The sequence below is a fragment of the Esox lucius genome, chromosome 13 (assembly GCF_011004845.1).
Source record: "Esox lucius isolate fEsoLuc1 chromosome 13, fEsoLuc1.pri, whole genome shotgun sequence".
Lineage (NCBI taxonomy): Eukaryota > Metazoa > Chordata > Actinopteri > Esociformes > Esocidae > Esox > Esox lucius.
The window spans coordinates 17,889,943-18,091,935 of record NC_047581.1 but is presented as its reverse complement, the minus strand read 5'-3'; the positions used below and the strand labels follow the sequence as shown (position 1 = coordinate 18,091,935).

General features: G+C 41.2%; 5 protein-coding genes across 12 annotated transcripts; 4 read left to right on the top strand and 1 right to left on the bottom strand.

Moving 5' to 3' along the window:
• Positions 1-6,238: 6,238 nt before the first annotated feature.
• Positions 6,239-51,512, top strand: sorbs3 (sorbin and SH3 domain containing 3). Of its 4 annotated transcripts, none has more exons than XM_020052849.3 (20): positions 6,239-6,376; positions 24,640-24,713; positions 25,774-25,968; positions 26,290-26,368; positions 34,176-34,312; positions 34,449-34,512; positions 35,710-35,745; positions 35,837-35,918; positions 36,300-36,414; positions 42,140-42,313; positions 42,527-42,637; positions 43,266-43,324; positions 45,409-45,497; positions 46,257-46,318; positions 46,603-46,649; positions 46,881-46,995; positions 47,101-47,226; positions 47,892-48,475; positions 48,617-48,723; positions 49,320-51,512. In XM_020052849.3, the coding sequence occupies exons 2-20, from the start codon at positions 24,702-24,704 to the stop codon at positions 49,379-49,381; spliced, it is 2,256 nt and encodes a 751-aa protein (XP_019908408.2). In that variant the 5' UTR covers positions 6,239-6,376; positions 24,640-24,701; the 3' UTR covers positions 49,382-51,512. The 4 variants fall into 4 exon arrangements, with proteins under 4 accessions (XP_019908408.2, XP_019908407.2, XP_019908409.2 ...); XM_020052848.3 differs by lacking the exon at positions 6,239-6,376 and adding an exon at positions 8,175-8,280; XM_020052850.2 differs by lacking the exon at positions 6,239-6,376 and adding an exon at positions 15,156-15,250 and having other exon boundaries at positions 50,315-51,512.
• Positions 51,513-52,924: 1,412 nt separating this feature from the next.
• On the top strand, positions 52,925-106,243 carry pdlim2 (PDZ and LIM domain 2 (mystique)). 3 transcript variants are annotated; one of them, XM_020052921.3, is made up of 10 exons: positions 52,925-53,344; positions 69,528-69,648; positions 72,361-72,512; positions 80,499-80,568; positions 82,461-82,612; positions 83,322-83,391; positions 97,686-97,804; positions 103,313-103,458; positions 104,229-104,343; positions 104,568-106,243. In XM_020052921.3, exons 2-10 carry the CDS (start codon positions 69,553-69,555, stop codon positions 104,764-104,766), a joined length of 1,119 nt encoding a protein of 372 aa, XP_019908480.2. In that variant the 5' UTR covers positions 52,925-53,344; positions 69,528-69,552; the 3' UTR covers positions 104,767-106,243. The 3 variants fall into 3 exon arrangements, with proteins under 3 accessions (XP_019908480.2, XP_010874697.2, XP_010874698.2); XM_010876395.3 differs by having other exon boundaries at positions 52,926-53,344; positions 103,310-103,458; XM_010876396.4 differs by lacking the exon at positions 52,925-53,344 and adding an exon at positions 55,777-55,850 and having other exon boundaries at positions 103,310-103,458.
• A 4,125-nt stretch (positions 106,244-110,368) lies between these two features.
• adgra2 (adhesion G protein-coupled receptor A2) lies at positions 110,369-166,329 on the top strand. 2 transcript variants are annotated; one of them, XM_010876397.3, is made up of 19 exons: positions 110,369-111,390; positions 135,325-135,396; positions 148,913-148,984; positions 150,561-150,632; positions 150,733-150,804; positions 151,533-151,696; positions 152,118-152,331; positions 153,050-153,214; positions 153,299-153,497; positions 153,655-153,804; positions 153,958-154,119; positions 154,217-154,417; positions 155,964-156,147; positions 156,289-156,500; positions 156,861-156,988; positions 157,096-157,219; positions 157,344-157,492; positions 162,646-162,735; positions 162,900-166,329. In XM_010876397.3, the coding sequence occupies exons 1-19, from the start codon at positions 111,146-111,148 to the stop codon at positions 164,317-164,319; spliced, it is 4,095 nt and encodes a 1,364-aa protein (XP_010874699.1). In that variant the 5' UTR covers positions 110,369-111,145; the 3' UTR covers positions 164,320-166,329. The 2 variants fall into 2 exon arrangements, with proteins under 2 accessions (XP_010874699.1, XP_034152421.1); XM_034296530.1 differs by lacking the exon at positions 110,369-111,390 and adding an exon at positions 128,810-128,932.
• A 5,817-nt stretch (positions 166,330-172,146) lies between these two features.
• rab11fip1a (RAB11 family interacting protein 1 (class I) a) lies at positions 172,147-189,894 on the top strand. 2 transcript variants are annotated; one of them, XM_010876398.4, is made up of 6 exons: positions 172,147-173,036; positions 178,009-178,448; positions 178,562-179,465; positions 184,252-186,204; positions 188,043-188,148; positions 188,239-189,894. In XM_010876398.4, exons 1-6 carry the CDS (start codon positions 172,687-172,689, stop codon positions 188,443-188,445), a joined length of 3,960 nt encoding a protein of 1,319 aa, XP_010874700.2. In that variant the 5' UTR covers positions 172,147-172,686; the 3' UTR covers positions 188,446-189,894. The 2 variants fall into 2 exon arrangements, with proteins under 2 accessions (XP_010874700.2, XP_012992138.2); XM_013136684.4 differs by lacking the exon at positions 184,252-186,204.
• Positions 189,895-190,834: 940 nt separating this feature from the next.
• prlhr2a (prolactin releasing hormone receptor 2a) lies at positions 190,835-192,651 on the bottom strand. The gene is made up of 2 exons (XM_010876399.3): positions 192,132-192,651; positions 190,835-191,561 (listed from the first exon to the last, which is right to left on the bottom strand). The coding sequence occupies exons 1-2, from the start codon at positions 192,590-192,592 to the stop codon at positions 190,925-190,927; spliced, it is 1,098 nt and encodes a 365-aa protein (XP_010874701.3). The 5' UTR covers positions 192,593-192,651; the 3' UTR covers positions 190,835-190,924.
• Positions 192,652-201,993: the final 9,342 nt, after the last annotated feature.

Below are 201,993 nucleotides of genomic sequence, written 5' to 3'. Positions count from 1 at the left end.
AGCTTTGAGTCAGTAACCGAAAGGTTGCTGGTTGGAATTCTTAATCCAACTAATGGCAATTTGTGTTTTTGCCACTGAGCAAGACACTTAGACCATAATTGCTCCTGTAAGACATAAGAGTATAAGAGTGTCTACTACATGACTAAAAAGTTGTTGGCATTCTTAAAAAGCCTAATTCCAGGCCTAATTCCTGCTTTTCAATAGAGGAAATTATATTGGGTTACTACTTAATATGACCGCTAAGAGGCAGTGTTGCTTTGTTAACAAAGAATAACATTCCCTATTCACCTTGGAACCATTGGGAAATATTGCTTTATTCCATCAAATGATTGCATGGCAGGAGATTGAATATACAAGGAAATATTCAAGGTGATTGAAAAATGTGTCGTTTGTAGAGCAACATGAACCTAAACTACTTCATAGTCTATGTGGGAATCTTGGGTTAAGAATATACCCGTCTCACAAAGGAGAACACACGTGTCAAGCACATAGGTGTCATATACACTGGGGACGCTGGGGACATGTCCCCGCCACTTTCTGAAATGGCTGATTTTGTCCCCTCCACCTTTTGAAAACATTTGGTTAATATGTTATGAAAAATCAAGCCAACCAATAAATGTTAAAATAAAACATGCAATGCAGTTTAGATACAGAAAGAAACAATGTACATTGTCCAAAAAAAGTAACTTAAACAAAATCAACTATTACTGATTCTAAAATGACCCAAAAACATGCATGGGCCATACAGTAACTTGAACAAATTCTTTACACAGTTTCTTCATGTCCAAGTTATACATTCTCTCTCTGTGAACATGACAAACATGGGTTTGTGACATTGAAGAGCGCAGCCAGGTCTTCAGGCGTCTCAAGGCACTGAAGCTTCTCTCTGCTTCAGCAGATGAGGCAGGAACAACGAGCAACAAACGCAGAAGTGCCTCAACTTGACTGAAGAGACCACGGTCCTCGGGAACCATGTTCCTCATGATCTCTGTCACTTCTGAGCAGGTTTTGTAGGTGTAATTGGCAGTGAACATGGCCAGCTGCACCTTTAGGGACTGGAACTGTAGCTCTGGATACAGGTCAACCACGTCATCAACTTGACCAGAGAGTAGGACTTTCTCCACGTGAGATGGGTGCCGCAATGTTGTCCTGTCAGTCGGATTTAGAGCACGTAATGCATCAGTTTCTCCCGAAATACATCCAAGAAAGTGGTCGGTGAACTGTAAGAAGAATAGAGTAAACTTAATAGTTACTTCCACCTGTGTTTGTCTGATATGAATAACACTTCGGCAAATTATATTTGAATAGATTGTCATTGCTGCTTCCACAGCCATCAGTGTGTATTTGACAAACTCCAAATGTATTATTTTACTCGTGCTTATGTGTATTGAAATGTCTGAAACCTAAAATAAACTTTATGAGGTTGAAAACACTGCATAGTTGTGATATATGACAGCGCTGAACGTGTCCGACTCTGGCCAGCCCACGTGTGAAAGCACAGTTTGAATCTGGCAGTTAAGCGACGTCACTGAACATTCTAAATACAATGTAGGACCGTACTCTCAGGGGCACAGAAGTAAAAATCCCATATATGCGACCATAACGGTCAGTTTTTATGCTGAGTATTTTCGTGTTGTTGACTGGCCTACACTATGCCCATTTTTGATATTCAATATTTTTCCCGTCCTGCTGTTTTTTTCATCTGATCTTTTGTCCCCACCACTTTTCAACACAAACTGACGCCCCTGGTCAAGCATATCAGTAAAAACCAATCCAACCATGTCTGATAATGCCCTACAGGTGTGTAGCGGCAGACAAATCTCCCGTGCTATAAAATAGCAATTTACACCTATATTCACTGATTTCAGGAGTGTTCTTCACTTCGACTTGGACGGCATGGTGCTGAAAGCCCTGGGGGTCCGGGACTATAACCCTGGGGGTCCGGGGCTATAACCCTGGGGGTCCGGGGCTATAACCCTGGGGGTCCGGGGCTATAACCCTGGGGGTCCGGGGCTATAACCCTGGGGGTCCAGGGCTATAGCCCTGGTCTTTTATGAATAGCCCCGGATCTCAAATGGAACAAAAATAAAAATAATAATAAATAGTCCCTGATATATTAATCTACAATTCCGATCGCGCATTATGACAATGACGTGTAGGCCGCCAGTGTGTAAATCAAAATGTTCCGCATGTACATTCAAAGCCCTGTACTTTCTGTCCTGGGCGGGTTGGGAGGGTGGGCTGAGCCCCGAATGTATTGTAATCCTAGCGACGCCTCTAGGTGTGGCACTGCCATTTATTCATAAAACAAGGTTCCCTTGTGGCCGGTCACCTCCGTGCAACAGAAGGGAGAATACACAGAGCCACCAAGATGGAAAGGTTGAATACAGGAGGAGGGACGGACTATGTTGACTTGATTAGAATTACAGGTAGGAATGCGTGAAGGAGAGTCCGTGGCCATTGGGGCGTGAACGCATCCATCCCCAGAAGAGCATTCGCAGCTCACATGAAGAAACAGCGACCTTGCACATTTGTTTGCATGGTGAAGAGATCAGAGGTGGCTCTGTCAAATTTCTTCCAGATCTGCGCATTCCAAAGAGGAAAGGGCACCCTCTAGAGGAGATTGTTTGAAAAGCCCTGGAAGAGAAACCACATGCAGTGACTGGAGGGGGAAATTGCTCCAAACCGAAAACGAGCGCTCTAATAGGGAGAGGGAGCGAGTCCCCCGATGTCTAATCTAATTCCGAGACACTTCTGCCCAAATTCGCGGAAGGTCTGGTGAACCTTTGCTTCAGACTGCCAGAACCAATTATATTATTAGTTATCTTACTCCTTAATTCAACCGGCAGGGTAATGCATTGACCATTTGTCTTAACTTCATACTTAACAGGAACATACATAGCTCGACAAAACTATTGGGAGGGGGTGATTCGGTGTAGAATTAGCAATGTGTGTAAGCACGTTCCTGTCATATTTCTGCTACAGTACTGGTTCTCTCCCGAAGTCAACTTCCTGGTGGCCATGTTAATATTTTAGTAGGCTGATTTTGGAAGATCACTAGTGTATGAATGGCCCTAGTATAATTCTGATGGAGGAATCTGTTCGACGTCTTGCCTGTAAAGACATAGTGTTTGCCCATCTTGTTGGGGTAGTGTCATAGATACATTTAAGGAGTAAGTCTTTCTTCTTGGCGAGATCATAAGCTTACTTGCTCAGAAATGTCATTTGTTAGTTAAGTAGCTGGAAGGTAGGGTACATTTTCTGTTTTTCTCAAATTTTTATAATTATGCACTAAGCCTTTTCTGCCAGAGTCCTGCCTTCATTTGCAGCCCCGTCTCTATTGTTATTTGCCAAAATGTAATTACACTGAACAAAATCATAAACACAACACTTGCCCCCATTTATCATGTGCTGAACTTAAAGATCTAAGGCCTATTTCTCTCAAATATTGTTCACAAATCTGTCTAAATCTGTGTTAGTGAGCACTTCTCCCTTGCCAAGATAATCCATCCACCTCACAGGTGTGGCATATCAAGATGCTGATTAGACAGCATGATTATTGCACAGGTGTGCCTTAGGCTGTCCACAATAAAGTTCACTCTAAAAATGTGCAGTTTCACTGTATTGGGGGGGGGGGTCAGAAAACCAGTCAGTATCTGGTGTGACCACCATTTGCCTCACACAGTGCAACACATCTCCTTTGCATAGGTTGATCAGGTTGTTGATTGTGGCCTGTGGAATGTTGCTCCACTCCGTCAATGGCTGTGCCAAAGTTCTGTGAGTATTGGCAGGGACCTGGAACACGCTGTCATATACGGTCAATCAGAGCATTCCAAACATGCTCAATGGGTGACATGTCTGGTGAGTATGCTGGCCATGCAAGAACTGGGATGTTTTCAGCTTCCAGGAATTGTGTACAGATCCTTGCAACATGGGGCAGTGCATTGTCATGCTGCAACATGAGGTGATGGTCGTGGATGAATGGCACAACAATGAGCCTCAGGATCTCGTCACGGTATCTTTGTGCATTCAAAATGCCATCAATAAAATGCACCTGTGTTCATTGTCCATAACACACGCCTGCCCATACCATAACCCCACCGCCACCATGAGCGACTTTATTCACAACGTTGACATCAGCAAACCACTCACCCACATACATGGTGTCTGCCATCTTCCCTGTACAGTGAAAACCGGGATTCATCCGTGAAGAGAACACCTCTCCAAAGTGCCAGACGCCATCGAATGTGAGCATTTTCCCACTCAAGTCGGTTATGACAACGAACTGCAGTCAGGTGGAGACACAGATGAGGACAACGAGCATGCAGATGAGCTTCCATGAAATGGTTTCTGGCAGTTTGTCCAGAAATGATTTGGTTATGCAAACCGATTGTTGTAGCAGCTGTCCGGGTGGATGGTCTCAGACGATCTTGGAGGTGAAGATGCTGGATGTGGAGATCCTGGGCTGGTGTGGTTACACGTGGTCTGCGGTTGTGAGACCGGTTGGATGTACTGCCAAATTCTCTGAAACGCCTTTGGAGACGGCTTATGGTAGAGAAATTAACATTCAATTCACGGGCAACAGCTCTGGTGGACATTCCTGCAGTCAGCATGCCAATTGCATGCTCCCTCAAAACTTGTGACATCTGTGGCATTGTGCGGTGTGATGGAACTGCACATTTTAGAGTGGCCTTTTATTGTGGCCAGCCTAAGGCACACTTGTGCAATAATCAGCATCTTGATATGCCACTCCTGTGAGGTGGATGGATTATCTCGGCAAAGGAGAAGTGTTCACTAACACAGATTTAGACAGAGTTGTGAACAATATTTGAGAGAAATAGGCCTTTTGTGTACATAGAGAAAGTCTTTAGCTCATGATAAATGGGGGCAAAAACAAAAGGGTTGCGTTTATAATTTTATTCAGTGTATGACCAAAACGTTACTCCGTAAAGTCCCTTCCACAAGGCCAACTTCCATTTCCAGGTGTTCCAGGATGACTGAGTATGAGGTTACACCAAAAGCTTTAGGTAAGCAATGCAGCATGCACTGTTAGATGAAGGTGATGTGATGGGTTCAGGAGTTCGGCCAACAGGAGTGCCTCCTGCCTGAACACTCCAAGAGGGACAATGGCCACTAGAAGAACCGCCGTTCCCAGGAGAAAAAGGCAGTCACAAATGCGTATGACTTGCCGAGGTGGAATCGGGAAAGAGAATGGCAAAAAAGCGTAAACAGATGTGAATGCATGATTGATAATTGAATTCAGCTCAAGACGCGAAAATATTGGGACGGTGTCAGGAAAACATTCACCAGTTTCACTCTGAACCCAAGAGAGTGAACCTTTTGAGAGAATCAGAAGAGAGTGCTCTGCCACCTGCTGGCATATCTCAGCTTCTATCAGCCAATAATCTAGCGCTCAGATCCCAGTGAGTCTCACTGGAGCCAGATCTACTCTGAAAGACAGGGAGACACTGAAAGGGAGAATCACTGTACATCCACAAAATAAACCAGAGATACTTCCTGTGTGGAGGGGTAGATTGGCATATGGAAGAAAGTTCCCTCCAAAACGGTTGACATAAACAACATGGAGGCAGCCAGGCTTATTTCTGGGACCCTCTTCAGGTCGAACAGGGAGAAGTGGGGAGGCAAAACAGGAGCCAGCTTAGTCTGCTGAGCTGGCAAGCCCAAAACCGGTAGACACAGAGGCACACCCGAAGGAACAGGATGAAGCCTCCCCATCCCTTGAGCAGATAGGAGGAACTGATGGAGTCACCAAGACACTGTAAAGCCAAAGAGCAAAGTGGGCAAAATGAGCCTCTCCAACAAACACTGTTTGTCAGGCTCAAGAAGGCAATTGCAAGTGTTGCTAAACAGAAACCAATGACCGCCTGCCTTTTCAGGGAGCAGCAGCGGCCCCACGAGAAAGAAATGAGATGATTTCAGTGGAAGTCCAAGTCCCCCAACAGAGACCTCATGGCAACTGAGGAGCAGCAACACCTCCGATAGGGTCTCTGAACTATGTCACACCTTTCTTAAGGTATGATAAGCATAGCTCGGGTCAGGTGCTATGATGCTGAATGCCTGAAAGAGTGTGTTTTCTGTCTAGGACATAATGTGGAGGGTGGAAAAAAAAAGAGGGATGTGACCTTTGATTGTTGATCACACTAGCACAGCCAGGCTGTTAAATATTTATCTTGGAGCCAGAGAGAGGAGGAATTCACCAGCCAACCATGAGCTTGAGGAATATCTAAGGACTGAGTCAGACACTGGGAAAGACGAAGGGTCCAGTCAGCTTCTTTACCACGGGTTTTCTAGAATATTAACTGCACTAAGGAAAATCTGTGAACACACACAAGAGGAATAACTGAGTTTGTTCACTGTAAGTACACTTTTTGGACAGGATTGTCTCTACTCCACAGCGTGTTGATAAGTAACAGGTTGTTTGCACTGCTGTCATAACAGCAGTCATTAGCACTGCATAGTTACTGCAGCAATAGTTTTTGGCATGTTAAGATCTCCACCACATTCTTTACCACATTCCATGATTTTCTTGTTCTTCAGCATTATTTATTTTCTTAAGTAACACATGTATTTCCAAACTGGGTGGGTGAGTCAGACCTGACTTTCCTCACCGCTCTGGGAGTGTTGGAGGCATGATTAATTTGGGGGCGTGGCTCTTTGGTAAGTCTGCCCAGCCATGAGAATGAATGTCTGGGATCTATTTGTTATTGATACTTCAACTTGTACACTCCCAGCATCTATAATGTTACTTCAGTTTGATAATAAATAGCCCCATAGGGTTTCTGTGCTAAGGTAACACTTATTTGGTCATTATATAGTGGTTACTGAATGTGAATGTTTTGATCAAATGCAATATTAATATTAATATAAAATTAAAACAAGATGAAAAATGTAGGGAAAAGTAGGCGTAAAGTAAGTGTTGAAAGAAAAAGAATGCTTTATAGGTTTGATGATAATAAAATCAAACAGTTGAAATCTTATATAAGATTATATAATATTATAATCCTATAAAAAAGCCAAACTGAATAGTTTGTTGTCCATTAACTTATCCAAATAGTTAGAGTTTGGCTTTTTTTCAGTAGACCATGGAAACATTGATTCCTCTGTTCCAGCTGTGGGCATGTGTGAGTAAGTGTGTTAGTGTGAGTGTGAGTAAGTGTGTTAGTGTGAGTGTGAGTGTGTGTGTTGGTGTGTGTGTGAGTAAGTGTGTTAGTGTGAGCCCGGGGAGCTGTACGACAAAGGAATATCTACTCAGGCTTTGATTAAGCTACTTTCAGTTACATTTACGTTCCAACTCAGACTTCATCTGTACTACACGGTGGTGGATATGGCTCACCTGCCTGAAGATAACTCCTGCAGACACTGTAAAAAAAGTTAACATAAAGTGAATGCTGAGGGTGTCCAGATGTCTGTGATATGTCACTTGCTATTACTTCAGTTAAAGTAGCCTTCACAAAAATGGTCATTCATTTTTTTAAAGTAGCTTTTCTGTGTAGCAGTGGTGTGGACACACCCCAAACTCAGAATGGCATGGGAGTTCACCAGTCATAATAAGTATTAATGTGAGCAGGATGATCATTTTCTTTATGGACTTTATAAGGACAATAAATTGAGCTAATGTGTGTTGTTAACTCAAATGTTAACAAGTGAGCTCAGTTTGGAACGATCAAATCACGTTTGCTTTTATAAGGTGACACTATGTTGGGTCAGCTACAATATATGCCCAAATGCTGAGAAAACTGCCTCAAGGTTATTTAAACAAAATCTGAATTTCAGTGTTTCATATGGATCTCAGAGAATGGAGCACCATACAAGATGTGAAACACAATAATTTGTATTTAAATGGATATTGAAATATGTTCCTGCTGAAGAAAGACAAAAGGGCAGTGCCAATGAGGCTCTATTACTTCCAGCTGCAGATGGAAACTCTTACAGTCCATGATGGGTTGTAAAGTAGAGTCGTGGGTGTTGCAGGACTTGTGTTGTGCAAGCTGTAGCACACGCACACACATGCACACACCCACGCGCATACACACACACACACAAACACACACACCCATGCGCACACACACACAAACACACACGCGCACATACACACACACATACACACTCACACAAACTGAGTCACTTGCGGAAGATAATAGACACCCTGTTGGCGAGAGAGAAAGAGCGGCAGTGGTTCTCTTCCTCCCTCCTTCTCTTCCTCTTTTTCTCTCCCTCTGTACCACAAAGACCCCTGTTCGGCCTGTGCTGCACTTCTCTGTAAGTACAACTCTCTCTTTCTCTCTGTGTTTCTGTCTCTGCTTCTCCAAGCCAAGACTCAGATGCAAACACTTAATGTTGTCAAACATTCCTGTTTGTCTCTATCATTCCTTCACATAGAGAGCAGAAGAGATCAGGAGCGTAATGACAGGATTATACACTTGAACTGTGGGAACGGGATCTGTGTTTATCTTTGGTTCTTCATGCGTGTGAATTGCTTTTTGTCTGAAGAATTGTCGTTCAACAGTTGAGTAACAGCTGAGTAGTTGTGGCAGGGATCTAACATTGTCTTTGGAAAGAGCTAAAGAATATGTCTGTGGTTGAAAAGATAGGAATCAGACCTCCAACATGGAAAGACAGGTTTCTGTTGGTGTTCTTGTGGCTGTTGACTTGGGCTGAGCTATGAATGAACCCACTGAAGTGCTACACCTCTGGTTCTACTAAGCATGTTAATGGGTACATACTGCACATGTTAATGGGTACATCCTGGACATGTTAATGGGTACATCCTGCACATGGATGCTATTTGAATTCCTTCATTCATTCAACACATCCGTTTTATCTGGATCCTTTAACTACATGTTAAGGAGATCTGAACCTATCTGACTGCTTACTAGTATATTATACCATCATTTTCCTGTTGCCTTTGTTCAGCTGGACTCTTTAATATTGGTTGTAGACGACATCTCTGAATGGATGAAGGTGACCAGGAACATTGTCCAGGATGAACTAAAAGAATTAGGTCTGACGACCAGCGTATCTTCCCACGTCCGGTATTCTATTCTGATAGTCAGGGTGTATGATGAGGCCTTTGAGCCCTGGTGCTGAGTGAGAGACTGGGTTCTTATCATAGCTGAACTCCCAGAGGAGGCGAGCATTCCAATGAAGACCATCTAATAGCAGGCAGGATACATGGGAATGGTTGGCTTCATAATCAGTCAGGAGGATAAATCCTAGGTTTGGGAAATGGACTGACCACTGTGATCAGATTGCTGTTTGCAGACAAACAAATAACCCAGATGTTGTATCCCGGATATGCACAGTTAAACAACATTGTAACAGTGTACATCCGGCAGTATGCATGACATGATACTCATCTAATGATACTAAACTAGATGAAGCGACTAAAAAATGCATTGGATGTCTTTCAGTATTACACAAAATGTAGTAACACTAGCTATACTTATGTATTCTTTCTAAATTCTTAAGGCTTGATTAAAACCATATGGATTACTTTCGATTTTTTTTGTTTCCAAATTCATGATGCATTCAGTTATATTTTCAGATAGTTTAGTACTCCACTGCATTATTTTACTCCAAACAATAGAAAGAACACTGCTGCCTCTATAGCCATCTTCAAGTGAGATTGTGACTGTTGTGTAAGGAAGCTTTATGATGTATTCACTCACTTGGTTTGGGGTGTGTTTGTGCTGGGTCTTCGGCCAAAGCCCTCATCATCTTTTCCACTTCAGTGAGTGAACAGGGTATACGATTGGGTGACTGCAAGGAAAAGTGCCTATCTGGCTTTACCAAATGGACCCTATAGCTTGCCCCTTTAAACCATCCAGAACCATGCCTTCTTCTATGAGTGAAAAACTCAGTTTGGCAAAAATAATCTCTGGAGCAGCAGTGCAGATTCAGTAAGTGGATACGAACTCGTATTTGCCAGAGTTTTGCTGTTCCCAGCCAGACCGCTGAATTATTAAAAAAGAGCTGACTCCTTCAATTCCAGCCATGAACTGGCCAAAGCTGCAGGCATAGGAACACACACTCTTACACGCACGGACACAAGCATAGACGTATGCAGGCAGACATGCATGCACTTTCGGAAACACACACAAACAGACAAACACACACAAAATCCATTTGATGAATTTGCTACTTGCAACTCTTATTAGCACCTGGAAACACTTGAAACTGTGTCTGATATTCAAAACATTTGTCTGTACATTAAATTTGTTTCAAGTCATAATTTACTAGAATGTGGAACTGTGTTCTATATTCAGTCCACTACAAATATGACTGAAAATCTAGTTTCCATTATTTCTATCCAATATTACAACATTTTTCACAACCATTGATGCAATTATAATTTTCAAATAATTACACCATAGCTGTACTTTAACACAAGTGAAGTATGAAATGTTTATCCAGCATTACATTGCATTAAGCCTGTCTTGAGCATTTGGCTGTAGGTTCTCATCAACATCACAGCACAATAAAATCTGCTTTCATTGTTCATGCACCCTGGTAAAAACATTTGTCATAGCACATTCAAAAACATTTAAAGAAATGTTTGCAAATCAAAATAAATTATAAGCAGAAATATCCGATTTACACAAGTATTTGGACCTTTTGCTATGACTGTTGAGCAAATTGAGCTCAAGTGCATCCTGTTTTCTGTTTTCCTTCCTTGAGATGTTTCTACAACTGAGATTAATTGAGTCTACCTGAGATTAATTAAATTAATTGGATGAGATTTTGAAATGCACACACCTGTCTATAGGGTCCCACATACAAGATCAGAGTTTGTCAAACCTTCATAAAGGATTTTCCTTCATAAACATACATTTTCATTGAGTAGTTATTAAAATCATTAGTAGACAAAACTATTAAAAATACATTGGTTTACCTAATGGTAAGGTGATCAGCAGTCCGATGAACAATATCTAAAATAGTCAAATAAAAAGTAGTGCTAGAATTAAAAAAAGCTATTATAAACGTGTATTGTATTGCACATGTTTATTCATTATTGGTGAAGAGTTTTGAAGGAAATAGTATGAAACAACTGCTATTATTCTGTTTTCAAAATAATATAATATAATAATAACATGTTTTTAATGTAGCAACATTTTGTAATGGTCCTAAATATTTTCAAGACCTGCTAAAACAGAAAATACATAAAAGAAGTGTTATCTTATATTATTTAAAATTATATTTTTATGCCAAGGCTAATAACAAAGGCCTATCAAATATGTCAAAGAACCTAAATGTTAATAGCAAAATATTCTGAAGAAACTTTGTATTTCAAATAATCATAACATTTCTCTGAAAATAAATATAACAAAAGATAAACTGTTCAGAATGCTGAAGCCAATAATTCTGGAGAGCCCTATATCACTTAGTAGTGAAAATGGAGTCTGGGAAGCAAGACATACTCAGAAAGAAATGTTTACAACTCCTCCTCCCATACAGGTAATGATTACCAAAATAATGACAAATAGCCCTGCCCCTTTAACTTAGTCTGTCAATAGCAAGTTAGGCTCAGTCAGCAGTTAACAGCTGTAAAAGGATATTAGAAAGGGATTTTTTGATTCAAAGCTTCTTTGGAATGTTTTGCTCATTTTAAATATTTCTCGTTTTTGACACATTTTGTATTTAATTTTTTATGTATGTCACAGCCCACAGCAAAATAGTAAACTTCATTCAAAAGTTTCCTTTTTTTGTGTTTTTGAGGCCACATAAAAGTCTAGCTTAAAAAAAATGGTTTGCTTCTTTGAAACATTTAGTTTCTTCAACATATTTTGTGTGCCAAGGAAATATTTAGCATTTTAGAAATATTTTGCTTTATTTAAATATTCAGCTTTCTTTTAATATTTATCTTCTTTTAAATATTTTACAAACCTTTGAAATATGTATCACACTTTGAAATATTAAACATCTTTGAAATATTTGCTTGCTAGCAATAGTTTTCTTTGTAATATTTGTAAGAACTATTTATCTGGCATTTATGCTTTTTAGAGAAAGATAGTAGGAAAGATTTTTGCTGAACGAACAGGGTCTGGATTGTGACCCATGCTACAGCAGTACATGTTTTCTGGTGGCAGCGGCTTAAACTGTTGGACCATACTGGCCACAATTTAGTAATATTTAACGTAGTTTTTTAAATTTTTTGAAGGACTCTGAAAGATCTAGCTTTATGAAATGTTATGCTTTGATAACATACATATTTTAAGTCTTTGAAATATTTAGCATGACTTAATTTAACACTTTTTTGAAACTTAAACATACAATTGCTCAAAATATGTAGTTGACAAACAAATTCAAAATCTATAGGCTTACCAAATGGTAAAACCTGATTTGTGTAAGTTCAGCACTCTAGTGTCTACAATGGGAGTCGCAGCTAACTAGATTAAAGCTAGCTAGCTTGAACATCTGTCTAAAATGAGTGAACAAACTTTTTTTGTATCTATGTCCTAGGTTAGTGGAGAGGTGCCAGACAAAGAGGTTGCTTACCTTTGTATTCCTCCATCACTCAAAAGTTATGCCAATATTTGTTTGACCTTTCTCCAGAGCGTTCTAACAATTTGTTTGGCCGGTAATGCTTTATTTTCTTCTGTTCACTACTGCTTTAACCTGTTCTGAACTTTTCCCTTCAATTCTAATCTTACTGTTTATGTTTAACTACAGTAGGTGAAGGTGGATGGCCAATGTCAAACAATGTCAAACTTGGGATAAGTGGGTGCTACACAAGATCTAAACAAAAAAATTCGAAAGAAAATGACTGCGACGTGAATTCTACTGAGAGTGAATACACAGACATATACAAAAGCTTAAGAGGTTTCAAATACATAATTTTTCCAATACACCTTGCAATATAATTATCAGGTTTTGTGTATTTAGTTATCATCAAGTGGAGAAAAATATGGCACAGAGACATTACCAAGAACTTTACGTCCCTCCAAATGTGATGAAAAGACAAGAAGAAAACTGGTCAGTGAGGCTTCCAAGAGGCCTACAGCAACATTAAAGGAACTGCAGGAATTTCTGGCAAGTACTGGCTGTGTGCCACATGTGACAACAATCTCCCATATTCTTCATATGAATGGGCCATGGGGTAGGGTGGCAAGACGGAAGCCTTTTCTTACAAAGAAAAACATCCAAGCCCGGCTGAAGTTTGCAAAAACAAACATCAAGTCCCCCAAAAGCATGTGGAAAGATGTATTATGGTCTGATGAAACCAAGGTTTAACTTTTTGGCCATAATTCCAAAACGTATGTTTGGCGCAAAAACAACACTGCACATCACCCAAAGAACATCATACCCACAGTGAAGCATGGTGGTGGCAGCATCATGCTTTGGGACTGTTTTTCTTCAGCTGGAACCGGGCCTTAATCAGGGTGGAGGGAATTATGAACAGTTCCAAATACCAGGCAATTTTGGCACCAAACCTTCAGGCGTCCGTTAGAAAGCTGATGATCAAGAGGAAGTTCACCTTTCAGCACGACAACGACACAAAGCACACATCCAAATCTACAAAAGCATGGCTTCACCAGAAGAAGATTAATGTTTTGGAATGGCCCAGCCAGAGCCCTGACCTGAATCCAATTGAACATCTGTGGGGTGATCTGAAGAGGGCTGTGCACAGGAGATGTCCTCGCAATCTGACAGATTTGGAGTGCTTTTGCAAAGAAGAGTGGGCAAATATTGCCACGTCAAGATGTGCCATGGTAATAGACACATACCCAAAAAGACTGAGTGCTGTAATAAAATCAAACAACAAAGTATTAGTTTAAGGGTGTACACACTTATGCAACCATGTTATTGTGAGTTTTTAATTTAAAAATTTTCCCCCTCAAAGATTTCAGTTTTTTTTTCAATTGAATTGTTCACGTTATAGGTCACATTAAAGGTGAAAAAGGTTCTGACATGATTTATCTTTGTCTCATTCTTTTACATCACAAGAACCTGGCATTTTAACAGGGTTGTGTTGACTTTTTATAACCACTGTATATATTAAGTGCTGTGAAAATGTAAGCTATTAAATGAGTATAAATGTTTAAAGTGCAAAAAGGTAAATGGACTACCACATGCAACGTGGAATGTGTAAAGTCTGACTCAAGAGAATCATGTGATCATGTCAGGGTGTAAAACTTTAGGGTTTTATCCTGATCTTTCCATTGGCAAACACTGCTGACAAACTTACTACTATTCTGGTAGAGAGAATGGCTGAGAAATTTGAGAGTGATCTACTGTGCTTGTACTTCAACACGTCCTATATATCAGCTCCTGCACTTGTTTCATGGCCTGTTTTCTCTGATAGCTAAATATTATCTCTGGGTTGATATCAGTTTGAAAGTATCATGTTCTCTTTAACAATGTTGTTTGTTGTTAATGACAGTTTCTATCTACTCCTGTTGGTTTGATTGGACAGAGTCATACTCTGCATCCCCAGACTGTATACCATGTTTTGTTGGAGGGCCTGTAGGAGGTGCTATTTCCTCAGGTCTAAGGATATCCCAAAGCCCAAGGGAAGTAGTTGGGTTATTTCCCTTTGTAGGGTCTCTGTGTTCAATGAAGATACCATTGTATATATTGTAAGAGTAGAAATACTGGTGTTCATTTTGGTGTCGTGTCTGAATTTTCAATCTGGCCCACCTAATAACCACCTAATCATCCCCAGCTTTCAATTGGCTCATCCATCCACTTTCTAACAAAAACAAATGCATTGAGTACTAAATTTACCAAAATGTATGCAATTATTAATATAAGTTAGTCTTTTTAGACCGTCTGCTATATTACTTAACTGTCAGTGTAAAAATGTTGCTTGTGCCCCGAGAACAGATGCAAACAGCAGCACCAAAGGCAATGAGTCAAAGGAGAGTGGGAACTGGGGGAGAGTTTGGGGTTTTTGGGGAGGTGGAGGTGATGAACATTTTGCATTCCCCTTTAGTTAACCCTTCGTGGTGAAATATCACCTTATCACAACAATGAGCCCTCTTTATTGAAGGAGCCCTGCAAGAGAAGAGTGCCTTTTGAACAAGGTCCAGGGGTTCCCATGGCAATGCTTGTCAACCAGGAAGTCCTTCTCAGGCGGAGAAAGTCCAGAGAGAGAAAGTGAGAAAGAGAGAGAGAGTGAGGGGGGGGGGGGGGACTGCAGAGGAACTGGCCAGAACATTGTGGGCTTACATTCACCACGGAGCAGATAGGACTTTCAGTGCTGTGTTGTTTCCTGGATTCTGTATCAGAGGTGAGTAGTCAAACATTTTCCCATGATGAGGCAAAAGGATAAAATAGCTTTAGGACACTTTGTCTGACAGTAAGATAGTAAGATAGTAAGACTTTTCAGACTGTTTTACACAGTTACTATGTAATCACGTGGCTTTGGTAGGTTCAGGTTTGCTCTGTTTTTATTACATGTTGAGTAACCTGCCTGTCTGCTCCGTGCTTACTTTCTTGCTTCACAGGATTAGTGAAGCAGACTTTCTAGGAATGTGTCAGTGTTTCTTCAGTGTTTCCTCTTCTTTTTTTCAGAGAGAAAGATTTAAAAAAAATCTGTAACATTTGAAGATGGCCACATGGCAAAACCTAATACTAAAATCTGAAGTTATGGGTGTCTCATTTTGACAGAATAAGTCTATTTAATTTGGCTTCATTTAGTAACAGTCTGACTTGTGGTTTTGTGAATGAGTGGAGGGGAGGACAGCCCTGATGCAACACCTGCCACAATTCAAGAACATGAGAGGATTGGGCTGTGTAATTATAGTCGTTACTCACTACTCCGTCCACAGGTTTTGAAATAATGTACTGCAATCATGGGGGCTAGCCTGTTTACTTAGTAGAAAGGTATGATTCGATGTGACTGTGACGGGAAAGCAGTCAGGGTCACTTCCCAGGGTCAATCCACTTTTTGCATCTAGGACTAGGACTCTTCAAGCTCTCCTGAGATCTCATATTTTCGCCATCACTGCAGTCTATACATTGATTTGCATGTATTCAAAAAGCTACACTTATGGATGTACACTGTGACTGCAAATTTACTCACACTCTGCAATGTTGTGGTTGTTCATTTGTAAAGGTGCGTAAAGGCTGGCCTATCTTGCATAGCACTGTAAAGACAGTAAAAACAGAGAATATATTTCTGGTTCAGGAATCATATTATTATTGGCATCCTCAAAGTGAGGCTATGGTATGTCTTATAAAGAGCATCTTATCCAATGGCAACATGTAAATAACAGTCTTGGCTTTGCTGAGCAGCAGATTGAGGAGAGGTAGGACCATACAAGGAGGCAAAATAGTTCCCTCTTGATAAATGTGTGTATCCCCCAATAAGTGTATGTCATAAACAGGCTAGGTTCAGGTCCTTGTATGGCCTACAGCTATGTTCATATGTGCCAAGTTGCAGTCTGGAGACAAGGCAGGAGTGTTTGATTAATCTTTTAGGAACATTTATGGAACATCTTTAAAATACCAACCTGATGATGAGTCATGCTTCAATGCTTTGAAAAGGTTCTAGTTTCATGTTTCTATTTCAGAAAGTTTGTGATTATCTGCTTGCATCCTGTTCCAATAACAACATTGATGGTCTTTTCAAGTTTATAAGTTTATTGCTTTCTGACATGACTTATCACCTAGAAACAAACAAAATTCTGTACTATTGTTAATGAAAATATATGGTATTTTGGTTCATTTATGTTAATGGAGTCTGATTTTAAGAAAATGTCAGGACCTGCTTTCAGGACCTGTATTGCGCTCCAAACAATCAACATGACCACTTTTACCAAACATGTCTTTGTTTTGGTCTGTGTCCTTATTAGTCCAACGCCAAGCAATACTTACATCCAATCAAATAGCTGGGAGCAACATTATGGAGTCAATGACTAATCTGCCCTTTCTGCTCAGCACAGCCCAACACGCAGAGGCCAACAGGGATCAGTTAAAATGTACAGAGAGTTGCCAGTAGTTTTACTGGCAGTGTGCACTTTGTAATGGGTCAAATCGAAAAACCCAATAAAGTCACTCCACATACAAATGCAGCTAAACACTCAAGTTATGATACTACATTGTATTTGATGTCTAAAACTGATGGGCTTTTCAAATAACGTCTACATACTTCAGTTGTTTTTTATCAATGTATCAATTCAATTGTTCGGTTTTTCTTTGAAGAGGAAAAATCTTTCCGTGTGGAAATGTGTCGTGTTTGGCATTAGGACAATATCAGGGAAAGTTTGGCCATTGTTATTACACTTGACCGTAGACACTCCCCTCAATCCTACTGGAGCGCTGGCATGCTGCCTGTTGGGGTGGGTACTGCTGTTAGCAGGGTTAAATCCTGGTAGTTCCCAGTCAGTCACCCAGGCCTGGTGGCACACATTCACACTGCATCGTTCATTTACCACATTACTTGAAATGCTTTGTATCAAATGTGGCAATATAGGCTTTGTTGTCATGTTGCAGGTTTGAAAGAGTTGAAAGAACTCCTTCTAGCGTGGCAGACTATGACTGTGTGAGTATTGGGGGCACAAATTATCTAAATATTAGCTTTTATGCCTTTGACGTCTATGTTTCTGTATTTGGCCTACATTGTTTTCCTTACCTAAACAGTATGGATGGAGGATGGATTTTTTTAATGTAAGTCATAAATCTAACAATCCAGCCTAATATGGTAAAATCTACTGTAGTATCAGGTGAGAAATCTTTCTCCAAAACATAGCTAACCCATAGAGCCTTTTTAGATTAGATTTTTACACCCCACTCATTCTTATTTGAACTAGTGTTCAATAAATACGGCAGTCAGTTACACAGGGAGGGTATTCTGACAGTAGTAAGCTCTATAATTCAATCATTAGACAAAGACAAGGTAATCTGCCAAGTTTATAATGTCTGGTGGTTGAAATTGGAAGAAATGAGTTGATGCTTCCTGTCCTCTGGATATCATTGTTAAAGAGGAGGTGCCTTTGCACCTCCTGTCACAGTGTCACATGTGTAGATATGTGAACCAAATAGTTGCTGTCTCTATCCTGTAACATTTATACCTGCTTCTACCATATGTCCTTTATCTTGATCTTGTCCTGATATTGTCAATCTACTTTTATATGATGTGATTACATTCCGATCATGAATTGTATTTTTATTTTGGACTATATATATATATATATATATATATACATATATATATATATATATATATATATATATATCCATCCATCCATTATCTTCTGCTTATTCCGCTTATCTCTAAGGGATCGCCCAGCCACCCTGCGGAGAAAGCTAATTTTGGCCGCCTGTATCCGGGATCTTGTCCTTTCGGTCATGACCCAAAGCTCATGACCATAGGTGAGAGCAGGAACGTAGATTGACTGGTAAATCGAGAGCTTCGCCTTGCTGCTCAGCTCTTTCTTCACCACGACAGACCGATACATCGACTGCATTACTGCAGAAGCTGCACCAATCCGTCTGTCAATCTCCCGTTCCATCCTTCCCTCACTCGTGAACAAGACCCCTAGATACTTAAACTCCTCCACTTGAGGCAGGCACTATATAAACAGACTTAATCAGAATCGGTTTATAACTGGGACAAAGTATATGATTTACATGATAAAAACAGGGATTATTGCAACTGTGCCACTTAGCCGTTGGGTCCGGCAACCGCATTGGATGTGATGGGCAGGCTTGGGACAGATTATTATTTCACAGAAATGAGTCAGGGTGCATTATTGCTAATGTCACTAAAATGGTGAATGGTTGAAACTCATTGGCTGGAAGTGGATCTAGTGGATCAAGTTTTCATTTTTGAAAATGTCTCTGCACTAGTGGCTATATTGGGCAACAGGTTGCAGCATTGCAGCAGTGGAAGTGGATAGATAATATAGAGTAAACAACAACAGGAGAACATTAAATCACTATCATGATCTCCTGACATACAGTATCTAATGAAAATAACAAATATATTCCTTTTAAACTTTGTCGTATGCTTTGCATATACTCTCATTTCCAGAGGATGACGACAACAAAAAAGCACAACATTCCCTTTTATACATTAGCAGATCACTCCCACTGAATGACCTAGTGATTCCCTATTCATGACAACATTGGAGATGCATGTCCATCGGATCGTTCAGACTCACAAATACATTTAACATAGTAAAACGTCTTATTATGTTTTCTACTTGATTTGGCAATGTAAGCAAATGTTTCTCATTCCAGCAAATCTCTTTCAACTGAAATATTTAGAGATCAGTTGGGAACAGATGATTAATTGGATTGTGTTAAACGTCTACGGTTGCAGGAAGTGTGAGGTGGTGTTAGTTAGAGAAGCAGTGCACTATGATGTAGTGAGCCAGAACAGTGTTAGTCAGCACGGGTCACTGAACCTCACCACACCCTGCTGCTGATTCCCAGGAAATCTATGGGACGTTTTCCTCAAGGCCCAGAATAACAACTTTGTTACTGAATAGAAAACAGACGCACAATTACAGTACATAGGTCACATCAACAGATGTGCGTAGAATAAGATCAAGGTAACTGCTAAATTGCTGTAGCTGTTTGATTTCATCCTGGCAAAAACTGAAACTGTGATATTTATTAGCTTTGATCTTCAAGCCCGTATGAAAAACTTACAAGAGTTATTCTACAAAAGCGGTTGAGTCTAACAAAAGGATTTTTCATAACACCACGGTTTTACGGTCAAATGTTGCAAAAGGATGAACTCATGAGAAATGATCTGAAACTCTATGTTTCTGTATGGGCTGTCAAACAGACCTCTCCCCCTCCTTTTTGCAGTAGGAGATTTATTGTGGCTGGGCCCTACTTTGACCTCTTCCACTATACCTCCTTCTTCACCACCTCCTTGTTCCCCAGTGCATTTTTCTTCCAGGGAGTATGGTTGTCAAGCCGGCCACAAAAGGCACCATATAAGCAGTAGTCTGCAGCCGTTTTCTTTCACAACAATCAACACGTCTTGATCTCTCTTTTCAATTCATCATGACTTGAATTGGTATCTCCAGAGATAACATGAAATATGAATGGCAACAGAGCATGAAGAAAAGTATTAGATTAACAACATAATAATAGCAGCAAGACATGTTATCATCAGTAATAGCAATATATGTATATATATTTATATACCCAGTGGATTTAAAAACTCTACATACCCCTGTTAAAATACCAGGTTTTTGTGATGTAAAAGAATGAGACAAAGATAAATCATGTCAGAACTTTTTCCACTTGTAATGTGACCTATAACGTGAACAATTCAATTGAAAAACCAACTGAAATCTTCAAGGGGGAAAAATGAAAAATAAAAACCTTACAATAACCAGATAGCGTAAGTGTGCACACCCACTTATAATTGGGGATGTGGCTATGTTCAGAATGAACCAATCACATTCAAACTCATGTTAAATAGAAGTCATTACACACCTGCCATAATTTAAAGTGACTCTGATTAATCACAAATAAAGTTCAGCTGTTCTAGTAGGGTTTTCCTTACATTTTCTTAGTTGCATCTCAGAGCAAAAGCCTTGTCCGCAGAGAGCTTCCAAAGCATCAGAGGGATCTCATTGTTGAAAGATATCAGTCAGGAGAAGGGTACAAAATAATTTCCAAAGCATTAGATATACCATGGAACACAGTGAAGATAATCATCATCAAGTGGAGAAAATATGGCACAGAGACATTACCAAGAACTGGACGTCCCTCCAAAAGTGATGAAAAGACAAGAAGAAAACTGGTGAGGGAGGCATCCAAGAGGCCTACAGCAACATTAAAAGAACTGCAGGAATTTCTGCATATGAATGGGCTATGGGGTAGGGTGGCAAGACGGAAGCCTTTTCTTACAAAGAAAAACATCCAAGCCCGATTTAAGTTTGCAAAAATAAACATCAAGTCTCCCAAAAGCATGTGGAAAGATGTATTATGGTCTGATGAAACCAAGGTTTAACTTTTTGGCCATAATTCCAAAACGTATGTTTGGCGCAAAAACAAAACTGCACATCACCCAAAGAACACCATACCCACAGTGAAGCACGGTGGTGGCAGCATCATGCTTTGGGGATGTTTTTCTTCAGCTGGACCCAAGGCCTTAGTCAGGGTGGAGGGAATTATGAACAGTTCCAAATACCAGGCAATTTTGGGACAAAACCTTCAGGCGTCCATTAGAAAGCTGATGATCAAGAGGAAGTTCACCTTTCAGCATGACAACAACACAAAGCACACATCCAAATCCACAAAAGCATGGCTTCACCAGAAGAAGATTAATGTTTTGGAATGGCCCAGCCAGAGCCCAGACCTGAATCCAATTGAACATCTGTGGGGTGATCTGAAGAGCTGTCCTTGCAATCTGACAGATTTGGAGTGCTTTTGCAAAGAAGAGTGGACATGTGCCATGGTAATAGACTACCCAAAAAGACTGAGTGCTGTAATAAAATCAAAAGGTGCTTCAACAAAGTATTAGTATTAAGGGTGTGCACACTGTAACCAGGTCACATTAAAGGTGGAAACATTTCTGACATGATTTATCTTTGTGTCATTCTTTTACATCACAAGAACCTGGCATTTTAACAGGGGTGTGTATAATTTTCATATCCGCTGTATATTACTATACTATATGTTTACAATGACAATGTGTAAGTATGCCTGTTTGTTTGGATGAGTGAGTTTATGCATGAGTTTCTGTTTATATTGAGTTGAGTCCAAGTAGGTGGTCAGATTTTCAGCAGTCTGATTGCTTGCGAGTAGATAATGTGTCCTAGCCTCTCAGAATGAGACCCTATGCTCTAGTAGAGTTCATGTTTCGGGTGGAAATGGTCCTTGATAATGCTGCATGCTTTCGACCAACGTCCTTTTGGGTAGGTGTCCTGAATGTGTGAGAACAGGGCACCTACTTGCTCGAGGATCCCTCTGTCTTGTGCAGAGCAGTTTGAGGAGCATAGAAACGCCAACTTTTCTGCAGCCACGTTGATGTGGAATGGGGCATGTTCCCCCCTCGGTTTCTTGAAGTGGAGTAATCTCCTTTTTGTCCAGGCACAATAAACCCACATTACATCCCTGTAGCTTGACATTATTATCTCAAAGGAGATCATATTATTGCCTTTCAGACATCTATGCCTATGCATGTAGATCTAATGCGTCGCGAGCCAATCCATCTGAAATGCCAATACATTAAATGTGTAGTTATCAATGAGACGGGACATCGTGGGGAAAGTCAGGCCACACAGCTTCCCCCCAGAAACAGAAATGACTTTATTACTGTCTTAACATCTGTATTGAATCTGAGCTGTAATGTTATTATTGTACACAATGAGTTCCCATTTCCCATATTTTCCCTCAAACGTAATCTGGTTTATTCGGAGGTGATGAGTCAGAAAGAGTGACATCATTGTCTGGAATCAGGAACATTGATTGGATACCTCGGCTCTGTTGCATCCCTACTACTATACACAGGCAAAGGACACGCAGTGTATCCGTCTCTGAATATGGACCATAGTGATTACAGACTGTAATGTTCAGTTAAATGGGCCACATGGAAAAGCCATCAACCCATGTACTCTTGGACAGCTCTCAACCTCACATGGCCATGGCCCACGTTGGAGACAGTTGACCTCAATTAGAAAGCCTCTCAAAGCAAGTCCCATACTAGTAGTTGTACAGGTTTTCAGGTTCTGACTTTCCATTGCAAGCCTGTTATTGTGAGCCTTTGTGAGCCACTGTAAAGTAGAGCGGAAATTGCTTCCTCTTCAGCCCTTCAGCCCTGGGCCTTTGATGTAGGAAACAGTCCTCCTAATCTGATTTTCCAAGGTGCCAGTGATTAGGACCTGACTTCAGCTTGACATGGCTCACAGCTTCTTTAACTGTACGCTATGGAAGAATTTAGGAATACTTGTGACTCATTGTCTTTGTTTAGAATGATCTCTGCCATGGTAACAGGGAATGGAGGATAACACAAACTTTCCCCTTTCAGAATGCCAGTGGGTTAATGGAACCTCGACTCTTCTCAGGACCATTTGATTGATAGCCCAGAAGGTTGTACTGCAGACAGACAAATGACTCAGAGTTGAAATGTTAAATCGCCCACTAAAAAGGATGACCTGTGACAGATAGAATGATGTAATCCCACAGGGACCCCAGAAGGGACCTTGCACATTAACATGTAACATATAAGACATGAAACCTTTTCGAACAGTAATGGGGTTTTCATCTGGAATCCACTCATTCATTTTAGAGAACCCGCAATTCTGTCTTGAATGTCTGTCTGCTAATGCTATTTTCCTGGGAATTGAATCAAAGTTGTAATCTCTGGGATTGATGCTCGGCATGCGTAACATATTATTCAATAACTAGGATGAAGAGCAAAAGACTGTTGGAAAATAAGTCTGTTGCTAGAAATAGATATCATTGAATGACTTCTATTAACATTAATTACCTTCATTATTGCAGCACCACAGCCTTCTGTCAATCCCTTACCCTTTGACAAAAATAGGATGAAATGACATTTCAACAACAAATGTCAATGTGATGATGGTAAATCAACTCGTCACTCGTAACTCACATCAGGGAATTTAATCTTTTAACCTTAGTTCAAGATTAGTTTAATATATTTCACATTTGATTCACTATACAGTGACTTACAAAATCCTGACCAACCAAGATTTTACTGAATTATAAATGATACATTGACATTTCATTCTATTTGATATTTTATTTTGATACACTAACACTCAATGTCATTAGTGTTTTGCTGCAATAAATGCTTTCTGCTTTTTACACGCTTTACACGCAGTGTCAGTTTGATTTTGGTCCAGCCCTTTTGGGAGATTTGCTCTTGGTTGTTTAGGTTGGTTGGAAAATGCTTGTAGAATACAAATATTGATATCTTTATGGGATTTATATCAGGACTTAACTGGGGCACTATTTAGAACATTCAACCTTTTGTTCTTGAGCCACTCTAATACTTATTTGACCGTTTAGTGGGCTGAAGCAGGTATTCTTGCAGTATTTTCCTGTATTTTGCTCCTTGCATACTTTATTCATTTAAACAAGATGCCCATTCCCCGCTGATGAGAAGCATCAACACAGCATGATGCTGCTGCCACCATAATTCACTGTAGGGATGGAGTGTCTTGAGGCATGGGCAGTCTCTGGTTTTAACATAAAACTCTGAGATATTCAGGGGTTGAATACTTATGCAAACAATAAATAAATACATACACATATATATGTAATTTTTATTTTTTTTTATAGATATTTGTTAACATGAAACACCTTGCAAAATGATTGTGTTAGTGCAGTAAATTAAATATCAAACAGAGAAAAATAACCTTTGTTACATTTGTAATACAGTAAAGTTAAAGAATTGGTCAGGGATATAAGTTGAAAACTTGACAAAACGAGAATATGAGATACACGTTGAAATTATATCTGTGCTAAGTGGGTTATCTGTATTCAATACAGAGATGTGAGCCAGGTAAGAAGCATAATGTAATTTACTCCAGTTTAAACAGGTAATTAACTATAAAACTTTTTTAGGGTGCTGGGTAACAGAACACGCTGCTCTAGTCAGATTATTTTGCTGGTTTTACTGAATGTGATATGAATTAAAGTCATTATTTAATCTTTATATGTATGTTCTGTTTATCACAGATCGATACTTTGGCAGCTGCAGAAACTGACATCAGACAACAGCCAGGATACTAACAGACGACATGCAGTCCCAGGTACAGGCATTCTGGTGTGCTGCCTTATACCCAAATAATTAGAAAATGTGTTTAATACCACAAGAGAGCTAGATCCTTAGGAGAACTTACTTAGGAGACAATATTCCGGCCAACCAAAAGTATTTAAGGTTTTGCTAGAGATAAATAAAAAATCTATTAACTTCAAAGTCTGCCTTGGAGAGTTGGCTTGAACAGTACACAGAGCAAAGCTTAAAGAAGCTAAACAGCCAGGCAAAACACCAACACATCTAAGGTAGAATGAAAAGAACAGCTATTTATGGACAGTCTCGAATTTCCATGAAAATGCAGCAGTGCTAGCAACACAAAGGTATTATCCAGATTTGACAATATACAGTTTCACCCTGTGTGAGAAGCACAGGAGCTTCCCATGACCTCCAGACTGCACACACATACAGAGAGAGCTCAAACGCCCCTTGTGCACTAAAACATGCAGGAGTTGGATGGGAGTGGCAGTGTTGGTCAACAGGGGAACGCCAACCAGTCACCATGGAAACATGGAGGGCATGGGAGGCCTTTTGGAAGTATTGCTAACGCTGGTGCACTTTCACTGCGGTCAACATCAAGCGGCCCCTTTTTCGACCTCCTCAGCCGGGCTCACGCCCGCTGGTTGGAGAATACGCAGCCCATCTGAATGGGTGGTTAATGGGCTTATAATGGGCCTCTCCTGTTTCAGCGCCATGATCTAGGTCCTGAATGGGCCCTTTCTACAGCCTCGCAAGGGAGATGATGAAGTGGGTGGAACAGTACTTCCTTCTGCCACTCTGCTTTAAATACATTAAAGGCCTTTCCACCAGGTCTGTTAGGGCCAATTAGTGTCCAAACGAAGACAATGCGGTTAACAAGCTCACCTGACCCATCTCGAAGAAACAGACAGAGGTATAGAGAGAGAGTGAGAATGAGAGGGGGAGAAAGATAGTGAAAGGGATATAGACTGACATACACAAACAAAGAAACAGAGGGTTGTGGTGGTACCCAGTGACATTGTTATGTGGTTGTGTTTAAATGTAGTGTTGTGTCTACAACTGCCTCTCTCCTGTAGCAACATGTGGACGTTCTGGACCATCTAAATGGCTCTCGTATCGTCTTCTCTGACGATGGCTCTTCTTCCAGCCAGCAGCATCACCTGCCCCCTCCAGACCTGACCCAGGAGGTGGTGGTCCTCACCCCAGGGTTTCCCACTCCACCTCTTAGCCCTTTCCGTTCCACAAGATTGCCACCTGTGGAGAACTTTAAGGCAAGCAACATGCTCAAAGATATATAAATGTTATTATATGATATCAGCAGTTTGGTTGAGGTTGCTGCTTGGGTGGCAGACTGCAAGTCATTTTCATCAGACAATTACTCCTCCCTGTGGAACAGTCTAGTATCACAGGGTGAGTCGTATTCCACTGGATTGCTGTGTACTCTGATAGACGTCCTGTTTTTGCGTTGCTTAATGCAATTAATGCTAATGTGCATTGCACTTAAGCTGTAGTTTATTTTCCACTAACAGTAGTCATGGTGACATGCTCTTCAACTGATGTTTATACTGGATTGACTGTTTTTTTCATTCTAGGTCTCAGACGTCAATGGGAGTGACCCTCTTACTGACCCTCTACGTTTTGGATCATACTATGGCCCTTCTCAGTCAAATGGTAAAAATAATTGTATAATATGATTTGAGTTTAATCATGTCTTATGTAATGAATGTGCCAAGTACTTTAAGATGTAGAGCACTATTTGTAAATTAAAGCAAACTCCAATTTGCTGTAACATTCAGTGGCAATCGAGTTGAAAACGATTTAAGTGTTAAAGATCAAGGGTGCTGCTTTAGACATGTGGAGGACACAATATGGCAACCCAACCAAGCAATCCATGGACTACATATTTTTTGTCGGCATTTCCACCACATACACAGACATGTTTAAAATACCTGAGAGGGAGTATGAGTAGTGGAAATTACACCTCAACTCGGATACTGCACATTACTTACAAAAGGTTGAAGAAAGAAATGTATTTTGTAATTTTTTAAGCAAAGAAAATCTGTATTGTTTTGGTATACAGCTTAGGGATGTGGCAGGAAAATCTGAAATACATAGACATTCCATCTCTTTTTACCAGTCCCACATTTGTTGATGTCCAATTGCACTGTACCTATGATCCTGTCTTGTTGCAGCAACATCCAAAGGATTCAGGAGATTTTAAGATTATGGCATGTCTTACTTTCAGTCGTTGGCACCAAACCATTTAATTTTTTTTCCAGATATCCAACTGAGAGAGTCAATCAGTGTGAAGTCACGCTTACTCTACTGGTGATTTCTGTGGGCACCCAATCAAATTGAGGGAGTTGCTAGATCGCATTGAGATTATTATGAAGTGCCTGAGATGGATATGGCACCAGGATGCCCAAGACAGCTTTCTTAACATTTTACCTTTTATACTGTAAAAATGAACTGAATGAAGATAACACTTTTTATCTGTGTTAAGGCTCAGGCACACCGAGCAGTTAGCACCCAGACCCAATTAGCAATTGTTACTGTATCCCAATTTCAATATCAAGAATGCGAAATGTTGATATCATGAATGCGAAATGTTGATATCAAGAATACAAATCGTTGATATCAAGAATGCGAATTGCTGATAATAGAATTGGAATTCTCAATTGTATGTCTATGGGAAGCGGGTTTAATTTCTTGATATCTAGAATATTAAATCTTGATATCAAGAATGTAAAACGGTTTGCTATACTGCTTCTCAGCAGAGAACGCTGTATAGACAATATATTTTTCATGCTTAAGAAATACCCCCTTCTTGCTCCAGTCGAATTTTATTAGCGATTTCTTTGCCCGTTTTATGATTTGTTCAGAGCCGTTATCTAGCGACTAGTGGTTCAACCAAACTCGGCATGAGTTGAGTTAGCGATCTCAGAGGAGTACTGCGCGAAGTGGTCGTAAGGTCCTCAATCGCAGCATTGTTCCAATGCTTTTAGTCTGTCTGTCAAACTGCACACAACTCTCATTCAAGCAGAGCAAGGTAGAGCAACAACGAATGTAGTATGTCACAAAGTAAAAATACAGCAACCAAATTAGGCCTAACATTTTTATTTTTTTACAAAATGGGTTCACATTGTAACGTACGTAATTATGGCGTACGTTATTTGGACGTAATCTTGCTCCTCTATATGACGCAGTGCTGTGCAGACAGCGATTATTGCCGCTGTGCTCCAGCAGAGCAATCAAGAAAACTTGACGAAGCTGTGTATCTAATTTTGGTCTGAATGAATAGTCTTCCAGCCCAGCTTATTTATACTTCTTTTACCGCGAAAATAGATTTATTTTGGAGGGAGTAACCGAGAATAATAAACATTTCAATATCAATTTAGGTACATTATAATATGAAAATATAAAATAAACACATATGCAATAACCTTATTTAAAAAAGCAACATTACATAATATAATTAATATTTAAAGATAACCTTCTTTTTAGAATAACATGAGCATATTATTCAAGAAACGACCAAGAATTAACCAGCAATATTATAACAATATACATTATAGATGGGAACATTATTTAATAAATGATTAAGTCATTATAACCCTCACTTATATTATCACAAGAAACGTAACAGCATGGGAACATTATTAAATAATGGAATGGAATTCTAACCATCGTTATCACTTGTAGGATATATAAAAGTAAAACTACAATAGTGTAATATTATTCACACGTCATCCTATTTTTGAAATTGAACATGTTTGTATGGATGCGTGATATGTCCTACCACTTATTTCAATTTTTTATTTTAGATTTTTTGCTGTGATTTGGTAACTTACGATTATGTGAACGGATTCAGCTGCAGAAAATGTTGTTTAATATACAAAGTTTAATATTTCCTTAGTAAAACGGTTGTTGTCTAATTCAGACCCAGAAAGAGTAAGCATGCCATGATCATCCTCTGAATAGTAATGCATCACAACTTTCTCACTGGTCTTTGTCAACAGTGCCAGTTAAATTTATGGCAGCAAGATTGTTGAGAGCAGTTGCAACACGTTCGCGGTTCTCCATGGCTAGCCAGTTGTCTTTAAAAAAGAACTTCTTATACTGGCCGGGTGAGCCATAGTAAACAAATGTAATTGACTAGGCAGAAATATCTGACCTCATCTCTCAGCACCAGATTATCTCACCCAATCTAACTTCAGTGTTTGGTTTAGAATACCCTGCCTGTGGTATGACAACTGAGAACAAATGATGTCCGATGGTAGTGGTGCAAGACAGACAGAGCTTCCTACAGTGGGGAGAACAACTATTTGCAGTTTTTCCCACTTACAAAGCATGTAGAAGTCTGTAATTTTTGTCATAGGTACTCTTCAACTGTGAGTGACGGAAAAAAAAATATCCAGAAAATCACATTGTATGATTTTTAAGTAATTAATTAGCATTTTATTAAATGACATAAGTATTTGAAACATGAGAAAAGCAGAACTTAATATTTGGTACAGAAACCTTGGTTTGCAATTACAGAGATCATACGTTTTCTGTAGTTCTTGACCAGGTTTGCACACACTGCAGCAGGGATTTTGGCCCACTCCTCCATACAGACCTTCTCCAGATCATTCAGGTTTCAGGGCTGTCGCTGGGCAATATGGACTTTCAGCTCCCTCCAAAGATTTTCTATTGGGTTCAGGTCTGGAGACTGGCTAGGCCACTCCAGGACCTTGAGATGCTTCTTACAGAGCCACTCCTCAGTTGCCCTGGCTGTGTGTTTCGGGTCGTTGTCATGCTGGAAGACCCAGCCACGACCCATCTTCAATGCATTTACTGAGGGAAGGAGGTTGTTGGCCAAGATCTCGTGATACATGGCCCCATCCATCCTCCCCTCAATACGGTGCAGTCGTCCTGTCCCCTTTGCAGAAAAGCATCCCCAAAGAATGATGTTTCCACCTCCATGCTTCACGGTTGGGATGGTGTTCTTGGGGTTGTACTCATCCTTCTTCTTCCTCCAAACACCGCCAGTGGAGTTTAGACCAAAAAGCTCTATTCTTGTCTCATCAGACCACATGACGTTCTCCCATTTCTCCTCTTGGTCATCCATAATGTCATTGGCAAACTTCAGACGGGCCTGGACATGCGCTGGCTTGAGCAGTGGGACCTTATGTGCACTGCAGGATTTTTATTCATGACAGCATAGTGTGTTACTAATGGTTTTATTTGAGACTGTGGTCCCAGGTCTCTTCAGGTCATTGACCAGGTCCTGCCGTGTAGTTCTGGGCTGATCCCTCACCTTCCTCATGATCATTGATGCCCCACGAGGTGAGATCTTGCATGGAGCCCCAGACCGAGGGAGATTGACCGTCATCTTGAACTTCTTCTATTTTCTAATAATTGCACCAACAGTTGTTGCCTTCTCACCAAGCTGGTTGCCTATTGTCCTGTAGCCCATCCCAGCCTTGTGCAGGTCTACAATTTTATCCCTGATGTCCTTACACAGCTCTCTGGTCTTGGCCATTGTGGAGAGGTTGGAGTCTGTTTGATTGAGTGTGTGGACAGGTGTGTTTTATACAGGTAAAGAGTTCAAACAGGTGCAGTTAATACAGGTAATGAGTGGAGAACAGGAGGGCTTCTTAAAGAAAAACTAACAGGTCTGTGAGAGCCGGAATTCTTACTGGTTGGTAGGTGATCAAATACATATGTCATGCACTAAAATGCAAATTAATTGTTTAAAAATCATACAATGTGATTTTCTGGATTTTTGTTTTAGATTCCTTCTCTCACAGTTGAAGTGTACCTATGATAAAAATTACAGATCACTACATGCTTTGTAAGTAGGAAAACCTGCAGAAATGTTTAGCCTATAGGTGATTGAGTAGATTACAGCTTGCAATTTAGCTTTGCAATTAAGTGAGCATTATTCGAATTTTTTAAAACCTATTCACATATGATACAACTATACCTGAGCTTGTGGCCCTCATATAGAGGTGTAAGTGTACTGTATCTTCCTACCACTTGGTAGCTATCTTGCTTCTTGGAGCCAACAGCTCACATCTGTCCATGTATTTCTCATTTGCTTGAGATATGCCGGTATTTATTTTAGTTGTCTTTATCCCAATTTGACACTGGCAATGTACAATGGCCAAAAAGAAAAACAAGAGAAAATCATTGGTGAGACAGTACGCCAACTATAACAAACTATTTGTGAATTAAATGGGAATCTTGCAAAGGGCTCTTTTAAGGCATGTAAAATAAATATTCAAGGCTCATTTTCTTAAATTATTTTTGACAATAACGTCATTTTTTTGTTTGAACACCCCCCCTGAAAGTTGCAATGTGTTTCATACATCTACTCTCTATTCAAGAATCCGGTTCCATGTATAATCAGGTAAACACCTAATCCTGCTTCTATATCAAGTTCTCTTCACAGCCTGTCAGCCACACCTTTCATTCTTGTGGAGAATTCTTTCTTTCTCATTCTTGTAAAGTAATGTGCTGTCATTCCACTCTATCACAACTGGAGAGCAAAACTTATAAACACCTAGATATTGTAAAATGCCCATGAATCTCTGAAGTGCTTGGAAGCAACTGCTCCAGAAACCTCAAAATCTTTCTGTATCTCATTGTCTTTGATTGTGACATGTATTCTCTTCACCATAACTAACCAAGAATTGCTGTAGCAGTTTTTTTCAATAATCAGGAAGTCTACCTTGTGTCTCTGTTCTTTGCACACATCTCATGTTTGGACTAATGCAAGTCACTGTTGGTAGGGCTTGCTGCTTCTGTCTTCAAACCCCATAAAATGTCAAATCTGAAAAAGATATTTGACGAGCAGAGCCAAAATGAACAATATACGGATGAAAACTACAACAGATGTGGTTACAAGCACAGGAAATGCCCTGCCAATGGTGAAATATATAAATCCTGCCAACAGAATCTCTGCCAAGATTCGCAAATGTATAGCCAGCAGAGCCAACCAAGAAAAATGCATACAGTTGAGTAGAATGAGGACAATGACAGTTTGTTCTTATATGCAGTTGAAGTTGAAATGACTGAAAAATGAAAACACACTGAAGCTGTCAATGCCGATATGGACAAAAATAAAGGGAAACTGACTGAGGAACTGAGAATAAATATAAAAGCTTTGACACTAAGCTTTACACCAGTGCTGAGTACAACGTAATGTGGAAAAATATATGCAGCTCTTTTGGACTGAGAGAGATGTTGACGAATTCCATCTGGAAACTGCTTACTGATTCTCAACACCAAATATCGTCTGTGTCAGAAATCACTAACCAGTGTGATTTAAATGTGAGCGGGCCGTGTCTTTTTATTGGTTGTACTTAAGCGAAAAGTTGGAAGAATTACATGTTAGGAGCGTGTTTTTCACTCAAAAACAAACAAATTCTCTATTGAGATTGCCTTCTTCTTAAACACACACACAAAAGATAAAACTTGTCAGGGATGAATAAACAATGTACACTCACCTAAAGGATTATTAGGAACACCTGTTCAATTTCTCATTAATGCAATTATCTAATCAACCAATCACATGGCAGTTGCTTCAATGCATTTAGGGGTGTGGTCCTGGTCAAGACAATCTCCTGAACTCCAAACTGAATGTCAGAATGGGAAAGAAAGGTGATTTAAGCAATTTTGAGCGTGGCATGGTTGTTGGTGCCAGATGGGCTGGTATTTCACAATCTGCTCATTTACTGGGATTTTCACGGACAACCATTTCTAGGGTTTACAAAGAATGGTGTGAAAAGGGAAAAACATCCAGTATGCGGCAGTCCTGTGGGCGAAAATGCCTTGTTGATGCTAGAAGTCAGAGGAGAATGGGCCGACTGATTCAAGCTGATAGAAGAGCAACTTTGACTGAAATAACCACTCGTTACAACCGAGGTATGCAGCAAAGCATTTGTGAAGCCACAACACGCACAACCTTGAGGCGGATGGGCTACAACAGCAGAAGACCCCACCGGGTACCACTCATCTCCACTACAAATAGGAAAAAGAGGCTACAATTTGCACAAGCTCACAAAAATTGGACAGTTGAATACTGGAAGAATGTTGCCTGGTCTGATGAATCTCGATTTCTGTTGAGACATTCAGATGGTAGAGTCAGAATTTGACCTAAACAGAATGAGAACATGGATCCATCATGCCTTGTTACCACTGTGCAGGCTGGTGGTGGTGGTGTAATGGTGTGGGGGATGTTTTCTTGGCACACTTTAGGCCCCTTAGTGCCAATTGGGCATCGTTTAAATGCCTCGGCCTACCTGAGCATTGTTTCTGATCATGTCCATCCCTTTATGACCACCATGTACCCATCCTCTGATGGCTACTTCCAGCAGGATAATGCACCATGTCACAAAGCTTGAATCATTTCAAATTGGTTTCTTGAACATGACAATGAGTTCACTGTACTGAAATGGCCCCCACAGTCACCAGATCTCAACCCAATAGAGCATCTTTGGGATGTGCTGGAATGGGAGCTTCGTGCCCTGGATGTGCATCCCACAAATCTCCATCAACTGCAAAATGCTATCCTATCAATATGGGCCAACATTTCTAAAGAATGCTTTCAGCACCTTATTGAATCAATGTCACGTAGAATTAAGGCAGTTCTGAAGGTGAAAGGGGGTCAAACACATTATTAGTATGGTGTTCCTAATAATCCTTTAGGTGAGTGTAAGTATCTTGTAACTATAACATAATTTACAGGTGTGGCACCATCTTAACTATACATGGTGGAGAGCTTGCTTGCAGTGGTGCATATCTCCACTAGTCACTCAATGAGAGGTGGCTTGTTCCTTTCTTTGCTCATCCTCGCTGTTACCTATACCACACGGCGAACCCACACATCTAGTGAACCGCCAGTACCTTTAGTAGGAGGAGAACAGGTGATTAGTGCCTTCAGTTGCGCTTAATTGATTCCCTGTACTCACATGTAAGGGCGGGGCTACTACTAGGACATAAAGCCCGCCCCCTGGTGGTCCTTCCACATAAGGTTGTATACAAATGTGGTTAAGCATGAATCTGCAGGAGAAAGTCAGTGTATGGTGGACATTTTAGGAGAAGTACCCAGAGTTGTCCAAGGACTAGCTAAGGTTCTTTGCGCTCTGGGATGGAGACACAGTGGAGTTGTCAGTCATGAGAGGTCTTGGAGCAATTCGGCCTAATCTCGGTGGAAGAGCATCTCTGTCTTTTCAAGCATATGCTTTATATGCTGGTGTGACAATTGTTGCCAGGTACACCGAAATGTGTGTCACAATATGTGAGAAAAGGAGAAAATGGTTGAGGGTCAACTGTTTAGCAATCATAGGAAAGATGACTGAACCAAGTGACTTGGTGAATAAAAAGAAGCACGTCTGCTACATGAAACTACTACTGAGCTTAAATGTTATACTGAAGAGTGAGGCAAATTTGTGCCTATTTTGACTAGATCTGTCCTTTCTCACTTTAACAGGAGGTCTGTCTAATGGAGTCCAGACAAGGAGCTCTTCTACTCTGCCGCGCAGGGCAGCTACGAGGGAGGAACGCCTAATCAAATTCTCAGGGATTGGCCCAGTAGATGAGACAGGAATGCCCATTGCCTCTAGATCAGTAAGGAAAAAAACTATAAAGAAAAGCATTCCTCATGGGAGTGTACTCCCAGTTGTCATGTAGGTGGAGACAAATGTTTTTTTTGTCAAATGTTTAACAATGTGTTTTGTCATGTTCCCTTCTTTTCTCACACCAGAGTGTGAACAAGCCTAAAGACTGGTACAGGAGCATGTTCAGACAGATCCACAAGAAGCCTGAAGGTATGACCCCTCCCATTCTCTCAAACACACACCAGCCCATACAGAGAATTCCATTCTATCAATGTCAGCTTCCATATAATTGACCCAGAGGGCAGGATATTCCAGGGAGAAGAGAGAATACCTAAGCTGTTATTGATATCTATTCCAGGAATACGACAAATAGAAATGTTTCTCAAATGTTTTAATTGCGTCAAATGTTTAATTCAGTCATAACAACCAGTAGCCTATTGTAATGGGACAAAAACACCCTGTCAATGTTTGATGAGAAAAAGTGTGAATAAATATAAGGTATTACTATAATATTAATTAAAAAAGATTACTGAAAGGATATGGTTTTCAGAAAACATTGTCTCATTCAAACCTGAGCCATCATTTTCCTGGACCATAATCTCCTGAGCAATGGGCTGTTTTAGTGAACAAAGTTTACTTCTTTGTTTCAGAGATTATCATAGTCAAAACATTACAAGAATAATCTCAAGGATGTTGACATCAAAATAAATCTTTAATTACATAATAGTATAAAAATTAAAATACATCATTTTGAGAGCCAGTCTTCCCACAAGCCCCAGCCTAAAAGACAATATTTAATAATCTGCATTTTATATTGCACCCTGTTCCCTAAATTGATCATCAGTATAGAAATTCAGTAAACACTGTTGGCCATTGAAATTCTTACCACCACAATAGGCATGCTACATTTTGATTTACGGAACAAGTGGCGATATATTGTTTGAGTTAATGAAGGGAATCTAGGCCACTTTTTATATATATCACGGCATTACGCTCAGCCATTGGTTTTGAAATGAAGGTTTACTTAAATTGCACTGTTAGAATTTAGTTTCATGTAACCACCCACTAAATAGGCAAAAGCAATCGTTCGTGAAAGGTAAAACCCATCTGCGCTATTGACATGCTCTCTGATTATTGTGAAATCATCCATGAATTAAATATGGTTAAATCATTGTAAAAACTGCAATTCTGGGAATATTGTTCCTTTTATATTTTCTAAATAAATGTGTTCCTCATATTTTCAAAATAAATGAAGATATTTAATGATTTATTTAATATTCTGTTGTTTGGACATCCATAAGTATGTGACGACATGGGTTCATTAAAACGTCAAGCCATGTTTCATCCTTGTCAGTTTGGTGTTATATTAATTCATCTTAAACCATTTCCCTATTTTGTTTTTGTTAGAGATGGATGCAGACTCTGAGCAGTGGTCTGCTGAAAGTGAGTTAATTGGGAACAAATATTCCATGTTTTAAAATGCACCGTATTTTTTATAATGCCCAGTATTTGTTAACCAACTTCTGATCCTCAGGGACCCAGGCTGTTGTCACCAACTCATCCAGTGGGCAGGAGACTCTGACCCATATGGACAATTATGGAGCCCTTCCTGACTGGTGAGACTAGTGAGACTGAGGACTAGGGAGTCACCGTTGACACTCCCTTATTTAAAGTGACAGTAGCGTTAATGTTAAGAATATTAGGATTTGTTTGTTTATACTATTGTATAACCGTGATTCTGTTCACAGCATGTCAGCGGCATGAGATTAGCCATTGTGAAATGTAACATGTGCTTCTTGAGCTAACCCCGTAATTGGGTAAATGTGAATTCCAAGCCTGACTCTAGGCAATGAGTGGGGAGAGAGAGAGAAAAACAAGTGCAGGATAGGCAGGTTTGGATCTGTAACTACTGGCACTGTCAATGAAGCCATGAATAAGCTGCCTGTGTGTGTGTGCGCGTGTTGTCACGCATGCGTATTGTGGGGATTGTTTTTCAGGAGTGACCTGGGAGTTGAAGAGAAGCTTTCAGACCGATGGGGGCAGCCTCCGCAGCCCAAGAGTATATTTGATTTTGAACCTGGACAGAGCACCACCTCCGACGTCCCCAACCAGGTAAGGCATCAAAGCCTGCTTTATTAATTATCACGAGGCAGTCCTACGGACTGCAATTTAAGATGGCATCTGGACTTCTCATTACTGCTGGAATTTGCTCTGTTGCAAACATTTTCATTTAGAGATTGAAAACTCCTGATTTTAAAACAATACCTTTTTCATTGATGTTTTTAAAATATGAATGGCTTAGTCAGATGTACTGTTGTGGTTTTATTTTTTAGTCAGGGAGGGCTGTCCTCAGGAGTTGCAGGACTCTCCTCATCCTTGTGGTATTAGGATTTGTTTGTGTGAATACCCTGGAATGAGAACACAAAAGATAATCCGAAACGTGTATAACCAGGTGTGTTCCGATTTTCTTCTTAATTTTAAGATCACCCTTACCTCAATAATATTTTTGAACAAGGACACACATTTGAAACAAACTTTTTCCCAAATTGTGGTTAAAGAAAGTAAAAGTCATTAATGGGGACTTTTTATAATGTTTATATTTATATGTTGATGTCACCATTTAGATAGTTGGGTACTGTGTGTGTGTGTGTGTGTGTGTGTACACCTTCATGTGAGTATGTTTGTGTACGCATGCTAGTCTTCACAGTTCAAGGCTTCTTCATCCAAACACAACTCATTCATATGTGTAATCTAAATATATGCCAGTGTGTTGTATGCCAGTGTGTTAAAATACATTAAGATTTACTGAGGAGTGTGGTTGTGTGGGCTAACATTTTGAATGACTGTTGTCACCATGTCCCAGATCTGGTACAAACTGAGCCTGGTGTCTCGAAGTGAGAAGACAATACGTCTTTGTTTCCCTTCTGCCAGAGTATAGTCGTACGTGGGGCCCAGGCATCTTGTGACACTTATTATGCCTTTTAAACTTTTGTGGTGTGTAATGTTTCACAGCAGGAAGACTTATTTTATTTTCCCCAGGAGGTTATAGCCAGGGCTCTTCTAAGTCAAGCAAAACTCACTGATACATGGTCACACAAACACTCAATTCACCAGAAAATGGCCTGTCTAAAGGTCTATTTACACCACAACATTTTATCCAAATATATTGACGGATGCACAAGCTGCCTCTTTAGTTTTTTTGTGTAATAACTGAATAACTGAAGTTGTCCCCCTGGGGATATGTGTGAGGAGAAAAACTGTGGAAAATCTGAAAATGTTCATGTCTTACATTCAGCCTAATACCCACAGATACTGACAGACCAGTGGCCTAAGAATTAAGTGCATTGGAGAAAATATCTCACACTGACTGCTCTACGGGAACTGTTAGAGTGGTAGCACACCACCGGGACTGAAGGCATGCAGCTCCCTGATCACTGTAGTGCTGATAGTTTATGGAATAATGAATATAGAAGAAAATAAGTTACGTTCTGTCACAGCAACATATTACTCAGTAACCAATTAAATCCAGTGGGGTCCAGATTTGAGTTTTATTTTCTTAATCAAATGTTTAACCTTTCCTGCAATATAATTTCCCAGTATGCATTGCCTTTTCAAGTGTATTCAAAAATTATTCATAACTGGATTTATTCATACAGAAACATGGTTATCAACCTAATTAATTTTCTATTATTTGACCTTCATTTGATGTACTACACAATAGTTATATTGAATATTGTAATCCTAATACATTACATATCCCATAAGGCGTTCTTTTGAGGTCTTGCTTTGCGTAGTACAGTGGCCAGAATGTCATGGTCTCAAAATTCTTGCAAATGTTAATGTTATTTCTGGAAAACCTGGGAACTTTACCAGAATTGTGCTAACCTACCTGCTAGGCAGTGGCCTGTGAATGGATGGGTAATTCCTTTTGAAATCAAGCTCGAGTTATGATATACAAATGGCATAAAACTAAAATCAACGTATAATCTACAGTATAGCATGCTGGGAACATTTTCATTTTTAACATGACACTTTTTAGTATCTCATAAAATGTTTAACAAGTTAGTTACCTTTCACTAAGTGAGTTAAAAAATGTGGTAGTTTAATCTGATCCTAGATCTGTGGCTAGTTGCATCTACCTTCAGTGACTCCTACTCTCAGACCGTGTACAGAGATTCACGCATCACAGATCCCATTCTTTCAGGTACTGCATTTCTGGGTAGTAACATCATGGCTCAGGACTGTGGTTATGACAAATGACTAAGAGAATACCTTGGCTATAACTGGATATCAGTCTGCCAAGGTATTTATAATAATAAACGGCTGGGAGTGTAAGGTTTTTCAAGAGTTTTTACCCTTTTAAAGTAATGTAGTTTGGATGGAATTCTTACAGATGTGAGTAACTGGGCTATGTGTTTTCTTAATGAGGGAATGATTTCCGTTTTGCCTAACTCTTCAATGTATTGATGTGAATTCAGAGGAAACTACTTGGAAGTAAATTACTTGGAATCAGTCAGAGGGCTATTAAGTTACTTCTAAGAATGCGTAATCTAAAATCGTTTAATTTTTAACTAACTGTTACATATCTACTTTATGAATAACCATGGGAGGTTTGGGACAACATTTTTCCCCTGGTGCTTTAGCCACACCAGCTGATCAATCAAGCAATAAAATGTATTTATAAAGCCGTTTTTACAACAGCAGTTGTCACAACGTGCTTTTACAAAACACCCAGCCTGAAACCCTAAGGGGCAAACAACAATTTCAGTGGCTTGCAAAAACTCCCTAAGAAGGCTGAAATTTAGGAAGAAATCTAGAGATGAACCAGGCTCAGAGGGGGGTGACCAGTCCTCTATCTATTTAAACCTAGTCCAGGTCAGAAGCCTTACCAGATGGACAAGGACAGGTTCAACCTGGGGGTGGGGGGCGGGGTGTCAGCAGAGTGGCAGGTGAAATTATCAGGTATCGTCATGATCTGCAACACAGGCAGGAGGACTTTGGACAGGGACAGGGAGTCTTTCAAGCCTGGTACTCCGGAGGTGTGGGCCAAGACCTCATGTTTAAAACAGGGCATGAGACAGGGAACATTTAGAGAGTGCATTCCTTAGATCTACAAGTATTTACAGCGGAGAAGGAGAATTGACCCTACTTTTTTGTTTCATAATGCGCCAAAGGTTTTCAGTGGGTGACAGGTTTGGACTGCAGACAGGCCAGTTTAGCACTCTGACTGTTTTACTATGGAGCCATGCTGTGGTAATATGTGCAGAATGTGGTTTGGCATTGTCTTGCTGAAATAAGAAATGCCTTCCCTGAAAAAGACATTTTATGGATTAACTCCAAAACCTGTATACAGTATATTGTTCCGCATTAATGGTGCTTTCACAGATGTGCCAGTCACCCATGCCATGTGCACTAATGCACCCCCATACCATCATGGATGCTGGCTTTTGAACTGTGCGCTGACAACAACCTAGATAGTCCTTTTTCTTTTTAGTCTGGATGATGAATATTTTTTTTTCCACGTTACTCATCGTCACAACTGTTTTGGATACGGGGTTGTACATGAAGACTTATTCAATATGAAGGACAGTACTAATGTTTAGTTAGTAGATAGTTATTGCTTTATGGGTTACGTTGTTGACTTGTTAGGATAGACCACAAGTAGCATACAGTAGTCTACAGTGGGGAGAACAAGTATTTGATACACTGCCGATTTTGCAGGTTTTCCCACTTACAAAGCATGTAGAAGTCTGTATTTTTTATTATAGGTATTCTTCAACTGTGAGTGACTGTGACGGAATCTAAAACAAAAATCCAGAAAATCACATTGTATGATTTTTAAGTAATTAATTTGCATTTTATTGCATTACATAAGTATTTGATACATGAGAAAAGCAGAACTTAATATTTGGTACAGAAACCTTTGTTTGCAATTACAGAGATCATATGTTTCCTGTAGTTCTTGACCAGGTTTGCACACACTGCAGCAGGGATTTTGGCCCACTCCTCCATATAGACCTTCTCCAGATCCTTCAGGTTTCGGGGCTGTCTCTGGGCAATACAGACTTTCAGCTCCCGCCAAAGATTTTCTATTGGGTTCAGGTCTGGAGACTGGCTAGGCCACTGCAGGACCTTGAGATGCTTCTTATGGAGCCCTGGCTGTGTGTTTCGGGTCGTTTTCATGCTGGAAGACCCAGCCACAACCCATCTTCAATGCTCTTATTGAGGGAAGGAGGTTGTGGGCCAAGATCTCGCGATACATGGCCCCATCCATCCTCCCCTCAATACGGTGCAGTCGTCCTGTCCCCTTTGCAGAAAAGCATCCCCAAAGAAGGATGTTTCCACCTCCGTGTTTCACAGTTGGGATGGTGTTCTTGGGGTTGTACTCATCCTTCTTTTTCCTCATGGCCTTCTCCCATTCATCCAGATGATCATTGGCAAACTTCAGACTGGCCTGGACATGCTCTGGCTTCCCCAGGCGGACCTTGCGTGCGCTGCAGGATTTTAATCCATGACGGCGTAGTGTGTTACTAATGGTTTTCTTTGAGAATGTGGTCCCAGCTCTCTTCAGGTCATTGACCAGGTCCTGCTTTGTAGTTCTGGGCTGATCCCTCACCTTTTTCATGATCATTGATGCCCCATGAGGTGAGATCTTGCATGGAGCCCCAGACCGAGGGAGATTGACCGTCATCTTGAACTTCTTCCATTTTCAAATAATTGCGCCAACAGTTGTTGCCTTCTCACCAAGCTACTTGCCTATTGTCCTTTAGCCCAACCCAGCCTTGTGCAGGTCTACAATTTTATCCCTGATGTCCTTACACAGCTCTCTGGTCTTGGCCATTGTGGAGAGGTTGGAGTCTGTTTGATTGAGTGTGTGGACAGGTGTGTTTTATACAGGTAACGAGTTCAAACAGGTGCAGTTAATACAGGTAATGAGTGGAGAACAGGATGGCTTCTTAAAGAAAAAGTCTGTGAGAGACGGATTTCTTACTGGTTGGTAGGTGATCAAATACTTATGTCATGCAACTAAATGCTAATTAATTATTTAAAAATCATACAATGTGATTTTCTGGATTTTTGTTTTAGATTCTGTGTCTCACAGTTGAAGTGTACCTATGATTAAAATCACAGACCTCTACATGCTCACCTGCAGTGTATCAAATACTTGTTCTCCCCACTGTATATGGTCCCAAATACCCCCTTCTCTAATAGGCCTAAGTCTACTAATGACTAATACAATATAACACCAAAAATCAATGGGGCTAACAGTAGCTTGTTGTCTGATACTGCTACATGAACTGTGTAACAGCCACTACTGACTATTGATAGCCATGTATTTTCTCTGTTTTATTTCTACCTCAAGTACACCAACACCACCACAGTTCCCTCTAATATTTTCAACAGCGTCTTTCAATTTTTTACAATCCATCTTTACTAACATTTAAGGTGAATTTGCCCAATTTACTGTTAGATTGGGTCCCACTCTCTTTAACGCACATTTTACTTTTAGTGTGAATTTCAGTAACCTCGGCTCAGGCAATCAGATAATCGAGCTAGCCCTACAGCAAAATAGGCTGGCCCGATTATTTGATTGCCTGAGCTGATGTAGATTATAACAGACAGAAATTCCAAGTAATTAAAAAAACACTCCTGTAGGCAGCTGGCCTGTCCAAACAACTGAATTATAATGTAAATCCTTCTTTTTTTTTTACCAGTCCACCCCAATAAGGGCTGTTCTGGTGCTTCTGACAGGATTGCCAGATGACTCATCCATGTGTCCGACTCACAGGTTTCCTTAGCTGACTGTGTGCTCAGTATTTATGTTTGTGTATACCAGGTGCCAAAGCCCCAGCAGAAGCCCCAGCATCCAGTTCTACAGCCGGGCCAGCAGCCAGCTCTACGGCCGGGCCAGCAGCCACCTCCACAGCCGGACCAGCAGCCAGCTCAGTACAAACCCACAGAGAAACCCTGGTCCCCTATAGACAAGCCGAGTAAGCCATCCGCCTTCGAGGTCAGTTCTTGTTAAGTCTTGATAAGTCACGTTATAAATTTGACCACGATGGCCATGTTCTTTAAATGAACTAGCAAAGACTAAGGGAATGTTAGCATGGTCATACTGAATAATACAATTGAGCAATGGAACCACTAACAACTTATAGTTTCTGTAGTCAATTATATAATTTCACTGAAGCATTCCTTCCAACCACCCTGCTGCATTGACCAGGAGTCCCTGCTCTCTGAGCTTAGCTGTTTTGAGGCTGAACTGGCAGCGGACATCCAGGGCCTGGAGAGGAGGCTGTCCCAGAAGAAGCAGACGCGACGAGGCCGGGGTGAGGTACTGAGGCCCCCCTTGTGACTCTGCTGAAGCTACACTGCTCCCTGCTACCCTGCCTGTAATCCCAGGCTCACTCACACGCTCCTTTAGCGATCCACTGAGAGGTCTGGTTCCGCATGGACAAGTCAATATCATGGTCCCTTGTAATCATGAACAAGGCTTATCCAAACAAACCATCCAAACATTTCAGTGTAACAAAACAGTGTAAAAAGACAATAACACTTCCTCCAGTGCCAGAACCGCCCCCTCGTACACTTAGTGTCAATGGACTAGTCTCTAGTCTGCCCCATGGGGAGTAGAAATAATCAGATGCTTCACATTTATTCATCACATGAATGTCCTTGGCTTGTTGTTCTATTTCTGCTGCTTACTACTCAGTAAACTAGTTACCAGCCTTGTCATTGTATTCAAAGGAGTGTAGGACCCAGGGGAGTTCTCTCTTGCACTTTCTCTCTCTCTCTCTCTCTCTCTCTCTCTCGCTCTCTCTCTCGCTCTCTCTGTCTCTCTCTCTCTCTCTCTCTCTCTCTCTATCTGGCTTTTTTGGGAGTGGTCACCATGCACTTCTGCTCTGTAGCTGTAGATTTCCTCAAAGAGAGAAAACAACCTTCAATATGATCTCTGCTTCCAGAGTGCCCGGAATGTTGATCCAGTAACTTCTGCAAAGTTAGGGACAACACATGACAACAGGTGAGTTGTGGCACAAAGCTGTTGCTCTGCGTTTTGTTTTTCTAATTGTCCATTCAATGGGTTAAAAAGCTAAATGATGTACTGAATAGCATGTGTACTTGTAGACCTCTCACCTAGTGATGAGTTGGAAATGAATACACCTGTTGTTTTGGTAACATACACAACTCATCATTAGTGTTAGGTACTGCACATCACAGATGGATGATTGCAGTTTTTTATTACTAAGAATCTACAGTCTGCTAAAACACTTTGGACTGCTGTTGTCTTGGGTTTAATGGGTCATTTTTATGTTGGTTTGTATCTGATGTTATGCACTGGTAGTTGAGGCAATTAATTGTTTGGTTTTGAAATCTTCGATTCAAATGACAGCCTGCGATGCACTTTTGTAGGTACATTATTTGTAGTAACCTTCCTACGGCAGGAACGAAATAGTTTCCTAAAGTTAATCTGATTCAGAAGCTTGTGACTTTCTTAATATATACCCAGTTTGTTCTGTCAGTGTGAAGCATGGAGGCAGTGTGAGCTGCATAGGGAGATAGAACTAGGAGAGGTTAATGGCTGAGCTCCTGGCTGGCTGAAAGCCACATACCAGGCCTCTGAGCTTAACTCCCACGTTCTTAATCCAGTTAAACATTTCTTCAACCACAATGGATTCATGCACTTATCCATCCCGCTCCTGTTGCTATAAGTCTTCACAGATATTGGTTCACTATCACTCCTGACAAAATGTTGTGCAAAGTCACTGCACTCTTGTTGCCTTGAAACTCTTATAGAAGACTTAAGTTTAGTTTTCAACAATTTCAAGTTCAATAGTTGTCAGTTCAGTAGGGTACCATTCCACTTAATATATTTTGGGCGGTTCTCTTTTTCTTTATTACCTCTGTCTTTTTTGTCTCAGGAACCTCTTGCTTACCTCGTAACTTCAAGGGCGAGTTATTGCACCCAACTGCTAAAGAGATGTAAGAACATCAATAAGAATGTGGCAGAGTTTCACTGCTTCCTTTTGTCCTGCCCTCATGCTTGGCTGAAGGGAGACAATTTGGAGCCTATTTAAATTACGTCAATTGTTATGAACCCAATTTTATTTAAATTACATTAACGTAATATGTAAATAAAATGTTCAATTCAAACAATCAACAAGAAAATCTTCCAGCGCCATAAGGCAAAACAAATCTGTGCATAACGCTTTGGCCAGACCACTAACCTGAAAGGCATATAATCTCACTGTCATTGTTGTTTACCTAGAATCTACTGTAACATGGTACTCTCTGTCAAAGTGCTGTTGCTGGTGATAGTGGAATTGTTTCAGTGGCAGTGTGAGATTTCTTTAGTTGCTTCCCATCAACATTCTTCTGATTCTGTTTATGGAGCTGGTTGGACTTACAGAACCAGACTTCCTACCTCACCATTCCTCTTCAATATACACTGAGGGAAACATCGTCTTTGGACTTCTGTAGCCACGGGTCAGAAAGTTTCCACATGTTACCTTAGAAAGGGACACTAACCATGTTCACCCATTTACACTGTATTTTCTTTCTGACAGAAATCTGGCATCAAGTCTCATTCACTAAAATAAAACTATTGTAGTGTTAAAACAACAAGTTGCCAGTCTATGATTAGATCAATTGGGTGGTGTGAAGCCTCTCTCACTGTTTATCTGGCTCAGACAGTGGACAGCTGTTTACTGATCAAAAGGCCCTTCTCAGATATGTTTGCTTAAAAATCAAACAGATTTGCTCAAGGCACTGTTTGTATTTTAGTTTATGTTTATTGGAGCATACAGTTTTCCCTTAAATGACAGTATCTCTTCCAAAGACTCTAAATGATCCCAGAGGCAAATAACCTGGATCTCTCCCTTTTCTGGCTGTAATAATCAGTTGCATCTGTTTCCCTTCTGTTCAGTCTTTATGCATAACAGCCACTGTGGCCGGTTGCCAACCCTGTGTGACAAACGTGCTGACTGCAGCACACAGCACCATGTCCTCCATACAGTGTGGATCTCCACCATGTGTGCCGTCAATGTTCGGAAAAATGGAATTGACTGAGTAATGCAGACACATTATAAGCATGCTCTCTCCTTCCAGCTTTTTGACTAGAGCAAAGCAACCTCAACATTGTCCCATTGTCTCCGCATCAGTGGTTGCTCAGAAGGCAGCCCCAAGTCCACCGCATGGTAAGTCTAGGATAGGTAGGATCTGTAGCTTTTACATTTGAGTAATTTAGAAGATAGTTTTATCCAGAGTGACTTACAGTAGTCAGAGTAGTAGTACTCAGTACTACTACTGACTGACTACTACTAGTAGGCTACGACAGAGTAGTAGTAGCCCACCTGCCTGGGAATCGATCCTGCAACCCTGATGTTGCAAGCATCATGCTCTTACTAAGTGAGCCAAACAGGACCTAATCTAATTAGTAAAATGTCCGTGGAATAACAGCCTGTACTAACGGAAAACAATATGGTAGTAATTCAAGTATGGGATTACAGTTGAAATCTTGTGAGTCCTTGCAATTTCCCAATCTGTCTAAATTAATGATATAAAACCAATCTGTAATAGTAACAAAAGAGAATTCCTACTATGAAAAGGGAGTAATGCCAGGAAGGAAGAACAGAAAATTGGCTGATTTGCTGCCTAACTGCGAGTAGGAAGTTTTGATTATAGATTAGCTTAATCCAACTTTTTTTGGGGGGGGGCGGTAGAAAAAGAACCGCCCGGAAATATTAGTCTTCTAAATTACATGCATGAACTGGAGAGGGATTATTCAATGTTTGTCTTCCCAATAAATATTCCCCTAATATTTATACTTTAAACTAAACGAAAGCTGGAGAAAAAGGTTTTGCATAATATCCTTTATATATAACCTTGTGATTCTGTTATACTCTTTTTCCATATGTGTTTTATGTCCTTACTTTAATCTTTTTGTTTCTCTACAGTAGACCAACTCGCCACTACACCTGAATCCATGGATTTCCCACCCAAGAGGCAGGAGAAGCAGGTGGATTTCCCACTCTTCCTTGGTGTTGTGCACAATGTCAAAAAATAAATATCCTGTATGATATTTAAAGTGTGAGGTTCATTTTGTTTTATATTTTACTCCTTTGTATGCTGTGCTCCAGATTCTGTATGTATGAACACATTGGTCTATGTTCTACAAGCCACTTTTAGCAGACTTTTAGATGATTAGGATCTTGCTATAACTATCAACAGCTTTAAGTTGGAACAGCCCAGTGTCCTTAAAAGCGGACTTCCTTTCACTGATGAACGGTTTTGTTTTTGCAGATGAAAGCAGCAAGAGCCAAGTTCAATTTCCAGGCTCAGTCACCCAAGTGAGTTATATCGCCTACTAATGGTCTCCAACCCATTTCTCCCTCACATATCCCTATGACTGCATGTTACAACTGTATGACGTTTCTCCAGTAACTAGTGTTAATTAAACCTGTTTACCCAGAAAGCTCTTGATACACCGTGAAAGGAAACAGATCCCCTGTTCAGGGCAAATGCTGACCTCTTCCTCTTGATGCACCTTAGTAGTCTGACCTTTCTCCTCCTCTCACCAGGGAATTGTCTCTCCAGAAAGGGGACATTGTTTACATTCACAGACAAGTAGACACCAACTGGTTTGAAGGGGAACATCATGGGAGAGCTGGCATCTTTCCCACAACCTATGTGGAGGTGGGTGTGCATCCATCAAAAGGAATACCTGAGTGGGATGTTTTTAGAATGCGCTCCACGAGCGTACCATTTTGAACCTCACTGTTATTTCACTCCCTCCCCTAGATTGTACCTCCTACAGAGAAGCCCACACCTATTAAGTCTCCCACCATCCAGGTGCTGGACTATGGAGAGGCTGTGGCTCTTTACACCTTTAATGCAGACCTGCCTGTTGAGCTGTCCTTCCGTAAGGTACAGTAGGCCTCCCTCTATGTTAAATATTAAACCGTTTGAGGGCCCTATTATAGATGCTGTGCCTTTATTCAATAAGATTTCATTTGAATTTCAGAATAGCAACCCCTATAAAAATGCCATTAATTATAATTGTAATTACAATTTCTATTTCCTGTGGGAGCAGGATAATGTTGCAAACTGCCTCAGATTAAGATATGGTAACTGTCTGGAACATTACCTTTTCCAAACTTAACTGCTGTACCCAATCAGAACCCAAAATATGATCTTTATTTCACTCCAATGTTTGTAATTGCACTGCACTATGTAGAGTAGTAGTGTCATGGTAGAACAGACATGTGGAGTAGTAGTGTCATGGTAGAACAGACATGTGGAGTGATGGATGAAAACAGGCACAGGGAAACAGCAAGATTAAATGATTAAAAGCTGATAAATTACACTCTCCAGCCTCACATCATGTTTCAGAATATAAAGGTGATGTAATGGAAGGTCAGTCCTTGCATCCATAGTTCTGTCTGTGGATTTCATTTCTTCTGCTCCATCCCTCAGCGTTTTACTACTCCAAAACATGGAAACTGCTTCATAATTTTTTCAACTGATGATTCCCACTTTAAGTGAGAGTTATGGTACTTCTAATGTGTCATGTCTCTGCTCTTCTGTCTCAGGGCGAGGTGATCAGTGTGACCAGGCGTGTAGATGATAGGTGGCTTGAGGGCCGGATCCCAGGGACCAGTCGGAGTGGCATCTTCCCCACTAACTACGTCCAAGTTAACAAGTTGCCCCGCACCAAATCAGCCTCGGATGACTACCCATGCTCTATGTCTTCCTCATCCCCAGAACCAATGAGTCCCGGGCGCCCTTTACACTCACCCTGCTCGCCTCTGACCCGCTCGCCCCTCAGTCTGACCCCCTCCTCCCGTAGCCCTGAACCTGGATACTCTCCCTTGAAGCCGTCCTCCCCCATACCCCAGGGCACAGCAGCTTCCCAGGCACGGTCATCTCCCCAGCCTACACTATCCAAAGAAGCACCCAATTACCAGGCTCACCCCACAACTGTGCATGCCTCCCCTACCTCCCAAAACAGCCACTGGGGTGGGGCACCCCCAGCTACATGCAACTCCATTGGCAGAGCTGTTTCATCATCCAATCAGTTATCACCATCTGCCAATAGGGGAAGGGAAGCCCCAGTCAGCATCCTCGAAAAACAAGCTTCCCATAATGTGAACTCGACAGGGGTGCAACGCCAACCGTGAGTAAAAGTTGGTGGCATGTCAACATTGTGATTTTATATAAAATAATAGATGTCCTGTCATTTTAAGTAATCATTGCTGCAGTTTGTTAGTCATATACAAAATAAAATCCAAACCCGGGACTGTTCTCTCTCATTCAGATACAAAGCTGTTTACAATTACAAACCACAGAACAGAGATGAGCTAGAGCTGAGAGAGGGTGACATCGTACAAGTGATGGAGAAGTGTGATGATGGGTGGTTTGTAGGTAAGGAATTAACACAACACTTACTTTACCATTCAGAAGACTTTACCATTCAGAAGACTTTACCATTCGGGAAACCGTTTTTCTCAGTTGCATACAAAAATTTCAAATCAGTGTTTTAAACAATGCAGCATTTTGCAAAACATGTTTTTTTCCTGAAATGTAGCTGCATTATGAAAATATAAATACTAAGTACAGCATATTTTATTTTATTTGTATAAAACTATTGTAGCACAGACATAAAAAATTCCTTCATCAAAAGAATTTTCCAGTATTTACAACTTAAATAGCACAAAATGCTTGAGTCCAAGCAGAACATACAAAAGTTAGTCTGTCTTTTAAAGATCCCAGCGTGGCTGTGGGTGGTTGAGTGGTCTTAACCGCTGCATACAGCAGGCCTTATAAACTCCTGACCTCTGGGACAGAAACAAAATTCCATCCTATCCTTCTAAATTTGACCTGGGAAACCAGGAGAGTGCAAATAACAATCAGGTAGAAACTAGAAGTGTTTCAGCCCAGGACTGGAGTTGAATAGCGCTAATGGACAGTACGAGGGAAACAAATCTTTTGATTTGTTATATGTTCCTCTCTTTCCATAGGTACGTCAGAAAGGACTCGTGCATTTGGGACCTTTCCTGGGAACTATGTGACACCAATGTAACTGCATCACGCCACCTGTCCACTCCACAAACACTTGGACTGCCGTGGACATGTGTAATCTAGCTTGCTTTAACCAGCACATTAGATCAACCCCAACATTCCCTGTCCTCCTCTGTCTGAAAACCTGGTAGACAGGTCTGCATGTTCGCCACAGAAAACAGCTGTTGGTGGAGCTGGAGGCAGGAAACTGTGTGGTTTGATGACTCACCCCTAGCATGTGTTTTGTCACTGAATAGACTTGATTTTCACAAACACTGCTTGAACGGATATAAAGAATGATGATGATGCTGTTCCAGGTGTGAAGAAATCACTTTGTCCCCATTGAAGTGGCTGCGGTTCTGGAAATCCAAGTATTTGTAGCTATTGATACAGAGATTTCAGTGCATGTGCAGCATCCACTACCAGCCACTATCCCCTCTGTCTCTGAGCTGCTGCTCATTGCTCACTCGTTTTGAGAATGTTCATTCAAATCGTAGCCACAGTTTTGTTGAAACTGTTCAATGAGGCATAGGCTACGTCAGGTTGACCAAATTGGTTGAGGGTTAAGCAGGTGCGGTAAAGAGTGAAACATGAATGTGTGTGTGTGTGTGTGTGTGTGTGTGTGTGTAACTGTAAAAATATACATGCAAGACAATTAAAATCCTTAGCTTTGAGAGATACAAGTTTTCGTAGGGGTAGTTAGGTGTGAGAACGTGGGGAGGAAAAAATCTGTATCCATAGGCATATTCATTATGGTTAAAACTGAAATGTTATTTCTTCAGTACAGTTAAGCTACTGCCTTATATATAGCGATCCTCGTTGCACACACCAACAGCACTCCTCTTTCTGCCATGCAAGTGCCACCTTTGACACAAATACGTACATATATCACTATAGTGTCATGTTTTTAACATAATGAATGTAGCGTTTGAAATCTTTTCCACTCTGATTTCAGATTTATAAAAACATCCTGGTTGAGTCCAAGGCTACATCACAACCCTCCAGTATACATGAATGGATCACTTTAGTATCTGAAACAATGGCAGAAAATGTGTTCTTAGTCGCTACATTGCTTTGCTTGATATCAATTTAAAGACTGTACTGTACGCAATGGAGCAAATAATCAAGGAAATATCTGCATGTCTTCCGGGCTGGCCCTAGCCTTTGGAGGCCCTTGGCGACATTTGGGAAAAACAATGTTCAGGGAAAATGTGTAACAAAATCAAACAATATGTTTCTTGTTCTCAACAGTAAGGTAAGACACTATCTGAGTTATTGCTAACTCCACTTATTCCTGGGGCCGGCCATGATGTCCTTCAGATTGTTATTGTTAAGTATTTACATTACACCTGTAATGAAGTGCACAGGTAATGATTCAGGCAGCAATTTAAGTAGTATATATTTATTTTGGGAACATAGAAAGTGTTGAGTGTTAAAGAGGAAGTCTGATGTAATGGTGGAGAAAAGGAGGAGGTATATTTATAAAATGTGTTGGTATACCTCTAAGTGAATGCAACATGAAAAGTCTTGACAGAACAGAAGTGGAGCTTCATCAATTGTATCAATTCAGTGGAACCTCTGCCATGTGTATGCCATTACCCAAGCAAAAGAGAAATGACACTGCTTCACTACGGAGCACAAGAAACTAGCTTGTCAACATCAAAATCCACATAGGTGTTACATTATTTCAGAAGAAAAATAAACACAAAGAGGTACCAGTAGCTCATTTATATTGCAAACTCTATTTGTTTTCTACTCTTTATAATCTGCCGCTTTGCAAATTAACCAGTTTATTTTTACATAATACATTGGCACAGCTATTTGGAGATTTGCATATAAGTGTAACCAATAGCAAACATAATTTGGTTAGCAAATATAATTTGTTTAGCCAATAGGAAGGACCTGAGCAGTAATTTCATTAATGGAAAAAAAAAACCCTGTTGTGGAATTGCCAATTTAAATGTTTATTTGCTTTGTTCATTCATACAATTGTAAAAATGCAACATATTTTTTTTGGACACAAAATATGATTGTACAAGGTTTTATGTATCAGATAAATAATATATTTCATTTAATACAAAGCAGTGAATGTCAATATCTATAATAGACATACAACATGTATTTCAAATAAATCATAAAGAGTGATGTTAAAATGGTTTTGATGTGTCTCAAATTGATGCCGAAGCATTGACATTAACATTTTGTGAAGTGGGCTTAGTGTAGGCATACTTCTATACTTCATAACAGTTATTTATTTTTCTACTTTCTGAAAAGACAGCTGTCCCACATTTGAGTAGACATATTCCATGCCAAACTCAGGACTGTGGAAGTTTGGAACTGGATGACTATTCTGTGTGATGGTATGCACACAGATGGTAATGTGAATGTAACACACTCACGTTACTAAGATGTTAGGATATTCTACATTAAAATGTGTGGCTTACTTTACAACCCACAATGAAAACTGTGGTGTGTTTTGCAGTGTTTGTTGTTGTTAAAGAGGCAATCTGCAGGTGCTATTTAAATATATAGAACTTTTATTACATACAAATTAATTGTTGATGAATAGCCTATCATGCCATGTAAGCTTAGTTCATTTCCTATATGATTAACTAGCTAGCTATACCCTAAATAAATAAAAAAAATAATCATATCAGTGCATTTGTAAGTAATACATATACTTTTTCACAAGTTTACTGTATTAATTAGCTGATCCTTCCTAATGATCCGGTTGGAGTCATGTGATAACCGCGTGGGGTACTGAGCTTTATAGGCAGAGTACTGGCCTCAGAGTTTAACTGTCATTAAACGTGCTGTTGCTAACAGTTCACCTGGCCCCACACTGGATGCAAACCCATTGTCAGGTACTTAGCAACACGTGACTGCCCCACATGACATTGTGCCAATTGTTTATTTATGCAAAAGGTACAAACTGTATAGCCCCATCAGCATATTTCAAGCTGGCTGTGGATTGGTTTTATGGTATGTTCATTACTCCATTGCATGAGCAAAGAACTGGCCTGGATTAAGTGTTGGGGGTTAATTTATCATTAATATTAAAACATCTGTGAATAAACAATTTGTGTAATTGAAGTAGAAGTTTTTAGATTAATTACTATGTATGAGATTGATATGAGAGTCCACACCTCCACATAATTCTTTGAAAGGATTCACTTGAACAGAGAAATGAACAAAAAAGTCAAAAGAGGAGCTATGGCAAACACTGCAAGAAGCTTGGAATTATTTACTGTCAACCGTCTGTGAAAACACTTTCTGACAAATGCTGATGTAAAAAGGGCTTTATAAAATACATTTGATTGATTGAAACTACACCACTTGCTTCAGGTTTGCATTAAACGTAACAGGTTTTTGTACTTCTTAATGTATTCAAGTTTTTTCGTGTTTACTTCAATACAATAATGTAATGATTTTTCTTGTCTGCAGATGGCGCACTAAGACAATTTGCAATGCCCTATGGTAAAATGTCCTACTGTAAAATCTGAATTCAGTTATAATATACCGCTTAGCCGACACGCCCCGCGCAGTGTGCGTTGCTGCCTTTATTTTGATAACATAGCACGTGGCACTGAGAGCTCAGCCCTTAGTGCGGATGGAACCATAGTTTCATGTCATTTCGTTATCCAATGGTCCCTAGCAAAAGACGTGCTGCTTTTCAAAACCAGGTGTAACAGAGAGACTAGCTAGTTCAGCGTAGAGTTTCTGTTTAATTGGCTAGGCTACAGAGGAATAGCAGCACGAATCGCTTTCATCAAACAGATATTCGTTAGAGCCCTTAGCAATTTTGAAAACCTTATTCTGTAGATTTTTGTTTTAGCAATCAGCAAGTCACGGTTCTGCTCTGTTTGTGTATTTTGTTACGCTTGCCTATGACTTTTTGACGTGTGACATAAGACTCCCCGGTGTTGGATCTGCTGTTCCACCGAAACTATTCAACTGTCGCTGATTAGTAACTGCATTAATTTTGGTAAGTGTTGGGATACTTTTTGACTCCTGTTGAGCTGTGGAATCACACTGAGGATAGACATTAATCATTTTATTTACATATTAAGTAAACTGTCTTGTTATAGGCCTACCTTACGTTGTATACCTCTTCGGTGATGCTGTCAAATTGTGTTCACCCTGGTTGACGTAATTATTTGCCTAATTGCCAGTTTAAGTTGTACTATATTTTATAACTCAATACATGGTTGAACTTGGACTGCAGACTATCAGACTCCCACCAGTTTTTTTGGCTCTGTATTTTACAGCAGGATAGTTTCAGCGGTGTAATTTAGATTTGATAATGGAAATGAAAACACTGTAGGTAATATGGGTGAAACTAGATGCGGTTATCTAGTATGATCATAATTGATGCTTGGTATTTGTTCACTTGTAAAATGATGTACTTCCCTTTCGAAAATTAACTGCAGATCCCGCACTTCACATACTCTGAATCCATACCTTTCTATAAAAAAAACAACATTAAATATACAGTAATCTAAATGATTTGTGGATTTACAGGACAAGGTGAACAACCAAGCAGTTTGGTTTTGTAAAAACGAATTGTTAAAATTGGCATATGTCTATTCACTTGTCCGCTTAAAGATGGAATCCGGATTAGGGGGAAACAGCGCAACTATTTGCCCCATGGCTGTTAAATATTGTTATTCCAGTCAATCACTTCTGTCCCACAATGGGGACACGCATGTTTCAATCTTAGCTGTCAATACAAATACATTCCTTCCTGATGAGGCCCAACAGGTGTGTAGCAGCCGGTATCCCATGCACCTTTCATGCTATAAAATAGCCATATCTGTATTACACTGATTTACCGCTCTCCACATACTTCCGTGTTCTGCGAAGCTCATGTCTGTTTTGAGTTGCATTTTTCTATTGAAACATGGGAAGTGTACTTGGCGCACTTTTCTTTTCGCTACTCTCTGTAATTTAACTGTCCATGTTTGGTTACATTACCGCCGGGCGTTGTTGTTTGTAGTTTGTCACTGTGAGGTTGTGTTCCGCAGTCCATTGGTCAACGAAGACCAGGGTCTCTGTCTTTCTCTGTTTCATGTGGTTGTCTTCCCGGCCTTTTCTTCATCCGTGCGGGTGCTGCTCCTTGTTGAATGATTCCCTCGGTGTGTGTTTCGCTCACAATGTAAGAAGTGGGTCAGATTATTTTCTTGTTCAATAGCAGAAAATACCAGCCTGTTCTCAGGGGTGTACAACTATCATACAAAAATATTTGACAGCTGAATTCGTAAGATATATTACATTAGGTCAAGTAGCCTGGATTTGAACTTGCGAGCATTGGATTCAATGTCAGGGATGTTTCCACCCATCCTTAACCAAAATTCCCACTCCTACTGCTGTCACATGGTGGCTGGGCACAACCCTAACCTTAACTCCAGTACTGTGATACCTGAAGTTATCCAAACCTTAACCTAATCTTTTTCGCTTTATAACCTTATCCCAAAACGTAACTCTAACCTTAACCCCAGTGCTGTGATACATAACCTTAACCCTAACTTTAACTCCAGTGAAGTGATACCTAACGTTAACTGTAACCTTAAAAAGCATTCATTACATATTGAAAAGCCCTTGGTAAGGCCATTACTCATCCCTCCAAATTAGATCAGAATCAAATGAATTGTCATTGTCAAGTACTAGCACAGTACAGGAAATGCAGTTAACCAGAACTGCAAATAGAAGAGGGCAGGAAATGTACAAGTATTTACACATATTAGGTATATGTACATTACAAGTGGAATGTATAGATGTGCAATGAAGGCAAATGTAGTACAAATGGCAATACTAAATGTGCAGCTAAGGCAAATAGAGGAGCGCAGAAAATGTACATATACGTATTAAGAATAGTATATGTTAGATGTGGGATAAAAATTGTGTGGGTACAAATGACAATTCAAATGGGATATCCCTTTTCGGAGTTGTGGGTATTGCGCCCATCTGGGGAGCCAAAGGTTGCTGGTTCAAGACACTGCCTGTTAGTTGCTACAATTTCTTATATTTTGAGTGAATTCGTAATATACAGTTGTGCTCATAAGTTTGCATACCTTGTCAGAAATTGTGAAATTTTGGCATTGATTTTGAAAACATGACTGATCATGCAAAACTATTTTATTTAAGGACAGTGCTCATATGAAGCCATTTATTATCACATAGCTGTTCGGCTCCTTTTTAAATAATGATAACAGAAATCACTCAAATGGCCTTGATCAAAAGTTTACATACCCATGAATGTTTGGCCTTGTTACAGACACTCTAGGTGACACACACAAGTGAAAATGACAATTAAAGGTGAAGTTCCCACACCTGTGACTTTTTAATTTAATTGCAATTATTGTCTGTGTATATATAGTCAATGAGTTTGTTAGCTCTCACTTGGCTGCACTGAGCAGGCCAAGAGCAGATACTGAGCGGTGGAGAGCAGAAAAGAACTGTCAAAAGACCTGCCAAAAGACCTGCGTAACAAGGTAATGGAACTTTATAAAGATGGATAAGGATATAAAAAGATATCCAAAACCTTGCAAATGCCAGTCAGTACTGTTCAATCACTTATTAAGAAGTGGAGAATTCAAGGATATCTTGATACCAAGACAAGGTCAGGTAGACCAAGAAAGATTTCAGCCAAAACTGCCAGAAGATATGTTCAAGATACAAAGAAAAACACACAGGTGACCTCAGGAAAAATACAGGCTGCTCTGGAAAAAGACGATGTGGTTGTTTCAAGGAGCACAATTTGACAATACGAGTTGTCAGAAAGAAGCCTTTACTGTGCCAATGCCACAAAAAAGCCCAGTTACAATATGCCCGACAACAACTTGAGACGCCTCACAGCTTCTGGCACACTATCATTTGGAGTGACGAGGCCAAAATAGAGCTTTATGGTCACAACCATCAGCCTATGTATGTGTATGTAACAGGGGTGTCTGTTTGGTTTGGTAGGGGCATGTTACTTATAACACATGAGGAAGCAGTATGATGTTTCTTTGTATTTCTTGGTGCCATTGGGAAAATGTGAAATGGTTGGCGGATTTGTAACCAGATTTCTGAAACAGAATAAGCATTCCTATGGGAATAGTTTATTACTGCAGATACAATGCCATTAAGTATGAAATAAAATTGCACTTGTTTCACCCCCAGCAACTGTTCTGTGGCAGAACTGTTTTTCTGCCAGGGTTATGTGGCGGGGCAGTTGTTTCTTTCCACCGTTGCTATTGGTCTTTGTTGTGGCAACGTCTGGTTGTGCTTGACGCAGTGTGCGACCCTGTTCAAGCCTTTCCCAGTTGAGTACAGCGTGTTGGTTGTCTCTTGTTGAAAATGTTTTTGGCCCTGGCTTCCACCATGTGTGTGAGTCTTCCACATGCTTTGGGCTATCCTGCACTTCGCTTGCAGTCGGTGACTCCAGGTTTTCAATTCGCTGTCTGTTTTTGTGCATATGGTGCCATTTACCTGTCGGGTCTGGAAATCGTCCTTCTTACCTTCTGCCCCTCCCTTTGAAGAGCGGTTCTGAAAATCAGTGAATACAAATGTAGCTGGGTATTTTATAGTATGGAAGGTGGGGCTATCGACGGCTACACACCTTTATGGTATTATCAGGCATGATTGTATTTGTTTTCATGAATACGTTTGATGCATGCATGTCCCCATTGTGGTACCTCATTCCCTACCTTAGGGAACAGAGGGTATACACATATCCCAAGGTTTTGTTGACGAAACAAGAATGAAAAGCAGAAAAGAACACATGCTGCTTTATCACTTCTAGATATGTCAGAGGCAAAGAAAAGGCTTTGTTGTTTGCAGTTACCGTCATTGTTTCTGGTCTCATGGACTTACATTTGCAATCAAAACATTTCAGTCTAAGTGCCCCAAAGTGTATTTGTATGTTAGCATGTTAAAGAAATTAAGCCAATTATAATTTTCCATGGCATGGACAAATTTTTTGGCGAGTCTAAACATGTTATCCTAAACCTGAAATTGTAACTCTTAGTTTGCATGTACATTTTTTTAAATTAGAATGTTGACAAAAAAATATTAGTTCAGTTACTTAAACTGTGACTATATCAGTTTCTGTTTTTCATCAGACTCGTCATGAAAAATGACAAGACCGTTACAGACTCTGGGTGAATTTTGACTGGAACCAAGTTCCATGGTCAGATGTCTTGTCTTGATGAGAGAAGAGGCTTTTTTCTAGGAAGATGTCATTATAGCTTTTTTGCTTGGCGATTAAGTCCAATTGTAGTTGACCAATTGATCCCTAGATTTAAAGGGGAATAGTGACACACTCAATAATTTGTCTAAGTTCATAAATCCCTTCAAGCATTTATTGGACTCTGTGCATGCAACTTTCGTACTCTGACAGCAGGGTCAAGCTAGCGCAGTGTCAGAGTTTTACATTGCCCCCACCCCACACTAAAGCGATTTGATCGAACCTAAGGATATAACGATTATCTATGTGAAAAACAAATGTTCTGTCAGAATGAAAACACAAAATTGGGGAACCCCAATCTATTGTGGTACATACCATATGCATTTGATGTGACAAATGACAGTCACACGTTTAAAGTTTACCTTTTCTAATATCTCCTCCTAAGAGTTGGCTTGTGCAACTGTTATTCTTGGTAAACATATTTAACTCAGACCATCATCCTCTGTTTGTTCGGCCAAAATACACATGGGTCTTTAGGCAGGTTCATTACGCCTTCAGTTGGTTTAAACATCTTAATTTTTGCGGTAATAGGGAAGATGGGTATTTTCAGTTAGGCTATTTTTCTAAATTAGACATTTATACCACAGTGAAACAGGAAGTCTTTGATGACCAGTTAAAGGGTTTTTAATGACTCAGATGAATTTGAAAAAAAAATATATACTGGTATGCTGGGAAGATACTTCTAGATGTGGTTCAAATTTTAATAGATTTACCACATATCAAGCCATTCAGTCAGCTTGGATTGAACTTGTAATGTGCCGACTGAATTATTTAGCATTTTGAATGGATTTGGAAAAAGCTGGAAGTGTTTCCCCAGAATGCAGGTGTTGCTCACAGCCCAAGGCCCATTCAAACCATGACCCCCAATCCCCTCCCCTTCAGTGCAGTTCGGGCTGCAATGTACTAGTACCTCTCCATTGTGTTTGCTCTCTTTTTAATGTCTGCTGCCCCCAACCCCTCCCGCTCATTCCAGTTGTCATTTTGGTGATGGCGCCACTGTCCTGGTTGTGCAAGGCCATGGCACCTTGCCGGTTTACACATACACATTGCTCCAGGCAAAAGATTTGTCACGCCCACTACTATTGATACAATACCTGTTTGACTATGAAGAGACATTGGTAATGTTGTAAATTACTATTACTAATCATAATGATAACAGATATCACCCAAATGGCCCTAAAAAGTTTACATGCCCTTGAATGTTTGGCCTTGTTACAGACACAGGTGTAAATGGCAATTAAAGGTGAATTTCCCACACCTGTGGCTTTTTAAATTGTGATTAGTATCTGTGTATAAATGAGTTTGTTAGCGCTCAAGTGGATGCACTGAGCAGGCTACATACAGAGCGTCAATGCCACCAAAAAAGCCCAGTTAAATCATGCCCGACAACACCTTGAGACGCCTCACATCTTCTGGCACACTGTAATTTGGAGTGACGAGACCAAAATAGAGCTTTATGGTCACAACCATAAGCGCTGTGTTTGGAGACGTGCAACAAGGCCCATAGTGAACAGAATACCATCCCCACTGTGAAGCATTGTGGTGGCTCACTGATGGCAAGATTAATGCATCATATTATCAGAAAATACTGGCAGACAATTTGCATTTTTCTGCGCATGGTACACTCTTGGACTTTCCAGCATGACAATGACCCTAAGCACAAGGCCAAGTTGACCCTCCAGTGGTTACAGCAGAAAAAGGTGAAGGTTCTGGAGTGGCCATCAGTCTCCAGACCTTAATATCATATTAAGGGGGTTGTATTGCGGTTATCGAGTTGATTTCAAAACGGATTACTGGTGTTGAAATCCCAAGAGGAGTTATTTGAAAAAGATGAGGTCCAAAATGAATAGGGTGTGTACGGCACGTCTTTGCAGGTCTCTCCCAGGGGGTGTAGTTGGGCTATCAAGTTGATTTTAATGCCAATGCATAGCTCTAGTTTCTTAGATTACTGGCATAAAAGATTTGTCTATAGGTGACTTGAATAAGTTATCGCAAACCCGGGAGGAATTATTAGTCTGAAATACGATATTGTTGGAATTTCTATTAGTAAATTTTTTTTTTGCCTAATACATTTGTAGAATTTTAATCTTAAATAAGCAGAGAAAATTCAAAGAGAGACGATAGGATGTGTGCGCGATTTAGTTTCTCTTTCCCTCCTAAAATAAAAACACTAACATGTAATACCTTTGTTGAATTGGTAATTGGTGACTGGTAAACAATATCCTTGGTATTTAGTTTCCTGAATAATTATTGAGCAGAATACATTTGTAGATTTACATTTTAGACTTACATTTGATGAATTAGCCTACACAATCTGAATCTCCTATTGAATAATGGTAACGTGTGATATGTAGCCTCTATCGTTTGTATTATGTTTAAAAAATAGCCTAATTAAGTTTTTGAATGGTCATTGAAATCTTGTATTTCATTTGTAAGTTCATTCAAATTCAACCAAGGTCTGATCTGGGATTATCATGCATTCATTCATTGACGTCTTGCATTCAGTGAGGGGTGATTAGCACCTCTGTACCATTTGGGTACCAACGCTGTGTGGCGTGGGCTGTTAGCGGATTAAGTTGGAAAATAGGAGAAAAATAACAGGTAAATAGTTAGTATTCTGACCACGGAACAATATAAGCTAGCTAGCTATCATATCAGAGTTGGGAATTCAGTTTCCATGTGGGGCCAGTATGACAGTGTGTTCATTCACTACTGTAAGTCCCTCTGCATAAGAGCATCTGGTAAATTATGTAAACGCTGAATGTATTCTACCAAGTGTCAAGGTGTGTATGTTATATTGCGTAGTTAGTGCATAGGTTCAATTATTTCTCTCACAGATCTATGCTCCTTCCTTCAGGACTTCTCAGTTAGAAGAAACGACTTGGTTCCATTTGAAAGTGACGGTTTGGGCCAGTACTAGAAAACATGTTAAGCAACAAGTCGAACATCTCTAATTGGCTTTAATACTCTGATTGGGTAGAGATTGCAGATGTATTTTTATTTTTTATTTTTTAACAAGACCATTTAAATGTCACCTAAAGAAATGCTATATGTCTCAGACTGACATACAGCATGTACCAAACGAAAGTGCAGCGGAGGACTTCTGTATGAATTGCTAGTGTTTCACACAACACAAACGGAACACTTTCCCCAAATTACCTGGTTTTCCAGAAACCCTTTTGGAAGATAGAGTATTTAAAAGAAGTTACCAGTTTTGCATCCCTACCACGGCCTGAAACTATCCAGGGACGACAACAGCATACTGTAATTTTGGACAAGTATAGGTTACTACCATTTTAGAGACCATTCTGTGAAAACCTGTTTTATTTGTTTGGCCATTCCTTTTTTATGATCAACATTAAACATGTCGTTATATTCTTTGTTGGAGTTAAGGAAGGAAGTTTTCTCCTGACCACTTCCTCATATTTTTGTCCCTGTCCAGTATAGGCTCTATTGCAGAGAGATTTTTTTCTGAATTACCAGCAGCAAGAACTTGTATGCTCTTCTGCTAGAAGTTACACTGATACAATCTGGTGGAATTTGTATGATGAAAGCTTTACTGTTGGTTGTTTCAGATGACTTTGTGGTTTTCTCACTGGATGTTTAAGATTGGGCAAAGGAGAGTCACTGAATGACTGGCATATGTTGAGTTCCTTTTCTCACCCAGTTTGATAGAAATGTTTGAAATGATTCTACCTCTTGGCTGTCTCTTTTCTTTTGCAGTAACTGTTCTCTGTAAGAAGTCTGTTCTGTATATGTTCGACCACAGCCTGAGATAACTTTATAGTTTCAATGTGCTGCTGAGACACACTACTGCAACAGGATATTTAGCAAATGTGCGTGTGATCTTGACAAAGCAGTGGTATACTTTCCTGCCTCAGTGGTTCGGTAGGCTTAATTGTGTGTGTAGGGGATGTGGTGAGGTGGCCTGTTTGCTGTGCAGAGAGGGAGTCTGAATCGGTGTTGTGCTTACTCCAGTAACATGATCCTCAGAGGATTGTGTTGAGAGATGGATGGAGCCCGCACTCTCTGAAGCCACACCAATGACAAACATGGCTACTGTACCCGGTAGTAACAACACTTAATATAGCTGCAATTGTTTTGACACTACTGTGGTTTTGACATGAAATAAAAAACATGTTGGTGTAGCTTTTGATGTTATAAATGGGTCCCTTTTATAAAGGGGTTCAATTATTAATCCCATCAAAGTAAATTAAATTGCAACATTGAAAGTTCTTCTCTTTGTGAGACAGTCATTTTTGAATGAATAATTGAAAACTTGATAATTAACAAATTCATACCTTGACAGTATTGCCCCTAAACAAATGTATTTAGTTAAATAATATCACGAAGTCCAAGGCAGATGAAGCATCAAACCGGTGTGCTCCGATACACAGCAGGTAAATATATTGAATAATGTTGCAACAGTTTCACCAAACAGATGTAGGACATTCAAGATAGTTTTTTTCCCCCCCCTTTGATTATCAGTATTTGCTGTTCCTCTGCCCTTATCTCCAATTTTATATTATCCCAAAAAGCACGCATTAAGTTTCCAGGTGATGTTACACTCAAATCAACAAGTAAAGTCACCCTTCATGATATTTTAAGTGTGTGTGTGTGTGTGTGTGTGTGTGGGGGGGGGGGTCAGTCTAGTTCAAGTGTTGAGTTGTCTGCTGCTGGTGTTGGATCTCATGCTCCAATACAGGCCCTGTATGACTAATGGTAAGAACATGAACAGCGTCGGGCTGGAGTGTGTGGGGTTCTGGATACATTTTGTCAGCCATTGATTTAGATTGATGTCCTGGTTTGGTGTGATCTTGTGTGTGTGACATACTTAACCATCAAACTACCTGTTTTAGGTCCTTGTGGTCTGGTTGTGTGCAGCGCAGTTACCATACCAGGCCGCGACGCAGCCGTTCAGGATACTCTCAATGGTTCAGCGCTAATAGTTGTAGAGGACCCATATTGGAATGCCGAACATCTTTAGCCGCCTTGGGGTATAGAGCCACTGTTGCACTTGACAACACTGGTGGTGTTGAAGTCCTCTGCACTGAACTACTGACTCACTCTGTTAATGTGGGGTGTGTTCCTGCCTCTACTCAATGTCTTCTGTTATTGTTTGGTATGAGTTCATCACCTTAGTGATGGCAGTTTTATTTGATTTAATAGCTAAGTGTGGCAATAGAATTTTGAGTATGTTATTCCACACCATTTAACATTGGGAGAGGCTTTCTATGGAATTCCTCTGTCTCCGTTCATTTGCTGTTTATTTGATCAGATTGTTGTTTATTGTTCATTTTGATCCACTGAATTCTGTCCCTGGCACAGGTCTGTGTAAAACCTGGAGGAAGTTGAATGTAGGCAGAACATGGACATCTGTGCCAGCCAAACAAAACGTCTTTTAGGCACATAAATTAACATAAAAACACTCTTCCATAAATGTGATATAGTTACATACATGACACCAAAGCCTTACCCAGTGGGTGTGTTAATTTGTCTAATGTTAGTATACTTAGTCATCTACAAAATGTAGATGATTTCAGACTTGTTTTAGCAGGTCTCACACCTACATAAGCAATTCAATTATTTGAGGTGACACTAAACAGAAGAATGTGTGGGGAGGGAGTACATTAGACAGGTTGCATTGTGTCAGCTATTTAACTTGAGATGTTAAAGTGGCCTCCAGTTAACTCCCAAGGCCAAGCCCCTAAATGAGTTGAGCTGCTGAATTCGTCCCTGTATTATCCCTAAGGCAGGACTGCTCCATCCTGGTCCTGGAGATTTACCATCCGGTTGGTTATTTCACCCACCCCAGTTGTGACTAACCTGACCTAGCATTTCATCCAGCTTGTTATTGGAATCATGTATGCAAAATTAGGGTTGGAGAGAACCTACAGGATGGTAGCGCTCCAGGAACAGAACTGAGCATCCCTGCCCTAAGCTTTCTGAACTCTGCTGCCCCTATCTGTAATGGGGTGTCCTACAAGTTTCCGTATGTATGACAGACACGTCACAGTATACAGTGTACCCCAGGCTTATTAATGGCTGAGGCTAATTGACCTTTATCTGCTTGAATACTGCTTGTACCACTGCATGTTTGAGCAGTGAGGCGCAGTCTGAAACCCGACAACAGGATACTAAATTCACCTGCACTCATGTTTGTCTCTCATAACTTCACCCTGAGGAGCTGCTCTCTTAATGACATGACAAGTGCCTGGGGGCTGTTTCATGTAGACTATAGCTTGGCAGTTTGAACTCTCCTCAGACCTTCATAATCCCCTGCTTAGAAACCAAATTCAGCCTGCAAGTCGGTCTATGCGTTTGTTTTGCCACAGCCTTTATCAAAGTCGTTATTCTTTCATTTACCTTTGACCTGCTCATAAATCTCACTGATACTATAGATTTTATGATGGAAACCTCACAACATAGAAAGTGCCGTATGGCAACAAACCATGTTCATAAATGTATGGTATTTGGTAGACACGCGAAGCACAGCACAGAGTAATAACCATGTTCATAAATGTATAGTATTTGGTAGACAAATGAAGCACAGCACAGAGTAATAACCATGTTCATAAATGTGTAGTATTTGGTAGACAAGTGAAGCACAGCACAGAGTAATAACCATGTTCATAAATGTGTAGTATTTGGTAGACAAGTGAAGCACAGCACAGAGTAATAACCATGTTCATAAATGTATAGTATTTGGTAGACAAGTGAAGCACAGCACAGAGTAATAACCATGTTCAAAGATTAATGGTATTTGGTAGACAAGTGAAGCACCGCACAGAGTATTAAGGTACTTTCATCTTGAACTATGGTCACTTGATGAGTGGAAATGTGTGCCTGATGGATTACTGGAATATCTCCTCATTATTTGCTTTGTTGTGCTGTCATTGCTGCTTGGCTGCCAAAGCATCAACAATGGCTTCTACTGTAAATGGAATACCTGTCATGCATTCATGGATAGAAATCTATTGAAATGTATAGCAGACATTCATAAAGTAAACTAATAGTGACCCAATTAACCCACAGGACATGTATGGCAGCTTGCAACAAATGAGTCTACCTAGCGTACTATTTAACACATCGTAAATAGCACAGTGTTATTTCAAACGGGCAAAAAAATCTATCGGATTTGAAGTAGGTGTAAACAACTGCCATCATAATCATCGTCATATTGACATTCTTACTTTAGATGGCAATATTGTCATTTACAAAGTTTGTCAAAAATAGCTAGCAATGTTTTTGTCATAGAAAGTGGGATTGTACACTTCTTAAACAAAGAGAAAGGTTGAGTCAGCTAGCATGTTTTGGCTTATGGGAATCATTGTCATTGGAAAGCAAGGTGGAAGTGCGATGTCTTGTATGGTGACGTCATTTGACAAGGCTATCTACCGCTTACAAACGTGGTGTTTTAAAAGCGATTATGCTTTACTTGACAAGGGGAAGAGTTTTTACTGAAGCAACAGTGGACCAGATTCAAACCCATGCAGTAGTAGTATATGAAAGAGCAGTGGGCCAGATTCAAACCCAAGCAGTAGTAGTAGTATATGAAGGAGCAGTGGGCCAGATTCAAACCCATGCAGTAGTACATGAAAGAGCAGTGGGCCAGATTCAAACCCATGAAGTAGTAGTATATGATGGAGAAGTGGGCCAGATTCAAACCCATGCAGTAGTAGTATATAAAGGAGCAGTGGGCCAGATTCAAACCCATGCAGTAGTAGTATATGATGGAGAAGTGGGCCAGATTCATACCCATGCAGTAGTAGTAGTATATGAAGGAGCAGTGGGCCAGATTCAAACCCATGCAGTAGTAGTAGTATATGAAGGAGCAGTGGGCCAGATTCAAACCCATGCAGTAGTAGTATATGTGAACTGGAAAGAACAGTTTAGACCGCTGGACTGCCCTAGGCCCCGTAATATCAATTTATTTCTATAGAATGGTTCATACTTTCAAAAGGTTCTTTTAATCAAGCAATAGGTCATTTTCTCTTTAATGAATATATTTAATATTTTGTGTGTTTTTACTTTATCTAAGTACATTTTATAGAATACTGCAGTATGAAGCGTCTAATGCAACCAAGATAGTCTGCTTGGTTCACCGATTGAATATTCCATGAGTCATAGGTATATATCTGAATGGCCTGAAATCACCAGTTTCAGCATCACTTCTTTTTTTTGTGATACAAATACAAATTGCATGTCAAACATCCCTTCATACAATTAACATTCTATGTGAGAACTGCAAAAAACAAACTATAAACCAAAGCAATTTTCAGACCATACCAGCATGGAATCGCCCTAATTAAAATAAAAACCCAGAGGCTGTCCCAGGGATTGCAGCAACAACTTGGGCCTTGGCTGTTCCTCATGGCCACAGCAATTAAAGCCTGTTAATAATGATGGTCAGCCTGGTAACCCCACTAATTGCCTGAATTTGCTAATGACTGGGTGGGTCTGTGCTGTTCGTCCCAAACTCTTGTGGAATGTACAAACAGATGGCTATAGATTGCTAGAATGAGACTGTGCAGGGAGGGAGGGATGTCCCAGATTCTGAGTGACTGGGTTCACTGTTTGGTCTGCTTCTGCTTGGGTGGCTGTGGAGCCAGTCTTGATTCCTAAAGATCTGTGACCTCCTCAATTCTAGAAGTGCTAAAACTCCATGGATGGTATTTTCAGGAAGAAATACCAGTGAGAGCACCTCCGGTCACAGTGCATTCTCTTATACCAGTGAGAGCACCTCCGGTCACAGTGCATTCTCTTATACCAGTGAGAGCACCTCAGGTCACAGTGCATTCTCTTATACCAGTGAGAGCACCTCCGGTCACAGTGCATTCTCTTATACCAGTGAGAGCACCTCAGGTCACAGTGCATTCTCTTATACCAGTGAGAGCACCTCCGGTCACAGTGCATTCTCTTATACCAGTGAGAGCACCTCAGGTCACAGTGCATTCTCTTATACCAGTGAGAGCACCTCCGGTCACAGTGCATTCTCTTATACCAGTGAGAGCACCTCCGGTCACAGTGCATTCTCTTATACCAGTGAGAGCACCTCCGGTCACAGTGCATTCTCTTATACCAGTGAGAGCACCTCCGGTCACAGTGCATTCTCTTATACCAGTGAGAGCACCTCAGGTCACAGTGCATTCTCTTATACCAGTGAGAGCACCTCCGGTCACAGTGCATTCTCTTATACCAGTGAGAGCACCTCCGGTCACAGTGCATTCTCTTATACCAGTGAGAGCACCTCCGGTCACAGTGCATTCTCTTATACCAGTGAGAGCACCTCCGGTCACAGTGCATTCTCTTATACCAGTGAGAGCACCTATGGTCACAGTGCATTCTCTTATACCAGTGAGAGCACCTCCGGTCACAGTGCATTCTCTTATACCAGTGAGAGCACCTCAGGTCACAGTGCATTCTCTTATACCAGTGAGAGCACCTCAGGTCACAGTGCATTCTCTACCAGTATTCAGGTCTTGTAAGCCTCTGTCTGTGATGGTAAGACAAGGCCTGTGGCACAGTAGTGTACAACGTTTCTTTTTAAAGTGTGTTTTGTCTCAAGCTCTGACAGTAATCAGGGACAGACTTAGGCCAAACATTTAAATGATCCTCTTCCTGACGACAGAGAAATAATTTTTCATTTTAGAGCTCATTTCCTGAACGTTTTTTTTATTTTATTCCTTCAATCATACACCTTGTGCTGTTATGACGGTGTTAATGTGATATGTTAATAGTCAGGGTGAGGAGAACCCCAGGGTGAGGAGAACCCCAGGGTGAGGAGAACCCTAGGGCATGTGCCCTGTGTGGATTTTAAACATGACTACCATGTAGTGTGTTTTGCTGTAGGGGTGAAATGAACTGCTGTTTTGACAATTGATGTATGCGTTAATTACTGGGATGGCCTTGAATGCAGGTGTTTTATTGGGAAAAAAGTGTATTTCTAGTCTAGTAAAATATAGTAACTAAGGATATTTAGGGAACTGTGAAACAACACTGAGAATCTTGCCAGGCAGCTTAACTGAAGGACATTGCCAGTAGAATAAATGGATTGACAGGAGATGCATATGGAACTTGCGAACTCTTGACACTCATCGCATGGTCCACCAGTAAAACTAATGCCGTTCTATACTGTCTGGCACAGCTGGACTATAAACAAAGTCCACATGCGCACCTAGACCACTGTTTTAGTAGTGCTAATGTTACATGAATGCACAGCTCAACAATACATTCAAGATTAATGATGTCTCTCTTCAAAACATAATTAATGCTACAGTATGAAACCAAACTAAAATGAATTCCCTTGTTCTAGACAGACTTCAGCCTGTCTTCATGGCTCCAGTGTGTCATCTCCAGAGTGCATGCATCACTGTCATGCTGTCACATTGTTCCACATACGTCTCCAATGTAAAATGCATAAGAATAGCTGCACACGTCTTTCCACTGATTTAGCCTCAGCCTGTGACCGTTTTGTATATATGTTTTCGCTTTATCCCACATAGATCCAACTAATCGCTAAAAACAGACTATTTTTGTTGCCAACTAATTATCGTTGTTGTTGATTGGTTGTGCCTTCCTTAGTTGGCTAACTGAATTTAAAAAGAGCTAATTGAGATACTGTCAGTGACTGACATAATAAGAGAATAACTGCAAATGCCCAACCAAATTGCACCTTGTGTATTAAACTACTATTCTTTAAACTAGGTTATCCCCTGGCATTCACCAGGTTTGCAGCAGTCACTTATACCTAAGGTCACCCAGGTACTAGTAATAGGTAACTAGGTAGTTGCATAAAGGGAACTTGTGAATGCAGAGTTGGGGAACAAACGTTTTTTGATGTACTGTCTGGGTGTTTCGTCACAAGTCCGCTTTGACTCCCTTTTTGATTTAGAATAGTCGCGGCACATTTCAATTGAGTCATAACCAGATACTGTCTTTATTGTTCAAAACAACAATTTCCCAGACTTCTTTTTCATTGGTGTCATGTAGCACAAGCTGTTGTCATAATGTGAAGCTTAATTAACTCATTGCACTATTTTGCAGAAGTGTGGGAGGTGTCACTATCTCAACACAAGCTGTTGTCATAGAGTGAGGATGGATTAACTGTCACTGCACTATGTTGCAGAAGTGTGGGAGGTATTACTATCTTAGCATAAGAATTTGATGAACGCCAACAGTTTACACTTTGAAGTGCATGGAGTTAGGGCGGCCAGCTGTAAACTGGACTCCTAGACAGTGACCTCCTGTCCTATGATCACTCAGGCCGTAAGGCTGCTCAATTCAGGAACCCCTCCTCCCTTCCATCCATAGTCCCATGCACACCTGTCACTTTATATCATGCTCATCTGCCAATCATTTCATGCACACCTGTCACTTTTACATTCCACTATGGTTGTACAGTTGTATAGTTATTATTATTGATGCATGTTTTTTTTGTATAGTGTTATTATTGATAGTTCATGTTATCTTCTTATTTATATATTATAATTACTGTTACTTTTTTTTAACTTTTAACTGCACTGTCGGGAGAAGGAAAACCAAGCATTACATTGCCATAACTTGTTATTGCAAATGACAAATAAACCTTTTGTACTTGAACTATATAACTATGATGGAAATATGGTAGAAATGTTTTTTCACTGTTGCATCATGTGGTATAATTACATTTGCATGTCTGTGTATGTACTTATGGGTGTTATGAAACTGTGACTTTGCAGGTACTGCAGATACTTCTACAAAGTCAGTCATATTGCTTTTGGTTTTCATTTTTTTCCTCATGTTTTTGTCAATAGGAATTAGGAGATAAAAGGCAAACTTGGCAGGTGACAGTTCTCACCTATTCGCCTGGTATAGTCACTGCAGCAAAAATGCCTGGCTAATTAGAAAAACCCCAAAATGTTCTTTCTTTCATTTCTTTTTCTCTTTCTCATTTTAACAGGCAGCGGGTGGCAGTGTCTGGTCACATGATGTCACTGACAGTGAATTTGATTGGTCCGTCACCATGGGGCTTCAGAATATACGGAGGAAGGGACTTTAAGAAGGCAATAACTGTTTCCAAGGTAGTTCTCAATGTTCTTTTTACAACTGTAAAGCAAAACATGCCATGTAGACTCAACTTCCTCAGTCTCATTCCTCTTCTCCTCGCATTGTCTTTTTTCACTTGCTGCCTTCTGCTGGTTTCCTTGACAACAGTATCCAGTTAGATTCTAATGCTACATCAGAAGGAAACCAGTGATTACAGTTAGGGTTAAGGGGTGGGGATGATGCTGAGTGTTGGATGTGTGTGTTTTCCAAGCTCCTGAGAAAGTAACAGGAAGCTGGTGCTGTAGAAGGGAACACATTAGCTGAGAATTCAAATCCTCCACAAACAGGATATCCACGACAGACTGCCCCCTAGCCTAGCCATTCTTAAAGCAACTCTAAAACTGAGGGCCAACTGTCCTTTGCCATAGTCATATTGAATTCCAGGGCACACTACCCCCTCCCTGGCCACAATCACTCTGCCCACTGTACATCCTGGTTACTCACTACCACAGAAATATCATCCAATCGTCTTGAGCACAGGATGGTGCCAATATTGCCAAGTGGAGTTTTTAGGGGGCTGTTTTTAATTTCAATGGTATTATTTCTAGTCAGACCATCAAAAAAGCAAGGGTCTTGTAATCACAGACATTCCTGTTTACTCTGTCTGGTCTTCCATGTTGTCAACAACACCAGTCAGCAGGGAACACAAGGAACTGTCTCATTCAGTATCAAACATTTTCAGAGAAGATGCAGGTCTCCATGCTGAGTGAGAAGTGCCCCCCCCCGTCTGGTTAAGCCGCTATAGCGTGGGCCGTCTGTAAAAGTGGCCCTGAAACAACATGGATGCCCCCTCTTTTTCCTGTTGGCCTGAAAAGACTGCGTGTCCCTGTTTCTGCAGGGCATAGCCCCCTGAAAAGAGCAGCACTCTTAGTTTAAGTGAAATGAGGCGTGCTCTGACCAGAAAAGGCACGCACTATTGTGGGTCACCACAGCAACGCTTAATTGCCACTCCAGTGGACCCACGGGCATGGCACCTCTGCCCTCCTGCTTTGCAAAATGGACAAACATCCTGTTGTCTGTTGTTATCTTCAGAACCTGCCATGTTGCATTTTACTATGGGCCAGCCTTGTTGATAGCTTAATGCTGGAATATTCTCAGTTTAAGCTAATTATTTAATGTATTTAAGTAAAAAAAATTAATGAGCATATGTCTTGATGCTGTACTGTAGGTAAAGGGACAGGCCAGAGTAGTTTAACTTGTGTTTGCCTGTCTCACTGAGAACTTTTTCCTCAGGGTGTCAAGAGTTGTAGTTTCTGTTGATGCTTTTTGTAACCCAAAATGTAATGCATCATGTAATGTAATCATTGGCTAATGTCCTGTAAGACCTAATTGACAGTGGTGGCTTTAAAAACTGCCGCAGTTTGGTTATTTGACCAATTACCACTATTAATACTACTACTAATAGTGATGTTGCTACTAGTACTACCTCTACTACTTCTACTTATTCTACTGCCCCTACTAGTACTTGGAATGCTACTACAGAAATGGTAATACCAGTAGTATTATAGTACTAGTATTACCACTCCCAGCACCCCTGCTACTTTTCTTCATTATTATTTGGAATGGTTGTCCTCCTACAGCTACAGAAATAACTGAAAAGTTAAAATACTTCAACAAATCTATACACGATACTATTTCTACTTTTTAAGCTTTGTGTCCATCTTCCCCTGGAGGCTAGGATAATATTATTTCCCTAAGTTTGATGGAGTAAAAATGGATCTATTGCCACCACCTCTTATCTTTTATAGACTTTGCTGTTTAGATTTATTATTTGTATGGTCTTCTTTCTAATACTGACTTTTGCCAATAAATAATTTGTTGATTAGAAAATGCACTCACTACTAAACTATGTTGCTAGATTCACTAGCTTTCTTAAAATAGAGAAAAACTCAATCAACAAGATTCTTATAAAGAGCCACAGTCAATTAGTGAGGGAATTGTATGGAAAACGACCTGCAACACAAATGATTTAACAGTTTCTGTAACCGCAGTGCCGCTTTCTCAGCAAGTCATTAGAACATTAAATCGGCAAATGTATCTAGTACCAAATTCACAAAGTTACGTAACCATAGCAACACAGCTTTTTTTCCCTATTTACCTGTAATGCGTAGCTACTCAAATCTGACATCAGATCAGAAAACAAAAGTAACTGTAAATATTGTTGTACTGTACCACCATGACTATTACTGTACAACTACTAATAGAAATTCTACCAGTACTACTGTAACACTACTAATAGTAATTCTACCAGTACTACTGTACCACTACTAATAGTAATTATTCCAGTACTACTGCTCATCCTCCTGCCACTTGTGCCACTACACTGCTACCATGACAACCACCACAACGTTTCAATTAAACTAGATGTTTTAGAATAATATTAAAAATAAAACACTTTTTAAAACGGATTCAATTTATTTTTTTACATTTTAAGACTTTTTCCCAACAATTCTATTGCTTCTTATAATTGAATTACTACTAATATATCGAAAATCTTTCAAACTCTAACACTCATACTTCCAAGACTTCTAACAATTCTAATACTTCCCCCCAAAAAAATGTAAAGCCTGCCCCTCAATTACTCTTGGAAAATTACCATCTAGTTTATGTTGGTGTTGGCATCCTGTCTGTACCAATTCCACAGGCAGTAGAGATTGTCTCACTGCAGCTCTTACTCTGGCCCGCAGGTCAACAAGGGCAGCAAGGCCGAGCTGGCTGCCCTGCAGCCGGGTGATGTCATCATGGAGATCAATGGAGAGAACACAGTAGACATGCTTAACGTGGAGGCCCAGAACAAGATTAAAAACTCTAAGACTCAGCTACAGCTGCTGGTGGAGAGGTAGGGTTCACTACTGTGCGTTTAGGCGCACAAGGCACAATTATTTATCCATTCCTGGTAACATGCTTTCATTTGTATTTTCTGTAGGTGTACCTTATATACAAAATAATGTACTACATATAAGAACACATTCATATATTTCTACATGCATATATTTAAATATTTAGCTTGGAAACTAATGCTGAGGCATGTAAAATGTATGCCAAAATATTTTATATCTGTTGCTGTGTTTTCATGAATGGAAAATGTTGTGGAAAATGTTGCTTTTTACCTTTCTATGGCTATATTGCAGTTAAATGCATGCAGCTACAGAACCGAGGACTATAAAACAATAGTAGGCTGTGGTATACAAGTTGAAATGGATGACTGGAGAAAAGACTGCTTTCAGTGACCTTGATTTGTTTGGTCACAGCTTGGAACTTTGTTAAATTGTCAGTAGTTTTATTTTAAAATGTACACTTTGTTCATAGGAGAACAAATGTGTTTTTTAAGGTCTAGAGAGAAAAATATGTAGTTAGGATGTAGTTAGTCTGTTTAAAAATACTGTTTTGAATTTGCAGTGTATTGTAAATTATTCTGACCCCTGACCCCTTATTTAAGATTTTATTTCCAAATGGTCATTGAAAAGTCAGTCTATTTGATAGATTTTATTTTAAAACATTGAAACTCAAAATCAGTTATTCTGATTTGACATGTTCACAGGTTTTGTGTTGGGAAATGTTGCAGTATTACTGAAATGAACCCTCTCTCTCCTGGCTGTATGCATCAACCCCCCTCTTCCATTAATCCTTTCCTACTGAATAGTAGTTGACATTTTGTCTGTCTGCCCTTTATTGATTTGTCTCATGCCAGCAGCATAGTACCCTGAATCCCAACCCTGGCTCATCTTTAAAGCTAAGCAGGGCCAGTCCTGGTCTTGCTCTTGGGGATTTCCGGCTGGGTGTTTGTAAAACCACAATCGCTGATGTTAAATGGGCTTTATAAAATACATTTGATTGATTGTCTGTCCTTAGATTGGAGACCAGATCCTGCTAGATTGGAGCAACTCCTCCCTCTGATCTTAAGATATAATCCAAATGCCCCAGGGCATTGAAGGGGTCATCTTTTGGATAGGACTGTTGAGATCAGATTAGAAATGTATTATCCCCAGTGGGTCAATAAAAACAGAAGGGCTGTGTCCAGATTCTAGTCAAAGGGAGGCCTAGATGTGGACAGTGACTGCAGGAATCAGGCAGAAGCTAGATCTGCAACACAACCAGGTAGACTTTAGACATGGACAGCCAGGAGACACCAGGTCAGTTAGTTTTGAGGCCTGGTCCAAGGAAACCTCCCAAGATTGTGCAGACACCAGAGAAATGAGAGGGACCATTCCTTAAATCCAAGACAACAACTCAGTGTCGATTTCAGACACAAACTATTGCTGCATAAAACCAAGGACTGACACTGGCTGAATCCATGTATTTGTTTACCCTATAATATTATCCTGAAAAGACTAGTTTAAACAACTGGTAAAGAGAATGTCTACCGCCCGTCAGTACTTTGCAGGCCTTAATGAGGACCCTTCCCTTAGATGAACTCCATACCTGTGAGTACCGTGGACAACTGGCCCGATGCAGGACTCTACACCACTGCTCTCTGATAACATACACCACTACTGTGATGTTTCCCAGTGATAGTGGGGTCCCGCTTCTGGCTGATAAAATTGAAACTGTCTGGCTCACTATTGAGTACCAGGACGCTGGTGTCTCCGTAGTGGTGCAGGTAGTACAGATTACTCTGCTCATCTGCTTTCCCCCTCTAGGATTGGGCATTTATTTGTAGAATTGTTGGTAAGGGATATTTATTGCTTTTAATCTCTGTCAAATTCCTCCTTGTTTCCCTCGGTTGTGTTTGAAAGTTGTCAAGTTTGGCACAAACTTTACTTTCAACCTCTTAAATCTGCATGCACAATTTTGGGGCTACTTTGCTGCCTCAGTGTCTGGACAATTTGCTATCATTAAGTCAACCATGTATTTCATATTGTACCAGAGAATTCCTCAGGAGAATGTGAGGCCATCTGTCAAAAAGATTAAGTTGAACCAAACATGGATCTTGCAACAGGAAATTGATCCAAAGTACACAAGCAAAGCTACAAGCGTAAGGCTCAGAAAGGAGAAATGGAGGGTTATTGAATTGCTGAGTCAGAGCCCAGATCTCAATCTTATTGAAATGCTGTGGGGGGACTTTAAACAGGCCGTGCATTCAAGAAAGCACTTGAACATGACACATTTGAAGCAGTACTGTTATGAAGAGTGGGTAAAGATTCTTCCCCGTCAAGACTGATAGACAGTTACCAGAAATAACTATGAAGTTATTTCAGCCAAGGAAGGCTACACCAGCTATTGATGCAAGTGGTCTAATTATTTTGTACTATGAAATTGTTGGTTTTTGATTAATAATTCTGCAATGATTGTATAATCTTGTCTGTGTCATTTGTTAAATTAAAAAAAGAAGAAAAAAAACAGAGGGGAAAAAAAGAAGTTTCAAGAGGGTGTACTTTTGCACATTACTGTAGACAGTATCCATAAAGTTTTCTAACTCTGTGATTTCTGATGTGATTTTCGACAAACAAAGTATTTTTGAACAACGTTTTTGGAAAATGCGGTCACATTTTAAACGAAGGGAGATCTCTTTGTTCAGTGATCACACGCAAAGTCCCTGTTTGCATGCGCCAGGCCCAAGTGAGTGGATTCTTCCCTGCTGACATCATGTCCCCTTCCGATCCAGAAACAACAGTGACTCACTGACTGGCCAGGACAATGCCACTGTGCCCTGAGTTTCACTGTTCTACTGGCAGAAACTCAATGAAAGGGTGGTCTACACTAGCAAGGTCTTACTGTGTTCAGATTGCAGTCAGTACCATGTCCACGTTAGTCGTCTTAGTTCCGTACCTCTCTGGGCCCGGTTGGTTCGCCTGCAGCCTTATGTGTTGTTCTTAAAGGGAAGTAGGAGAGATTTAATCAGAGCATATCTGAGCAAAAGTCTGTGGGTTTTTAAGTCTTGGGTCAAACTTGGATTGCTAACACAATCCACAGAAATGACTGAGCAAAAATCTATTTGAAATGATTAAATAAATGAACATCCGAGATGTTACAAATATGAATAGTTGTTAAATAATATAATATATATTATAACCTTGTACAAGAACCAAATATTCACATCCATTGGTGCAAAGAAAAGGATGGTAATTGCAGAAGTATACCCATTGATTTATCAGGAAGCATGGGCAAATGTGCATTAATGTGCTGTGATCAAATGCTGGAAAGTAACTAGCTGAATAGGACTAATAGAACAGAACAGAAGAAACATAATTCTTTACTGATACATTTGTGTAAATTTTTCTTATGCTCATCAGCCCATATAATCCAGTCAGCATTAAAAATCTAAACAAACAGTTTCACAATGCTTTCTGGAATAAGTTATATGATTAGAAAATATTGAAACAAGTCTTTATGGGCCTGTACTGCAAATCCACTTTTCTGAACACTGATTATCAGATGTATAAAGAGAGAGAATGGTGGTGAAAGGGCCCTGCTGATTACAGCAGTTGGATTGCAGCTGGGCCTGCCCATGAGCAGAGGTTGGCATCAGCCCACCCTTAGAATAGGAGTGTTGGTTAAGGCGTGCCTGTCTTAAAGTGAGGAACTGCTCCATTGCAGATACACTTGCCAGTGCTTAATCCTCCAAAAAGTAAAAAGAAAAATTGGGGCAACAGACTTGTGCAGTCTTTGCTGTACTTTTAGATTCCGATTTAACATAGACAGCTCTGTGACACTTGAGAAAAACACCAGCAGTGTCTTGTCATTAGTGCTCTGTTATTGCCAGCCCCATTGTCCTCCGCTGGCTCTTAATCAGTCAATTGTTCACTAACCACTGTGTGCCTGATGTCATATCTTATTCTATTGGTCCTTGTAATGTGATGGTGCTGAGCAGCTGAAACTGCAGATGGGCATCTGAATATGGCCCAAGGGCACTTCTCTAGACTATATAATTGAAGCGGCCCGTTTCTTTGTAATTTAGTGTTCCCCAAGTAAGGGGTTGTAACATGACGTGGGGTGCCTGATTTAAAAAATGTGGTTCATCTGGGGTTATGTGAGGGCTAACCTACAATGTGACTTGGTTTATATATCTAGGTTTACGTGAGAAGCAACCTCCAATATAACTTGGTTTATAGATTTGGGGTTATCTGAGTGATCTCCAATAGCTGCTAGAAGTGGTTTCTGATTTCTTTTTCTAGATATTTGGTGAGTATTATTAGGCTTTTTATTTTTGATGAGAGGACAGTCGGAAGGTGAGTCAAAAGAAACAGGTAAGTAGAGGGAGACTGGGAGGAATGACACAGACCGTTGGCTGAACCTTGGCATGAACCCCAATCACCGGGGGGTTGTGTGGTCAGGACGTTAGCCTGCTACACCAGACTCCGACACGGCCTCTTACTCTTTAGCGTTTAAAATATTTTGAACCCATTCCTGAAAGATGAGACTTGTAGGAACACATACTACATTTCTTCTCTTGGAACAGAATGGACAGGGCCAGACAGTAAATCAGTCTGGAATATTATTACAAATCAGTCTGAAAACTTTTTTTAGTGTACAGTGATTGTTTTGTTTTTCTAATAAAAATAAAATAAAAAAAAGGATATGGAGGGTACCCTAGATTGTTATATAAGCATTGGGTAATGGACCAAAAAAGGAACCTATGTTCTAGTCTTTGGCAAAACAGCCTCAGTACATGTCCTAAGTACGTGCATACTTACCAGTAAGAAGTGTGCCATGGACTGTGTGAACACTGGAATTCAATATATCTTTAAGACAAGACTGTTTATTCTGTTAGATCAATGGATTGTCACCATTCCTTTGAATCTGTTCTGTTTGTTTTACATCAGAAGCCATAACAGAACAGATTGTAAAGTTTCGTATCTAACTGAATAACAACTTGGAGTCTCACGTATCCATACCTCCAAAATCATGTTGCAAGCTATTAATCTTGTTTGTTTTTCACTGTCGTAAAATATTAGCTATATCCTCAAGTACTGCATGTCTCTCTCAACCAGAAGAGTGGGACTACATACATACTGCACAAATGAAACATTTACAACTAAAATAAGATAAACATGGAAGACCTAATTTGAACCCCCATGAAACATGTATTATGTGCTGTTATATCCTGTAAATGTACTGTCTTCTTACTACTGTGGCATGAGGATGCTGTTTTTTCTCTTTCAGTTCTTTGGTTGAATATGTGCGCCTGCTGCACATGTATAAAATTTACAGTAAGCATTTACTTTTTGCAGTTGGGTGACCATTTTGCCTTTTAAAATGACAAACCTGGATTAGCAAACAGAATGTCCCATTGGAACACAAGAGTGATGGTTGCTGATAATGTGCCTCTTTACGCCTATGTAGATTTTCCATAAATAATCAGCCATTTGCAGCTACAATAGTCATTTACACCATTAACAATGTCTATACTTCTCATCAATTTGCTGCTTTTTAATGCTTTTCTTTCGAAAACGAGGACATTTCTAATTAGAAACAGTAGGGTATAATACAAACATGAATACTACAAGAAAATTCAGAGCAAGCACATACTTAACAGAATGGTCCTTCACTAATGTGAGCATTTGGTCTGACTGGGGACTTTGGTACCCAGTGGACAATCCCAGCCTGGCTGGTGAGTACAGACAGACCACAATAGATTGCACCTTTTCTTGTTAATTGGTCTTACAGGATGGGCATTCAGTGAGGAACTCCCTGTGGAATCTGTCTAGATATATACTATACGATGGTGCTGCATGCTGTCAAAAGGACCACACTTTGTATCAGCAGAATCGTCTGTCAGTTCACTATCTTTCAGTGACTAGCCATCGTTACAAGTATCGGTTAGCTCTGTAGTTAGTGTACAGTAGGGGTTATAGTTAGTCTGTAGTTAGTGTACAGTAAGGGTTAGGGTTAGTTAGTCTGTAGTTAGTGTACAGTAGGGGTTATAGTTAGTCTGTAGTTAGTGTACAGTAGGGGTTATAGTTAGTCTGTAGTTAGTGTACAGTAAGGGTTAGGGTTAGTTAGTCTGTAGTTAGTGTACAGTAGGGGTTATAGTTAGTCTGTAGTTAGTGTACAGTAAGGGTTAGGGTTAGTTAGTCTGTAGTTAGTGTACAGTAGGGGTTATAGTTAGTCTGTAGTTAGTGTACAGTAAGGGTTAGGGTTAGTTAGTCTGTAGTTAGTGTACGGTTAGGGTTAGTTAGTCTGTAGTTAGTGTACAGTAAGGGTTATAGTTAGTCTGTAGTTAGTGTACAGTAGGGGTTAGGGTTAGTCTGTAGTTAGTGTACAGTAAGGGTTATAGTTAGTTAGTCTGTAGTTAGTCTGTAGTTAGTGTACAGTAAGGGTTATAGTTAGTTAGTCTGTAGTTAGTGTACAGTAGGGGTTATAGTTAATCTGTAGTTAGTGTACAGTAGGGGTTAGGGTTAGTCTGTAGTTAGTGTACAGTAAGGGTTATAGTTAGTTAGTCTGTAGTTAGTGTACAGTAAGGGTTATAGTTAGTTAGTCTGTAGTTAGTGTACAGTAGGGGTTATAGTTAGTCTGTAGTTAGTGTACAGTAGGGGTTATAGTTAGTCTGTAGTTAGTGTACAGTAAGGGTTAGGGTTAGTTAGTCTGTAGTTAGTGTACAGTAGTGGTTATAGTTAGTCTGTAGTTAGTGTACGGTTAGGGTTAGTTAGTCTGTAGTTAGTGTACAGTAGGGGTTAGGGTTAGTCTGTAGTTAGTGTACAGTAAGGGTTATAGTTAGTTAGTCTGTAGTTAGTGTACAGTAAGGGTTATAGTTAGTCTGTAGTTAGTGTACAGTAGGGGTTAGGGTTAGTCTGTAGTTAGTGTACAGTAGGGGTTAGGGTTAGTTAGTCTGTAGTTAGTGTACAGTAGGGGTTAGGGTTAGTTAGTCTGTAGTTAGTGTACAGTAGGGGTTAGGGTTAGTTAGTCTGTAGTTAGTGTACAGTAAGGGTTAGGGTTAGTTAGTCTGTAGTTAGTGTACAGTTAGGGTTAGGGTTAGTCTGTAGTTAGTGTACAGTAGGGGTTATAGTTAGTTAGTGCCTCTACGAGCTATTTGACTTCAACATAAGCTACCTGACTTTGTTGTCTCAGTCATAGATTGTCTATCCTTTGACCGTTGTCTTTCTGAAGCATTGAGATTTTAGACTTGTGAGATTTTTGTTAACAAGAATAAAGAATACTGTTTTATTTACTGATTCATTGATTAATTGGTACATAAAGAGTCCTGTGCTCTCTATATACCAGATAAACCATGATATAGAGTAGAATTGAGAATATTGAACTGTTGAAGGCTGGTTTGTTTCCTCTTGTGCTGTTTTTTTTCCTTTTGTTCGGTTGGCAATAAATCTCCTTAAGAGGCACCAGAACTTTAGAGATCCGCAGATGATTTCCTGCTTGCAAAATAAACTATGCCACTAATGCAAACTGCAACTATCCCCTTCTTCAAAATCTTTATTGTAATTTTTGACCAGTTAAAGCCATCTCTAGCAGCTTTTCTGAAATAAAATCTAGTTTTGTTAAAATGTTTCTGCAAAAGAACAAAGAACAAACCATTTACATTAAAACTGTGATGTTTCCTTTCAACTTGTGTAGAACAGCAAGAAATGTGCTTAAAAACTGGCAGATATTATCTCTATAATATATAATTTTTTCCCCGAACAACCTGCTATGGTGTCGTTTTGGAATTTTTGGAACCACTTATTCAGTAAACTTGATTTTAATCATAGGTGAGTTACGGTTGACCTCCGTCCTGGACTATGTGCAGTTGGGTCTAATGTTTTTGCTTGAATATCATATTGCACTCATGTCTGCAAACTTTCTTACGATCATGATTTCTAATGCTTTTTCAATTTCTTCACATAGTTAATAACCAATAAGATAAATTGACCTCCAGGGTCTCTTCCTACAGGCCTGAGCCCTCCAAACCTGAACAGACCAACGGAACCACCAGCCCAGAACAGCTCACTGGACGCTTCCAGGTCAGTCCTCTCGCTTTGTAAATGTATTTAGACGCATTATCTGTGAATTAGCACTTTATTGAGGAACTTATGATGGATATCAGTAACTCAATGCCTTCAAGGCAAGTCACGCTGAACCACGCATGACTGCATGCTGTTCTGTCAGACTGTGCTCTCACTATCCATAGCTGATGAAAGACTTACACATTTAAAAAAAATTGCTAGACTGTAAGGCCAGGTGAAATACAATGGCCCATACTACGACCATGCAGACCACCTGGCGGATGTTTTGAAGGATATCTTTAACCCAGTCTGTAATGCCAACAAGTTACAAGCAGATCATTATAGTCCACGTTCCCAAAGACTGCCAAGGCAAGCTGACAAAATGACTTGTCAGTTACCACACATCCAAACCCATGAAATGCTTTGAAAATCTCATTGTTTACTTGAAAGTTGACACTCCAGACCCACTCAAGTGCTCATACTGCCCCAAAGGACCCATGTTACAATCTCTACTGCACTCCACACAGCCCTCTCCCATCTGGACAGGAGAAATACCAATGTGAGAATGCTGTTCGTTGACTGCATATGGCTCAGCTCTCAACACCATATTGCCCCCGTAACTCATCACTGAGCTCAGGAGGAGGAGGGTAGGCAACAACATCCCCTTCTCTCCCATAACATGGAAGCCCCTTTCGAGTGCCCGTTTTGTCCCCTCTTGTTCTCCTTGCTTACTCGTGCTGGTTGACCGGCTGCATCATCACATTATATGTCAACTTCTCAGCCAGAGATCGCCAGGCACTTCAGAAGATACTGCGAACAGCAGATTTACATTCCGTCAAAGACCTGTAGACTAGCCTTTTTATTATCCATTCTAGTGCCTTCTGTCCTTACCCTCATTTACATTTGCATAAACCTCATCTAGTTTGTAGAAAATCCATATCATCTTAGTGCTGGTGATCCCTCTATACTGTAAAGCAAAACTATTGTTATTTGTTAATGATTGTGTTCATATTCCTTGCGTGTTTTTTGTTTTGTTTATTTGTGTCTTTTTCTCTTACGTTTCAACTCTGCATTGTTGGGAAAAGTCCTGTAGTAGGTAAGCATTTCACTGTCTGTCTGTTGGCAAGTAACATACAATTGGATTTGACCAAATTCCTTAGGCCTTCACTGGGGGACCTAGGAGACTCAAAAGTGTTTGTCCTGCCATCCTCCCGTATGTGTTACCTCATCAGCATATCTCCAACGTGCTGATTCTTGTCCTAAAGGTTTGTGTAATGGCTAATGCCTGAGAGCCATGCAGATGCCGTGTCTGCTTCATATTTACCGATCACAGGGTATCTGCCTATCAGAGATTTATTGTAGTTCTAGATGAGCGTGATTAGAGACACCATAACTAAACTGGAACTGTGTGGTCTTGAGACAGTGATGGTATGGACGGGAACCAGAGAATGCTGTAAATAAGCGGATATTCCTGGGTTTTATAGGGCGACAGAACTACTGCTGGGTTCCCGTGGTAACACTGGCGGAATACAGGCCTACCCAGTGCCCAAGGCTGAAAGACCGAACGCTGTCACAGTTCTAATATGAGAATATTGCATATCGTATTTCTACAAACCTGCTTTCACTTAAAGTACCTGGGCTGCTTTAACATGACTGTACATTTTACCTTGATGTTTATTGCCCTCTTTCGAAGACTTTTATGAAGTAAAAGTCTCTCGCCTGTTTGTCACCACCCACTAGAAGTGTAAGGAGACCAATCTTTTATTAACGTTGTGTAGGAATTTCCTAAACATGCTTGTGTGGCAAGGTTGTTTTTGGAATATGGATGAACAGTTTGTTGCAGTTTTGTGTGTGAATGGAACCGATGAAAATGCGTTTTGATCATGCAACCTTGCCCTGTTTTGTTGTAGGAGGCCTTGATGGTGAGTCGAGATGAGAATCAGAATTACAGAGAGTACTCCATCTCCAGCCCAGCCTCCCTGTCACCTGGACCCTACTCCCCTGAGCCCCATTCCAGCCCCGAGAGGAAGAGCGAGAGGCTCACACCCAGCAGCACCAAGAGGTACACTAGAGTTTTCACAGATAGTTATAGTAATCACCTCGGTCTGACTTCCCTCGATAAGACCAGAACATGCCTGCTTTGTTTTGATATTGGCAAGAGAGCATACCTGAATAGATAATCAGTGGTAGTAAGTTAAAACCATTATCCAGGTGCATTTAGTAAAAAAAAAAAACTGGGATAGGGAAGACCAGCGTTTCCCAAAGTTTTGGGGGACACCAAGTAACTCTCAAAAGGTTGTAAGGCCCAGCTTTCGGCTACCACTTGCACAATTTGTTTAACAGAACAACTTTGTCTTTTGAAGAAAATGTTATAAATTAATGAAAAAAGGATGTTAAAGGATGTGTTTTGAAAACTACTGTGGTGTACCACTAAAGCATCCACTTACTGTAAGTGCTCCTTTGATTTTTCCACCAGACCAGAGTGAATAGATAGAATAGTAACTGAAAATGGAGCCACAGGATTGTGTGGTAGTAACAAAGGATGTGCAAAGCATATCACATTCCCTGTATTCATTCACAGCAACAAAGGCCAAGCTGTGGAACAGTCACCACTCTGCTCACTTTGTAGGCCTAGTTGCTAATCTCTTGGGTCATTTTGTAGGTCACAGTTTTAACTGTATTTTGCTATGGTTTAACAGAATGCCTGTCTAGTAATCTGGAGACTGAATAAATAGTTTCATCATTATCACACCTCTTTCTTTATTTCATAGTATTCAGTTACGTCCGTGGTCTCCAGAAGAGAAGACGTCTAGTCACAGGCTTTCCAGACCATTGTCACAGGTAGGTTTTCCTAATACTCTGGGACAAAGGCCCATTACAAATGCAATTTACTTCCCATTAAATTGCAATATACATAACCCATTACTAAAAATGATAGACCTCAAAAGAACTGCACAATGGAAGTTTCCAAAGCAATTGTATGTTACATATTGTAATTGCCAGGTAACAGAAAGGTCTGTTTTTAAAATGAAAATAGGTTGGAATACACTTCGGGAACAGTTTGTTCAAAGATCACTGTTATGGCCCTGGTACACTAAAGCCACTGGCGTCAGGCACTTCTTTCAGCCATCCACAAATTATTGGAATGCATCCTTTGAAATCAATTAAAGCCAGATTTTGCTATTTTGTGAATTGAAATGATGAAGAAAGAAGAAGAAAGAACATTGCTTGTGTTTGGTTTGTGGTGTAGCATTTACGGCATCACTTTAACGTGATGCTGATGGCAATACAACACAAAGCATGTAGTGTAACTGAAGGACGAGAATGATTGGCTGTCCGTAAATAAACAGATTTTAACTGCTATTTGAGACTCATTATTTAAAGTTTTACAACCTCTTGCCTTAGATTATCTGCAGTTTTCTGCTTTTTACTGCTTATAATCATGACTCTTATTTACTTTTCCAGCACCCAAAAAATGGGGGGAAAAGTGTGGAAAAGGGGTAGAGAATGTTCTGGGAAAGTTCATCGCAAGATATTCCAGCTATGCTGTCTGCCGCAGTCCCAAGAATTGGTCCCACAGAAGTCACAACATGGGACATGACATAGCAGGAAAAAACATACAAGACCCTTAATGCTTGGCCATGGGAGAGGGAATGGAATTCCATTCATTTTAAGATCTGTGAACATGACATGGAGTTAGATAAATATGGCCCCTTTGGCATGGAGAATAAAGTTACACAGGTCTTCATCTAAGGGGCTGATTCCAGGGTCAAGGGACACTCTAAAATCCCTTTTCTGATAGGGGATATTCTCAAATGTATTTTCAAAATGTTGCTGCCAGGGAAACCAACTCACTGTTCAATGTATCATATATGGAGCTCATACTGTACCTGATAAATACTATGAGTCTTTATTCTCAAGCTGTCTATCAGCATTCTTTTAAGGATCTGGCCAATCATGTCCCTTGTGTGGTGTGTCTGTCCTGTGAAAATATGTTTGGGACTTGGAAACCATTGTCATTCTTTTCGGTTTCATAATACTAAGTCACTATCTTATGATGCTTTTTGTGATTGTAAAGAGCTGGGTATGGCATGTCGACATATTGTGCGGAGTAGGGGAAGGCACAGGGGTCCCTTACATCCAGACCTAAGGAAACTATATTGTGAGATGTTATGTAGGGAGCTTTGAACGCTGTATATCACAGATGCTTCAGGAAGACTGGAGTGACAACTCTTATAAGAGCTGTCTAGTTGGCGAAGAGCATTTTTAAGAGGCTTTCAGGAATGCACTGACTTACATGTTCCTCCGTCAAGCATGGCTGCCTGGGATGACCTTACATGTTTGTGGTATTTATGAAGGCAGTTGGGCCAAAGGGTCTGGAACCTTTGTTCACAACTTTGAGGGGGGGGGGGGCTTTTTAAAAACATTTTTAGGATCAGCTCGCCCTACTCTCTCATTCGTCATCTCAAGTTTGCAATCCATATCCCGTCTTACCCCCTCTGGGAGCCATCGCATTCCTTTTGTCTCACCCCACTCCAGTGTCAACTTATTTTTTCTCCCCGTTGAACCACATTTTTGGAATCACAAACCCAGTTTCCATCCAACCATTTCATGTGGATGAATTACCTGATGCATAACAAATTCTCACAGGGCTGATGGAAACAGGACATGTTGGAAGTATCCATTTGAAAGTGTTACATACAAGGATGCACTGTTGAGGTTGCAACTGTTAATTGAAAAGAAACTTTATTTGACATGTTTGTATGATGTGCTCTCCATAAGATTGATACATGCATACGTGAGTCATCTAATGCAATGCAAGATTAAGCAACACACAATTATGAATGTTGTGAAATGACATTTTTAGTAGGCTACAGACAAGCAGCTGACATAAACTGGTTGTTTAGTATCAATGTGGGGAGAAGGTGCAGCATGTAAAAATGTTCTATAAACATAGCTTCTCTAGCACATTCAACACAGGTACTGTTCTGATTTGATTAGTATTTTACACATGTATGTCACCTACATACAAGCCTGTAACAGGCAGTAGAAAAGAGCCCAAGATTTCTATTCCTCAAGCTGTACGCCTCAGTGCAATGTTCAGTTCAGATCACACATTTACTGGTAAGGAAAAGCAATAAAAATCTTGTAAACTATTTTGAACATCCAGATCTCTGGAAAAACGTTTATACTATTTAATAATAACATCCTTAGATGAGGTGCACCCAACAGGCAATCCGGGAAACGATTTACTCACTGATCTGCACCTTCGAGCCCTTTAACACACTTACACACTCATTCACACATCGACATTCTACCTGATTTATGCCCATGCACCCTCCATAAACTCAGTCTGTCCACACTGCTCTATTGTGTACATTGTGAGCATTGGTCAGCTTACATCTATTTATATCCTTTTCATTGGATCTGTAAATTGGACTTGTGAACATACTTTTTCTTGATTCATATAAGAGCTACTCTTTTTAACAGCTGTATTCTTTAGGACCAAATGCACAGCCATTCTGTTACACCAATGACAACATCTGCTTTAATATGGGTGCAACCAATAAAATATTTAGATATTTGGAGAATTGCACTGAAAAACACCAGTTGGCATCTCCAATTGAATGGAAACATAACTACACACCACTGTGTGTGAGTCATGCTAGAGAAAACCTAGAGATCTAACATTTTATGTTGTTTGTTGGATCTGGGCATCCAACACGTTTACAGAATTATTGTCCAAAGTCCTCCACTTGCTGTGGTTTAACTGGGCTGACCGACTGTCTATAGAGCTTTCAGCCAATTCACCCACTCCACCTCTTTGGGTTGGCTGGAGCTCTTTCTGGGAAAGCTCTCTCTTTCCTGTCCTCTAAGCCTGACAGCTTTCTGTTTACTAGTATCCAGGCTGGTGGGGGGGTTGGGGTTTGGTGTGGCGGGGCTCTTCCTCCAGTGGAGGTCTCTCTGGTCTGAAAGAGGAGACAAACCGCCAACCCTGGATGTGAGATTAATGAGTAGAGCCCTTTGAGTGTGCTCAGCGGATAAATGGCTGGGAAGAGGCCTGACCTGCTTGCGTGTATAAACTACTGCACTAGAATGTTGTGCAGCTTTGAACTGGCTGGCAGGAACAGTGCAGCCCAGTGAGCAGCAGAGCCTCCGCTCCACTGACAGGGCTGGTCATTAGCTCCACCACCGCTAGAACTTGCCATATTTTGCAGTTGATGTAATGAAAGAAAACAGTCTGTAGAATTTGTTGCTATACATTGCTATGAAAAAGTATTTTCTCCCTCTCTGATTTTCTGAATTGATGCAGAGTTTGACATAAAATTTAATTTGTTCAGATGTGGGTTGTAATAATATGTCTGAGAGAAAAATGACCCCAAAGTGCTAGTTTTATTTGGTTGGTGTGCTAGGTAATCAAACATGCAATCTTCAGGTGTGAAAGAGGTTCCCCCCCATTTACTTCAACCCAATGAAATGGATTAATAGGTTATGATTTTTGAATTCCTTGATAATCAATCAGGCCTGTAAAATATAAAATGTAACAAACTTTGACCCCTGCCATCAGATTGGAGCCTGTATACTTCAAAACCAAATAAATGCCTAAAATTCCTCACCTCTGGAAAACAAATTTGGGACAGTAGTAAATCTTCCAAGGAATCTTCTGCAACTGATCTAACTGTGCTTGCTTTATCATCTGAACAGTGGGACACACAGATGCTCCACATATAGTAGCGCTGCAAATTCTCCAAGAGCAAAGAGAACATCTGTGTCTGGTCTTTGTAGTCTCCTTCCGCAAGTCCCCGTGTTCATGATTGGCTGCGTATTGAGGGCGTGGTTAACGGGCAGAAATACCTGTAGAACTCACGTACAAGCATGCTACTTCTCCCGAAACGTTTTTACAATTCACTTTCCCATTTTGTACTTTGCTTTTTAGTTATATTTTTACATAGCTTTATTATGTTAGCCAAAACATTATTTAATTAAACAAAAAGAACAACATTTTCATTAGTTGTTTTCACACAATGTTCATTTTCTGTTGTAGTGTGGGCTACTACTTTACTGTAGTAATTAGCTATGGCCAAAGTCATGTGAAAGAAGGGAGATCTTTTAAAAGAATAGGCCAGGGGCAGGAAGCCTTTTTCAGGTGACGCAAGTTGGAATGACAAGCCCTCTGTCCAACTTGAGAGGTGCACATTGCTGCTGTATCAGGTGATCGGCCACTCTGAAAACCATATGAATGTCTTTACCAGCGTTGTTTTTTTTTTTCATAGTGAGGAGATTGGGATGTGCCGGTTGCTCCTGCATTTACTGGGGTTTTGAATGTCCTGAGAAAATTCGGTTTACAATAGTGGTCACTGAAGGCAGTGGCTCTCGGAGGCTGGTGTAGGCTTTCCCCATCCTTACAAGGCCTGGCATTGTGTGATTAACAGCTAGATGGTCCATATGTGTGTGTGGACATTTGTGTGGATATACATATATGTGTGTTTGTGGGTATATACAGTGCCTTCAGAAAGTATTCTGGCCCCTTCACTTGCTCTACATTTTATACTTTGCACACCTAGATTTAGGCCATTTTTTGTTCCTCGTAGATCTGCTCAAGCTGTGTCAGACTATATGGGCAGCGTCCGTGAACTGCAATCTTAAGGTCTTCCCGCAGACGTTCAACTTGGTTCACGTCTGGGCTTTGGCTCGGTCACTCAAGGACATTCACAGAATTGTTTCAACGGCAGTGCTTTTTGTCATTGTCGAGCTGAAAGATTAATTTTCGCCCCAGTCTGTGATCTTGTGCTCTCTGGATCAGGTTTTCTTCCAGGAACTCTCTGTATTTTGCTCCATTCATTTTTCCCACTATCCTAATCAGTCTCCAATCACTGCCTTTGAGACGCATCCCCACAGCATGATGCTTGAGTCTGGGGTTGGCATGAGCCAGATGGTCCACGGTAAATATCGTTTTTCACCAGATATTGAGATTGGCATTCAGGCCTTGTGGTCTTATAGGACTCGATCATCTTTTTCTTTCAGGCTGAGACCTTCGGGCTGCATGTCATATGCCTTTTTCCTGTCAAGCTCTATTGACACATGGATGATTGAAGGACACAGGATGCAGATGAGCTCAATTACTGGTGTTTATGGCAAAGGCCTGAATGCTTATTTACATGTTCTTAATTTTTTTTGAATTGGCATGAATTCCTCGATGTCAACCAATAAACTGTTGGCCTATTAAGTTTCCCGATGTGTTTAAAATATTTCCCATACAATTACAGTACACCACCACCACCAGTGTCTACCGTTGACACCAGGCAGGATGGATTCATGGGGTTTATGTGAGATTAGGAGCCCATCATCTGCATGTCGCGGGAGAAATCAAGATGTGTCGGACTAGCCAACATTTTTCCAGTTGTCACTGGTCCAGTTTGCCCTCTGTAGCCTCATCTTTCTGTTCTCAGCTGACAGGAGTGGAACACGGTGGTCTTGCTGCTGTTGGCCGTCCGCTTCAAGGTTTGATGCGTTTTGCATTCAGCGATGCCCTTCTCAAAACTACTGTTGTAAAATTGGTTATTTCAGTATTTCTGTCCGCTGGCCATTGTCCTCTGACCTCTTTCATTACATTTCTTTTTTTTTTACTAACCGAACTGCTGCTCACTGGATGTTTTTTAATATTACAATTTCCTGTAAACTTGATAGACTGTATCAACATAATGCATTATAAATGCTTTCAACAATTATATTGATTTATGTTTGTACAATAATTAGTTCCTCTTTGACATGCCTGGTAAAATAACCTTTTATTTATAACACCACTATAACAAAAGGATCCAGATTCCTTCCTGGGGACCTCGAGCCAGTCCTGGGGAGCTGTAGCTGAGCTGTGTGACTGGCCACCTCCAGGAATCAGAAGGCGCACATGTTTATAGCATTAAGAAGTGACTGCAACAGGCTTCCTATTGAGACGATCATGGCCCAAACCACACTGCTTTTTCAAAGGACATGGCTCGTCATTGGGCCATTAGGGCTAGGATCACTGGGCAGGGTTTCCAGTTCTATTCCTGAGGGTAGCCTTTGTGGCCTGGCTCATGCTCTGTAAAAATGTCCATCATATTGGAGGAGGGCAAACTGGACTATGGCAGTCGAATTGGGCCTTGTAACGACCAGATTGGGTGGAACGGCCTTGGAGGAATGACATGCATCGCTAAGCTCTTTATCCAAAGGAGGACAGCCCCTGCACCACCATCCCTTCGTTTGGCTATCCCTCTGTCCACCCATAATGTTCTATCGATGGGCAGGCTTTCTCACAGCAAAAAAGCCTGCACATAAGCCACTGGTTTTAACCAAGTGTATTTTGAGGTCTGTCGGGTTGGATAGCAAAGCAGTGGTTGTTGCCATGAAGGAGAGACGGAGGCTTGGCATACAGCCGTAGGAATATCACTCCATGTTGTTCAAATTGAGTCAAAGTCTTTTTTGACTTGAAATCTACTTTTTTTGCCTGTCATAAAGATTGCTCAACCCCAAATCAACATGTAAATCAAGGTTTCCCCAAACAACACCTCTGTGTTTGCACACCTGCACAGTTTTGGGTAAAGAACTGTGAAATGTTTGAAATGAACAGAGCTTCTGTTGGGGTTGGCTGACCTGCAGTGTGCTGTCTGACAGGGCTTTGCTAAGACCAGTGTGGTGTATGCTGGAGGGAAAGGGGGGTGGCAAGGGGAATGTTATCTATTATCCACAGAGTGAGGGTGTGAGCCAGGGATTTTCATGTGCGTTGTGGACCATCTAGCTGTTAAGCCAGGGTCCATTGTGGTTCTGGACAGGCAGCATGCCTCTCCTCATCCCTAGTGATTGATCAGTACTCTTGTTTTTCTTTTCCCTGAAGTGGGGGGAAAGGCTAACTGGGGCACTTCAGATTCCCCTTGCCTGCCTCGGCTTGGTTCATTCCAACTCTGCCAGAGTCAATCAAAGACTGTAAATGTCCACTCAACTGATTACTGTCCATGGGATTTCTTATTGAGTAACTCAAGAGAAATCCGCAATTAACCGTATCTCTCCATTTACCTATTGATAGATCCCTGTCAAACTTGCTTACGTCGCTCTTTACAATGTAGCAATCGTCATTTACTGACTACTTTCTGATAATATTTCTTATTATTTTTGGGTCAACAAATCTACCCAAAGGGCAACCAAGCAAGCTGTTCAATTAAGTCGAGCTAGCTAGTTAGCTAACTATGTGAACTAGCTACAACAATTTGGCTAATCAGCTAATCAATTAACTGGCGGTCAACATGCTTACAAATATTATTCAGCTGAAATATGCAGTTTAACCTGAGCACATTACCACCCAATTTACTTTTACCTGATGTTGGTGGTATCCAATTTTAGTTATAAGCTTGTCATCACAGCACCACCAAATGGACTCAGGACAGTTGAGGATTGCAACATGCATCCGCCGAGGCCCTACTTTCTTTTCATTGCGTGTCCAAACAGCAAGTTTACTGTACCGTATCAGTGCATCGGTGGTCCCACTCACTCACCTAACAACTTCGGTTAGCTTCCAGCTCTGTTGTCTGGACTGAGATATTCACAAGAGTGCCATGAATAAAGAAAATTCTGGGCAAATGCCTCAGCGCTGTGATGCAGTGTTTTAGAATGCAGTGACACCCGGGAGCCCTGAACTCTGTTTTTCAAACCTGATTGCATCTTAATAGTTTTTCTGCAACGGTGCCTTGCATTGTCATGCAGTATATATTAAATGGATGATTCTGCTGGTCATGTATCAGTAAGTCCGGCAATTTCACAAACCTATAATGAATACCAGATGTTTAATGACTTTGATATGCAGCTTTAGTTGGAGCCTTGTGGGGAAATTAATAGGGATGAAAAATGTGTACGTCACTCCAAGGATAAATATAGTCTCTTTCGCCCCTGCCTGGCATCGGTTTTCCCATTGTCTTCGTGTCTGTTGGTGGCAGGTCAACTGCTGGGTGGGCACTGTTCCCCTTATGAGACCACCTATGATCTCACATGAGAGGGCTGACATGGGAGTTTGAAGGAAGCTTAAGTCTTGTGTGTTTAAAAGCCTGCCACAAAGTCCCCATTTAAAGTAATCATCCAAGAACTCTGTGATTATGATCTGAAAAGCCCTCTGGTTATCACAGTGTGATGAGTGATATTACCTTGATGGTGACAATAGAAACAACCTACAACTAGTATAGTTCAGAGAGTCTTTGTTAGACAATTTGCTAGATTGCTGTTTGTCACTCAGGTCGTTTTTAAGCTTTTAAGGCCAACAGCCTTTCTCTTTTAATTGTGACTAAAGAGGGTACAGTCAGAACTGGTATACATCCAACTTCACATGAAGTAGATGTGAAGTAACCCTACTCTCTGCCATCTCATTGCTTCTGTGTGTCTCTAATGTTATAGTTCTTATGCTGGGCAATGGCAGTGATTAGCATTGAAATAATGTAAATCTAGTCTTATAATCTCTGGCCCTTGAAAGCTCTGTTATTGAGTGCTGTAATGTGTAGCCCAGACCGTGCTTATCTGATTTGGCTAGCAATGTCTGAATGTATAGTGTATTTGGTGTGAGTGTTTTGCAGTACTGGTATGGGATTTCAAATATGATGTTGTGGTTGTCTTATGGCAGCTGTTTTTAATGGTATTCCCTCCCTGCAGTGTCAGCACAGCCAGACTCACAGCCACCTACTAAAACCTTCTGAGTCAATCTAGCAGCATTCAGCAGTCTGCACAGGTCTTACCATTATCACCAGGGGATGTCTAATCATTAATGCATCTGTTGTATGTAAACATTGTGGGAAAACGAAGCATTATCATGCCGGCTTAATTTAGCTCAGCTTGTGAGTTATGGTACAGTTGTTCACTTCTAAACACATTGCAGGTAATTACAGAGAGGGAGGGCAGCCATGACCGAGGATAAGGAGGACGTCAGTCGTCAGGCATGACCAGAAACCTACCTTTATGCATGTACAATACACCATAACATTCTGAATACAGTGTGCCTCTCACTAAATCCCAGGACATCTGCGTCCCATGGTTCATTTTCCCATAATTATGATAGTGTAAAATATTATACAGAAGTACCCAAAATAAAGTTGTAGTGTCCTCTGTCGTCTGCCCCTGTCTTCTGGTACATGCCCTGTAATTGAAGCTGCAGGGTGGTAATGATGACGACGATGCACAGTGGCTTAGACTGGTGCCAGACAGAGAACTCCTCCGCTCCCAAAATGTTAAAGAGATGCCAATGTCCCAGTGTCTCCCATGGGGCCTGATCTGAAACAGCTGGCCCACTTCAGTTCTACATTTCCTGTTTGTTTGTGTCTCCAATCCCAGACAGAGGCATGTTTGTTTTTCATATTAAGAACTTTCTCTGTCATGCTATCTCAGCTCTCTGTCTCGCTCACTCTCTCGCTCTCTTGCTCTCTCGCTCTCTCCGTCCCTTTCTCTCTGTTCTTTTTCCCTCTTTCTCTCTCATTCATTCCTTCATGGATCCTCTTCTATCTCCTGGAACTGACAAATGGGTTCAAGTGACTGCCCAGTGGTTCTACATTTCTAAGAAATTGGACCTAATAATACTTATCACGCTGATATAGTTTTCTTCAGTGATTGTTATTTTTATTAATGTGGTGTGGGAATGTAGAGGTCTTTGAAATATTTATGCAGGTAGACCACTGATTGGCCATCTCATTCTCCTCAGAAATTTGGCTCATTCTGATCCAGTCAAATGGGTCTATGATTAGAGCAAATCCAGGCCTGTCCAGGTCAGATCAAATGTCAACCAAACACAAGTGACCAATTGATTGACAGTGTCCAGATGCATATGAATGTGAAAATCTAGGCCAGGGCAGACAAAATTTCTTTTCAGTCTGCAAAAGTTAGTGCTTAGTGGATATCCAATTACTATGCACTAAATGACTGAAGCTTTATGTATACAAAGCATGGAATTATTTGATATGTTATTGAGAAATGTCTGCATCGGTATATCTTTCTTTGGGGCTAAAATCTTTAGTGTTTAGACCCATTTTTGTGTAAGCTACCGTGCAAGGTTATTCTTGTAAACATAAATGTTAGCCAGAGTGAAGCTGGTTGAGAGAATGCCAAGCGTGTCCAAAGCTGTCATCAAGGCAAAGGGTGGCTACCTTTTAAGAATAAAAATGTATATGTATTTAGATTTTTCTAACACTTGTGGTTACTACATGTCTTATTTCATAGTTTTAATGTTTTCACTATTATTCTTCAGTGTGGAAAATTGTAAATCTAGTTTTGTGTGTGTGTATAAAAACAAACAAAAAACAAGACAACACACCTGCATAACACGCCAGCCTAGTTCGGCTGGCCCACGATTAGAAGTAATGAATTGGTGCAAGGTTTTGTACATTGACCCTGCCGGTAGTTCCCATAAACCAACATGCTCTACTGTAGCTGACTAGCATTAGAAAACATTGCTTGCTGTTTTGACAGTTTGCTGGATTTAGGTTATGACAACATGGCAAAAAGTGAATTGTCCCGCAGCCTGTCAGAGGAACCAATAACAATTGCCTTTGTACGTTTCCTCTGCTCTCAACATTCTTAGCACCTTGTACCTTCTCCAAGACAAACAGCCATTGTGCCTGACTGGCGGTGCCCCTTGAGTGGTATCCCTAGCCATTCATAGGGAGCACTGCTGCCGTCTGAGGTGACATGGCTGCTTTTATGAAAGGTCAGATTGAGCAGTGTTGTAGATATCCACACTCCTCTGCTCTCCTCCATACTGTTGAGCCCAGCAAATGTCAATCTCAATTAAAGCTGCATTCTCTCCGTTGTCATCCAACGGCTGTTTTCTAATGCCTGTTAGTAGCTTTTTTTTGTTGCTTTTTTCTTCATTCCTGTTTCTGCTCTGGCCTCAAAAATTACAGCCATGACTCAAGAACTCCTTCCCTAGGCTGGTGAAAACTTGGCTCTGAAAGCAGGCTTCGGTTGGGTACTGTATATACCTACAGGAGACATTATTGAGACTTATTGAGATGCAACTATCCTAGATTTTGACCTCATCATTAGCAACAGGTTTATGCAAGTGTTTGTTGACCTAAGATGATATGAAACTATTACAAAAAAATATTTAGTTTGTAACGGTCTCGTCTACGACATTTTGAAAACGTAATATCTGACCCCCATGTTTCAGGGGGCTAGTCTACCCTGAGAAGAATTCCATGGATTGTTTGCGGTAAAAGATTCCTGGCATAGAGCAGTAAGCAGCGATCTGCTCAAGCCCTGGAAAAATACAAGGAGAACTGGACCAATGAAGAGCCGAGCCATTGCATTAAAAGGGGGTGCTGTTGGTTACTGAGAGAGAGTCCCTGAGTCCTCCGATACCCATGCCTCAGTCAGATCTATGCCCCAGGCCTGTGGTGTAAAGTTGGATAGGGTGCAAACACATTTTCTTGGGATGGCCCATTGAGGAATATTGATGCCAACTGATGACATGTTTGGGTAGTGGTTCATATCATCAAAATGCAGATGTCAATACATCACAAAATATGTACATTCTCTGGTTTATCCCCAATGTTTTTTTCAACTATACAGTGCAATAAATGGAGCAATATATTTTGTAATTCCTTTACTGTTTGAGTATCTTCACTTATCCCATTATTGCCACCTTTGTGGACTGTTAAGATATCTGACATGATACACAGCCTAGACATTTTAACTGTCGTTTCACTCTTTTACCTGAAAAACCCATGAAAGTAATTATTTGAATGTTTGCGTGTCTTTCTCTTTTAGAATGGGATCTCGGTGGTCACAGTTAGATGCAGTGTATAGCGGTGTAATAAAAGAAATTGGTTTGTTGGGATTCCTGACAGTAAAAGTGTCTGGTCTGAGTTATGAGTTGCTCAGAACTGGACCAGGTGTTCTGGGTGCCCCATGCCCCAGGGGTCATATCTACTACAAACACACACCAAAACTACGCAGGAAAACACATAATACCCTTAAACTTGCACACATGTGCATACCAAACGCACATGCATATGTCCATGCATATATACACGTGCATGTACACACACACACACACGCATGCGCACCAATGTATTGTTATAGTCTTAGGATCTCTTAGAATCTACTGCATGGCTATCACCAGGGATGTTGCTCTAGCTCCATCTAGCGGACAGAAAGTGGCAATAGCATCCTGCCAAGCTGAATCTCTAGCAGTGAGTAAATACAGTAGGTAATTGATGGATAAAAATGTATACAATATTGTCAAGTGATTACATGTGCAAACCACCTTTTCTCAAATGATTACATGTCTAACCACCTTTTTTTTCTATGCAGGATTTATACATTTAGGTTTTATACTTTTAACTTTCCATTGAATACCTGAAGTTTCAACTAAATGTCTGAAAACCCCTGACTTTCTTCATGAAATTGCTTGTGCTATAATACAGTCAATTTTTGATTGATTGTTTAAATGTAAAAAGTTGTTCTTGCTCTGTTGTGCAACTGTTACGTTTAAGAGTTGTTTTATTTTTTTATCTGCAATTTTATATATAATTTAGTCCATGCTTCATCCCAGCAAATCTCGGCAAACTTCTTTTGAAATTTCTTTTGAGGCACATTCAATGCCATTCTGGTTCTTATCTTGCTGCTTCTCCACCAGAAATCCTTTATCGGAATCTTACGCACTGGACTCTGGCCTTACTCACCATTTGAGCTCACAGGTGCCCTATATTGCCACAAAGTGTCTAGAGTGCAACAAGGAAACCATATTAAATTATGAAACCCTGACCTTGGACAGTACTGGCCGATTGTACTGCCCTCCATAGAGCTGCTGGGATAATACACCACCAGGATTCGAACGCTTGTCTAACTGCGAATTTGGGACTTTATCGCTGCTCAGTTCAGGGGCCCATAGCTTTGAATCAATTTGGACGACATTCTGCTTGAGTTAACCATGTCCCACCCAGGCATTTAATGTTTTGCTTTCCTTCTTTCCTACTGGGTTATAATGGTTCATAATATAGGGTACTTCCATGATGGAAGTACATGTTGGTTCACCCCTTCTCTTCAAATACACAACTGAACCTATGCCAAACATCTGTTATCCTGCGAACAGCATCTCTGTCATCAGGCCTAAGGGCAAAGTCCCAGCTCTGAAATGAGTAGCAATCAAGAACTAACAAGGTTGAATCAGGCAGGCTGACAGCCTCCACATGGAGTTAGGGCTGGGAGATAAATGTGAGACTGATTAGCAGAAACGAGTTAGTAAAAGGACAGGAATGCTGGGAGTGTCTAATGATCACTAAATAGAAACCTGCGGTACGGGACAGACAAAACTGTGACGAAACGGAGCATTTATTAGCATCAGTCATGATGACTGGACCAACCTTTACCCAAAGAGAACCCAATTAGAACAGTTTACATTGTTATGTATGAGCCCAGTGAACATTATTTGAATGAAAAATTTCTTTTTTTAGCACATTTCTACATGTTCTCTGTTAGGAACCACTTAAATTATTCATGGAGCAATAAAAAAATTTACATGTTAAAGGATGAAAATGTCATGTGGTTCAACCGCCTGAGGTGGAATTTGAACAACAAAATTGTTGTGAATTCATGTCAGTTATAAAAAATATTAATTTTGCATACATTTAGAATGATATATGGTAATGTTATTAAATAATGTGGAAATATTGAGTTTTTTTAGTACTTTTTCTCCATGTGTCATGACCACAGATCTTATACTTATTGTGGACCTTCCAACTCAACATAAAAAATATACTAACAAATGGTTAACTATTTAATGTCACTATAAGCTTTCATAAGTGGATCGCAATGACTAAAATATATTTGTTATTAAACATATATATTTTAAAGATTATGTTGCAGTCATTAAAATGTCTGTAGGACAAAAGATACCTGTTCGCTTATGTAAAGTATTTCTCAACTCCTGATTTGCTTTTTCAGAGAGAAAGAAATACAGCTCTTTATCTGACTTCTTAAAGGCAATACTAAATCACGTGTTGCTTTCTCACAGTCTCATCAGTTTGCTCATCTCTATAAACTTGATTCACTCTATGAAGTGTACGTTTGGGTTTCAGCATCTGCAGGTGGTTTGGCCTGACATCCTGTACATTCCTCTGTCTCCGCAGGAGTTCTTCTCTCCAGACTTCAGGAGTAACTCTGTGTCTAGTCGGACTCCCACCCCTCCAGGACGTAGTTCACCCCATAGTCCCCTTGACCGCGAGCTGTCTGTCTCACCCAGACGCAGGTGAGAACACCTTCACTCCTCAGCTCCACTACCACTCTGTCACATGGTACAGTAAAAACATTCGCTGTTACTTGGTATTTTTAATGTTTGACTGACTTTGATTCTGATGAAAATGTACTGTACTCTCAATAATAAAGAAGAACATAAGTGATTGCCTAAAATACATCCTATACTGTGTGCTTGCAATTGTTCAGGTGCAAGATTATGTAAAACAAGAAATATTTTTGTATGGACAATAAGTATGGACAGCTGTTTTCCATACATTTGCTTACCTCACCTTAAAAGCACTGAGCCTTTTTCAAAAAAAAATATGGGGTTGGAGAACATACAAAATCCTTCTACATGATGCTATGTTTTCCATATCAACTATCAGGTTTAAAAAATATATATGTAAAGCTTTTAGGGATGGTATACTTTTCTGTTCATGCAATAACATTTTGATAGCAAACCCACCAACAGTGTGTACATTTGCAGCCACCAAATGAACCGGAGGTAAACACCTGGAGTTTCCTCATCTGATTTTTGGTTAGATGACATGGAAATTACATTAAAATGAAGTGTCTTTGGGGAACACACATCAGTGTGGGGTTAAGAGGCGAAATGAGAATGTATGTCCATAATTGCTGTAAAATATGGTGCTGAATCTTTGATGTTATGGGACTTTTTTTTGCCAAGATGTTTTAGCCAAAAACATGATTGCCTCTGCCAGGAGGTTGAGACTTGGCAGCAAGCAGATCGTCCAGAAATTGTGAATTGGCCACAAAATCTAAATTTTGCAGTTGTCTCCAGTGAAATGAAACCCATTGAAAACATGTGGTTGGAGGGTAGTCCATGAGCACAGATGAAGGATATTCAATCTGGAATTATTCTGTATGGAGGAATGGTCTCTCTTGTTTTCTCCCAACTTTAAGTAAAATGCTTCGTACCGATATTCTTGTGTTATTGAAAGGTAATGGAAAGAGCGATGTTCATTATTTTAGTATAGGTTCATCGAGCTGGTATTCACGGTTTGTCAAAGCCTCTGTATTAGTCTGTTTTAGCCCTACTTAATGTCCCTTCCTGGCAGAGTGGGAGGAGTGTGTCTGTGTGCTGTTCTTTGGGAGCCTTTCTGTTTTGCAAGGTTTATTTTGTCTTCTTTCCTCTGGGTCAGTTGTGTGACGTGTCAGGATATGGCATCAGATCCAGCCACCTCAGCCTCTTACACTTTTCCCCTAAAATGTATTTTTTTTTCAGTTCTTCCACTAATTGGCCCCCCACTCTGTAGTTCCCCAGCATACACATCAAGTCTCTCCCCCATCCCACTCAGCCAATGACAGGCTTGGCGACACCCCCTGAGACGCCCCATTTCTCTCCCGACCAACGAGTGGCAGCCAAAAGGCACACCTCTTAGTCCAAAACTCGCTCTTCTCCTGTGTCTCGTCTTGTGTAGAAAGAGGTGTGTGTTTGTGTGTGTGTGTGTGTGTGTGTGTGTGTGTGTGCGTGCATCTGTGTTTGTGCTTGTGTTTCGTGTGCCTTTGTGTGTGTGCGTGCTGGGTTGCCGCAGCTGTGGATAGACGTGCAGCCAGGAACAACTGTTCTGTCCGAACGCAAAGATTAGCAAGTTGTAAAATAATTATCCTCTCTTTGTTCCCTCTTTTTTCTGAGGTGAGTTGTTTTCCTTGTATTGTGTTTAGTAAGGAGTTAAAGGGACAATGTTTGCATACTATTGCGGTGTCTTTGAATGTTAGAAAGCAATTCAGACAACACCAACAGCCCATTTTGCTTCCATTGAAGAATGTAGTTGGAGATGAGAGCTGTGATAGCAACTATGTTTTCACTAAACTATGTTTTCAACTATGTTTTACTGGCTGTTAATCAGTTGTTTGCAGTGCAAAGTGTGGCTGTGGTAACCTGAAAGGGCATTTTTTTAAATTCGCACATTTCTGACGGGGTTTCTCAAAGATTGTCAAACAGATTTGCAAGGTACTTGTTGAAAGCCAACTGACCACACGTGTGTGTGTGTGCTTTTCCATTGAGTGTGAATACATACAATACTTACTTCATGGTTTAGGCATGTATACTCAAATGATATATGTTTGTGTACCAGATTCTGTTGTGATTTTGTTTGCTTTGCTCTCATGCTCTGGCGTTTTCGTTACATGACCAAGTGTTTCCATTGGTTTTAGGTCATTAAAGGTGGTAATCTAGAGGGACAGGGAGAGTGGGGTTGAGAGGAGACTAAGGTTTGAAGCTTGGAAGTCTGTTTTCAGTTTTAACCCGAATCTCTGATGCAAAGAGAAGCCATGTTACATCAGTGGGAACTAAGTTCTAAATGCTGATGAAAGGCATGTCAAAAATCCTGTCTGTACACATGCATATGCACTCATTCAATCATTCTTTTATATGCGCGCACACACACACACACACACACACACAGACACAGTTTTCTTTCCTAGTGGGGTCCAGTCCTGAGCCATATTTCCTCGCCCTAAACCTAACCCTTACTCTAATGTTAAATTATAACGTCATTGGCTGACGTTTACTGTCAACTAAGCAGGGAGGGTTAGCTCCATTTGCTGCATTTGAATAACAAAACAGCACACCACACCTGTGGATAAATGGGCAGTTAGACTGGTTTTTACACGTGATCTGACCTTAGAGGCTCCCTCAAGGCTCAACAGACTTTCAATCAATCAATCAAATGTATTTATAAAGCCCTTTTTACAACAGCAGTCACAAAGTGCTTTACAGAGACTACAGCAGTGGTTCTCAACATTTTTGCCCCAAGGCCTCCATTGGTCCAAGAAAGTCTATTAAGAGCCCTTTACTGTACATAAGAGATGATATTAAACAATTGCATGTTTTCATTGTGTTTATTAAAATTAAATTCATTATTACCAGTGCCAGAATCCTATAATCAGCATTGATTACAAATATTTTAACACAAAAAAACTATATTTTTCTTTAAAACCCATGGTGACATTGGTTGCATGCATAACTATTCGACTATTGTACTGTGGAAACTCCACATTGACACAAATTAAAGAAAGATTTACCTTACCATTGACCTCTAACTATTAAAGTTTCTGTCACATTTTCTGGATTAGGAACTGTGACGCATCATTGGTCAGGCTGTAAATCTGATGGAATACCAAAGCATTTTAAACATGTTATTGATAAAGTATTCGTAAAGTATGGATGGATTTGGCTAAGTGTTGGGATATAACAGTGAGCACGGTTGAATGAATAAACATAAAGTAGACACTTGATCACTCCACCCAGGCACCGCCAGGAAAAGTCCATCCCTCTAATTAAAGGAATAATGGATGGAATACGCAATACACAGGGAAATACTGCAATTATAACCACCCTGAACAACCTGGAACAAATCTGCCAGCCAAAAAAATTACCCAAAATCACTCAGCCTTGTTGAAAGCGTTAAAGCAGTTATTGGTGCCAAATTTTAATCTACCAAATATTTGTGTATGAAGTTGAATAGTTATGCGAGCAACAAATTTAGGTTTCTTTTTAGTACTTCTTGAAAATATGTCCCAACACGCCACCTTACAATAATAGAATTTTGAGTGTTTTAAAACAAAATATGTAACAAAATAATATTTCAATGTCCCATTTGTAAATCCGTTTGGTTTAACAAACAGAACCAACAGGTGGAGGCTGGGGTGGTGGGTGGGTTTAGCAACCACATGCAAGACGACCAGAAGAGTAGCTGACTGAGTGAGTACCCTGTCTTACTTAAATAGGCCGCCATGATAGATTAGAAACCAGACTGTGCTTGGAGCGATTCTGACAGCTGATGCGTTTTTGAGCCAATGCCCACGCAGGTTCCCATTTAAAATGAGTGAATTGATCAGGGGTTGAGATACTTTTGCAAGACACTGTATAGGATGTGCAAAGTGGATCATTTATTTAGTAAAATAGCTATGTCAAATAATACTTTTTTTTTATCATGATTTTATCTTGTGCCCTTGACCTCACATTGAGAACCGCTGGGCCAACACATTTCTATGTTTTGCACATTAGACTGTCCCCTCTGTCTATTCTATTGCTGCTAGGAAAAATAAATGTTTAACAATGGCAACCACTCACAGTTACTATAAACATGAACAATAAAGTCTAATACTTTTCCATTCCATCACCCCAGTGGTTAAGCATGTGCTGCTTATAGACCTCTAAGTATGGTGCTACTGTGCTTTCTGGTAATCTGGTAATTGCTTTGGCAGCAGAGAAATAACCCTTAGGACTCCTACCCACCACCAGTACACCTTTGGGTCTCACAAGGCTACAAACCATATATTGGCTTAAGCCCCCCTCAGAAGTTCTTTTGCCTCATCTAAAAGGGGTTCATTGACTCTAGTCGGTCATAAATGTTGTGATGGTGTGAGAAAAGTGTAAGTGGAACTTGTGGGGCAGGGAATTTTCTATCCAGCAATACCTGGAGTCAAACAGAAAGATTCTCGGTTTTATCATGGCTGCTGTTCTATCTGGAAGGGTTTATCCAGATTGCTACCTAAGAAAAGAAGCAGTAGCTTTCTAAAGGCTGTAATGTCTTCAACTCAATACTTATATTCTACATCAATAATTTGTGTCACTCAGTTGACAACATGCTATTGTCTACAATCTTCACTGGGTTTTTCCTGAGTCGTCATTATTTCTTACACTACAGTTACTGCACTAAGTGTGCTAAGTGGATAGCAAGGTGATTCAGTACTGAGATTTGAAGCTGGATTTGACCACTTGCCTGGGCTATGCCATGACTTTGGGCTTGAATGTCACTAACAAACCTGACAGCTTCCCATGTGTTTATTGGATTCTCTCAAATTAACCACAGTGTTTACAAGCTGCCTTAAATAAAAAAATGTATTATTCTTTATTAATACGCATAATGTACATGTACACCGATAGGATTTAGATTGTACATAACATATACACAACATACAAGTAACTACCAAGAAATGTCTAATATGGTGTCCATAGTGGCCAGAATGGCTTCAATATGCCATAGATTCTAGAACTTTCTAGAACACTGGGAGGGATTTGGCACCATCTTTCAATGAGGAATTCTATCATTTGGTGTGCTGTTACTGTTGGTGGAAAACCCTTCCTCCAGAATCTCCTGTAAGTGTTCCCTTTGAGTGTGGTGACTGGGAAGAACATGCCATATTGTGAAATGTCATTAAGTTGAGCGGTATTTGTCACTGAAGATTCTGCCAAACCTATCCCAACAATCACTCCAATTTCAAAGGCACTAAGTACTCTTTTAGACATTTAAAATAATAGGTGACTGGACAGGCCCAGGATTTTTTGTAGCATGATTGGACGTTAACAAGGTGTTTTTCTTTGTCTTTATATGGACTCTTCTAGGTAGATGGAAATATTTGTATAAATTGGACTGGACCTCAACAAAATGTAGAGAAAGTGAAGTGGTCGAAATGCTTTCTGAAACCACTGTCTGAACACTACCATAATACCTAAATACAATACATTCCCTGTCATTTTCTCTGACAGCAGTTCCAGCTCGGACTCTGTCATGCAGAGGTTTGACCGGGATTCAGAGGTCTACAAGATGATCCAGGAGAACAAAGAGTCTCGTACAGCCCCGAGGCAGTCCAACACCTTCCGCATGTTGCAGGAGGTTCTTGAGGCCGATGAGAAGGGTAAGGAGTCTCCCATAAACGTAATCATCTCTCTGTCAGTTTCACTCTTCCACTACTTTCACCTCTAATAAACAGCTGTTTAGGATGGACTGGAGCCATTTTGCTGTCATCCCTGTCCTGTCTAAAACGTCTCTGATGGCTCACCCAGATGTCAAATTTCAGATGTGGATACTGGGGCTTTTTTTGGACAGTGGTATTTGAAAGCTATGGATCATGTTATTCTCAGCTGTTTCATCAACCATATAATCTGTCTGGCTACTAAGACAATTATTTGATATTGACAGATACATCTAGCCTACCCCTGCTCCATAGCAACATACATTACTTATCCCAATGGACAGCAGAGTGTTGTGGAGCTAGTAAGGATTTAATGTTATTTTAAATATTTTAAGTGATAACAACCAATGGGTGGGTAACAACTGGGCCCCTGAATTATATACTGGGTTATGACAGCCAGTGTCTCATAGGGTGGCAGGTACTGTAGCTTAGCATTATGAGTATCGGCCAATAACCAAAAACAAAAAGTCACCAGCAAGGTGAGAAATCTGTTGTTCGGTGCCAAAGACGGGTACTCATCGTCCGGGCTGACGGGAGCTTATAGTAACAACTCCCTATCCCTCTCCAGTTACGGAGATTGGTTTAAAAGCTGTCATTTCAGCGGACAAATATTCCTTTTCCTACCAATCTGCGTTTGTATAAATACTGTACATCTGCTGGATGCTTTGACCGACCCTGCTCTTCTCTGTCACTTTACGGTTTGTTCTGTGTAGAAGCTGTCATCCGGTTTCCAGGCCTCACTCCCAAACCCACCCCCCCCAAACCCGTATCGCCCGTGGGTGGAGTCCCTAAGTTCCATACCTGTGAGAAGTGTGGGACCAGCATTGTGTAAGAACATGACACTTTTCTTCACGTCGCCTGTAATGTAAAGGTGTGCCACTGAGGAAGACCAGCTCTGGCGACGACACCTAACATTGCTCTTCAGTGCATATTGTTCTTCTTAAATATCGAGGAGCTAAATCCTAAAGCTTCCTACAGTGTTTGTGTTAATGTAGAAAGAGGAGAAGTTGCAGGGCGACTGTGCGTTTATTACTTTCTTCATCTGTCTGCAGCACCCAGGCCGTGCGCATCATGGACGAGCGCTTCCGCCACCCTGAATGCTACACCTGTGCTACCCCAGACTGCGGTCTCAACCTGAAGATGCGAGGTCACTTCTGGGTGGGAGACGAGATGTTTTGCGAGAAGCATGCCCGCGAGAATTACCATGGCATGGGCGCTGCCCCCTCTGCCCCCATCTCACCCCACCACTGATCACACGCCCCCTCCCTGAGGGCTGGCACCCGCACCTATTATTGGCTCGAAAGCAATAGACCAGGGGCTTGGGAACAGGAGTGTTTGTGCCATTTCTATTGCATTTAACTATACTCTGCAGTTTTAGCATTTCAGTTACTTACCTTTCCTGTAATTGTATGGGGTCTAGATGAATAATAATAATAATCCCAGGCCCTCCCTGTTTAGTCTTCATGGGGTTATTGTTAGCTCTAATGTACAGCTGTATCTCATTCAGACAACTAAGTAGGTGTGCCTGCCAATCTTTTTCACATCAGGACTGGCTTCCTGTTGGTGTATGTGTCAGATAAATGACAGAGCGTGACATTTAGCCCTTAAAACCTTTCAAATCTTTCTGCTGACCCATTTGAAGAGAAACCAACGTTTAAATTGGTTTCAATGAAAAGACATTTGAAAGACCGAAGGCAAATTACAAATGGGGAAATGCAATCTATGTCAGAGTTTGTGCTGTAGTTATAGGATTGCATTTGTGTGTGCTTGCACGCATGTACAGCGATTCAACAAGTATTCAGAGCATTCCTTTTGACGTGAGGGTTTAAGTCCCTTTGTGGCTGCGATGCCCCCCTCCCCTTACTGTCACTATCGAAAGGTTTTAGTGGATTCAGCTCTAGAATTTCAGGCCGAGCCTGTTGGTTTCCTTTTGCCTTGTAGTGGCAAATCAATGTAGTTGGAATGATGACATACTTATTTACCTTCTAATTGCTTAATTGTGTTTTGTTGAATAAGGGTTTATAAAGATACATTATATAAATATACTTTTTTGTACATTTTTTCTTTGATGGAACAATATACAACTTTCGTGGCATGGCTGATGGCAGGTGTGCACAGGGTTGCATGACTTACTATGTACTACTTTGTGTGAAGAGGTTTGCTGATGATCTAACTGTGTGTATATACTCTGTATATATATAGAGTATATACACATATATAAATATATACACACACACATATATATGTGTGTGTGTGTGTGTGTGTGTGTGTGTGTGTGTGTGTGTGTATATACTGTATGTATGTATGTTACTTAACAGCAGTACCCAGAGAGACACCATTTTTTTTTCCTGTTACACTTAATAAAGTGAAAATATATAAGGATTATAGGGGAAAGGACATGTTTGTTCACCAATACATTGTATCAACCAATAACTTATGCTTTAAAAACTATGTAATGTTGAGTAAACCTCCTAGTTTCCCAGACAAACACAGTGGACCCATTCTAAAGTTAGCAACATATGGTTTACTCACTTAGCCACCTCTGTGTCTCTAATCATTCCTGACCCAGTCAGGTTAGTTTGTTATCACCTGGTTATAATGGAAACAGCATTCAGAATTTATACTGAGTGCTTCAAAATAAGTCTTCTGTTTTATGTAACTTGGTGATAAGCAGAATTTTTTTTCTCGTGTTATGCTTTGTAAGAATAAATGATATATTTTCTCCTGAAAAAGGGTTTTGCCTTAAGTGGTCATTTTGTGTTACAGGTCCTCAAAAATATCAAATTCTTGACCGAATGTGTAATGTGCTGTATCTAATCAATTAAATATTTCCTCCAGAAGGGGGCGATATCATCACAGCTTTTGATGTCATGGATGTCAGGAATCCCAAGGCTATCATCGACTTCACCAATGACTGCATTGCTTCTTGTCTTATGAGAAATATTGGTGTTTAAAGATTACAAATGTATTTCTTCTCCAATACCACAGCTCAGATACCCATACATATACAACAATGTCCATTACAAAATCCCAGAAATGCAATTATTCCGAGCTATGAAAGCATAGCTTTTCCTTCCATCTGTAATTACTCAAGGGAATTGCAAAATCACATTTTCAAAGAACGTATCACGGCACAACAAGGACTGTAAGTACAGTGAATAGAAACCCATTTCAAAACTCTGTCTACATATACGCACACTTTAGTCGTGTTGTTTGGATTGTATTTTTTTGTATTTTAAAGTTTCCTATGAATGTTTTCATACTGTCTTTTGTGTTGTTGAGAACCCCAGGAAGATTTCCTGCTGCTTTAGCTAAAGTTAAGTGGTATCTAAATAAGATTAATAACCACTAGATGGCATTTTTGAAAAGGAAAATCCTCAGACTTCTAAGTTATCTAGTAGTTTCTGTTTAGTATTACACTGCTGTGGTGCCTCGTTGTCTTGAGGAGACAAAACCTGTAGTTACATGCTTTCGAACCTGCAACAGCCACTTCAGGGATGACAATGTTTTTTACACTAGTGTAACGAGGAAGAGCCGTTTGAAATGGCCAAAAAGGATCATCACATTCCTCCTCTAAGTTGACGTCACTTCGTCCCAACCTCTTTCAGCACTCTGGGAATATCAAACTCCTTTTGTCCTCTCTCCTCGTCTCCTACTCAAAACCCATTGGATAAGAAAGCCAGATGTCTTTGCAATGGGTTTTGAGAGAAAGACGAAAAGAGGAGCTCCGAGCAGTATGGCACTCAGGACTTCCCGCTCCCTTTCCTTCTCCCAAGTTTCTCAGCCGGTCCCTCAGCCTTTACTGTTTCCCCTTGCACCATATTCCACCTGGAATGGAGTCCAGATGTGGAACGAAGGGGGAGAGATTCTTGCCTGGCTGTATTAGCTACAGAGCAAAGAAAGCATGGGGGGGTGCACAGAGGGAAGATTGGAACGACATTAAAGTTTGTCTGGATGCCATTAAGTACAATTTTATGTAATGTGGAGTTTGGGATGTGACGTTTTCAAATGGAAACCGTTCCCTCCAGATGAGGGTTTTTTGGGGGCTGGGAGGCGGTGAGCGGTGAGTTGGAGGGGGTGTTGTACTTGAAGTCTTATTTAACAGCTTGGATAAACAGCCCTCTGTTTCATTGCTGAGCAGGCGCCCATCCACTCTTTCTGGTTCCCTTAAGCAATCATACTGGCTGTCTGAGCCTGCTCCAGTGTACAGTATCACATACAGCAATAACAAATGGGAGGTCCGCAGGGTGGGTCTGAGCACACTGCACCATTGTACAACCGAGTGTACCAGCATGACTTGAGGTGCCTGCCTTTATGTCAGTGAATACATGTCACCCCCAATTGCACCAAGACCACTCTTAAATAGTCTCCTGGATCACCTTTTCATAATTCAAAACGTGTTCCAGATTTGAAAAGCTAAAGTTTCATTCCTCCCCTGGCTCTCGTATATCAAAAAGTGTTTTTTTTAAGAATTCTGTAGTGTTCAGCAATCCATAGACAGAAGACAGACCTGTTATCATGGAGGCCTGTTGGAAGTTTACAATTACATGTCTTTTTTTTTTATGTTCCATGTGGTTTTAGGATACCATCATACAAAGCTGTTCATAATTGTATTCTATTCTCAGCTAAATTTACATTTCAGAATTGTGGAAATTTAAACTGAATAGTGGTATCTTGATACAAACCAATGAGGATTAATAAGTAACTCTGTACATCCTTGTAGTCTACCTTGAAAGCAACTGGAGTACTTCATTACTGACATTACCTGTCACCTATTAGCTTTACTTCTTTCACCCAGAATAACACAAAGCATATTTCTTTCGATGTGTGATCATTATAGTTGTGCTTTAACTAATTGGGATTGTGGGTTTTTAATGTTACACCATACAGTGCTTAATAGATAGGGCTCTATAATACCTGACACAGCTACAGGCAATTTGCAGTATGAGTATATTCAAATAGAATTTGTTGAAACTCTAAAACACAGAAAAATCACATGGAACTCTTAGGTTAACAGATTTTCAAATCTTTTGAACTGATTTTTAACCTTGTTGACATGGGGATTCTAGAAACCTTTTTGCTACTTCTCAGGTGCTCTAACCAGTAGGCTATGTCAAATGGCCAGATTCAAGCCAAGACCTTTTCCGGTCTTCTCTTCCCTGGTCACACTGAAGTCAATGTGAAACCTAGATGGTCCATAGTGCCAAAAGTGTTATCAGGGGATTATGTAAATTGTAAAATACTTCTGTTTTACTCAGTCTACTAATGTATTTACTGTACATTTAGTATTTGGCAGATGCTCTTATTCAAATCAACATACTGTGTTTTCATTTTAGAATAAAATTAAATAATATATATGTGTTTATTTTGCTTTTTACCTCATTCTTCAACCTGATATTTTGATTAAGGTCATACTTTATCCCAGCATCTTCCAGAAAACATGGGACAGTGAATATGTTTTCCAAAACACATTGAGGCCATTTTGTTTCTTATCACACCGCATGTACAACCAGGAAGTCTAAACCAAAATCCTTAAATGTAGGAAGGAACACACTCAAACCTTCTTGATTGACCAAGGAGGCATCCCAGCAGCCACAAGTAGCTGCTAGGGAGTGACGAGGCAAGGTTACCAAGTTCAATTTCTAACCCCTGTAATCCAGATGTTGCAGGCCAATTACATCGCCCTCTATTGGACACCTGGGCCAATCTGCGAGCAGGGTTCAAACCCTGGTGAGATGAAGATGTAGCTGTCTTTGAGGCAGTGACTTTACCACTGTGCCATTCAGAGGCCTGTATAAAGCATCAAAAACTACTTAAGTGTTAAATTAAATCGGTTATATAACTTTAATTTAACTAACTTTTTCACTTGTTCAGTCTGATCATGTGGTTAAAGGAAAACATATTTGAAGATATTAACATACAAAGACTGATGAGTTATATATATATTAGATGTGTGTATGTATTTATATATACACAGTGTGGCTGATGGTTTAGAGTCTGGACTACTTCCCAGTTATATGGGCAAGTGCTGCAAATAATGACATAGGCAAACTGCAGTTGGCACAGAGCAGAGCAGCAAGTATAGCCCTTAAATGTACACAGACAGCAAATGTCAATTGCATGCATGTGAATCTCTCTTGTCTTAGAATACAGGAAAGAGACTGCATATTGTTTTTGTAAGAAGTGTTGATGCTACAGTTGAAACAGAGAACACACACCTTGGACACCCATTGCTACTAGACAAGACATGCCACCAGAGGTCTCTTCACAGTCCGTTAGTCCAAACGGAGGCTGGGAGGCACTATACATTACAGACTTAATTACATGAAACTCTGATACTCCAGGCGATACACCTTTGCAATTCAATAAAAAAAAGGTATTAGCACAACTGGAGACATACACTATTTGGTATTTGTTTTTTATTTATGTGGTTTTGCTTTTGTGTATATGTGTATCCTATATTTTGTTGCACCCTCTGAGCATAGCCTTGCCTCAGCTGGGGCTAATGGGGATCCTAATAAAATACTAAATAGCCATTATGACAAATGGAAAAGGTTGTATAATTTACTGTTATAGAAATTCAGAGTGCACTGTGACTGATCATTTTCTGCAATTATTGCATCTGTCCATTTGAAATTATTGTTGATGTTGCTGATCTTTTTCATTTCAAAACGGAATTTTTTGTCTGGACAATAATCACTGGTACTACATTTAAAAATGTACACCCCCTTCAGTTGCAGATCCCCTTTAACACCGACTGCAGGCTGGCAATATGGAATGAAAAATGGCAACCAAAATAAACTGCAACGGACTATATGCGCTAGGACCCCGCGTATCAGCGCGTTGCCGGCGACGGAGTGCGCGCACTTGGAGTCACTGAATTTCAGTGACTAGTGGCAAGCAAAAACCGTTAGATTTTGGGAATTAGTCAAGACCCGCTATTTTGTCTTCCCATTTAACTAGTTTACTTTCAGAAGTTGAACTGAAGTTGACACCAGGATAACTATTTTTAAATACTGAAGCTCTGAAACAGCAAGCTTGTGAACATCGATCGTACCAATGGATATTCCTTAATCTATGTAGTAACATATAACTATGGAGTGCAGCAGATGTTTTCCAATTGAGTTTGGGATTTAATGAGATCGAACCCTGCAATAACGGAATGTTGATGTTTTGTACACATAATGGTTATCGAATGATATTTGTGACAATCCAATCCAGCGTTGAAGAAGTGCGTCTCAAGGAGATATAACGCGACCGACAAAAGGACAAAAACGCAATCTTCACCTCAAACTTCCAAAAGTAGTTTTAGATCATGAAATTTCAAATGGAATGGGTTTTACCGGGATTTTCTCCAAGATAAAATCCAGATTGTACTTCGCGCGCACGAAGTTGCTATGACATAACGGGGAACAAGCATTTTGGAAGAGCCAGATACTGTGAATTCTGTCTCGCGCATAACCTCACTTTGAGAGTATTTTAATTGGAACTAATTAACCAGAAATTGACAACATACTTTCACATATTTGTAAAACGTAATTTTTTCTTTATTTGAGTCATTGGGACAGGAACCTCCGTGGTGGAGAAATGGGATGACAGTGGGGCAGCTGAGGTGAGACAGATAAGGACAATGATTGTGCCCGGCGTTGGCATCCCGGTCCTGGGACGTCTGTTGCTGATGCTGGCCCTTTTGTCTGCCTCAGAGTCGAGGCTTACTCAAGCTTGCCCTGGGCTCATCACCAGCGGCTGCAGCTGTACGGATGAACGATCTAAAGCCCACGCTTCTCCAGCCGTTCGGAAACGAGTCAGTTGCAGTAGCGAAGAACTTTCTGAAACTCCAGAACCCGGTCTACTCCCGAACCGGACGGTTACTTTGTAAGTCATATGCTAAATTTTTACTTCTTAAACATATTCTAAATCAAGTTACTGTAGGCCTACGCGCAAGTAATACAAATGTGGTTGATCTAAACGTTCATAGAAGTATTAGGGCCTCGTGATTCAAACCAAAGATCTGAACACTGTAGACAAATGCAGCATATAATTATGTAAATAATATAGTATTAAATCATGTTAAAAGACCTACATGTTGATTATTCAGATGATGGGCTTCATTATAGCCCAGTACTGAGTAAGAGAAAAATAATTTAGAGTCCATTCATCAATAGACCCTCCTTTCTCAATTTAAATAAATAATTCTGGAGATGACAGAAAGGACAAAGTGCAAACATTCAAATGGTTTATAGTGAAAATCTGAACCTTTGAGGTGAGGGATAGTGGAAGTTGTGGCAAATTGAATCCAATACATCTTAACAGTGTTATACACTGACTGTAATTGAATATACACATGGAGAAGTGTTATATCCTACATGATATTGAAGTATCCACTGGTGGTAGTTGATGGACCATTGAGATTGAGTTTATGTAAGTGTTAACACTACGCATTGAATTTTAAATTTGCATTGGAGTTAAACCCTCCAAATCTGACCTTTGGGTCTCAGATCTCATGGTCCTGAATAAATGGGTGACATAATGGACTTGGTTTTGGCCCATGAAGATCAGAAGTTCATACATTGGCATTGTTTCAGATTTGTTAGCCTAACGCTCAAACCCATCATAAATTGTGTCTCCAAATGCAAAATGTATGAAGTGTGGTGTGATCTGTAATGGTAGCACTCCTGGTGACAGACTATGTGAAGTAAATTCATCACCTTGCTTTGCCCCTTTGGTACAACTCTGTCACTTTAAATCTCTTTCAGAACCAGGGAAATGCATTGGGTTCAATGCCCTTCTCACTCCCCACACCCACTCCACTATCCAGCTGACTTGGCCTGGCTAAATTATCATAAACAGAAACACATTTCTTCTCTTTTTATCGTTCCTCTGTCCTTTAAAGGATCAGTTCACCATTTCACAAATATTTTGGATGGTTCCTTAACCTGAAAGTAGTCTATGAGCCAAGAACCTCCTTGGTTCAGTTTCATTAGGAAACATCCGCTAACTTCAACCACAGCTAGCTAACAGTCACCATGACTAACATGGACGTTTGAGTATGTTTATTTTAATGGTCAAAGCACATTTAAAGATCCAGTCTAATACTATAGCAGATAACTTACTAATAAACTAACAAATAAACTAACTCATAAATAACTATTTTTTTAGGTTGGATGTGTAATACACAGGTTGGATGTGAAATATTTTCTGTGTATGTGCAAGAATCTATAAGTAGAATCACCATACCTCACTTAAATTACAAGTCTGAAAGTGAGTGGTTTAGATGACATGGGGCACATGCTGGCTCATACATTACATGCACAATTATCAGGGATCTGTTTTGTCTTCACAGGGCTACCTTTAAAGACAGTTGCCTTATCTCCCATAATACTCATTATTTTAATTGCTGTTTAGCTAACTGTGGATAGAGCAAGCTGATGTTTGTAATATCTGATAAAGACATCTTACCCATGGATTTCATTTTCTCTTGGACCATGGATTAATTTCAATGTGAGTAACCACCTAACATTAAGTTGTAAAATAGTGAAATTATCCTTTAATGGTGGCTTGGCTCTTTCCTTTAATACCATAACATCCTAGCAATCTCAGACAGCTGCCTTACAATCGCCTACTGTTCAGGAAGGAAGGCTGACTGACCAACCGTTGTCCCGCCAACCAGCCCATGGTGAGACCTAGAAATGTTATGTATACTTCAATCATTCTGTAGCAGTCAAATAGCCTATTCATGTGTCACAGATAATCTTTTGTTTGGATTGATATGTACTACCTCCAATCCTTTTTAGAGAATAAACATAATAAGCAGTCCAGAAATTGTATTTACTCTAGGACAACAGTTCTCAACCTTTTCCATTCCAAGGACCACCAAATCAAGATCAAAAGCTCTCAAAGGCCACCATTTGTAAGAAGTTCTGCCCAATTTAGTCAGCATTTTGTAAATTATTGTTAGGAGCATTATTATAAATAAAAAATATGCATTCTGAAAAGTTGGTGAAAATTAAAGAATTCTTTACAACAAATGATAATGTAAAAATAAATGAAATTGCAGGCCACGGGTTTAAAATGGCTGTGATATACCAATGGCAGTTTGCTGAGTTATATGCACCAATGTGAACCCATTATCAACTTGGTGCATGAAGATCTATCAAACCTTTTCAATGTCAAAATCCAAATTAAATGTAACTTTGGTGGTTCATCAATGTTGTAAATGTCAATGGAGAATCTCTAGAATCTGTGTAGAGTAGTAGCAGGGAGTGTTGTTGCTCCTCCTTGAATACACAATTCTCCCATTATTTCTTCTGGAAGGAAGCTGTGAAGCTTTGTAAGAAATTGCTATACTGTAGCCAAATACCTTGTTGATGCATTTTTAATGCTTTTAATTAATTATGAGTATGCCAGGGAACTGATCTGTTAAACACTTAAAGCTGTTTTTTTGGCATTTTGACCTGTGGACACCAAGTGTCTTTGCTGATTGTATCATTCACCAAGGTAGTGCATTTGTCCTCCACAATCCCCACATGCTCCTCCTCTATGACCCAGCGGGAGCCACACTAGCCTGCACATGGGCGCAACCCCAAGCTGGACCTTTGGTGCATGCAGTGGAGGCACAGCCAGCGAATGTATGCCAGAGGGAGCCCAAGGCAGTCCGTTTATAGGGCTTGTGTTTCTGCTTAATAAAGGCAGCATAAACATCTGGGGAACACATTTCTCAGAACCAGAGGATAGGAAAGAATAAAAAATGGCCTGGGTGGCAGCAGGGGAGGTGATTGGAGGTAATATTACATATCTTCACCTAGTAATTTGACTTTATTTGTTTACCTACAACATATTTAGCATACTGTAACACTTTTATGAGGCTGTGTACTTGGAACAAACGGTTCTTTCCCAGAACCCAGTAAAACTCCAAGGCCATTATTACCATTTCTTTACTGAAATACAACATGACTGGTAAGGTAATTTGCAAGAGAGCTTACAATGGATTGTTCTTAATGCTCATGCTCTCAGCCTCTCTCATGATATAGTTCCAGATGTGAAATGTGAGAAGTTGTGTTGATATTCCTGTTTTTCTTGACATTCCTCAGTCTATCCACACTGTATCCCAGGTGCAGTAGGGGGGCTCAGCTCAGTCTGCTCTGCATCATCCCTTCCCCAGATTTGTTGCTCTGTCTCCCTGCCCCACTGCCCCTCTCCCAGGGCAGGTTAGAGGAGGGTCCTGGTTCATGCAGCCCCAGCCATGGGCCTGGGGGACACCGGGCCTGGGCCCAGGGCTACCAGGGCGGACTGCTTCGCGTAACGCAGAGCAGCTGGCCCTATGAACATTCCAGCTGAGGCCCCTCAGCCCATGGGAAATCCCAACAGGGGTTTGTTTATTAAAAGTATTAGTTGGATGTTTGTTGTTTCAGTAGGCCATAAAGGAACAAACCTTAAGCCCAACACTGTCACTCACCTCCTCCTGTGACTCCTCACACATTGTGGGCGTTGACTTACATGAATAATGATTTAGCAATACGGATTGGTTTGAATAAAATACATCATCTAGCATTGGACGTAACTCTACTGCGGTTTTTCAAATATTCTAGAAGGGAGCAATTCTCTAACACCATTCGCTGACTCGTCGGGTTACATTCTACTCCCAGTCTCTCTCTGTGAGTTCATCATATTTTCCCCCTTCTCCTTCAACCCCGCCACCCCCCCACCCGACACACACCCCTCTATCATGAGTTCATCCACATGCAGTAACTCTCAACCTAAATATTTAGCCGTCTTGGTAGGAAACTGCCATGTCTAACTCCTTCCAGATGTGGGCCTGCACAGGGCTGTGTTTAGGGCTAATTACGCACGGCTGTGACGACCCAGGATCGCAGAGAGAGAGAGAGAGAGAGAGAGAGAGAGGGGTAAGAGAAGAGGTATAGCAGAATAGAGAGAGAAGAGGTAGAGCAGAGGGAGGAGAGAAGAGAGGGAGAAGGAAAGGGAGCCTGCGTCTACGGTATTGGCGTGCTTTTCAGAGGGATGTGGCCCAGAAGGCTTAGTGCTCCCAAACTTTTTCCTCAGCCTCTCAGACTTTACCTACAGTCTATCTTCCCTAAGTAGGGTTTCATAGAACTGGGAAGTCAAGGTCTCTAATATTCAACTACTGTGTACATCACTGATCACTGATGTATTGGTGGTTCTAATGGATTCTTCTCTGGAAGTCCTAATCTCTCCTCTGTTTTGTCATTTGTTTTCACTGTTGTCTGTGACTGTTGACTTTGGCTCATAGTGCAAATCCAGGGGAGTGGCTTGAGACTGAAGAGGTGGTAAGCAGGGCAGCGCCAGGGCCTGACCTTGGCTGTTAGCATGTGCTGAGAGAGATGAGTAGAGGCAAGAAACCCCCTCAGACAGCTGCAATGAGGCTGTACTCACTACCCTAAACTGACACAGTAGGGTCTGGGTTCAGTCCATATGCCCTTGTCTATGATAATTGGATTTATATTGCACTTTTCTAGACACAAAAAACTCTGCATTGTAGTGGGGGGAAGCTCACCCAATCCCCACAAATGTGTAGCACCCACTTTTGCACCAGAACCTTCGCAACACATCTGCTATCACGTAAAGACGTGACGGTGAAATAAAAATAAATGGAATAGAGAGGCACTTAGGCGGGAATTATTCAGATGGGACAGATTGTTAGACATGAAACCAGGGTTAAAACCTCAACTCTTACGATAAGTGCCATGGGATTTTTTCGGAAGAAAAAACATTAAACAGGGCGAGTCCCCATAAAGGATTTGATACACAGAGGCAAGAATAAGACTTTACTGGTCCTCCAACACTTCTACTGTAATAGCATCTGGTCTCTCATCCAAGGACTGACTAGAACTATGCTCCTTACCTTCAGAGGCAAGCCAGCCGTGGGATACAATAATGTGACAACTAAACTGAGACTTTTGACTGTCGTAGTACGCTTTACTGTATAGTTATACAATAGGCATGTCTTTAATAGCCGTCTTGACCTCTCCCACATTGGGATATTTGGAGTGGGGTGTGCTGTTTAGGGTTATCAAAAGGGCTAGCAGATATGCCATTGGTTTGCGTTGGGTCTGTGAGTTATGGTGTGCTGACACAGGAGTAATGTATTTCACTGAAATGTCCCCACAGCTTTTTTTATCAGCAGAGCAAATTCCATGGAGTTCTCAGAGCTCACAACCATTCCTGCTTAGCTAGTTTATTTATGTGGGAATAGGTGTTGAGAAGAGGGAGAGTGGGCTTTACTCTGTTTGCATATATCAGGTGGGGCACTGGTCAGCAATAAAAAACTAAAACAAAGGCATGACACTGTATACACAGGGAACTACGAACAGCCCTTGCTGCCATGACTCCCTGTCTTGCTGGGTATGTGTGGCAAGATAAAAGCCATTTGAAATATTTATTTGAAATCTACTTTGTGTCCATTCGTTTCTCTCTTGTTCATTCATCACTTTTGACATTGTAGCTTATAAGGAGAAATCTTTCAAATTTGGCAAAGAAATGAAACATTTTGTCATTGCAACATTATACCCCTGAGTGACTTTTGTTATTACAGTTGTTCCTGCCATGCAGCTCCTTCTTATCTTACTTTAAATAATGCAGGATTCTGGTTATTCTTCTCCAGATACAGCCCCCACCCCTGTCTCACTTCCCCTTCCCCTCTCTGCCCTATGCTGAATAACAGAAATGATGTCCAGAGTTTCTACTTGGAGAGCAGCAGAAGGCAGACCCAGAGAAAAAAAGTGTCACTGTCTGTGGTCAGAATGATTGTGGTCAGACTGTCTGTGGTCAGAATGATTGTGGTCAGACTGTTTGTGGTCAGACTGTTTGTGTGACCTGTTCTGTGTGTGTTTTTGGGTGATACAAAGTACTGATACCTGAAGATGGTAAAAATATCCACCCAGACATTTAATGTTGAACAAATTCGCTAGCGAATGTCTACATATTACACAGTGTTCACATTTTGAGGCCATAATAACATCATATCAAACATTGGATAATGCTTGATTTTTCCTACAAATATATTTTTTTCATAAGTCATATAAATAATACAGATAATGTTCCAAATTACTAAGAAATTCAAAAGGAGGATGTATTGATTGAGAATATCTTTACATGCAAGAGCTTTTACATGGTAAAGTGAAAGCCCTTTTGACAGTCAATATAGCTGTGTATCATTTAGAGTTACACTCTACTACAAACTGCTATTAGGGCAACATACAATATATCTACTGTTTTGTCAAAATTGCTTACAAATTGGGAATCATTCATGGATAGAAATTTTCAAAACATTTCTCAATTTTTTTCAACAGATAAAATCAAGAAACTTGGCCATTGAGTAAAACATACAGTAACACCTATTGAAAAGCCATTCTGGCGTGTGTGCTTTTGGCATGGACTCCTTTCATAGTTCTATTAATTTATGCAAACTCCCTCAGTCCCTGTCAGTCACTAGCATGCCCATAACATGATGCAGCCCCTACAAAATAACAGAATAAAATGATTTCTGTGTAAAAAGTAATTGGATAACCTGGTAAAGGATAACTTTAGAGTTTTATGTTCTACTAATTTGTGAGCCAGAAACACACTGTAACGGCTTTCCAAGAGGTGTTAAGTGTTCCCAAGTGACCATGTCTCAGGCCTTACTTGAAAATCAAATGCAAAGTTTTATTATTGCTGTCAATTAATGACTCCTAAGAAAATGTACAGAACCTGAGCCAGTTTGGCAAAATCAATAGTGACCTAAGACTGGACAAAGTAGTTTCAATTATTCAAAAAATTGCTGACAAATGTGCTTCCACCAAGTATTCATTCTGGATGTGAAGACATATAAGAAGACATGAAGACATTATTGTGTATTATTATGAATTTTGATAATGTTCTATAATGTTCTTTTGAAAATGGAATAGGTTGAATAGGTTGTGCAGATCTGTAGGAAACTATTTAAATGTGATAAATGTTTATGTGTAATTTAAAGACAGCAGCATGTGAAGACTGCAAGAGAAATGTTGACTATCATTATCCATCTCATATATATACATACAGTGGGGAGAACAAGTATTTGATAGACTGCCGATTCTGCAGGTTTTCCTACTTACAAAGCATGTAGAAGTCTGTAATTGTTATCATGGGTACACTTCTACTGTGAGAGACAGAATCAATTTGTATGATTTTTAAACAATTGATTTGCATTTTATTGCATGACATAAGTATTTGATCACCTACCAACCAGTAAGAATTCCGGCTCTCACAGACCTGTTAGTTTTTCTTTAAAAAGCCCTCCTGTTCTCCACTCATTACCTGTATTAACTGCATCTGTTTGAACTCGTTACCTGTATAAAAGACACCTGTCCACACACTCAATCAAACAGACTCCAACCTCTCCACAATGGCCAAGACCAGAGAGCTGTGTAAGGACATCAGGGATAGAATTGTAGACCTGCAAAAGGCTGGGATGGGATAGAGGACAATAGGCAAACAGCTTGGTGAGAAGGCAACAACTGTTGGCGCAATTATTAGAAATTGGAAGAAGTTCAAGATGATAGTCAATCTCCCTGGGTCTGGGGCTCCATGCAAGATCTCACCTCGTGGGGCATCAATGATCATGAGTAAGGTGAGGGATCAGCCCAGAACTACACAGCAGGACCTGGTCAATGACTTGAAGAGAGCTGGGACCACAGTCTCAAAGAAAACCATTAGTAACACACTATGCTGTCATGGATTAAAATCCTGCAGCGCACGTAAGGTCCCCCTGCTCATGTCCAGGCCAGTCTGAAGTTTGCCAATGACCATCTGGATGATCCAGAGGAGGAATGGGAGAAGGTCACAAAAATAGAGCTTTTTGGTCTAAACTCCACTCGCTGTGTTTGGAGGAGGAAGTGTGAGTACAACCCCAAGAACACCATCCCAACCGTGAAGCATGGAGGTAAAAACATCATTCTTTGGGGATGCTTTTCTGCAAAGGGGATAAGATGACTGCACCGTATTGAGGGGAGGATGGATGGGGCCATGTATCGCGAGATCTTGGCCAACAAGCTCCTTCCCTCAGTAAAGAGCATTGAAGATGGGTCGTGGCTGGGTCTTCCAGCATGACAACAACCCAAAACACACAGCCAGGGCAACTAAGGAGTTGCTCCGTAAGAAGCATCTCAAGGTCCTGGAGTGGCCTAGCCAGTCTCCAGACCTGAACCCAATAGAAAATCTTCGGAGGGAGCTGAAAGTCCGTATTAGCCAGCGACAGCCCCGAAACCTGAAGGATCTGGAGAAAGTCTTTATGGAGGAGTGGGCCAAAATCCCTGCTGCAATGTGTGCAAACCTGGTCAAGAACGACAGGAAACATATGATCTCTGTAATTGCAAACAAAGGTTTGTGTACCAAATATTAAGTTCTATGATGTATATGATGTATCAAATACTTATGTCATGCAATAAAATGCAAATTAATTACTTAAAAATCATACAATGTTATTTTCTGGATTTTTGTTTTAGATTCTGTCACTCACAGTTGAAGAGTATCTATGATAAAAATGACAGACTTCTACATGCTTTGTAAGTGGGACCTGTAAAATCGGCAGTGTATCAAATAAATTGTATACCCACTGTATACAATTATTTATATTCATATCCTTATATATATGTAATATGGATACATCGAACAAGCCTATTTGGAAATGTTCCATTCTGAGTGCTGATTTACAGCGTGAAATTCATTCTTAATTAATTAAAAAAGAAAACATTGCATTTTTCTCCCTAATAATTAGATTATGGTTGATAAATGGGTTAAATGTGTCATAAATAGAAATGGGCCAATAACTATAGCTATACAGCTGTAAAAACTGACATAAACGTATTTCTGTTGATTTAACTGAAAATTGGATCAATAGAACAACATTCTAAGGATTAATACTTTACATTCAGTGGTTTCCCCAATCATTGGAGTGAGTTACTGAATGTGTTGATTGTATTCCACATGACTGAGCATTGCATAGTCACTCAATAACACAATGCCCATTTCTTCTGTGTATTTACTATATGAAAGTAACAAAATTGAATACACTCACTAGCCATAAAGCATTATTACATTAGTTGGGTCAGAATTATTTTAGCTCTCGCCTTTGTAAAAGCAAAGCAATTTCCCAGCAGTCTTTGCATTGGCCCGGAAAACAGAGTTTGGTTATGAGACAGAACAATGAGACAATGTTAGACAGGCATGAATCACATTCCACTTGTTTGAAAAGCCTAGATTAACTAAATTGCCTCATTAAAAGAACAGTGATTGGGTTGCTGATGGAGCTCGACTTGCCGTGATTTTAGTCTTGTTTTTTAGGATTCTAGGCAGCCACTTGCTTATATCCTTTCTCTTAGAGTCTTTGTGTGTTGTCCAGATTTAGGAAATTGTGTTGGACTAAAGTAAAAGGAAATACTGAATAAAAAAATGCAGAATGGAAATCCCACATGACATGGAAGTTGCTTTTTCCCGAACTGATAGTGAGACTGCCATTTCGGAGACCTTCTCTGTCTGCAGGAGCAGTGTGTAATTGTACATGTAAATGTGTGTGTACGTGTACGTGTGTATGTGTATGTGTAAATATGTGTGTGTACGTGTACATGTGTGTAAGTGTACGTGTTAATGTGTGTGTGTATGTGTACATGTGTGTAAGTGTATGTGTAAATGTGTGTGTATGTGTACATGTGTGTAAGTGAGAGTTGTGTTTGTGTACGTGTGTGTGTGTATGTGTGTGTGTGTTTGTGTACATGTGTGTAAGTGTATGTGTAAATATGTGTAAGTGTATGTGTAAATGTGTGTGTGTATGTGTACATGTGTGTAAGTGAATGTGTAAATGTGTGTGTATGTGTACATGTGTGTAAGTGAGAGTTGTGTTTGTGTACATGTGTGTAAATGTATGTGTGTGCATGCATGTGGGAAGGGCGTGCATGGCCGCAGCTCCCAAAATAGGATCCGTCCTCCCCTCTCTAATTAGAGACTGTTTATAAAACCCCAATTTTAATTTTAGACTGAGGAATAGCTGAAGGACTGCTTGCAATTTTATGCACACACACACACACACACACGTTTACTTACTCTATTGACTAGCCTGGTTTCCCGACCAAATGCAGCATACTCTATAATAAACGATTCTACATATCAGATGCAAGAGCTCCCTAGCTACTTCCCTACCTACCTGTTACAGGGCATGAACGCACTGCACTTAACTGTCACAGTATGATTGTCCCCTGCAATGAAATTGTCTCTTTCCGTTCCTGTCTATATTCATAAAGTATGTTTATAAATCACATGCCATATGTCTGTTTTGATGAATGTTATTAATACACGGGTTACATTTTCATGAGTAGCGTGCTGTAGCTATGAACTGAAAATCACTAGTCACGTTATATCTCAGACACCACAGGCTCCGTTTTGACAAAACGTGTGATTGCTATATACGAGAACAAGCACACTCTAGAATAAAAAAAAACGTGAATAAATCAATCAGTGCTTGTGACATGATTTTATCAAAATATTTGACATCCAATTACATGGATGCTCTTTTAAATGACAGGAGATGAACAGAACTTGTAGTTAGGCAAGACTCTCTTTTCCCTGCTGGAAGCAAAGTGGTGGCTCAGGGACAATGGTCACATTCACAGTCTCAAGATGCATTTACTGCTAAAGTGCTTGTTGTGCTCAAGGGCCTTCAGTGGCTTGTTGCATTCACTGTGGTGACCCAAGCTTCTGTGGACAGAGCCAGTGCCCCAGGGCCACAAAGAACTGCTTCCTGTTAGAGGTGCCTTAGCTTTCTACCACTGAGTGGTTATGGGTGCCCCCTTGACCACCTGATTCTCCCTGTGAGAATCTCCCTTCCTTCAACAAGGCACCAGTCCAGTTCGGAGACACTGGAAGACCTGCAAATGAAAAGAGCCATTTTAATATTGTCTATATACACTCATTAACTATTCACTTTTTTTATCTATTGCCTTCACACACACACACACACACGCACACATGTTCATGCACACACACACGCACACACACACACAGATGTTTTCTGCTGAACGGACTCCTGTGGCTAAAAGCTTTCAGCAGTAATTGGTCTGGTTCTTCTTTAGTAGCAGGACTGAAAGCTGTGACATGAAAGTGTGTGTGTGTGTGTGTACAGTATGTGTGTGTGTGTGTGCAAGGTACCAGATTCCCTCCCTTAATAGTCAGCTAACAAGCTAACACACCCCTTAAAACCCTTTAATGATCAGCAGTATGTGCCTGAGTCAGACATGCTCCTGGTCCATTAATGGTTACCAACCGTAAAGTCCCTGTACAGTAAATCAAATGTGTTGTTAGGACATCCTTGGGGTACCGTAGGACATCACCTGTTTGTCTTGTAGTTAGGGCATCCCAAATGTCCATAGGACATCACCTGTTTGTCGTGTTATTAGGACATCCCAAATGTCCATAGGGCATTACATGTTTGTCGTGTTGTTAGGACATCCTGAATGTCCATAGGACATCACATGTTTGTTGGGATAGCAGAACAAGTTTCCTAATAAGAAAGAGTGGATTGTCTTAGTAAATTATAAGACAAGCTGTTGAAATGTACCCAAACCAATCAAAAAGTCACTCTCCTATTAAAATGTTTCAGTACCTTATTTCAGTCCATTGCTTCAGTACTTTCAGTAATTCTGCCACCATCAAACATCCTATCCTATACTGTGAACAAGCACACACACACACACACACACACACCTTACACACACACACACCTTACAAGTTAGCTGAAGGCAGACAGCCTTTAGCTAACTTTTTGTCTGGTGCTGGTCATTCCATGTGTATGGAAAGTGCTATGTAATGTACAGTAGTTTGGTAAATACTTCTGATATATTAAACATGGCAGTTGTTTAAGCTTGTTAACAGCCAAGTGAAAGAATGGACCTTTATTAACATACTCTTCATTGAAAAAGAGTATGCCTAGTTTCTGCTTTCCAGTTACTGTTTACCTTTTTTATAAAAAAAATGTTTTAATCCCAAACAACTAAAACACAAACACAAAAGAAAAAAAATATATAGGTAAAATAATAAAATGGCTTTCTCGCTATCAGCAGCAGGATACATTTGTTTCCAGATACAGGCACGTTATAAAAATAATTATAACGTGATTTTTTTTTACTGACATGGGACATGAATACAGTGCAAATACTTGGAAAAGTGTTGCAATCCTGTGACAGCAAGGATGTTAGCAGCCCACTAGAAAGAATGGCATCAGCCATTCACATGTCCTCCTTGGCACAAAGCCCAGCCACCCCTCCAGACATCTTTTTTTACCATTATATTATTTATGGGAAATATGCTGAGAATTCATTATTTTCCTCTGGCAACAATCTGGGAGTAATTAGGGTTAACTGTCTTCCTCAGGTGCACAACAACAGGGTTTTTCACCTCATTGGCTTGGAGATTAGAACCAGTGACCTTTCATTTACTCAAATCTCTTGACCACTAGGCTACCCTGTAGCTCTGCTGCAGTTGCTGATCACCTGTAGTGTCAAACCAGCAGTAAGACCTTGCCTCACTGTGGTCCTTAATTTTATGTCTTTCATATGCATTGCTACAATTCAGAACACAGCAAAGTCATTTTTGTAATGCAAATAAATGCCAAATATATCACATGGAGCCAGTCCTGAGAAGTCTTCTAAAAAGCAGGAGCCAGTAATGGATAACATCAAGGCTTCAAGGCTAATACAAGTTGGAGCAGGTTTACAGGTTATGTAGTTATGCTTACTGTTATTTCAGTTATAAAATACAAAGTGGTATTGGCCTTAGTGGATCCAGAGGTCTGAGCTGTTGCCTCCAGCACATACTCTGCACACCCCACTTTGGGTTCGAATCTGTCCCATTACTCTGTCTGCAAAAACTCTCTCCTCTGTCTTTCCAAATATTCCTGTCAAATAAAGAATGAAAATGCATACAAATATGTATTATTATAATATATATAATATTATTATATTTTTAAAAAGGAAATATACACCAAGTGGCTGTTGCAGCGTTCAGAGTAATACTGCATGCCACAGGCAATACATAAAGAAACAACATTTCCATAAATTAAAATATAAAATGACATGAGGTGTCCTGACCGAGAATGTATGTACTCTAGGGGTGTATTGGGTATACTAACTTCTTTAAAAACCTTATAGAGTTTCCTCTATTTATCATTTTCTATGTGTTCCTTAAAATGTTCTTGCATCTTGCATCATCTTGCATGTGGTTCTATAGCAAAGAGGTCTAGGTTTTAGACGGTGTTTAGTTATCATGACTCTTTATTACCCTTGTACCTGCACCTCCATATGTTTGCCTTTAGTAGAGGAACCAAGGTCCTTCAACCACACATTTGTTTCTGGTGAAGTGATCACTGTGTTGGTACTGTAGAGGGAGTTTTTTTGTGTTGTTGTTGTTGATGTAAAATGATCATGGGTGGTTGCCAGGTTATTGTTAATGAGAGCATAGCCTACAGAAAGATTGTCATTGAAATAGAAATCCCCCCTAAAACTGAGCTGAAATCAAAAGTCATCTCTGGAGGGGTGGCTGGGAGAAAGGGAGTCCAAAGTGAAGCAGTAGAAATGTCACATGCCAAACGTTTGCAGTAAGCCATGATGACTGAACTGTAGTGTAGTCTCTTCATTTGTTTCTTTTCAGCCCTTCTCCTTTCATCAAACGTTGTCGTAAAAGTAACATTTTAAATTTGTCATGCAGATTAGAAATTCACACTGTCCTATTTGCACAATAAGAGCTTAATTGAGTTTAACAAGAATTTTCCCTAGATTGGCTTCTGAAGTACTGTGACATGCAAGCATTCAGTAAGACGTATTTACAGTGTTCTTCAACCAGGGGTCCTTGGGAAGACCTCCCAAAAGTATTTATTAAAATTATTAGCAGGATTATTATTATGAACATTATTAGTGTTTATTTTCTTTTGGCATAACTTAAAACATTTGAAGAAAAAAAATTATTAAGTATTTATGTAGAGAGATTTGTTCTGAAAAAAATATTAATGAATGGTGTGTGTGTGGGTACAGGGGTTTGTGTTTTTAATGAATGGTGTGTGTGTAGGTACAGGGGTTTGTGTTTTTAATGAATGGTGTGTGTGTGGGTACAGGGGTTTGTGTTTTTAATGAATGGTGTGTGTGTGGGTACAGGGGTTTGTGTATTTAATGAATGGTGTGTGTGTGGGTACAGGGGTTTGTGTTTTTAATGAATGGTGTGTGTGTGGGTACAGGGGTTTGTGTATTTAATGAATGGTGTGTGTGTAGGTACAGGGGTTTGTGTTCTTAATGAATGGTGTGTGTGTGGGTACAGGGGTTTGTGTTTTTAATGAATGGTGTGTGTGTGGGTACAGGGGTTTGTGTTTTCAAATTAACAAGGTAGGGAGGAAGGTTTGTTCTGACATAATGATGGTTTTGGGGGATGAATTGTATATAATATTTTTTTTAAATTCAGTGATTAACTTCAGGACGTAACACTTTGCTATAATAACTAGTACACATATTAATGTACTGCCTTGTAATAGTTAAATGGAGTGATTTACAAATGTAAAGTTATTCGCTTGACACTCGTCATTACTGACTAAAAGTAGAGAGTGGCTGTTTTCATACTTCCACTCCCTTGTGGGAATCAAAACCATCAAGTGAGCTGTACAGGCCAGGATATAAAGGGATTCCCTTGATTGCCTTTTGGCTTACATGGAGGTTAGTGGACAAGAAAAGGATGAAGACCCCTACCCTTGATCACTGCAGTGTGAAGGGATTGATCAGTGTTGTACGGGATCTAAGCTCTGAAGTGAGAACAGATGCTAACAGACATTCAGAAGAGAAACTATAATGCTATAACTACTGACATTAACCAGATAACTCGAACTCTTCAGACACAAAATGCGGGATTAGCTCATTTCATTCACCATAAAGTTATAAACAAACCAGCCAACAAGTAGAGCAACTACTGATGTTCCATTCTGAAATGTGAATAGAAGTATGTCTCTACATTATTATGTAAACATTTCCCAAGTGTACCGTACTGAATGAGCTAGAAGATAGTGAAACCGAATAAAAGCTTCTAGTCACACCAACATATTGGGAACAGATACGGTATGTGAGATTTGAGAGAAGATTTCCTGTCTTGTTTTTTTCTTAAGTAGAGGAGGTTCATCCTAAACATGTTTTTCTGCCCTCAGCTGTCCTTTGAACAGATGAAAAGTTTCTCGTCAGATGTATACAATATATGTACAGCATGATACATTCTGAATCCTTCAGATTACCACCAGAGGAGCAACTGTTTACTAAAAGAAGATTACTTGCTGGATGACCTTAAACTCAGTGCAGCTGCAGGCAAGGATGCACAAACATACAGCATACAGTAAAGACAGACACACAGAAACACAGAGAGGCACAGAGAAACAGAGACACAACAACAGTGACAGAGACACAGAGGCACAGAGACACAATGACAAAGAGACACAAAGACAAAGAGACACAAAGACAAAGAGACACAGAGGCGAGACACAATGACACTGAGACACACGGGCACAGAGACGCAGAGATAAGAGGCACGGAGAAACAGAGACGCAAGCACAGAGATGCAGAGACGAGAGGCACTGAGACACAACAACAAAGAGACACAGAGACGAGAGGCACAGAGACACAACAACAAAGAGACACAGAGACACACAAGTCCAGAGCCTGTAAAAACACAGTATTAGACATTGAGACAGAAATAGACATGGATTCCTCTCTCCCACACATACACACACACACACACATACACTGTCTCTCCCACACACACATACACTGTCTCTCCCACACACACACACATACACTGTCTCTCCCACACAGACACTATTTTCACCACATACACTACTATACACATTGTCCCCCCCCCATACACACACACACACACTCTGTCCTACACAGACTTTCTCTCACACACAGTCTCTCTCTCTCTCAAACTCACACTCCATTTTCACTGTGTGACTGTATCTAAGAACGTTGGAGCTGGTCAAAGACATGATCCACCCAGCTGAAAAGGTTCAGTCTGAAACAGACAGGGGCCCGGAGTTACAATTTCTTCTTTTCCCAGAGAGGAAGGAGCGGAAATAAATGAGTGATCTAATACAATTTGGGACATGCTGACATGCCCCTGTGTCTCCCTGAAAGGCTTTGTGGGTTAAGGAAGCAAATTGAGAAAACCAACAGTGAGTGGCACGGCCCAGGGAGGGGTTGCTGTGGTTTGCTACTGCTGGCCCTTTGTCTGGCAGTCCATGTGCATTTTGTCTCAGCCGTGCACCAAGAGGGATGGCTAAGGTGTAACGCACAAGCAGCTCAGAAACAGTGATCAAGGACGGGATGCCTTTCTCTTCTACCTTCATTGTGCTCCCCATTGGTCGGAGGTGAACGTATCTGATTAAGAAATGGCCTCATGGTACGGTATCCTCATTAGGAAGAGATAAGAGAAAACGAAAGGAAGCGTATTTATGACCCGTACTGCTCCAACAGCTGATCTGGCTCTTATTACTGGCCCTGCTGGGATCTAATCTTCACCCTTAGATGAAGTGTCTTTATTTGTACCCTTAGGCTAACCTGCAGCCTTGATTCTACACATAGATGAGATATTCAATTACTGGCTCAGATCTCTGATAGGCCACTGATCTAAAAGGGCTAAATGAATGAGGGAGCTAATGCAGGTCTGTTGTTTCGCCTGGTTTGAGTTACTGCACTTTTCGTATTGTGCATCATCGAGCTTGCAATTATTTTTGGAGACAGACTAAGTTAATGTGCCATCTGTCAAGGGGGCAGTCACTACGCAGACACAGCAGGCCATTTAAACCACATAGGCCACTCGATCATTTTAAAGGTGAGCAGCGCTGTTCCACTCCTACTGCTCACTTTAGTGAAGAATACTGGCGGACCCACGTGCTTTCAAGAATAGACTTCGCATCTTTGTGCTTTGGAAAATTCTAAACTACTCCATATTGCATAAACAGACTGAATGTTTTTTCTCTTTTCCCTAGTTAACTCGCTCTTTGTGTTGGTCTCTTACACCTGCTACTAGACAGAGGTCTGCTCTCTACGTCATGTGCCTAACCAGGAAGTGCTGTCCTCCTGACCCCTGACCTCTGACAGACGGGTCCTGAATAAACAGCTAATTGGCTGGTTTCCTGTTTAGCCTGATGGGAGGGAGGATGCAGCCTATTTCAGGCTGTTTACAGCTTTGTCTCACCCCTGTTCTTCTCAGAGTTGTACTCTGTATTGTTTTTGTTAATCCTGTGAAGGAACAATGTGCACTCTGCAAAAGTGTACTGGTCTTATGAGATACAAAGTTGGAAAACTGCAACAATTTTTATTGGAGCTTTTTTTTTTTTTTTTACCAGGTAAGCTGATTGAGAACCAATTCAGAATGATGACCTGGACGAAGGCATAAAAGAGCAAGACAACACAGATTTGCACATTGAGTACTTTAAGAAACCGTATACAATCAGGAATAAGATTAATAAATTGCACCAATACACTAAATTGTGTTTGGTGATACTCATTTACAAAAAGATAAATTGCACCATACTACAGCTCCGGAACAAATTTAAATACCACTGCACCTTTTTATTTCCTTTCCAAAAAAGTTGAAAAGGAAAGTTTTTTGTGAGGAACAGAAGCGTTCAATTTGTAGCGGCCTCTTAATTTTAACCCTTCTGTTCCTCATTCAAAACCTTTCTTTTTTCGACTTTTTTGGAAAGGAAAGAAAAAGGTGGTCTCTTAATTTTTTTGGGAGCTGTATATGCGGTAATTCTTATATAAATAGAGTTAATAGAGACAGAAAGAAAGGGAGAAGGAGAAATTAAATATGGTGCTGAAATCTGGTACAGTGATCAGATTGCAGCTCAGATGATTGTGTGAACTGTTGAGAGTGACAAGTTTTCAAGTCTTCTGTAGTTCATTCCAGTCACTGGCGGCAGTGAACCAACAATAACGATAAAAGCAGCCAAATGAAATGCTGACTTTAAGAATGACCAATGTTGGAGTGCATATTTCTTTTGCGTATGGCGGTATTAAGGACAAGATTTGCCTAGCAGGGACATAACAAAGCTGGTACTAGTTAGTTGGGCATTGTGTGTGCAGTGATGGCCAGTTAACTAAGATTTAAATTTCACAATGATGTGTATTGTATTTAACACTGGTAACAAAGCATATGGCATTGTGGAAAATGATTTCCCAAGGAGTCTCTTTGCTACATAATTATAATTACATCATCAAAATAAAGGGCTGGTACAATGGTCATTTTGAAATCTAATGCTTTGCAGTATGTGTAAAGGAAGCGTCTTTTGTAAAATAGTAAACTAGTTCTAGATTTTATTTTAGACTGGAGGTGGCTGATATGGGTCTGAAAAGAGAGTGAATGATCTCACCAAATGTCAAGATTGTAGGTATTGATATAGTTTTTATCAGATCATTTCAAAATGAGAATGTTTGTGGAAGAGGCAGGTAAAGATAAGGATACATTTAGATTTCTAGTCATTAAAAATAGTTGATCAAGTAGAGAGTGTGTGAGTTGTATGATGTTTAGTTCAACTTATTACATGCTACCGTCCTGAATCGCCAGTCCCTTTGTTGTGGTGGAAATCGACTTTTTTCACACAGTGGGTTCAATGAGATTTGTTTTATCATGTCTGTTTATTTACTGATAAGCTGTCCAGCTTTTCTGTACAATGTAGAAAATAGGATTAATTACTTTCATTTGAAATTCATCCTTAGACAAATCAGCCTCTCTATGAATAATAGTCAAAAAGGAACTCTCTGTATCTAAACAGCCTGTGTTGAATTAAATGGCTTGTTGCTTTGCCAGACGTAACTTTCTCTTCTTCTGTATTGAATTATTCAGGCTGTTCTGGATCGTCTGTAGCTTTCATCTCAGGCCTGCATCGAGTTATTTCAGAGATACTGTGTCTAACTGAAGCGTGAGACTTTAGGTTCAAATTCAGGCTACGCCCTAGGACGACCAAAATATATGAGGATACATTTGTTGCATTTATTTGCATATGGATTTAAATAGAATTTGTTTTTGGGGAGGAAATATTTATTTTTAAAAGTGTCTATTTAGTTACTAATAGTTAGCCAATATATACGTAATTTTCCCCTTATTAGGAAAAGTGACAGATTGGCGCTACACACTGAGCGGGTGATTACATCTGTTCATTATCTGAACTTAAATGGGAGGAACTGAGGACTGAGGGCTTTGTTTTTATTGATGTGGCAGGAAGCTGGGGGACTGACTGCTGTTGCTGCATCTGTAAATCTCGCAGGCTGTTCACAGTCAGCTACCTCTTTTAAAGACACACACAGGAACACACACACGTCCTCTGCTCTGTTCCTTAACTTCGATTAAAGACATACTTGATCTCGCAAACAGCCCATTAAGTGCCCCAGGGAATGGCAAGAGGGCGCTATGAGGCGGGGGGCGTGTTAATGATGGCAGGCTGTCACCTGAGCCAGGCCCTCTTTACCCTACCACCCTGCTGAGGGGCCAGGATCACAGAGACATTGTTTGGCATACACACAAGCTGACCTGATAGGACCCAAGACTCCCAGCACACCAGAAACTGCCCACAACCCACTGCTACCTGAGAGGACATAGGACAAAAACAGCCAACTTGACAGGACCCAGAACACACAACCAACCTAACAGGACCCAGGACACACAGCCAAACTGACAGGACCCAGGACACACAGCCAAACTGACAGGACCCACAACACATAGCCAACCTGACAGGACCCAAGGCACACAGCCAACCTGACAGGACCCAGGACACACAGCCAACCTGACAGGACCCACAACACACAACCAACCTGACAGGACCCACAACACACAGCCTACCTGACAGGACCCAGGACTCACAGCCAACCTGACAGGTCCCAGGACACACAGCCTACCTGACAGGACCCAGGACACACAGCCTACCTGACAGGACCCAGGACACACAGCCTACCTGACAGGACCCAGGACTCACAGCCAACCTGACAGGACCCAGGACTCACAGCCAACCTGACAGGTCCCAGGACACACAGCCTATCTGACAGGACCCAGGACACACAGCCTTCCTGACAGGACCCACGACACACAACCAACCTGACAGGACCAACAACAAAAACAGCCAACCTGACAGGACCCGTGACACACAACCAACCTGACAGGACCAACAACATACTACCAACTTCACAGAACCCAGGACACACAGGCAACCTGACAGGACCCACGACACACAGCCAACTTGACAGGGCTCATGACACATGGGGAGCAGTAAGGATTAAAGCTTCAGAACCTAGGACTGTTGCCATCTGAGCAGGTTACAATGACAGGGAATATTAAATGGACGCTCTAAAGGCCGTGTCTGTGGCAAGGCAGGTCAAAGTGTTGGTGATAGCAGGTCAAAGGGTTGTGGATAGCAGGTCAAAGGTTTGGAGATAGCAGGTCAAAGGGTTGGGGACAGCAGGTCAAAGGGTTGGGGACAGCAGGTCAAAGGGTTGGGGACCGCAGGTCAAAGGGTTGGAGATAGCAGGTCAACGGGTTGTGGATAGAGGGTCAAAGGGTTGTGGATAGCAGGTCAAAGGTTTGGAGATAGCAGGTCAAAGGGTTGGGGACAGCAGGTCAAAGGGTTGGGGACAGCAGGTCAAAGGGTTGGGGACAGCAGGTCAAAGGGTTGGGGACAGCAGGTCAAAGGGTTGTGGATAGAGGGTCAACGGGTTGTGGATAGAGGGTCAAAGGGTTGGGGACAGTAGGTCAAAGGGTTGGGGATAGAGGGTCAAAGGGTTGGGGACAGTAGGTCAAAGGGTTGGGGATAGAGGGTCAAAGGGTTGGGGACAGTAGGTCAACGGGTTGTGGATAGAGGGTCAAAGGGTTGGGGACAGTAGGTCAACGGGTTGGGGACAGCAGGTCAAAGGGTTGGGGACAGCAGGTCAAAGGTTTGGAGATAGCAGGTCAAAGGGTTGGGGACAGTAGGTCAACGGGTTGTGGATAGAGGGTCAAAGGGTTGGGGATAGAGGGTCAACGGGTTGTGGATAGAGGGTCAAAGGGTTGGGGATAGCGGGACTCTGTAGTGGTGTGGAATGTAAAGAGTCCTTCTGAGCTGACTCAGACAGAACTGGGTCCCTATTGGCTGGCTGATTACTGTAAATACAGCTTCCCATGATGTCCTCTAAGGTAACGCTTGTCTGCTGCTCTGCTGAGTTCAGATTGTTCCTATAAAGCCTCTTGCCGTCTAGTCTGATAAGGGCCCTAAAGGGGAATTGTCATGCTGAGCTCAGACGTTCCTTTGATGTGGACGCTGTTGGCTTTTGTTGAAAAAAATGTAACCAGGATGATTATGATGATTACAACTTCCTACTTCCCCACCTCCCATAGGATTAATTGGAAACAGCTTGGTGTAATGTCTATGGCCAGGGTAGTCATGTGTGACTGCTGCTCAAAAAGTCCTGAAGTTTTCGTCCCTCTCAGAGGAATCCTGATTTTCAGAAGCCAATTCATAGGGCTGTTTAGATGTTGCCACTCTCTTTTCTCTTCTGTTGTTCTAACTCAAATCTCCATTTTGAGGACTTTGACTTGAGCTATAAACCGTTGTTGACTATTAAAATATCAGACATGTTGAGTGTTTCCATCATCAATTTCAACTGCAAGTTCATTTGCGCTTAGAAATATTGCTGACATGCTTTGACTAATATGCTATTCCATCCCAAGGCACACAAAATGGAGCAAATTAATCAAGAATGTATTCATACCGGGCAAGTTGTCATAACTGTGATTTGCCTGTTGATCGCCACAGTTCATGTCATCTCCTGAAGGTGACACTGGAGAAAGGAAGTACTTCATCCATCTTATGGTACAGACAATGGCCACTCTGGCATCCTGTTAGTGAATTAAAACAAGAAACACCCTAATAACCTAATATTAACCTTCATATTAACCTCCTTGTTTGTCCTGTACCTATTTACCTCTGTTTACTCTTCCAAGACACCTGAACAAATCATATCACATGAAAGCAAACTTATTCGACTAGGCCTTAGTCATTGGTTAAACCTGTTTCCATTGGGATTTGTCACATATCTGACTCTGTCGATGTATTTCAAAAATAGAAACATTTGGTTGACATAAGTGACATTCAGTCAACATTTACTGTGACATTAAAGCCTTTCAGAAAAAAAAGTATCTTTTTTTTGATGATATAATCCTGGCAGGGCTTCTTGCCTAAAATGCTTACGCTTTGGCATCTGATATTTGGAGTCAACTGTGTTTAGCAGCTTTTTTAATCCAGGCTTTTCCAATGTATAGATTTGCCCTGTAATACAGTAAGTCACAGCATCCGTTATCACTTTCCACATCAAACATTTCTTTTGATGTAGGATGATGTCTGACTAGGAGGCGGTTATGTTTTTCTGTCGTTTAGCAGACACTGGGAGTCGGGTCACATATTCCTCCCATTCCACTGCATGTTTCTGTTTCAGGTGATGAAAGAAGTTGATTGTTCTGCTGCTTTTCGTTGCAATTGTCTTTCGACAAACTATGTAAAGGACATCAGTTGGCTGAACATTTGACCTCATAAACCAGAATCACTTCCATAAAGCTGAACAAACATTGCTGCCCTATTTGGGGATGTTTTCCTCCTCAGGAGTGGCGGAGCGAGTTTCCTCCGTTTACATTTTGTTAGAACCCTTGCCGCCACAATACTTCATAGGCGTGGTTCCAACTTGTGAAAGGCTGTCTAGATTGTAATTGGTGTAGAACTTCTGTTCATGTGCTGTGACACAGTTGGGGCGTGATTTGGCATTGGGCTGACAGAGAAGAGAAAGTTTGATGGCACATTTGCAAAATTGAACATTATAACAGAACCTTGGTTTTTGTGAAATATTCAGCATATGGTGCTGAAACATTAACTTGAATACATTGAATATACTCATTATATTGGCCAGTCCTACTTCAACATCATGGACCTTCTTGGCAATAATCCACAATTTGCTCCACTCTAATTGTTGAATGGAATAATGTAAAAACATATCATCTTTAATCGTTTATTATATACATATTATAAAATTATGAAATATACATACTACAAAATATCCAAAATGGTCGACAGATGATGCAATGTAAGGCAAACCATGGGGGACAGAAGGGATAGTGGGAAGAAGGGATAGTATTCATCGGGATTCATTCATTGTAACTGGCCCAAAAAAATGTAATGCTAATGGCTAACAGGAGCATAGCCAGACCCAGGCTACAGTATCTGCTCTGTAGTCCTGGATGGGTTTTGGTCAGCCTAGAGTGTTTTGGAAGCTAACAGTAATGTAGCCAGAATAGTTTTAGGAAAATGTACAATGAAATGTCATGTGTAAAACATATTAAGGGAAAATATGCACATTTCTCTGCCATAGGCCAATGTAAGTTGAATGTGTGTTTATGCTTTTTCATATTGTTGAATGGGATATTAAATGGGTTTTCTGACTCAAAATCCCATAGCACTGATCATAAGCATAGGAATATTATCCCTGGTATATTGACTACATTTTAAATCTGGCACCCAAACTTACCTATTCATCCATTTCCAATTGGCTAATTATCCCTTCTTCCCAACCTGTAGCTAAAATCTATTGTGAAGTACTATACACAATATTGTATTGCATTCAGTAATTTATGTAACTTACTCTTAATAAGAATGTCAGCTTAATGACAAAAATGTAAATGTCGAAGCACAGCTAATTATATATATATACTTTTTTCCTTCAGGATTTTGAGCAACAATCGCATTAGGGTTCTGAGAAATGGATCCTTTTTTGGACTCTACGCCCTGGAGAAATTGTGAGTATCACTTCCCACTGGGTACTAACTTTAATCAACATTGAATCTATGTTTGAAACACGTTTTCAATGAGTGGCACTGGGCAGAGAGAGAGATAAGTAACATCCTAGTTATGGCCTTAGCAGCTCGCTCGACAACTAATGTTATACAATATGTTCTAATGTTGTAGAACTGTTATACCTGTCCTAGGCTTGTGTTAATGGACAGACTGATAGGTAGCTTACTAGGGAGCTAATTTGTTACTTCATAAATGGATGTATAGATTACCTGTAGAGGAAGAAGATGGCCAATGCAGCATCACTTTTCAGGTCCATATCAGCCCATGTAAGGCTTGAAACGATGCATAGATTTGGAAAAAGCTCAAGAGCTTAACCCAAGGGGGGCGATGGGTGCTTCGCTTCCATTTGAATCTCACCGTTGGTGTTTTGGCTGGAGATAAAGGGTTGACCAATGTCACAGAATGTGCAGCAAAGGAAAAGGAGGCACTACGCAATACCAGGCCTTTGACGTGATCATGCTCAGAATCTACTTTATGTAAATTTGATGACAATAACAAACTATTTGTGAAATTAGCGTTTATCCTTTTTTCTATTGTGAAATCTTACAAATGGCACCATCAACTTGAGAATTGTGTGCTTAGAGCCCATGTGGCCTGGTGTTGCGGAGCTCATAGCCCTACAGAGACAGGGTATCACGGAGATATATTAATCTCACAGCCCTGCTATCCAGTGGGCTGGCTTCCAGCAGGGAGGATGAAAAACCCAGAGTGGATATCGCAGAGTTATGTGGAAAGTATCACATAATTACACCACCATCTTTCATTATCAGGGAAGCCCTGTTCTACAGGACAAGATAAGGGGATCCATGGGAGGATCTGTAGTTCAAGAAGACTGTAGCTCAAGGAAGGCAGCTGGCTGACTTTCCATTGGGTCTCACAGGCTAACTGGTCCACTGGCTGTACCAGACAGTTTCAATGGGGTCTCACTGCCTAGCTGGTCCACTGGCTGTACCAGACAGTTTCAATAGGGTCTCACTGGCAAGCTGGTCCACTGGCTGTACCACACAGTTTCAATGGGGTCTCACTGCCTAGCTGGTCCACTGGCTGTACCACACAGTTTCAATAGGGTCTCACTGCCTAGCTGGTTCACTGGCTGTACCACAGAGTTTCAATCTGGTTTCACTGGCAAGCTGGTCCACAGGCTGTACCAGACAGTTTCAATGGGGTCTTACTGCCTAGCTGGTCTACTAGCTGTACCAGACAGTTTCAATTGGGTCTTACTGCCTAGCTGGTCTACTGGCTGTACCAGACTGTTTCAATGGGGTCTCAGTGGCTGGCTGGTCCACTGGCTGTACCACACCGTTTCAATAGGGTCTCACTGGCTAGCTGCTCCACTGGCTGTACCAGACAGTTTCAATAGGGTCTCACTGTCAAGCTGGTCCACTGGCTGTACCACACCGTTTCAATAACAGTTGAGTCTTCTAAAGATTGGATTTTCATCAGTGGTACAAATCAAATTTAAGAACACAAGTATAAAGGCTTAGTGACACTGAGGGAGGTTTTAAATTGTGTCAGTCAAAATCAGTTTACAGTGGTGTTCCAGACTTATAATGTGCAGTTACATTATATTTAAAATTGGACCATGTCTTGGCTGCATTAATCTAGGAGGCAGCAGTTTTTTGGGCAGGGGTGGAGGAAAATGGTACTTAAGCAATATTAGTTACACATGCCAATGAACTGCCACACATTACGTTGACAAGCTTTTCCAAAATGTTGGAGGGATGAAAAATATGTTAATTCGCTGCAGTTGTGTGCTTGTTCGTACCTACTTACCGGAGCTCAACCCAGACATGCAAGATCTTGAAAAAAGTCAAATCCGCTGAAACTGCCAGACCCTCGTTAACTCTGTCATGTCAGCGATGTCACACTAGAAAACCTCCACTATGTCCATGTTCTGAAGTTCTTCATTGACTCTCTATTAATCATAGATACAGCCTCATCTACTCACGCTTACTTTGATCATCTTTATGTCCTGTATTGTTAGACTATACAGCTGCAATTTAGTTAATGGTATGGTGCAAACTAGAGGCTTGAGCATTATTGTTTGATGTAAAACGAGATGATATTGCTTGTTTTTCCCTCCCAGAGTGCCTGTGGGGTTAGCGTTGTGGGTAGCCTATACCTGTGACCGTGGTAAAACTAACAAGGGATGAAGCAGGCCTGCTGGGTTCCGACTACAATGTATTGAGAGAGACCAAAAAACGGAATTTCCACACACAGACACACACACACACACACACACAGAGCAGGAGCTGTGGGTGTCTACAGAGGACATATCATTAATCACACAGGACTTATTTCAATCCTTTGTCAGGCGTTAACTCTCCAGCGGCCCTCTGACAGGCAGCACTGGAGGTCTGCTCACTCAACCTGAGTACGACACTCTGCAACTGAGCAGCTCACAAACTACGAAAGAAAATGACATCGACATTAAAAAACAGCACAAAGGAAAAGAATCAATACCTCAGCTTTTAAACTAGGTTAACAAATTGTCAACCAGGCGGACGTTGAGAGGTTGTGCGATTCTTGGAGGACAAAGGACTTAAATATTAAAAAGGTTATATTAGTTTTTTCGTTCATTTTATTTATTTCTTTCTCTTCCTTGCTGATAAAGGACCTTTTTAGACGTTTTGTCTTGGAATTCCATGGTGCACTGAACTTCCGCCACTTCATGTTGAAATATACCACCCTGCTTTCATTGACATCCATCTGGGCAAATGGACAGATGTATCGTTACATTTATGTAACTTGTTGTCCACCTGCTGTGTTTCTCCTCCTGCAAGCTGTAATGCTGTTTTGTTCGCCATCCACTTCCTGTTACCTCGTAACTGTTAGCTCGTAACCAGCATGTGCCGGTTATTTGTTCCAGTGACATGCAGTTACTAATGATGTGCCCATCAGGACCAAGTAACACACACCAGGGAATATAACCACAGCAGCCTATCCCCAAAGTCAGTAAGAAAGCAAGACAGTTAACTGCATCAACATTTTCAGTGGATCTCAGTCTCAACATCGGCATATGTCCACCGCTTTGTGTCTTTATCCTATTATGGGCATCCCAAACACATTGCATAATTTTAAGAAGTGGATGTCTTAACAGACTTGCTGTCTCTCTCAGCCTACTCTAGCCATGTTTGAAACAGTGGTCTAAGAGCTGAGTATAATCAGAGCTCTACTGTTATTACAATGAAAGCACAAGGCAGGAACCCCTCCTCCACCCAGAGTAGTGCAGTGCAGCCATACTGTGGACTCTTCCACACAGTTAGCCCTTTCATTGGGCAAAACCTCCTCAAAGCCAATGTAGCCTTCATAAACTGCCAAGCCACCCAAGTGTAGAGAGCTTTGTTTATTTTGCGCTCTTATAGGACTTCTGTGTTGTACTGTAGATCTGCATAATTCAACATTCTAGCGTATGCGCACGCACACACACACACACACATTCGCGCACACACCTTTCCTGGTACCTCCAGCTCCTTGCACACTCAACAAGGCGGGCCCACTAACGAGCAGGGACCTTTATGAGTTGTGGACAGATCCCAGCGGCCTGTCCTGGACTGATTTGAGGTTAGGTAATGAGAATAATGAGCAGAGAGGGGTCTGGCTCCTTTCCAAAAGGGCCCCACAGCACCATGGGACACAGGACAGCCAGGGCACAAGGGGCCCACATTACTTCCCTGCTCACCCTACAGGGAGAGATGGAGCACAGAGGGGAGAGGTAGAGTGAAGAGGAAGAGAGTGAATTGGTGAAGCAGGGATTTGGTCTGCCAAGCAGGATGGGGTCAGTTAACAGACTTAAAAGTTGTCAACAAAAGTCACCATTTGACGTGATCCTTCTCACTACACATTTCCTTCATAGTCATTCATAGATATTCCAGCCATTGTTCATGTGTAAGAAATGTTTGGTTTCGTAGCAGGCTTGTTTTACTTTTTTCCCTCTCAGTTTTTGCATTGTTGAAGCCATTTCAACTAAGAACAGGAAATATACACTTGTTTCTAATATATATATATAGAATGCTATGAATGAGGGGATGTTTGCACTGAAACATAAGTCAAGAAAGGGCATGGGAATTTAAAGATGTAGAGAGGCACACAGAGTGTAATCCCATGATATGTTTGGAAGTCTAATGTTTCTCTGAAATACTGTCCTATTCATTCGTTTTTGCCCGAATACTATTATTATATATAGCATATCAAGCTGTGCTTGAGTCCTGCTGAAACAGACCTGAAAATCATTGCTGCCATTCCGAGAAGTCAGGGTTAGGAACTAGGCCAACTTAAACAACATTAGCATCCAATATACAAGGCTAAAGATGGCATGAAGGCTTTTGGTGAAAGAGAGTGAGTGCTACAGCACTTCTGCTTATGTAAAGTCTCATGCTGTTTTCTTTGGTGGGGGAGATTAACGATATTTCCATAGAGGCTAAGCAATTTACCTTGATGAGTTGAGCGGAGGTGGCCACTGCTTTCCCGTGTGTATTCACATGGTGGCTGTGGCCACAGTCAGAAGCCCTGCTGTCCAGACCCCTCTGGGTACAACAGACATTAGCACAGATACATTCTGCTGTTGGGGTTTACCTACATGTTTGGGCTTTTAAAACAGAAAACCAGAAGCTGCTTTTAAAGGAGCCATGAGATTCTTACTGTACTACTGGCAAGAATTAATGCATAAATGACAAATATTTCCAATAATATTTTTCTGCAAAATTGTTTTCTGAATGCTGGAGAAATTCCCCATTTAAACTTCCTTGCCGGCTCGTCAATCAGTTTGACTTGACTTGTAATCTCCTCATATTCGCTTTAGACACTCATATTTTGACTTGTAATCTCCTCATATTCGCTTTAGACACTCATATTTTGACTTGTAATCTCCTCATATTCGCTTTAGACACTCATATTTTGACTTGTAATCTCCTCATATTCGCTTTAGACACTCATATTTTGACTTGAAATCTCCTCATATTCGCTTTAGACACTCATATTTTGTGGACTCATACACAAATAATATTGATGACTCATCCTATAGGCCCACTGCCAAAGCATAAATTATAGGAAAAAAGCACGGTCTTTGAATATGTCATACAGTATGATGTCATACTCCTGAGTTGAAAGAGCTTTCCAATCAGCTGTCTAGAGAAGATTGATGAATTAGCAGCCTACTGACATTTGTATTTTCTTACGGTACACCCAATCCTTTCCAAGACCAAACGGATTGCCCATTAAACTGGAGTTGTCAGGTGTGTGATCTTCTCTGTCCACTCCTGTTGGAAGTCCCCAACCACCAATCCTAACCACCCATCCACCTACATACAATCACAAAACATGCACTCGCAGCATCCTGAAGGGCCAGTTTCCACCCTGAACCTTTCTGTTTTCAGTCAAGGTTTAAACCCCTTCACTAACAAAAACCTTTACCTAAAACCATGGTCCACATCGCAAAACCAGAAAAGGTTTCACTAAGCCAGGTTTCTATCCCCCACCCTCTGTCTGCTTATGGAAGGTTTTGAGTTTTCCTTTTACATTTAATGATCTCTGATCTATTTGTTTTAATTATAATAAAGTCAAAAAAGACAAAAGAGGAACTTCACCATCTTTAAGTGTTTCTCCTCAAGGAGAAAACTCCCACAGGTGTATTATTTGCATATTTCTATGCTTTAATGGAAAGATAAAGTGGGGAATGATAGCTTCAAACTCATTCTATAGCACTGCATGTGAACTAGAGGCATTGGTCCACCTTAGCTTAAAAAAATATCCACTTCTGTGTTTATCTTTAACCCTAAAGCAAATACTACAGTAATGTGAGCAATATATTTAATACTTCACTAAGACATTGTTAATAGTAGACAGTATAGTATAGCAATGTCAATATTTTAGTTTTTCAAAAAAACAATACAATCAAAACACTAAATGCAAAACCACTACTTAGCTGTAGTAAATAAATTAGGTATAATTACAGTATTCAGAGCATTATTATTTAAAAAAAAATCTTAAGGTAGAGACCATTAAACACAGGGTTCTCATTTCTTGTGCTTTTTCCTGCATACACTGATGAATGGCCTTTGTGAGGCAACAGTCACATAATACTTGTGCGTGACATGATGGGTTGAGTGAGGAAAGGGTTAAGCGTGTGGAAAGGGAGGGCGGAGGGCAAGTGGAGGGGGGGTCTTGATAGACTCCAGATGTGTCTGGGAGATAAACCGAAGGAACGGGGAGTGTTTGTATTGCAAGCTTAACTCAATCGTGGCTCTAGGGGTTTATTGAAATGGTGAGCAAGCTTTTTCATAAGCTTATTACTGAACAGAGTTCTTCATATGCCAGTGGTTCTCGAATGCACATGCGGCAGCTTCTATATGAATCCCATCGCTTTTTTATTCCCGAGTTCTTGACGTTCCTCCCTGTTTTCCTTCCCCCCACTTCCGTTCTCGCTCATTCTCTTCTTTCCTCCTTGCTCCCCCTCTCCCAGTTCTTCAGCCTCCTTCTCTACCGGACAGTCCCACCACCCCCCTCTTTCTCTCACTGCTCCTCTACTCTGCAGTCCACCCACCGAATGCATTTTCACACATCATTTGTAATTGCACTACTTTTCATTTATATTTCGAACGAACAGTAGTTTGTCTGTTTTTTTGCCCATGGTAGAGTTGGCCCTGAATGAAGTATTTCCAGTATTTCTGTAAATTCATTCACAGAGGACTGGACACACAGACTGTTGCTGTTTATTCTGCTTTTCTTTTATGGTTTTACTGCATTTTCATATTTTCATCAGTTTTAATTGTAAAGTCCTTTCATTTCCTGCTGGAAAAAAAACGAGCTTTCTGGTTTTCAGGTCCAATGTCTCCACACATTTTTTTTAATCAAAAAACAGGAAAAGCCAACAACAAATAACAAAAATACAGCATAACACCCTGACATTACATAAAGGAGCACTACTCTAAATTCACTGTAAAGTCTTCTCCAACGGTGATGTTGTGTATAACAATGTTATTGCTGGACCTCATGCTTAATAATTGAAATGAAGGGTCCTAATTTACCTTGTCTAAATCTATGTAATTCATTAAATTAACATCTATAACTACCTGATGATAATAATTATTATTTTATATATTTGTATAGCGCATTCATTACAAAGTGAATCTCAAAGCAATTTAAAAAACAAAGATATGCTTAGCTGGCTAATGTTGCATTGGCAGTGTCTAAAAGTAGGATCAGTAATATCTATTGAAAGAGCACTTTTTACGTATCTTCATACTAAAACAATTTAGCTAGACTATGACCGATATGAAGTGGTCACCCGGACCTCTCAACTCTTTTACTATCCTCTGGAGCCAAAACAAAAGCCACATGAGGACAAGCAAAAGCAAACTGTTTAACCTGTTATAAAAGGTTTGCACTTGTAGAATACAAATAAATAGTGACAACAAACAATTTAATGTGTGATATGTACAAATTCGGAAACATGTTGACATCAGTATGCCAGAGGCATAGCTAATTAGCTGCTAGCTAATGCCTGGGAGAATATTATTTAGCTAACTAGCTATCTTCACATATTTAAGTATGTTTTGCAACTGAAACTCTTTTATTGTTTGAATATGAATCTCTTGTTATATAAGTTCAATAGTGGGATTATTCTGCCATATCTTTCGATTGTGTCTTTACTTTGTTAGCTACAGTTTGACTTTAACATTTTATGTTGTTTCTGTACTGATTCACTTTCAAGTGATTTACAATTACAAATGTTTTGTAAGTTTTATGAAATGTTTCAATTTAGGCTACCTTTTGTTGTGTATGTGTATTATAGGCCAGTTTGACAAACTTTGGGTAATTATGTGAACTTTTCTGTACTATGAAAAAAAAAAAAAAGAAGAAAGAAGAAACTTTGGAAGATCATAAGGAGCTCCTTATTCAATAAAATCTTACTAGCTATTGAAATAAAAGGTCAAATGCAGTGGGTTCCAGATTGGAACTAGAGAACCAACCTACATGGTTCAGCTACTGGTTTCCAGATGCACACATGCTAACATAGTAGGAAACCAATCTGAAGGGACCCAGAAAAGGGAATAAAGAAAATAATCTTTGGAAGGGGCAGGAAAGCAGGAAATTAGTAGAAAAACAAGAACTCTGCAGATCTTTGTTTCCTGTTTTGGGGGAAACCAAGAGTAAGTTTGGGGGCTGTGCTACAGAGCCCCCATTGTGAGCAAGTCTGTTGAGGAGTGGTGGAGCAGGGGATCTATGTGGCCATTACACAGGGCTGATTCTGCTCAATGCCCCCCACCCCATCACCACCTGCCCCTCCCTACAGAGGAAAAAAGTGAAAAAGGAAAATGTTGAAAAAAAATTATAAAACACCACCAAGTGCCTGGCCACACCCACGAGACAGGAAATTACATGTAGCACAAACATGGTCTCCATTGACCTCTGTTGGGATGAAGGTGCCAGTTAACAATACACCCCCTCAGAGCCCTTTCTGTCTGTCTCTCACTCTGTGCACCCAAACAAACAATTGTTTCATAGTGCAATTTTAATTGTGTGAGCTAGGTTTTTCCATCTGCAGATACAGAGGTCCAGTTTAGCAGATAGGTAATGGAATGCCATTTTTCTTCACCTTATCTCTGTTGGAGTGAAACAGGAAATTCTTGATTCCAGTCTGGCGATAATGAGTGGCTGTTCCCTGGTTTCAGTTAGACACCCAGCACTCCACAAGGCCACAGCCTGAACAATGTCATTGGAGTTCTCCATCCCCTGCCATTGTGTGGGCCTGATAATGGGGCACTCAGCAGTATAAAGTGTTATACAGCAGTCATCTTAATTATGAGCCGGTTGATGTGCTGTTACTTCCCTCCTCTCATTTTTCCTACCCTCCATGCGTAGACCCCAGGTGCTTGTGCCCCATCCAATGACAGACAGGAATGACTCTTCGGTGTAGCACAGGTCCAGCCCTATTGATCAGGGGAAAATTGAGGCAGACATCCCAACTCTCCCTGAGGTTCCGGGAGTCTCCCTCATTTTAATAGTGGCTCTACATTATGGTATATCCTTATGGCACATCATTGTCTTTCTTTAAGTGTTTATTAGAAAGCTAGCTACCTTGCCTTCCAGTAAAAAAAAGACTGACCAATTAAATATCATATGATGTGTTATCTGTTGCACAATTTTCACACATTACATTTTTAAAATCTAAAATATTGATATATTTCACATTTCTAAGAGAATCAGTGGTGGGCTATATTTATTAGAAAAAATATACTGTTGTTTTTCAGTGCGTTTACATTTTGAGCTTGAGGCGATTTAGCCCTCCTTTTGGTCTCTGACTTGCTCAGGTTGTAAAAAATCTACTTATGTTATAATGTAGCATCATCATACAAAGGTTTCAGCAATAATCCAAGAAGATGTGTTTTTCAAAAGTATATGTAATCTTTACATTACAATATTTTACCCTTTACATTACAATATTTTTTGTAGAAAACTGTTGATGTTTTGGAGAGAGAACCAAACACAACACAAGGGGTTCCCTGAACACCAATACAGTCATGCCATTTAAGGCCAAACATGTCCAGAGTCAGTTGAAGGTGTTGTACCTCATTCCCTCCCTCAGGAAATGATAGTAACAACTCTGTATAACACAAGGGGATGGTACACTCTCTCTGCTAAGGCAGGTCTCTGAATGTGGTGGCCCAAGACAGCCTACCGACGAGAGTGCCTGGGCACGACGCCGACCACCGAGGGCAGACTGCTCACACACCTGATGCAGCTGGAAACAATGGATGGAAACTGTGGCACTAGTGTATAAAGCCTTACCAACTAAAAGAGACAAAATACGTCTTGGCACAGCACAAAACATCTGGGACGCTGAACCATAGACAGTGCCAGGGGTGCTGTTAGGTCCCCAGAGGAGCACGCATTCGAATGGGTAATACTCACTTTTGAATGGGCAATACTCGCTCTGTGCCAGGGAACAGTCGTGGCACAGAGCTTGTGCATGAAAAAGTACACAGGGGCACACAGAGGGCGTGGTAAACAACAGGTGAAGGTGATTATCATTCTAACTAATTCTAACTAGCCCATTTCCGTTTGATGCAGCGTTTCAGACACAAACCAATGCACCCAAATTGTATTTATTATTACAAACATTTCTTGAATATTTGTTGACCTACGGCTGCAAGCCAGTAGGTTTTAAAATGAAAGACAGTTCTTTGAGGATGTGGATATAAAAATCCTGCAGTCATGGTGTACGCTGATCCTGTTCTCGGATGACAGCTGCTGTCATCACTGTCAGAGCTACCAAGCTGTGAAGTCGTAGCCTGGGATGGTGCTACCTCAGCGGGCAGAGGGAAGTCATTCCTCGGGTATGTGGCCTGCTGGGGCTGCATTGGGCTGCTGGCTCTGTTGACTCTGGATCTCTCCTCCACATTCCCCAGCTCTGTGATAAGAGTGTGTCCGACTGTTGATATTCATAGGCCTAAAGCAAACAGTGTTCTGTCCCTTCTACAGCTATGTATGAAAGAGCAGATTGTCGAGAGTGGCGATACTGCATGTGGGTAGACATACTGTAGAACCTGATGTGTTATCTGAAGACTGCTGTTGACACATTCGGCATCAGGTTCTCCTTTTGAGAGGGAACGCGTGTAGGGGATTTATGAAGACCATTTTGTGGTGTCTTTAGCACAGCAGTGTAACTTATGCAACACAGTTAAAATAGTTCTCTGTTGCTCAGTGTTGGCTGATGTACGTTTGTGTGTGTGTGTGTGTGTGTGTGTGTGTGAAAGTAGTCACTGCCTAACATCACAGTGCTAATGAGCCTCAGGACATGCACAGCTCCAACTACAGTTACGACTAGGCTTTTCCTCTCTCTCTCACACGCAAACACACACACACAAACGCAACACATCATAATTGTATCTTGTTACACTCCCTTTTGCTGGTCAGCATTTAAGCACATACAAACATATGTAGGGTAAGCTAGTGTAGATTTGTGAGCAACGTTTTTGCCAATTGTCTGGCATAATTTGTTGAAAGATCTGGCCCCTTCCTCTCAAGAACGTCTTACTGGTTTTTGAAAGACACATCTTGCCCTGGTCCTCCAATTAACGGTGAGGGCAACACTAATACTAGACCAGGTTCATCTTTATGCGCCATCTTCATTCACTCTGATAACCCTAGAGAAAGATTGCTTGCATGTGCGTATGTGTCTTAACATTGATGTTGATGTCTAGAAACTCCTGAAAGTAATCCCTTGTCTGTTCTTTTGGGAGCGGGTGTTTTTAATGTAGTAGGAGCAAAGATCACATCGCCTCCACCAGACAGACTTGTCCTTTCTTCCTTCATATTTCTGATGACCTTCTCCAACCTCGCTATTCCCACATTGCCGATAAAGAGCCTCCCAGACACTGAGTGTTGGTCTCCAACAAATTGCACAACTGCGGATGAGTGGTCCAACCCATGGATATTGCTGAGGTACAGACGAGACTCAACCCGTGGCCAAGGATGACTTGGTGAGGTCAGTGAGGAATGGGAGGTCACCAGAAAGGATTGGGAGACTGGAGGAGTTTATAGTGTCGAGGGTCACGGACATCACTAGTTGCAGGATTTCATCTGGAGATGAACACAACTTCAGTGTGTGAGGTACCAGGGAATCTAATAGGCTGAGTGGATGATATGCAGAAGTCTCAATATGATATGGGATTTCCCTGTATATAGGTCCATCTATTCTTCCTTCAATTTTAACAAAATACCCAAACCATGCTGATGAGAAACGTCCCTCACTCTCGTGCTTTCTGAAAAACGTCAGACGTGCTTTAAGGATGGTACTTGCTTCTCCCTTGCCACTGTCCCTTACAGGCCAGTGTTATGTAGATCTCTTGATCTATTTGACTGGTGAGCCATTGCTTCACTCCCAGCAACTAAGCTCAGTAGCTCCTCCAAAGTGATAATCAGCCACTCTGTCGCTTCTCTCACAAAGGAACTTCTTGTTTAGGTGTTTAGTTATGAGGGACAGCATTTTCTTGGCTGTGTCTGGGGTGGGGTGCTGCAACTTCCACTGTGCTCAATGGGATATCAAAGCATTTGGATGGTACAGTGGGGAGAACAAGTATTTGATACACTGCCGATTTTGCAGGTTTTCCTACTTACAAAGCATGTAGAGGTCAGTAATTTTTTCCAGAAAATCCAGAAAATCACAGTGTATGATTTTTAAATAAATAATTTGCATTTTTTTTCATGACATTTAAGCCCTCCTGTTCTCCACTCATTACCTGTATTAACTGCACCTGTTTGAATTCGTTACCTGTATAAAAGATACCCTGGCTGTGTGTTTTGATTGGCTTCTCTAAAGAATATTTCAAATGAAACCAGTTGAATCTGTTATGAAATTATGTGATTCTTAGTTGGCCTCAGTCTCCAGGAATGATGCCTCTCACCTCTTCCTGTTTCCATGGGGTGAGGATATATTCTTGGTCAAAACCTTTCTACTGACAAGAGGCAGATGTTTGTTGACCCACAAAAGATCAGGTAAAGGATACAAAAACACCCATTAACAGTTGAAAGGACCACTAGTCTCCAAGTAGGCTATACTCAGGGCAATAATCAAAGCGATTCAGAAGTCTGGATCGGTTGGACGTTTGCCAAGAGAACGCATGTCCACATTGCCCCTGCGCACGATAAGCAAGATGGCGAGGGAGGCAACCTCCATGTCAAGCAGCTCTTCAGAAACGTTGAATGAAAGAAGCCCTTGCTGAGCCTAACCCACATTTTGACAGTTGTTATTGGAACAACAATTGGATACATGTGTTGTGTTCGGATAAGACCAACATTGACTTTGTTCCATGCATGCCATAGACATGTTTGGTGACAGAAGGGGACTGCGTACTTGAAAAAGCACTTCCACAGTAAAATGTGGTGGTAGATCGGCAATGCTTTAGGTTGGTTTTGATGCTGGCGATCAGGGAATCTTGTTAATATTGATGGCATAATGAATTCCACTAACATCAACGGATCAATTGTAAAAAAAAAAATATAATAAAAATAAAAAGACATTGAAAACCTACTGCATTATTTTTCATTATTTATTTGGGATCAGAGGCGTCGCTAGGGTCGCGATACATTCGGGGCTTAGCCCACCCACCATCACCGCCTGGACAGAAGGTCCAGGGTTTTGAATGTACATGCTAGCGGCCTACACATCCACAATGTCATAATGCGCAATCAGAGTTATAGATTTATAGATCAGGGGATAGTTTTTTATTATTATAACTTTTTGGTCAATCTGAGATCAGGGGCTATTCATAAAAGATCCAGGACAATAGCCCTGGACTCCCAGGCCTAACAACGCCACTGTTTGTGATGTTTTGAAAAGGAGTATGGAAATGGTTAATAATGAGTAATTGGCCTTGATGGTGTCTCAGTGGGTACACCACTGGAACCTGGAAACTTAAAAATGATTATTATCATTATTATTATCTGTCTCCCCAGGGACCTCAGGAGCAACCTCATCAGCACCATCATGCCTGGAGCCTTCCTAAATTTACCTGAACTTCGGAAGCTGTAAGTGGATGTCGGATCTGTTTTTATTACATTTTTTGCACTGTTATCAGTCACTGCATACAAACATAGTGAGTGTTATTCATGTGTTATTCAGTGTTTTTCATGTGTTATTCAGTGTTATTCATGAGAACTAGTTGACACCGTTTTCATGAACAACACTGCATCTATACAATGAAATATGCAATATTTCTTTCATCAGCAGCATACTTTGTCATATTTTTAAGACATCTTACTATACCACATCTTCACAGCTGTTGTGACATCATCAAAGCCTGGCTGGCTCAGTTTTGTATTGTGGGTGACTGTCCTGATCTCTGTGGAGCCTGGGATAACATGTCTGGTGCCCTGTTAGGCCGCCATGGAAACCTCAGGGCCACCCAAAAGCTCCTCACACAACATTGGATGTGACAGGACAGCAGTTTATGACCACTTGTTGCCCACTTTTGTGTGTTTGGACCGTAAAATCTGGCCACCACTCACTCTTCTCTGGTCCTCTGCCCTGTGACTCTCTTTTCCTCTCCCTGCGCTGCTTGTGTTTTCCCTGCAAGGTCTGGGGCTTTTCAAAACAAACAGGGAGAGATAAACACACACACTCGACTGCTCTTTGCTGGGTTGTGTCAGGGAGACAGTGGAACGAGGCCCACTCTGACACTGTCCTTGTACCGTGCGGAGACAGCAGGCAGGGGCTGCAGATTGCTTTTGCTCCTTCTTTGGTGATAAGGCTTTTTAGGAGGCTGTATGATCTTTCATTAAGGAACAATCACACTAACGTGTCATTAGAATGTTACAAAACTCAAATTCTGAATCCTGCTGTGTTACGAAATAGTTAGTCATATGAATAGAAATAGCAAAAGATAGGCCTACAGGCCAAGAAACCCACTTTGAATAATACTTTCTTTTGTAAACAAAAATACAAAGACATTTACAAAAGGACATGTGGTTTGCTTGCATATTTTCAATATGGTTTTGAAATGTTTAGTAGTTGTAGTAACTTGAGTAGGAATGATGGTGAATGTTTATTGTTGAAAACTTTATTTGTTTATTGGATAGCTTCAAAATGGTTCAAGGCAAACTTTTAGTGGGTTAATTGATGCTAATTATGCAAATGTGTTTGGTTGTAGTTGACAAGTGTTTTTAAGAATTTGTAAAAAAAAGGGGTGGTTGGAGTTTCTAAACCTAAATGGTTAGACAGTAGTTGTTAGTGGGTTCTTTTATGCAAAATGATAAACACTAAATTGCAGTGGAATTAGAAGTTAGGGAAGTCTAAACATGTGACTAATTTGGTGACCTGGTAGTCTAGAGTGCAGGACATTTCTTTAAAGGCCTTATTAACTGTAATAACAAGTTATCCCCTATTTTCAGCATGTGAGAAATATACTTTTGCTATGTAAATGTGTTGCTATAGAATTTTGTCATTTCACAGATGGACAACATAAGTTTCAACATAACATTTCAATCATTGCAACAGCCTTTACCAGAATTACATACATTTAATTTCTTGTGTTTCTGGGGGTGGATTACCCCTTTACAAAATAACAAATATTCACTGTTCTGCCAAAACTCTGTTCTCTCCTAGTGACCTGTCTAATAATCGTATTGGATGCTTGACTCCAGACATGTTCCAGGGACTTACCAACCTCACCAAATTGTAAGCAGGATAAACAACAATCCATTAAGCACGTCACACTGAATCAGTATGGGGTCTACCTAGTTCAGTGAATGAACATCTAACTGTCGTCTCCTGTTAGAAATCTCTCTGGGAACATCTTGTCTACCTTGGACCCCGGGGTCTTCCAGGAGCTCCCCTCTCTTAAGCTGGTGTGAGTACTGTTCACTGCTTGAAACCATCCTTACCTAAATCCCAGTTTGCTCCAGAGAGATGCTTGTATAATCATCATAAGCGGCATGTAAGAAATATAGGTAAATAAATATATCTGATCACATGAATATAGACTTAGTTCAGACATCCTTTTGTCACAGCTGACATGTTGATCCTATAAAGTAGTTTTGTACTGTAGTCCCTGAACTCTGTCCAGGACTCTGACTTGAGTCACGATTTACAGGACTTACAGTCGACTATTGATGACTCTGACCTAGACTCGCCTTCTCAACTTATTTGGTTGAACTACATTCAAGCTATTTTGCCATAGAACTGGTTGGCTTTGAGAATGGAATATAGTCCTATTAGCCGCACTAGTTCTGTTTAACAGTTGGAATTTCGTGCCACACACAGCCCACAGCTGGTTGAATGGCAGCTTTCCTGGCAGCTCCAATCATACACATTGCACAAGCGACCCTATTTTTTCCCTGTGGCTAACTAGTCACCAGCCTTTGGGCGTTTTTACACTACGATTGTTTTTGAGCATTTTTACACCACGACAGAATTCCTCTTGCCATTGAAATATATTTGACTCTGTGAATCACAGTGACTCAGGCTTGATAATTAATATTAGGATTTTAACATCAAAACTGTAGACTTTGGCTAGTGAGAGTGTACGCACTCCTCAGTGTCATATCCCAGGATGAATTTTGTTGATTTTCTCATCAGAAACTTCAATTCTGACTTCCTGTCGTGTGACTGTGGGCTGCGCTGGGTGCCAGGCTACTTTCGCACCACTACAGCCCGGCTTGGGGACGAGACCATCTGTGCCTTTCCCAAGATCCTCCATGGAAAGCCCTTACGTGGACTTAGGGAAAGTCAGCTGACCTGTGGTGAGTGTCTGACAGGAAATGTAATACATCTAAATTTGATTCACCATTATCTACCCTGAAATAATATGAACATTTGAGTATTTTAATAACATAGTTATTGTTTTCTCATGCTGATATTGATTGTCTAAAACATTTGATGTAGCTGTATGTGAGTAGTTCCCAGTAGTTCATCTTCCACTCTGTATGTTGCATTTCAAAGTGCATCAGCTAGCTGTGTTATGCCATGGTTGACAACTCCTCTGAGGTCGGCCTTTACAAATTAGGCTGTCTGCATCCAATATAAAAAACAGAGACATAACGGCTTCCTTGAAAACATTTAGCAGAGGTCGAGTAAAGAAACAGACGCGGAAACATGCCAGAGGGATTTGTTTTGGTCTCATTTGCCTACCCCTGGCTATGCTGTGTTCCATCCCCCACTCAGATGGGCCTCTGGAGCTGCACACCCTATCTCTCCTGCCTTCCCAGCGCCAGGTGGTCTTCAAGGGGGACCGGCTGCCCTTCCATTGCACTGCTGCTCTCGTGGATAAAATAACTGCCCTACACTGGCGACACAATGGTCAGCTTGTTACCTCTGACCCTGTGATGGGTGTCAGTTTGGAGCCCAGCGTGGTGCATGACTGTACCTTCATCACCAGGTAATAGGACAGGACTGAGTATAAGTTTATCCAATCAATATCATTTAAGTTATAGTCATTCTTACATCAGCTTTTCTCACTAAGTGCTTAAACAGGAACCCAGACAAAAATCCCAAAGAGCAAGCAATCAGATGTTGAAACACAGTCGCTGGAAAATCTCTCTTAAGGTTAAAACTATATAGCCAAGAGAGGAGGCAAGCTCTGATGGGTGGAAAGGCCTGGGACAGCTAGATCATCAGGCCATGTAGTCCTAAGGCTCAGGTCCTCCCAAGATCTAACAGGACACCAGAGAAATTAGAGGGAACATTCCTTAGATCCAACACAGGATACCAGATAAGACAAGACAGGATGACCCTAGACCGAGACACATATACTACTGCAGTGTAGATACTGGAGACTGATGCAAGATAATTCCAGACTGAGCCAACCAGGCAGGAAATAGCTTCACCCACTTTGCCAAGCATAACCTCAGACCACCAGAGGGACACCAACAAACCACCATCCTTTAAAAACCTCTCAGTTGTCTTATTTTCTTATTTATCACAAAGGTTTAAGATAATTGTTATCACCAAATTCAGCATTGATTTATGCAACTAGCGTTTCTTTCACCAGAATTGAAAAGAATTACATTGTTTATTTTCTGCCGTTAGGACATGTTGTGTATTGTGCTGTTATGTTTGTGGAGATTGCAGTTACTGATGTGTTCTCTTCTATGCAGTGAACTTATCCTGTCCAACGTGCATGTGGAAGCCAGTGGAGACTGGGACTGTGTGGTGGCCACTGGGCGGGGCAACACCTCTCGCAGTGTGGAGATAGTGGTGCTGGAGAACAGCGCCTCCTTTTGCCCGGAGGAGAGAATCACAAACAACCGGGGAGAGTTTAGGTAAGGAAGTAAAATATTTTCTTTTCCAGAAATCACGATGAAAATGACACCCGCCTAATCACTCTGTCTGGGTTGTGTCCCTAGGTGGCCGAGGACCCTGGCTGGTATCACCTCGTACCAGCACTGTCTGCAGCTGCGCCATCCTTCCCAGGCCATGGGTGGAGGTGTGGAGCAGAAGCAGGCATCGCGGTACTGTGACCGCTCAGGGAGCTGGGAGGAGGGAAACTATGACAGCTGTCTCTACACTAACGACATCACACGGGTCCTACACACGTTTATCTTGGTCAGTTCCAGGGGCTATTGATGGGAAGTCCCACATCTGGTCCAGAACGTAGAAAATGAAAGCCTCATGGTTGTTGCAAATGGTGAATTTACAAACTACCTTTGAGTTATTTGCTTCAAAATAATCCTACATTTCTCTCTCCCCGTTTCTTTTCCAGATGCCCATCAATGCTTCTAATGCGGTAACTCTCGCTCATCAGGTGCGCACGTACACCCTGGAGGCATCCGGATTTACTGACACCATGGATGTGATGTACGTGGCCCAGATGATGGAGAAGTTCATGGAATATGTCGGACCGCTGCAGGAGGTATAATGGGATGGGATCTTCATTCCCCTCACGGCATGTCTTGGTGGTTTTATGTTGTGTCTTTTGACTTTTGCGTGTTCATTCATTCATCGTTTACTTACGACCATATATTTTGGTATTTGCTTCCTGTATTTGTGCTCGTATGTATGTCAGCTGTCAGAAGTGTTGGTGGAGATGGGCAGTAACCTGATGCAGGTGGACGATCAGATCCTGGCCCAAGCCCAGCGAGAGAAGAGAGCCTGCAGCTCCATAGTCTACTCCCTAGAGACCCTGGCCTGGCCCCAGCTTCACAGCCATGCCCAGGACCTCTCCATGGTACAGAAGATGTCCTATGTTATCATGCTTTTGTGTTATTTTCATCTAACAATTGTTCTAAACTTAAATATAATCAAAGTTGCCCCCCCCCCCATAGATATCCAATAACATTTTGATGGAGGCCCATTTTATCCGTCCGTCTCACTTCACTGGCATGAGCTGCACAGCCTACAAACGCAGGGAGTCCTTCTCTGGCAATCTAGGCCTGGAGGGGGCGGAGCCCAATCAGGAACAGCAGCTCCGCTTCCGCTGCGCCACAGGCACCCACAACACTTCCTTAAACAACTTCCCCATGAAGGTGAGCACTGTTCCTGTCTCCCTCTTCCAGCTGAACCTCATTCACTTGTGGGACCGTGGTTGTCTGTGGAACAATCACGGATAGTGCACAAGGTTCTCCGTACTGGGATTGCACCTTGGGGCTTTGGCGTGCTGGGTCTTTCGGTAGCAGATAGTAGATACGGGCAAGCTACTTCAGCTACTCCTTCATGACTAGTTTCCAGGTGACATATTCTAAGCAATAGTCTCAACTCCCAAACTTTCATATTTTACACAGAGGTCAGGGGTTGTTCCATAAGGATGAATTGAATGCTTTGCGGGTTAATTTTCAGGATCTATAACTAAAGACTTCCTCTGTAATATTGTCTGATCTGGTTCCAACCTATAGATATTAGTGTGATGTTGCTGGATTTAATCCTCCCATATAACGAATTTGTAGATTTGTTACATTATCTTGGGTATTGAACAGGTTAAAGGTAAGCTACTTTTGCCATTACTTCCAAATGTTCCCAATTGTTGTTTTTGCAGCATTGCCTGTTTTTTTCTAGTCAGGGTTATTTATGGTAATGGTTCTATTGGAATGATAAGACATGGTTCTAACAGCAATGAAGGTATGTTTTGTCCTCTCCTCTTCAAATACCATCTCATAGAATGTTCTAAAATATCTATTAACATCAATATAGTTTTGTGAATTAGGGATAGGTTAATAGAGTCAATGAGTTTTTGTTTAATTGTATTACAGATTTCTAGTTTTAATGGTTTATAGGGCATCATTACAAATAGACAGGAGTCATTTTTGCTCATATGTGTATTTTTTCATATAAAGCTGTAATGGCCCATTGACATGAATGAGAAATATTTCTGGTGCCTATAAATAATAAAGTAGCGGAGATGCCCTACCGAGTAGCCGAGATGCCCTACCAATGTAGCCGAGATGCCCTACAGGTAGCCGAGATGCCCTATAGGTAGCCGAGATGCCCAATAGGTAGCCGAGATGCCCTATAGGTAGCCGAGATGCCCTATAGGTAGCCGAGATGCCCAATAGGTAGCCGAGATGCCCTATAGGTAGCCGAGATGCCCTATAGGTAGCCGAGATGCCCTATAGGTAGCCGAGATGCCCAATAGGTAGCCGAGATGCCCAATAGGTAGCCTATTGGGAAATATTTCTGGTGCCTATAAATAATAAAGTAGCGGAGATGCCCTACCGAGTAGTCGAGATGCCCTACCAATGTAGCCGAGATGCCCTACAGGTAGCCAAAATGCCCTATAGGTAGCCGAGATGCCCTATAGGTAGCCGAGATGCCCAATAGGTAGCCGAGATGCCCAATAGGTAGCCAAGATGCCCAATAGGTAGCCGAGATGCCTTATAGGTAGCCGAGATGCCCTAACAATGTAGTCGAGATGCCCTAACAATGTAGTCGAGATGCCCTACCAATGTAGCCGAGATGCCCTACCAATGTAGCCGAGATGCCCTGTTTCAGGTAGCCAAGATGCCATTACAGATATCTTTCTCTCTCTCTCTCTCTCTCTCTCTCTTACTTTCTCTCTTCCTCCCATTCTTCTCCTAGAATGCTGTAGCCCTGGCCTCTGTGGTTCTCCCGGCCTCCCTGTTTCCCCCAGATGCTCCAGCAGACTGTAAGCTCCAGTTTGTGGTGTTCCGTACCGGGAGGTTCTTCCCTTTCTCTGAGAACTCCAGCGACCCCGGAGAGGGCAGACGTGGTGTCAACACCCCTGTCGTCTATGTTGGCCTGAGTGAGGGGATTTGCTGTTAGAAGCAGCGTTTCTGCTGGTTTTATTCAACAGACATAGATGGGTCAAAATGGCTCATTTTAAAACAATTGAAAATGAACAAGCTGATGACAGTAATGGTGATCGTTATGTCCTGTGTGACAGACGGGTGCAGCATGTGGAATCGCTCCGATCCCATCCTGGTCTCCCTGCGGCACACAACCCCGGGCCATGATCCAGTAGCAGCCCAGTGGAGCCTGCCGGCCCTGCAGCGGCAGCACGGGGGATGGAGCCGGGAGGGCTGCCAACTCGCCCACACAGACTCTGCCACCTCCACCCTGCACTGCTATGTGCTCAGCAACTACGCCGTGTTGCAGGTAGGCAATGAGAGGGCATTGTTGGACCTTTTAATCTCGTTGAGACACGGGTAGATTCTTTTTTCACCCTTTTTGAACCGGGACAGTATGACAAGTTCGTATACATTTTCAAACAACAGTCTGAGAGCCTGACGGGTCCGTTGCCTTGCCAAGCAGAATGACATATTCTTCACTTTGCTGGCTCAGGGATCCGATCTAGAAACCTTTGGGCTGCTCCAACCGTTGAGCTACACTGCCACACCCATGTAATGATGAGTGCACTGGATTCATTCTTATGTTCTCTTCTCACATGCCCAAGATGTATACCAAGCCCTACAGCATGGTCACTGCGGACATTATTAATAGTCTTCTTTTTCCTAGGAGGTTCCCGAATTTCCACACTCCCCGTCCATATCAGTCAGGGTGCTCCACCCTGTGGCCTATACCTGTACTGCAATACTGCTTCTATGCCTTGCCACCATTATCATCACACACTTACTTCACCACAGGTATTGTGTGTGTGTGTGTGTGTGTGTTTGTGTGTGTGTTTGAGTGTTTCTGCTATTAGTGTCTTTGTGTCCATCTGAAGCTCTTCTTTGTTTTCCTCCACCTGTAGCTCTATACATATATCCAGGAAGAGCTGGCACACGTTGCTCAATACCTGCTTCCACATTGCTATGACGACCGCTGTCTATGCAGGAGGCATCACACTGACCAGCTACCCCGTGCCGTGCCAGGCAGTGAGTCCCTCTCCTCTCATACCCTGCTACTGTGTGTGTCTGTGTGTGTGTGTGTGTGTGTGTGTGTGTGTGTGTGTTTGTGTATGTGTGATATGTGTAGATTATGTGTGACCCTTTGTGGCAGGTGGGCATCGCTCTCCACTACTCCTCCTTGTCTACTCTGCTGTGGATCGGCGTCAGTGCCAGGGTCCTCTACAAAGAGGCAATCTGGAGGATGCCTCGGCAACCAGAAGGAGAGCCTCTTCCTCCACCTACTCAGCGGCCGATGCTCAGGTCAGTGATGTCGTCAGGGTCAACTTTCATACAGGGGTTGGTCATTACTCATTGTGTGACACTTTTTTAGATGACTGTATTCATTTGAAAGGACACCCAAACTGTACTGAATCAAAGACCAGCACTGTGTTGTTTAGAACCAAGGCTCTTCTGTTTTTTAAAACTTTGTAGGGGGGAAAAAGTAGTACACTTCTGCACAGTAACAATAAAGCAACAGTGACAAATTCATAGTACTGATCCGAGAGGTGGGGAGGTGGAATGCACGAGTTAGGCATAGCGGAGGTTGAGGAGAATATCACATATCTGGCCCGCGTGATGGAGGGGGCACACTGTCCTGTTAATTCTGCCCCACTCCCCTCCGCCCTGTGTTGCCCCCTCTGCCATGGGTGCTTCCTGAATGTGATCATGCAATATGTTGCTGACCTCTCTGGCTTTCCCAAACCCCCGCCCACTGCTGCATGAGGTCAGGCCTCCAATGAAGCCTGTGATGAATCCCAACCCCTATGCCCCCCGCCCCCCTGCAGCCTGTTTGCCCTTTGTTGGGGGTGGGGGTCCTCCAACTAAAAACGTAGTTCTGCTTAATTAATCGTAGAGACGTCCTGGTTATCACCACTGCTGTAACATGTACGCGTCTAAAGATTTAAACTCAATTTGAAAATTGTTATATAGTTCTTGCGTTTTAGTTGTATTCAACACCAAAGACTTGTATCAGTGGCCTGGGGTGACCCTGTGTTCAATGATGTTGTGCACGTGTCAAGTGCGTCCAGTGCACGTGTCAAGTGCTCAGACCTTTTTTCACCTTGTGAAACATTATTTCGAATTTAAGGACAAAAATGAAGTGCTACATTGGTGACATGTCTATCAGTGCAGTGGGAGAGAGATCATGTGAATGAAACTCCTTCAGTGAGCGACAGAGGCGTCCTCGCTTCTTGCTGCACTTTCATCTCAACTTTAGTGTTGCACATACGAGCCTTGGCCTGCCCAACCTGAACAGCCTATCCATCCATCCATCTTCTACCGCTTATCCGGGGCCGGGTCGCGGGGGCAGCAGTCTAAGCAGGGATGCCCAGACTTCCCTCTCCCCAGACACTTCCTCTAGCTCTTCCGGGGGGACACCGAGGCGTTCCCAGGCCAGCCGGGAGACATAGTCCCTCCAGCGTGTCCTAGGTCTTCCCCGGGGTCTCCTCCCGGTGGGATGGGACCGGAACACCTTCCCAGGAAGGCGTTCCGGAGGCATCCGAAAAAGATGCCCAAGCCACCTCAGCTGACCCCTCTCGATGTGGAGGAGCAACGGCTCTACTCTGAGCTCCTCCCGGGTGACCGAGCTTCTCACCCTATCTCTAAGGGATCGCCCAGCCACCCTGCGGAGAAAACTCATTTCGGCCGCCTGTATCCGGGATCTTGTCCTTTCGGTCATGACCCAAAGCTCATGACCATAGGTGAGAGTAGGAACGTAGATTGACTGGTAAATCGAGAGCTTCGCCTTGCGGCTCAGCTCTTTCTTCACCACGACAGACCGATACATCGACTGCATTACTGCAGAAGCTGCACCGATCCGTCTGTCAATCTCCCGTTCCATCCTTCCCTCACTCGTGAACAAGACCCCTAGATACTTAAACTCCTCCACTTGAGGCAGGCACTCTCCACCAACCTGAAGTGGGCAAGCCACCCTTTTCCGACTGAGGACCATGGCCTCGGATTTGGAGGTACTGATTTTCATCCCCACCGCTTCACACTCGGCTGCAAACCGTCCCAGTGCATGCTGAAGGTCCTGGTTAGAAGGGGCCAACACGACAACATCATCTGCAAAGAGCAGAGACGAAATCGTGTGGTCCCCAAACCTGACACCCTCCGGCCCCTGGCTGCGCCTAGAAATTCTGTCCATAAAAATTACAAACAGAACCGGTGACAAAGGGCAGCCCTGCCGGAGTCCAACATGCACTGGGAACAAGTCTGACTTACTGCCGGCAATGCGGACCAAGCTCCTGCTTCGGTTGTATAGGGACCTGACAGCCCTTAGCAAAGGACCCAGGACCCCATATTCCCCAAGCACCCTCCACAAGATGCCGCGAGGGACACAGTCGAATGCCTTCTCCAAATCCACAAAACACATGTGGATTGGTTGGGCAAACTCCCATGAACCCTCCAACACCCCGTAGAGGGTATAGAGCTGGTCCAGTGTTCCACGGCCCGGACGAAAACCACACTGTTCCTCCTGAATCCGAGGTTCTACTATCGGCCGTATTCTCCTCTCCAGAACCCTGGCATAGACTTTCCCGGGGAGGCTGAGAAGTGTGATCCCCCTATAGTTGGAACACACCCTCCGGTCCCCCTTCTTAAAAAGAGGGACCACCACCCCGGTCTGCCATCCCAGAGGCACTGTCCCCGACCGCCACGCGATGTTGCACAGGCGTGTCAACCAAGACAGCCCCACAACATCCAGAGACTTGAGGTACTCAGGGCGGATCTCATCCACCCCCGGTGCCTTGCCACCGAGGAGTTTCTTGACCACCTCTGTGACTTCAGCCCGGGTGATGGACGAGTCCACCACTGAGCCCTCATCCTCTGCTTCCTCAATGGAAGACATGTCAGCGGGATTGAGGAGATCCTCGAAGTACTCCTTCCACCGCCCGACGACATCCTCAGTTGAGGTCAACAGCTGCCCACCTCTACTGTAAACAGCGTTGGTAGGGCACTGTTTCCCTCTCCTGAGGCGCCGGATGGTTTGCCAGAATCTCTTCGAGGCCAGCCGATAGTCCTTCTCCATGGCCTCACCGAACTCCTCCCAGGCCCGAGTTTTTGCCTCCACAACCACCCGGGCTGCAGCCCGCTTGGCCTGTCGGTACCCGTCAGCTGCCTCAGGAGTCCCACAAGCCAACCAGGCCTGATAGGACTCCTTCTTCAGCTTGACGGCATCCCTTACTTCCGGTGTCCACCACCGGGTTCGGGGATTGCCGCCTCGACAGGCACCGGAGACCTTACGGCCACAGCTCCGAGCGGCCGCTTCGACAATGGCGGTGGAGAACATGGTCCACTCGGACTCAATATCTCCAACCTCCCTCGGGATCCAGTCGAAGCTCTGCCGGAGGTGGGAGTTAAAGATCTCTCTGACAGGAGACTCGGCCAGACGTTCCCAGCAGACCCTTACAGTACGCTTGGGCCTGCCGAGTCTGTCCAGCTTCCTCCCCCACCATCGGATCCAACTCACCACCAGGTGGTGATCAGTTGACAGCTCCGCCCCTCTCTTCACCCGAGTGTCCAAGACATACGGCCGCAGGTCAGATGAGACGACAACAAAGTCGATCATCGACCTGCGGCCTAGGGTGTCCTGGTGCCACGTGCACTGATGGACACCCTTATGCTTGAACATGGTGTTCGTTATGGACAAACTGTGACTAGCACAGAAGTCCAATAACTGAACACCACTCGGGTTCAGATCAGGGGGGCCGTTCCTCCCAATCACGCCCCTCCAGGTGTCACTGTCGTTGCCCACGTGGGCGTTGAAGTCCCCCAGTAGAACAATAGAGTCCCCAGTCGGAGCACTTTCCAGCACCCCTCCCAGAGACTCCAAGAAGGTCGGGTACTCTGCACTGCGGTTCGGCCCGTAGGCACAAACAACAGTGAGAGACCTATCCCCGACCCGTAGGCGCAGGGAAACGACCCTCTCGTTCACCGGGGTAAACTCCAACACATGGCGGCAGAGCTGGGGAGCTATGAGCAAACCCACACCAGCCCGCCGCCTCTCACCATGGGCAACTCCAGAGTGGTGAAGAGTCCATCCTCTCTCAAGGAGTGTGGTTCCAGAGCCCAAGCCGTGCGTAGAGGTGATCCCGACTACCTCTAATCGGAACCTCTCAACCTCACGCACTAACTCAGGCTCCTTCCCCGCCAGCGAGGTGACATTCCACGTCCCTAGAGCCAGTTTCTGTGTCCAGAGATCGGGTTGTCTAGGCCCCTGCCTTCGACTGCCGCCCGATCCTCTTTGCACCGGCCCCTTATGGTCCCTCCTGTGGGTGGTGAGCCCACGGGAGGGCGGCCCCACGTCACCCGTTCGGGCTGAGCCCGGCCGGGCCCCATGGGGGAAGGCCCGGCCACCAGGCGCTCGCATTCGAGCCCCAACCCCGGGCCTGGCTCCGGGGTGGGGCCCCGGCTGCGCCATACCGGGCGACGTCACGGTACTCAAAATTTTATTCTTCATTAAGGGGTTTTGAACAGCCTATCTCGGCAAATAGGGGAAGCATGCAACATCAGTCACACATTGAAATAATAAGCAAATTACATGACCCTCCTCATTGTGCAAACTAGATATTCTGGATATATGAAAAATGAACCATCGGTTCACACAGGTGCGCTGGCCTGATTCACATTCACAGTGTGTACCAGCTTTGCTCACAGTGAGTTTGGCCCATTTTCCATGGCAGATTTGCTACAGGTTGTTCAAATTGGTTGGGCGACGCTTGTGTGGACCGCAATATTCAAATAGTCCCACACACTCTCAATGGAATTCAGATTAGGACTTTGTCTGGGCCACTGCAGTATACAGTATTTAGCTTTTTGGTCATAAGCCACACCAATGATCATTGTCCTGGTGAAAGGTGAATATCCTCCTATCCACACACATTCTTTCTTGAATTGTAAGAAGACGCCCAGTCCCTGCTGATGAGAAGGATCCCCAAAAGAGAATGAGGCCAACATACTTCAGGGATGTATGGATGGTGTCTCTTGAGTCATGGGCGGGGTTAGGTTTGTGCCATACAATGGCCATGAAGTTCTGTGATGGTCTCACCTGACAACAAAATCTCTTAAGCTTTCTGGCACACTCTAGAAATTGGTACTTTTTTAGTAACTGTTTCTTTCTTGCCTCACTGTGGCTCCTTGTTTGATCGCAGAGCTTTGAGGGACGGCCTCTTCTCTGGGCTCTACTCTCTGGCCTCTCTAGCCTCTACTCTCTGGCCCTCTACAGTGCACTCTGGCCTCTACTCTCTGTATTATTCTCTTTGGGCTTTGCATAGATGAAGATAGATGAGAGGAGAATGTGCTGTATTTGACAAGAGATTTTGTGACTAAATAAGTTCACTGTTATTCAGCGCTTTGATCCTCTAATATGTGTGTGTGTGTGTGTGTTTCTGTGTGTCTCCCCTTCCTCAATACAGGTTCTATCTAATAGCTGGTGGTGTCCCTCTCATAATATGTGGTGTCACTGCAGCTGTCAACCTTCACAACTATGGGGACAACAGCCCTTAGTGAGTGCTTCTCATTTTTCCATTGACCCATTAGCCCTTGACACACTATATTTTGGTTTAGTGCTTATTCATGAGTTGAATTTGACATTTTTATGAGATTGGGAATACATAGAGGTATCCTTGTTTAGCTACGACCTGACCCGTTTCCTTATTGCATTTTCCAGCTGCTGGTTGGTGTGGCGGCCCAGTCTGGGTTCCTTCTTTGTCCCCGCAGGCTTGGCCGTACTGGTGACCTGGATCTATTTCCTGTGCACCGCCTTCCGTCTGAGGCACCGGGTGAACAAGCAGCGCCCAGGATCCTCCCTCTCCTCCCCTTTGCCTGAGAGCCAGCCGGCCCTGGGTGGGAGCGCCAGCCTCCTCTCAACAGACGCTGTGGTGGGGAACGCGCACCCTGCGTTGACCCCCGAGGACCAGTACTCCCTGAGGGTGCGGTTCCTAACGCTGGTGACCACCCATTTCCTGTTCCTGGCCCTGTGGGGTGGTGGAGCCATGGCCATGTGGCTGACTGGGCACGGTAGCCTGTTGTTCAGCTGTCTCTATGGGATCGCAGCCACTGTGTTGGGGGTTTTCCTGGTGGTGAACCATTGCTTCCGACGCCTGGATGTGCGCACCTCCTGGCTGAGCTGCTGCCCAGGGTATCGCCGCTCCCAGCCCATGCCAGCCTACGTGACCACCTGCGCCACTGTGAGTGGTGTCCAGACCACCTCCGAACAAAGATCGCAGATATTCGTTGGCTGTCATCCTCCAGGGGATCCCCACAACTCCTCGTCAGCCAGGTCCTCCTCCACCCCAAGTGGGATCAGCAGTGTGGGCTCTGGGCCCTGCAAACTCACCAACCTGCTGCAGGTGGCACAAGACAATACCAACAATGCCACTCGCGCCTCAGCAGGCACCAACACCAGCACCAGTACAGACAATAACAACAAGCAAGCCAACAACCTGCTGACCACCGTAAGCTCTGTAGCACCCGTCCAGCCTCAGAGGAGGAAGGTCAGTGGCAGAACTAAACAAGGGAGCAGCCAGTATCACCACCGAGGTGAGGGCCGAAGTCACTACCGTCTCAAAGCCCTGAGGTCTGGGGGGGGAGGGGGCAGTATGGGAGCACTGGGACCTACGGGTATAGAGCAGAACAAAACTACCCATCCAGCTCACAAACAGGCCACCAGTGAGAACGGCAGTCTCCATCACAGCCACTCTGAGAACCAGGCCAGCCCGCTCACCAACGGCAATGGTAGAAGGGTAGGGGAGACAGTGCCCAGCAGCCCCTCAGAGGGTAGCGATGGGGGCAGCAGCGGAAGCCGCAAGCCCTTCCCTCTGCTCCCGTCTGTGGCCAGCAGGGTGGCTATGCAAGGCTATAGGTGCAGCGCCAGCCGAGACAATCTGAAACTGGCAGCGGCTGCAGAGCGAGAAGCTAAGCGCAGCTCTTACCCTCTGAACAGCATCACCAGCACTGTGCCGGGGGCTGCCCTCAATGGGAGCCTCAAGAGCTCTATGATAGAGGTGGAGTTGGACACAAGTGGCACAGACCATTCACAGAGCTCAGTGGGCATGAAAAGTATGTGGAAGAGTGAAACTACAGTGTAAGTCTCTCTCAGCAACTTCCCACAACGGACAATATTTTATATGATTGGACACAAGCCTGTAGAGACACATTCTGTTCTGAGGTCCTTGCGTGTTGCTCAGACTTGAATGTACTCGTGTACATTTCATTGAAAGAATTTCATTGCACAGATCTTTAAGTTGCAAGTGTGGATCTCAAATTGGGATTCACCTAAAGATTAGATTTCTTTTTAATCTGTTAAAGAGATAGATAATATGGTTTTGTTGCTTATTACTTTTGCTTTCCATCACAGAGATGGTGTGGGATCATGTATATGAAGACAACTGTGTCCTGTACTTTCGTATATGTCACATAAAAACTGTTTTTTGTATTTGCAATTAATTCAAGGCTTGTCTTTTGTGTACATAAAATAATGATTTATTCCATACGTCATAATACCTTTTACAAGCTAAGTCTACAATTGACATAAGATGTTAATTTTGGATACATTAATGACAGCTTTATTGTTTTATTTGTATTCATATTCTATGCATATCAACTATAGCTTGAAATGGAATCTATGATTGTCTGTTTCTACAGTACGGCTGTGCATTTCCTCTGTGAAGAATGATTATGCTCTTATTATCTTTTTCTTGTAGTATTGTGGATATGTGAGCATGTATGTGTGAATGTAATTGTGTGAATGTGTTTGTGATGAGAGAATGCAGTAAAAAAAATTTACTGGAACATGTTGAATTGATCAAATATGCATCAGCACTGAGAGAGAATTCCTCCCCTTCATGAACAGAACTGAAAAAGGAACTAAGAGTAACCTTTCCTTGCAAGTACTCAGAAATGTCTATGGTTCTTTTTTATAACTGCCACATCCTTTTTCATTCTTTGTTTGTCCCTTGCTGTGCTCTCTGCCCGTCTCAAGATTTGAAGCCTTTGAATTTACTCTTATCTAAACATGGATGTTGACTGCCCCCTCCTGGTAATTATTCCATGCATCATTATTCCTGCACTGATATATGGAAGGATTGTGGTAAATGGCTGTTTTTTATCACATTCATTAAGGGCTTACCTAATCACTAACACCCCCCCCCCCCCCCCATAAACCAATGGCTTAAAAGCTTGTTAGAGTAATCATCATCTGCTCTTTAACTTCTACTCTTTTCTTTTTATTTACATCATAAAGTGAAGAAAATACAGAATTCCTGTAAGCTTCATAACATCCTGTTGCTTCACACACTTTATTATCCAACATTTTTGAATCCATATTATGCATGATCTTCAGTATTCTTTTCAAGGGGGTAAGAATACAACAGCTCAGCTTATCTTAGGCAAGCTCCTCTAAACAACTCCAATGTGTTCAGGGAAATTATTGTGCCAAAGAATTGTGTTGAACAGCAGAGCTTACCTCAAAGTCCGTTTTTATGGGATACATTTCATAGATTGTATCATTATTTTAGGTCCTGAAATCTCCCTTTGGGTCAATGATAATAACATGGGTTAGGGTTAACAAAGCTCTGAGTTATGATAAGTACAGTCCCATCACAGTGTACTCATCTGTTGTCTCTAAAAACATGATGATACAGTACAGTATACATTTATTATATTTAATTGTTGAGTGGATGTCAAACTGCTTAAATTGCGGTAGTGGCTGGCCACAACAGATTCATGAATTCACCTTCAATGGCAAGTGACTTTTTCACTTGAAACAACACTGTGCTTCTTCCATGACAATTTCTATTAGGTGTAAATTGTCGAAATGTGCAAAAACACAATGGTAGCATGCGTCATCTTTTACAGTTAGAGTTACCTAGATTGTTAACATTTCATAGATTTACTTAAAAGAATCACTTTGGTTCCTAAATGATTTCCAAGTTGTGTCCACTCTCATCTCAAAATGAAAAAGGGAGATTTCAAGATTTTATGTTTATTTATAATTTCATTTCTCACAATGACATCAGTATGAAATGATAGTGACATTTTTAATATATTGTTCAAGAAATTCAGATTGTCTGTGCCTTATTAAAAAAACCTGGATGCAAAAACAAAACAAATACAGTATTTTGTCTTTATTAGCATGGCTAGCAAAAGCAGCCATAGATTTTTTGATCTATTAATATTCAAGCTTTGGCTACAGATCCATATTTTTTACGACCTTTGGAAAAAGAGTGGGGCACAGATATTTATTCTTTTTTATGTAAAATCTCTCCACCCACCCGGGGCATTGTTTGACCATTATCTTTTGATAAAATCACAGAGGTCTATAAAATAGCAGAGAAATATTGTTTGCATACAGTGACAATTTACAAAGCTTTTGTTTAGTGGTATATATATACAGTTAGGTCTGGAAATATTTGGACGCAGACACAATTTTCTGGCTCTCTTTTTTGGCTCTGTACCCACCACAATGGATTAATTAAACAACCAAGATACAATTGAAGTGCAGACTTTCAGCTTTAATTCAAGAGGTTATTATATGAAAATATCATATGAAATATGATAACATAAACAAAAACAAAAGTGTTGTGTTTATAATTTTGTTCAGTGTACATACTGTATGTATACAGTTCTGGAAAAAACTAAGAGACCACTGCAAAATTATCAGGTTGTGCTATTCATAGGTACAGTGGATATAACAAATCTACACACCCCTGTTAAAAGTCCAGCTGTTCTAATAGGGTTTTCCTGATATTTTCTTAGTTGCATCTCAGAGCAAAAGCTCTGAGATGGAGAAGGGTACATAATAATTCCCAAAGCATTAGATATACCATGTAACACAGTGAAGACAGTCCTCATCAAGTGGCACAACAGAGACATTACCAAGAACTGGACGTCCCTCCAAAATTGATGAAAAGACGAGAAGAAAACTGGTCAGGGTGGCTTCCAAGAGGCCTACAGCAACATTAAAGGAAACATTTCTGGCAAGTACTGGCTCTGTGCTACATGTGATAACAATCTCCCGGATACTTCATATGAATGGGCTATGGGGTAGAGTGGCAAGACGGAAGTCTTTTCTTATAAAGAAAAACATCTAAGCCCGGCTGAAGTTTGCAAAAACAAACATCTCCCAAAAGCATGTGGGAAAATGTGTTATGGTCTGATGAAACCAAGGTTGAACTTTTTTGGCCATAATTCCAAAAGGTATGTTTGGCGCAAAAACAGCACTGCACATCACCCAAAGAACACCATACCCACAATGAAGCATGGTGGTGGCAGTATCATGCTTTGGGGCTGTTTTTCTTCAGCTGTAACCGGGGCCTTAGTCAGGGTGGAGGGAATAATAAACAGTTCCAAATACCAGGCAATTTTGGCAGAAAACCTTCAAGTGTTCGTTAGAAAGCTAAAGATGAGGAAGTTCACCTTTCAGCATGACTACGACCCAAAGCATACATCCAAATCCACAAAAGCATGGCTTCACCAGAAGAAGATTAGAAGATTAGAATGGCCCAGCCAGAGCCCAGACCTGAATCCAATTGAACATATGTGGGGTGATCTGGGCAGTGCACAGGAGATGTCCTCGCAATCTGATAGATTTATAACACTTTTGCAAAGAAGAGGGGAGCAAATATTGCCACTTCAAAATATGCCATGCTAATCGACTACTACCCAAAAAGACTGAGTGCTGTAATAAAATCAAAAGGTGCTTAAACAAAGTATTAGTTTAGGGGGTGCACACTCATGCAACCAGGTTATTGTACGTTTTTTTTTTCCTCAAATATTTCAGTTTGTTTTTCAATTGAGTTGTTCACATTATAGGTCAAATTAAAGCTGGAAAAAGTTCTGACATGATTTATCTTTGTCTCATTGTTTTACAACTGCTGACCACATTACTCCAAATTCCAAATAAAAATATTGTAATTTAGAGTATTTATTTGTAGAAAATAACAACTGGTCAAAATAACCAAAAAAAGATAAATTGTTTTCAGACCTCAAATAATGCAAAGAAAACAAATTCATATTCATTTTTCAACAACAAAATACTACTGTATTAACTTAGGAAGAGTTCTGAAATCAGTATTTGGTGGAATAACCCTGATTTATAATCACAGCTTTCATGCGTCTTGGCATGCTCTCCACCAGTCTGTCACATAGCAGTTGGGTGACTTTATGCCACTCCTGGCACAAAAATTCAAGTAGCTCAGCTTTGTTTGATGGCTTGTGACCATCCATCATCCTATTGATCAAATTCCAGAGGTTTTCAACAGAGTTCAGGTCTGGAGATTGGGCTGGCCATGACAGGGTCTTGATCTGGTGCTCCTCCATCCACACCTTGATTGACCTGGCTGTGTACCATGGAGCATTGTCCTGCTGTAAAAACCAATTCACAGAAGTGGGTGAACATTGTCAAAGCAGAAGGAAGCAGGTGTTCTTCCAGGATAACCTTGTATTGGCTTGATTCATGCGTCCTTCACAAAGACAAATCTGCCCGATTCCAGCCTTGCCTCCCCAGATCATCACCGATCCTCCACCAAATTTCAGAGTGGGTGCGAGATACTGTGGCTTATAGGCCTCTCCAGGTTTCTGTCTAACCATTAGATGACCTGGTGTTGGGAAAACCTGAAAATTTGACTCGTCAGAGAAGATGACCTTACTCCATTCCTCTACGGTCCAATCCTTATGGTATTTTGCAAACTTCAGCCTGGCTCTTTTTTGCTTCTTATTGATGGGCTTTTTTCTAGCTTTGCACGACTTCAGCCCTGCCCCTAGGAGCCTGTTTCGAACCTTCCTTGCCATGCACTTCATCCCAGCTGCTGTTTGCCATTCTTTTTGTAGGTCACTAGATGTCATCCTACAGTTGTTGAGTGACATTCGAATAAGTTGATGGTCATCTCGGTCAGTGGACAGTTGTTTTCGCCCTCTGCCAGTCTGTAGTTTTGTTGTCAATATCATGCTGACCCCAGTCCACTGCCGAAAGTGCCTACAATTGGAACGTGAGCATCAGAACTGGACCACGGAGCAATGGAAGAAGGTGGCCTGGTCTGATGAATCACGTTTTCTTTTATATTACGTGGCTGGCTGGTTGTGTATGTGTCACACCTGGAGAACATAAGGCATCAGTATGCACCATGGGAAGATGGCAAATTTCTGCTGGGAAACCTTGGGTCCTGCCATTCATGTGGATGTTACTTTCACACGTACCACCTACCTAAGCATTGTTGCAGGCCATGTGCACCCTTTCATATAATTTTCATATAATTTTCAGGATAATGCGCCCTGGCACAAAGCAAAATAGTTCAGGAATGATTTGAGGAACACAAAAAACGATTTCAATGTGTTGACCACCAAATTCCCCAGATCTAAATACAATCCAGCCTCTGTGGGATGTTCTCGACAAACAAGTTTGATCCATGGAGGCCCCACCTAGCAACTTACTGAACTTAAAGGATCTGCTGCTAACGTCACGGTAACAGATACCACAGCACACCTTTAGAGGTCTATTAAAATATTAAATCAATAATATTGAGCAGTTCATTCAATATCAGTGCCAATCGATAGGCCTTATTATATTAGATGTTAATACATGCTCAGTAAACTAGCTATTAAACTAAAAGCTACATATTAGTCTATTTCTTGAACTTTTGTTATATCTCAGCTAATCTTTGTTTTAATTTTGTTATATTTTACCAATATATTCTCAGGGGTAAAATACCCCCCAGGGCACCATAAAAACAGGATTGATATAAAAAAAAAGTAATGTCAATAAGGCCTTCCTATTGACATTATCAAGAATCAGTTTAGAGGTCTAACTTCATCACATCACATGACAATGTTTTCTAAATGACAAAAAATAAGATCAACTTATGTCAAAATCATTTTTGTGGAATTACTTGCTCATTTGGTTTTGGTCATTTGGTTGTTTGATGGAGAATTACGGGGCAGGGTGTTAAACACAGGCGTTTAACCTGAAACCACCCTATGTGATCCAGAAATTGTTAAATGGTTGAGCTAATCTCACTTTGTTAGTCGGCTATTGGAAATGTGTCCTCCTCACTGCAATATCCGACTATTTAAAATATTTTTCACCTGTTAAGTGACAGAATACATTATTTCTTATTGCAATGAAGAGTTTTTATCAAGCTAGCTTACATAGCTATTTGTAGTAAGCTTGCTAGTGAACATGAGTTCCTTTAGCTTGCCACCATAATGTGCAGTGTGACTGAAAGGCAAGAATTGTTTTAGGTAATGGTAGGTAGTTTCCAAATTAAATTGAAATGTGAACAATTAAATCCTTATTCTTGTTTAGAATTGTTTCAATGGCTGTCAATGCATCATTCACAAAGTCACTGTCAACTTGTGAGAAGTTGATTCTGGAGAATTCAAAGAATCTTCATTTAAGGATCCGTTTAATGTTCATGAAGATTAACTACAGCCTAATTATTCATCCTGAATGGAACCTTTATGCTGACTCTTCTGTCTTCATTACCCACAACAATGTAATTGTAAAATACGTGAGACCTGAGAGGAGAGACCGTTGATTGGTTGTTACAGTTTGAAACTCCAACTTGTGTTTGTGCTCCTGAATAATACATTTGATCTCATTAGTTCTCTTGAGTATAGGTAAAGTCTAGTATTGCTGGGCAAGAGACGTGTTTTGTATGGCTGACTGAGTTTGACTTTGTGGCTCATTATGTTGTGTATAGCAGCAGAATCCAGATGACTTTGTTGCTGCTTATTGTATAACTGTCATGTCACAAACAATTTTGTTCCCACTTGACTGCACAGCCCCAATGGATTCATGCATGTAAATGTCAATGTTCTGATCTAAACACAGTAACACTTGCCCTCATTCACCCTTTTGCTTTTACACATTATGTTAAGTGATTTATTAGTTTATGAAATAATGCTATTACCTCTAGCTGAAACCCGCACACAAACAAATTGTTCTGTACTCCAGCTTGAGGCCCAATAACAGACTACTTTCATGTATTTAGCCAGCTCCTCTCCAAATCCATGTTCTGAGCTAACACCTGTTCCAAGTAAGCTAGAACCTTATCCTCCACCACCTTGAGAAAGATGCAAGATAGGAAGAGAATTAATGGAAATAGAATATCACAAACTCCTTGTTTGTCACACGGAAGTATGAGTCTCTCATTATAAGCCATTATTTTGGATCTTCTGGTTGAAGTAGCAGACTGATTTTGAGCTTTTTCAAATTGCTGGGACAAAGAAATTAATTGAAGGCCTGTAAGTCCAGAATGAGACACAATATCCCGCCACTGTGTGGGACCAAAATGTGTTATGTTTTTTTTGTCTCCATTCATTTATCCCATAAGGAATTTATTAGAATTTGGACAGTTGTTAAGGTGTGTGTTTTGTGTTGGCTTACCCTTGGTCCACGTATTGATAACTATAGAATTTGTTTTGTCATTATTTTTGTAAACATGCTTGCTTCTATTTTGCCAGTATTGATAAAAGTCGACGTCCTAAAGATATTTAAACTATTATCAAAACAACGAGGGGTGTGAGACTATACGAAATACAGACCTCCTTTAAAGTGAATCTAAACATTCCCTATGGAAGAAATTAATGGTTTAAGAACGCAAAAATACGCTTTTCCAGTTTTTATGAAGGTTTTATGAAGATGACTCATAGTATTTGAGTCAGTTGAAATGGATTACATGCGTAGAAATACAATACAGAACAAGATTCACCATTGACGTTGTATTCATTCTATATGCATGGTAGTACTATTTTATTCTATTTGGCCACGTTTGGTAGAATAATTGTGTGTATCGTTAAAAAACTGCGTAATTCACGTTACTATGGCACCAGCGCCACTGTCCAATCACTGAAGGCCTTTAACAAATCTAACCAATCATTTAGGAATGTGGCAGGTTATGGGCGGGAAGAATGGTTAATGAGGAAGTTTATTGTTCAACAAAGAAGAAAGTCTTAACACGTACAAAGCGGCTATGAGAAGCAAGTATTACAGTCAGTTCATGGTCTTCGTGATAATAACAGAGTTATTGCTATGAGAAAGCATAATATGTAATGCTTATATTAGAAAATGTTACAGTATACGATATAGTTCTTGTCGAACGTTTGAGTTAAATTGGGGAGATACGTACGTTAGCCGTATTTTGGCTAGTTAGCTAACATTGTACTAGCAAGTTCCTAACTACGTCATTTCAAACGTTTGTTAAAACCAGTAGTTACACTAGTTAACGTTAATTAGGAAGGACAGACACCTGTATTGCATTAGCTAATTGAGCCTAACATACGTTTGGCATTTCAGACTCTGCGTGGCATAACCCCGTACGGAGTCAGTACAGTTGGGAGGAGTGTCAGGTGTTACAACATCTTCAGCTAGATATTCAGTCATCATTGCCGAGGACAACACGCTAAAGTTACCGGTAGTAACTAACGTCTGACCTGTAACACTTATAAAGTTTTGAAGAATGTCTTTGGCTGACCAAAGCCAGCAGTGGTATCCCACAAGCGTACAGGTAACGGTGTTTCAAGCCAGGAATTTGAGGATTAAAGGCAAGAATGGAACCAACGATGCCTATGCCATCATGCAGGTGGCCAAAGACAAGTTTTCAACCTCGGTTGCCGAAAAATGTATTGCACCTGTATGGAAGGAAGAGGCAACGTTTGACCTGCCGCTATTCCACCATGGCAATGCTGAACGTTGCACTTTGTATGTAATAATAATGCACCGGGCTCTAGTGGGACTGGACAAGCTTCTGGGACAAGCTGTGGTCAACCTCCTGGAACTTCACGATAACAAAAGCCGCAAGAAAACTGAGTAAGCATTGGTCATTTTCATGTATGTTCAGTGTTTCCTCATCCAGAAAGCCATGTAACAAGAATGGTGTTTTTGTGACTGACAGGATGTTGTTTCTTTCCACCAGCCTAGTAAAACTTAAAATACATAAAGTTTTTCTAGTTTTTTTGTCGAGTTCAGTTCATCTTGAGTTTGGCTTTTTATACACTGGGACCTGGAGTCTGATGGATTTCTTTCATGATTTATTCTTGTCAAACAGCATGTATTTTAGTAAAGATTCACCCTGTGAGAACGCCATCCCAGACGAAGTGATTTGGTTAGGTTGGGTTAAATTTAATATTTGCCTAGTGTTTATATTCCTGCCATTCTTTCAAGGTTATTTATAGCATAGGGTTAATTACATCACAATGTGTTTGGCTTTGATCAATGGATGGTATTCACATCAGGTTGGGATTGGCTCATCAAGGGTGTAGCGAAATTCATAACCAGACATTAGTTATTCAATATACATACCCATAAGTGTTTAACAGCTGTTTGTTGTTATATATTAGAGACATGAAACAACAGGGATGCAATTGGACCAAGATTGTACTATTCAAAGATTAGCCTTCGTTCTTCAATTTGACCTTTGCCATTTAGTACACATGCCTATCCTGAAGTAATTTAGGGAAGTGAGTGACTAATAGTCCTATGGTTGTTCTCTGTAGAGGCTGTACCAAGTGCTGCCTTTTTTTACAGTACTTGAATTACCTCATTATTGTATTATCTTAAACCTTATCTTGCGATTACTCATTTACCATAGCTGATTCCAAAATTCTCGGCCTTTCCCTCTCACTTGCTTATTGTTAATGTTCTTTCTAGTAGTGTATGACATTGGATTATGTTCCTTCATTATAGAGTTAATAGGTCAGATTTTGACAGGGTTGTGTTATGCACCCTCCTGAAAAACAATTAAAATAATCCTACAATAATCAAATGTATACCAGGCTTGTGTAATGGTACTGATGCCAGAGTCTTCCAAAACAACATGAAGCGAATGTTGAGCTAAAATATTAGAATAAAGTTTTTCAATACAGAAATGTGGACCAGTGAATATATGAATGCACCTGTATACTTGCATGTATAAGCTGACTTTATAAAAACACAGGGTCTTAGAATTTTCACCTTGGAAATGTTAATTCGTATGTAAATTATTTTGGACATTTGTCTCTGTATAGGCTACTTTCTGTCGCTTTAACTCACTGTCATACTGCTTTGCATTCTATTTTTCTTTTACTTTTCTTAAAATGTCCTTGTCTGTTAAACCTCCCTATATCCCTATCTTGAGCTTATTCTGTATTTCTTATGTGATTATGGTATTTGTTTTGTATAAACAGAACAGCTTAATGTTTTTTCACTTCAATAAGATTTATTGTGGAGGCAGTCAGCATCGCTTGCCATTTCTTTGTTGATTTATGATGTATTAATTTGAGTTCACGTGCAAACTGTTAAAAGCCTCCATACAGTGCTGTACAGGTTCAATGTTTATACTGTTACAACCCTACATATACCCAACTATACATTTTGAGCCCTTCCCTTGCACATTCTACTAGCCCATATATTGTTTTTATAATGTTTTCCTGAGGTTAATAGTCTGAATACCACTAACTGTATGCTTTTGAACATGAAGGAAGCCTGGTAAGTACTGTAAGACACAATACACCTGTAGTATGCAGTATGATCTAAAATCACAAACGGCAAGCAATATGTTGAAGCACAGTCATTAGGAAACATTTGTAGGAAATACTGATTATGATGAGTATTCAACTTTTTTATAGTGTGAAAGGGGTTCCAGAAGATGGCCAATCCTCTTATGACTGCTTGGTGGGGATTATAAGAACGTGAACTTTTTAAGGCCACTTTGTTAATGATATTCATGTTGTGAGTGGGTTATAAAATACAAATGGGCTGTGGATATCGACAGCATGTCTTCAGGCAGAAACTAGATGAGTTACGCATCCTGGTGTAATTTTGATAGGGACAACTAGCAGTTATCAGGCAAGGTAGTTGAGACGTACTGTGGCTCAGGTCCTACTAAGAGCCAACAGGACATCTGAAAGTTAAACCTGACAGGACTGACTGACCTTTGCCCCCTGGATGCATTTATAGACCCTTTCTTTTTAGGGCTTCCAAAAAATTAAAAAAAAAGGTTGTCAATAAACAAGTCCGTAATGTTTAGTCTGTTAGTTATTTGCTGATTGACATTGATACATCTCAGGGAAGTCTGCCTCCAGAAAGGAAACCAGTTCAACAAGAGAGACTACTCCTATGTTAGGGTGTGCTGTTTCACTGTAAACACTGGCTGGGTTTCCAAATGGGTACTCGTGTTCTCACTTCTCCCGTCCAGCCGAAGGTGAATTTCCAAGCACACCGGAAAGCATACTTTGTAGTACAGGAGAACACAGAACACCTGTGTTAAATCTGCTTAAAATGTGCTTGTGGAAAGGACTGCATCAGCACAGTTAGGTGCAGTTGGCATCATTATGACATCTAGTTACATACACTTGTTTGTTGGTATGCTAGCTACTTAGGATGCATCTTCATGCCATCTCATACCAGTGTCAGCAATAGAGCACACGTTTTGTTTGCACTTGTCATTGCTTTGTGCTCTGCCATGATGAATGACAATGTGCTACATGCTATAGATGTAACACAAGTATGCAATATGAGCTGCAGCCGTGTGTGTATCAGTGTCATATCAACTCCTAGTTAATCTTTTATGCATTGTGTCACTAGTGGTCCTGTGACAATTCAGACAGACCAGCAATGGTTGCCTTGGGCTGTAGCTGTCCTGAGCTTTGAACTTGTACTTTTTAGGAAATGCCCATGCTACCACTGCTCCTCTTAAATACAAGGAGCCTGCAGTGCTATAAAGTTAAAATCCTAGATCATTTTACAAACTGTGCACCCTATCAAGCTGTATAACACCAAGTCGGTTACATTTCAAGGATATCAATCTGTCCTGTTAGGAAGCATAAGCAGTTTATAAGCATAATCAATGTCGCCTGTTTTTGTGCAAATGAAAGTGACAACATGTGCAATGGAGAGGATACAGCAAGACAACCCCCAAAAAGGGAATGGTTTTGCAGGTGGTGGCCAGAGGCAATTGCTCTCTCGTTATCCTTCCTGACTGATTCTTCTCTGGTTTTGCTGGTGTCCTTGTCACTACGGGAAGCATGAGGCAGTACCTGCAGCTCATTCAGGTTACCCAGGTAGTCCAGCTCCTCCAGGATGGCACATTCATACATGCCGTTGCAAGGTTTGCTGTGTCTCCCAGTACAGTCTCAAGAGCAGGGAGGAGATGCCAGGAGATGGGCTGTTACGCAAGCAGGGCTGGACAGGGCCGTAGAAGGGCATCAACCCAGCAGCAGGACAGGTATCTGCTCCTTTGTGCGTGGAGGAATAGGCATGAGGGCCCGACGTCCTGTAGTGGGACCTGTGCTCACAGCCCAGCGCCATGCACCTCGATTGGCTTTCCCCAGGGAACACCAGAATTGGCAAGTCCACCATATACGCCTTGTTCTCTTTACGGACTAGAATAGGTTCACCCTGAGTGTAAGACGTGAAAGAGTCTGGAGATGCTGTGGTGAAAGTTATGTTGCCTGAAACATCATCCAGCATTACCTGTTTGGTGGTGGGTCAATGATGGTCAGGGGAGGCTTATCCTTGGAGGGTCGCACAGACCTCCACATGCTAGCCGGTGGTACCCTGACTGCTGTTAGGTACCAGAATAATATCCTCAGACACATCGTCAGATCTTAGGCTGGTGCACTGGGTTCCTCCTGCTGCAGGACAATGCCCATACTCATGTGGCTAGATTGTTCTTGGATGTTCATTGACTGGCCCTCACGTTCCCCTGACCTGAATCCCATCGAGAGACTCTGGGTCAGTGATTTCCCCCACGCGCCATGGTAAAACACAGATTTGCTAGCGGTTACCATGCTAGTTAATTTTGTTCATCCAACCTGAATAGCGGTGTTAAAATAAAGTATATAAATTGTTTAAAATTTTAATTTATTAGAATGTGTTTTTTTTGTTGTGTTGAAATATTTTAATCCGTTGCAGCAAAAGAGGGAGGGGGATCAGGGACATTAGCGTTAGGTAACTTCAGCAGTTCTGTTAAGTCTGAATTAAATAGTTGTTCTGTACCTAAACCGTATTAATTGTGAGAAACAGATTAGTAGCGTACCAGGGCAGCAAGGGGGGGGGGGGGGTATGGAGTTAATGGAAGCGGAATAAAGGAGAGAAGGACAAAGAGGGAGAGGAGGGAATTGGAAAAGGAGACAGGAGGGAATAGGAGGAGAGGTGAGAGGAAGAAAGGAAAGAGATGGCGCAAACCGAGGAGGGCATCTAGCTACGTGTTGTTCCCCTCCCTCAACCCCCCCCATCAATGCGCTCAACTGTAGGAATATTATTTTCAAAAAGCCCCACTCAACAACCGCTGCCGCCAAGTAGCGCCACACTGTCGGAGCTCACTGATCCAGCCCCCCCCCCCCCACCACCCCCAAATGGTTTTTGTAATTACAATGTACAGTGAAGATTTTGATCTTAAATATATTTTCTTCCCTGCGATCTGATTTGATTTAAGTGTTCCCCCTTTTTTTTTTTTTTTTTGGAGCAGTGTACAAGGGATTGAATACTTTCTAGAGCAATTGCTTGTTTTATCATGGTTGTGGAACAGGCTCCCCAGAACACATTTCTTTTCTGCAGTGTGGACTCAACAAGGAAGAATTGTGGGCAGGGCAAAGGCAGAACTGTCTGCTTTATTGGGCTTGATGTACCCTGTAGTTGCTGGAACAATTGCATGTCAGTCATTGAAAACATTTTGCTTGGATGCCAGTCCATTTTAAATAATATTGCTCTGATAATTTATTTTTATGTTTTGTGTGTGATTGTTCTTTGATACTTATTTAATAGTAGTACCTAATATGTTGTCTGTCTTCTACTCTTTCAGTTGGTACAAACTGCTGGACAAGAATGGGAAGGAGGACAAAGTCAGAGGGGAGGTTATGTTAGACATTCAGTTCATGAGAAACAACTTGTCAGCCAGCATGTTTGACCTATCCCTGCAAGACAAACCACGCTCCCGCCTTGGAATGCTCAGGGACAAAGTCCGTGGCAAGAAGAAGGATAGCTTTTCTGACTCCGCCTCTGCGATATTGCCTTCGTCTAGCCGGGTACTGACTGACAGCGATGGAGAGGGTGACTCCCACTCTGTGTGTTCGGAGTCCCCTGGGGCCAAGAAGAAATCCAAGCTCAAATCCATCTTTGCCCATAAATCTAATCTGCAACGTAATGTCTCTCAGTCCATGTCAACACTAGGCACTCTTCCTGAGAAGAACATGTCCCTAAGTGGCAGTCGCTCCTCTGGCCTCAATGTGGATTCTCCTGATGGTGAGCTCCTTTTTAATTCAGCTTTTGAAATCATTTACTCAGCTGTGCTTGGTATTTGAGTAATATTTTACATTTGATTTGCTGATCTTGTAACCTCATTCTTCTACCTACAGTCAAAAAGAAGTTCAAGTTCTTGGGCCACAAGCGCACGGGTAGCAATGACAGCAAGGTGTCCATAGGACCTTTCTCTCTCCTCGGTAGATCCAAGCAGAAAGATGACCCAAACAGCACGTGCATCAACGGCAACCATGTGTATGCTGAGGAGGTCGAGCCCAAGTCTGGATCCACCCTCAGCCTCAGCAGCTCTGGTCAGGGCTCTGTGGAGGATGTACGCAACCGGAGGCACCCTTCTGATGCCTCTATAGAATCCCTCAAGGGCCTCTCTGTCCCCTCTTACAAGAAAGATTCTGAAGATGGGGATAGCGCTCTACTGGAGCAACGTCGCCTTCATGAGGAGGAAGAAAAGAGACTGGCAGAGGCAAAACACAAAGTGCAGCTCAAGATACTGCAGGAGGAGGAAGAGGAGAAACACAAGCAACAGGCCAAGCAGGAGATGAGAAGGTTCCAGGAGGATGAGGCGAAAAGAAAGATGCAGCGGGAAGAGGAAGAAAAGAGGCGATGTGAGGCAGAGGAGCTTCGTAGACTGGGGGAGGAGCAGAGGCAGCAAGAAGAGGCAAAGAGAACAGAGGAGCAGAAGCGACAAGAAGAGGCCTCTGTGTCTGAGAGGCTGTCCTCTCTATTTGGTATGATCAGGAAGAAGGAGGAGAAGAAAGATAACTCAGTGGCGGAGAGACCCAACCAAGGTCTGAAACACTCTACAGATTTGGAGGTTCTTGCGCCTCCCCATTCTACCAACCCATTTGAGGAGATCCCTCTCAGTTCAGAGCCTCCAAAAAATTTGGAGAAGAGCCTGGGGGACCAGCAGAAGGGTGTTCACAGCCCCAACACAGCCCCGACTAGTGCTGCAGTCTTCCTCAACTCCAACCGTACTGCCAAGGTGTCTGCTGTCAAGCCAAGGTAGGTGTCATATGGTCTTGTTTTTTTGTTCTACACTGCCCAAACAAAGAAAAGGCATGCAATGTGCGCTGTCGGTCCAGTGTGTCATAAACTGCAGTAAAAGGCCTCACAAATGTTCCATGTGCATATAAAGCTTTCATTTTTATGCACAAAATGGTTGACCTCCCTGTTAGCATTTATCCTTTATCAAACAAGTGTCATATCAAGAAGTTAATATAAAACTGCAAGGTCATTACAGAGGTGCAGCTTGTGCTCAGGGAAATTATTGGCCATTACTTTCTAGTCCAATTTGCAGTTTTTTCATAACACAATGCCACTGCAATAGGCATGTTGAGTGCAGCATTGTCCATCCGGGCTGTTGCCAGAAAAGTGACTGTTCATTTCTCTACCAAAACCGTCCTCAACTGCGGACCGTGTTTACCCACGCCTGGCAAGGGACTCCACATGGCTACTTCAATCAATAACATTTAAGTCCTTGTTACATCAGTTGTCACAGTGCTTTTACAGACACTCAGCCTGAAACACCAAAGAGCAAGCTACAAGAGTTAATGCTCAGTGGCTAGGAAAAACGCCGCTGTAGGGTCCAAACTTAGGAAGATACCTAGAGAGGAACCTAAGGACTCTAAGGGGTGGCCAGTCCTGGTGAAGATTATAAGAGTACATGTATTTTTTGGGCCACGTCAATGTTTTTGCATGATCAGCAGACAAGCTGGTCAATAAATCCAAATGGGCTGTGACCAGAGTTCCCAAACCGAATCCACCTAGCTGCACAACCAGGTGGACAGGGCCAGTCAGGTGGGGTCTGCTCTGAGTGTTACCCACAGGCTAATCTTAATCATAGGTTTTTGCAGTGTTAAAACTAGGGACTGAGACATGGCTGGACACTCCCTGCCTCGTCTGAGGGGTTGGGGTGTAGTAGCTAAGATCAAGACAGGACAGATTTGACCAGAGTGCCCCTGCACAATTATATAGCTGTGTAAAACTAGGAGCTAAAATGGGGGGTCTACAGACACTGGCCTTGTCCAAAGACTTTGGGAACATTTTCCCCCGTCCTGAGGATGGCATGGTTACTGGGAGGCATCCTCCCCTTGTTCCAGGCTAGAGGACTGCCCTCCCAGAGGAACACACTGCCACCACCAGGCTTAAGTTAACAATAGATTGTTGGAGTGCCTAGGAACTACCTTAACTACACGCTTTTAGATTTTTGAGCCGGTTCGTGTAGCCTATGCGGCCTGGCTGTGCGGGCATTTGCGTCGCTCTGCGGACCTTAAGCAGACTCATTTGACATTGTATAAATCAGCCTTAAGTCGGGGTGCTGGACACTCCGCGACAAGATTAAGCCTGTGACTCCGCCCCCAAATGGTGTCGGACATGCTGTTTTATGATCTACAATTTTGGCCAGATTCTTCATTTTAGGCTCAACCGATGGATTGGATGTTGTTAGTGTGGCATGGTATAATTAATCAGGAATGCCCAAGGGGGTGTTGTATTTGGACAATAAGCCACGGCTGGAAGTACAGTACATTGTGTCGGTAACCGGTTTATAATTGCAGTGAATCTGTGAATGTATTCTGCAACGCTAATTTACTGTAACATGTCTGGTCATGTTTGTTATTGGCTTTTTCTTATTGGAGGATGTGTTCTTATGAACATCCTGTAAGGGACATCACTAGTACAAATCATGTAATTGGTATCAATAGGAAGAGCCCTAAAGGATTGGTTTCTGTGAAAATACGCAGAGGCGAGATTTTGGGAAGGACGCATTTGAGTTTCCTATTCAGGAAATCCCTTCAAGATTCACAATTTCAAGATTTTCTTTTGAACCAAAACAACCTTGGCCTGATCATGTTCTTCAATCCTTTAGTTATTTAATCTTTACGGCACAGTACTCTTATATTGGGCCCAGGACATTTTGTGTGAAAATTAAATAAAATAAATAGGATGAAAAGGAAGGTTTTGAGTGAGGAACAGAAGGGTTAAAATTAAGAGCCTACTGCAAATTGAATGATTCTGTTCCTCACTCAACTTTCCTTTTCAACTTTTTTGGAAAGGAAAGAAAAGGGTGCAGTGGTCTCTTAATTTTTTCCGGAGCTGTATGTGCTTAAGCTAAAACAATTGATTTTAAACAATTGGTCTGGAGTCTGATTTACAATCAATGACTTAACTGCAATAACTAAATTATCATCGCCAAACTAAAATCCTCAGAACAAATTTCTTGTTCTGATGGAGTTTTTAATGGTTTTAATTGTGCATCTTTTTTTTGATCTACAGCCTATTATAATGAAAATAAACTTCTACAAATGAACAACTAACATTGTTTTAAACCTTTTGTTTAGGCAAACTAATTGTAGTTCTGGAGTTAAAGTTCTCTTATCAAATTACATAGGTTATGTTCACTAATAATAGGGATTTACTTTTATTCGATGCCTGCCCATACATACATCTGTAAGGTCCCTCCAGTGATAAAGACAGATTAAACTGTAAAGACCAGGAAGTGTTTTTTTTTTTTTAGAAAGTGTTAATCTACCAATTATTGAGATTCTTTTAAAATGGCAACAGTTGTTGCAAACTGAGAAATGAGAATGGATTAATCCCATTATATTGACTCTACAATACTGACCTAATTTGACTATAAAAATTATACAAATTGGCTATACAGACATTGTTCGAAACCCGTATATATGCAACAAGACAACATAATACTGCAAAAATGATGTTAATCCAAAACAACATATTAGAGTATATTATTTTCACGTATGGTTCTGGATGCATAATTTATTTGGTTGTTATTGGCATAGACTGGGGCGTAATTTTTTATGTACCTCCACATTTTGTGGTGCTGTAGATTGAATTTATAATTGACTACATAACTTTTTGCCATCCATCTGCACACCATTCCCCATAATGACATAGTGAAAACACATTTGTGTAAATTTTTTACATTACACTACTGATCCATAGAATGGCAAAATGCCTCCCTATATACTGTATTTTAAGCAGTTCTAGCATCATGTTTGTTTTAACAGGCCTCTAGTTTGACAAATTGACTGGACTTTTCTATTGTTGCCTAATGTCGCCCTCTACTGGACTGCATGTGCACAACACTCAATATTGTAAGAAAAGTCACACATTTTGGCATACTTATTTGAATTACTCATTTATGGACTAATATTAAAATTGTTTTAGGAATATTGTGACAATCTCACTATGTTCACTGCTGTCAATGTGCTATTCTGATAAATAATTAGAAAATTATCTTCCACACTTTGCCTGAGCTTATAATACTGGCATTGTGCTGTTTTTCCTAATTAACCCTTAATTCCTAATTAATCATTCTTTTAAACCGCTCACTGGTATGCTATTTACATTGTTAAGTTGTGTTAACTTTGTTTTGTGGGTTGTCAATTATTTAGCCCTCTTTTTCACACAAACCAACAAATTTTCCTTTTTCTGTCTTTACAAACGTTGATGTGCGTTGAGGCAAAGACCAAGCTTACACAGTAACTAATAGTTATGTACACAGTAACCAATGAGGGAGACATTGAGGTTTACCTGTTTAATGTTTTGTTTTTTGTGGTTATTGTTCATTATCGTCTGTGCTGTAACTGTAAATTTGCTTTAAATAAGATGGGCCGTTGCCACTGGTACTGTGGTAATGGACTGTTGACCCAACAAAATGTATGGAATGCCTGTCTTCGCTTGTTAACAATCTTATTGACAGCAGTAGAATAGAACTTAATTATCTGACGTGAACATTATATTCCATAGGGGTTGCACTCCTTTTTTTTTTTTATGGACATGTCACCATGATTCACCCTATATCATGCAGTGGACCTTCACCTTCAGCAAATGCCTTTTTCCTTTTGTTATTAGCTTAAGGTTCTAAGAAGGCTTGGCCGACATGAGCATGGGTCACAAATCTATCACTTGATAGACCTGTCTGGCTTGTTTGTTTGCGGTGCCGGTTGGTCTGTAGTGTGGAATCTGGGTGTGTCTGACACTGGGTGGTATGATGTCTAACAGGTTTGGGGAGATGATGTGAGCTTGCACAGGATGACTAACTATATTGTGACTGTCTGTTGGGGCCAACAGGCTTTGTTTTCCACCTGTCTTGGGTTTTGGTTTCTGGATTTGTTGTTGCTAATTTGTTCCTAATGGTGAGTTAATTGTGACCGCTCTTTCCTCCTAAAAACATTTCTAAGTTGGATCTGCCTTTAGATTTTATTTTCAACTAAAATGCCAGGCTGAATTACCCTAGTATTTGTGTATGGGCCTTTTGCTACAGGTGGATATACCATTTTAATGTAATATTTGATATTAGGCTATGAGAACTGTTGAAGTGTTGTCATTGGTTATGTAAGTTAGAGCTATTGTATGGGGACTCTTGTTCTAAAGTGGGGAACCATATTTTCTCAGCTTTGGATATAATAGGAGAACCTCCTTTTTCTCATACTGTACTTGGGTTGTTCTTTAGTTTTCAAATCAAAATAACAGGAGACCTTTCAAACATTAGGCCAGAAAATGTTTTGATTTAATATTCTCAATGTCCTGTCCTGAGTGGTCATTATCTTGCTGAACTGAATAGTGTAAACAACTTCTAGCATAGGGTTACATTTTAAGCAGACAAACTGGATAGAACACCTCTATCGTTCTTTACCTTCAAGTTTGGTTACATCACCAGAAAGCCTAAATCGTGATTGAATTTAGCTCTAATGGGCAGGCTTGTACACATGGTTTAATGTGTCTGACACTGACCCTCCAGGCTTTTGTTTTTACTTCTTGGCAGATTGGTGGAGTCTCTAAAGCAGCCTGAAACCCCTGACCTAGACTCCTATAGTCAGGAATATTCCTTCCAGTCCTGCGCAGAATCCCCTCTCTCTAGCGTCCCCTCCGAATCTCCTGACATGTTCTCCAACCTTCACTCCTCCCTGGCTCCTCCTAAAGCAAGGAAGAGTAGCTCTACATCCTCCACCAGCAGCGCTGAGAACCTGAATGCCATAGGATCTTCACCCGACAGGCCTGACAAGAAGCGACGAGCTCCTCTGCCCCCCAGCCCATTTGAGCCAAAAAGCCATGAAAACCCCAATTCAGACTCCAGAATTGTCTTATCTAAGTCTTCAGATGGAAATGGACATCTTGTTGCAATGAATGAGGTTGATTCCAAAAGGCAGCCTCTACATCTTCCTGACTATGATAGCCTGTTTCCACAGAAGAGGCATGGTATACAAGGACAGGTTCGATGGGACAATGTCATTGCAGAGGTGAATCGAAGACAGAAGGAATATACACCCCAGCTCATTGGTGAAGAAATGAGTGTGGATGGACCGGACCTCGACTCTCCAACCCCTCTACACAATAACAAATATACCTACTTCCCGGATAGCGGCGCTGAACCCCTAAAGCAGCAATCGTCACAAGTTCAGAGAATTCAATCTGTGTCTTCAAGAGTGAGTACTGACAGTTTTCCAGTTGTCATCCCACCTTCCAATCCTGTACCCAAAGCCTCCCATAGATTAGTGGGAGACTCCAATACAAAGCAAGACCAGAGCACTTCACAGTCTGAGAGAAACCGCATCTTGGCCACCAATTCCTTGGTCTCATCAAATCCCATGGTTCACAGCCGAGACGTACCCTTTACAAAACCTTTGGAGGATGCAAGAAAGGTGTTAAACGTATCCGTTGCTTCAACCAGTGACCGCAAATCTGATGTGCCATTAGAACAGCCGTCTAGACCTACACTAAGGGAGAGGACCAAAGTTCTGCCAAACCTTCCCAATGAGATCCCCATAGCCAAACCCAGACAAAGGATAGTCCACAAAGAGTCAGTGAGACAAGCAGCACCTGAGCCAGTCCTGGCAGAGTGTACAACTGTACAGCAAAAGAACAGAATTGCGAAGAGGGCAATCTCAACTTCAGATATCAGGGAAATAAGAGGGAATTGTCCAGAAATGAAGAACACAGAGGTTACCGCAACCGGTGTAAAGCCACCCTCATCTGTTTTTACAGAAAGAAACTTGAAGAAAGATAACCTGGTGCCCCTTACAATGGCGAAGTTTGTTAAGCCTGACCCCTTTCCTATGGTTGAAATCCTGCATAAAGACCCATTTGCCCATCCTGAGCGCTGCCCCCCTGGAGATGACGTGTCCACTGAGGGATCCCAGACTGACACCCTTGAAGAACAAGGAATTACAACAGATGAATTGGACATTTCTTTAGTGTCTAATAATCCAACAGACCTGCTCTCCAATTGTAATGTCAGTGATTCAGAAAAACATCCTGAGGAACTCCGTCCTGCATTTCTAAGAGGTTTTTCGCAAAGAAAGAAAAAAGCTGCACCTTCACCTCCAAGTAATTTGAGCAAAAAAGGAGCCATGGGAAAGCGTGAGCTGAATCAAGACCAGGCACCCAGTGAAGACAAGACCTTCATGTCAGCCCCAACAGAATCTGTCATACTGGAGTACCCAGCTGAAAATACTAGTCAGAGTAATCGATATGTTCGAGAAAAGGTGGAAACTGAAGCCAAGGAAGAGAAGTGGGTAGAAGACCCTTTTACCACCTCGTCCCACATGTCTGCTGTCCCAACATCTGCTGAGCCCTCCCAGACTTTTGTGGGTGTGCCCAGCCCCCAGACAGTGGCTGGGGGAAAGGCCCTGCTACGGGCTTGGATCTCACCCTCTGAGACGCAGACGGTCACTGTGCTAGGTAGCAGTGGAGGTGGGCCAGCCTCAACGCTGCGCAGGTGAGCCTTAACTCACTGGGCATAACTAGAGCTAGGGGTGTGCATGTTTACTGTATACATCTGGTCCTTTTTCAATAACCTTTCAGCTTGATGGTGTAAAGGGTTTCTATTTGGCTGGTTGTTCCTGCAGTAGAGAGAGGTTGGGTTGATTCCTCTTGTTGAGTATTCAACGTGAAGTTCTGATTTAGTTGGATTTGTTTGCCTCGGAGGAGGCATTCCTTCTCCCATTCAGAGTTAAATACAGGTCTGGCTGTTTTGGTGTTCCTCTAAAGATAAAAGAAATTAAGTAGCTCTATTGGACACCTATAGGCCCTTGTGCTTGTTTTGGTGTGAGTGATGCGCATGGATTATCCGTCACTGGTTTTAAACTACATATACCAACTACAGACACTTATCTGCGCATTTTAACACCTTTCACATTTGCCATTGTCAACTCTTTTTGCCCACTCTTTCAAATTGTTTATGGTTTTGTCTATTTTCCAGTCTTTCTCTGGTAAATAACTGTAGTTTTTAAATGTATTAGTTGTGCAAGGCTTATAGGTTGCTGTTTATGCCATAAGAATTGTTCTAAAAGCCTATTTGTTAAATTTCATTATGGAACTCCAACTAGTTCGTTTTTCAAAATAGTTAAATTTTTCTAAACTCTTCATACGGTAGGTACAACAGCTGTCTGTGGACTAAACTGTGGACAGTTTAGTCCACAGACAGCAAACCTGTGACACAATGCCTTCAATTACCCAATTTTTCAAAATTCTGCAGTCCATTTTGCACGTTTATTTATACGTTTCAAAACTGTTATGTTAAAATTTTAAACAATGCAAGTGGATAAGTTTCTACTGAAAGTTTATACAAAGTTGGCCATTAAATCTGCAGAATACATAGTTTAGGTTTTTTTCCTAAGTGTATTGCCAGAGAAGACCAGATGCGATGTGGATGAGAACTTGAGGTTGATGAGGGTCATGGCCAAGAGGCGCACCGCTCCTGTGCTTTTCATATCCATTCATTTCCACCACTCAGTCAACCATTATCAGCACTCCATGTTAGAACATGGTACAATTAGTTGATTTAAGTGTACCACAAACTCCAGGTGAAGTGAGATCAACCTGTACCGGCTGCAGTAGACTAGCAAAGTCCAGTGTGCTCAAAGCTTTCTGTCTGCAGACTACCAATTCAACTGTAGCTAGCATGTTTGCTTGTTGCTAAGTTGCTTTTTGCTGTAGACTGCTTGTGTGTGCTGTCTGAACACCTGCTGTTTTTCAAGATTTGACAACTCACTCATGGGAAGTGTGATGGCGCTTAAAATGACCAATCAAAGGTCCTGAGCAAATGGCACAACTTGTCTGTGTTGTCTTTAATGGCATCAATGTCTTTGGACAGCAGATATTTGGAAGGAGAACAAAAACAATCTGTTTTCAACAACTTACGATTAATGGTCATATGTCTCCGACGGAGTGAGGTCACTTAGACAAGGTGACATCACTTGGAGAACAGAATGTTTTTGGAGAAGCTTAGCAATTGGTTCACTGTAGTGCACTTTAGTTAGGGATATTATGGGTAAAGCACTTATGTTTAGTGTTTTGTCGCATCCTTTACATAACTGCTTGAAGTCGGGGGTACCTTTGACTACCCAATGCTGGGTGTCTTCGCTGTTAATGCTCTGCCAGTCCTGATGCACATGACAGACTCCATTTGGAAATACACTTCAGAGAATATACGTTTGAACCTCATAGTGATTGATTTCAAATCAACGTTTTGAAATCGAGCAAAGAAAAAGTGATTATCTTAGGGGAAATGTTCTCCTTAGCCTTAATGTTTTCTTTGAAATCTTCTCTTTCCAGGCCTCACCCAGTGAAGCCTATGAGCTCTATGGACAGCCAGGCTCCCATCAGCACAGCTGTAGTTAGAGACATGAAGGTATCTGATGGCTCCCTGGGGAAAATAAAGGTATGTGGATGTTTATCATCACACAATCAGGTGCTTTTGAATGCCAACCAATGAAACACTTCGTAACCCTCTTGGCGTTATTCTCCTCAGGTACCCGGCGTGGTGGAGACTGGGCCCTACACACAGTTGACCCAGGAGGAGCTGATCACACTGGTGGTGAAGCAGCAAACAGAGCTTTCCAAGAAGGACACAAAGATTATTGAGCTGGAGGAGTACATAGACAACCTGCTAGTGCGTGTAATTGAGGAGAAGCCCAGCATCTTGCTTGGTCTTAATTCTGCCAAGCAGGCACTGTAAGGTGTGAGTGGATGAGGGAACGGTTGGTTTGAAGGAAAGAGGCTTCCTCGCAAACATTCCTTTTTAGTCAGGGTGTTAGTTGGTTTGTACATGGGTTTTATGTTGCTGTCACTGTGTTGGATCAAACTATCTCTTTTGGTCTCCTTTCCTTGGAGCATAAGCACTTTGAGTATCTTTGACTCCTCATGAAGAGAAACAGTCTCTGGTTTTTCTTTTGGAATGCTGGAATGCTTTTTTTTCTACAACTATAACAATAGACTAGGACTCCAGTGAACTACATGTCAATCATCAGATATTAAACAAACACACACTTTAAAAAAGGATTTCACAATGACTACCTTGTTACAACACTATGGTACGGTTTCCCTTGTATCCTCTCGGTATATGCATCTCGTCATTTCTTTGATACTTTAATTTATAAGCCCTAGTTTACTCTGACTGGGACGTGTAGCCTAGTTATGTTCATGTCATACCTTAAATGTCTCTGGCCAGGCCTTTGAACAGTGATTCCATTGTGCCTACGATTCAGTGGATTTGGTTATACTTTGGGTTCTAATTATCCCAAAGACTTAACACAGCACTTTTATTTCATGATTTAACCTTAGCTTCTTTAATTGATTTCTAAGGTTATTCTTCTTAATGTAATTCTGAGTTAATTTAATACTGTAGTTAGAGGGATTATTGAACCTGTGTGATAAGGCTCACACATGGTTTGATTAGAAACACTCAACTAAGGCAAGAAACGAGACATACTTTTTCTTATTACAGTTGTTTGTGCTACTATCTTTATTTTATGCGTGGTACCCCATAGATGAGAATGCAAGCCATGTAATCAAGTTCTGAAGCAATACTGTGGATTTGATCATGTTTATCAATAGAGGTGCCTGCAATTACTTTATAATGTATTATTATTACCTACTAGTTACTTTGTACTCACTTGACTGTGCAGAGCAGGTTTTCTTTCTATTGTGAAAATATTTATGCAAATGTCAGTGAACAAACTCAAATATTTATGCAATTTTAACCAAGACTTCAAATCAAACTTCAGTTTCCAATATGTTTTTCAATATAATGACATGCATTTAATTTTTTTGTTGTTGATGGTTGAATTGAACATGTCAATGTTAGCATAAATGCCTTTTCTCTAAGCAGTAGGCTTTGACACTGAGATTAGCCTTACAACTTCTATAAATCTTGTTTCTGAATGTTGTCTACTCTTATCTTACTCTTATCAAATATGCCTTTGTGCAATATCATGGCAATAAGATCTAAAATAATTCATTAATGTCTGTGCCTTCAGGAATATTATACCTAAGAATGTATGTTTTGTGATTACTGTAAGTCTGGTTTCCTTAATGTTAACAACATTTTTGTATGTCCTCTTGTTAAATTAAATGCAGTGTATACACTATTTAATCTTTTCAACTGAAATAAAGGTCTATAAATCAGTCTTGTGTATGCCATCTTGATACAAAAGGGTTATAATCTACTGACAGTGAAATTATGAATGCTCACTGGATAAGACTCCGTCTGTAATTCGAGGCTTCATTACTGTTCTTCTAGCACCAGGATATTATGCTAGCGGCGCTAACTCAGATTTTCCTTTTCAAAATAAAAGCCATCATTGGAATAAATAAGGCAATATGGTTCATCTGAACTGTCACTCTAGTCTGTCATTTTCTGTTCCGATGTTGTTCTTGTCTGTTCTTTTTTACAGTCTAGATTAACTGTATTGCCTTAAATTTCAATGGTGTCTTATTGTGATAAAGAAAATTTGTGCTGCCAGCATAATATTCTATTGTTTGGCCATCACTATGTAATGGTACACATTTGTAACTACATTGTGTTGGACATGATAGGACATGATTTTGATAGGTACACCTGTATATTCAATGTGCAATCAGTGCATTTAATAGTAAAAACCAAGGGTTAGGTTAAAGGAATTGTTTGTAGAGCTCAGAGACAGGCTTGTTAAGGCACATATCTTGGGGAAGGCTACCAAACCATACACCTGTTATGTCAGATTAAAAAAATAATGGTTCTGATTAAATATTTAATGGTGCAGACAAATCATCTTGGATTGCATTTGGTGTTCACATACTGTACTTCCAAGCAGCACTGTATCTAAATCAGACACCTATTGAGATAAACATTTAAAACACTAGTAGGATTTAACATATTTTGATCTGTATTTTGATCTGTGTGACTACTAGTGTGATTACATTTCGCACTTAGTCAAAGGGTTATGAACATAAGCTAATATATGCACAATGGTTTAAATGTGCCTTTTTTGGGCAGTAAATATCCATGTGGGACTTAATGCATCTGTGGAAATATGGTACTAAACGCAAAAGTGGCGCAATTTCCACCACTCTGCTCTATTCCACTAGTTGGTGCCGTGCGCTTGATAAATGGGGACCGAATACAATGGGGCATTCTTTGTACACATCTACTAAAACGTTGTAGTGCAAGAAGTGGTTCACAGAACCACACTGTTTGTGGCACAGTTGTTGGCAGGAATGCCGATTCGGTGGTGGCAGGTGAACATCTTCCGCAGTTCAGTACGAAAACGGTCATGTAGCCAGGCGTACAGGAAGGGGTTACAGCAGGACGAGCTCATGGCGCACAAGTGGCACAGCAGCTGTATGAGCAGGAAGTAGCGTTTGTCAATCAGATCGATGTCAATATCCCGCAGCACATTGAACACGCTGATGGGCATCCAGCACACGCCAAAGGCCACCACTACCAGGGTGACCAGGCGGAAGGTCTTGCGCTTGCGTGCTCGCTGGGCTTCAGCCTGGCTCTGGGTGCGGTGGCCGGGCACCACACAGGTACGCAGCTTGACGGAGATGCAGAAGTAAGAGATGCAGAGGGCGGACAGAGGCAGAACGTAGGTCAGGAAAAGCGTGCCGTATGCATAAGCTAACCGCTCTCTCTCCTTGCCCATCCAGAACTCCTCACAGATGGTGAAGCCTTCATTCTTGAACTCCACGTGGTATGTATGGGCCACAGCTGGGGCCACAAGCCCGCAGGAGAGCAACCAGATCCCAGATAGGAGGTATGTACAAGCCAGCACTGATATCCGCTTCTTAAGTGGGTGAACAGTGGCGTAATATCTGGGGACGGAAGAGAGAAGAGCAGTATTTTTCAGTGAATCTCTTTCTCAAAGTCACTGAGCTCTCTTCTAGAGAACAGCAGCCAAAATAATTGTTTGTCTAATTATTGCATCTTGTGATGTGAATTGAACAAAATAATTTACTTTGCATGCCTCATTGAGTGATTAAGTGTTCACTTTATTAGAGAGGCTTCTCCAGATTAACGATCCCAAAGCTCTCTCTAGACTGGCCAGTTTACAACTGTATTTATGTCCGCATGATCACTCAATGATAGTATTTTGCACAACAGAAACAATTTAATAATTGCATAATATTTGTAATCCAAGACTAAACCACTATTTTATTTCTGAAAACTCAAAAGGGAGCATCACAATACAAGGCAGATGGGTGTAGAAACCGTCTCCCCATTGCACTGTCATCAAGCATATCGAGACACAGATACTAATACACCATAAAGCAAATGATAAAACCTGTGGAAAAAGGGGAAGTATAGAGACTATAGACACTTATATAACGCAAATTATTCTCAAAAATATTGGCTAGTCTGACTGTACAATAAAGCCATCTTACCTGTCAACACCAATAGCTGTGAAAGTGAACACAGACACATAGACGGTCACTGGCTGGATGAGGTAAACCAAGTAACACATGAACCTCCCAAAAACCCAGCCGCGGGGGTTAAAGGCATAGGCCAGGGTGAAGGGGATGCAAGTGGCACACATCAGCATGTCGGAGAAAGCCAGGTTTCCTATAAAAAAGTTGGTGACGTTGTGCATCTTGCGGGTGTGGCAGATGATGTAGAGCAACAAATAGTTGCCAAACACGCCAATCAGCACCACCAAGGCGTAGCAGGGGATGATGAGAAGCTTAAAGGACTGCAAAAGCTCTACACCAACAAACTGAGGGCTGTTTTTGGACTTGGAGTCATTTTGCAGCGCTACTTCAAACACCTTTCCACTGATGTTCCCCTCCATGCCTGCTACACATGGCCCAGGGCAGGCCAGCTCTACAGCCTGACGACTTTCCTCCATCTCAACAGGTTAAACACGTCACACAGGAGAAAAGGCCCGAGTTGCCTTCAGGGAAACAAAATGGAAGAATTAGCTCATCAGGATAATTGGTTTGGGTCAGCAGATTTTGATGAGATTTAGTCCATTAAAATTCTTCATATCCAAACTATACTTTAGGAACACAAATGCCCTTTTCTATTATTGAAGAGTGTATTTAGTAAACATACAGTCACAAAATGACTGGCACCCTTGATAAGAATAAGAAAAATAGGCTGCATGAAAAAAACTGGTTATGAGTGATATTGCAAACTACACAAATGCAGTCAATTATTTATCTTTTTAAGAAAAACATAAAATAACAATTAAAAAAAAAGACAATAAGTTTGATTACATTTGGCACTTTATGGCCACCGTTGTTAGACACATGACTGTAGTTTGCTTTGAATTGTGGGGGATATCAACACTGCAAGTAAGGTAAATTGTCCCCTCAAGCTAAATCGAGGACCAGTGGGGCAACTTTGGTTGATCTGACTACCACTTAAAATGGTGGTCTACCACTAAACCGAGACATGAAGTCCTTGATTATTGAAATGAGACAAGAAATTAATTCATGGATTTTTTTAATTTCAATTAATCACAGATCATTTAAGCATAGGAGTAATGGCTTCATTAACCTAATATTTTTGACTGGAACACAATTCTCAAATGTTTCAAACTAGTGTACAGTATGGAACAAACAACTCTCTTAAAATGTTTTGTATACAGTTGGGAAACAGTTTTGAAACATACTTATCACGCCATAAACGATTGTGTTGGAGGAGCTTTCTTGATAAGAAAGCTCCTCTTGATAAGAAAGATGGCACCCTATGCAGGGCAAAGTGGGTGCTAGCTAGTGGGTGCTACCTTCCCTAAAGGATTGCTAATTTTGTCAGGCCAAGCACGTGTGTGCTTTCTGGTCACTCATCTATGTATGATTATTAGATATTTTTATGGGTAGCTTATTAAAGCTATATTAAATAGCTTTTTCTATTTAATATCACATTCAAGACTGAACTCACAAAAACATCTCAATACTCCCTCAATTTGAGAACCACTAGCCTAGAGTGATAAATTGTGACCAGAGCCTTTTGAGGGCCAGAAGCAAAATGCTATTTGGGCCCCTTCTCCCCTAGCGGTCGGTGGCTCCCTAGCAGTTGGGGGCCCACTAGTGGTTGGGGACACTAAGTGACCGGTTATGTTGTTTTTGCCTAGAACCAGCCCTGACTGTGACAGACTCGCAGTTTCTGCAATGAAGTCCATTGATACATATTGAAATCATGTGTCGCTGAAGAAAATATATCATTTTGACTGTTTGACACCAACAGCCTATCAACCAAAAAATCTAAAAGGTGAGGTCAACCCTAGGGGGTCACATTAATATTGCATTGTAGTCTATGAGATGACACAGCAAAAAGTTTTCATGCAAAGAAAGTGATAATAAGGCCACGTAAAAATGTGTAAACTTTTTAATGAAATGTTCCCTACCACATTAGGTGGCTGCTCAGCACTTCATTTTGTGAAAACCTGTGATATAATCTCAGTTGACCAGAGATATTGGTCAGATGCACAGTTAGGTTCTGGTTCCTAATTTGTTACGCTCCACCCAGCAAGTCAATGCGCCAAATCTCACCATCTCTAACAAAATTGGAAATGTGCTAACAACTGTGAATATAGAATATGACCAAGGCACCGGAATCCTCCTCACATTGTATTGTTGGCTGTACATCAAAAGGAGAATATTTTGTCATGATGTGGTATTTGTATAAAGCATCTCCAACTGACCATGTATTAAGAGTTAATGTATTCAAGGACATTTTTTTTTCCAGTGTGGTGCTGTCCATCAAAAATAGTTTTATACTCATCTGTACTATTTCCATCTCTAGAAAGTGTTGTTTGTAAGGAATATTCTAGGCAGACATTTGCATGATGTCCTAATATTCTTTTTACTCCACTCATTCATTTTCTGGTCCTGTTTACTTTTTGCTAATGGGTTAAGAAATATAGGAAATGAAAGAGAAGACAAACGTGTTCCTGAGAATCTTGTCAGGAATGACTGGACAATATTTTATAGTTTAACCATTAAAATGAAAGAGAGATGTGTGTAGAAAGAAAATAGAAACTGTTCTGGTCAATAAAACTGCATTACGCAGCAACCGGACTTCACAGAACATATTCATCAACAGATAATTTAGCATCTGTCCACATTCAATCTACATGCAATCATATAGGCAAATGTATTATGAGAAGGATAGCAAAACAAATTCAAATAGTGGAGTGATAGAAAAGGCTAGGCTCTACTGTACTTAATGCAAATTGGAAGCAGCCTCCATGAGTAATGTTACCAGATAGGGCGATTTCCTGCTGAACTAGGCAATGAAAAAACGGGCTTGCTGCAATTATAATTATAGCTGTGATTGGGCATTATAGTGTCAATCAAATCAGCCAATGCCAACCACAGAACGAATCAGCAATAGTGATGGATATTCCGAGTCTTTCTGTTGAGCCAGCTCTTCTGTCTTCATTCACATGTAAGAGTTATCTCATTTGGCGGCCGAACAGCTCTTTGTTTAAAATGCTTAAAAATAAACCCAGAACAATTTAAAAAGAGCAAACCTCAAATGAATCATTTTAAAGCATATGTTTTCAATTTACCTGCAAATAATTTTAATTTGAGCTAAAAAAAAAAAAAGAAGGAAATTAAGGAGGCCAAAAGAACTTCTCCTTTCAATGCTATTCAGTTCCCAACATTCACCAACAAGAAATGTTAAAAATGAGAAATGTGTTTTCGAGCAACCTATTACTACTCTGCAATCCCAGGCTGGAAAGAGTATTTCATTTTAAGCTCATAACTCTATGCAAATTTATGATTATGTTACAGGCTTTGGAATTTAAGATTTGCCAACATTTGCTACAAGATGTTATACAATATAATTATTTAGGCATTCATTGGGTATCTGTGGGGCATTTTGTTTACTTTTACCCTGTTTTTCTCCCAAATGTTTTCTCCCCAACCAGACAAGGCAACCATATTACATTACTAACCTACCAAACCCTGACAGTGCTTGCCAATCCCACTGGCTCCTCGGCTAATCCGCAAGATGGATTCAAAGTCTGGTCTCGCAATGACACACCTAACTGTGAGGTAATAATTGTTTGGACATTTTTAAACATTGGAAACCAACTTTTTGTGAAATCCCCCATGGACCTTTTCTTCGTTAGTTCCTTTTTGTTTGAGTGACAATAATTTGTGTTTTTTAGTAGGGAGCATGAAAAGGCATACACTGATCAGACATAACAAAATGACCACCTGCCTAGTACTGCATAAGTCCCCCTTTTGCCGCAAAAACAGCCCTGACCTGTCGAATCATTGACTCCACTAGACCTCTGAAAGTGTGCTGTGGTATTTGGCACCAAGACGTTAGCAGCAAATCCTTTAGGTCCTGTAAGTTGCGAGGTGGGGCCTCCATGGATTGGATTTGTTTGTCCAGCACATCCCAAAGATGCTTGATTGGATTGTGATCTGGGAAATTTGGAGGCCAACACTTTGAACTCGTTGTTGTGTTGCTCCAACCATTCATGAACCATTTTTGCTTTGTGGCAGGGCGCATTATCCTGTTGAAATGGTCTGCAACAATGCTTAGGTAGGTGGTACGTGTCAAAGTGACATCCACATGAATGGCAGAACTTTGACTTAAGCATCACACTGCCTCTGCCAGCCTTCCTTTTTGCCTTAGTACATCCTGGTGTCATCTGTTCTCCTGGTTAGCGACGCACACGCAAATTCAGCAATTTGAGCTACAGTAGCTCGTATGTTGGATCGGACCACACGGATCAGCCTTCACTCCTCATGTGCATCAATGAGCCTTGGCCGTCTATGACCCTGTTGCCGGTTCACCACTTTTCCTTCCTTGGACCACTTTTGATAGGTACTGACCACTGCAGACTGGGAACACCCCACAAGGACTGTAGTTTTGGAGATGCTCTGACCCTAACTTCTAGCCATCACAATTTGGCCCTTGTCAAAGTCACACAGATCCTTACACTTGCCCATTTTTCCTGCTTCTAACACATCAACTTTGAGGACAGGCTGTTCACTTGCTGCCTAATATATCCCACCCACTGACAGGTGCCATGATAACAAGATTATCAGTGTTATTCACTTTATAATGTTATGGCTGATCAGTGTATGTTAGTTAGAACAGACACAATATTGTGCATATTAGTTTGTGAGAAAGTACACCTTTTTGCTATTTATCCCACTACTCAAGAAAAATCAAGCAAAGCACTATGAAGCAGAGGGGACAGTGCAGGTAAATAAGTACTGTTTTTTGAGCAACCCAGTTTCTATGTACCAAGCAGGTTATTTCCAGTTTTGCAAACCGTTTTGTAATAAGGTAATCCTCCTTTAGGGAACTCTCCACTAACATGTCAGTTTACATGAATACAGTGAACTATATTCACGGTGAGATCACAATGTGATTTTAGTAATACATTATTATATGTGGGCTTTATCAGAATGTAAACAAGATCTGGACAATAGACTTGTTATCATCAGAAATATATATCTTATTTTAACATGGGCTGTATAAAACATAAACGTTATCATACATGCAGCATATTTCCTGTCAGTTAATGTCTGTTGTATTGCCTTGTTTGATCACAGTTAGAACGAAAAACATTTTCAGGAAAAATTTATATTACAGTAATTCCCTTTACATTAGCACGAACAGGTTCTGATTACTGTGAACTGTAGGAATAAACCATAAAAAAGATTTGAAATAGATTTCCTATACCCTATCAAAACCATGACAATTCACATTTCAAACCTTACCTATGCATCAAAAGGACAGGTCTCCATGTTTTGTTTCCTCCAATATAAGCAGAAAGTGACAGTGAATCTGTCTGTGACTGTCAATTTATCCACATCGAGAAATAAGCAAGGTGCGCTCGTCAGCAGTCTCCACTCACCATGTTTGCACTGAGAGGAGTGGAGATTAATAAAAAGGCAGTGGCGGATTCAGAAATGTTTTAATGGGGTGGACCTACAGACCCATTTCACTTAACATTTTGAACCTTATTCAATGCAATGTGTATTTGTTAAATATAATTCTGATGTTTAAATGTAATGACAGCGGTACATGTCTTTTTGCCATATGGGCATACCGTAGGCAGTCCAACCACCAGTCATACAAAAGTCAAAAGTGTGCGTGCACTCTATCTGTTATTCAAAGGTTGTTCCTCAAAATAAAATGCTGTATTTTGTTATTTATTATCTAGACATGCAATGTGTCACAAACTTTTTATTTTTCATTGTTTAACATTTATTTATACAAAGAAATCAAGCTGAGCTGAGCCAGACCGGTAAGTTCTCATGTATAGCAAATACAATAGTTTCTCCATGTCACTGGTAGAAGTGGGCCATCTACATTGTTGTAAGCTAATCACAATATCTAGAATTGATAGGAATTTGATGGCGATTTCATAAATATTTTTTTATTATCAAAAGCAATAATTGTTTTGAAATCTCCAAAAGATCTACCCAGCAAACACCAGAATCTGTAAAAACGAGTACAGTCCTAATTTTCAAAAGAAGGGCTTCCGGGCTTCCGTCATGCCGTAGTCTTTAAAAAAAACAGAAACAACCATGTCATTCCCAACACTAGTGTGGTTGATCAGCAAAATCAGCAAAACACAAAGGCCACAATAATTTTCACATCCCGGCACAACATTTTAAAACAAGTCGGCTGTGTTGCATGAAATCTCTAATCAATTATCTCCAGAGACTGGTGTCTAGATTTTCCTTTCAACCATGGTGCTTTACTGTTGTTACCTGCAGTTTCTACTGTTGCAGTTATTTTACTTAAGTAAGGATGAATCTATGAGTTTAAAGCATGACATACGTGTGTTAGAACAACATGCTAATGGAGTGACGCTAAAACTCCACAGGATTGCATTACAATTCAATACAAACTTTATTCATAGTGCACATTCCTTACACAGGATGCATTTTAAAGTGCTTAACAGACAGAATAGTGAAATGTGTGATTTAACCTACACAGACTTCACGTCATAATGACATATTTCTGCTGAAAAGGTAAAACATGTCCATGACCAGACATACTATCTATCAGGATACTTTAGCTCCTCTGAACACTATAAAGATGACTGCTTATTAATCTACTTATTTCAAATAGCCTGATCAGATCATAAAAAGAGCTTGACAAAGTAAAATAAGCCTAAACCAGATCACAAAGCCCAAAGCAAGTGTAGCAGTCACCGTCCCAATCTCGGTTCTTTGATATACATTCAAAACTGTGTTTGCAGTGATGACAAATATAAAGATGAACTCGTATTGAAATAGCCTACAAAAGGGTGAATCATGAGTCAACATTGTGTTTTCGTCTTCAGCGTGTTTCATGACCACTAGGTTATTGATTGCTTCATCACTGTTCTTACGATGCATTCCCACTGCTGAGACCGATGGCCCGACTGATCAATTCACCAGTGGTTAGTGGCCTGTAGAGGCTGTCATACTGCTACGTGTTTACACCGAGCGGCAACTGATGGAAGCAGACCACCCGGTTAGGTTTCTTGCTGTGTCACCTACCACCAAAGTTGCTTTCGTGAACTAATGCTTGCAATTTCTATTATTATTTGTTTTGTTTTCCTTACAGCACAGACATTGCTGACAGCTGCTACACTGAGCATTTTTGTTTTATGATCAAATGTTTTTTATTAGGTAAATAAAATTGTCCTATCTATACATACTTAGGTTTGTTGCACCTCGAAATGAGAATGTCACACCTATTCAAGTAGTAAGTGGTTATAGAGTACAAATAAAATAAGTTATATAGGGGACTGATTGGAATAGTAGCAAGTCCTACACTTTAAATGAGTTCCTGGAGAGGTACCATTCTAACGGTTTTCTCTTCTACCCTAATCTCACACACCTCATTCAACTAGTAACTGGGTTGTTAGGAGAGAAAACTTACAGGATGGTGTCTTTCCAGGAAAAGGGTTGGGCAGTCCTGCATTTTGCGATTTTCTTTGATGTAGCCATCTAGTCACTGCCAGTTTTGGAACCTTTGTTGAGTCCTATGAATCTGCTAATATTAATTGTTGTAATGCAGAGCAATTAAAAAACCTTTTTATGCGGACCTGATTTGAAAATGTTTTGACATGATTGCCAGTCATTCTCTAAATGAGATTACTCATTAGTATCTCCACTCTAATTGTTTAATAACACAATGTAAAAATACCCTAGTTTTCTTTACCCTTATTTTATCAGGTAAGTATGACTGAGAACGCATACTCATTTTCACCCACCTGGGAACAATTAAGGTTAAAACTGCCATAGTCAGGTAAAGAATGACAGATTATTTTTATCTAGCAGGTTCTAGTTTTACCTAGCAACCTTTTGGTTACAGGTCATATGCTCTAACCACTAGGCTTCCCCGCTGCAGCTCACACCAATTCTGGCGCAACTGGACAACATTTGTAACAACCTTTACACTAACAACCAACCAATTTTGGTTTCCTCTGAAGACTATTCAATAGCTACTGTACAGGCAGTGACCTAGATAGAAATATCTGTCTGTTATTTGATTTGCCTGTAAATCAGTGTGGTCAATGTTCTACTGAATGTCATTTATTCAGTAAACCTTGTTTTGTTTGAATTGGGAGCTGTGATCTACTAGGTACACAGGATCTTTTCATCCTGGAGATGTAGCTTGGTTTTATATACCTGGGTGATATTAATGGCAGCAGAGAGGCTGCTATGGTTGGGGAGCATCTTTTCATGTTTCAGTTAAAGATTGATGGGTGTTTGCCTGCTGTTTATCAGCTTCTATTGTTTTCCTCTGTTGTTGCTGTTTTTATCCTGTTAACACTTGATATACTTTGTTAGGTATGTCTCATCGTGTAGAGGCACAGACATATGTTTCTGCAAGCAAAAACATTACATGTTATTACATGTCAAAGCACAAGACAGTTAAATCAGATATTATGATATCACGAGTTACAGTACAAACTATCAGTAAGAGTCTCTGAGTTCTGTTGAATAAAGTAGCTAATGAGCCATGTGATGGAAGCCATGACAACTGGGTTTGTAGCTGAATGTGGGTGATCAATCACACAAAACGGTGGTGGCTGAATTACACGTATCCCCATTTATGGACAATGAAATATTCCTATGTTTACCATGAAGATTGTTGGCACCTTCAATTCTTAAATATTTTCTCAGGCAATATCTTTGAACACTGTCTGTTCATTCAAATTTAGGAACCAATCAGAACTCCCGTATATACCCCTTAAAGGCGAGCCTGTTTCCTCTGTCTATATTACATGCAAACATAGCCTTGCTTGACAGACAAGCTGCTGTAGGAGTGACGTGGAACATCTAGATACTAACCCCTAAAGACAAAAATAAGATAGTTATCTGTTCTCAAGTGCACCTTCGGTATGTTGTAATACAAATTGTCTTGATCAAATGAAGACGTAAATCCACTGACCACGTTGGTGTACTTCAGGAAGAATATAGGTCGTAAATGGCACCATGACTGCTACAGACAGCAAGCAGTGCTCTACAGCTGTTAATGTAACCTGGCCAAAACATTTGAATCATTTAAATCCCCACAAGAGACTGTAGCCAATAACGGTGGAACATTTTGACAGGGTGTGTGATTTTCCATATCAACCGAAAGAGATGGCTTTTTAACAACTTAATGTAAAACAGTCTACACGTTTTAAATTTCGATCCGTGTTTCTAGCTGAAAAAGCATGAGAAGAGTAGCATGCTAAATAATAATACAATTCTGTTTTTAGAGAGCCATGGCAAGCATTGCAAAACATGTAACAACAGGTATCTGGGTGTGCAGCCTCCATTTCTCCTCAGACAGTTTTCCAAATGTCCACCAGGTACTGTAGCCATTGGATCAGCCAGATTGAAACTAGTTGTCTCGTGTGATTGTTTGTGTAACATCAAAGTGTTATGTGAATTATTGGAGATAAAGTGATTTTATAGATTTAATCATTGTAGCATTTTCAACATATCACAAATTGGGTTCAGTGCCATAATCGTTTTTAGTACGAAGGTACAAGCAGGGAGAATTATGTTTATTGGGGTTAGTTTGATTGACCCAATAAATCTTGTCTGACCCAATGTTAACCAGCCATCTTGCGTCATCCCATTAGTGCTGGAAATTGCATACATGAGCTTCAGACAGAAACTGGGTTCACTCCATGTCATTTTATATGAGTAAGTCATGTTACTTTTAATTGCAATACTGCCTTGTCATGTATGTCAGACTTTTGAAATTATGAACATATTTGGTCTGGAATAACTAGTGATTCCAATGTTTAAAATGATAATTCATAATACATTT

Coding starts and splice junctions, on each gene's coding strand:
- sorbs3 (XM_020052849.3), top strand. Junction 35,919..36,299: donor TATGGAGCCCTTCCTGACTG/GTGAGACTAGTG, acceptor ATTGTTTTTCAG/GAGTGACCTGGGAGTTGAAG. Junction 47,227..47,891: donor TTGAGCTGTCCTTCCGTAAG/GTACAGTAGGCC, acceptor CTTCTGTCTCAG/GGCGAGGTGATCAGTGTGAC.
- pdlim2 (XM_010876395.3), top strand. CDS start 69,553: ATGATGTCACTGACAGTGAATTTGATTGGTCCGTCACCATGGGGCTTC. Junction 69,649..72,360: donor AGGCAATAACTGTTTCCAAG/GTAGTTCTCAAT, acceptor TCTGGCCCGCAG/GTCAACAAGGGCAGCAAGGC. Junction 83,392..97,685: donor TTTCCAGACCATTGTCACAG/GTAGGTTTTCCT, acceptor CTGTCTCCGCAG/GAGTTCTTCTCTCCAGACTT.
- adgra2 (XM_010876397.3), top strand. CDS start 111,146: ATGATTGTGCCCGGCGTTGGCATCCCGGTCCTGGGACGTCTGTTGCTG. Junction 150,805..151,532: donor CTCCCCTCTCTTAAGCTGGT/GTGAGTACTGTT, acceptor TTTTCTCATCAG/AAACTTCAATTCTGACTTCC. Junction 157,220..157,343: donor ACCCCGTGCCGTGCCAGGCA/GTGAGTCCCTCT, acceptor CCTTTGTGGCAG/GTGGGCATCGCTCTCCACTA.
- rab11fip1a (XM_010876398.4), top strand. CDS start 172,687: ATGTCTTTGGCTGACCAAAGCCAGCAGTGGTATCCCACAAGCGTACAG. Junction 179,466..184,251: donor GTGTCTGCTGTCAAGCCAAG/GTAGGTGTCATA, acceptor ACTTCTTGGCAG/ATTGGTGGAGTCTCTAAAGC. Junction 188,149..188,238: donor GCTCCCTGGGGAAAATAAAG/GTATGTGGATGT, acceptor TATTCTCCTCAG/GTACCCGGCGTGGTGGAGAC.
- prlhr2a (XM_010876399.3), bottom strand. CDS start 192,592: ATGGAGGAAAGTCGTCAGGCTGTAGAGCTGGCCTGCCCTGGGCCATGT. Junction 191,562..192,131: donor ACAGCTATTGGTGTTGACAG/GTAAGATGGCTT, acceptor TTCCGTCCCCAG/ATATTACGCCACTGTTCACC.